The 225681-nt window shown below is 37.5% G+C and overlaps 5 protein-coding genes across 10 annotated transcripts; all 5 read right to left on the bottom strand.

Moving 5' to 3' along the window:
• Positions 1 to 27101: 27101 nt before the first annotated feature.
• On the bottom strand, positions 27102 to 30664 carry LOC106923409 (histamine N-methyltransferase-like). 5 transcript variants are annotated; one of them, XM_014996413.2, is made up of 7 exons: positions 30478 to 30664; positions 30264 to 30403; positions 29753 to 29805; positions 29423 to 29530; positions 29080 to 29201; positions 28358 to 28451; positions 27102 to 28123 (listed from the first exon to the last, which is right to left on the bottom strand). In XM_014996413.2, the coding sequence occupies exons 2-7, from the start codon at positions 30392 to 30394 to the stop codon at positions 27771 to 27773; spliced, it is 861 nt and encodes a 286-aa protein (XP_014851899.2). In that variant the 5' UTR covers positions 30395 to 30403; positions 30478 to 30664; the 3' UTR covers positions 27102 to 27770. The 5 variants fall into 5 exon arrangements, with proteins under 5 accessions (XP_014851899.2, XP_087858233.1, XP_087858210.1 ...); XM_088002107.1 differs by lacking the exon at positions 29753 to 29805 and having other exon boundaries at positions 30478 to 30662; XM_088002084.1 differs by lacking the exon at positions 30478 to 30664 and having other exon boundaries at positions 30264 to 30471.
• Positions 30665 to 35429: 4765 nt separating this feature from the next.
• LOC106923411 (histamine N-methyltransferase) lies at positions 35430 to 44077 on the bottom strand. Of its 2 annotated transcripts, none has more exons than XM_014996418.2 (7): positions 44005 to 44077; positions 43076 to 43217; positions 41463 to 41515; positions 39507 to 39614; positions 37243 to 37373; positions 36974 to 37067; positions 35430 to 35967 (listed from the first exon to the last, which is right to left on the bottom strand). In XM_014996418.2, the coding sequence occupies exons 2-7, from the start codon at positions 43210 to 43212 to the stop codon at positions 35606 to 35608; spliced, it is 885 nt and encodes a 294-aa protein (XP_014851904.2). In that variant the 5' UTR covers positions 43213 to 43217; positions 44005 to 44077; the 3' UTR covers positions 35430 to 35605. The 2 variants fall into 2 exon arrangements, with proteins under 2 accessions (XP_014851904.2, XP_014851906.2); XM_014996420.2 differs by having other exon boundaries at positions 43076 to 43221; positions 44005 to 44073.
• An 8392-nt stretch (positions 44078 to 52469) lies between these two features.
• On the bottom strand, positions 52470 to 172923 carry thsd7ba (thrombospondin, type I, domain containing 7Ba). The gene is made up of 26 exons (XM_088008347.1): positions 172874 to 172923; positions 171743 to 171807; positions 164178 to 165036; positions 159461 to 159709; positions 157898 to 158067; positions 155155 to 155313; positions 148493 to 148693; positions 137192 to 137383; positions 133605 to 133836; positions 127252 to 127367; positions 116041 to 116232; positions 105477 to 105743; positions 105049 to 105227; positions 79500 to 79633; positions 77530 to 77747; positions 72929 to 73177; positions 71437 to 71552; positions 70019 to 70136; positions 67835 to 67980; positions 65421 to 65592; positions 61473 to 61646; positions 57323 to 57418; positions 55153 to 55235; positions 54604 to 54799; positions 53683 to 53770; positions 52470 to 53333 (listed from the first exon to the last, which is right to left on the bottom strand). Exons 1-26 carry the CDS (start codon positions 172921 to 172923, stop codon positions 53252 to 53254), a joined length of 4803 nt encoding a protein of 1600 aa, XP_087864473.1. The 3' UTR covers positions 52470 to 53251.
• On the bottom strand, positions 88431 to 89579 carry LOC148160895 (butyrophilin-like protein 2). Its single transcript, XM_088002061.1, has one exon. It carries the CDS (start codon positions 89313 to 89315, stop codon positions 88431 to 88433), a length of 885 nt encoding a protein of 294 aa, XP_087858187.1. The 5' UTR covers positions 89316 to 89579.
• On the bottom strand, positions 89605 to 90340 carry LOC148160894 (uncharacterized). Its single transcript, XM_088002070.1, has one exon. The coding sequence runs from the start codon at positions 90338 to 90340 to the stop codon at positions 89648 to 89650; it is 693 nt and encodes a 230-aa protein (XP_087858196.1). The 3' UTR covers positions 89605 to 89647.
• Positions 172924 to 225681: the final 52758 nt, after the last annotated feature.

Below are 225681 nucleotides of genomic sequence, written 5' to 3'. Positions count from 1 at the left end.
TCTGACACCTGCAAGTACCAGAAGAAAGACTAATAGTCATGTCAGCTGCTACCTGTAGGAGCTGAGGTATATCTCTCTGAGCTGAAAGAAACTGTCCCCATGATTGTTGGACAAAAGCTACCTGAGGGATATGACTGACTGGCCTATAACAAAACATGTCCAGTGAGAAGAAATGTTGGGTGACTTCTGTGACAAAAAAGTTTATACCCATCTGGAGTTTTGACCTTGTTTTTGCAACACTATTTAAAACATACAGCCAAAATTGTCAGGGGAAGTTAAAATTTGGGAAATTTGTTCCAAAAAAAAAAAAAAAGACTCTAGTTCACTGGGAGAGACAAGCGATAATATCGTCACCTTCCTAAGTCCTGTAGTCATTGTTCCCTTGTCATTGTTTTTCTTTAGAGTCTTAGAGTTGGGTAGATAACTTCACACACTCAATGTGTAGGTATTTCTCTTGCAACTCAAAAAAACATCTGAAGTTCTAAGTTTACACATTCAGACTAAGCTGCTTTTTAAAGTTCTAAAATAGAGACAGGTTGACACCACCAGTCAGCGCCTTCCCTCCCTACATTTTGCTGCTGCGCTATCCTAAAATGTTAACAGGTCTGATTCATCAAAGACCTAAATCAGACTTTCACTTCCCTCTGCTGCTGGCTTGACTGCGCAGCCTGTGCAACATGAATGCCATTATCTGCAGCTGCCCAGTAGTTTGCATTAGGAATCTCTACTGGAGTCCATGTGCAGCGCATGTGACCGTCTGTCCAACAGTTCAACTACGTTTCAGTGGGTGTTGCAAAGTCAACAGCAGAAACAGGGAAAAAGAGGCTAGATTATGAGCACAAAAAAACCCCTAAAAAATTAATAATAAAAAAAAACTGCTGTTTTTGAAAATCATCTTTTTCTCTCTCTCTCGCTCTCTTCCTTTATTTGTGAATAGTTTACAAACCATCATGTTGCTGCTTACTGCGGGGCCACGGCAAAACACTACGCAGATGAATGAGATTGTATTTGAATTAAGTTAAATTGTTTGAATAGAGACGCATGGATTTTCCCATGTTTCAAGTGACTTACATTAATAAATGCTTAGAGAAATGCTTAGGGCCTTATAAATCAGACACCAACTTTAACAAATTCAGCTCCCATGCTGTGCAGCCACACATTCTTACTGGGTTTGTAACACAAGATGAAAGTAAGCAATAAAAACTCAATGGTTTCCTTCTTCTTAAAGCCCAAGACGCTCTGGGCATTGTGTTTTAATGCCCTTATCAAAAACCACTGCTTTGTAATGTAACCAGATTATTATTTGTATTATTATTCCAATATGCGACAATCAGGATCTTACAACTTTAACAAACTTTATTAGCTTTTGAATCAGGCTGCTAAGTCAGTTCAATCTGGAGAGACTCAAACGGAGAAAGAGGGCGATTAAAAGAGTTTAATGACAAAATGAACATGAAAATAAAAAGTCCTTTGGCTTTCAGGCCCCGTCCGGGGACATCGAGCTGGACTTCGATGAGCTCGATGAACATTCCTGATGCAGCATAGGAATGTAGACCCCCCGGGGCCTGTACTGGTGGCGGCGGTCGGAGGAAGATGAGGCCTGAGAGCCGGGAGCAGAAGGTGGAGATAGGGTGGAGGTGGGTTGATCGCAGCTGGTGAGCAGAGGAGGCTATGGGTGAAGGTCCTTTTGAACTGAGGCCCAAACGATGATTGGCTGGAGCGAGGCTCGGTCCGCGCCGATAGGTCCAGGTTGCAGAGAGGCGGGCGCTGATTGACGAGGCAGGTGCGACTAGAGTCTTCCAGACTGAACTTTTGTCAAGACTCCATAATCCAACTCTATCTTTGTAAAGGACAAATAGTGTATATTCCAGACAAAACAAACTCTGCTAGAGGCTTCGCTGTAGCATGGTCTCAGTACCCCAGATCAATCAGACGAGTTTTTCTGGTGCAGTAAAACAATTATCTTAATGAGCAAATGTTACTTTGCTAAAAAAAAATCTAAAATAATAATCCACATAAATTTGGTGCATAATGTTAGTAAATTAAGTCAGAAGTATTATGAAATCACAATACGAGAGTTTTATGTATGTACATAAGAAAACAGGAACAGAGGGACTAGTTACCTTGGACATTTCTTGGTTTTAGCTTTACTTTGTCTGGCTATCTTTGTGATCTGAAAGTCGCCAGCACAACTTTCTCCCCCTTTTATCCCACTACTAATGAGCTGGCATCTGGTGAGGAACTGCTGCCAGGCCATCCTTACACACAAACGTGTTTGTTTTCTTTATCCCCAGCAATCCCTGTAAGTGATTTGTCCTAAAGAAGATTATCTTACAGCTACGATATTTTATGTTCTTTCATTCAAATGGAAACATGAAAAGGTTCAGTCGTGAAAAACAATGTGGGCTGGGCAATACAAACCAACTGGATTGGGTTATAAAAACCTTGTAGCTGTTCTTCTCAAAGCCTGTGTTGCACAGACGGGATGCTTTTCCCCTCGCAAACGGAACAAAACGGAGAGCAGGCAAAAAATATTTCAAATGTGCAAAATAAATATATAGATGAAAATACACGGTTTTCCCTCCAATGATGATTTTAAAAAGAATGAAAACTAGTGTCCTGAGGTTTTATCCCCAAAGACAGTTACTGAGTGTAGACAAAGAATTTAAATGGGAAAATTTAGAAATCTATTATTAGAGTTATCAATTTCCTTCCATTTTTATTTGAACTGTGTAGTTGTTCTGGTTTCAAGTAAAATTTCCAAGAGAAAATGATTTCAAATAGCAGACTCAGACACCTGCACTGACTGCGTCAGCTAGAAAGCATGCGACAGAATATCAAGCCCGCTCGGAAAACCTGCAGTGTTTCCCATCGTCTGCGTGTCATCACAGCTAAAATCAGAGCAGGGTGTTAATGAGAAATTCCTGTGTGTACCATCTTTTAAAAGCGAGCCATTATCAAAAGCAGTAAAACAAATGTGACAGCCAAGAGATCGTCCTTTCTCTCCGGACTGTCGTAAAATCCCCACAGGGATGGTGTGATGAACGATTCAAGGCCAACTCTGGCCCAGGGATGCTCCACTGAACCATGCTCTGATCTATCATCTGGCTTTCCCTTATTAATGATGAGGTCACAGCGTTGAGGGTCACGGCATTGCTGATAAAAGTGCAAAGCCTGCTATTTGTTACGAGCCCAACTTGACTGATCATAACTCTTTTGATGAAAGGGGACAAGATTTTATACCACCAGGCTGTCACTCCTCAGACTGGCCTGTGTTCCTCCTAATATACTGTCATTTCAGGCTCACAGTGAATGAGCCTTATCATAGGCAATGTAGAACTAAATGAAGTGATTGTTATCACTCACAGGAAAATTATTATGGTCTTCTGGGGACAGTTTGTGACTGCAGCTCTGCTGACGAACACATGTACTTATTTCATGCTGTACTAAAAGGACTCAGAGGAAACAGGACTGACAGAGGCAACAAAACATCTTAGGCAAGTTCTGTAAGGGAGATTTGGAACATTTTAAATACATAATATTACACTGAGTTTGTCTAACCAACAGGGCTGGATGAAACTTCTTTCTCTCCAATGTATAAGTGTGTTGTGCTCTTCATAATGTTTCGTATATTTCAGTTTCAATCATTTCAATAATATCCTGTTCCTCCTGCAAACCTGTAGACTTACAGCAGCTGTGGTTTGAGAAAAGACTTTTCTGTCAGTCAATTTTCTTCACGATCGCCTCATTTTGCATCTTATCACACTTTTCTACTCTCTGCATCTTTGAAGAGAGGTCAAAAGATCGGCTGTTTTCCGAAATCAAAGGATTTTTTGATCTGATGGCTCTTGTCAACAGTTTTTCTGGTGCTCATTCACTTCTTTTCTGTCTCCTAAAACATTTCAAGACAACTATAATGATCAATAGTTTACAAAAGCCTCACATTAGCTTTGATTTTTTTTTCTTCTCTTCAAATATTTTTTATGTTAATCTCCGAAATCTGAATCCGCACTTTGCTTTGCACTGTACTGGTTTAACAATCGTCAGAGTGAATAATTTTAAAGAAATCTTATTGGTAGAGCTTTGATTAAACTAATGATGGATATGAATAAATTTGACTCCTTTGATAAAAATGTAAAAAAAAAAAAAGGCTATCTGACAGGTAAATTATGTTGAGAGTTAAAAACCCGCTGTGCTTTTCAGATTCCCTCAATTTTCAAGTGAATGTTAGAATTTGCAAGTGAAAGATGAACCTAGCAGGTTGCCTGAACAGTCATATTTAATCTTTACTGACGCTTATATATTCCAAGGAACAGGCCCATTGCAACGTCTATAAAATAAACACATGACCTATTCAGGTCTCAATCTCACCCCCTTAATGTTATTGAGCTTTTATCAAGTTATATTTTGGAAAGTAAGCGAGTTGCTGAGACTACACGCCATCAATAAAATTATTTGTTAAAATATGATAGTTTTCTGAGATTGAGCAAAAACGTACATAAGAATCAATTTTATTACCCACTAACGCTCCTGGTCTGAATTTAAACCTCTAATGTCGGATAAAAAATGTATTCTCAACACTGCCCGTATGCATTAAAAGACCTTTCTTCACCTGATTCCAGTATTGCCCATCTTCAGTTCAATCAGTTTAATCCTCAAACAAATTAAACGTTCACTTTCGATTTCCCACAGACTTCAGGCTATTCTGTCACCCTCAGGGATCTGCTGAGGTTCAGCTGAATGAATCTCAAACATCAGAGCAATCACTGTCTTGGTTGAGCGGCACTTCTCTCTGCGCTCTCAGTCTAGCAGCCCTGTTCCGCTTCATTTCAGCCCACATCCAGCCAAAGAATGATCAAAGCAGCCAGAGGAGTCTTCACAGACGTTTTGTGGGCGTATGTATGTCCTGGACTCCTTTGTATTCATTAGCAGGCCAGTCACAATGGTGCAATGGAGCGTATCCCCTCGGCGGCCCGCGGGGGAACATCAGTTGAGTGACGGAGACAGATCACAGGTGGACCAGCAAAGAGAGCTGCCATAGATTAACTCGTCTGCCAGCAGGGGGAACCTTTGGTACCATTTGTTTTCAGCGCAGGAGATACAAACAAAGGTTAATTAGAAAAAGTATCACTTGATGCTGTAGTTACTGTGTAAAGAACAGTGAGTACCTGCTGGACTCATATTTCTCTGAGTTAATAAAAAAGAAAAAAACAAACAGAAATGGCTTCCAGAGGATTCGTCAGAGTGTATGTCACAGTCTGCAGGTCAGAGGTTTACATGGATGCTATAAAATATCCAAACTGCAAAATGTCATCTTGGTTTTGCTCCAGAATTAAACAACGTCGTATTGATCCAGCATGTATGGCCCAGTCACAGACCTGGAGATTACAAATCGAGATTATCTTTGATATTTAACTCAAGAATGTCACGCTTACTTTGAACAGTATGATTACCTGTCTGACAAATAAAGCAAACACAGAATGGGCCTTCCTTTGGAAGGTGTACTTTTTCATGTTTTCATGATGTGCAAAATGGATCAATATTGGCCCAAAAGAGTTGTTGTGTTTATATCTTTGCAGCAATTTCATCAGTTAGTTTTCCACGTATTATTTTAGACTTTTATTTTGATCACTGAACAATACTTGGAATATAAAAACATCAGAATAAGAAAAAAGTGCAGAGCAAAGACACATTCAGACAGCATAAATAAAACTCAGGAAGCAAGTGAATGACGTGTGTTGACCCATGTTGTATATTAGAACGGCTGTGCATTTGTTGTGCATTAACAGGATAACATCCTCTTTACTCTAATATAATATAGCTTAGATTAGTTTATTTTACTTACATAGCACCAGCTCACAACAAAACTTAACAAACAGGACTAATGCATATTTATTTACACACAGTCCAATTCCTCTGAATGAAAGTAGAATACAATCGGGAAGTATATCACAAAATAAAATACTAGTAAATGTGTTTCTTTTGTAGCTCTTTTCAAATTTTTATTATAAATCTTGGTTAAAATATGACTATCATTTAAACTGGTAATAAATGTGTAAAACCTACGTTGTCTGTCTATCTGTCTGTGTCTGTCATTATGACCTATGAAGTATATCTTTTGAACAAACCGAATCCTCATCCTCCATTTACAGCGAGCGATGTAAGGTTGACCTGTCTCAGACTCTAACCACAAGGACTCAGGACACTGAGTGTTACACTTCATATTAACTATGTGTCCCCAGGGCAAGACACAGTCTCCTCTGCAAATAAATCCAAAACGGCTTTCCCAAGAAGATTTCCCCAAGCCAAGAGACATTGAAGCTTTAGATTAAAAAATGTGTAATTCCATACCCATCTTGCAAGGGAAAAGGAATTTAAGAGCCGTGTGGATGCCGGCCCAGTGCCGCATCTTAAAATGGGCTATTGCTTTCCAAATTACTCGAGGCTGTGTCCCTCCCCATGTATTTGTGCAGTAGCATTAGCTTGTTTTCTGTCTGCCCTCCCCTCATCACAAAGTTTAAAAAGTAATCTTTTCTCAGAGCATGGCTGTTTTTGATAAGAAATCTAAACTGGGTCAAGGACTCAGAGTGAAGTCATTGAACAGTAATTAAAGCTCCCGCCGATGCTACAGTTCAGAAAGTCTCCACCACGCGCTTTGAGATAGAAATCCATTCAAGGATTTGGCGAGCCTTTGTTTCTCTCTTCTCATGAGTAAAATCATTTTACCCTTTCCTTTTTTCTGCCAAACCGGGTAATTAAGCGAGCCAAGTTAGCATCAAGCCAGAGGAGGGGGAGGAAGCTATGCCTGATCACCTATAATGCAGAATGTCCCTCATTCAAAAAATCTGGCAGCATTCTGGATACACTGGAAATGCAACAATGCTGTGAATGGTGCTAAAATAGTCCTTTAAAAAAATCAGCATTTTGAAACTACCCGAATCATCCTAATGCCTAAGCTTTTTTACCTAATGGCAAAACAGTCATTTAATTAAAGGCAAACACAAAAGGAATCTTTAATTAAAAACTAAGTTTTCTAAGGAAACAACTAGGACACCTTTCGCATAGCTAGTCTTACCCACATTCAGATGTTTCCTAGTTTTTGTGTTCATTCAGTGTAGCAACTTTAATCTCGCCTTTATGTTTGTCTTAGAGAGCAAAAGTTTTATTTCTTGAACAACTTCCATAAAAATAAAACCCGTGCAGTTTTGTTTTGGCTAACTTTCCAGACAAAATCAATTTTAAAGTATTTAACCCTTTCATACATAGCGGTCACTGCAGTGGACAGCTGTCTAAAAGTCATTTTCTTGTGCTTCTTGGGGATTTTAATGTTATAAATGCAGACAGACCACTGAAGTGGACACTAATGAACCATAAAATACGCCATCGACTACTGGCCATCAGCTGCAAATACAAGAAATAATTTTTATTAAATCCAATATGGCCGACAGACAAACAAGCATGCCATGCAGGTAAAAAATAAAATATTGTGACATCAGATAACCCCTAACGGATGTATTTTTCAAATAACAACTTTGTATTTGGAGAAAATTACAATTGATCACCTAAAAAAAAAAAAAAAAATCACAAAATCTTTTTTCCTACCCTTTTTTTAATGGAATCCAAAAGAATTTGGAAAAAAATCCTAACACAAAGGATCACAATTCTTGCATGAAAAGATTAAAATTGGGCAAAGAGTCGCCTGAATCATAACAAAACCACCAGTAAACATCATAAAACATCACTATTAAGCGAAGCTGATTCAAAGCTTAATTCAGAACTTTGAACCATTGTGTGACTTACATATTTATCAGCTCAAGTCATTAAGATACGATGCATGTCAAATTTTCAATCATTTGTTCTACATAGAAATAATCCCACCTACTGCTTAATTTTGTACTAAGCAAAAAGGTACTTAATGCAGAAATTAAAATTCCGATGTACTTCTTCATGTGATCCGTGCCAGAACGTAACCATTCAAAGCAACTTCTGAAAGTAAGCAAAAGAAGAAAATAAACATAATAATCCATTCAGAAGAATAATATGTGAACTTATATTCCCACCAATGGGACCACCATTGCCTTGTGAAATGTATAATCCCTCTCTGAAAGAAGATGATATTTGGCAGCCAATTCCATCTACTGTAACATTGTGCCTGTAGTCTTTTGCTTCTTTAGGAGAGCCATGGGCTGAGTATTTGAAGTTTTTAATCTGGAACTCCAGAGACTAAGGTCACCTTTCACTACCCCTCCTCTCCCTCTTTTATTTGCTCTTGCTTAGTTCTGGCAACCCTGCTATTTCACACACTATTAAAAGAAATCTGCTAATGCAAGGAGCGGGGTCCTTGGCTTGTGGAACGGAAAATGATGGCATTTCTGAATTCTGTGTCTCTTTAAAAGACCCTGGGCGTCTTGTGCAAGGTTTATGACCCAAAGATTAGTCACTTTTTTCGGCGCTGGATGTACTGCCTGGGGCTATTTCTGCCAGAAACTGATTTTCATATTGATGTGCGATGTTGAGCCCTCTCCAGTCCACATATTGGCTCATGCATCACCTGGACTCTGCAGCTGTCAAGCCTCAGTGATAGCAAGTGAAGCACACAATTCCTCTTTTAATAAATACACAAGTGCTGCACTGCAAGTAAATATTATATCAGGAATGCTTGCGGCCTCTTTGCGACAAACTGAACATTTCATTACCATTAACATGGCATGACATTCAATCTCTATTTTCTGGTTTTCTTGTTGCAAAGCATCTCTAGAATATCACTCTTTTCTTTTTTACCATGTAGCGCTTTACAAAATTAACCAAACCCCTGTAATATATATGTACATGATGTGCTCAAAGAAAGGGGAACATGACGGTAAAGTGGAAAGTTTTTACATTTTCTTTATATATATATATATTTTTTTTAATTGCATGCGTTTGTACTTATCCTCGTTTACTTCATATTCTTAAATAAATGCCAGTGCAAATTATGTAATCTATAAACAGAATCCAAATATACTTCAGTATAAACCAAGCTAGTCTGTAAAGGCCTCAAGTTAATTTTACAAAACATTAGCTTGATGGGAAAAAAAAGAACTTCAATCAGAGATGAGGGGACACAGCAAACATGTCAACGTTACTCTGGTCAGCAGATTCTACTGGACTACTGGAAGATAGATTCACCTGCAGCCAGACATAACATTTAATGGCTTAGATCAAAGCTTTCTTGCCAAAAATGGGCAGTTATAAAATGAAAATGTTGTTATTTTTTCATGTAAGCTCAACACTGCTTTATCCTGACATTATTAAGAACCTTAAAGAGGAGTGAAAGATTTCTGTAAGTAGATTTCTTTCCAATAACTCGATTCTTCTCCGTGTCGAAGTAAAACAACAACAACAAACAAACAAACAAAATAAAAAATAAACTATTGTGTGGACAAACTACTGACTCTGCTTAAATTCACAGTAAGTTAGAAAAAACAATCACTACACTTCACACTGCAGGCCTTTTCTACCCTTGTCAAGGAAAAAAGAGCAATTGGGGAATTACATGGAGCACAGCTTTGCATGTATTACAGAGTCAGAGACTGAAGAGAGATTATCCAAGGCCAGATGTGTCTCTGTCCAAGGGGAAAAAAAAAAAAAAAAAAGAGTCCGCTAAGAAGCAGCTCCATCCTCCTGCTGCTGCTGGTAAGCGCCAAGCGGTGGGACGTCAGCAGTCGGCTGTCTGGAGCATCACACCGTCTGTCTCTGAGAGCGCAAGATTTCCGGTTTAGGAAGCGCCTGTCTTTTAATGTCGGCGACACTTCATCCATCATGCTTTAGACAAACACTTTCCAAGTTGACTGACTGACGGTAATGCAGCATTAGCTTCTGTTTGCTCAGAGGCAAACTTCACGCTTGTTTATGCATTTCAGAGCAGAGAAAATATGGTTTTCAAATTTGTCTGTCACACTTTTGAAACTTGTTTTGCTGCAAGAAAAAGTAAGTTTGCACAGTGCACACAGTGGAGAAAACCCACTGTAAAGAAGTTATACATCACTTTGCACTCCAACTATTAAGGCAGCAACGTTTTATCAGCTTAATTGTAAAGAGCATGTTATCTGAGAAGCATTCCAAGGCTGCAGCTCATGAGCTATGACTCCCCGGCAGAGAAACCCACCATGCTTCTCTGGGTACGGAATTGCGTTTTATTGAGCTAGGGCTTGTCAGCATTTTTGGTGAGCTGGTAAAATATAATTGTGTCATCCTTTATAAAGCAGTGTTGGGTTGACAGCACCCAGAGAAGCTTCATTACTCTGCTTTTTATTGGGGTGTGAAGAAGGGGACATTCTGTTGGTGATGAATAACGTCTCTCTCGTATGAAGTCAAGGTAAAACACACTCACGGCGGCGGTGCAGTGCTCTGACGCATGTACATGGATCTTCTGAATGAAATCAATTCAGCTGAAGAATTAGAGCTGGTTAGCCATAATGGTTTTTATCTGATGCCCATCAATACCCATATTGATCTGCAAGTAAAATCAAAATGTGTGAGAACAGAACGGGAAAGGAATGCTCGACATGTCCTGTATTTGGGCACATGCAACAAATGCACCCAGCTGCAATGTAACACATTATTATGTTGCCCATTTTTTTTAATGTTTCATACACCCAAACTTAAACTTTAAGTTCTTAACCTTTTGTTTTTTCATACAATAAACTGTTTAAATTGATTCATATAACAACCTTTTACAGAACTGAACCTGCTTCAGAGGGTCTTAAAGCACACAAAAAGAGTTTCACAGTTTTTAAGTAAAAAAAAACAAAAATGAGTTGCATGATTGGAACATGTAATTTTTGCTGTATGTGATTTGAAGAAGTAGAACTTCTATATTACTCACAATGGCATCATAAAGAAGCCTGTATGGTAGAGCAGAGGGCTGCATGCTTGAACAGTTGGTAGCGCTGTTGCCATGCAGCAAAAGCCTCCTGAGTTCAAACTCCAGCCTGGGATCTTTGAGGAGAAAGGTGCCAACACACCAGTCTGTATTGTGCCGTTTTGGAGACTCACAAGGTGTTGATGTTATAGCTGCAATCAACCCTATTTGGATGAAAAACAAGGCTGCTGTAGCGGTGCTGCATAGTCAGAAATATACCAGATGGGGCAAATATAAACACGAGGACCCGCAGATCCTGATATTGAGTTAGGAAGGTTGGATGGAGTCACTCCAGGGACGAACACTTTAAATAGAGCTCTAAACTTTCCAATTTCATTTCCTATGCACAATCAAGCCAGCGCCCAGGAGAGGGAGGATATTTAAGATCCTCTGAATGGATGTGAAGCAGGCATTTAGCAACAGCAAAAAAAAGGAAGAGCTGGTTGATTAATGGAGTGAAATATAATAAAGCCACAGTAGACCTGCTGGGAAATGTAAGGTCTTATTTTCTTTTACTTGTGACAGGGATTAAGTACAAATATCACTGACTGGTATTAACTTCTGGTGCGATTGCTTTGTTTCCAGAAGCCTCTTTTCTTTTGCACATTCTCAACATCAATAAGAAACAACTGATTTTTATGAGCAAGGCTCAAAGGATAAGAGGCTTTTAAAGGCCTCCCTGAATACATACTTTGCTGACATTTAGCACTGCAGTATTCAGGAGCTTAAATTTTATTCATAATGACTGAGGCAGTGATTGATGCTTCCTCAAAATTCTGTTCCTTAACAGCAATTTTGCTCCTAAAATCTCTAAGTCTGGTTATTTACCATTAAATTCAGGCACAAGAAATGGCTCTTACTTCATAAATGCATACACTGACTGACATGAACCAAGGCATTGCCATCTGCAGCTACAAAGGAAGCTAATCGCGGACCGAAGCAAGATGGTCTGAGAAACAAGTTCAACAAACGACGGGTGCTTGATGCTAAAGCACCCATCGTTAATGTGAAAGGTTTAGCTGAGCAGTTACGTCTCTAAGCTTTGGTAGTGGCCATGGAGATAAATATAAATTACTTTGCAGGCGAACCTTCTTGGTATTACCGCTTCATGCAACGCACCCGTTCTGATCTGTCACTCCGGATTTACACTGCATGAGTTTCCGCTCCGCCAGCGAAGTGCTCGCCGGAGTAGAATCGTTCCTGACCACCTTGATGTAGCACAAGGACACCGGTGCTTCAGAAACTGCCAACAAACTTCCAGGACAAAGTTTACAGTTTCTGTGAGTTTGTTGAAAAGCAGGTAAGTGTCACCGGATCACCTCAACATGAACGAGGCCCCCCTCAAGTTTGACCATTTCTAAACAGATTCCACTTATAATCCAGTGCAACTTGTGTTTTTTCCCCTTTATGATGCATTTTTAGACTGATGCGATTTATAGTCCAGAGCAACTTATAGTTAAAAAAATACAGTAATTGAATTTTTTGCTTAAAGGATCAAAACAACCCATTTTTCACAAGATGAGGACAAAACAGTTCATTTCATGGTGACAACAGACAGATCAGGTGGGAATAACAGTCAAATCAACTCTAAGTGTTGTTTATGGGATTAAAGTTTCTTACATTAGAAAAAGGGTTTGTTTTATCATAAACACATTTTTTCTAAGAGCTTCAGGACAAAATGCCTGCTAATATGTTTGGATCGCAACATCCTGATGAAAGCTGCAGGAATTTTTGGTTTTTGAATGGTCATTTTTGTCACCACTCATCACAATGGATTTGCCAGAGAACGCTCTTAAATCCCTGTGTAGTGTGCTAGTCTGATAAATCTCCAAGCTACTGCTCAGACATTTTTCCTGACTTCCTCCTCCTCTGGATTAACCGAGCCAAATAAATCTTTATCCTACAAAGTCAAATTGTAGAAGGGGACTCAACTTTTACTGCTTTCATCTTTGGTGGCATTTCATTTTTATAATCATGTCTGAGTAATATCATCACTGCTTACCTGCTTTTGGCTTCGTTTAAAGCCGTGTTACACTCAGTTTCTTCTTTCACGTGTTTTCTAATTTTTCTAGACTTTGGATATGGACATGAATTGTGAACAGAAATTAACAGAAAAAATAAAAAAAAAACAATCCCAAAACTGTTGCTTTCTGCCCTTTAAGTCATTTGCAACAAGACATTTATTTGGGCTCATGTTTATTAAGAAAAGTTCTATTTATACGTTGTGACATTCACCTTATCAAAGTAGAACCTCATAAGCAAACGGCTCAAACTGCAGACAGTTTTTTTCCCTCCACATGCCAGAAGCAGAAAATGACAAGCCTGGCCCCAAACTCTAAACCATAAGAGAGGTGTTTGGTGGGGGTAAGCGTCACCGAGTGTAATTATGAGGGATCTTGCCCTCAGAAACTCTCCCGGTTGACTACATGAACAAGTGACAGCGACTTCTTTTTATCTCTCAAGCAAATATTGGCTTAAAAGAGCATGGCTTAGAGTCAATATCAAGTTATTACTCAAAAATGTTATCACAGTTTTTCAGGCACATAAAGAATTCTTCTGAAGTAGTCTATTTTTGCTTGAACACTTTCTCTCAGTGAAAGTTTTACAGTGGTGGTGTTAAAACAAAAAATGTCTAGACTGAAACATGTTGCTTATCAACGGACTAAATGTGCAGCGTGACAGTGCCTTGCAAAAGTATTCACACCTTTTCCACATTTGACACATAACTGGGCTGCATTTACTTGGAAAGTGGGAACTCGGAGCTCTGACAGCGTTCTAATTTAGAAGTCGGGATTTCAACATGGCGATGCCCCATACACGTTGTTTGCAATAGCTCTTGTGAACATAATTTTAGCAAACTCCACTTTTAATTTCTTCAGTTTAGAGTTGCAGGCGCTTTTGCATGTGCCTCTTGTAAAATAAACGTTTCCACCACATCTTACTACTGTTGATGCGAGGAGCGGCCATATTGAAACGCAAAGCCTGCGTTTGGCGATACTTGGAGATGCTCCCAGTTCCACAGTGGGAAATCAGATGTTTGCAGGAGTTCCAGTTGATTTTTCCGATTGGAAAATTTCCCTGAGTACAACTGGAATGCAGCGTTAGTTTCGCTGTGTGAATATCTGACGTAGAAGCTGTCCTTTCTTCCATCCAGTATACCACAAGGGCTAAATTGGTGTGACAAGCGCTAGACTCCTTTCTTTGCTGAGAAGTGAGGAATTGCGCCTTTGAAGTAAAAGTGGATCTAAAATAAATATTCTATGTACAATCTGGGTAATCTGTGACTAAATTCTGTCCAAAGAATAAATCTTTCCCATGGCTTATTTGAAATTCTGCAGAGGGAATCTCCAAAAAGAGACGCTGCCTCTCACCCCGTTGTTGAATCTACGCTGCTGTCATTGTTTCGAGAGAGAAAAGCCGCGGCTCTACACGTGCTCCCTGTGTGTGCAAGTCGAGCCGATGCTACTCCAACCTGGCTGCAGTTGGTTCTCAACCCTGCACTGCAAAAGCCCCTCTGATCGCTCCGGTCTCTCGGCTGCTTAGCCAATTAACACTCTCAATGCACAGCTTGTCAGTTTACATTTGAGGTCACTTCCTGTTAAGGTTGCAGTTGAGCCATGCTTAGTTTGAACAGTGCCTCTGTGATAACCCTGCTTTGAACTTCTCCACAACTTCATCACTGTGTTCCTTGGTCTTTATGATGCTGCGTGTCAATCAATATTCTCTATCCATCCTCTGATGCTCATCACAGATCAGCAATATTTCTAAACTTTACACAGGTAGACTGTATTTACATCTCCATTGCATTGACTTTTGTTTCATGTGTCAGAGTTAAGAAGGCTTTTGATTTTTGTTCATTAAAATTTGACAGTTTCTTTCATCTTACCCTATGCTAATGTTGTTAGCATTGCTGGCAGAGAAGTGAAGAATTGCATCTTCACTTGTTTCAAATTACAATTTTTGTTTGTAATTTGAAAAGAAAAAAAATAACATTTGAAGGACATGGATACTCTTGCAAGCCGGTGCATCTGAAATGGATCAATGTTTAAATAGAGAGGGTCAATTAGTGATACAGATGATATGCAGAATAAATATGGTGAATTTTTTCTTATCTGTAGCAACTCCTCAAATTCACACCCACAGGAAGAATGGAGAGGATCAGATTACGGTGCTTCGAATCCCCTGATTAATGACTGTGACAAAGAAAAACTTAGCAATGTGACTCTCTCAATTACACTTTTTCTGATTTCTGGTTAATTGCAGTAAGATTGATTTAATCCTTTAAATTTGTACATTTTATTATTATGCTGCTGAATTCATCCACTTGAAAATACAAATACTAAATCAAAGAACCTAAATTTGAAGCCTATATTCTGCTTTGTACTCACAGCTCTCTGATGTAACTCACAAGGCAGATTAGGGGGGGAAAAAAATCCTAAAAATCATAATTTAGATTGTCATATTCTGCCTTACTCAGACCTGCTGAGGACAGTGGCTATAAAGCAGCAGCTGCTAAACACGACTAATTCTCGGGAATGAAATATACCGAAGGGGGCAGACCATTTACAAGACGGTTATCAGAGCAATATTTCAAGTAGCGGCCACAGCCTCTGCCCATTAAAGTGTGTCTGATGTATTTTAGGGCCAGTTTATGTGCTGCTCTGGTCTCAGAGAGGGTTATACATTGATAGAGGATGTCTCTAGTCTGACTCTTCATACGAAGACAGTCAGAGGAGAATCCTCCTAACACTTTGTATTCAGCATCTTTGCTTTTCCTCCAAGATGAAGTTGGGTAGGCTGAGTGGGTTAGTTATAGGTCCGATAGACCAATCCAGTTTTGGGTTAATTTAAGGTGATAAGGCAGGGTTATGGTTAGAGATATGTTGGTATAAGAAATAAGACCTCAGGTCTGCGATAGTATGATAGTCTAATAGTTTCTAAGTGCATTTTGAGCTGAATATTCTACTTTTTGCTCTTCTGCTCTGTATATAGTACAACTTAGAATATTACAAATGAAAATGTGTTGGTTAATAGCTTGGCTATCAGTCCAGCCAAATGGCTTTCATTTAGCCATCTTGTGTACGGTAACAAGTGTGGGAGGGGCAGGACGGTGTTACTCTGTGCTTTGGTCAGAGAAACGAGGATCCATCCAGAACTTTGACACAAAAGCATGTTTATGACAACACATTGATCCACAGAAACAATAACTATCACTTATCATCAGTCAATATTATCGGTACAGAAAAACTAACTTTTCATAATCTTGTTATACACTGACACTGCTAACCAAACGATTTTGTTTCAACAAGTTTTTAACAAAAAAATGGCTAAACATGACACATGTCTAATGTTAAGACTAAAAAATAAATAAAATATTCTACAACTCTGGTTAATAAAAAAGTAATATTTCTTTAACAGTATCTCCTCCAACACAAAGAAACAACTTTATGATGTGCAACAAGATGTTATTGTCAATCAACTGAATTAAGATATCATTTCCTTTCAGATTATAACACTGCTTTAAATATTGCCTTTCTATATTAACATTTCTTTTACCAATTATTTGGGCAAAGTGCCAATTTAGAAGATAGCTACCTCTAGTTCAACTTAGCAGGTAAAGGTTTAATGTTATCGGAAATGGACAAATTTGTTTCTTAGTATGAACTACAGTCATAAACAAAACCCTCTGACATGAACTAGCATACAGCAATGATACAGTTTTGCAGTTCATATTTTATTCTGTAGAAGAGATTTAGTGAAATCTGAGCAGGTTCTCTACAAAATTCAATATTCCATCTTTTGAAGAATGATGGAACTCCTACTAGTGTCTCTTCTCTGAATCAACAAACTAGATTACAATTTGCAATCCAAGGTTTGAAACACTGTCCTACCATTATTTCAAAAGTTAGTTTTGATCGATAGTCCCTGTGCCGGGTGAACAGCATCCAACACTGAGCATACAGCAGAAACCCAACAATGGATTTAAAGAAATAAAATAGATTTTTTTTTATTCTGTGCTAAACAAAATAACCTCACTGTTTGGCTTTTACACCTTCATACAATACTTAATAAACAATGGACTAGTTATACCTAAGACTTGTTTTTCTTAGCATTTTCAGGCACTGATGACTCTCAATAAACTCTGATTTATATTTTTAGTAATTTTTTAAAAATCATTTATTTATTTTAGGTAGAAATATTCTAAGACTGCTTGTAGTGAGAATTATTCTATATATTACAACTTTATATTACTTAATATTAATAATACAAGTCAAAATCATCACTACTTTTAATTTCATCTGTAAAGCATTGCAAAGCTAAGTGGCTGTCTTCACAGCAAAGGGTGAACATATGACACACGAGCATATGACGGGCAGCTTATGTGGGAAAACTAACTAAAGCAGATCAATATTGAATGATATTTACTGAAGGCGTCAGACACATTCCCCGCTTCTTCATCCCACCACAGGTAAGTGAGGCAACACTGATGAGCATCTGAGATCCAGAGGTCAGATGTTCAACTCTCATCACCAGCCAGATGCTCAATGGATGTGTTTTCACCCGAACAGCTATGACTAAAAGCTGCTTGTAACAGCTGCAGCACCCAGCCAGCGTGCTGCGCCCTGTGAGTATTGATACATCCCACATTTAAGGCTGCTTGCACCGAACTGCCAGTACTATGTGAAGCCGATGAAGTTCATATGCTGGAAAAGTGTTTTAGATCCTCCTGAGAGGCGCGGCCTGTCGCGTCAGAGGCAGCTAGCAAGCAAGTGACAGAAAGTAAATGAATACAATATCCTGCTAACAAAGCAACAATGTCCAGCTGTTCGGTTCGTTAAAGTGTAATCAATCACCTGGAAAACAAGGTGATCTGCACAAAAAAAAAAACTACACCCATTTATCTAGCCGAGAACTTTAAAGCGATAAGGCACCAATTGGCACGTGAGGTAAATAGTTCTTGAAGAGCATTAGAGAGAAACAGTGTATTGAGGTTGATTATCTCAGTGACTAATGCTCTGTCACTCTGTAGTATGAGAGAGCCCAGCGAGGACCCCCGGTAATGGAGCCTGAGCAGGTGTTGAAAGCGCACTGACATCAAGGGGGAGTGCACTGACAAGAATTTCTGATGAATTTCAATTACTGATCTATTAAAGCTAATGAGCTAAATGGGCAGCCAGAACACATTTGCCAGATAGCCTGAGACGAGACCTGAGGCTTTTTTGTTCTTTTTTTTTTTTTTTCTGCAGTCACAGTGAAGGTGTTAGACATGTTTTTCTGCTAGCTGAAAATCCAGTTGTTTGTACACTAATTATTTGTTACACTTTGGTCATCTTTAATAATGGTGGTTCTCACTGTTGCCTGTTATTTTGAAATATAATGTCAGAATGCCATCTGCTGGAGGTAATGCAGCACCAAGGGTTTCATGAACCTCTGCTGCACACTGACATCTGCTGGCTTTAAAAGAAAAGGCAGTTAGACAAGTTTGGTTCTCAATGTAGCTTCCTCTAGTTGTATTCTTCATATGATAGTATTATGGTGGCCACCGTATAATAATAATATTACTAATAATAATAATAATATTAAATTTGACTATGCAGTTTAAATTAAACAGAGTCTTCTCACTTTTCTTCTAATGTTTGGATTAATTTGTCTGAATACATATTTATGTCCATAAATTTGATGAGTTTGTTGTTCAATTTTGCAACAGATGACCAAGCGACTGCTTTACATAAATAAAAAAAACAACATTTTCTTCAGTATTTGGTAGCAATACTAAAAAAATTGCTACCAAACACTTAAGATCAAATTAATGCAACAAATTAGTTTGATCTGCTGATTGAATTAATTCAAGAAGTTTAGCTTTTTGCTCTTAAAGTCGGCAGTTGACCGTGCAGCCTTAAGCTTATCAACATTTTCGAGGCTGAAATTGTTTGTGCGTCTTGAAAATGTCAATGGGACCCACCTGTTAGAGTGAATATTAAAGACAAAGTCGTAATGTTTTAAAGTTTAAAATTTGTAAAATATAAGTAATGGCAAACAAAAAAAAAAAAAAAAAAAAACTTCTGTCCTTGCAGCTGAAGGAGGAACAGCTTATCCTGCTCTCTCCCGTCCTTACTGATAACTTTGCCTGTGAATTATTTTTACAGTCACAATTTTTACATAATAACTGGATTACTTCAGACTTAAGGACTGGGAAATATTTTTTCACTTTTATTTTTACCTTACTTTTCTTCATCTCCAAGTTGAGCTAGGGCAAAATGCCCCCGTCCGACCCCAAGGACATTAACAGTATTCTACAACGACTTCAGTTTTTAGAAACGAAGATTCAAGGGCTGGAGGTGAACTTTGAGATCAACGCTACCTGTGGAAATGAAACAACTCTTCCTCAAATCAGCGGTGAGGTCGTACACCCTGCACCAACCAGCTCGCCCTGGATCGCTCAGGGTGCCAAACCAAAACAAAAGTCTCACACTGCAGATCCCATGAGACGACTAACAGGGAGAACACCTCACCTGGACGAAACAGCATGGCCGGCTCTGAGCCGAAACCCACCTTCAACTTCAACACCTGCTCCGCCAAAGAACTGCAAACAAGCAGCTGGAACAAAAACGGCCCCACCAACCCCGCTCCCAAGGACAAAGCGACCAGCCCAAGCCTCAAAATATTCCGACTCCGTGGGAATCCCACTGAAAAACAGATTTTCTGCACTCCAGCCTGAGCCTCTGAGTGAAAACCCATCTTCAAACATCAACAATGAGGCGAGACCAGCACATCCACCCTACAAAGCTCCGAAGGACAAAATGAACACCGGGAAAACAAAAGGTATGCAAAGAGTGCTTATTGTTGGAGATGAGACAGTAAATGGAATCAGTCATGTTTGCAATCCCAAGAAAACCAGAGTGGTTTCTTTTCTTGGTGACACTGTATCTGATTTGACTCGCAAAGTGCACTCTCTAACCGCTGATCAGCCAAACATGGAGACTTTAGTTGTGCATGTTGGAGCTAACGATCTGGCAAAGCAAAAATCGGAGATTCTAAAAAAGGACTTTAATATTCTTCTGGACACTATGGGAAAATTAAAAATGAAGTTATTTCTCAGCGGTCCAATTCCATCGCCTCAATGGGGAGACGAAAAACATTCCAGGCTGGGCATGATAAACAAATGGCTGATTAAAACCTGCTCAGCCAGCTCAGTGACCTTCATTGATAACCTCTGGATCTACTGGCAGCGCTTTCACCTCTTTGGAAGAGGAGGACGCAATCTTAACAAACATGGGATAAGGCTGCTCACTGCAAACATTTTTCATTTTATCAACAAGAACAGCAATGTGACCATTGCTTCAGAAGAACTGGCTCAAGGATGTCTGACTAGGATGGAACCCTCCGCTTATCAAGAACAAACTATTCCAATACAAACTGATAAAACATCGACTGGTGACAGATTAACCGGTTCCCCTCCTCCATCCCCCATTCCTCTCTGCTCCTTTACTCACTCACAAGAACAAAGTTTCCCAGGAAGTCAATCACTAAAGAGAGTCGGGCTGCACCTGAGCCGCCTGAAGATGCTGGTGGAGGACACGGGTCAGAAAGGAAGGCGGACGGACTCTTTCTCCTCTCAGCAGGCTGGAATAGATCAACAGGTTCGCCTCGGCACGACTCTCCTTAGCGCTAACATAGCAGACCTCACTTCATCTAAGCCACCTGCCTCTGACCTCCCTGAGGATCCAGCACTCTGCGTTTCTGAGGTCTGAGACCGGGGTCCAGATATTATTTTTACAACAGTCTTCCACCAGAATGTGTCTGGCCCCCCGACATTTCATAGCAGGACATTACCTGTCCGGATCACTAGAAGAAAAGTTAGAAAAAACAGAAATACAAAAAGCAGCGGTCTTAATTCAAACCTCAAACTGATCCCCTGCATACAGGAACCTCAGACTGAAGAACTTTCAGCCTCCAAGTCACTTAAACTGGCTCTTTTAAACACCAGATCTCTTTGTGCTAAAGCTCTATTAATTAATGATTTCATCACTGAGCATAATATTGATGTTTTATTTCTGACAGAAACATGGCTGAATGACAATAATGAAGCAATCATACTAATTGAATCAGCGCCTCCTACATACAATTTTTTAAGTGAGAATAGAAAACATAAAAAAGGAGGAGGCGTGGCTTCAATATTTACAAATACCATGAACTGTGGCAAAATCTCTCTGGGTCATTTTATGTCTTTTGAGTATCTTGGAATTGAGGTAAAAGGCCACAAAAGAACTTTGATACTAACCTTATACAAAACTCCAACATATGTGGAAAATTTCTTTATGGACTTCAATGAACTTCTATCTCTCATATGCATTGACTACGATTGTTTGATAATTGTCGGTGATTTCAACATTCATGTTGACAACCCCCAAGACCGAGGGGCAAAAAAGCTATTTGATATATTAGAGAGTTTTGGTTTAACACAACATGTCAAACAAGCAACACACACTCATGGACACACACTGGACCTGGTTATCAGTAAGGGTGTGAATATTTCCAATGTCTCTGTAACTGATGTCGCCCTGTCGGACCACTTTGCTGTTATCTTTGAATGTTCTTTATCCATTAACCCACTTGGACAAACAGCTACTATCACAAAACGTACTTTCACAGAAAACACAGCAGAAACATTTAATCAAATCTACTCTGCTTCCTCGCCCTTAAACTATAATAACGTAGATAAGTTGGTAGATGATTTTCAGTGCAAACTTTCAGATATCATTGATTACATTGCACCCATTAAAGTGAAGGTTGTGTCTGGTAGGAAGAAATCTCCATGGAGAAATGCACAAACAGTTCTGTCTGCAAGACAACTCTGCCGTAGGGCCGAACGGAAATGGCGTAAAACTCAACTACACGTTTATTATGACATCTACAAGGAAAGACTACGTAACTATCACACAACACTAAAACTTGCAAGAGAGGCTTTCTTTGCAGATGTCATAAACAAAAACACTAACAACGCCCGAGCTTTATTTGCTACTGTTGACAGGCTCACAAATCCTCCTGTGATGTTACCACCTGAACTTCAATCTAATGCCGCCTGCAACAAGTTTTCCAGTTTCTTTTCAGAGAAAATTCAAAAGATCAGAGGATTAATCTGCACATCCACTCCAAAGCCAGTACCAATGCTGTGCCCAAACAAAACAAAGGCAGTAAAAATGACCCAATTTCAACTACTTCATTATAAAACCCTAGAAGAAATTATAAGTCAATTAAGCTCCAGTTCCTGCTGTCTGGATGTCCTACCCACACATTTCTTTAAGAAAGTCCTGCCTGTCGTTGCTAATGATCTGCTCCATATAGTAAACACATCGTTGTCTTCAGGTGTTTTCCCCCAGACTTTGAAAACAGCAGTTATCAAACCACTGATAAAAAAGAACAATCTAGACAAATCACTACTGCAGAATTACAGGCCGATCTCCAACCTCCCATTCATCAGCAAAGTTATTGAAAAAGCAGTTTTTAAACAATTAAATAACTTCTTAACAATAATGAATCGCTTTGACTCCTTCCAGTCTGGTTTTCGTGCTCACCACAGCACGGAGACGGCCCTTGTAAAAGTGTTCAATGACATCCATATAAACACAGACTGTGGGAGAACCACAGTGCTGGTTCTGTTGGACCTCAGTGCAGCTTTCGACACTGTTGACCATGACATTTTTACTGAATCGACTGGAGAGTTGGGTCGGACTCTCTGGTCCAGTGCTCCACTGGTTTGAATCTTACATAAAGAACAGGAATTTCTTTGTTTCAATTGGAAACTTCTCATCAGAGAGGTCAAAGGTCACATGTGGGGTACCCCAAGGCTCAATCCTAGGACCCCTTCTTTTCAATATTTATATGCTCCCGCTGGCTCAGGTTATAGCAGGAAATAGGATTAGCTACCATAACTATGCGGATGATACACAGCTCTACATCACGATGTCACCTGGTGACTCTGAACCCATCCAATCACTGAACAGATGCTTAGATCAGATAAATGTGTGGATGGGCCAAAACTTTCTCCAGCTGAACAGAAACAAAACTGAAGTTATTATCTTTGGGCCTAAAGAGGAACGAACTAGAATCAATGCTCAGCTTCAGTTATTACAACTGAAAACCAGGGATCAGGCCCGAAACCTGGGAGTAGTGATGGACTCTGACTTGAACCTTCAGAGCCACATAAAGACAGTCACAAAGTCGGCCTTCTATCACCTGAAGAACATCTCCAGGATTAGAGGACTAATGTCTCAGCAGGATCTAGAGAAACTCATCCATGCGTTTATCTTTAGCCGTATTGATTACTGCAACAGCATCTTCACAGGTCTGACTAATAAATCAATCAAACAGCTGCAGCTGATCCAGAACGCTGCTGCTCGCGTTCTCACTAGAACCAGGAAGATAGAGCACATAACACCAGTTCTAAAGTCCCTACACTGGCTCCCTGTAGCTCAGAGAATAGACTTTAAAATACTGTTGTTAGTTTATAAATCACTGAACGGTTTAGCACCACAGTACATTAAAGATCTGTTATTGCTGTACCAACCATCTAGACGCCTCAGATCTTCTGGTTCTGGTCTGCTCTGCATCCCCAGAACCAGAACCAAACGAGGAGAAGCAGCATTCAGTTTCTATGCACCACGGATTTGGAACAAACTTCCAGAAAACTGTAAAACAGCTGAAACACTGGGTGCCTTTAAATCTCAACTTAAAACCCACCTGTTTACAGTTGCTTATGGCAATTGATGCCTTCTCTTTTTATTACTTTCTTTTTCTTTCTCACTGTTTAACCCTGTAAATTCTAGACTAACAGGTAACCAATTAATGCACAAAATCCGCGTAGGACAGCGAAAGTCCTAGCGCAAAATTTTCGCGAAACAGGCGGACGGAGCCTGGTGCTGCAAGGCTGGAGGCCTTGTCCTGTTAGGCTGTGATTTTATCTTTTCTTTTTATCTTTTTATTACTTTCTTTTTCTTTCTCACTGTTTAAAATTATGTAAAGCACTTTGAAATGCCTTGCTGCTGAAATGTGCTATACAAATAAAATTTGATTGATTGATTGATCTAGATCCAACAAAAATAAAATACAACTCATACTTCTACCAACTGAATAACATCATATGTTTTATACCATTAAAAATAAGCATCAGATCAAATGTTTAAAAAAATGCAAAATTGTAATAAGATAATGTTCACGAGGTTTGACAATACATTTACAAGACAGTTTTGTAATTTATAACCATTTACTGCAGAAGTAGACAATACCAAATAGTGTGGAAGTATACTACAAATCAATTTTAGTCTTTAGTTAATTTTTTGGCAGCTCATTTTTCAGCAGAACAACGGCCCAAAGCACATGACCAAGAAGTTAAAGGAGTGGCTTGAGAGGCGCTCTGTGAACGACCTGTTCAAGCCTGGCAAAATCTGAAAATGGCTGCACAGACGTCTCCCATTCAACCTGACAGAGCTTCAGAAAAGCTGCAAAGAAGTATGAACTAAACCACCTAAAGATATGTGGACTAAACTTGTGGCTTCATATTAAAAAAAAAAAAAAACTTGAGGTTTTTATTGCTGCCAAAGGTGGATCAACAAATGCTGTGAATTCATTGTTATAATGGGATATTTGTGTGGAGAATTTTAAGGAAGGAGATTATTTTAACACAATTTGAAATAAAGTTGTATCGTAGTAAAACGTGGGAAATGTAAAGCTCTGTGAATACATTACGAATGCACTGCATGGGTGAATCTTTGTACAGAATCTGAACTTTATATATATATAAAAATACAGCTTTGTAGTCCTTTAAGTGGGTTTTGTAATTGTTAATTGTTGATGGGCAAATTTTCAATCAAAATTTCAGGCTCATTTTGCTTTTTAAGAATATCTTAAACAAGAAAATATGCTATGAAGAGCAGCTTTATGAAAGTTTGGTCACACTGAATTACAATAAGTGTGAGCAAAAATAACAGGATATAAATGAATCAATTTAAATAAGCTGGCAAAGGCCATTTGCAACACCTACCCAATGACAGTATCTGGTGCCTCGTAATCTATTACGGATTTTGTTTCAGGAAGAGTTGCTGTGAACTGTGTTCAATATCCTATAAACATATTTATATAACTCATTATATTTAATATGAAAGTAGAGCCAGTTCTTGATGACAATAAACTGGTACAACGCTGGTTGCTTTCCGACAGCTAAAAAAAAAGGCCTTTGCCCCAGGCACATTTTATTAAAGAAAACACATGAAGAAGTATTTTCTACTTAGGGGAATCACAACAATCACACAAGGGGGGAAAAGCTTCTGTAACTGTGTATTTGTGCTTGTTTTCCATTTTACAGCCTGTTTTTAAAAAACCTGAGCTTGACCCTCTCTGTTATTTTAGAGACATTATCCTAAGCTTTGTCTTATCAGTATCCTCATGGGGGGAAAAAAGAAAACCCTTTTATGCATGTGCTGAAGATTGTACTGGAGATGTGTTCCTGCAAATAGAGATACTTTGAAGTGTCAGCTGAGAAAAGCACTCAGGAGAGAGGACATCACTGACAAAGTGGAAACAATGTTTTGTTTACTGCATCAAGGGTAATAGATGAACCCCCCCCCCAGTTCATTTTCAAAGATGATTGTTTTAGCTTTGATATCAGTGATGCATTTCAACGTATCAGCAGGATAAACAAAGAAAGGAAAAAGCAATAGGTATTAAAAAAAAATTCAGTATCCACATACACAATTTTATGCTCGATGCCCCCGTAGGCTCATTCAAATGTTATTTACACTCTGGATTTAGAAGATGGCAGGATAATCTCTGCAGAAGATCAGGATAGAATAATCTTCCCATAGGCATTCCCATATTTAGCATTTCCAGTAAAGTTCCACATCTTAGGGTTATAAAAATACCTATGAATGCAGATCTGTTGCATCTTAAGCTCAGAAAACATGTTTAAACCCCAAACACCTTTTCAGCACTCGCTAAACATTACATAGTGGCATTAACATAGCACCTTTAATATTATAAACATAAACCAATTGTGCAAGTGTAATGTAGTTTTTGTCTTTTGTTTTTATCTCAAGTCTAAATTTCTGTTTCTTTTTTTTTTTTGGCTGTAACTGGTTTTCCTGGTTTTGTAAAGCCCATTGTATAATATTTTGTGCAAACGGTGCTTGACGTATAAACTTGCCCTGGCTTGCCATTCATTCAGGTTGATTTTTCATGCAAAGATTTATACAAATATAACCTTTATAACCGAAGTTTCCAAAAGGCCACTCCCATTTTCCCATAGAGAACATCCAGGACAGAGTATTGGAGCAGCTTGCTCAGATTTCGTTCCTTGTCTTTTCTAAATGCATTGCAAAATCAAAATGTGACCATAAAAAAAAAACATTTTATACCTGGAGTTACATTACTGAAAGTAGTTGTGGGACATAATAAACAGACACAGGTGCTTCAGATAGTTAATGTGTAAGTTACGCTGACAAAAGCCTTTCACGTTGCCCTGAAGTCACCGGTCTGTGGGTGTTAACAGGTTCCTCCAGTTTTTATAAAGAAGGGTCACTGAATGTATGTGCTCACATCATAATCTGGCTTTCAGAGTAAATTCAGAACATCATCTTTTCACGTTCAGAATTCAGTCATTTCTACTGAACAACGTAAAAACCGTGGCGTTTTATCACATTAAAAAGTAAAGAAACTGGGAAGTCAGTAATACAGCTGTAGCAATGTTTTTTCCTCTACACTTGGCTTTCACCTATTAAATGCTAAACGTTTCTAAAGTCATTCATCTTTAGAAACGGGAATCATTTTGTATTATTTGCTTCTTATGGATCTCTGTCAATTACTTTTTTCTTACCAATCTTCCTCAGATTGGCCTGCACAACTGATAGCTGTCTTGTTGGCAGAAATATCATGATCTTATGCGGCTTCTCTGCTTAACGCCTCCCTCGGTTACTTTGCTATGCTTTTTCTGCTTTATGAGGTATTCAAAGCTTGGTATATTGTTTTAGGATTTATAACCCTGCTACTTTCCCTACCTGCTGTGTTCTTTGGTCTTCATGATGCTGATTCATAAAACAGGATGACTTCGGAAGGCACTGATTGTAGTTTTTATTAAAGGTATCCGAGTAACAGAGACTGAAGCAAGACATCGAAAGAGAAAAAAAAGAGGAAAAAAAAATCACAATTTTTTTCTCCACTTCGCTATGACTTTTATTTATAAACATCAAGAGATCAGGAAACAACATACATACCTTTAACGTTAGCAACTTTATTAATCAGTAATGACCTTTACATCCAACACTGTGTGAGGAAAAGTTGCCATGCTTTTGGCAATGAAATCAATGGAATGCAAATTCATTTCCCTCATTTTATTACCAGTTTTAATCATTTACTTCTTAAGGGTACATTTGGCCATTTTGCTACTAAATGCTCCACTTTTTTCACCAGATAATGCGTATTTGGTTGTTTGAGTCTTTTAATCTTCCAGGCTGCAGTGACTGTAGACCCAAGAGAGTTAGGTGATAATTGCCTGTTGGCTCTTTGTAGAAGTTGCCTTTGCTACATTAAGGAGACATCTTATTTTTTATTACTGTGCTGATTACAATTGTTTTATTCAAAAGCTCACATTTAAATACACATCTTCCTCATGACATTAACAGTTCCCTTGCTGATCAGACTATTAAAAAATAAACTAACTTAGGATTTGAGCATAATTGATTCTTAAAAGCAAGCGTTCCTTTTAAAACGAGAACAGAAGCTGAATTTATCCATGTAGTGTTTATTGGTTCTAAAAGGCAAACATGCTGGATAAACAGACATAAAATGCACAGTAAGAGCATATTTGTCAGCAAACTTAAGCATGAACAAAAATGCAGGTTAGATTGCCGTTGAAGAACACCCTGCCGTCCTTTTCAGTGCTGCACTTGTTCCTGAGGACGTCCAGGATGCCTGCTCTGACCTCAGGGCTGAAGGATTCGTAGAAGTGCTCTGTTCCTGTCATGAAGCTCAGCAGACGTTCTCCAGTTACGCTGCTGCTGTCGAAGCATTCTGTGATGTCAAAGCTGTTGGGAACTGGATGTTCCTCGAATTTAAGGCTTTGGTCCTTGAGGCAGGCAGCGATCTCTCCAGATGAACGGTACTCTGTGATGCTGCAGGCGCACAGCTCCTTTTTGTAAGTCTTCCACAGGATGTCCCAACCACTGTTGGCTGTATTGTAGAGAAAACAAAAAAACAAATGTTGAATGATCCAGGCTGATAAAGAAAGGCATGTAATTTTCTTTTAACGTTAAACCGTTAAACTCGGTTTACCGTTTTGCTTTTCAGTCAGAACTTACCTTCATTGTGTAGATTACTGATAAAGAATACTGAATAAGCAGAGTTGTAATAGAAATCATGTATATTTAAATTGTGTGGCAAACCAGTCAGTCCAACTCTGCTTACCTGCTTCAACAATGATCATGAGTCTGCCGTTGTTTTTGAGGAGGCCATGGTGAAACTTGATACTTTCAGCCAGGCTCTTTACATAGTAGATCATCTGTTGAGGAAAAGCATTGGTTCCTATGACTTCACTATTTGAACATGTAAGTGTTTTTTTTTTTTTTTTTGCTTTCATTTATATTCAAACAACAGGAATCACTTCAACTACAAAATGCACACCAAATAAATATCATGTTTTTTTTTTGTTGTTTTTCTTTTATCACAGCCTTAATTTGTTTCACTTGAATTTTAGGAGACAAAAACAAAATCATGCATACTTGTGAAGTACAAGGGAAACGATCCGATTGTCTACATTTCTTATGAATAAAATTCTGAAATTTATATGAATGCATTTATATTTCATCTCGTCTGAAGCAATACTTTCTAGAACTCAGCTGCATCCTTTCATTTCTACTTTTCACTTGTGCAGTAGTTTTTGTTGGTCTATCACATAAAGTCCTGAATTAATAAATTGTCGTCGGTGCTCACAATGTGAAATATTTCTTAATAACTTCTGCAAAACAATGTACATTAGAAAACGTGTAAACCCTTTTTATAAATATATTTTGTAGGAGTTATAGTTTAGCTTAATTCAAATCTGTACTACATTTGATGCATTGACAGTTCAGGAAGTAGAAGGCAAAAGGTAAACCAAACTTTCTTCACCAAACTTTCTTCACCTTTACCTGGATCATGTGTATGAAGTCAAATTTCTTTATGCCTCCCTTTGCTTTCTCATAGTCCTCACTGGACATGGTGTGCCAAGAGAACTGGATCTTCTTAAGGTCAGCAGTCTTGGCTGCCAAAGCTTTCAAGACATGCAAAGAGAGAATGCAGCAATCATATTAAGACATGTCATAATGCATACACACATCTTGATTCTTGGGTTAATAGTCATTCTTAGCATCTCAAAGCTTTTCAAAAACTGGAGACTGGAATCTAGCCACAAAACTCTGATCGGTGCATCTCCTAAATGCTTCCTTTCTTCATATTTACAGAACACAAAATGCTGAACTAAATTATCATTACCTTTGAAGTTGGCTGTGAGCTCAGAGCTGCCCTCCACAATGTCAGCGGTTATGGGAGCAGAAGGGAAGGCCGACTGCAGAAGTGAGAGTATCTGAACATCCATCTCACCTGGAACAGACCATGAAACGCAACAGTTTTTCTTTTACAATTAAATGTTACAGTTCAGCTCAAAGTCGTGAATTTTCTTTTTTTGAACGGCACCACTCTCTTGCTTCAGAAGTTAATCAGTGGTTCGGTTTCTCTTCATTGCCCCTCACAGGTTGTCAATCACTGGGGCCTTTTTGAATAAATAATTAACTTGTAGTTTAAATCTGAAACGTTTTACCATACTTCCCCCACTCCCAACACCTAGAACATCCAGACTGCTTTTACCAGCTCCAATTCTGTAAAACATATTAAAATATATATTTTTTAAAACACAACAAAACCAGCTAAAATAATGAATTTTAAATGAAAGCACTGAACTACGAGTCAATAATTAGGTAAACAAACAATTTACTATTTTTCTTATTCATTCAATGCACAATTTTCTATAAGTAGATAAATCAGAAAACATTATAAAGTTTTTTTTTTTTTTTTTTTTTTTTTTTGGTTCCACTTCTTATAATAAATGACCAAAGCGCTCCAATGCGCATCTGCGACTAACTATTTTTCTTATTCATTCAATGCACAATTTTCTATAAGTAGATAAATCAGAAAACATTATAAAGTTTTTTTTTTTTTTTTTTTTTTTTTTGGTTCCACTTCTTATAATAAAGGACCAAAGCGCTCTAATGCGCATCTGCGACTAACAATGAAGACGACAAAAATGCATGAATGAGTAGATCGCTCCTTGTTGTACCTTTGAAATTCTGCAGGCAGGACGTTTTGCAGACACTTGACGATGGCTGCGTGCTCTCCGGACTTTTCCAGGTAGAACTGGAAGATGTTGACGCTGCAGCCTTCATAACAAGTGTGCGTTTCTGCACTCATGACTTCACCCTGCAGTACACAAACCAAACACTTTCATCCACATTGTAGGCTAATTTAATTTAGATAATGTGAAAAAAAATTACCTTAAATTAGTCTTTTCTTCGGTTTTTTTTTTTTTTTTTTTTTTTTTTTTTTTTGTTGTTTATTTTGGGAGGTAGGAACAGGAACACAATGTGCTGCACCGCTTCCTTATATTCACGCTGCAGGACTGATCCCCCGCCCAGAAGGCTGGTCGTTGCGTTACGTAACTATGGCTCTAAAAAATAAAAAAGAAGTCATCGTATCTGTTCTGCTAACACAGAAATGTGTTCCTGAACTTGTTTGGTCCTTTATGTTTTGGTAATTAAAGGTTCTTGTCAGAAATCGACAATGGAAAACGTGGTTATCTAATGTACTTTTAAAAAAACAAATACTTTAATTGCCATGAAAGTAGTGTTTACTGTCATAAAAGTGTGAATGTCGTATTATGTATCTTCAAAATTAACAGACAAATGTTTCCCACTTCTGTGACTATTATTTTCTATGACTCTAAGAGGCGCTGTTTTCTTTTTCTTTCTGTTTTTCCCCACGCACCAAGGTCTGGTCTCACTTAATGTCTTCTTTTTTCACCACGGAAAGTTTCGCTATCAACCTTGTACAAAATGTGGATCATCTACCAGGAACACTCCAAAGAGCATGAGTTTCTGTAGTGTAGTGGTTTTCACATTGGCTTTACACGCAAAAGGTTTCTGGTTCAAAACCAGACAGAAACAGATTTTGCATGTTCTCTTCATCACAGGTGTTTACTAAAGGTCAACAAGGTTCTGTGGTGTCATGGTCTGCACTCAGAATCCAGGCATCTGAGTGCAAACCTCAGTTGAAATTTTCATGCGTTGCATCTCACATCATCAACTTTGGAACCTCAAACTGAAACAAAGCAGCAAAGTTCAGTTCCTGTAGTGTAGTGGTTATCACGTTTGCTGAACTTCCTGTAGTGTAGTGGTTATCATGTTTGCTTTACATGCAAAAGGTCCCTGGTTCAAAACCAGACAGAAATGGTTTTTGTAGGTTATGCATTTCTTGGGGTGCAGTGAGACAACAAGAGCCTTCCTCTTTCGTGATGGTTCATTTGCCAATCAACTTCAATGTAGGCTTCTTTGAAATCGAAGTTACTTTACTTCAATTACCAATTGGCAGTTCTATGGCGTAATGCACATGTGTCAAACTCAAGGCCCGCGGGCCACATGTGGCCCCCCCAGCATTTTATAGGCCAATGATTGACTTAAAATAGGTTTTGAGCACGAATTGACTACAAACTACATTTCAACCAAAGGTTTGTAATGCGCTTCCTAACCAGACGCTCCAAAGCGTCCGGACCATAACTCTTCAACACGCTGTCAGCTCCCGGTCAGAAAGACGCATTTAGTTCAGAGTCCATGAGATGATATTCAGATATTTTTTAAATTAATTGATTTCAGTTGCCTCTGAGACTAAATCTTTGCGTAAAGTCTATAATGTCTGCCCATGTGACTTGTTTTTATTATTTGTTTTCTTACCTTGAAATACTGATTTAAATATTGTAATTTTTAAACTGAGCAGTAATTTTACATCCATGGAAACTCAAATGTAATATTTAAAACTTCAATACATAAAATCAGTTTAATTTATTTTTAACATTGTATTTTTATACATTTATGCTAGAGGTGCCCAAGTCTAGTTTTCCAGAGCTACCATCTGCAACTTTTTGATGGCTTCCTTCTCTAACACACCTGGACCATAGACTCATTAAGAGCTTCTACAAAACTGAATGAGGGAAGTCAACCTTTTGTCTGGGGTGTGTTTTAGCAGGGATGCACTCCTGATTTGTACCGTCAATGTGGCCCGTTGAGGGGGGCCAATATGCTGCAGTGGCCCTCAGTGAAATTGAGTTTGACACCCCTGTTGTAAATCACTGAGATCTTCTGGTTCTGCTCTGCATCTCCAGAGTCAGAACCAGCATGAGTTTTTAAATTAACTTTCAGAAAACTGAACAAATGCTTCAAGCAAAAGCCAATTTATTTTAATTAGCTTTTAATGATAAATTGAACATTATTGATTTCACTTGTATTTCATTTTTGTAATATAAGTTCCTTTCCTTGATTAAACCATTGCAGTGTAACGTTTGTCTGATGTTTCATGTCGTCATCATACTCAGCTCTTTGACTTGCCTTTGTACAGAAATGTGCAAAAAACTTAGCTTGCCTGTTGGTTGGGACTAATTATTTCTTTAGTTGTTTTTATATAGTTGTAATTCCACTGCCAAAAGTTTATTGATACTCAAACTTACTCAAAATCAGCTGATGGGTTTTTTTTAAACTCTCAGAACATTTTTTTTAAAAAAGGGTCAATTTTGAATTCCTCTTTTCTTGCAATGTAAAAAGAAAATCCAACCAAATTGAAATTCCTTCTCAGTTATTTTAGACTACAAGAAAAATGACCAACCTCAAATTAACATATTAAATATTAAATTAACAATTAACTAAAGCTTGTTTGTCATTTTTGGTTTCTGAAGAGAACTTCAAACTATCCAAAGATGCACAAACTAGAAACTTAAAACACTGTTCATTTTGAATATTTCCAATATGAGATCGTTTGAATTTTAGATCACAAGCAAGTCAGTGACAGGAATCGTTGTATTTGTCCATGACACGCTGATAGTTTTGGAGCATTGGCCTTCATTAGGACAGCTAGAAACAAAGTGGGAGAAAATGGGACACTTTTAGTTTTTTCTTGTATGGGTATTCTCTTTGTATTTAAATAACTAAAGGAAATTTTTCCAAATTAAAATTTCCACTAATTTATCACAGAAAAGGGAGAAACTGCTTGCATTTCAATTTAACATTTTGTATTTCAATAATGAAAATCAAATTCTATAATGATTTATGAAATACACTGCAGCTACCAAAGCACAGATGAAAAAGAGTGTGAGGGGAAAACATACATCTAAATCTGCCTTAGGCTTTTTAAAAATATTCTGCATTGCTCATTGATCTTGCAGAAAACTGACTTATTATATGTGTCAGCATGAGAATCTACAGTGACATAAATTTGAATCCCATGAAATGGATGACAGGGCTACACATTGGTGGCAGTGGGTTCAATAGTGATCCAATATTCTACCAAGTCTGGACTAAAACACATCACAGGGAACGACACGTCATGAAATTTATACATAAATGTAACTGACTAAATTTAAAAAATGCAAAATGGCTGTCTGACAAAATATGTGTTGCTTTATTTGTTGCTCATTTGTAGATTACACAGTCACCAGGCTAAGACAATAAAAGAGCCATTAGTCATGCTGAGGTGATTTCTAGGTGATGGGCTTTCCTGGAAGTGTTGGGTTTCCAAATCAAGTTTTACTTCATGCTTGTCTGGTGAGAACTTAGAACAATTACTGCAGATTAACCTCAGAGAAAACACAAATTAGTGTTGATTATGCAGTTTAGGGTTAAAATTATCGGGATGTCAATTTTAAAGCACAGCACAGTGATCATTTTCCCTCCAGTAACTATTGTTGCCCTCAGGAGGGTGCCAGAGGTTCACACATCTGCCTCAAGGTCTGCATCAGTAGCATTTATTGAGTTCATTGCAACTGTGGAGGGAAAGAAATTCACGGCAATATAAATAATCCATGTTTTATGTGTCTCACATCAAAAACTCATGAACATCTAAACAGATTCCACATTCCAAGAAAGATCATTTTGTGTTAAAACTAAAAAACAGTCGACGGAAGAATAATGTTGCTGCAGTATGAACGGCTGGTGGTGTTGCATCAGTGAGGCTCAGCAGTTTAGATTATAGCACTAAATGTTAAGACATTGTGTTTCACTGTGTGGGATTGCTTCAAATTGCAGAGACATTAAATTGCCGTTATTTATTGGTTCCAAGTAAAATGATAAACTTCTGAGAAAATGAATTTTTTATGTTTTTAACTGTAAGCCATCAACATCAGAACAAGCAGAAATAATTGCTTAAAAATGATCACTCTGGTGGTAATGTCTTTTTATAATGCAAAGACATTACCAGGGCCTCAATAGTGAACTAACATTTCTATGGTACAAGGAGTTCCTAAGATGAGAATCGTAAAACTAGATAATGCAGGTAATTTGAAGGATTCTTCTTTTCTTCGATTTCAAAGAAAACATTAGTGCTGTAAAATACTGAAGTTTTGCCTTTTTCTGAATATTGTGAGTGTGATTTTTACTGATTAATAGAAATAAAGGTGAGAAATTACATTTTTAATACACAAGAACATGGAGTAATATTTCCAGTAGGCAAGTGCAGTTTCTATTAGATTTTGCACAACACTCTTTAGCAGCACAAACTTGTTCTTAGAGGAATTAAAGTAGAGAAAATTTTACAAAATACAAAAGAAAGTTTCTTCAGCATCTTTATATTGTTCCGTACAACATACTTAAATGAATCATTTTGTCTTTTATCCCCTTCCATGTACCAACAAAACCGGTTACTCACCAAAATAATTTATCATTTATGGTGAAGTTGAATCAAAAATTAAATAATAGAGTATTAAAAAAAAACAAACTAAAGTTCTATGTGATTGTTCAGATTCGTCACTGAGAGACTCCTTATCTGAATTCAGAAATACAAAATTAAAGCTGCAACATAATTTTTCTATTAGCAACAAACCCTGATTATTTTTGCAAGTAAATTAACTAACAGCTAAAGAAAAGGCTCCCAGCAGCAACTGTGTTTTCACTTACCCAGGTCAAGTCCTACTGGAAACAATACTTCCAATCATTTTAAAACATAATGCACAATTACTTTAAGCTTATCTGAATTGATTCTCCATGAAAAGCTAATTGTCCAGTTCTATATTTATTTGTACAGTTGGAATAAAACGCTCCCGGAGAAAGCAGCAGTATAATGGGGTCTGGGCAGCAGCCTGCCAACAGCAGCTCATTACAAACTGTAATGACCGGATAAAAAATCTAGTGTCTGTAACGGAGTAAGAATGATCTTTGATGTCATAATAATACAAGTTTAATCATAAAAATTGAAAGCAATATATTCATTTATTTTACGTTAGAGAACTTTAGAAGTCATAAAACATCAACATGTATACAAAACCAAATTCAATACAGGATAAAGCTTGAAGATACTCAATGTGCTTGAAAGTATTTCATCATCATCTAGGACTAATTTGACCTTCACTCTAGCTAAGATCTGCTTTTAATTTGGCTTATCGATGACTATGACACCGAGGTTGTTGTTAAAGATCACTCTGCCCTCAGACTCCATGCTGCAGTCCGGATGCCGGAGCAGCTCCAACACGCCGTCTTTCAGCTCTGGTGACGCCGTTTTATTAAAATCCAGCACTTCGGTGAGAAAGTCAAGCAGCAGCTCCCCCTTTTCATCTCCCTCCGTGAAACACTCGGTGATATCCATTTGAGATGGCAGGTCAAAGCTGTGGTAGCTCACTCCCTTTGAGTCCAGGAGGCTTTTGATGTCTCCCGTGGTCACGCATTGACTTATTTCTGTATTGCAGAGCTCGTGCCTGTATTTCCGCCACAGCTTCCCCCAGCCGCTCTCTCCTTGAACAGGTGGGTCAGAAACAGTGCTAGCGTCAGCATGGTAGCAAATGGTGACAATGTTTACAGGTGTTTTATGTTGTAGACCAACAGAAAACACTGCGTAGTTCAGAAATAATGCACAGTTGTCAAAATTGTTTCACAAGTGAAAAAACCTGATGAGTGTCATGTGGGTTTATATTCAGACGGTTCGCTGCAGCCGGCAGGACTATGTTCCTGCTGGCTTTGCTTTATCTAAACACACAATCTTATTTCTAAAACAGTCCAGGCTCTGTGAAATTCAACGTTAAACCAAATTTGCAATAGATTCTCAATTGGATTGAGGTTTTCGTACCTCCACCTCAGCCTGAAGTCATCTTCTCTGACTAAACTAGACTCACTCAGCTCTGACCATCTCTCCTGCTCCTGCCATGAATGGTAGGTGTGTTAACAGCAATGTGCTGTGTCTGTATACTCCCACGTAGCATTTTGCATGAAGGCACAAAAGTCTGATTTTTGTTCCTTCTGACTATATCAAATTTGTCGTAATGTTTGCTCCGTCATGTGGAAAACTGCAAACGGGGGGTTTTGTCGTGACAGTTTCTTGGTTCTTCTCACTTTATCACCGCCGTAGTTAATAGCTGTTGTCTCCCTCCTGAGCTATGGATCTTTGAAGCTCCCCCAGAGTCATCTTTGCTCATTCTCTGATTAATGCTCTCCTTGCACAGACAGACAGTCTGACAGTGAAACATAATGCAGTTTGTTTGGGGCATCGGAGTGAAAAAATGATGAATGCCATTTCTCATTTTCCTTCCACCTCATATATTTATGCATATTTATTTCACGTTTTGTTCATTTACTCCATGAAACCCTAATAAAATACACTGACATGTCTGGTTCTCACACAACAAAATGTGAAATAGTTTGCAACTGTATTTCCCCTTGAACAAACGAAGCGTAACAGTTTCCTTCACATCAGCGAGGAATAACAAGGACGGTTGTTAATTTAAATTGACGTCAATCAACTCACCAGACACAAGAATAATGAGAAGCTTCCCATTCTTATCGAGGAGACTCTGGAAGAAGCTGATGGTAGCACCGGGATCCTTCACATAGTACAGCATCTGTCGATTTCACCGCACATAATGAGCCTGTAACTGCATTCATGGAGCACCTAATTATATTGCTATGGTAGACAGATGCCCTAATGGGATTAATTGCTGCCGAGTGCCACCTAATGAATATGACCTAGATGTGTCAGAAATACAGCACGAGGGCTGGCAATACTTCAGCACCAACCTGTATCATGTGAATGAAGTCTGCCTTCTTCGTCGTCTCGCTCAGTTTCCAGCGCTCCTCAAACTCCGAGGCCGTCATCTTGTTCCAGGTGAACTTGATGTAGTTTAGCTCAGGTTTCTGCGACACTAAAACTTAAGACAGATATTTAACAAATATAACAGCTGTTTTTTTTATGTAGGGAGGTATAGAAAAGAAATACACTGAGCTAAAAAGTGTACACATTCCAAAATATCAGGTTTTTATGATGTAAAAAAAAGGAGACCATAACAAATAATTTCCAAACTTGTTCCATCTTTAATGTTCCAATTCACCTTGTGTTATCTGAAGAACACACACATTGGTTAGAAAGAGGAAACAATCTGTCCAAGGCAGCGTACAATCTCCTGTTTGCACTCTCCTTTGAGCTGATCCTTTGTGAAAGCAGCTTTTTATTCAGCTTCAGCATCCATCCTTCTTTGACGGGAGTCTGTCAGCATTTCACATCTCGACTTGGAACTTGTCCACTCTTTCATGCAAAAGTTCCCAAACTGTTGTCAGATTTTGTGGACATCTTTTGAGTGCAGCTGTGTTCATGCCTCCACACAGATCTTCTGTCGTTGTCACATGCAGAACATAAAACTAGCAATTGCCAGAAATTCCTGCTGCTCCTTCATTGTTCACGCAGGCCTCCTGGCAGCCTCTCTGACCAGTTTCCATTCTAGCTTTTCATGAATCTTGGAGGACCATCAGGCTCTCTGCAATGCCACTCTGCTTTTTTGATGTCTGTCTTTACTGTGCTTCGTTATATTTTTTATGCTGTAGAACCTTTTTGCACACTTGGCTTGTTTAATATTCTCAGTTGTAACTTCTCAGTAAACTATGACTGTAACTGAAGCATCCAAATGTGCCAAAAAAATTCCTACAAAGCTACATGATTTTATGTTAATTTGATTAAATATAATTGATGGGAGTTGCATAGTTCTGTATAACTAAATGCTGTAATTAAAAGGTGCTACAGCTGTGTATTTGTTTGGGGATGTGCAATTTATGCTCACTATTTATATTTCTTTTTGCATTTTTTGATAACTTGATTTAATTAATTTGCACCAGATGTTTCTAAATAATTTCATTTTAATTTTACAAATGGACTCTTTTTAAATTTGAAATCTAAAAGGAACCATGCCTTCGCTAAATGTTGATGTAAAAGGTTTTTTTTAATAATCCAAAAGGAACTAGGCCAAATGGAACATTTTCTTGTTTTACAAAGTGAAGTGTAAGCTAATTTTGGAAATTTTGTCTTTTCTCAATTAAAAAAAAGACAAAATTTCCAAAAAGGTGGTAAACACAAAAAACATTTAAACTCAGGTCAGAAATTTCTTTCTCTGTTTGGCTGTTTTGTATCTCATAAATGATGATTATTTATTTAATCATCATTTTTTATTTAAACATAAGGCAACAGATCCCTGTATGTGTTTTATTAATGAGCCTTTATGTTGTACAGCAGGAAACATTAAATCTGAGTCATTCAACTGAATCGAGTGACATTCTACTGGCCCCACTGACTTTTTGGGGTAATGTCAAAAAAAAAAATAAAAAAAGAAAGAAATATGCTTTATGTTCCCACAGTGGGAAAATTAAGGAAAATTCAGGAATAGTGAATGCAGCATTTGTATGGATATGGGATGAAAAAGATCAGTCTGTGATTGTCTGGTGGTGTGGCTCCTTTATGTAAACTTTGTCAAGTTGCAAGAGCAGGTACGGAGGTAAACACATGCCAGAACATGAACCAAGTAAGCGCGCGCACGCACGCACGCACGCACACACGCACACCCGATACGCATCGTTCTCTGCTCATTAAAACCCAAGTCTTACTTCAGCCTGGTTTGTTCCTCTGCTTTGTTCCTGGTCTGTCTCCAAAGTTCAGTCCTAACTGACCATTGATTTTAAGAAGCTTATGGATATCTGGAAGTGCAGTAAAGCAAACTAGAAGCCTTAAACTGCAACTGTGTTAAGCATCAGATTGCAGACAACCAGCCACTTGTCATTGGAAGTATGACAAGTGGTCATTGTGGTTCAATGATCAGCTCTTCTCTAATAAGGGAGCAATGGTTTTATTAATTTATTGATAAGAAGGTTAAAGGCAGCTTTAACATAATGCTTCAGCATTAAAAATACAAAGAATATACCCTTTCCAGCCAGAAAATTAAATATTGAAACATCTTTTAGAATGCACGTGAACACAGACACGTTTTGTAAGAAGAGGGTGAACCTTAAGAAGACTGTACCTTTGTAGTTGTGTAGCTGCTGGCTGCTTGGCTCCACCACCTCATTATCTACTGTCACCCCTGGATGCTTCTTATGTAGCTCGTTGAGCATCTCTAGGTCTATCTCACCTAGAAGAAGCAAGGCAGTTAAAAACAAAAAAAAAGAAAAAGTTTGAGGCAAAATGTTAACTTGTTGAAATCCCTTCGTTTTTTATAATGATGTGTTACAAAAAGAAAACCAAAGAAAAATTGTATCATAGGTTAAATTTTAAATATAGCTGACGTTGCCGTTTCGAAAGCTGTTCAGAGTTGCTTTCGACCTGAAATAACTGGAACATTGACCAACATGTACATTTTAGCCACTTTCTGTTTTAGCTGCTCACATGTGACTGTGTTTAGTGTTCAGGTTTCAACTTTTTGAACAGGTTTGTTCTGTTGCACCACTTAGTAGCAAGTCTCACACATCGTTGAGTTTACATGCAGATCTAGCTTTGAAGCCAAAGCTTTCATACAAAAATGAAACAACTTTTGTTAAACAAATGCTGCTACATCTCATATTCACTTGTGTTGACTTTTAAAAACGCCACCACACTTAGAAATGTAAGTTCATCTTTCAAAAGAAGCAGAAATGCACTTCAGTCAGCATAGAATACAAGACAAAAGAAATTTAAAATATCTTTTTTTATATTTAGCTTTGTGCCCATTTGGAGCAAAATATGAAATTGAATGATAAACTTAATTCCATATCCATAGAGTGTATGTGTTTTAAGCCTGTTTGCTCCAACCTCTGTGACCAACTAATTTGAATTTATAAACTTGCATTCTAAGAATGCCATCTACTGAAGGTAAAAAATGTTGTGTTTGGATTTTTGGTTTTATTTCTGAGGTCAAAATTTGAAGCCTATGTATCTACATCAAGGATGACTACTTACATCTGAATGTAGACTGTCTGCTCCACCCAAATTCTTCCTAGTTGTTTAATAGAGCTTCAATTAAAAAAAAAAATAAAATAAAATAATATATATATATATATATATATATCTTTTAGTGCTTGTATAGAAGGAACTGAAAGAAACACTGTTTATCATGTTGTAATGCTAACAGTAGACGGCACCAGAGCATTTAGTGAATCACTCTGGAGTTCTGCCTCGCAGCTACAACTCATTTATGCTGGATGTGACATTACTTTATAATTCCCAACGCTGGGCTCTTAGGCAAGTCAAATACAACATTACGATGTCACCACAAAAAAAGTAGATTAAAAAGTCCCAATTATCCTGTTATGTAAGAAATACTCAAAGTCACAATGGATTTTGATGAAAATTTTGCGTCCAAATGAAGTAACCTCAAAGTCCACATGAATTAAAAACTAGGGCAGGTACTCTAACTATTATTCTTTCAGTATCATTTGACTAAAGGGAGAAAATGTTGTTCTCTTTCCTATTGAAGGTGACAAGTTGCCACGATGAGAGGAGTAAATTTAAGCCATGGAGCCGATGCGAGGATGCAGTGAATTGTTTTACCTTGCAGGGAAGTTTGTAGTCATTCTAATGGATTTTCAAGTCCATTAGAGAATCCATTATGATACAGAAATGACAGCTCGGGTAAAGTAAAAGGATTGGCTTGGACATAAGTAAAGGGTAGCAGTACTCTGAGGGCAAGTGCTCAGTTTGCACAGGAAAAGAAATGACTGTATTGTAATAGAACCTGGTGCTGTAAAGCTACATGGTGTTTAGGTCATTTTGTCAAACTAATAGTAAATAAAATGGTCAGATGGCGACAAAAAGCCTCCACACTGTCTTTTCTTCTTCTCACAGCAGCCATGAATAAACTCTCCAGGCTCAGCAGCAGCCGACTGATTCGCCAACGTTCCCTCACCTTAGCTATCTGCTGCAGAGGTCATTCAGCTATTTACTGTGTCACGCTGCACATAAGCTAAGTTCAGCGGTGTCAGCGTCATATAGTTTGTGCTCTTACCAGCTCCGCTTCCAACTCCAATGACATTTAGATGGGACTTTCCATCTCCAATGCTGCGGGGAGAGCAGAAAAAGCAGAGTGTCTTCAGAGCAGCGACGCCTTGAAATTCACAGCTTCCAACCTGCCAAATGTGGGTCACATCTTTTTGGGCCTGTAACTGACAATTCTGCCCGACACTCGGGAATGTGAGATGTTCTGATCTAGCGACTGAAGCCTCTGCAAGAACTTAGGCTTTGAATGTCGCTGTGGCGCGTTCTGTCAATCAACGTACATTTTTATTAACTCCATTACACCTTTTAATTAACTTGCAAGTCACATCCCACCGGCTTCCTGACGGATCTGCTTGTGAAAACGTCAAAAAAGAGCCGAGTTTGGTTGGGTTCACTGCAGCACGTCAGTCACCTCCCACAGCCTGCGCTGTTGGTTGTGAATTTTTGGGAATTCACAACCATGCACATACTATTTGACTGGTTAAAATATACATTTAGATCGTCAGCCACGCATTGTTAATCTGTGAAACAGACTTTGGACTTAAGTTTAGTTAAAAGTGATAAGCGCCACAGGTGGTGATTATTGATTCTCACAGGTTTTGTATCTTTCCGATTCATGTCTCTCAGAATATCCCTGCACTCCAATTAATTAGATATTTACTTTTTCGTACAGCAAACTGATACGTTCAAATTACATGCATTGCAATGAAATTCACATATTCCGTTTTCCAACAATAAGTACTAACTTGTGTTTCTTTTACCTACCAGTTGCTTAAAGGTCAAAACCATCTCCTGTTTATGGTTCTCCAGTTAATCAAAAACCCTGATGTCACATCACATGTTCTTCACAGTTCACAGCTGCAGGATTTTAAAAGCCAAGATACAGACTTGTCTCAACTTAATCCTGATCTTCAACTGACAACGAATTGCATTTTATTTCCTTCATCAAATGCATTATTGTTTCAAATTATATTTTGGCACCATTAATGAAGGCTTTATGCAACAAGAAAATACATATGTATTTCACAAACTTAAGTGAAAGGTTCATTTGAACTTTTAATCCGAAAAAATATTAATATATTCTATTCCAATTGTAACACAGCTGAAGCAGCAGACAGCATGTTTTTTTTTATGAAAGTCGGTTCCTATTTAAATTTCAAATAATTTATCTGTGAAAATCACCAACCAAAAGCAAGAAAAGATTAGCAAAAATGACTAACCCATTTAATAAAGTTTTGTTTCTTTCATGCAAATTAATATTTTCCTCTTTCAAACAAACTCTACATAATCATAATAATTTTGTCAAGACATGTCAAAATTACAATTATCTTGTCGAGAAATATTCCTCTACGAAATGTTGTGACGGTGCAGGGGAGGATGGTGAAAGTTTGGATGATTAGTATTGCACTTATCTTTGCAGTTTTCACTGTATTCACAATTCAGTTTTTATGAATTTTTATGTGGAATCATTCAAAAATAATTCCCAGGAAATTCACCTATTCACAGATTTTTTATTTTTATTTTTATTGGGCATGTATAAAAAAAATTCTAAAGAAAATGCAACCACAGACCGTAATATTTTCAGTTGTCCATGTGTTAAATCATTGTTAAATGAGCTTTTACCTGGACAGAATGTCAGGTAGTTTACTGTGGATGAAGTCCCGCATGCATTGGTGTTCAGAGGAGCGCTCCAGAAAAAGGTGGAAGGATCTCTGGTACCTTTCATCATCATGAACCAGACTTTTCAGTGGGGATCCCATGATGCCTGTCTGGACAAGAGGCAATTCATTTAGGTTTATACTTTGGCTGGGCCGTACACTTTAATCAAATTCACTTTACGCTATCTCCTGCAGAGAAGTTAGTCCCTTCACCAGGTCTCAAGACTTCTGCAGCCTCTAACAGGTGTTCTTCCTGTATTTAGTTCCATTTATCTTCCACTCTTCAAAAAACCCTGTCCACGCTACAAAAAACATTCCCACAGGATGATGATGCCACTGTGTTTTAATCAAATGTGTCAGACTCAGCTGTACATCACAAAAAAAGCCAAATAAAGTACAGTCAAGCTTATCGGTTGCAAATTATGTAAAGTATATCACATTTCACTTCCAAATAAAACCGGAAACATGCTGTCCATGTTCTGTATGGTGTTTTAATTTGACTTAAACACCCAACAGTACAAACACAAACATAAGATAACATTTGTCCAATGGGATCTACTATTTAAAACAGAGTCATGTATGGTTGAACGTCACCACACCAAAGCGTATTTCTCCATTATTGGAACGCCAAAGCTGGAAATTCATCTGCCTTTTTCCCTTCCCTGTTTTATTACGACAGAGCTGCCCGTTTATTGACAAAAATGACTTCGGCGGCAGCGGAAACACAGAGCGGCACGCAGGCAGACAGACGCTGTCACGTCCCCTCCGACATAATCATGAATACGAACAAAACGCGTCCGTCCTCCGCTCAGTGAGCGTCAAAGAGAGACTTTCATCGTTCGCTAAGATTCCCGTCATGAGCGTGAAAAGCAAATCGTGACGATGATCACTTACTACGGTCTTCCGGCAGAGCAGCGTCCCGGGGGGAAGGTGGAAGGCTGGAGTGACCCCTCCCACATGTGTCACAGCTTCTTCCCTTTAGGGAGGGCGAAAGGTGGCGGAGGAAATCCGCCAAAGAAAATCCGTCTTCCCAAGGCCTGCGCGCTGTCATTTGTACGTTTAGCGTTTATTTCCAGAATATTATCCTATGAAAGACCTGAGCTTCTAATCTGACTTTACTGCCTTAAATTTCATTGTAGTAGTTTTTGTCAAATCTGAGGGAAATTTCATGTTCACAGGCGGTCCAAGGTTCAATGGGGGCTAGAGCAGAACTTCATTTGGAGCCTGATTTGGAGTTACTTTTAAATTGTGGTGGGATTGAATGGTATTAATGTTTTTGTACATACTTAACAAGGTGATCGATAATAACCTGGTTTTGTTCAAATGTTTTCAAAATATACATAAAAGAATAATGTGAATTGTTTACAGTGGAGTCAATAGAATTGCATCTATTAAAATGTCAAGGCTTGAATGCAAAAGATCTATCTATAAAAATACAAGTTACATAATTTCAAAAGCGTCAATTTCTGTCTATGACACTCTATAGTGAAACCTATGGATAAATATCACAAATAATTGCAATATATTTAATTAAAAATATTGGCTTGTTGACATGTTCAAAAACTGAATAACGTAGTGTTTAATCCTATAAGTCTTAATGTAGCAGTTCAGCCAAATTTGCAGTACCGTAATTACGCCACATTTTGCGCTATCTGAAAAATCCCAGCAGTTTCTGAAAGGGGAGACGTTGCGCTTTCCAGCCAAAATCAGGTTATTATGGTAATTTCACTCCCGCTCTAACAGGGAGTGGCACTTTTAATAGACGGTAAGTTGCAAAAATTACTTGCTAGATAGTTATGGACATATGAGCAAATAAATTTACTCACAGGACATTTAAAGAACTACGTACATTTAAAATAAACAAAAAAAACATCCAGGCGGAGATTTTAAATTTACGACATAAAGGGGTAAGTGGTATACATCTGGAGGATGATCTGCTTTTAGAGTTCCTCTGGCACAGATGGTTTCCGTAAGAAGACCAGTTGGAGAGGCAGCAGCTTGACCCACCGTCTCTTGATAAGTCCAGCCTTCATTCATTATTGGACACAGAGTTATGCTAAAGCTGTTATACTGTTAGCTTCACTCATTTTCATTAGTCCTGCAATTAGCTTTTGAAACATTTGAATTGGGAGTGAAACAAACATTATTTGGGTTCTGAGTTTTCCATACGCTTTAAAAAACTGCCAGGTCACTGTTCATGTCAGACTCGACTTCAAAGTCCTTCCATTAATTACACAGGGTTGCACCATCTTATCTCTTTGGTCTCATTGTTTTCCATGTCACCTTTTCTCTGTCAGACACAAAGTTACAGGGTTAAAAAGGAGACAAAAACAATCCAGGGGGTGGAAAAGTTAGCACTTTTCAGCCATGATCCATCTAATTGGAATGAACTCCCTCCTGCAAATGATGAAAGAGATTTTTAGTCTGACTAACTACGTCTAATTCTGTGCCAGATGTTCATTAGAAGCCACTGTTAAAACCTCCCTCTCTCCTTTTATCTCTGCGTACGCACACACTCTCACACCCATCTGCACTCAATAGAAAAATTACACACACAAGTTCAGCTCACAACACTCAGTTTATCATCGTTAATTAGTCCCCAGGCTCACAGATGTTAGGTGCTACAATGACTGTACAGATGAAATGGTGCTTTGAGCTAAAATTAACCAAACTAACCTGCTCAGATTTACAGTAATTGTTTTATCAGATTTATCTCATCTATTTGTTTCAAATCTCTCAGTTTTGAAATATTTTCTCTTTAACCCCCACACAAGACTCTGGACGACTTCCCTCTGCATTTTTATTTTTTGGTTGGTTTATTAGTTATAGGTTGAATTTCTTAAACAACAAACAGAGATATATATATAAATTCAATTCATATCCATGTTCCAGCTTATCAATTTAATTATCTTGTGAATCATTAGATACTTACATTAATTTAAGATTTTATGTGCATTTTTAAAAAAAAAAGTAAATCTGAAAGTATCAAATATTTATGCACATAATCCTATGGGTGAAAAAAAATTGAAGAATAATTCACATTTCTCTTTACAATTCATAAAAAAGTAATTAAAAAAACACACATACCAAAAGCATATCCGTGGTTGCCAAACACTGAGCAAAAGAACCCAAGCAAAAGAAAACAAACAGGTTCTTCTTCTTCTTTCTTAGATTTTAACGGCAGCTTGCATCCATAATTGTTGCTCTACCGCCATCTGTTGGATCCTAATATCTATAAAACAAACAGGTGTCTGGCTGAAACCAAATTAAACCTCCGTAACGTAAGGTGACCACACCTTTCTCTCACTGCACTGCCCTCTTGTGTGCAAATAATATAACTACCAGATAAGGTCAAAAACACAGGAAAGAACACAGCTATTTCATGTGCAACATAATAATGATAATGATGTGCACAATCAGAGAAATTAGAATAACGAAGCAAGTAACTTTTGAGAGCCTCTAAATGGATGAGGAAGCTTCAGACTGTAAGATAAGAGACAAAACGTATTGATATTTCTCTTAGAGGTTTTTAAGAATTGCTTTACTCAGTCTGAAGCACCAGTCCCTCCTTTACCTCTGTGGAGAATGTGGACACTTTTGAGCATGAAGATAAAAATAAGGTAGAACAGTTGATCATTTACTCCTCCACATCAACAATTGTTTTGGAAAGACAGCAAACGCCGATGCAGTTCTAGGCTCAGAGACACCAACATGTCAGTAAAACAGCTTCAGAAAAGAAAGCTTGCAGAGGAGGCCCACATCACTCCTTTTACTGATATGGGAGGGTGCAGAGAGTGCTGAGGTCCTATGAAGGCACTCACAGAGAGGCTACTTAAGGTTTATTGCATGTTGCATGCCTAACTGCTGCAGTTTCAAGATCAGGATTGCATAATGTTAGAAGTGGGAAAGCTGTTAACTGTGAACCTTCAAAATGGGAATAGCATCTGATTTTAGCTCTTGTTCAACATATCCAGCATCTATTTCAGATAATGTAGAATTTATATAAAAAAAATAATTCCTCCTGACCCTTTAAGTTGTAACATGTAAGTGAAACCTATAGTGATAATATCTGTAGAAACTCTGTGTATTTGGAATACGAGAAGGCTTGATGTTCTGACTTAAAGAGGATATGAATTTCATACCTCTGCCCCATGATGCACAGCTCTGTAGGTACGTGGAGGAAGTTGCATGTTTTGTTTCGGACAAACTTCCATGTGTAAAATAAAACCTCAAAGAAAACCGATCACAAAATTCTTTGAACTCTAATCACTTATGTAGGTGCAGAGAGATGTAACAGGCAGGGAGGTTCACTCACTGCTTCTTTATTTATGAGTTTTATGAAAGAAATATGAAATATTTTATAAGTGATATGATGGATGGAATTACATAGTCCTGACTTTGCCTGGAGTTTATTGGTGTTCTGGTTAGATGAGAAACAGAAGGATTGGTAGAAAACGATTAGTGCAGGTTAGCCTGAAAGCAGCACCCTGCTGTGGAGATTCCTTTCCTGTGTGGTCAAAAGATAATACAAGGATAGATGGATCAAAGTTCAAAACGTTAGAGGCTGCAGAAGCACTGAGACTGTGGCGTTGTAGTTACAATGAATGTCCCTAAACAAAAGATATAACGCAAAATATGTCAGTCTAAGATTTTTGGAAAAAAAAAAAAGAAAAAAGTTTCCAATCATGTTCTAATTTGCTTTGGCCAGTAATGTGGAATGCAAATGCAAGTAAAAATTGTGTTTATGAAACCTTTTTAAAGGTGCTGTACAATGTTGGATCATAATTCTCCCTACATGCTCCTTTTCTGGGTTTTGTGCCTCTCATGCAGTCCATAAAAAGTTGACTATAAATACATATGCCAAGGCATTCCACAGCTTATTAAGAAGTAAAATGATCTCAGTTTTAAGTGAGATCATTTTAAAGAGTTCAGTAGTTCATCTGATTAAAAGTGGCTGCAAGAAGTAATCCCAGGCAATCAAAATTTCATATGAATACCCTGAAGGGATGCATAATGATGGTCATCCAAAGGTTGTTTATAAATAAACAAAACTAAACCAGTGATCTGCAGTTGATCACCTCTGATTAAGCCTCTGCCTGTGGTGTTTTTATCTTCTATCATTTTGTGTCAGCAGGCTCTTCACACAATGATTATATATAAATTGAAAAACATCTACTGTTTTAGAAGTTCAAATTATTACATGTAGTGTTTTTTGGGAGACTAGAAGGATAATACTTTCACAGTTTCATTTTCTGGGATGCAGATAAACACCTTTTCCATTTCTAGTTAAAAAAACAAAGCAGTAAACATTCATTGTTTGAAATGGCCCCACAAACGGCTAAGTTTTTTTCTCTCTCTCTCCCAGCTGTGAAGAACTTCACCAAACCATATTTTATTAGAGTGTTCCTGCTTCCTTATAGGAACAAATTTAATACATTAAAACGAGAAGCTCAAACTGTCACGTTGCTCATAAATCCTCACTAAAACCTCCAAATGTGTCTTGAAAGATGCGCAAATGAGATGAATTGGACATGACAAGATTGGGCCCCGTCTTCGCCATGGATCAGATGGCCGTGACACAAGCGTTTTAATTCAGCCTTGTCTTAAGCAAAAGTGACAGGATTAAATAAATGAATTAGATGAGACAAAGATTTAAACTCTGCTTCGCTCGCAGCCCGGGATTATCCTGGGACTATCGGACTGGAAATCTGACTGGAGGGCAAAATGAATCTTATCAACTGCTTATCTGTTCTGGGCTTTGCCTTAGAGTCTGTGGTAATTACAATATATCAGATGTATCAGGACTTGAAAGTCAAGGAGCCATGAAAGATCGTTCCTGGTCTGGAGCTTCTGCCTTGTAAATATCCCTCTCAGAGAGGGGATAGTGAGAGAAACGGAGGCCCTTTTTTTGATTTTCACATGATTTCACAATTTATTTGCATTTTGTCCAGTTCTCCATGTACACACAATAGTAACACAAATAGCTTAGGTACTGTAAACAGTAGGCAAAGATGTTTTTTGATCCGTCGGACACACCCAAAGGAGATCTCATAAGCATCTAAGAACAGAAATGCTTCTAGTTAGCTTATGATATGTTGTCTAGAGCATCGGAATAATTAAAATTTGGGTTTTTCCCGTACCCAACTTTTTACAATGTGTGCTTTTTGTTTCCCAAATTTCAGAAACACTGCCCCAGAAGAGACTATTACTAAAATGTTTGGCAACTTATGAAACAGAGTCTTTTTTGCAAGGCCACTTGGAGCGCTCTCTGCCAAAATAGATCAAGCATGCCTACGTACAGAGACAGCTGCCGAAATACAGTTGTTGTGACATGTAACAACCGTATTTGTACAACCAGAAGGATTACAGAGTGGCTGAATAAATACATTCAAGATGAGGTCACATACAAGAACAGGTGCATCTCATTAAATAAGAATATTAGCGAAAAGTTTGATTATTTCAGTTATTCAGTTACAGGCGATGAAACTGGTGGATTACGTAGATTTGATACACACAGGTGGACAAATGTCAAGGAATAATTTGTTTATTTCGATGACACAACTGCTGGAAAATTAAAATTCAAGTTCTCAGAAAATTGAGAACTTACTGAGAAGTGTGTCCATGTGCTTGTCAGGAAAAGCACTTAATGCTAAGCCTGTCCCAATAAACAATTTATCGCAAAATAAATTGATTCCGATGGTTAATATTTTTTGAAGGGCAATTTTCTTTTACATAATCCATTTTTACAATCTGTTTTGGTTGTGTGTGGTTTTTATTTCCTTTTATTTTATTACTTTTTGTTGTTTTTTTATTTTGGATATTTAAATTGTCTTTCAATTACACTGTTAAGTGTTTTTCCCAGAATTAAAATTTATTAGACTTTGAGAGGGCAAACTTGAGTTATTGTGCTTGAAAATAAACTTTATTGTTTAGATCTATAATTTTAGAGACTATTTGTTGTTAAGTAAAATTTGTTACTGTGACAGGCCTAATATTTGGTCAACGCTGTTTTTGTAACGTGAGTTATTAGATTAATGCAGCGCGGCACGAAGAGAATTTTGAATCTCAAATTTGTGAGCAGGCTTTGGTTCTCTGAAGGCTGTGGTTAAATTCCTGCTGCTTGTGCACTTTTTCTTACACTCAGCTTTCCACTTTGACATGACGCTCTGAATTACCAGCTGCAACCTTGTTGTGGAGAGTTTCAACGAGTTGCCAAGAAGACTGTCAAGTCAGCAGTCTTCACAATGACTGTGTAGGTCGTAACATTGCCATGCCGTTATATTTATGCAATTTGTTTTTTATTATTGATGTTATGTAGTACTCTCTATTTTATGAAGAAAAAAATATTTCATTAGCTGAGAGCCATAATCATTAAAATGAGATTAATATTCATATCACTGTGTCTGATGAATCTATAAAACACGAGTTTACATTTTTTAACTAAATTGCAGAAATAAAGTAACTTTTCAGTTATGTTCAAACTTATTGAGATGCACATGTGAATCTCTCTGATTAGTGGAGGCCGAATGAGAAACAGCTTAATACCTGGTGAGCACCAAAATCACCAAAAGCAGGAAATACGGATCCTCCACTGAGTTGAAAAGGGAAGTGAAGGTGAAAAGGGTTTTAAAATCCACTCAGACTTATTAAAAACCATTGATGCTTGAAGATAGTTAACAGATATTTGGTGTTTGTAATCTTTTCTTCAGGCTGTAAACAAAACATTGACTATTTTTTAGTTAATTGAAACAGTGTATGGAATAATGATTAAAAAATAAGAACTATGAGGAATTTTCTTGGAAACAAATAGACACAGATTAGACATGACATTATGACCATTAAGGTAGTAGATGGTCTCCCTTCTGCTGCCAGAACAGCCTTAACCTGTTGACATAATGAAAACAATGAACTTTTCAACGACTCCACTCGGGCTCTGGATGGATCCTCTGGTATTTGGAGTGAATATGTTAGCAGCAGCTCCTTTCGGTCCTGTAAGATGGAAGGTCAGGCCTCCGTGGATTGGACTTATTTGTCCAGCACATACTGAATTAAACTGAGATCTGGGGATTTGGCTGCCAAGTCAGCACCTCAAACCATTCTTGGTTTGTGGCAGGACGCACTATGCTGCTGAAAGATGTCACAGCCGTAAGGCTGCACCAGTGGTGTCTGCAGCACTGGTGGGACACACATCATACAGCAGTACACACTACCCTGGCCATCCACCTGACACAAAGGCCAGGCCACCTTCTTCTGTTGCTCTGGGATCCAGTTCTCCATTGTTGCCGTTTTGCACATTTTTGAGACTTTGTTTCCACTTTCACGGTTTGACAATAGATGATTTAAAGATAGTTTTTTTGAAAGATATTATTGGTCTCTACTGTAAGAAAATGAGCGTAGGAGCCTGAAATAAACAGAGATGTAGCCAAAAACATATTCATACGGCTAGCCAGGCTCAACAACTGATAGGCACCAGAGTCACTTTAGAGCACAACAACCGTATCCTCAAAATAATTCACTGAACACGAATATTTTCCTGAAGAAGAGTTAAAGGAGGTTTTTATTCTCATTGGGTTTTTATCCTGGTAAAAAAAGGGTAAAAAAAAAAAAAAAAAAAAAAAAAATTATATATATATATATATATAGTCTCATGGGAAAAACCAATCACTTGGCAGGGATCACTGGCCAATAAATAATATCTAAATACCCATTAGGATTTTATTAAGAGTCAGAATCTAAATTTGCTCAGAGTTACAATAAACAGAAACGCAGCAATTGAGCTTTATTGACTACCGTAGCTCATCCGTTGTGTTGGACCACAGTAGCCAGTCTTCTGCCTCGTTGGGCCTCAATCAGCTCACCACTGTCCCCTTTCTGGACCTCTTTTGACAGATACTGACGGCTGCAGACTGGGAAAATCCTACACAAGCTGCAGTTCTGTAGATGCTCTGACCGATCTGAATAGCCATTTCAACTTGGCCCTTGTCAAACTCACTCGCTTACACTTGTTTCTGCTTCTAACTGATGGATTTGGAGGAAAACATTTTCACTTCCCACCTAAACCTCTCATTTAGAGGTGACCTCAAACAGAAAGGGTGTGTGTTATTTATTTTACCTGCCTGTGGTCATAATGTCATGCCTGATACCATGAGTAACCCAGCCAACATCTTTGTGATTCTCCTTTATATTTAAGTGATAAGTGCTGTTTTGCTTTGCATCACATTAAAACTGTGCATGAGGTATGATTTCAATCATGCTGGTTTCCAATCTTTTCATTTGCATGATTTTTTTATTTTTATTTTTATTATTTTTGTTCTAAAATGCATCAAAATGGTATCCTATCGAGTAAAAATGACATGAACTTGTTGCTGAATTTTATTTTCTATGGCTGGGAGTCACGTGAGAACGGAGAAATAGCCAAATTACATTTGCCCTTAAACTCGAGGCAGGCTTTGATTTTGGTTTCCACATATACACAACATATTGCATCATCAACAATACACAATCAGACAGCAAAAATAAATAAATTAAAACTTGCATTACGGATAAAACACTAGAAAAGTCATCCAAAAAAAAAAAAATCAGCACTAACGTAGTGCATACACCGTCTTATTTGTTTGAAAATAAGGAATAAAAGAGTTTATCCAAAGAGCTTTACCTTTCACAAAGTTCAGAAACTATTGAGGAAAATTAAAATACCTTTCAGTAGAATGTGTAACTACAGACTGGAGCATCTCCAAAACAAATTAAAAAAAAATAAAACAAAGAAATGTGGTCCCTCTGATTGTTGACACTTCAAAAACCTCCACAGTGGATTCACTTGTGGATTCATTTTGTCTCTAGTGCCTGAAAGTCTTCTTGCTTCATCATTTGCAAATGGTGCTTGGACCGCGTGTTCATGTTGCAGGCAGTTATAGAAAAAAAGGATCTAGAGGTCCATGTCTCAGTCTCGGCTCAACTGGCTTTGGCTCCGCTTGTTTGATCCGGCCAATACTCGGCGCCGTCAGCGGCAGACCAAATCGCTTTACTATCGCAAACATAACACCGGCTCAAGCAGGTCGGGGTATGTGCTTGGCAACAATGCAAACCAGGCCAGAATCCTGCCCAAGGCCAGTCATGTGACCTTGCTGGTATAGCAGCCAGGTCACATATCCACATCGCCGTCATAGGCAAGAGTCAAGGGCTTCTGCGGTGGAGGAGACGCCTTGGAGGTTTTGGATGGCTTGCTAAAAAAACAGCAAGAGACAAGACACAAAAAACTCAGAAAGCATGTAGCTTGGTGCAGCACAAGGCAGTCCAACTTGATTTCAGTCTTTAAAGAGAATTTCATTAACTGATAACAGGAGCTCACAACAGACAAAGTAGTGTGGAGGAGTATAACTCATACTTGACAAGGTTGTGTTGGAGGAAAGGAATTTCTTTTTGCCTCTCCATGTTTATGCTTTTCTCATACCAAGTATGTGTATGTGAGTGTGAGTGTGTGTGTGTGAGAGAGAGGAAAACCTACAAAGAAGCCCCTCCTTTAACAATCGTATATGGCAAAGAACATTTTGCAGACAGTGGAATTGGACGTACCAGATCAGGAATGACAGCGTGACGATGAAAAGTACGACAATGAATCCAACGATGGCTACGGCATAAACCCACAGCTTCACTCTTCCATCTGTGTGACCAAAAGGGAGATTTTAAATAAAGACATTTAAAGACTGTTTAGGCGGTCATGAAACTCTGTGCCCACATACTGACAAGAAGATATTTAATGTGGTCAAATTATCTTGCTAAAGTGTCCAAACCATTTGCACATACTGACAGATTACAACCCCAGCAGGAGTTTGCGTGACACACCATGTTTGTCAAGTGGAAAGAAAATTATGTCTTTACCAGATTTGCACATAACAGAAAACGTCATCCATTTATCTTTGCAAGAAAAAATAAAGGAAAAGCAAAATAAACCACTGAAAGCCATTTAGAAGTTTTCTTCAACTTCTGAATTAGCTATCAGGATTAAAATCCCAGTAAAATACACATAATCCTGTGATTATGTGAGAAAATGTTGAAAAGTTCTTTACTTTAGAAAATATCTCGTCATTTCTAATTTTAGGGTTTAAGATAAAGATAATTCAAATTCCAAAGTACTTTATTAATCCCAAAGGGAAATTAAATAAACATAATCATAATAATAAACAATAATAAAAATAAATTAAATAATAAACATAAAAGAGGATTTTTATTTAAAATTTCTTTTAAAGTACATAGATTCCAACCTAATAACACACCTAAAAACATATTACTGATACTTTTAGTGTCATTCTGTGTGGAAATTCAGTAAATTAAGTGTTTAATTTGTTATTACAGTATCTGGTCCCTATTCATTTTTATGGAAGGTCCAAAGAGGCTCTTGCTTTTCCTTTTGTCCGTTTATTTTACAGGAAGTAGGGTATTTTTAGAAGCAGGAACAATGTGATTGATTGCTGCAGATCATTTGCATTTCAGTACCTGGGCCAACGGGCCTTAAGGTCCACTCGCTGAAGAGGTCGTTGGACTGAGACGGCCGCGGTTTTAATCTTCCAGAGTTAGTTTTCACATCGGCTTTCTTGCTGTTGTCCACTCCAGGGGTTCTGGTGCAGTAGTCCAAGAAGCCATGCGAGGTCATCACTTCGGTGTAGCCCTTCTCACACCCACACACTCCACTCTGCATGGAAAGTGGATCGTTTACTGCCCAGGGAAGACTGCTGCAATTGTTACCCCACGCTTTACAAGACGTGCCGTGCAGTTGCGTGACGATACTCTTAGGGGCAGTATAACATCGAGCTGTGGCCATTAATTCTCATCCCCCACCCTAAACATCCTCACAGGTGTACATCTTAACTGACACAAACAGTTAAATTAATCTGATTAGCTTCTAGTGGCCTGCTTTAGGAAATTAAAAACGCCATCTATCACGATCCATGCAGCCTCCCACCAAGAGGTATGTGAGCAGAAAACAACACAAAAAACTCCAGAGAGACCGACCACAGCTTCCTGATCGAAACGCAGCAATCTTACCGGCGTGCAATGCGAGAAGGGTTTCGTGCACGCAGGGTGGCAGTGTCGAAGGGTAGTGGGCCTTTTCTGTGGGAAACAGCCCCCTGAGAAGACAACACATTCTTATTTCTGTTCCTTTACCCATTGATCAGTAAATTAATGCTCTGTCACAGCTGATTAATGGGTTCAGGTTCCTATCGGGGTCCCTGATCAAATGGTGAACATTTTAATTCCAACGCAGAAAATTGCATGTCAGAATATCAAAGAGTAATGCCATGGGCTTTTGGGTTCTCTGCCAAGGGAGGATTTCTTTTTTATTTTTTCCTTCTGGTTTCATATTTGCCAGAAATACTTCCTTGGAGTGATAAGATCACATTCGCCTACTATTTACAGCAGATCAAGCCTGCCTAAAGCTTTTTTATTCCCACAACAGTCGTAGTTTTGTTCCGTTTCTCCGAGGCTGGTTTACTTCCTATAAATACAAATGCGTGATTATATTTATATGGATTGAAAGCATCCCAGCTCAGTGCAGTTTATTGATTACTTGCGTTAAAAGGGGAGGAAAAGAAAGAAATCAATTGACCCTGGTGTGGGAAAAGGCAGATCAAATAAAGTGTAAAATGTTCTTGGAGCACTGTACTAAAACTACTCTGTGTGAGTGAATCTTCAAGCACTGGCTGTAGAAGTCAGCTTGGCCAAGTCAAAAGCAAGTCAAGTCTCAGTCATGATCAGTTTTCACAACGCTGAAACAGCAAAGCACGATGCAACTTAAACCATGGCTGATGAGTGGAGATAAGAAAAACTGTAGATATTAGCTTCTGCAGTCGGTTTTCACTGTGATTATTAATGCATATTAACAAATGTTTTTTTTTTTTAACTATTAATATTGGCAAGTATAATCATTTTTCAAGTGGTTGTCAAGTAATTGTGGATTTTAGCTATTTTCGGGCGGCTGTGGACCCTAACGCCTTTGAGCAATGGGGGTCCACTGTAATACATGGAACCAGAACCAAACGAGGAGAAGCAGCATTCAGTTTCTATGCACCACAGATTTGGAACAAACTTCCAGAAAACTGTAAAACAGCTGAAACACTGGGTACCTTTAAATCTCAACTTAAAACCCACCTGTTTAGAGTTGCTTATGGCTAAATTAGGGTTAGAGTGTGGGTTTTGATGTCTTCGATGTTTCTAACTTTACTTTTTATCCATTTATTAATCTCTAATCTCTTTTTTTTTGGTGGTTTAGAGTCCTTGTCAAATGGCGTTTTGACTAAAATCTGGATTTTTTTTCAAATTCCAATCTTTTTTTTTTTTTAAAAATCTCTCTTTCTTACTGTTTATTCAATGTCACATGCTGTAAAGCACTTTGGAATGCCTTGCTGCTGAAATGTGCGATACAAATAAAATTTGATTGATTGATTGATGGCTCAGTTTGAAAGACATCCATCAGGACATTATTATTACTCAATTTAATCATTTACTCAAACGAGCCACGCTTCCGGGTCTATTTTCACTAATGATAACTTGAGACAAGAGATTTTCATGAGACTTTCGTCAGAGTTTGAGCCTGAATTGAATCTGAAGCTACTCGGGTCCTCATCTCCGTCTTCATGCTTGTCTGAATTTGTGACTGACAGAAAGCACAGTCCATCTGCTGGCACGGAAAGTTTCAACCTCCTCTGAGTTTTGTTATATATCTGGAAAAGATCTTATCTGTAGAAGCAAAGCCCACTGACGGCTTAATAGTTTTGGAATCTCTAAAGATTATACTTTTGCAATTCAGCACTGTCAGATCTTTGCAGATGTCACATTTCCTATTATCTCCTGATCCAATAAGGCGCTCTTTTCCTGTAAATGTAATTCAAAACCACCTGCTACAGCCACTTCTGGAACAAATGAAAAATAAAAAGTTTTCAGTTCGACAGTTTTCAGAGATGAATGAAAGGAGATTCACTTCATGTCTGAGCTGCACATTTCATTTTAGAGCTATAGACTTATTCTTTAATGCGCCACACATCCATACGATACAAAATGAAATGGGCTCAACTGTGTCAGCGCAGTGGAACATAAGCAGAAATAGCACACGTTCAGCTGCTGGACTCAGGTAGAAATTAGGCAATATCACCGCTTTCCTAGGAGATATTGTATGTAACCCATTTATGAGCAGTGACTGGAGACTGTAAGGTTTCACCTGTGACATTAACACCATCTGAGCGTTGACACCACACTGGCCTCTCGTTGTTTGTCCATCCCCCTGTTTTCCACTGGTAGCTGTGGCACTTTCCTCCTGCAGCAATGGCAGAGAGATGGACGCAATCCTCATTAGCAGCTTATATTGGGTGTCCACACCTGCTCTCAGGCTCCTGTGGATGTTAACCTCCGTTTCCCTCAGGCCTGCGCCTTTATATTATAAAGCTAAGACATATAATGATTACAAAGACAGAACAAAAAGAAAAAAAAAAAAGAATAGAAACCCCTCAACTGAGGCACCATGCGAGACTGTGGCAACTTTGGACAAAATGAGGTAAAATCGGTTGGAAATATATGAAATGGGCCTCTTTTTGCAATCAAAGCTCTTATTTTCCTGAGGGAGAGTCTATAGAAAGGTTGATTTGAAGAGAAAAGCAAAGACAGAGAGAACTGATTTGCAGGACTGAAGAAAGCGCAGCCACACAAAGCTGCAATTCAGGACAAACTTACAAAAAGAACCAAAGTAACACCACAGAAAGTACAGAACTGAAGTTACTGGGTTACTGCGGTGGGTACAATTTTAAAATAAATATATTTGACTTATGTGTAATTTTAGGCTTTATGTGTTAAGATTAAAAAGAAAAAAGGAATGCTATTATGGTTACTGGGTGTATGAAGGTACTCGGGGCTTTTTCTGAGTACCTGAGCAGCTATTGTGCTGCTGCACATCAGAGAGGCTCCTTCACTACTTTTAAAACTCCTCTTAAAGCCTTTTCTTCTTCTTTGGCCTTCAACAATTAGCTAGACATAATTTGGCCTTGCTTATTTTAATTTGTTGCATTGTATTTAATATTTTACTGTTCCTTTGCCTTATTTATACGTGATTATTTTTTTATTTTTTTAAAGTTTTCTTTGTGAAGCACTTTGTTGCTGCTGCCGCTCTTTTAAGGAGCTATAAATACAATTGCTGTGGTATGAAAGCAGCAAAAACTGACAAAATTGATAATGAAATATAAGAAAAAAATATATATATATATATTTTTTTTTAAAAAGGTAAACATTAAAAACAGTTGTGATTAAAAAAATACATTAAGCACAAAGTCAACAGAAATAAATTTAGAGATGAACTGACAAAATGGGTTTCGAGAACAATAGAATCAAGTTTCCTACAGTAGAATATAACACAAATCATTGTGAAAAAATAAAATGTTCCTCTGGCTCCGCCCAGTGGTCCTGCTGCTGCCATTTGCAGAAACACACGGCTCCCAGTCACAAACAACCAATCAGAATCAGGAAGAAAGTCTTTGCACTGTCAATCACACCCTTCTACGCGATGCACACACCCTTCCCCCGCTCAGTGTGTGCCGTCAAGCTCAAGTTTGCCGGTACGCTGCAGCTGTGATGGTGGAAGAACTTGTTCAGAATTTCAGACCACAGTTTTTCTCAGAACTCCCCACTGCAACTTTAACAAAAAGACAAAGTTGTTTATTTGAGCTTTAACCTCTGTTATTTTCTGCATTTTGAAATGTTGGCAGCCTTTTGGACATTTCCCAGTCAAGGTAGTGACGTACATGCTGCAGGGACCTCTGCATTAGCAATGTAGCTGCCTCAACTAGAGTTCAGTTATGATGTGGTATTATGGACAAATACCCCAAATATGTTGGCAAAATAAAATGCTGCAAATTAGTCGTAAATCATGCAGGAATGGGCTTGAAAAATTGCTTTTATGTACAAAGAGTGTACTCCCTGTAGACTCTTCTTCTGCCAATTTATGTAGCATAGTATGTTCTCTTCAGCAGCAAGTCATGTTTAGTAGTGACTGAGGTAAGTGTCATTGTGTCAGTCTGCTTAAGAAAGTAAAATCCTTGTTTATTTATTCGTATGATGTGACCTTTGACCACAAACCAAACAACAAAAATCTGCTTTCTCAGCAGAAAGGCAAGAAAACACAATTGTTTCTTCTTGTATTAGTCGCTAAAGAGATATCTGTATTGATTAAAATTGGTCTCGGCAGATCAAAGCTTTACGAAAAGAGGAGGCCAGAAATCGGACGTGAAATCCAACGCTTCCCTAAATATATTTTCTCTAATCCTACTGGAACCAGCTTGCTGCCATCGGAGCAGTTTGGCTTCAGGAGCAGCTGAAACTAACCTCGTTATTTCTGTCCAAGTCGGTGCAGACGCTCAGCCATCCTGGGCATTACAAGTGCTTACATATAAAGCGAGCCGGGTTCAGAAGTGAAAAAGCCTCTGGGTTAGAGGTGGGATGTCTTCAAGGAACATGAAAATCCAGCAACTTCTATTTAAGCACTTAGATCTGAAGCTACCTGCGCACTATGCGAATATTAAATATCTGGAGTAAAACTTGATTTAAATAGATTTTTTTGGGTTCAGATAAATGTAAAGCAAACTAAAAAAAGTTTTTTTTTTTTTTTTTTAAATCACAATGATGGCTACATCTAAATCATTTATTGGAGCTTTTTAATATTGCTTGCCAAAGCTTTTTTTTTGCATCCACCCTCTCCCATCACTCTTCCATAAGGTTGCTGATTAAATGACTGGGAGTGAGAATACAAGAAGCATCAGCAGGAGCAAGAAAAAGCCCACGTAACTAACATGAACCGATAATGTCCGATTCAAGCTCGCACACGCAGCCATCAGCTTGACCATGTGTAACTCTGCATGGGCTTTGTGATGAGGAACTTCACTCCGGGGCCGGATACGGCCAAGGATTTTATAACTATCTGAATCTCACGCTCAGCTGGCAGTGAAACACAAACTCAAGTGTTCTGCAATAAAACAGAACAGAAGACATCTACGACCACATGCAAAATAAGAAAAAAGAACAAGGATGCTTATTTTGGAAAAAATAATGAGGAGTGAGATGTAAGTGTAACAACGTCTGGTTAATGAATCACTGAGGGACATTAAAGACATTGGATTCTTGATCAAAAGTCTCTGTTTATCTTTCTAAATTCAACACATGTGGGACATAATACCAACTATTTTCCAGACTCGTAACAATGGCGCTCTTGAGTCTCTCCGAACAATGGCCCTGACTTTTAATTCAGCGTTTTCAGCTCAGGTATTGTCGCGTCTTTTCTCTTCACCTTTTTGAGCGTCCTGGAGTGTTGAAAAAGAGCCCAGTTCCTGCAACTTTAAGATCCAGCTCTCCTTCAAGACATTTGTCTCAACTATTTGCTCTTTACCAGAATTATGTAAAGCTTGACCGCACGCCAAAGAAGCAATTTAGCTATTTGATTCAAGACCAGGGACTCATTTCAAATTGAGACGCCTGCTCTTTTAGCATTAAACGCATCAATCAGATTGATGTCTGATGGGGGATAACACTACAATACAACTCCTAAAATTACATTTTACAATACATCTGACAATCTACAAACATTCTTTATTATATAATATTTTAGTTTATTGTTTTATCAGACAGTTTAGAAAACCCCAGAAGACATCTTCGCTCCATACTGCGTCCTACATGTTCTCTCAAGTAGCAAACACGACTCCATCACTGCAGTCTGAAGGCAGCACTGCCCTGATGCAACCCAATAAACATTTCAGGATAGCTTCAAAGATCAAAGGTTGAAATAGTTTATCTTTATTGCAGCCCTCATGTGTGTAGCTGGAGTTTAATGGACATTTAGTGGACAGCAAAATAAATGCTGTTGTATTCATCTAAATTGTCTGAGCAGCAAGAAAAAATGCAAAAGTTCATTGAAAAATGTAGCAAGTTTTCCAGGAAAGGTATACACACAAAGGGTTTTTTGTTTTAACAATTTTCAAATGTTTAAAGGTGATTAAGGCACTAGTGACCTGTAGTCATTAGTAACTAGAAGGGCAAGTCATGCAGTAAACACCCCAAGAGCCGGTGATCAAACTCCAAACAGCCGTATTTGTTTTAAGCCACTTTTAGCAACAGAAACAAATGTTAAATACAAAATTTGTAAAAACAAAAAAATCAGAACCAATGGATATGTTTGTTTCTATTTTATAAAGTTAAATTAAATATACAATAGCATTTAAAGGCATTCATATATAATAACTTTCAATATGCTTTGGTAAAAAGATTTAATTATATTATGAATACGGTTATCAGTGTTTTGGTGGAAATAAGTGTAAGTCAATCTTCCTTCAAACCTGTACAAGGCTGGGTCTCAAAGACCTGATGGGGGCAGCTGCCTTGGTTCTCCATGGCTTGAATGATCACAGCTCTGGATCGCGCCTGGCGACCGGTGGACTCAAAGCTGCGGCCCTCCAGGCACGTCAGCTGGCAGGAGCTCCAGGTGGACCACTGTGTCAAATGGCAATCACCTGAAGAAAAAAATGATAATAATAAAAAAAAAAAACATCAAGTCACAGACTGATCCACAAATAATCTTCTTCTGTCATATTGTCAACAATATGAAGTACTGTAAGATTTAACAAGAATCAAAAATAACATCTGTGAGAGAGTATGTTCTAAATGCAAAAACAGATTAATGGATATGGCCTTCTCAGTCAGACTTTACAGTGAGACGTAAAACCGACGAAGAAAACTGAAACAGGTCTCCCTGGGGAGGAAATTATTTGTCTGACAAAAGCTGGTTGATGTTGTTTTTGTGTTTGTGAGCCAATAAATGATACAGGAGACTTTCTCTCTTGAATGTCAAACACAAATATCCTTTGTGACGCTTGGCAGGGTTTTCCTGCAGCGATAATATCATCCAAAGCCACCGTCTCCCAGCCTGAGAAAGCCTCTGATTCTCTGCCTTGAACATCCATTAGTGACTATCTGTGGACTGAGGCATCTCATTATCTTTCATCTTCATACGCAGACACTCCATCAGCTCTTGTCTTACACAGCTTCATCTGCGGGAACATGCTGCGGCGGGAGCCGCATTAAACAGCTTTAAGCCGCATTTGCACATGACATCTCGCATGTATGTTCCACTGCACTTCTGCTGGACCTTACATTTCACCTGCTGGCACCTTCACACCAACAAACACAAGCATGCACGATGAAGAGACACACACACACACACACACACACACACACACACACACACACACGTCTGCCCTTGGCATCAAACACTTCTGATCTTCAGCCAAGACTCGCCGGATTGAGTGATGGATCAAGCAGAAGATCACAGAGGAGAGAGATGAGCACAGGCAGCCACTTACTCTTCATAGCAAAGCCTTACAAAGGCTTCACAAGGCAACATGACTGAGATCGCAGGTCTGAGAAGCCTTTTCATCAATGATAATCAGTGTCTTGTAAAGATGACAAGTATTAAAATGAACTAAAATCTTTTGCTACCTGTGCAGCAGCCATGCAAAGATGCACAGTAAAGCTTCATTATAAAGGGATAAACGTTGACAGTAAAGCAGACTAGCTGTCGGCTGGCCAGCTGCTGCCTCTCTGAAAATAATTTAATGCTCATTTTTTGGCTTACAGAATAAATAAAAAAAAAACCCTCCACTGACACTAAATGACATCAGCGAACTGGTGAGATGCTGTCTCCTTGTTTCTATGGTGATTATTCTAATGAAAAGGTGCACAGATTCAATTAGAGAGCATGACATGGATCAGGTGTTTTACGCAACAGAATGATCGAGTTACAGCAAAATGTTTGATTAATTTACAGATCAGTTAAGAAGTTAACATCCAGCTTACCACAGTAAAAGGTCAGAAGTATTCCACCTGGATATTTGACCACTCGTGGTAGAAATCATTGAAAATGGTATTTTCTCTACTTTTTAAACAGTTTACAAAGTTTTAATAAGAATGAGCTCAGACGTAAACTCAATATGTCAGCTTATTTTCTGCTTTACCTCTTTCAGAATTAGCTTTAAGTGCATTTTGGGTCAATTTCCTCCTGGAACACCCAGCTGAAACATCTGAGTTTCAGCTGTGTTGATTTGAGGTCAAGCTGAAGAGTTTGTCCTCTCCTGTCATTGTTCCACAGACTTTGAGCAGAAAATTAGCACAATGTTCTGCTAATGTTCATTGCCAGTTCCTGGCTTTGAAACCGGCCCATAGCATGACGCTACCACCAACTTACTTTTATAAGTCCTTGCTCTTGGAAGCCTGACCTTTTGACTAATTTAAAACATTCTTTTGTCATTGTTGTTTAATGAAGAATTATTTGTTTTAACAATGTTTTTGATCTGTCTAAAACCAGTGATACACCCGATGTTGGAGAAGCAGCTATTCTCTGGTTTATAATCAAAGCCTGGATGTGATATAGCTCCAACACAGGAGCTGATTAGTGGAAGGTGGGCGGAAAAACAAAATAAGTCTGCATACACCATCTTCATGTGAGGAGGTGAAGCTGAAAGATGAACCGCCTTCTCAGATAATTGGACACTGCATGCCAACAGCTATACTGAGCCACACAAAGTAGAGTCATAGATACGGAAGCACAAGTGGGCGGTATGGCAAAAATATCATATGATGGTTGTTTTGTAGTCAGATCACTATTTTATCACTAGTAAAAGAAAAACAAGTTAAAAGAGTACAGAGCCAGAAAAACATGCTGCATCTTAGTATAGAAAAAATAAAAAATGTTTTCATCGTGCTGATTTTGTTCGAAGCTATTCTCCCTTGAAAAAGTTTCTAAAACAGAAATACAGTGAAAATAATCTAACAACAAAATAAGGCCAAATATCCTTTTCTTTTTAATGAAATAATAATACAAAGTGCTATAGAGCTTTAATGATAAAACCATCAAACAATTTAAAAAAACATTCAGAGTGTTTCAATTTGTATTTTACCTTAAAGATTTTTATCTGTAATTACATCAATTTGTTTTACACTGAAAAAAACAGTTTAGACATCAGATACATTTCTTAAACTAAGCATTTAATAGAGTTTCTTAATTTTTTTCTAAATACTCCATATAGTGAGTTTTATCCATTACAGTGTATTTCTGACTTTATCAAGAAACCTGAATGTCTTGTGGCCCAACCAGAGTCCTGACTTGAAACTAATTCAGAATCAGTGAACAAAGCTAAAGATTAGGGTGATGGCAAGTAGCCATTCCAGTCTTATAGATTTGTAGCTCCTCACTGATGAAATAATCACCATAATGGCAGCGAATGCAAACCTTTCCTATTATTACTCAGCAATAATAGGAAAGGTTTGATTGCTGTAATGACAAGAATGATTTTTCCGCTGATGAATGAGGGTTTAAATGGTTTTTGACATGACATTTTTCAATAAAATATATATCATTTTCAAATTTGACAACCCTTTTACACAGTTTTATTAACTTTTGAGAAACGCTGATCTTATTTCCTGTGAGAAATAAAATTGTTGGTTGATTGAATTCAATTTAAAATCAAAATCTGCCAGGGGTACGAACAATTTCAGACGTAACTTCCATAAAGAATAAATTCAATCCAATCTACCCCTGCTCCAGACTAGATTGCTTTTGATGTGGCTTTTATTTTTGCAAATGGAAATGTGTTACGTTCACACACTCTCCCCATGCAGCACTCCCATTGGCATTAATTGTGTGTTTGTGATAAGAGGAATGATTACCAGGGACGAGGTGATTGCTTGAGGCGTGTGATTTGTTAATTATGTCAATTAACACAGAATATTCTTTCATGCTTTATTTGCTTGTGGCTTTTATTACACTAATCACTGAAGAAACAACTAATCTCAAATTATCTGTTTAGTTGTTAAGACTACAGCTAACTTCTAGAGCTCTGTTTTTAAGTCAAAATTCTCCCATTCATTTCTATGAGAGAGAAAAATGGCTTATCATGTTTATCAGGGAGAACAGAGCGGATTATGTTCAGTGAAATGGGCCATTTGTAAAATTATGACTTCTATGAATTTTGCAATTACTTGGAGTCTGAAAATGTCAACTAGTCAAAGGAGAGGGCCATATTTTAGAAAACAGGTACAAATGCTTTAGAAAAAAAATATTGAGTTTCCAGTTATTGGAACAAGTGATGCACTAATAAATAATTTCTCCAGTCATGCAGTTACGTGCCATCTGATTTAACTCCCTAAGCTGTTTGGCTGTTCTTCTAAACAAAATGCCAATACATTAAAAGAGCAAATATGGGAATCCAATAAAAGTAAAGCGGCTTTGCCTGGGCAGGGGACGAAGCACGGCTGCTCCATTTCCTGCTGGAGTTGCTGCCTCAGCACATCTCCACACAGCTCTCTGTCTACAGGCTGAGGGGGAGGAGACTCGTGCCAGTTCCCCCAGTGGACAACACACGACAGGTTTCTTCTCCGGACCCCCTCTCCGCATTTTGCACCCTGCACAGATACAAATACAAATACAAAACATAGATATATATGTATGTATGTATATATATATTTTTTTTTCAAAACTAGTCAGTGTTTCTTCGTCACATTTCATTTTTCTTCTGAGTTTCCACGATGTAAATTAACAGGTGTGCATTCTTGACCACATAATGACTCATGAAGACTCATGAAATATTACAATATTGGGCCATGAAAGTGAGATAAAGTCACATTTTTCCATCCAGGTACATATTTACTGAGTGTTTGCATTATTATCTAAGATCAGGTGATTATTTGTAAGATTACTAGAATGAAGCCTTGAGGAACTCCATGTGAGATCTTTGTATGCTTCTGTTTCTAATTGCTAAAAAACACAAAAGTCCTAAGCTACTAAACAGCAATTAAACATATTATAAGTCAGTTCCACATTTTTCCATTAAATCAGTCAGTGTTTATGATCAACTATTAAACAGTGATATAATCATTAACTATAGTGGGGAAAAAAAACAATGGTATGAAAAGTTAGATTTCTGCCGTTTTTAAAATACATTTCAATGATTTAAAAATTTCTACTAACATATAAAGATTTTTTCTTCATGCACATTACTGACCACACCACTAACTTACTTTTAGCAAACATTGCACTACATTTCTAGCTACATAACACATTTGCCGATCCACGTTTTCCATCTGGCACCAGTCAATTTTTTTCCTCTCTGTTTATTGTTGGTGCATTATTGGCTTGCAGTTTGTTTTTCCCATTTGTAAGTCATTATAATGCGAGAAACCATTAGAACACATGCTCACATATTCAAACTAATTAGGAAAAACCTTTGAAAAATAGTGTTCCACATTATTCTTAATGAGAACAAACAATTCAGTTTAATTACATTCCCTCTTCCACCAAAAAAATAACCAGATTTATTTTTTCTAATTAAAACAGATCTCCAAATGTTTTGTGAATGCGTGCAAAAGTCTAGTAAGAAAAACGTCAGAGCAAAACTGGTGCAATATCCTTAAGATATAAATGTAAAGATCATTTGTGATTTTATTTGCTCACATATTTGTTAAAAAGACTTTCAATCTCTAAAACTATAAAGCAGACTGTAAGCTAATTTACAGCTAGAGCGTATTTATAGTCACCAAATTAGAAAACTTGGTAAAGACATCAATTCTCCAAATATTCGAACTACAATCTCCGGCTTAGACTTCTTGTAAGCAGCTTTGTAGCATTGAACCAAATTAATTTGTGCCCACAAAGCAAGCAAAGCCTCGAAGGAGATAGCCAAGCATTTTCAAGTTGCTGTATCCCCAGTTCAGTTTATAATGTATTCAGGTAACAGCAAGAGCCGCAGAGGTCAAGCTGAGGTCTGCAAGTCCGAGAAAACTTTCAAAGAGAACTACCAAGAGATGGCTGGAAAGAAAATTCAAACCCCCTGCTTGACTGACGATGACTTTGCAGACCATAAAGGGAGGACAGAATGAATCACTGTTCCGGGGCATCGAAATGAGTTATAGAAAAAGTCTGATTTTTAAAAAAATGAGCTTTTAAAAAGTACATTTTACACATGTAGATAAAAGATGGTGGAAAAAGAGATTTAAAAAATTATTTTTTTATTAAACACGTTAACAAAATGGTAAACGTCCTATATAAAAAACTTTATTTTTTACTTGTATGTTTTTCTCATTGGAAATGTAGGCATAATTATTTTCTGTTGATTTCCAAATGGCTGAAAATTATTGTCACATTTTCTGAAAATATGACAATAATTTTTGAATCTAGGATCAACAGGACAACGTACAACTTCTTGTCTTCTTGATATAGTTTTATTAAAAATTATCAGATTGTTTACAAATTTCAATATAAAGGCTAAGTAGATTTTGCAGGCAGTCGAATTGTTTTGCTGTAATTAGTTTTCTTAAGTCCCATCAGACAATCTGTTAAGTCTCCAAACATCAGAACTAAAAGCAAGAAAAGGACGGCTTTGAAGTGCCTTAAGGTTTGTAATTGTTTCCAAGAGTGATAACAAGATGTGACACTTGCAAAGGAGAGAGATACAAAGTCACAGCCTCATTAAGTTCCACGGCTTTAGATTTTAAACTTGTTAAATTTGCTAAACTTAAAGATGGATATTTTTAACCCACTTAGCCATTCAGAGTCACAGCTTTTGATTGCGGGTGGAGAGAACAGTGCGCCACTTTCGTGACTAATTTAAGCGAAATGAACATTTTTTAATATCAAAGTAGGTCATACCTCCACAGCGCACGGAGACCAGTCATTCAGCAGCCACATATAGCACGGCCTTATGGAGCACGGCTTAGTTTGGGAGAGCTGGCTGGGGCAGGGACGACCCTCCTCGTGAGCCTCCTGAAGGATCCTCCGTGTGCGGACAGAGTGACCTACATAACGTCAACACCAACGCCACATTTTGAAGAACAGTTACACGGATCCAGAGAACATCTGCAAGCTGCAGCCTACTTTCAAAATTAAATACTTTCTATGGTTACATCTGTGAGACTCCCACAGCGGTGACATTTTAAAGTACTACTGTATGTTGGCATGAATAAAAGAATCTGCTGGAAATATATAAAGTGTAGTATTTATACTGAACTACATCCAAAAACATATGAAGATTTAAAAACGTGCAAAACCTGAATCTTATAAGTGTGAGTGAATCAAATTGTTCAGAAGTAAAAGCCGGCTCCATCTTCTAGTTTTTACAAGAAATGTTTTTTTTTTTATTACATAGAAGAATTAGCACAACTGTCGAACACATGAGTCATTTTGCCACTTTATCCTCAGAACTAGCTGTTTTCTACCAAAGTGCCTCGTTCAAGAGGACCATTAATAATCTGTGAAGGGAATTGTTGGCAACCAGCCATGGAGTAGTGTGTTGTAGAGAAACACATACAGAAAAAAACTTTCATTTATCAGAGAAGTAACATTTCTTCCAGTAATGATCTTTCAGATACTAAATGTGAGCGTTTGTTTCATTTCAAAGGTAGAAGCCGTCACAGCAGCCGTAAAATGTGGCCCAACTGATAGACAGCTGTGGACTCTAAAGTGGTATATTGAAGTTTTTAGTTGAAAATTCAAATTGTGCACGTGGGTTCACATCTGGACTCAGATAGGACCGTTGCGTTTGTAGCTCAAACTGTGCAAGATCATCCTTCCGCTCCAGCTTCAAACAGGTTTTCTTCTGGGACTGCAGGGTTTTTGTCTCTATCCAGCTTCCCAGCAGCTCTGCATGACGCTGCTATCACTTTGTTTCATCAAAAATGTCGCTACTTTCAAGGTCCATTGTTTCTACTTTACAAGGACAGACGTGACTCTTTATCCGTATAATTTACGTACCTTGATTCCAAAGTCTACAGAATCCTAAGAGGCTGAGAGATAAGCACTGCTTCAGTTGGCAATTCAACAGAAAGTATGTGTGTTTTTAGGGGTTTTGTTGTTCTGTAAGCCCCCAGGCACACACACACAGTAAAGAGCAGTTCAGCTCCACCAAAAAAAGAACAGGGAGAAAAAATAAAAGAATCAAACCAAAAACACTGATGTTTCCCCGGTGTACCCACAAAACAAAACAAAACATGATCTTTGCATCGCCTGACACAGATATGACACAAATCCCTCATCAAGGCTGAAAGACGTATTTGTCTATTTGTAAGAAGGAGCTGGGTGAGCGGCAGAGAGCGTCGCAGCGGCCGTGACAGAGCTTCGGGAGGCACAGCGAGAGAGAAAGCCTCCGGTTTAAATCCCCAGCCGAGAGCAGCTGCAAGTGTGAGCTTTAGGAGCAAGGGGTTAAGTTTGAGCTGACAGACAGCCAGTGACAAATTAAAATTAATGAACTTGAGGAGGCAGCGCTGAGTCCCTCTAATTAGCTGGATAACAAGCTTCCTCTTTGGGAGGCTGACTTTGGGAAGCCAGGGAAACAATATATGGATCCAGGTTAAATCATTACTTTTGTATATTGCATGAGGTCAAGACGCCTCTCTCAAAAGCGATTGCCGACAAGCCAGGCTGGTGATTACGGACTTCATCTTTAAGCATGCTACATAATTTATGGCATCCGAACAGGTGAGCTGCATGGGATTTAGCTGTAATTAACCTCGTTAAATATAAACAGAATTCAGAGGTTCGTATGTTAATAAGGGATTTCTGATTTGTATGCTATAATGACAAACTGAGACCAAATCCTAGAAGAAAATACAGTGGATAGTTTTACTGCGTAATAAGGCTGTGGATTGCATCAGCTTGCAAATATTTCAATGCATTTAAATGTATTCATGCACAATTCAGCATCTTGGTGACTGCCTGAGTAGATGAAGTAATTAAGTGCTAAATATGTGGTTCACCGCAGGTCTGCTCAACAGGTTGCATTTATTGCAGATTTTTTTTCTTTAACTAGGTTGAAGTTTGTTTTCTCATAATGCTTACCTTGGGTACCGCAGGTGTGCGAGCAATCCGCCCACGGCGACCAGTCAGAGAGGATGCAGCTGACAGGACAGTCAACAACGCAGCTCTCCAACAGCTGCAACTTGTTGATCAGACCAAACTGTAGGAAACAGGAGCCGAGCTGAGTGGAGGGCCTGCTAGTTATTTCCAGCAACAACAAGAAAAGTAAAAACAAACAGCCAATTTTCACATTTCAAATGAAGCTCCGGCTTACTGTAGGATGGTGGAGATGCAGCAGTTTAATGAATCCAGCTAATTTTAACTGTGCCTTCTGATAAATGCAACTCAGGCCTTTAATATAAGTATGAATATATTTAACATTGAAAAAAAAAATCTTGCGTTCCTCTGATCTGAACTCTAAGAATAATCTGGCATAGATTTATGAATTAAGACTTTTTTTCTTTCAATGATTACTGAGAAAGATATAAACAACTTTCAACTTGCTAAAAAATGATTTTGGATTTTAATTTTAACTCTTTATTGCTAAAAAATAAAGTTATTAGTTGAATGAAAAACACGTATGAATGATTTTGGGTTTATTGGTCCTTGTCCAAATCATTTACTAAAAAATAAAAATCTGGCCTCTGTTCATTCTGTTTGACAGAAAGTCATAGATTTCTAATGAGGAGATCCCACATTCTTTGACATAAAACTAATAAATATTTAAATTATTTTATTTATTTTTAGTGAAAAAGAAATCAAATAAAATTGGATGGAACAAGAGGTACAAAAGGTAATAAAGTTATTTTCTTCACTGAATAAATGCACTCCAACAAGCCTGAAAATAAACATAAAATTATGCAAAAAAAAAAGCAACTTTTTTTTTTATTTTATACATATTTTTTATTAGAACTCCCAACAAATGTGCTGTGTCTGTTAATAGTTGCAAATCCAGAGTGGGATTCTCTGCTTTTTGCTTCATCGCAGTGAGAAAACCATTTGTCTTTCCACAATTAAGACAACAATACCATTAAGCTCTGTTGACCTACTGGCAAACTGCTTCCTGAAACATTGGTTCCAAGATTAGAAGCAACATTTACACCTGAGCATGAAAGACAAGCCTTTCAATAATGTGTAATCTATGGCAGCGGAGCAGCTGTTATGTATTAGCTGCCATCAGCCATCACACTTATTCTAATGCTAAAATATTCTGTTAAACAATTCAATGTAACAAAGTAAAAGATTGTTGCAATTTGATTTGCTTTGCAGTTGTTTGGCTTTAACTAGATATAAATAATAAATTAGAAAAAAATAAGGATTCAAACAAAACCTTTACCTAAGCCCTTGTGTCTGTATCAAAGAGAATAAGCGAATATTTAACATCCACAAAGTGTGGGCTCAGACAGCTTTTACCTGCAGGCGTGTTATTTAAGGCTCTTTATTCTTTATAGGACCATTACCTGTTGGCACATCTGCAACGCCACGGTTTTCCCATCACTCTGCACACAGTCCAGGAGACGTGACCGTGACCCCTGACCACAGATGGCATTTTCACTCAGCTGGCAGGTACTCCAGTCTACACACAAAGCATCAGTACATCTGCATTAGCACTTTTTCTTGTTTTTTTTGTTTTGTTTTTTTTTTTGGCAATGAAGGCTTACAAAAAAATAAAAACGCACACACACCACACGCACGCACGCACGCACGCACGCACGCACGCACGCACGCACGCACACACACACACACACACACACACACACACACACACACACAAAGATGAGTAACTGAAGCAGGTACAAACTTTTTTTAAAATCTTTTATCAATAGATCAGACAACTTTTTAGAAGGAATTACAGAGACAAGACCCAAACACAGTTATTTAGAAAAATAAATATTAGGAAATGGAGAAGTGGAATGTGTGATAAGAAATACTTAAAAAAATGTTTGTGATAGATATCTACTATCAAGCTATATATTTGTTAGAGAAAGAAAAATCATCTTCAGTTGCTGCTGCTGCTAAGTTTGTGTGCTAGCATACAGTAAAAGAAAAATGAAAGGCTACTCTGAAATACGCAGTTTTATCACACAGCATACTGCCAGAGATGTCACAGGTTTTGAGGGAACATGCAGTTGGCATGCCGAGTGCAGGAATGTCCACCGGAGCTGCTGCACGTCAACCGACTGTCCATTTCTCTACCACAAGTTGTCTTCAAAGGTGAGTTTTGGCAGTAGGAATTTTATTTACATCAGTGTATGTAAACTTTTGGATTTGAATAATTGCTCTCAGTATTGTGGCATTGAAACACTTACGGCAATCTTAACTCACCTCAGACATGAAGTGTTTGGCCTGTGCCACTGCAGACGTCAAGACAAAAAGCTTATCTGTCCTTAGTGTGTAAATATTTAGCTTTAGCTGCATGTGCGGCATACATAGGCATATGAGGTAAGCTGATGCTGGAGCATCATTTATCTAAGGCAAAGGATATTTCTATGCCATCAACATGCAAGAGATGGAATTTTACTTCTAAAAAGTGGAATTCGCAACTAACAAAACCCTATTTGCTCCTGTTTGATGCAATTTATAGTCTTAGTCAGCCACTGTGGCTCAAACGGCCATATAACGAAGATGGACTACAGGGCAGCTGCTCATTTGGAATTTAAGAGAGTATCCACAGACATGGCTGTTGAAGCAGGTAACACTTAACCCTTTTAGGAGCCACCAGGGGCTGCAAACCTGAATATTCATCCAGAGATGCACACTCTGATCTATGGAGAAAATAAAGACACAGGAAGCAAGCGTCTTTCTAATATCATCTCCAGACACATGGGACACAAAATTAGATTTGAGAGCGTAAGTAAATGAATATGAGATGAAAACAGATTGCAAGCAGATGTATATAAAACGTGTTTCATTAGTTTCACAACTTGATCAGGTATGTGTGGCTCACCCTACCTGAGACTCTGTACTGGTATGTGAAACAGGTACTGTTGAGAAGACAAGGTTCTGATTGGAGCAGGTCAGGACAGGCCGCGTTCTCCACGGCGGGGAGGCGGAGGATCTGTCTGCTTCTGTTCCTCGTGCTGCCAGCGTCGCACTGCTGCATAACAACGACGGCACCAAAAAAAAAAAAAAAGTAGCTTAGTTTAAGAGACAACAGTTGAAGGATGAAGCCAGCTGAAATTAAACATGCTCTCCGCCTGCAGATTTATCACAAGCTGGCTCGAATCTTGAAAAAATGCCTTCGAGAATCACTTCAGAAATCTGAGAGAAAGTGCTTTTTAAGTTTCTTAATATTCTCTAACCCTCCATTTTGGGAAATTCACTGCAGTTGCGCTGGGATTAGTAGGTAATTTAGAAAACAGTGTGAAGCAACAAATGATGAATTCATCCTATCAAGATAACTGTACTTTACTGCCATAACTTTAATTTATTTCTATGGTAATTTGTCACAGACCTTAGGAGCAAATCCCCCTGATCCATCATTTCCTTACAGAGTCTGAATACATTTTCCTGCTGCCATTCTTTTTCTGAAGAAGTAATTTTCAAAGGACACAATATAATGAATTGTAATGATTTCACTCTTGCATTTCAGAGAAAATCTATGGGAAGAAACCTGAAAATAAAAACAAACCATGTTGCTATGAAGACAAGTTGAACTGAAAGTTAAGGATCTGAATGACAAAGAGGCACTTGTAAAGATTAACATTCTAGAAAAGTGTAGTCAGTCCAAAGAACAAGCTACTTTCAGATGAAAAAGTAAATCTTTACCACATTAATCAAGTCATCATATTAAAAGTAAACGGTTTTAGTTCTCCCAGCCTAGCTGCGGTTTTTGCAGCTTGCTGAAGATCTGTCAAAGTTTGTAAAGTAAAAACTTATAGCACTATGTGCAAAAGAGTGATTAAAAGGTTTTAAACATTTAATGTCTTTTCTATACTGTAAAGCTCTTTTGCTTGTATTTTATTTAGCATAAATCCTGATTTAGTCCTAAAGCTAAAAGCTTCTTCAAGACAAACAAAGACCAAACCAGACATCTACCATCTAAGACAACTCAAGTCTCAAGTCATTGTGGTTTAAGTGAGGAATATTTTACAAACCTGTAAATTGTCAGTATATAACAGATAAGCTAATATTTTTGCACATGTAAAACTGAGGCTGTGGACAGTGTGCTAACATTAAACAGGTACTCTGAAAGTACGAGGTAACTTTATCCCCACAGTAAGATCACTGGGGCGCACCTCATAAAAAACTCTATTCAAACATTGGTTTCTGTGCAAATTCCAGATCCTCATTTCAAAATCCCTTATGATCCTTTGAAAGAATTATTTGAAAAGTAAACAAATACATCCCCCTAAAATATTTGTGTGTTTTGCATTGTACTCTGCCTCCTCTTTACTTTGCATTTATGAGCAGCACATTCATGTATACAGAGATGTTGATGATGCCTGTGATTAGACCACACCCAGGATATCCTGAGCATCAAGTTTCTGAGCTGCCAGTATAAACTTCAGCAGCAATACAAAAAACAACAAAACTCCTTCTCATACCTAATGGGGGTGTTGCATCATCATTAATAATTAAACTATCAGCTTTCACAATCACATTACCACCAGCATAAAGATGAATAGATGTAAGGTTTTCAGCGCAGAAACTCCTCCATCCTTCTTTCTCCCCGTCATCCAGAAGGCCTGGCCATGACGAGAACAAATGCTCCATTCTTGTGTATAAAAAAAAAAAAAAAAAAGTGAGCGACGGACAAACCCAATTGGTTGTAGTGAGATTGTTGCAGTCACACGGTGTGCAGAGAAGCCACACTTATTCCTAAGAAAGCCGAAATGGGGGCCTGAAGTGCTCACAGCAGACGTTCTGCTGGCGTTTGTAGGCTCCAGGTCATATCAGTGCCTCTACGTTCCTCTGGCTCCACCCAGAGCCCTGATACGGTGGTAGCATAAAAACACACCACCACAACATCATTAACGACGATTAGCGCTTGTTCAAAATCCTCCACAACTCGTCACCCTCCATTAAAAGCAATGGGGAGCCTATTATGACCCTAAAACACCTCAAAAAGACCAGCTGGCTGACTTTCTCCAGCACAGAGTAAATCCGACGTGCAGGGGTCTTAAAGCGGCGAGGGATTAGTTTAACACTGATTCATATTGCAATACGAGTAGGAAGCTCTACAAATAATTATAAGACTCTCAAAATGTATTGGAACAGTGACTTGAAAGTGCAGCTGAATCAGCTTCTTGAGATTAGGAAATTCTATTAGACGACCACACTGTGAACATTTCTTACTGAAGAACTAAATGTGTAATTGTTAATATTTTTAAATCTAATGTACATAATTTGGAAAGTGCAGAGATTTTATTTTTTACTTCTCTTGACTGAATCTAGCTTCTTCGGATTGAGTTGAACCTGCTATTTTTACTGCATCACTTTTGTTGTCAGATACCAAATTAAATACAAAGGGACATTTTTAGTGACGTCTTATATTAGCATAATATATACTCGTACGTATTTAAACAAAAAAATTCTCAAAATTATTACAAGAGTCACTGATACTAATCTGAGGTAAATCTCACCATCTGAGAACTTTGCAGCCAGATGAATGTGAGGGTGATAATTACCTAGGGAACAACTGTCACAGCAGAGCACAGCCCTACCTAGCATGCTAGGATAAATTAAAGTCCCATTAGTAGAACATGGAAGTCGGTTGCCAGAGGAAGAGGCTGTGCGGATCGAACCTGGGCTTCTGATTAAAGAGGAAAAGAGTTCGCAGTATCTGTCCCTCTGCACCTGACTCACGACTAGATGCACCTCAGTCAGTGTCACCGGTTAATGAGAACTCTTCTGTGTGGCTCTCATAAATCAGACAGAGTCATTGTTCTGTTTGTGTTCACACTGTCACAGCCTCCAACTCACGCATTTATTCTCTCTATGCATGGTGTTTCCTGTACAAGGTGCCACAAATCCGTCCTCAGCCATTAAATAAGACCATATAAAGCCAAAATCAATACAGCTACAAATAAAAAAAATATTTTTCCATTATAATTTCTGTACATGTACATATTCCCATTTTAAGCAGAACCTCGATCAAATTTGCTGAAAACCCCCCCAACAGATAAGCAAACACATGTTCTTCCATTTCCACGTTTTGATAACTGTAATTAATCCAACATTATTTTCCATCTGGTGCAAACTGCTTCAGGACAGATTATAGCATAATTTCTCATGTCTTATAGTGCTGCTGAAGGTTGCAGAATGAATGCCTGAATGAGATAACATGTCTGTCAGACCAAAACGTAAAAGAAACCCCTCAGATTAATTAAGTGATCTCTATTGTTCCTTTCTCTTTATTCTGTTCTTTCTCCAACTCCAATGTTCCGGTTCAGTGAACTGCTGTTTCTGACAGAAAACCTATAAAGTTACTGCATGGCCGTGTGACCACTAGCCTGTGGCTACGACACTGGGGAACATGCTGTGTTAAAGCCTGAGGCCTAACTTTCAGAAGAGAATGAAAACATGAATTTACTTGCACCAAAAATTATGGAATCTGTGTTAAAGTGTGATTTCTTGGTTAAATGGATAATAACAGTGACACCATGTTGAAATATAACATCTGTATAAGTTGTACTTTTCAAGTATAAAATTCCATTCTGCAAAAATTTGATTTAAAATCAAAGATGTAGACAGAAAAGTGAGATCAACTGTGTCCTGAAATATAAATAATATAAAGTTTTGCAACAGTTTTGAATGAAAATCTGTTTTGAATTTTTAAACATACAAAACGTTTTAACGATTCAAGGTTTTAAACACACACAACCTCAAAGACATACAGATGATGGTTACTGTTATACACATCTGTAAAAGAACGCTTCGCTTTCAGAGGCTCAATGAAATCCAGCATGGTCCAGTTCTGAAATTTCCTTGCTTTTAAATATTCCACATTCAACTGACTTTTTCTGAAGGACAGGAACTCCAGCACAAAACAGTGGGCTGTGCAAAATCAGAGTTTGCTGACGCTAAGGCACACACTGTTCAGAAGTTGACAAGTTCTGCACAGTGACTGGCTACAGACCTCCAAGCTTCACATGGCCTTCAAATAATGGAACGAGCAATGCCTAAAGAAATGCAATGACTGTGTTTACACAGCCAAGCAGCTGCACCCAAGTCTTAGATCCCCCAAGAACAATCCAAAGGATCAGATGCAATGGTATAAAGAAAGCCACCAATAGATTCTTGGGGATTAAAGACTGATTTATCAGTTGGAAAGAGAACAATTTTTTACTTTGTGGCTTAAGTCAAGTGTAAGGTTTATAGCTCACGTTTGGTGCAGGACTGTTTTTTAAGAGTTGGGCTTAAATCCAGTTCAAGTTCTTGTAAAGGGATGTCATAATTCAGCATATCAAGACATTTTGATATGCTGAATTAATTTTAGATTATATTGATTTATTTAGTTTTATTTATTTTCCTATTTAAGACACATGGTAGTAGCAAAACGTATATATATACAATATATGTGTGTGTATATATATTTATATATATATAACTATGTTTTAACTTTCTACTAAAGCTCAAAATGCACCAGGAAAAACAATTATTGGCTCTTACCAGAGGGCAGTTGCTCCATGCCCCCCAGGCTGACACAACGCAGTCATTAGGACAGGCTAAATAGCAAAGCTGGGCCCTGGGAGGCATTTCCTCTGGATCACACATACTGTCGTCTGGGCTGCCATCCTCCCTGCTTGCTGTTCCCCTCATCACACACCTATAAAAAAAAAATAAAAACATAGCACTAGAAGCAGCTTTATAACAAGTCTCGAGGGGCTGACATCTCAGTCCACATGGACTGAGACTCATCTTAAAGATTTTGACTCAGTGGATTGCTAAACATTTGAAGTAATCTTATTTTAAGTGTTTAGTTTATATCAGGCCTTTTGAGTTTTCTCTGCTTTTTTTTTTTTTAAATATATTTTTTATCAAAACTGAAGCACGAGGTCAAAATGTTTATTTACTTTCCACATGAAGCACTAGAATAATTTATTCACTCATCGATTTATATTCCCGTTATGTAAATAATTCATAGTGTGCTTCTGTTGAGGCCTGGTAGTTTTTGACCCAAGGGGAACAAGTTATAGAAATTTAAAAAAATCACATTGATCATTATTATTTATTATTATTAAGGACTATGCTATTATCCATTTGACATTTGGAGAGTGGCTAATCATAAACAAGTTTGCAAGAAAGTGACTGTTATTACTTTTCATAGATATCACTCAAGGTTTTGTTTTCCATATGATTTCATCTAGAATCTTCCAGTCTCAACAACTTATTATCTCCTACACAGAGTCTTGCCTGGCATTTCTGACTGCTCATTATCTAAAAAGTTAGTTCCCTATTTACTTAGTCATATAGAGCTATTTACGTCTCTCTCGCTCGTCATTGAACTTTTTATATTAAAACTTTTTTCACTTGGAAACCACAAACTTGACTCTGGTCAATGATGATTCCATTACTTATAAACCAACACAAATAGCATAAATAGTTCCAAGTAGATGCAGAGTGATACATGTACTGGAACTTATGATGAATACAAAACTGTGTGTCAAAAATAACACTTTTTTTTTGCAAGATGTGCAGAAGGACTTGTTTGCCGTAAACCACATAGAAGGACGTTCTCTGGTCAGTTGAGACAAATATACATGGCTATGTGCTGAACTCTATTTCCCTGCAGAAAAACTCATCATAAACTCGCCACTGACACCTTGATACCCTAAGCATCCAGCCACAGGCACAGTTCCAACAAATCATATTAACGTGTTAGAATTGTCGAGTCAAATTCCCAACCCTGAAAATTGTTGTTCAGAGATGCTCTTCAGTCAGGCTGAGTGAGCTTAGGGTTTGTTTGTTTTTTTGTTTTGTTGCAAAGAACAGACTAGAGTTTCTAAAAGGTTTCAGCTCACTGAAGTAAATGCAGCTCTGTGCAGTTTTCAGCTTTTTTTTTTTGTTGTGATAAGTATCACTGCACCAGAAGTGGCACATTTGACCTTGTATATAAAGAAGGTTTTGTCATTTTTATTCCACTACGTAATTACACATTTTGTGTTGGTCTATTACAAAAAACAAATCTCATAAAAATACTGTGGTTATAACAGTAATAACAGTGGTCTGTGGTTGTAATATGAAAATATGCAAAACGTTCAAGGGGAATGAATGTTTTTCTTAGATATCGTAGATTTTGTTTCTGCTTCTTTAAGAACAGCCGTAATAACAGTACAGCTTTATTTAGGTTTCTGTTTCCTCTGTTGCTTTCTAAGTGCCAAAGAAATGCAAAGAATGTGAAAATTAACTATCAGCATTCATTGTGAAGCAACAGCTTGTTGTGACCATTTCTCCTTAGTGCTGCGAGTGTGAATGACAAGTGAGTGAGCGTGCTGCACTGCTGTTGCCAATCCAACTTCTCTGGTTGTGTGCTGCCAAAGCAGCCCAACAGACTGCCAGGCCCATCCTGCACACTGACCTGATCTTGCGACTCTGGACTCCCTCTCCGCAAGCTGGCAAGTCGTCCACAGTGTTGATGGTGCAAATGGACCAGGGCTCGATCCGCCACTCGTACTGGCCGCACTCCATGTTGCACGGCACAGCCTCATACACCTAAATGCATGCATGAGCAAACAGACACACACACAAACACAGATGTGAGCAGAATGAAGGAGAAATGCATGAGAAATAAAACCAAAATATGTGAGATTTAAAAAATAAATCATGCATATAAATCAGACAACATAGACATATAAGGTATCCACTTGTGTCACTGTTTTATGTTATGAGCAGAAAATATTCAACAAGACTTTCAAAGATTTTTTTTTATGGAATTGATCAGGAATGAAAGACTCTTGCTCTCAATAGAGGCCGTTTCTTCCAGCCTAACAAGAGAGCTGATGCCTTTAAGAGCCTGTTTTCTGTGGCATGCAAATTCATAAAGCTCAGAGTGTAAAGCTATGTTTCAAAGGCTGCAGTAACTTTTCTTTTCTGTGCCACAATGTGGAATGAAATGTTGCAGACCTGAACAAAACATCTTCACAAAGACATCTCAGTCACACAGTTCTTTGTGCATTTCATTTCGATCAAACCCCTAAATGCAAACCAGTGATTCTTGAGAACAGGGACAAAATGGGTTTTAATTTTCCCCATTTTTTTTATTTTTTATTATTTCTCAACCTCATGTATGCAATTATGACAAATAATGTTTTGGAAATGTAAAGATGCTAAGGTGCAGGCTCCCAGTTGCAACATTTTTTAAAAAATTTAATTTTTAATCGACCTGACCCAGAACTTTGTCATCACCATCTGACAAAAATAAATATTAATGACCCTATTAGTGATGTTTTACTCATTTTTACAGAGAAATGCTTCTCAAGAAATAAAAATTTTTTTTATTTAAAACAAAAAACAACAAAAAGTCCATCTGACGGAGTTGACACAGAACTGAAGGTGGTGACAAACTAGTGAATAAAATAAAAAAACTTGATACATGTGAAGTAATGCAATTTATGTAAAATATATTAAAATGAATTAACTGCACATTTAAGTGAGATTTGTCAACAATTTCACTGAAAGAGTCACAAATACTCTGACGGAGTTGACGAAATGCCAAACTACCTCAATTTATATGATGTTATTCTGAAGGAGGTCGTAGCTTGTCAGGTCCATGAAATCTTTACAGTATACTGAAATTAAGCTTTTATTTCACAAAATTTCATCAAAGTTTTGTAAATTGTCAGTTATGGAGTTGACACATCATGGTTGTGACAAACAACTTAGGAATAAAAAGAAGAAAAAACTAAAGAATAACTTAAGCTAACCGGAGCTAACTAGCCCTCCTAGCAAAGGAAGAGAAAAGACAACGTCATGGGGTCCTCAGAAGTTCTGGTGCCCCCCAATAATGCCTGATTTGTTTTACATTCTTTTAATTTCTGACAGTGTTGACAAAAACTAGGGACAAATTACAATGGAATTGGAAAATATATAAAAAAAATATTTTTAATTCAATGTATTGATACTTTTATAATTATTTGTATTACTACTTATACTTAATTGTCATAATATATGATTTTAGTATTTCTTTAATTGTTTTAAACTCCGGGACAAGGGATTTTACAGGCATCGTCCACCGACTACAATGTTTAAAATAATTTTTTTTTTAAATTCAGCAAACACCAGAAAAATATACATTGTTGCGCTCACATGACCCAGGTTAGTTTAGTCAGATATTTGAAAAGATTATATTTTGTGTATATTTTATTCAAATTTTGTGCTTTATCCATAGGACCTGTTTTGTCCCTATTCTCAAGAATCACTGAAACACATATTGATGCAATTTTGTTTTTTAAATCTTCGCAGGATGTAAATGTCCCAAGTATACATTTTGCTCCTCACACAAATACTCTGGATAGGGATAGAAGTGTATAAGTTAGCCTGCTGCACCCCCTGGAGCCTCCTCATGCTGCTGCCGTCTCCCAAGATGGACGCTCTCTTCTTTTCCTCGTTAAAACTTCATAAAAAAGATGTTGTATTAGTCTTTTTTTTTTTTTTTTTTGGTCAAGAGTCATGGTTTTCAAGGACTGGCAGAGAGAGGTTTGCAAAAAGTGGAGTGGATGCTGAATCATCCAAACTTGTGGGTGTTGTGTCTGGTCCAAAATGTTAGGAAATACCAAAAATATCAGGGTTTATCATAATTAACTTTTTATTACCCATAATTATGTGTTGCTTCATTAATATTTCTGATTGCAAATCTCATTCAAAATGTAATGACATTTTTGTTAAACTATGTGTTTTTAAATGTTTTGCAGGGGGTTTACCTCCTTGATTTTGTATATAAATAAAAATAAACTGAATAGAAAAATTGGTTTTACACATTCAAGTTTCCATGATGTAAAATGTCTGCTTATTCAGGAATCCCAGTAGGATTCCCAGTAGGCATGTTTTGACTTTTGACCAGAATTAGAATCTCAGCCAGAATCCTTTCTGCATGAATTTTAAAAATTTTCTAATGCATGACGCACCGTGAATATTAAGAAGGTACACAAAATGGATGGATAGATAGTTTAAAATGAATATATCAGGGCCTTCAACATTTTTAACTTTGCATTTTCTTCCATTTTTTTTGAGATGCGCAGAATTAACAACAAAAATCCAACAACTCTTCCCAGTTTCAGTTCTTTTTTGTGTTTTGAAGTTGCTTCTGCCATCTGTGTGCCATTCAGTCAGGGGTCTTTTTGCTACTCTGTGAGAGATGTCTGCAGTGACACAACGTGAATCTTCTGATTCCAAATGCACAGTTCCGACTAGTTTAGAGAAAATTTGTATTTTTTGCAAACATGTTTCTTGAGCTTTCACGTCAAATTGTACACATGTGCTAAAAGCTTTCTTTTTTTTATTTTTGCTTTATGGTTTATTAGATAAAAAAGGCAGAATGAGGCCATTTTTATCAAAGTATGCATGACTGTAAGGAAACTCTAAGATATGTTTTGAGATGCCAAAATTAGAAGATGAGAAAAGCCCTGCAGAAAGAAGCTCAACGGTCCCTCTGAGTCTTAACATTCTGCAGCAGCAAGACAGGGATAAAGGCCATTTTGTCCACACCGAAGGAAACCTATGTAAGACATGGCAAGAACAGCATGGGGTGTGTGAAATGGCAATGACCATGGCAACAGCCCCTCCAGCCAACGATGTAATTGGCTGGATTTTGAGCTCATTCACTTCTCTCCTCTCTACCGATGAGTCTGGCGCGTGTGTGTGTGTGTGTGTGTGTGTGTGTGTGTGTGTGTGTGTGTACGCCGGGGAGCAGTCGGCACAATGCTTCCGTAAAACACATGTTTACTCTCAATCTATGTAACTGTCTGCCACGGTAAAAGGTACGCTCTTGAGGACAGTTTGTGGGAAAAGCTATGACAAGCTGTAATGCGTGTCAGCGAATGCGTGTGCATTTTGAGTGTTTGTGTGCTCAGACTAGAGAGTGGGAATGAGAGTCGAGTATTCCCTTCCCTGCGGGCCACACAGATGCCTATTACACACCGTCATCATCTCCCATCTGTCCCTGCAGATGCCCCTGCTGGGAAAACTGGCAACTTCCCTACTCCCACTTTCACCACTACAACTGCATATAGACAGTTTGTAAAAATCTGTAAAAAAAAAAAAAAAAAGAACTTTTAGTCATTTACTATAAACATTGTTTACTGACCACTAAAGTCTGGATTTTGAGAAACACCCGTTATGAAAATGGCAAGATTTGAATCGGATATGAAACGGGAAACATCGTTATACTTTACAGCCACAAAACAGAAACATTTTGAAACCATTTTATTCAAACGGTATAACAAAGCTTAAAAAAAAAATACCCAAGAGTCATGCCCACTCCTCCTTCATATACTGAGAAAGACAAAATCTCTGCTAATCTGTAAACCTACCACAGTGTTATAAACAACAGGAGCATTTTTTTCAGTGGAGAATGTTCAATGAATCTGTGGCAACACAGAAAAGGAATACAGTAAGCACTTTTGCAACAAAGATTATGCAGGAGCTGCGAGTGAGCTCCGCGGTAGTAAACAGCAGGAGGACGGATTTCTCCTCACCTAACAAAAACAGCCTCTGTTGGAAAACACAAGAAAACTTTCATACTAGAGAAGGAACAATCCAAATCTGTTGGATGACAGCAAAACACATTTTATCCTGTGGCTAGGAAAGATAGCTTGAGCAGGAAATCAACAGCCAGACCAATAAGGTAACTGCGGGTGTTCTTTGTGAAAATGAAGCCTATCATGTAGGTGACTATTAACGTATTTTTTTTTTCTTGTGTCTGAGCTTAATGGAGAGAGTACTTAGCTGTCTGGATATTTCAACTACTCGTCTATAAACTACAGATAGCATTGGCATTAAGTAACTTTTAAGGGCCAAATAAAATGTTGATGCAAGAAAACTTAATCTTAAAATCTCAAGTCTGAGAGATATGATAGACATTATAATGGGAATTTGACAGATCCATTACTGGAGTGCAGATAAACCCTCATTAGCAAAACAATGACTGATTACATGAAGAAAAGTGAGATTTACAAAATCACTGCATGTATCCATCATATAAAGATAAGTGAAAAAAAATTACAAGTGCTACAAAAAAAAAAAAAAAGGATTTCTGACACAATGGACATCAATTTTATAATGCTGGTTGGAACAGCAGCAGGAATTACAACTTCTGTCTGAACCCTACAGTTTTTCTGTATTTTGAATCATTTTTATTCACAGGTGGTTATTCCCCACTGTGATGAATCCCAGACTGACTCAGGCTCACAGGATGCTGTTTCCTTAAATCTACAAACTACTGCACACAGGCAACAGTTGTGACATCTTCATCTTAACTGAATAAATCACCATATTAATTTTGACTTTATTAACTCAAGTTCAATCTGGGAGATTTGAAACCACTGCTTCCTTTGAGTGTGAAATGCGTTTATATATATATATATATATATATATATATATATATATATATATATATATATATATATATATATATATATATATAAAATGGTACATATGGTAATTAATATAAATGTTTTATTCTACAATGCTGAACATAACAGAAAAGGGAGATGTTTTAAACAAAATCCTGCACACTGGTGGGTTAAGGTTGGTGAACTACAAAGACTGAGCAAAACCCAGAGAAAAATGTTGGTTTTTCTTCCAAGTACATCAAATGTTACATTTACAGAATAAAGAAGAATGGGCAATCAGTTATATTCATCAGACCCTGAGTGTCTCTATCCTCTGCTCTTTTGTTCTCCTTTAAAATGTTCTGGAATCAATTTTCTTTGATAAGCAATACTGGTCCTCTACCCTGGCTTAGTTTCTTTGAGCTCACTTTCAAAAACCTAACTGGCAATTTAGAATATAATGAAGAACTAATATTCTGAAGGAGATTAAGAAAATGTAAAATGAATACAGAGACTATCGAAGTAGGTTTGGTTCGAACTATTCCTTAAGTTTCTAAGCTTGTAACCAAAGGACCGAGAAGACAGCAGTACGGGTGAATTTGACAGATCTGACATGCATTTTGACCTCATTAGCTGAAGCAGAGAATATGTACACAATGAATGGCACTGACCTGAGCCTGTGTGGATGTCCATATGACAAGCCAGAAGTTGAGGAGGGAGAGAAAACAATATGATCATTAGTTTAGATTTAGCCTGCAGTGACATAAATGTATAGCTTTGCCTTATTTGAACTTTAAAAACTACTGCATTCTGCTCAGTGCTTCGTTAATGAGGGCAAAGGATGATTAGGTGCTTCATCAGCTCTTTTGGTCAAAACAGTGATTCATACTGCTGAGAAATTTCTGAAGAGCCACAGTTAGCTGCAACAGCTGTGCGTTGGCTGTGCCTGCAGTTGAGGGGCAACTCCAAGAAACTAATTTGTCTGGAGATAGTGAGTGTGAATAAACATATGCTTATATAGGCTGTGTGCTCTCTTTAAAAACAAGGTTCCCAGAAGTACATTTGAACTGGGGAATCTCTACTAATTAACTTCACCGCTATTATGGATTGTTTTTAGCGACGTACAGGAGAATTTATGTTTGTAATTATGTTGTTTTCTATTTTATACTTTATACCAACTCCCTGCATGATACAATTCTGTACGGAAGTTGACATTAATAGTCAAGGACACAAACTTTCTTTGCACATTTCTGGAATTATTTGAACTGTTTTGTCGTTGAAAACTGAAGCACATTGAATTTTCAACCGTCTGACCCAAACATTTAGATGACAGAAAATTTGTCAGGATGTTCAGGGACAATCTACCAACCCAAAGGCTCCACAGTCCGCAATGAGCCTGACCTTGTCATCGCTTTCCTCTGCAAGTTTGCTAGATTCTCATCTTCCTTCAGTGCTCCCTCTGGGATTTCTCCCATTGAACTAAATTTTTGTGTTTCAATTTCAACTGGACCAATCAGCAAACAGGAGTAGGACTTATGAACAATGTGATGACAATTTTCTGAGCTGTTTAAAACTTGTAGTCTGCCATGGTTGGCAATGCAAGCAATCATTTCTCAAAGCAGAGGGTCCAGACTGCTTATGTGAAGCAAAGTCCAGAGCAAATGGCTTAAGCTGCCATGAATATTAAATCAGAAAACCCCAAACAAAAAAGAAGCATTTGCTCCGAAAGAAAAACCTTCAAGTATGACTTCAATTTCCAGCTGTAAACACTCAGTCTGGAGACGTTTTATGATGTGATGAGAAAAAATAAAACCATCTGACAAGATGAAACACTGAAGGGGTCAAACTGAGGCAATTAAAACTGACCACACTCTAGCAAGTGTCTTTAAAAAGAAGAGAGGAGCGTTTTGTTGGCCTTATTAAAGTCAACAAAACATGTGAGGTTTCTCTGCATTTAACCGAATGTTACGTCTGTCTGTAATTCAGACTGTTTTAATTGATCCTGTGTGGATCCAAGAAAACCCACAATAAATGTACATTTGTATACATAGTTCTTGGTTTTAAAAGTAATTAAAATTATTGGCTGATTATTTCATCCTGAAAGAAGAATGGTTTAAAGAAAATTTGACAAAACCAAAATAATATGAAATAAGTGGTACTGTCATCCTAGAAGAGAACAGTGAGCAAAGTACCAGCTCAGAACAACATGATCAACAGTGAGACTTCAATGAAAGACCAGCAGCCTAAACCAATCCACAAATCTGCCCCCCTGCAGCACACCAGCACTGTGAGATCCCTTTACTGTGCAGATCAAGGATGCCTGTTTGTTTTGTAGCTTGTCACACTGCTTTGCAATCACACTGTGTGTCTGCACAGATACATGGGTAGTTATGCAAAACAAACCTATACAATACCTACATGAAAAGTGCAAACAGGTTTCACTGCTGGGTTTGTGTTTCAGTGCAAACACAGAAAATGGGACACATGGATTTGAAGTAGAGAACTCCCCTTCAGATCTTTGTCTCTGTGACTTTGTGCTTCTGCTGTAAGCAGGATGATTCAGAGGAGAAAAATACCCCTGGTGGCATCTATTCTCCAGCAATGATGGCTTCTCAACATAATCAGCAAGATAAATCATTTAGATAAAGCTTACAGAAAATATGTACATTTGAGTTCAGAGCAAAAATGTTCCTGTGAAAATAAAACCTTTTTTTTTTTTTTGCATTTTTGTTTGAAAGCTTTTCACAAAGTTTGATAATTGTTTTCATTAAAAAAACATGTCATAAAGGATCACAAAAGTATCATCTAATTGTGAAGTGGTATAAAAATTATGAATGGAATTTAAAACTGTTTTAAATAAAAACAGTTTTAATATAACCCCTTTACTCTGAAGTCCTTAAATGAAATGTAATGAGAAACTAAGCAGATAGGTCTTTTTACTAACTAGTGTTATGTGATCAACTATATTTGGCTGTATGAGTGACAATTAGGATTTGAGAAGGCTGTACGTCACTGGATCTAAATCGGACTATTTGGTATCAAAAAGAAAGACATACATTAATCTATACTGAATTTAGCTTTTTTGGATTTGATATATTTGTTTTAAGTTTTATGTTGTGAAGTTACTTTACAAAACTGAACTCTACTGAAAACTGAATAAAATGAAGACTGAAAGTTATCTCATAGTTTCCCAGTAACATATCAAACACTATCTCAAGTATTTATTTTACAGGTAGTAAGAACCAGCCAGAATGCACAGCGTTCCAACCCTCATGAATTCATAAATAACGTTCTGTTCTCGCCTTTGGCCATCAATTTGCTTTTTGTCGTTGTGTTTTCTATGTGACTGTCTCTGCTTCATTGCTGTCTTCCTGTCAGATTCGTCATCACGCAGGATGTCGAACAAACACGGGCCAAACACCATTTACAGTATGTTCAATATATCCATATCTGCTCTCCAGCGAGGCAACAGCATGACTTTCTGTAATTGCAAAAACTGATTGGCTATCAAGCCTGGAAAATAATTCCCCTTTCTTGTTTGCTTTTGAATTTATTATGGCGAGTCAGTTTAACAAGACCAGAATGCATTAGCAAATATAGTTTACAAGCACTTAACCCTGTAGCACGACGGCGACTGTGGTCAAACATCTTTAACGCATGATGTCAAGCCTCCCCGACGTTTTCAATTCAGCTCAGCAGAAACACCCTGACTGCAGGTTTTCCTTCCTGGAATCTATCAAAATGATATAGAAGTGATATCAATAGTTCTTCTACAACTATTGATATAATTGAACTATTGTCCAGTGAGACAAAAACTTTCAGTTTTTGTCTCATTTCAGAAACAAAAACTGAGTCAGCAGACTGGAACCAGCTCCAGTTCACCTCTGGATCAATAATCAGATCCAGAGATCTGATTATTGATCAGATCTCTGGTTTATTGATCAGTCTGATCAATAAACTGATCAGACTGATTCATCAGCCAGCAGAGGAATCAATTCAGCGGAACTGATTCTGGCTCCAATGTCTTCTGATTGGACCTGGACCGTCCCTGCTTTGACATTCAGATGGAAACATTTTACTCTCACTGGTATTGCCTCTCTCAGAACTATACACCTGTACTCTCCAGTGTCTCCATCAGTGGGCCGTGTCAGAGTCAGACTAAGGTCTCCAGTCTTCAGGGGGTCTTCATCCATCCTGGTTCTGGTCCTGTAGATCTGGTTCTGTTCTCCAGGCTGATCAGAACCGTTCTGATATACATGGACCTTTATCACTGGTTCAGGTTTGAGGCGCCTCCACTCCACTCTATCTCCTCCCAGCAGGTCAGGTGTTGTTGTGAACGGCAGCAGGACAGACTCCGCCCCCTCCTCCACCTCCACCTGTTGATGTCTAAACAAGAGTTTAACTTTCTCCTCCATAAGGATTTCTCCATCTCTGCTGTAGGCTCTACAGGTGTAGGTTCCAGCGAGTGCAGGATCTCTCAGAGTCAGACTGAGATCTCCAGTCTTCAGCAGGTCTTCATCCATCCTGGTTCTGGTCCTGTAGATCTGGTTCTGTTCTCCAGGCTGATCAGAGCCGTTCTCATACACATGGGCCACATCATCATCTCCATCTCTCCACTCCACTCTAGCGTCTGCAGGCAGATGATCTGTGGTTCTGCATGGCAGCAGGACAAATTCCTTCCCTGAATCCACCTCCACCTGCTGGACTTTGACCTTCAGATTGAATGTTTTTGCTCTCAGTAGTTTTCCCTGTCTCAGAATGAAACATCCGTACATTCCACTGTCTCTCTTTGTGGGATGTTTCAGAGTCAGACTGAGGTCTCCAGTCTTCAGGGGGTCTTCATCCATCTTGGTTTTGCTCCTCCATAGCCAGTCCTGTTCTCCAGGCTGATCAGAACCGTTCTGAAATACATGAACCTTTATCACTGGTTCAGGATAGGAGCGCCTCCATTCCACTGTATCTCCTCCCAGCCGATCAGTTGGTACTCTGAATGGCAGCAGGACAGACTCTGCCCCCTCTTCCACCTCCACCTGTTGGACTTTGACCTCCAGCTGAACCTGTTTCGTCCAAAGGATGTTTCTTATCCAGCTGGAGGCCCTGCAGGTGTAGATGTTTCTGTCTCCATCAGTGGGAGATGTCAGGGTCAGACTGAGGTCTCCAGTCTTTCGCAGGTCTTCACCTATGTTGGTTCTGGTCTGTAGCACTGGTTCTGTTTTCTAGGCTGATCAGAACCGTTCTGATACCAATGGACCATCCTGTTACTGCCGTCCCTCCATTTCACCTTAACGTCTTTAGGGAGGCGGTCTGCTATTTTGCAGGGCAGCAGAACAGATTCCTCCCCTGAAATCACCTCCACCTTCTCCTTCTCCAGCTCCATCTTTGTTTCCGAGAATAAACGATGCCGGAAATAATAAAAAAGAGCTGAAGCAACATTTAGAACAGTTAGAATTAGAACCAGGAGAACCGGGAGTTGTTTGGTCCAGGATGAAGATAGCTTTTTAACCAGCAGCTCTTCACTTCTAACTCTCTGTTTTCCTCTGTCGCTCCTGACGCTGCAACTGTAGGTTCCAGTGTCAGACGTCTGCAGGTTGGTCAGATTCAGGCTGAGGTCTCCGGTCTCCAGGGCATCAGTCTTCATGGAGGTTCTGCCTCTGTACAGCTGGTTCTGATCCATCAATTGATCTCCTTCCTGCTGACGTTGATGGACGGTTGAAGGACTGAGGTCAGAGCGGCTCCACTCCACTGTGGGTCGGTCCATGTCATCTGTTGGAAACTCACAGAACAGCAGGACGGATTGTCCCTCAAGCATCTCCACTGCTGAGGCCTGCCGGGACACGTGCAGGATGATCCCAAACACAATCATCATCTTCATCTTTCTCTCCAAAACAACTGTCTTTAATCATCTTCCATCAGCTGATTATCTTCACAGTCTCTTCAGGATCCAGCAGCTCTCACCAAGTTACTGACACAGATCAGTTCTGAGGAAAGACGAGGCTGTTCTGTTTCCTCATTGTTTCACACCTGAATGAAGTCAAAGTCCAGCTGAGGCAACTGTTGCTGAGCAGTGATTGGTTGTTAAGTTGATGAGTCACAGCTGATGAAGTCAAAGTCCTGACTTCAGGACTTTGACTTCATTCAGAAGTCAAAGTCCTGACTGAATGAAGTCAGGACTTCATTCAGATTACCTGGTTAAACCTGTAATGACAATGATAATTTTAATGTATAAAAATAATATCCTGATACATACTGCAGCTTTACACAGTGATGTAAATGTTTGTTCTCAGCTGCACTTTGCAGAGCTCTTTCTCCCTTCATCTTTCTGTCTTTCTGTTGGAGAGCATTTCTCTCAGCTCTGTATAAGAGCGCCTGTTTTGTGCTTGGTTCCCTGAAATGGATCAAGGATAAGAGATCAGCGTTCTGCACCACATGTCAAGCTGCAGGCTGCTTCTCATTTCCAAACCCCCTCCTCTATTTGTACAGGCCTTCATCTCCACCAATGCAAGATTGTGCACTCAGTCGCCAGTTCATTCCATTCCAGCCACTATTTGTTGTTTTGAATCTCCCTGTGCTCTTCCTAATCCCGCTCCTCGTTCTGCGACCACTTTCCACCAGCTTGACTCCACTATCCCCCACTCATCCTCTAAAACCATCCCATTCCTCTTGCTGCTCAACTTGATCATGGCTTCCCCCTGCAATCTGCTCAGCAGTAACATCTCTATTCAGCCGAGCTGTTTTCCTACATCTATTTGTAAAATCAACAAATAAGTGCTTCCCAGTGCCAAAGCATCTCTGAGATTAACTAACCTTAATAAAAAAAACTATTTTTTATATTCACACTAACCATTATCTGAAGTTTTCTGCCTATTTTTCTTTGCATTTGTAAGAGGTGTGTCTGCTATCTCTGGTCATTTTTATCGCCACAGGTGTGAAGTAGCTTAAAGGAGAAGATAAATATGTTTGTCACACCTACTCACAACATAAAGGTTTCTAGGATGTGATAGTCCTACCAAGAAAATATGTCTGTTTGCCTATGTATATATTTGTACACATTTTTTATGTATTTATTTTTTGCTTCTGCGCAATCTCTAAGAAGAGAAATAGGCAACCATTTGCATGCTCTCTCACTTTCTGTTGGATTTAAATACACTCTTTATTTATACTGTACATAAAAATTTAGTATCGACTATTTTTGCTTATTCTTTTATACATTTGGGAGCTTGTAATTTATAAACAATTTCTGACAGAATTGCATACAGAAGGCTCGGATAGGATTTTTTTCAAAGCCATAAATCTAGCTAATTCTCCCATTTGTATGCATCTAAAGGCCACACACGGTAACTGAAATGCACAGAGAGACGAAGCTATTATGGTAATAAAATACAAACACTGAGTGCAACATGATATTAAAGTCAGTGATGTTACTTTCCTATGTTATTTTAATATTCACTCCTACGTGTAATGAAATGTGTTTTCTTATTAGCACATAATAGAAACAACTGATCTTTAAAGCAGAGACCAGAGCATTAGAGAAGCACTAAAGTGTAAATATTCTGAAGAGCAAATGTCAGAATTATTCTAATTTGCATGTCTTATGCCTGTAGAAAAAAAAATATTTTATTAGCTAGCAAACAGAAGGAAAAGGTAACATGCCTTCACTAGTGTCTGTCACTGCTTAATATCACTACACAGCTTAAAATGTACAATCATTTTAGACAATTTAGACATTTTACACAAATAATCTGAACATTTTTGGTCAACCGCATAAAATGAGGTTTTAAATAACAATAAACATCCAATATTGTTGAATATAAGCTTACGCAATTTTCCTGTATAACATATTTGTGTAAATGTAACTTTTTTCGGATGTTTACTACAGCACATTAGCTACATTATCAGTTTACCTGGCCATGTTGAGCTAACTATAAATTAAATGATGAATAAACCGGTGATGCCACCTGAACTTTGGAGCAAATGAAGCTTGGATAATGTTATAATCCTGGAGCTTTGTGTCTATTTCCTTTGTTTTGTTATCATCCCCCGTCATGTCTGCTGTGCTAAGGAAGACGCACAAGAATCCAAACAGAGAAGGTCAAGAGAAAATGTTGGACTGCTAAAACGTACAAATAGGAAAAAGAAATGATGACTGTCATATTTCAAAGCAGCAGGAAAGAGCCGCTTCTTCCTCTGTAGGTGGTGAAATGTGGCATAAGAGCAGCTGTCAAAAGCACTTCTTTCTGCACATAGTAAAAGAAAAGTGGTGCATATGGCTGACATGTTTGTCCTCTCTGTCTCTCACTATGCATTTAGGATAAAAAAAAAGCTGATATATTGGATGTCACAGCTTCCCAAGACATAAGGTTTAGAACAACATTTTAGTTTTTTGTGCTTTTTACCACAGAGTCATATGTTTTATGCAAAGCAGACATAACATAATCCACAAAACAGGGGAAAGAAGTATCAATGTATTAAAAGTGAAGAAAAAAAATAGTCACATGATTCAGTGTTTTGTATGATGAGTCATATTTGCCTGTTGTCATAGTAACATAACAAGACACACTCGATAGCTTAGAGATTAAAAAGTCTAAAATTACTGAATTTGATATTAAAACTTAAGAAGTTTTAGAAATAGACAGTTTGGCTGCAGAATAAAAAAAGACGTTTATTCTTCAAGAATTTCCAGTTTTAGAATCATATAGAAATATGAGGGAAAAAAAGGACAATTCTGCTCTAAATCTGGGTTATCTTTTTCCACTTATGAAATTTCGCATTATTGAGCTTTTTGTAGCTGTTTAAATGCTTGTGGACATTATTTTTCTTTTTTATGTGTTTACATCACACAGTCATGAAAAATTCTATATTTTTATGTTATCTCTAAATCTGTAGAGTTTCCCTTTAATTTGCAGTAAAGCACGTTTATGTCGGTATTATATTAAAGGTTGAATTTTTCAGAGTACCTTTAACAGATTGTTCTGAAGGAGCTCTGCAAAACTTGTGAGAACCAATTTGCACTTGTAATTTTCCATATTTCAGACAGTTTATTGAAAGTGACCACTTCATTCACCCTGTCAGAGCAGGAAAATTGTTTTGTACGATGACTTGGAAATCCTACCACTGAACTCAGAAGAGTCTGTCTCTCTGATTTGAGTCATTTTAAAAGTTCTTGATGTTCTTGACTAGTTAGCATCACAACACCAGAGCTCTCCACTTAGAATTTATACAGTTTATTATAAAATAGCTCTGACAGCAGACAGTCATGACTTCAGGAACATGTTTAAGCCCCCATTACAGTAAAAACAAAAAGACCCGTCTATCGTCACAAAAGGATTTTAAAGAACAATATAATCTTCTTCTAGACTGGATTCCCAACCAGATTGCAGTAAATACACCCATCAAATTCAGCAGCTTTGACCAATTTGCACCTATTTTTTTCTGACAAACTGAAGTTCCTGTCCTAATGAAACTTTACTTGAAACACAAAAAGCAACATCTGTCAAGAGGAATCTTGCCAAAGGACATTTTCATCAATAGGTGATGATGGAGATTTTGAAAGACAGAGAAATGCTACATAACTTCAATAGAACCAGTGAGAAATGAAGTGCATTGACTGTTAAATAGGTATTGAACCAAATGCAGTCTAAACAAATTGCACTCAAAAGGTTTGTCCCGAGTCACAAGTTTATATTCGAAGAAAGTTACAAAAAGATCTTTAAAAGTGATCTCACTAAGTTTCCTGGCATCATTTTGGTGATTCTAACATAAAAGTAGAGAATTATGATCTGATTTAACCTCAAAAAGTGAAGAAAAATGTGTGTGCATCTTTTTATTCGTTGTATGTAAATACCTATAACATAGTGTGGTAAGATATAAACTAAATAGAGGGAAGATTGAAACTGTTAAAACATATGCCTTAGAAATGACAAAAACAAAACAAAGCTGGTAAAATTGGTTAAAGGTATTGATGTAGAAAAAGGATTGTTCCTCTTTGTGGCCTTAAGGCAGAATCATTTCATCTGTGAGCTATGCTGAAAATTATACACCGAGTTTGTCCTTGGCTCAGCACAAAATGATCTCAAAATTATATCTGTGCTAAGGAAATAACACAACAAGGACCAATTCAAAGAGTAAATGAATGGAATACAAAACCAGAAATGCCTGAACTGCAACTATCGACATGGGAGCAGTTGTTTGTTACTGCAGATCTAATATAACGCTTGAAATGATGTGTACTGGTAAATGTTTAGTGAGTGTGTGTTGATGTTTTGTTTGTGAACATACCGATGCTTCCAACATTTTTACCCACTGCTTTGATCGCTGTTTAGCAAAAAAAAAAAAAAAACATCACAAAGGCATAACCATGACATAATCAACTATTACTGCGCTGAAGATGACTTGCATGAAGATGACATGCCAAAGACTTAAATATCAATAAGCTTATCTTTAACAGAGCTTATTACATCAGCCTGCTACACAAGAACTTTCCCCAATAGTAACAGAATAAAGATAAAAATGACAAAGAATCATGTATCAAAGCAGAATATCATCTCGTCACAATTAAACAGCCTCATATTTCTTCAAAAGAAATGTTGGATTACCAAAAATCTATCTATATGACCAAATGCATGACTTTCCAGGCATGTTGTCTTGTAACTGGAAACTCTGCCAACAGCACCAACAGCCTCAATGCTCAATTGCCATGCACACCGACAGCCCAGTGAAGGGAGCCAAGACATCGAATCATGACATGAAAGCACCAAATGCTTAATTTGTTGATGCAGGGAGATTGACAGAGGACTGTTGACAACAGACATACAAACAAGTAGGAAAAATAATAAACCATTCAGGCACATCAGCAAAAACCCAAAGGTATCAACAGAGAAGTTTTAGTTTGTGAACAACCATAATATTAGATCTGTCATTGCTTGGAGTCACAGGATATTGTGGAGGAATATGTTGCTCACACATGATTATTGCCACCATGGATCTGTGCTGAAGTGACATGACAAGACAGGAAGATCTCAGGCTCAGTCAATAAAGATTTCTGAAGAGGAAAAAAAAAACAAACAAGCAGAGCAAAACTACCTTAACACATCAAGAAAAGTTTGTTGCAGCCCAGCATAGAAAGAGACATGCTGCGATTTGTGTTTACAATCTGAGATGTGTAGCAGAGATACTGTGTCAAAATGCAGAATTTACAGTCATGTGAAAACGGTAAGGCACCACATGACAGTTTGGGATCTTTTGTTATTGCAGGATTTATGGAAATTTTATATCATTTTCAACAATATGTAAAATCGTATCAACAAAAACAGCAATATATCACTATGCATTTTGTGAAATGGAATAAAAATATTAATTCTATGAGGAATACATTTGTAAACCTTTTACATTTATTCAAAATTAAAAATGCTAACATTACATGTAAACATACAGCATAAAAACATCATTATTCATCATTGTTCATGCACATTTATGTACCTTTCAACATTTTACATCTGACTGTATGTTGAGATCTCTGTTATGATCTTTAAAACACAATTCTTTTTTGATGAAAAAAAAAAAGTGTGGCACAGCTGTTATTTAAATCCTAAATGTTAATTGTGGATAATTATGATCGTTCTTCCAAAATAGAGGCAGTGACATTTAGATCACTGAAGAAAATGCAACAGAAAGGTTTATATGCAGAAGAGTCTGTTAAATTGCTTCTCTCTTGCAACCAACAGATCATTATATAAAGGATAAAACTTCAGACAAATCAGAGATGTTCTAATGCTTTACAGTAGTAAACCTTCCCAAAACCTCAAAAGTGCTCCTGATAAATTCGGTTAATGTTGTCTAGTTCACATGTGAGTTTCTGGGTGTTTTGAGCGAGAAATGATCAAATGTATTGCAACTACCTCAAACTACACCGTGCTTCCATAAAATGGACCAATTTTGAACATTGGCATCAGTTTTAGTTCACATTGCTACCAATAAGACCTCCCTACTGATGTCAATGGTAAAGTGACGTAATCCAAACTGATCCAAGGTAGCGAGATAAAGAAATACTCTCTCTTAGATATTTCATAAATACATTTCACAAAGAACCTCAGAGTGAATGCTAACCTTTCTAACTTCTGTCTCCAATTACAGTTCATCCAATTGACATTTGCAAGTACGTACTCTAACCTGCACCACACTAAAGTTGGCACACTGCTGCTAGGTAAAGGCCTATTTAAACGTATTCCACTGCTGAGTTGAAAGCATTGAATCAAACACTAATGTGAATATATTTTTAGACAGGTTGAAAAGATTGCCAGGTTGGAGGTTGAATAGCACTTTCCCTATCACAATGGCTCAGGAAAAAAAACATGCTTATCATAATTTCCTGTACGTACTTTGTTGTGATTTATGTTTCAGCTCGAATTCTGCAGAGGATCTACGCTCAAAAGTCTGCAGATTACATGAAGTTTAAACAAACAGGCAACACTGTTTTACAGTAGAACTGCTCTGCTGTACGGTACCACCTTCTTCAATAATATCATTCTTCACTGGGATGTTATGAATTCTACTTTAGCCCCAATTATCCTCCTTAAGACTCTCCCATTCTGGACCTAAAGCTAAGCAGTAGGCGTGCGGTCATGTCGTTGTAGGATATTCATTTTCACTCACCTTTCACACACAGCTCAGACCACCTGACCTGCTTAGATGGGTAACCTAGTGAGTGGTTACAGAGAAAACGCCACACGTTTTTGCAGACAGCCTCCTTTGGGGACAATGACTTTGCATTTCCCATCCATGAGTTTTTTGTTTTTTTTTTTGGTATTTGATCATCTTTGAAGGTATTTTGTGAAGAATCTTACAAATGTGCATAAGATCTCATCGTGTCAGACAAATGCTCCTTTCATGCAGTCTCTGGATCCAAAAACCGTGTAACAGAAGTGAACTAGATGAAGTGAAATATCATTGCCGTTTATGGGCATTACTGCATACAACAAGCCCACAAACTTCCGACCAATCACACAACACATCACACAGTGCTCTGCACAAAATAGTTCAACCAAACTTGGTGCTCAGAAGGGGAAGCAGATCCCTCCTTGCGAACAAGACAATGCAACTTTTGTCACACAACTAGGTCAACGAGAGCCAATTTCTACAGTTCTGGTGAAGTACAGGAGGGCCTTCAGTTTTAACTATCTCAATATAACAACTACTTGTGAAGATACAGAGTTTAGCAATCTAGCTGACAGGGTGGGTTTTTTATATATTTTGATAATAACACCAAGACTACAAACAAAAATAAACATGCAAAAAAAAAATCATTTTTACTAGATTTTTAATACTGCAGGTATATTAATGATAATAATACAATCCATGATACGATAATTGACTGCTGGAGTTGATGGAGAGTCAGTGTAGGTGTTGTAAAATGGAAGAGATGGGATGGAAGGAGGGGATCTGGGTGATGATACGGGTGGCAGACTTCTGAACCGTTTGAAGTTTATGGAGGCATTTCTGTGGGAGACCGTAGAGAAGAGAATTACAAGACTGGAGGTGACCAGGCTACGAACAAGGACAGAGATGAAGTGAAGGTCCAGGGAGGGGCAGAGGTGATTTATGGAACAAAAATGGAAATAAGCACATGGGACAATATTATTAATGTGGGATTGAAAGTAGACGATACCGTCATGGATGATACCCACACCATATACCCGAGGGGGAGATTGAGGACTGTCAATCGGGGAGAAGTTATTGGTTTTAAAGAGGGTGGACTGCTGACAATTAGTAAAATTTCAGTTTTATCTGAATTTATTCCTGCATGGCAGAAAAGTACAGGTGGTAACAATTTCAGCCCATATTGATGATTGCATTGCAATTTTATTAACACCAATATCAGTGAAATCTTGATGTGAACTGAAATGTTGCAAATGTGAAATCATATGAGAAGGGAAGCAACTGACAAAACTCTGTTTTACATATAAAGCATGATAAAACCATAAAAATGAAAACTGCCTTTACAGATTTATCCAACACGTGAATTAAAAATCCAAAATACACAAAGACACAAACTCAGGTAACAAACAATGAATGTTGCTCAGCTGGGCAGTTCCAGGTTGGATGGAGCGCAGGTATTAACAGAATTAAAAAATAACTGTGTGACTGGCACAGAGGCTGCCAGACAGTGCAGACAGTTCCTTTGTATTATGTGGAATGTGCATCCGCCACCGGATAGCTGAGCACTTGACAGGAAACACATGTGGGAGTTATGATGAAATTCAAATGTCTCCTGTAATTATAGTTCCAATTTGTGTGTTTCTCTGGGAGCTCAGCTTTGACATCTGTGAGTCTTCTGTTACAATCTCTCAGGGCATCTCCTGGCTGCTGATGGTGGGATTGTAAAAATAAGCGTGTGTGGCCTAAATTTGTACGCCAAATGTTTTGTGGGTCTAAATTGTAAAAAAAAAAAAAAAAACACATTTAAGAAAATCATTACATTCTGAATAATCTGAATCCGAGTGGTGTTTTTTCTCGGCCATAAGATTCTCTTCGTGGATGATCCTCGACACTCAACATGCGCTCACTTCAAATAAATAGGGGCTTTGCAGGATCATGGACCTTGCTCAGAAAGTTGTGCACAGGATTAACGCACAAAGTAATTGATTTTGTAAAAGTGTGCACGTCCACTTGTCCATGCAAACTTTCCTCAATGCATCATAATCAGTTTAGAAACGAGTGCACTTGCTGGCTGTGTGCTTTATAGTCATTTTTACCAAATGATAAAAACCAGCCGGCATGTTATCACCTGGCAAACAGCCTTGTAACCGGTGCATATGCATTGAAATCATCCATGTAATGTTAAAAAAACATACCAATAATCGTCGTTTATAGTGCAGTGGGAGAAGGCCGTTTCAGCTAATATGCACTCATGAGGTCAAGCAGAACAAGATCAACTACTTTATGTGACATGTCAGATTTAAGCTATTTTAAAACTAGTAAATAATGGTTTGTTGTATGGGTGCGAAATGCAAACACAAATCAGTGAAGGGGCAAATTGAGAATGATAGAGATGGCATTTTGGGGAGAGCTTTAACAAAGCAATGGAAACTAAAAGAGATGAATTACAAATTCTCTGCCTTACATCTTTATAAAAATGATTATATGCTAGAAGATGTGCTTGGCAGAATTACAACAATCCCTAAAGTTTAGATGTTGGCTTGAAATTTGGTAAGGAGTGCAGCTCTCGTTGTGAACAAAATCAGAATCCTAGACAGAATGACACTGCAGAGAAGGATAAAAAAAAGTCCAGGCCTCCAGATGCTGCCCTCTTCCTCATTGACCAGCAGCAGAGCTTTGAAAGGCTTCATGGATACAAGTTTCACCACCTTAAAAGTGTTCAACATAGACATGTTCTAACTCAGAGTAAAATAAGACACCGGTAACATAAATCCTGGACCTGATTTCAGGTGGCATGCAAATTGGGGTTTCCGTGTTCTTAGGCATTCATTTCTCACACGCGTCTAAAATTAACCTGTATGCCGACGTCTTCCTACTGTTGAACGTCGTTGTCAGAGCAGTCTAAATACCACCACCCGGGTGAATTTATCACCTTTGTGAAATATATTATCACTTTTCTGCAGTGTAATTATCATGCTATAATGTGATAGTGTTCAAAAACACACTTATTATCTGTGACAGCAACTCAATGAGGTAAATAAGGTTATTTATTTTTACACTTTATTACATAAAACTATTCAAAATTTATACTTATTTTTTTGTTCAGCCAGGATTACCCAAATTATTTCTCTTTCCTAAATAGTACACAGAATAGCAAAATTAAACAGTAGTAAGCAATGAGAAATGAGATGGAATGAGACGGATTGAGAGGAAATGAGATGGAATGAGACGGATTGAGATGGAATGAGAGGGAATGAGACAGATTGAGAGGAAATGAGAGGGAATGAGAGGGACTGAGACGGACTGAGAGGGAATGAGAGGGACTGAGACAGATTGAGAGGAAATGAGATGGAATGAGACGGATTGAGATGGAATGAGAGGGAATGAGACAGATTGAGAGGAAATGAGAGGGAATGAGAGGGACTGAGACGGACTGAGAGGGACTGAGAGGGAATGAGAGGGATTGAGAGGGAAAGGGAGAGAATGAGAGGGAATGAGATGGATTGAGAGGGAAAGAGACAGATTGAGAGGAAATGAGAGGGAATGAGAGGGACTGAGACGGAATGAGAGGGAATGAGAGGGACTGAGACAGATTGAGAGGAAATGAGAGGGAATGAGAGGGAATGAGAGGGACTGAGACAGATTGAGAGGGAATGAGACGGACTGAGACAGATTGAGAGGGAATGAGACGGACTGAGACAGATTGAGAGGGAATGAGAGGGAATGAGAGGGACTGAGACGGAATGAGAGGGAATGAGAGGGACTGAGACAGATTGAGAGGAAATGAGAGGGAATGAGAGGGACTGAGACGGAATGAGAGGGACTGAGACAGATTGAGAGGGAATGAGAGGGAATGAGAGGGACTGAGACGGAATGAGAGGGACTGAGACAGATTGAGAGGGAATGAGACGGACTGAGACAGATTGAGAGGGAATGAGACGGACTGAGACAGATTGAGAGGGAATGAGAGGGACTGAGATGGAATGAGAGGGACTGAGACAGATTGAGAGGGAATGAGACGGACTGAGATAGATTGAGAGGGAATGAGACGGACTGAGACAGATTGAGAGGGAATGAGAGGGACTGAGATGGAATGAGAGGGACTGAGACAGATTGAGAGGGAATGAGACGGACTGAGATAGATTGAGAGGGAATGAGAGGGACTGAGATGGAATGAGAGGGACTGAGATGGAATGAGAGGGAATGAGAGGGACTGAGACGGAATGAGAGGGATTGAGAGGGAATGAGGGAATGAGAGGGAAAGAGAGGGATTCTGGAGGTGTTTTTGTATTAAATGTGCATTCAAGACTACAACCAAAACACCCAGTGAATGTGATGGTTAAAGCTGGTAAGTAAATCCATGAGTCACATACCGAGTCATGTACTGACATAAGCTAAGGTGACTGAAAAAAGAAAAACACCTCAAACAAAAAATAACATTCAACTGAAATCTTGAAGTGGCATCTAAAGACATCAGATAGGAAGTTAAAGCGTGGGCTCAAATTGGTCTTTTGAATAAATAAGTAACCTATGCATACAGTGAAATCAGTTACAAAGTGGCTTAAGGAAAACAAGGTCAGCGTTTTAGAGAGGCCATCATAAAAACCCTCAGGGCAGAGCTGGAAAGGTGAAACCTGTGAAAGAATATCCAAAAGGTTCGACCAAACTCATCCTGTTTAAAAAGGCAGTTTTAGAAAACAGCAAAGAAACAGCAGGAAACATTCTGAAATTTAAGAAAGTAAAAAAAAAATCTCAATATTTGTAGTCCCATCTAAACTGAAACTGAGAAAAACATGTATGTGATTGTATTTAAAACAGTTAAAAATCTCTTATGAAACTGTATGTAAATATCTCGTTTACACTGTCAATAAACTTTCTTGATTATTATTTTTTTTAACAAAAACCAAATGTAATGTCTTGCCCACAGTAGACAGACAGCTTTGCTCTGCCACAGAAAGTTTTCCTGGTTTCTAAGATAACAGCAATGTTGCCAAAAAATTATGTCTGAACTTCAGAAAGCAAAAACAACTTTAACGGGTGAGTTAGTGAAATTAGGAAAAAATGACATTTCGGTAACCTTCACAAATACAACTAACTAATTTATGCAGAATCCGGGGATACAGGCGGCTTGTGTATTTAGTATTCTTCTACTAAAGTTAGCCCTTCAATTATTTTTCTCTCCATTTGTCAAAGAAAACCTGAGGGGGCGTTTCACATAGATGAATTATTCATGTGGATTAATTGTCTGATTTTTACTCCTGGAAAGAAAGAAAGAAAGAAAACAGACCACTTCATAGAAATCTCATTTTAACTCAATGCCTGTCTTCCACACAACCCTTTTAACACTGTAACCATTTCTGCTTCTTATTTCTATGTGGCCCTTCGTCTCTCCAACTCTTATCTTTCTCCTAATCTTTCTTGCTCACTCAACCATTAGACGAGAGGATGACTTGTGGTGCTCTGTAAATTTCATCTCTGTCAAGCCAATCACTTCTGGCTATGGCTCAAGGAGGAACATCTGCTGGTGGGAGGGACTCTAGTCTTCGTACGATGACTGCTTCTCAGTCAGCAAAAGCAGAGCAACTGTCTGAAAGACGAAGGCAACCGTTTGTGATAGCAATATTAACAATCACTCCAAAACCATAAGAGGGGCCGACTGTAGACACTGAATGTCGGCTTGAAGTCTGAGCAAATTCATTGATATTTCAAGCAAGCTGCTTCCTCTTGCACCCTGTTGGGCCGCCTGAGGGAGGTCCTTGCTTAATGTAACAGAATGGACAAATAACCTTACAGATCTTTGCTTAGTGCATTAGTGTAAAGGTTGCACTGTCTTTCCACCCACGTCTCAGGGAGATGTGCTTAACTCCAAATAGCCAATTTGGTAATGTTAACAACATGCTGCACTCCACCCTCAGGATATCGCTACGAGCTCAAGGGCAGCAAAGAGCTCCTGTTTCAGGAGGAGGGGCTGTTACAGGGCATTAAAACAGGGCCCACACAGACATTGTTAGTGGGCACTTAACCATCTGTACACAACTCTCCACTGGAACGCGTCTGAATATTTCTCACAAAGCCACGCCTCATCTCCATATTGACCTCCACGAACGCTGGCGTCCTTTTCCAGGCCATCCAAGCATACAGGCAGCATTCATAAAACCCTTCCTCGCTTTAAACCATGACCCCCATGAGAGAAGAGCTGTTGCGGAGTATTCTGAAAACCTGACTGTGGAATATCAAAACCTCCCATCTGTCCACTTCTCTCCTCACTCTCTGCGTTTTCCCCGTTCTCATGTCACAGGAAGGGCAAGTCCTGCAAGGCCAATGATTTAGTCTGACTGAAGACTCCAGGAAATGAACAGGTCACCCAGGAGTCGCACTGTCTGACGGGCAATAAAGCTCGTCATTGAAGTGTGAGCAGAATGCAACAAGTTCACTGAGATAGCGTTTGGATTCCAAACAAAGAGGATGAAGAAATATATTCAAAGAACATACTGCAAATATGTCATGAATTTGGATGGAAACTGATGTATATGCCATATTAATGTACTGGTAAGATAAAGTTATGCATGTCTTTGTAAAATATGATGTGCGGACAATTTTAGCATTAAGTAGGCTTACTGTCTGTCCTATCTGGATTCTGTTGCATGGATTTTAGGAAACTATGTTGATAAAGAAGAGAAATAAATAAAAAACAAACTTACTTTACTATTTATAAGCTAAAATCTTTAGTTTTACTTCGCTGTAAGAAAAAGACAGAAACACTTTTGCAAGTGATTTGTAAAAGAACCTTTTCACATTAGGTCTTATTACATCAATAAAAAAGTAACAAAATAATGCATAATTACAAAGTGGAATGAAAAGGTTGCGTATAAATAAAAGTCTAAAACGTGGAGCGTGCATTTCTATTACTCAACAAAATCCTGGGAATCCAACCGTTCTGAAAAAGGCCCAAGAGGCTGGTTAGAATTTATGACATAAAAATGTAACATCCTGAATGCTGAGTAACACACCAGACAGGTCAGGAATAACGTTCTGATGATAGCTAAAGCAGGGTTTGATAAGGTAAAACCATTTCCAAAATTATGAAAACCTCACTGAAATGTTCAAGCAATCATCTAAAAAGGAGTAAGACATAACAGGAAAACCTCGTCCTCCACTCAAACTGACAGACAGCTGACAATAAGCTGTGAACAGCTTGGCCTTAATGGAAGCATGGAAAGAAAAGAAATCATTGTTGAATGAAATCCACAAATAGACCCACTTATTACTTAACAGGAAACATTTTCAAGGAGGTACTCTGAATCGAGGCTTTTATAAAAAGGCCAGGTCTGGCCTAAAACCAACACAGCATCCTGTAGAGATGTTTTTGTTCATCAGGGATGGTTAATGGGAGATGCGGAGCTTATCATAGGCCAACTGAAGAAAAAGATAAAGGGTATAAAAGTCTTGAGAAAGAGGTTTCCTTCCAGCAGCACAATTACTCCATGCACACAACCAGAGCGACACTGGAACTGGTTTAGATCATGGAATGGTCCACTCAAAGCGTAGAACACAAAAGAAAAGAAACATAAAATCTATCTTAGCAGAGAATATTTCAATCTGAAAGCAGACAAGCTATTTTGTAAAGTGAGAGGTGATTTTTCAAAGTATTGTCAATGGCAAGTGAAGATGAAAGCTGAACAAATGAATGGCACACTTTTTAGATTAACATTTACAAAAATGTCTTGGATTCCTTTCACAGCAAAATTATGTGGTGCATAGTTTTAGTCTGTCACATTAATAATCTCTGTGGAATACGCAAAGGTTTTCTGAAGTAATGTTTTAAAACAAAGAAGTTCAAGAACAACTGCAATAATGAATAACTGTTACCATGACTGTTTTATTTCTGTATAAATGACGTGTTTTATAAAAGCTCAAAGCCGTCCTTACCTGGTTCTTCAAATCCAGCTTGGGGCAGGGCTGTCCGCCGTTAAAGGCTTTCTCCCTGAGCCACTTGGACCTGATTTTCAGCCCGCTGCCACAGGAGGAACTGCATGCCGACCAAGAAGACCAATCACTGAGCTTACAGTCCAGGGGGCAAGGGATGTGACAAACCTCCACGATGTAGCCTACAATTGAACAAACAAATTCAGCCTGATTCAGAATAAGAAGGAGCAATCAAATCCCATATTTTTCCAGACTGATGGTTGGAAAGAAAGCTCAAATTCCTTCCACAAGTAACAACTTCAGCCTATTGTTTGCCTAAAAGCTGCACTGGTAGAACTAGCAGATCTTGAAACAGTCATCTGGAAAAGAAGAGAAGTTGGAAACCCTCTATGAAGATCATATAGTAGATAATCTTTGAAATTCAATTATACCTGAGTCTGTGCAGAGCGCGGGGTTAACCAGGCGTCCCCGCTGGTCAATGCAGGCCACGGCTCTGTACCGGAGACCTTGGCCGCACTCTTTTAGCTCTCGGTGCCTCATCCAACCGTGCAGCGACTCGAAAACCGGAGGATTTGGAAGGATGCACGCAGACCAATTCCCAAATGGCTGAGACAAAAACTCATTACAGGGACAAGTCTGGTTCTCTTCCAGCGGGTACATTTCCTGATTCAGGCAACGCTCCTTCTTTTTGCTACGGCCTAAGCAGAAAATGGACAAAACAATGAAAAGTTGTGACAACAGGAGCAAGATTCAAGTTTTAATGAAGTTTGAAGAAAACTCTGCCCCTTGTACAAAAACGGTATAAACTACTGAATACACAAACTGTTTATTTTTAGAGTTTGTATTCACTGGTAGGGAGCTAACAAACACTGATTTTCAATTGGGGAAGACAATTGAGATAAAATATTTATAACGATTTGAACTACACCAACTTGCTGCTAAATTATTCATAGCCATCCATCCTTAATATTGCAATGTGGGCAGGTGGAGAGACTAGAATACACATCAGCAACTTTTTGATGGTGAAATGTTTGTTTAAATTAATGCCACTGTGGGAAATCTCTCTACAATTATATAACTTCTACTTATTTAATATGTCCACTGAAGCCACCTGTATTTAATTCTGACTCGGCTAATATAATCTCCGTGGTGAGAATCACAAGTTCTGCAGCAAACTTTGTAAGAATGTGGAATACTTTGGATACACAGCTACTTCACATTCTCAAACTTCTCGAAAATTTAAACCACATCTGAAACTCGGAAATCCATCAAAAATGTCCCAGGAGGCATAAAATGTGTTTCTTATGTTCATGTCGCTTAGAAATTTGCATGATGCATTTCAAAGAAGCAGTGTTGCATTAGCATCTTAAAATAAACATCCACTAAGATCTGTTTGAGTGAGTTTGTTTGAGTGGATCTGCGTGCTCGCTGTCGAATGACCATCAAGTCATCTGAAAGATTTGAATTTTTCTGCAGCAGATGTTGGAGTGTAAGTGTTGCTAAATGTAAATCAAGTTCTTTCAGTTTCTTGGTGGCATGAAAAAATGTTTGTCAGTTTGTTCAACGATCAACTTTACTGCAGCTCCTATCGCCCGAAATTAAATTTTTTTCAGCAGAAGTAGAATAAATGAATTCCAAATCAGTTTAGTGCATCGTAATTAGGTGAAAGAAAGCATACTTCCTTTCTGTTGGATCCCTAAATAACCTGAGGGAACAACTGGTGTTGTTCGAAAGCATATAAAATTTTAATTTTCAATTTATGCTCAAAGCCCCAAAGGCAAAAGCACATACTTGTTTTCTTTATGTTGCTACACCACAGAGAACTGGAACCACGGGGATCCAGAGAATTACTTGTCTTGTTGCATTTTGTTTGTAGCTGACAATTTTTATTTCTTTGTCATGTAAATATTCTTTACTTTGTCAAAAATTGATATAATCAACAATGGAAATATGAATAAATTCCTTATTTCACAATGATAATAAGTAGAAGACAAGAAATTATTATTTTTTTCTTCTAATTGTTTTCAGCTTTAATTTCTCTCCGTTGTTCCCCTCAAGTTGTAGTTTATCAGTAACGATCAGAGACAGTAAAAAGTTTGACTGTGTAGATTAATAGATTCTTGAAAAAGAGTCAACTGTCAACATTTGTTAAGAATTGGCTCTATATATATTAACTGAATTGAACTGAATATCTTTGGGAAGACTTAAATTCAAAAGACAAATTTAACTTTATTAGTATTTTGCAACCTTCAGATTTTTTGAGAAACATGTTTTCTGTAGATGGAAGTCTTAATCATCAAAATTTATAGAACCAAACACTTAGAATGTATCAGTCTGAGTTATTTATCTGCAAAGCTTTTTTAATATCAATATATATACATATATATATATATATATATATATATATATATATATATATATATATATATATATATATATATATATATATATATATATATACAATAATAATAGATTAATTTCAGAAGGAGTTACCAAAAGGCATTTGTGATAAAACAGAAAATAACTGCATAAATATTTTTTATTCCTTTGCATGTCTCAACTATGAATACTTTGTTTAATTAAAATATAAATAAATAGAAAAAAAAACATTATTCTGGCATTATCATGCATTAATATTTATAAGTGTAATTTGAAAACATGTGTCAACATTTTTAATGCATCTTGGAGAACCTGCAATTTTCTGTAGCCTTTTAATTGACTTAGCCATGAATTTTAAAGGAGATGATTATAGAGCATCCTGAAAATACTTGTCAGCAATGTCAGGGCAAAGTGCTGTTTGGTTAAAGAATTACCAATAGGGTAATTATCTCAATGCCTGCAGGAAGAGGTTCTGGCTTTCTTTCTTTCTCTCTCCAGGTCCTTGGGACTCAATACCCTTTATGCCTTTCATGTTTCCCTGCTTCAACACAAACACATTAATTTGATGGCTCATTATCAGAGGTCTGCTGAACTGAATGACCTACTGAGGGGATATTTCAACCATTTAACTCCTTCAAAATAAAAAATTTTCTGTCTCAGGATTTACAACAAACTGAATGCAGGCATTAAGAAACTTGCAGTCATTCCCAGTCACTACTGAAATTGATTGAAAACACTCGAAGTGTATACTGGCTTCAGTAACATAATTTGATATATTTGACATAATTAAGTTTCTCTTCTCTCATGAAACATACACGTTTAATCAACAACATGAGTCTTTTATAACGGTCTTTGTGATAAATGACTCCAGCCATGTTAAAATGATTACAGAAACACATAGTCGTCCTGCAATTAGAACATGGTGGGTTTGATTTCAGTTTTCTCTCGTCTCTTGTTAATGTGTCCCTGGGCAAGGTGCTTCACCTTAAGTTGTCTGGAGTGCTTTGAGTGGTCAGAATGACTAGGAAAGTGGTGCATTAATTCAGTTCATTTATCATATTAAAGATGAACAAAGTTATGAAATAACATATTGGGATCTCACTTCTTTACATCATTTTTACCAGTGTTGATTACACTTTTAATACTCCCTTAAAAGGCTCTGGCAAAGAAATAAACATAGTGACATTGAAATGTTGCATAAGATGTTCAGAATTTTCTATACAGTTAAATTTTCCTACATGTTCTTCAGCTGCGCGCTCTGGCTTAGTGTTCTACAGAATAAAATACACATCAATGCACACAAATGACAGACATGCTGCATGGTTTTTATTTATGAGTATCCTTCATTCAGTGACACACTAAGCCTGTAAGGCAATGTTTAAAAAACTCTGCTGTCATCTCCTCTTCATGTCCTTGTCAATATTAAGCAAATAATTGATTTGATGAAAGGACAACACTCTCGACAGGGTATCAAGACTCTGCATAGCAACCAGCAAAATCATGCAACTGGCTCAATTTGACATTGAAAAGCAAAATATTTTGCCACAGGCATTTATTCAACATACGGTAATGCTACGTTGTTAAACAGATTTCTCAAAATATCCCCATCAAAAAAATCCCACAGGAGAAAGACATGAATAAAAAGTCATTGGCATTTGTCCTTGAGTAAACTAAAATAAAAAAAGTGTATTTTATTTTTATTTTTAAAATAATGACAATAAAAAGCATCACATATTATTATTTTTTTTGTTTATTTTCAATAAGAATTGAAAATAGACATGATTTTTTGCAGTTGTAGCGTCTCTTGTTTGGACCCCATTAAAATCTAGAATCAAACTTAAAATTCTCTATCTTAGTCATAAAGCACTCAATAATCAAGTGGATTGTTTTATAAACAAACTGATCCAACAAATTTAATGTTTGCAGATGAGATTTGAGACACATCTCATGAATGAATGAATGAATGAATAAACTGAAATGAATTGTTGCCGTCATGGCAGGCAACACCTAACTAACTATAATATTGAATGCATTTTAAGACAAATGTATAATCGTCACCTAAAAACTCAAGAACCCAGCTGTAGAAAAATTTCATTTAGGCCAACACCAACCAAAGTCCTGTTTAGTAAAGGTACTAAATAGCATTTCTAAGTTACTTTTGGAAATGTCAATATGTAATAAAACAACCGTCATTTAGGATCTTTGTGCTCATTTCTTGTGGTCAAAAATTCAACCCATAAACAACAAACACTGAAATAGGCTAATTATAATGCAAAATCATGAATGTTATGTCGATTGGTAGCTCTAACTTGCACTTATGAGTGAGTGTCTGCTTGGTTGTGTGTCCTGTTTCGTCTTTCGATTGGCTGTCAACTTGTTAAGCGTCTACCAACCCTCTAACCAAATGACTCTTGGATATAAGGACCAACCTCTTTGCTCCTCCTCAGAGATAAGCAGGTATTGACTTTGGAAGGATTATTATGCAAATACGGGATTTCTGAAAATATGTTAATACAAAAGCCAATTCGGATGGGTCTTTAAGAGTTTGGTTACAAAAAAATAAAATAGAAAATCTATTCTAATCCTCATGATGAATAGCAGATTCTCACAGACTGACGTGTGGAAAATAAACACTTTGATCTTTGTTTTGACTCTTTAAAAATAAATCAAAGTTTTGCCAGTCAATAAATATATATTTTTTTGTTCTCTGGAGTATATGTTGGGGAAATCTACTCTTCCATTTACAGAAATAAGCTAATAAACGATCTTGTTTTAGCCTGGGGGCTGCACAGTGGCACAGTTTGTAGCACCGTTGCCTTGCAGCAAGAAGGTCGCGTGTTCCCGGCCTCTGGCCTTTCTGAGTGGAGTTTGCATGTCCCTCCATGGGGAATCTCTGCATGGTCTAGTCTACATCACTAATGTGATTTATTTACCGTCTAAATCAACTCATCCATCCATAACATATTCTTATAAATCATCTTTTAGCCATACCAGATGTAGAAGTAGCAGTTTTATTCAGAGCGGGTTTTTAAATCCTGTAAAAAACAATACAACTATCACCAAAAATTTAAATTAAACTAAAGTCCATATTTAATTGGAACAACTTGTATATTACCTCAGCAAAAAAAAAAAAAAAATAAAATAACTAAATTAAAATGTTTGTCAGGATGCTGCAGACTCTCTACATTGTTCTTGTTAGAAGAGACTGTCCTAACTGGAATTTCTTTCACCAATGGGAAGACAATACCCACAAAAAAGTGAACCCTGCATTGTAAATTCGTATTATCAACATTGACGTTTCTTTGAACATTGTGAAGGTCAATGCTGGACATATCTGCTGAGAATATCTGACCGGAGCACGGAGATGGTCACATGACTCACAGAATAGGAACTGCAGGAGCCTGTAGAGTCTTTCAACGTTTAAAAACCCTTAAATACTCAATTTTTTTAAACCTATGCTTATGAACATGGGTCATACAAGGGCTCATATTCCTTATCCTCTCATGCATCATTTAAAAGTGCCTCTCTTGACACTCTGAACCAACACCTGGGATTAGATCAGTACACCCTCCACCTGTCCCACACACACAAACCAAAGCACAATAACGCCACTGTAACTTTACAATAAACAAGGCTATAAAAGCAGCTTCTCTTGACCTCTACACCCTTTACACCCAAACTGTTTTTCCCATTGCCTGAATGGGAAACAGATGAAAAATTAACTGCTTCACAAAGAAACACCAGATGGCATTATATCGTTTGCTTGCTGATACACTGTTGAAATGGAGATAGTTATGGACTGGCTGTGAAGTTAAAAAGAATATCACATACCCATTAAAAACCAAATAATAAGAGCTTTAATGAATTCAAATCCCTTAAGAATATATTAATTACAACATAACAGTCACAATCAAAGTAATTACTTTGTGTACTGTAAAACAAACTTATTTGAACATTTCTAGGCCTGCTCCAGACGGAAAGAGCGGATAGAGAAGTGAAAATGTGAAAGAGTGAAAGAAGTGAACTCTTGCTCCTCTCATGCAGCCGTATTTGTCTCATGGAGCCAGGGTGTTGTCATCCTCTAGAGTTTGCAGCCGCTGAGCTGCCCATCTGTTTCTGAAGCGGTTCTGATTGCAAACATTCCTCCCAGAGCGAGAACACGCTGCTGTCACACCGCAATCCACTAACAATCTGTTCAATCTACACCGCCGCTGGTGGCTGATTGAAAAGTACCAGTGCGACATTACTTCACTTCGACAAGGACATCGACGGCGACCGCGTCACTTCAGGCATCACAAACAGTCAGCGTTAGAAATCAGCAATTTTCAGCTCATTCAGAAACTACGTGCATCATTTCTGACTTAAATTGCTCAGGTGTGTTCGACTAATGCACAACTCACACCTGGAAATCTGCAGACCTAATTATGTTTAGCCTTGGCAGATGAGGGTTTACAAAAAAACAACACATCTGTGAAAGAGGAAAGATTGTGGCCAAGAATAAACTACCTTACAAACAACTTAGACTGGTGTGACAAATATCAAAAGCTAATTTATAAATGTCATCGGTTTTAAAATTTCTGTGCTGTTTAGATAATGAATAAAAATTAAGATATGTGGCTTTTGCTTTATGATAATACGACTTAAATGTTTTGACTACATGCCTAATGATTAATTGACTCATATTATACGGTCACAACATAGTAATAGTTTTAACAAATATGAAAAACATTACCTACAAATGTTTTATGTATTTGGTACCATAAACTTTTACTCTTAAAATGTCAGTCTTCTCTAATCAGTCTCATATAGAGTGATAAAACCGTTCAAGCTCACATTGTGCAAATTATTTTCTCAGAAGAGCATTTCAAAATGAAAGTTTAACATTTCATCAGGTTACCATCAGTGCAGTACATCACAAAGTAGAAAGTGTCAATTTTGTAACTTAATATAAATTTATAACGAACACAAGAATTTCAAAAATATATTTGTACATAAAAATATTTTTGTCACAATGAAAACAATAAGTATAACCATTAGAAAAACAACAAATTAGGACATAAAATTTAGTTAAATGAAGGAAGTTACAAACCTAAATGGGATGGTGTCAGTAGCATCTGCAGTATTTCTAAATGCAACTATTCTAGCATAATTCAGATATTTAAAAGCGAATTCTGACTAAAACGACTAAGAGCAATTGCAAACAGCTCCAATGCTGGATAGATTAGTTAAACCATTTATCTGCAGCTAAGCTCCAACACGCACACATCTAATCTGTGATCAGTGGGAGACATAATTCCTGTTTGAATCATGATGCATCACAACATATTGCAGGGGGATATGGCTGCAGATCAACAAGTGTTTGGAAACAAAATATTCATTTCTGTGTTTGTCTTAAAACATCCTCAGTGTCTGATCAGTTTACCATAAGCATACATCTGAGTATTTAAATATCAAAGATATGCAGTCATATTCAATAAATTAGTAAGAATGGTTAAATAGGTTTTAAACATTTATTTTATTAGTCCCATATTTCTGTATAAAAATTATTTTTATTGATTCTAATTTTTAATGTTTCACTTTCATTGGCTGTAGTTGGAAAAATCATCACTATTGACAGAAATAAAGGCTTGAAAACATCGTTCTGTGTGTAATTTGTATATTTTGTTTCCCTTTATCAATTGAGATACAGAAAAAAAAGTTCAATATTCTAAGCTATTAAATTTGACTGTATAACTTTGTACAGCTTCATTAAGACCTCAATGAATAATACTAAACACAGAGAGTCATATTTTGTTGCTTCTGACTGTTTTGACAAAAATTTTAGGCTGTCAAAGCTTCCAACTGTAGCCAAGCTTCCATCCAATAGTCATGCAAATTTTGAGCGAACATTTCCATTCTCAAAATGAAGAGGCTGCAAAGTAGCATGGCCCACACATTTAAAAAAAAAAAGAAGAGTCCTCCCTTCCCAGCTGGGAGTTAGGGCTTTGACATGAGCTTCCTGCCTCTAAGGTACAGACCCACTCAGGGGCTTTCCACTCAGAGGTTGTGTTAACAACACATTTTCCCTATTTGACTATTAAAAAAAAACAAAAAACAGTGACATAAACATTTTAAAACCATCATGAAAGCCTCTTTGCTTTCTTGAGGCTCCATCATGTCTGAGTTTGTTGCCTCTAAGGCACAAACCCAGCAATAAATTGGAAAGTTCACTAAATCAGAACGTATTCGAAAAAAGCAGTTTCCATCTCTCCTGTACGGCACTAACTCTTTTCAAAAAAGTTAAAAACTTTTAAGCGAGCTTAAAAGCTTTTTTGTGAAATTGGGAGTTATTGAAATTTCTTTTCATCAACCTTTTCTAATGCGAAACTTTAGTGTGAATAAAAAACCATTAACGGAAACATGGCTTATGAGTCACAATGAAAGGGGAACAATGAATACTTTATGCTATTTTTTTTAATTTTAGCCTTTTCTTCTATAACATAAAAGCTTTTTCACCCCTATTATGGCGGAATTTATTCAGTGTAATTACATAACCACATCAATGTCAATTAAAGATTAGATTTAACCTATTTCGTATTTAACAAGCAGTAAAACACTCCCCAGCACTGCTACTAATGAGCATATACACACTACATAACTGCAAATCCATCATACATATATTAATGTATCACCACCTACAGGCAGCCATACATTCATGTAATTTGCATGTCTTTAGGCTTGGAGGAATCGGAGCCCCATAAGGCATCAACATGCAAATTCCACCAAGAAAACCAGCAGGTCAGAAAATGACTGTGCTACTCTACCAGACCCAAACAGAGCTAGTGTCTGACAGAGAAAGGCATATACTTCTATTCATGCCAAATGTAATTTGTGGTTTTTAATTCCCCAATGCCTAAAGGCTGAGGTACGGCTTCAAAAGCGTAAGGTACAAGGTCAGTGATTTATGTGTTGTTTAAGACATGTGGGAGAGCAGGCAGGTGGATGTGTCAGAGGTTGACAAAACACAGAGCAGGGGCGGCTGCTCATTTTGTGTTTTTCCTTCTTCTTTCAGGCCAGGGCAGTCTGTTATACAAACTGTGGTTATAACGAATATGACAGCACACAAAGCAAAACGTCTGTGGTGGATTAGAGATCCACGGATTTAAAACAGTTATATCACAATTAATCTGTAGGTTCTAAACTTTTATAATAAATTGATAATGTTAATAATGCTATAGACATCCATTAACATATTTTGAATTATTTCAAGAGGTACTTACCACAAAACTGCCTAATATCTTTCAGCAGAGCATAACTTCTAATACAGTCAGTGTTCTTATAAGCAGAATGTAACAAAGTGACCTTTTTGTTCATGTTTCTTTCTTTGGTGGCTCAAATATTCCTGATTTTTTTTCCACTGCCAACTCCTTATCAGTGGTAACTTTATTTTAAAATGGCAAATGTCATCTATCAGAACACTAACTGCACTACTTGTTTTTTCTTGACATCCTTCAACAGTTTGAAAAAACACATTGAGTTAACAGGTAAGTCTATTATTTTTAGTTTTGAGTGAACAGGTGCAAAGTCTTTTGTTTGCTTAGTTTGTATGTGGCAAGCACTTCTGTTTCCTTCATATTTATCTGACATGACCACTGGAGGACCGAAGTAAATGGAGAAGCAAATAAATCAAAGAATTTTTTTTTTTTTTTTTTTTTACATTTTTTAACCTTATCCATGTTATTTTTAGATCCTGAATTTTCTGTTTGAATTTTTTTTGGATATCTCTCTCACAGCTTTGATGTCCACTGAAGTACACCGACTTACACTGACATTTATGAAACTGAATAGTCTTTTGTTAAAGAGCTTTTTGGCTCTAAAATAACTTCCACTTCAGATACAGAGAAAGCAGTCAGCATCGAGCTCAAGGAGGCTTTACAAAATAGATGAAGTGTCTAAGCGTAGGCTGCCAGCTTCCTTAACCATAGACTGGAGCTTCACAAAAAAACAGAGCTCATCCGCCACCCATCAATCTCTGTGACAGAGAAATTTAAACAAGCCCTGAAATTTGGCATAATCAGTTTAAATGCTCATAACACCTTTTATAACCAGCACAGGGTAATCAGAAATAGAACAAATTATTCCCAGGGAAACCCATCGGAAAGCAATGTCTGATGTCATGTGTTAGTTTCTCAGAGCGTTATGAGGGGAGAGAGGCTAAGTTTACTACAACCCCTTCAGCATTAGATTAAATATTCATGAGGACAAATAGTGTCCAATCTGGTCTGCAACCATGACATGTAAATCATAATCTGCCATCTGCACAGAAATTGGGGATAACAAGCTATAAAGAGCTAATTTCGACCTGGTGAAATGCTAACAGGGACGGTGTAAAGTTATAGTAAGACGACCTGAATTACAGCCGAGGCGACGCTTACTGAAAATGGTACAGCAAAGTCCACATGCTTTTGAGTATGTGAGGAATATGCAGCAATTAGTGCTGTCCAAGGAGCAACAAATAAATCCCGTCTGCCGCTGCCTTGGTGAGATCGATACGGATCAGGCTGTCCAAAGGCTGCCAGTTGTTTTTGCATGACGTTAATGTTCCCGAAAGATTAAAAGTAAAAGAAAAGTCCGTACCTACAAGTGAACGCCTGCGAGTGCGTGAGCTGCCACATCCGGTGCAGTCAGAAAACCTGGACCAAGCAGTCAGAGTGCAGTCGTCCTTGCACGCCACCCGGCATTCTCTAATCTGAGAGGGAATGGGTCCAGCCCATTGCAGGCACTCTGTCATGTTGGCTGGCTCTCCATCTTCCCCAACACAACTGATTCCTGCAGACACATGGAGAGGAAACTATTCCAATTAAAATGATTAATATTCACACAATAGCTGGTTCAGACTTTAGTAGGGCTGAGAAAGCAGCGTAGGGCACAGAAGTTTTGCGGACCCAAATATATATATATTCAGTTTGAAATATATTAAGTTCTGGAGTTAACCAAGTTCTGGAGAACTTTGAAACTTAAGTTTTGACTGGGAGAAACTTTTTGATCCAATTCGACTTAGGGCTTAGCAGGTGGCTAAATATTAGGGTGATTGAAAAGAGGCCCTCCAATTTCTGACACTTTGAGCTAATATAGCTAAGATATACTAAATGCCAATATACTAGAGGAAACATGCAAAAAGTTGGTCAGCAATTTAAAAAAGTTGGTCAGCAATTTAAAAAGGCTTTGCTTGCTGTAAAGCCAAAAATAACAATTTTAAAAAATTAAAAACAGATTTTGAGAAGGGCAGAAATAACTTTTTGTAATCATTCTGTAAGGCATATAAATAATGTTATGCTTAACTGTAGCAGTGGTAAAGATGTTTTATTTTTCTCTTTATTTCACATATTTGAACATTTAAATATTTTTATAAATATAAAGTACTCAGAATAAAAATTATTCATGGTCATATTTGTATGCAAGACGATTAAAAAAAAAAAATTTCAGAAATTTGAGTTGAATGCAAATGAGAGAGATGCGAGTCGTGCAGCAGAACAAACCTTCTGGAAGAACAGGTTGGATTTAAGTGATTTTCTTTTTAAGTAACTAATTAAAGTCAATATCTTGAGGCAACATGTATATATATATATATATATTTTTTTTTTTCCCTCTAATCCTCTTCTATACATTTGTATTGGAATATAAACATTTCCCTTGATAAAGATGATGTGATGCCACATAACTTTTTTTTATTAAACAGAAACAGGGTATAGATAATACATATTTTATTTTTGCAGGTAGTAAGATCCAGATGTCTTTGTCAGTAAATAAGTTAATTCTGACATTGAGAAATAATGACACCTGCTCCAACCACCGAGTTGAATCAAGTTTCTTCAAATCCAAAACAGAGACAGTACAGGTAAGTAGAGTCCTGCCTCATGGACATTTGATAAAAAAATAAAAACACAGTTGAGGAAAAACTTATCCTAAAACTTTGATGCCTTAGAGAATTCACTGACAGGTACAAGCGCACAACCTACAAACACACAATCTATTGTATTGATTCATATCTGACTTTTAAATTTCACCCTCTGACAAAAGCTGTGTGGTTTGCTGTGGGTGCGTGGGGCGGACATTTACATTGAAAGCCCAGCAAAGGCGATAATGACCGTTATTAATGTCCATTTATGTAACACTAAAAATCACAGCTCTAAAATCAAAAGACATTTGTTAAAAAAAGGGAAAGTGATAGTTGCTGAGGGAGCTTTATTCCTCTTTTTAGTAAAAACTTCATAGGAAGAAAGAAATTCACAAGCTGCAAAGAAGTCGTCCAGCTATTATCACTGTGACTGCTTTGTCTTCAATCACATTTATTTCCATCCTTTCACCTGTTCACTTAGAGAGCCAACTCCACCACAGACAGCCTCATTCTGTCATTCTATGTGACTTTTATTAGCATTTCTGTTCTGACTTTCTGACTTTGAACTGTCGACCAGCCAACTTAAGCATAATTATCTCTGTCTGTTACGTCAGCTCATTTGTGTGGCTTTCAAAGAAAACTCTCAGCAACTGTGATACTCTTGCCATAATGTCTTCACCAGTGGCAGGGATCATCTTTTACTATAGACTGCTAGACAAAGGTAAGCATCTTGAAGGAGGTATGTTACCAAATCCTGCCTATATCTTTGTGGTATGATTGAGGAGTACACATAAAAAGGTATTCTTTAAAGATCAAAGCCAGGTTTCCTTCTGTTATCAACCAAAGATCCATTTCCTAATATTACTTTTAATAGGTTTTTAATATTCACATTTTCGCCATCAAGCGTAATTTCCATTTTAATTCCGTGTGAAATGTTCTTCATAAAGTATTGTGAAGAGTGATGTAGACCGGAATTATCAGAGCCATTAAGCCACATCTTTCCTGCACATCAGCAAAACTCATTTTCCACTGAATAATCTTTTCCAGGAGCTGCAGTTCTACCAGGAGAGGTTCATAGTACATTTTGCCAGAACTGACAGTTTTGGAGTTGGATTGTGACAATATGTTGGAAGTTAACGGAAAACCGAACTCTGCAAAGTTGTCGGTTGTTTAATGAAGATTTTCTTGAATTGTTATCTTCCAGATGATTAAATTTGGCCAGGACCACTGGTGCATCCTATATGTATCTGGCCTTTGGGAAACTTAAAAAAGCAAACGGTGTTATACAGTCTGCAAAACTAAAATATTTATTCAGGGTTTTAATCTGAATATTTTTAAAATGCACCGGTTAATCCATTATGTTTTATCATAAATTTAGCAGTAAAGTTCTCCTTCAGGATTCTGTTTCGTTTACAAGATTTCTTAGAGTTTTCTACATAAAGTTGAACTATGACATATTTTAAATGCCTGATATCATAAAGCAATCATGATGTCAATGTAAATGTGTTAGAGACAACACATTTTATTCACATTTTACAACATTTTCTTTTAAACACAGAAAGTAAAGTAAATGAGCTTTAAAAGGTATTGAATCATGTTTTTTGTTTGTTTTGTTTTGTTTGTCAGGGTGTTCCTCTTTAAAATTACTTCCTATAAAGGTTTATCTAGTTAATGTGAAAACTTGGCGTTTAAGCACCTTTCTAAGAAAACATACAAGCAGCAAGATGGTTCCTCACTGTGGGGTCAATAAAAGCCACTTATATGATTTTACTCTATTAGCCTCCATCTATTCTAACGTAGAAGACATTGGGACCCACATACACTTTCCTATACTTGGTCTTCCAAGCCAAGTTGAGCCATTAGGGCTGGAAGGTTTGACTATCTGGCCTCCAAACCAAACAGCCTGCAAGGGGGAACTGGGCAGTCAGCCTCAGCTCATTAACACTATTTCTGCTCTTACACAGACGGATGGCAGCATCCTTATGTTGGGATTCTTTTCTGCCTCTTGGACAGCGCTGTGAGATGGAATTCAACATATATTTATATATAATGCATTGCAATTCTGAGAGAAAATCATCCCTAAGATTAGGATAGATTTTACATTTTGGCAAGATAATAGCTAAGAATACCAAAACAAAAGAACACACAGCCTAGCCTGAGGAAAACACAAAAAGTATTGCTGTGCCTTCACATGTTTTTGAACATTAAGGAAGTGTGAGGTCTTTTGGGAAGATTTGCACTGAACCAAGTCCCTTTGCTAACTTGTTGAGTTTGATTGATCTGCCTGAAACAAGTAAGAAAAAAAAATGTGCAAAGCTTGTAGACTAACACCTAGAAAGGCTTGAGGCTGACAGTACGGCTGAACATGCTCATTCCAGGCATACAGTACAGAAACCTTAAGGTTAGTCTGCAGCTGATGTTACGCTCTAAAGCTCGAAATGCAAGGCTGACATTGATACTTGACCTTGTTTTGAATGGAGTAAACCTCCTGCAAGACGGAATGGCTGATGCAATTGTTTACTGAAGGAGGAATGCAGGAGAATTACACTACAGTTCATTTTACAGAATAAAATAAGCTTGCATGTCTTTTTATGTAAAAAGTAGCCACTTTAATAGGTACACTGTCACTCCGAATGTCAGCTATAAGTGGAAACTGATGCTATAATTTTTACAGCATCAGTAAAAATCTTTTACTGTGGAAAATCTTTTCCAAATCTTCTTTTCAAGGCCTTTTTTTATTTTATTTTATTTTTTAACACACTATGCGTTGATTTCAAGTCAACATGCACTAAAATCTCTGATAATTTACTGCAATCATGAAGAGTTCAAGACATTGTGAAGACTAAGAGGGGTTAAAACCAGAACTGGTAAGGTGTACCTAATGGCTCATAAGTTTTTATGGCTGCTTTACCAATAATCAATCACTATATCCCTGACATGTAGATTATTTTTTTCTAACATGTTGTTCACAGCCATCTTTGCTACATAAACCATGCATTAGATACTATGTTGTGGGTGAAATATGTGAACACATATTTGCAGGAGATTTTTATGGATGTCAGTAACGGATCGTTTCTTTTCAACATCTCGCAGCGTGGGAATACAGTAGCAGTAACAGAGCTTTCATGAAACAAAGATTTGTGCTCTGAGAGCTTTTGTGGCTTCGTGAAAACAGAGCTGCTACTCAGGCGATTTATCCTCTCAAGTTTTTATTACTACGATCAACTTCAAATTTTAGCTATTTGGAGGAGGAAGTGCTTCACAAAGACGGACATAATATGTTTCCCACCTGATTAAAAAAAAAAAAAAAAAATCTGCAATTTTATATGTCTTAAAACATTGAGTCTGTATAGGGTAGAACTTTTCTGAATTAATTTTATTGTTTTATTTCCCCGTCATTCCTCTCAGAGACTGCTGTATTCATTTATGCAGGGGGGGGGAAAAAGAAGACTGTTAAGAACAAAGTTAGAAACAAATTTATACTGCAAATGAAATCATCTTTTTGTTACTATAATGAGAATACGGAGCATTGTGTTGCTGTGGTTTACCTGTAGCAATGCTATGTTTTAAATATTCTTTCCCACAACTGGGATTTTCTATCCTCAGAAAGTATTGAAGGATAAGAAGTGTTTTTATGGTTGCAATTAGATAAGAACGGGACTTTATCAAGGATGCTAATCTCTCTTCATACAACATCCTGCTGGGTTTCCCCCCCCTGGAGATAACGAGCTAACGCTTGGCTTATTTTGAGAAAATAACCATAAAAGATATTGAACATTGTCATGAAGCTATGTTAGGCATAAATACTTTGTGTTGCAATTTGTCACACAAAAAATATATATTTTTATGCCCTAATCAGAAAGAGAATTAGTGAAAGGAAATTCTGTTTTCTGAGAAAACAGAACAATGTGTGCGTTTGCATTGTGTGCAAATATGCACACACTTTATAGAGACCCAAAGGAATCTGGTCTTTTGTTAACAACTATGCATAATTTTACATTTTTTTCCTCACACCAGAGGTCTGAAATATAACATTTGTTACTTTTCTAGGTTCTCACACACTACAAACATCAATAAATATTCATACAATAAATACAATCGCAGATAAACAAAGTACCGAATACCACCTATATAATGTAACATTTTCAAATATACAGAGGTAAGTGCATAGTCGTTAAAGGTCTGTGGATAAATGAAGAAGTCTGAAGTCTTAAATACGCCCTTGTCAATTGTTTCCTTCCTGTACCATGGTCCTTTTCCCAATTATTATGCCCTAATTATATATCAGTCTGACATTAATGTATCCTTGGCCAGTGAATTGGTTCTGCCACCCATGGAGCAAAAGTAACTCAAAGTTCTTTGCCATTCGTAAGTCTATATTTAAATTCCGTCTTTCTACTAATTACGAATTTTAATCTCATACTTGAGTTTTTTTAAAATGTCACAGGTATTTAACTTAGCCATTTTCTAATCACATTCAAATAGGATGCTCTAAAGGTCGATGAGGCTTGCTCTTAACCTGGGAACGCTACAAACACTTTCCGTCGTGTGCTCGTTAAAAATTCACTTCAGAAATGTCAGTCATAATTACAAAGGGAGACGCTCGCTGAGACCGGAACTGCTCAAGTTCTCAAGGCAACACAGAGCGAGGCTGCACACTTCATTGAGTCGGACACATTTAAACAGAGCCACCTTCTGCAAATGTGTTACTGGACGTTTGCTCACCTGTAAATCCATACAGTGTTGCATAATGGTGTTTTAATTATATAGAAAATGGGAACAACATCCACTGACAAATCTAAAATGCTAATTAAAAACCTCTTTACTCTGGAGCAAATCGGCAGCGCTTTACAATTTTCAAAGCAAGGAATTTTCAGATCAAATGATCTAACAATTTCGACTGGCAAATGCACTTTCCTTCTAGTACACTTTAATGTGGCGTAATCATTTTATGTGTTAGATATAATAAAGACACAGTCTAGCCTTAGACATCTAGTTTTAAAAGTATAGTCTATTCTAACAGTCTTCTTAACAGTATAATAAAGAACACTTATGCAATGAGTTTATTTGGTAACACTTTATTTGAAGGGGGTTGAATAAGACTGTCATGACACTGTCATAAACATGACATAACACCTGCCATGAACATGAATAAGCCTTCATGAATATTTATGACTGTTGCCATAAAGCGTCATTCAGTAAATTATGACAATACAAAGTTGACATTATTGAAAATGTCTTTGTTATGACAACTTGACATTAACCAGGAAATCATTACAGTTCAAACTTTACCTTTAATAACATAAAGTTACCTAATTTTTAAAGTGCAATCAGTAATACTTTTATAACAAATTTATATCAGTAATGATTTCTTGTAATTCAGTGTCATTACAGTCTTATTCACCCCCCTTCAAATAAAGTGTTACTGTTTATTTCTATAAAAGGCATCTATTAAAACACATACAATTTTTCATAAATTAATGTCAGGAAATGTATCACTCACAGGTCTAAAAGCCCAAGTGATGAAATGGGCTATTTTCAGCCAGGGTGTGTTTGTCTATTTGGTCTGGACCAAATGCAAACTTTGCTTTTTTTGTTTTTGTTTGGTGCAGGTTGCATTCACATTGTATTTTTTTGCAAATTAACCAACTTGTAAACAAAGCCATGCAGGTGACGATCATTGCTCTCATGGGGTGGGAACGAGAACAGACAGAGAAAGACAGTAAATGTGGAAGTTCTGTCTAATGCCGTTCTGTTACTCACACTTGTGCCGTTATCACAACTGCAACACAATTTTGAATGTTGAGAGAGCAATGTGATATTTATCATTTTGAAACGCAGTCAGCAAATGCGTGTTGCAAGCTGAAAGAGACAAGGTGCTCTGTGTGTCCTGACCTACAACATGCAACACTGAACGAATAATGTTTACCATGATAATAATAATAATAATACATTTTATTTAGAGGTGCCAGCAACTCAGGTTTTACCATAGAAGAAGCCAAACAAAACAAACATAGTTTGGATGGATTGCATGGAAACACTGATGGTTTGCAGTCATGTTAATATCAGGTAAAAACATGACATCATATAAATCAAATTTAATTACCTAAAACAAGAAAATGCAGCTTGCTTGCCTTTTTTTATTTATTTTTTTTTACTGCACAGTAGTTTTTGAACAGATTTTTGACAGTTGGTATTCCACTTTCTTCCTGAAGTCTGTTTATGCCTGGAAGTTAAATCTCTCCTTACAACATTTTGATGTTGTTTTATATAGCCTGGATATGCAGAATAAAATAACAAAATAAAACAAACATATATCATATATTAAATGTTATTATTTGAAGATGGTCCAATTAACCTGAGTATTTATCCATCCTCCTGCAACATAACAAGAGAGTGCGAACAGTGCTGAAAGTGTAACTTATTAGCAGAATACATTATTGGAAGCCAATTCAAAAAAGTTGTCTACTTCTTTTCCACATCATCTGTTCAAGAAGCGCAACAGGAACAGATATTTGATCTTTTTTAAACAGGCAGTTTAAGGGTGGAACAGTGAAACACGGTGGCAGCAGCTGTGTGAAGAACAGAAAGTGTGGAAAAGACAATAGGTCAGGGTTAATACTTGCCTCTTGTTTCTAAACCATTTCCACAGGCTTCTCCTGATCCCGATAATCCCCGTCTAACAGAATCGGGCACCAGGGTACAACTGTGCCACTTGTGCATCCTCCACCTACATAGGGAGACAAACACAAAGGTTTTATTTGGTAAAGGATGAATGCAGTTTTGTACCATAAATGTCAGAACTTTTTATACTCAATTTGTAGTTTGATGCAACTTTGATGAAGCATTGTTCATCTTGTAGAGATTAAACAGAACATTATTATTGCTTTTAAATTAGTTTGTTTACATATTCTCTGTTTAACAGAAAAAGAATTACGTCATACATATTTTATACATATTCGTGATCAAACATGACATCAAACAAACACAAATGCGTTTTGAATCTCTTAACCAACTAACTAATTTGCATGTATATTATGAAGCATTGTGCAACATTGTAGAATAATTAGTTAGTATTTTAAATAGGCAGATAAACAATGAGAACCAATTGTGAATAACTGTTTTCCTTGATGTTTTATTTCTCATTTCTCATGTTTAGATTAGCAGGTGGTAAATTATAAACGCTCCAAATTAAACAACAATAAATGAGATTCACAGTTTAATGATTGGAGTCATGAAACTCCCTTTAACTACTGTTTTTCCCAACCTCTTTATCTCAAGCCTCATTTTCATGATAAATCTGACTCAGTACGGTGATACTGTCATTAATTCCCAATACTAACAGCAATAAACTTTTTTTAGATCATTTATATATCTTGTTCCAATTGAAACAGCTAAAGAGTTTAAACCAAGAGGTAAGTGTTGTTTAAATATATACACAGATCACTATGACCATCCGTCCAGATTGGGCTTGTTTGAGCAGCGAATCACAGAAATGGTTGATTTCGCAGGAGAGCACAGACCAAAGCGTTACCCTGTCTCTCTTGCCATGCTTTCTTCTTAAATTGTTTTCCACAGGAAGGCGGCACACACATACCTGACCAACCAAGTAAATAAAAACATCATCTGAGCAGAAAAACCTTCTTCCTTTGAGTCAAGGTTGAGTTCTGATGATTACAGGTCGATGAATAGCATAGCGAACCTGATTTGCATAGGTCAAGAACAAGAGCTGCAGTGTTGCAAATATTTAGTGAATACATTGTTTAACCATCACAATTTGGACCAACTATTTTTCCTATTTAACTTGAGGGAAACTGAAGAAATTTTTATTAATTTTAGATAGAGGTGTGTTGAGCAGGGAGGATTTTTAATGAGCCAGTTATGCTAGCTAACAGCTAGCTAGCTAACAGATACTCTCCAGAGTAGCTAACAGATATTCTCCAGAGTATCCAGAGTATCTGTTAGCTAGCTGTTAGCTTCTGCAAAGAGACTTTTCTTCAATTATAAGAAAACTTGAGGTCAAACTTTATGTGTGAACACTAAATGAAAAAAGTTGCAAATTTTGTTAGTTGGTTGTTCTATGACTATTTTTTTTTCACCAAACAATATCAGTAGCTAGCCTAATTATATAACTGCATCAGGATCTTGACATTAATTTGCTAAGACTGGGAGCTGAGCCCGTCTAATCCAAAAACAGTAACAACGTCAGAGTGAAAATGACTAATTGTGAAAGTGAAGCTGAAATGCATTTTTCTGTGGAAACGAGAGGACATCTGTTAGACCCAGATATCCTTGACTAAAGTCCCTGCTTGAAGTAGCTGCTTGCTTGACTCCCCTATGAGTCATGGTACCTGATTCTACAGAGAAGGATTGGTCATAGGCCCCTTTTACTTTTTTTATGATGAATATTTATGTACCCTTACGACAGTGTATAAGCTGTACGTTTAACAGCCAATCATCAGTCTGTCCACCCTAAACTTCAGTTTTACCTGATTATCGACCTGAGAAAGAAAAGTGTAGCCTTTTTAGAATGCACCAATGAGTATATAGTGTAATTTAGAGATTGCTTTCCTGCGTGTTGGATCAAAGTCAGATTCACCCACGTTGCTAGGCCATATCATCAAAGACATTATGGCTTCATCATCTGTGACCTTACAGATAATGTCATCAGTCTGGATAAGATAGCTGAGGCAGCAGGCAGTGGTGCTCACTGAAATAACCTACTATGACATCTATATGGATGAACTGAATCTGAAGTTGTTTTTTAATGCAGCTACATAACATGACAAACTAAAATATGTCTTTATTCAATAGGTTACTTGGATTATCTAACTCACTAACAAAATGTAGCTATTGAATATTTCACATAAACTAACTCTTACAACAAGAGTTTTTTATCAGGTTGTTGCCCTTAACACGTTCCACAATGCATTACAAACACGGTGCATTACTCTAAGTCATGCTGATAAGAAAAGAGAAAATATTTAACTATAAATGTAGTTTTTACCTAAACACCGGACACACACGAACTGAGTCACACTCCCTTCCTTCGTACAGTGTGTCAGGGCACTCTTGACCTCCATTAGCAGGCGTCTGAATGATGATTCTGTACCGAGATTGCATTGCAGCAGTTGAATTATCTGTTCAACATGAAACACAAATTTCACAAAAAGTATCTTCTTACAATGCAGTACACAAAAAGTCTAAACAGGTAAACGAAGGAGACCCTTGTAGAGGACAGATAATTTAAAATGATGAGAGCACAAGTTTCTTATAAATGTCTCCAATGAAGACCAGACATCGTCTGACATCTCAAAGAGACAGCCAAAGAAACAAGTGATCTCGAAATTGATCCGACTCTGATTAGCATGCCCTTGATGCTCGTGATGTCCTCCACTTCACTGCAGTCTGTTTTCGGACACGCCACAATGTAATGGCTTCATTTGGCTCGGGCTCCAAGGCTCATTACACAAAACTAATTACAAAACATTCAAAATGCTGCAATTAAGAAAGTGATTAGATCGTCAGCAGGCCCAGTGGACTACAGCATATTTACAGCAACGCTATGCCTGCTCACTTCTTCAAAAAACAATTACATATTTTTTGATTTACAAGATACTACAGTACACCTGTGGAAAAACCATTAAATATTCATTTTCCTCTTGATGTGTCAGCTTAATGTAATAAACACTTACGGGCATCATCTGCAATTAAATGTAATTATTAAGCACACTGGACCAGTTTGATGTGCCAGTTCATTCTGCTTTGTCTTGATCAATTGTTCCCTCACAACACAACAACAAACTGTTAATGAAGAAACTCTCAAATTGTGCACTGGTAGGTTTAAACTGATATTTATTAATGAATATTTCCACATCATATGAATATTATTTGACAAAGTGTGGTCAGTCTTATAGGTAAATAACATCATCCTTCATGCAAAGACCTACCTGAGAGACAAGACGCTGGACATGCTGTCCATTCGCTGAAGGGGGTCACCACACAGTCCTTCTTGCAGGGAAACAAGCAGGGCCGGGTAGTTTCTGGGCGAGAAGACTCTAAACACCTGCAAATGTGGACAAGAAGTGTCTTTAAATTGACCTTATCCCAATGAACAACGCACAACTTGGTTTTCATTGGCAAGAAAGCAATATGGTGGACCAGCTGTTCTGTGCTTCACAGATTTTCTTAATAAATGAGGCCGTTCATGCGTGCGAATTATAAACACACACACACACACACACACACACACACACACACACCCCCACACACACACACACATATTTATATATGTTGCTTTCCATCCATTGCCAAGCTCCTGCGGTAGAACAATCCCATTAGCAAAATGAAACCTGGAGATGCAGGTATTATTCATTTAGATCGTCTTTATGCAGAGGATTGGAAAAGGCACATGGCAAAGCCAACTGTACCGAGTATAAAGCTTCCAAACCCATTTCAAATTACCTGATGATCAGTGGGGTTGACAGTCCTCAGAATTGGCCGCCAGTTCAGTATGTGGACATTTACAATTATCTCATTAACATAGGAGCCGATTCTTGACCCCGATTCTGCAGCACCCACGTGTACCAGCTAAACCAGTTCCCCTACACAGGGTCAAATAGAGCCATCTATCTCATGCCACACGCAGACCTGTTGCCGTGGTAACCGATTGACAACACCTCCGCTAACCCAGAAAGCTGAGGTTACATTTGAGTGTATCGAGATTCAACACCAAAAAACATGCAACATTTCCCACGCAAAAAACAGAACATTCAGTTCTTTACAGTTGATTTTTATTTTGGATTATTGTTAATAAATAATCAGCAAAGGTTGATTAGCTAAACAATTGTGCTACGATTAATCTGTCAGAAAGTGGGTGTTTATAAAAATTTACATTTTTATGTAAAAATTTTTGGTAACTGTGCAAAAGCCCACTGAACTGCACATCTTAGTTAAGGTTATTAAAGTTAAGCTAGCATAACTAGCCTACTTCCCTTTCTCACGCTATTTCTTATATTAAAATATTTTACTGACCAGTAAAATGTGATACCTTGCTGTCTAGTTGTCATAGTGGTGACAACTAATAATTCATCCATCCATTTATCTTTTATATATCATGCGTAGATTTAAGGTTTAGCACAGTTTGTTGACAGCTAAAAACAATGTCATCAACTTTTCTGCCGCCCAGCACGAAGCTGGATGGGGGGAATCTTGTGTGTGTGATTTCACATTTAGTATTAGATAGCACGTATCATATTTTAAAATTAACACATTTACTCTAAAGTTGGAAAATATTAAGAGCTTTTAATCAGTAATTCTGTTTTCTTGCAGTGTGTGACAGAAGCAACACAACTCGTTACGAATGTCACATTAATCGTTCTGCATCTAGATTACATAAATATAACAGGTTCACCCCTGAGTGCATTCATTCTTTCACATTTGAATCTGTCCTAATGATAGTTTCTTTGTAGAGCTGCAGCAGATTTTCCTTGGAATTAGGCCGATCTGTAATTGTGCCTCAATTTGAAGTATAAAGTCTAACCTTTCAAAAATTTATTTTTCTTCCTCTTCCTGTACTCGGATTCCAACTGTATTCTACAATCTGCTTCTCCTGGTCTCCTTATTTTTCACTTATTCATGCAAATCCTAAAAAATGTCAGAGAGCTCAGTTTTGAAGTAGCAATGAATTTGCTAAAAGAGGTAAAGAGATATTCAGTGAAAGCCCAGTGACATCTCACCTTATGCAAATCTTCACCTACTGGAGCTTTACCCAAAAAAACTAAGCAACTTCACTGAATTATACTCTTAACACAAGACCAGTGAAAATAAAGGAAAGCACATCCACCAGTAATTGCACTCCCTCAACTTTGAACTAATAACATTTGTCACTAATGAATTCTACTGCTAATTAGAGGACCAGGATAGCTATTACACATTTTTATCATGTGAGATTGCCTAATTGTTTTTGAGATCAACAACCACTGCCTCCATAATCCGATGAGGCACAGTATAGAAGGAGTAAGTAGCAGCTCTCAGCGACATTTTTTTCTTCTTCTAAAAATACACTTTGCTCCACCTGTGTCAGAGATAAGAAACAGGATAACGCCCAGCTGCCAGAAGTGTGCAACTCTAATAACAAGAAAAGCAGATTTAGCATTTTGTTGGAGTGTAATCTAGGAAGCAAGGGTTAAAACCAGGGTGCTAATTAAATTAGAGAAAATGTTTCAACATGAAAATTGCATAACAGTACGTCATCTCTGACATGTTAAAGGAACTGTTAAAGTTTTTTCAGTGCCTTCTTTCTCTAAAAAAAAAAAAAAAAAATCTTTTCATGTTTTTTAGGTAAATTAATTTCTTCTGTAACGGATCTTTAACACCCCACAGGCCGTGTTGTATTCTCTGAGTTGTAGAGCTTTAACATGATTGGGATTAAAACACTCTGCAAAATAAAATAATTCATAAGCTTTGATGTTTTGATCAACCAACAGGCAAACCCCTCCTCCTTGGCTGAGTGACTCCTTTCCCCCCCCCCCCCCCAACAACCAGAAATCCAGGATTCACTGGAGCCCCAGCATGGTGCCACATCCCTCCGACTGCACAAGCCAACACAGACAGGAATGAGATCAAAGTATACCAAAGCATGAGAAGGCAGGATATATAAAACCTTTTCCTTCCCTGGCTTTATCCCCTCTCTTCTCTCTGCCTTTTTGCACTGATGCATGCCAGAGGCAATGGCAACGCAACAAAGCAGCTGGGGGAATATTGTGGGATTTGCTTAAAATGAGGATGTCAGACATACAGTTAAGGCAATGAGGTTCAGCTGTGACAACAGTGTGAGGATTGGAGGTCTTTTAGACATTTCTGAAAATGTAGAGAAGTCAAAGACCAAATTAATTGCTGTCATGGTCTAAGATAATCCACACTAAAAAGATAAATACTCTTTATATCACCACAGTTTCCATAATTATTGAATTTATTTAAGTTCTCAGAATGACTGTGGATATTGATTTTCAACAGTAAACAGAAAACTGCACTGAAATCAGCCTTTGTAGGATGGACTCCAAATTAAAGGTGGCGCTTTGAAGCTGGATGACTGAACATTTTTACCTTGTGGAATATCCACATTTGTTTCTGTCTTCTCCTGGTTTGTCCTGCTCTGCAGACCCTTTTGTTGTTTGGTAGCTTTATAAAATTGGAAATTATCTCTGTAAATTTGTTTGAAAACAACATCTAGGCACAGTCACTGAATATCACAGGATTTTACAGAGTTTCTACTTAAACACACTGATCATAAACACCAATCTTAGTGGGATTAGTTAATTAAAGTACACGTCAACGTTTTAGTGTCTCCAAGGATATATGGAGAAAAATGTTTTCATCAAAACATAAAAGATTTTAATTGGTAAAGTTGGAATATTTGTCAATGTTTATGTCCTGAGAAACATGAAAAAGCCATCACAGCTGCCCAGGGTTTTTGATCACTGATTTTCAGTTTGAATGGAGCAGAAACGCTGCTGCTGCCACAGCATGTGCATCGTTACTACTCCCATGACACACATCTTACCAAGATTAAAGATTTTAATTCCGTTTTAGAGCTTAGCTGCTGTTAAATTGTATTAAATTATTACTTTAGTTTACTCTAATCCTGTTCAGAGCTCTTTTTATTTTCCCCCTTTCATTCCAAGAAATGCGATTGGTGCAGCTCATGTAATTCACTCCATCTACACGTTTCCCTCACTGTACAGTTTGGAGAGGCTTTCAAACCATAACGGCTATGAAACAATTTGAGGTTAATACATTATTAGTCTGATTTCACTGTTTAAATTTTGGACTCCACAGCTGCAGTGGATGGGGATCACAGCTGGACTCCAGGAGTAGCAGGAACTGCTCTGTGTCAGGTGATGTAATCCACATAAGCTCTTGTTAAAAATGCATGCAAAAAAGAGTTTAAAAAGATGTTCAGGGATACACTCGTCGTGCCTTATAAAAAGGTCAAAAGTTTAATTTTGACGTGACTAGAGGTCCTTCCTGGTGCCCTACATGGCTTGTGGCAATCTTTAGGAAAGCCTTTGTATTGCTTTCTTTCAGTGGCTTTCTGGTCTTACCTTTTCCATAAAGGCATGCCTTTTGGAGACTGAAAATAATACTTATCCTTTCAACTAAATGTCCACCTGAGTGGTGGATTCTGCGTCTCCACTAGAATTACCATGTACCTCTTGGCTGCTTTTCTGACTAATGCTTGTCTTGCATGGCCTGCACGTTTAGCAGGTTTAGAATCACACCAAAGTCTTTCCAATTGTTGATGACAGATTGAACAGCTCCCTGAGATCTTCAAAGCAAAGGATATTACTTTATAATCCAACCCTGCTTGGAGCCGACTGTAATTTTCCCCTGACTTGTCTGGAGTGTCTCTTGGTCTTCATGGTTTTGTTTTGATGGCAAATTGTGACAGAATTATTTGTTTAAATTATTAATCATGACATGGAGTATGTTTTCTTTTTATTTCTCATACATACTGCCCTTGTCAGGAAATGTCGCCACTGAGCGCTATTTTAAACATACATTTGATCAAAGTGTTGAAATATTGAATAGAGTTCACAGGTGTGTTACTACAGATGCTATTCTCGGGATGTGGAGAAAAAGAACAGAAATAAAACTGAAAATCAATCAAACTTTTTCCTGCAGGCTCTGGGCTGATACCAAGGAAAACCCACTAAGCTTTTGGTTGAGCCACAGATCCCTGCAGAGATTATTGCCCACCATGAAATGCTTAGGTGTTTTGCTGACTGAAGGAACCTGTTTTTCACAAAGAACATTGGTTTTTGTTTTGAAATGTCTGTTCAGAAATATTGAAGACATTTCCAGTTGAACGTTTGATCTCAAGTAGAAAAACAATGTCGTCTGATGACGGCTGTGTATCCCTAAGAGTCTATGTGCCTCATTTAATTAGTAACTGGAAGCACTAACTCACAAGTTACTGACAAGACACAATCATCGAATAGCAACATGCAGGTCTAAGTTTTAGGTGGTGTTCCAATAAATGAACACTTTGCAGGGATATGAGAGAGGCGAAGTGATTAAATTCACGGCACACTGTACGAGCGAGATCTGTTGGAGGAGCAGAAATGACAGCTTTCATTAAAGCTTTTGTGGTGGCAGACAGGACGCGCATGAGAAAAAAGCCTCTCCATAATCCATTTTATGGCCCTGTCAATAATATGTTGAGCTAAAGAAGGGCAAACTTTGTGAATTATTTATAAATCTGTCTTTCTGGTGCAGGCTTTAACATCATTAAAGTGACAGCACAAAAGCCCTTAGCAGTGTTTGATATTGTATTGCTGAAAGAGAAGGATAATGGGGGAGCAGATGCAAGATGAATCTCGGGTTCACATACTCATATATATATATATATATACATATATATATATATATATATATATATATATATATATATATGTATGAAAGAATAGCAAAAACACAGAGTGAAAATATAAAGGAAGAGAGACACTTCACAAAACTCTTGGGATGTGAATCCACAGAGCATCCCGTCCTCTGAGTCATCTTTAAATATCTATACGATACTTAAGTTCAGACATGTGTTTTTTTTTTTTTTTGTTTTGTTTTTTTTGGGGGGGGGATGAACATTGTTTACAAATTAGTCTACAAAGAGTATTCATATATCTGACTATTTGCACATAATTTCCCAAAAATCTTTAAAAGGTACAGATTACTTGTGACTAAAAGCATAGAAAGAAAAGATAAAAAGAAAATATGACTTTCTATTCTAGGCAGAAACACATTTGTTGGTTTGTAAAGATCAAAATGCAGGAATAACCAAAGTATCTATAAAATTCAGAATAAAGTCAAAACATTGAAAAAGCATGAAATCTTAGTCGCTCTCTTGTCTATTGCAAATCTGGTCTAGTTTCTAGTCCAAATATTTTAGTACACTAAAAATAAGACAAAGCTACCTTACAAGTAACTTTTCAGCAAGATATAGAAGCTTGTTTTAACTCCATAATTCCTTAATAATAATCTTAAAAAAGAAATGTTTCTCATGTTATAACTGAAACAATCTACCGGTGGAACTTGTGCTTTTTCATCCAGTAATTATTGACTTAAAACAAGCTCCTACATCTTGCTGAAAAGTGACTTGTAAGTTAGTTTGCTGTATTTCAAGTGTACTGACAGATTCACACTAGAAACTAGACCAAAACACTATGGTAAGATTTAGTGTTTTTGTGGTGAAATGCTTTAAAAATGTCCTGATGACAACAAATTTACCCGGTGGCAGAGAGCATACCTTTTACTTATGACTGGAGCAGCATTCATCCTCATGCAGCTGACGTTACGGCTCTGAACACCAACAGGGCAGGCGGACGTCTCATTGCGGGAGCTAGTTTCATTGGTTTTAGAAGACGCGTCCTCAGTACAGGGCCCCCATTCTGAGGCTTCCCAGTAAAACACAGTGCAAGGATGGTCGTTGCAGACTCGCCATTCCTCTAGGGCCGGGGCTGCTGGGCATGTTTTACCATCTGGAGGTGAAATATAAGACAAGGAAACATAAAACAAAAACATTTCACAATCTAGCATTTCAAAAAGTGCAGATTGAGCCGCCGTCTTCGGACGCAACCCAACAGTTCTTTCTTGATTTGGCTCAAAGCGGTTTAGCTGGCAGTCATACATCTGCTGCATCTGCCTACAACAGTTCTAAAATCTGAAATTTCCACCAACAGCTAATAAATCCTTCAACTAATCACCTAAATTTCAGAGGGTTTTTGAGCAAGGATGAAATAGAGCAGAGTCAATAAAATACCCAGCTGCCTTCGGCCATGACAGATAAATATTCAAGTTTTTAAAACCTGGTGTGTATTTCACAAAAGATGAAGAGTCTTAGCACTTTGAGAAAATATTTTACACTGCAACTGCTTAGTAGCAGCCAGATGCTGCTTATCACTTGGTTAACTTATGCTCAGAGAAGATGAATCACCTTTATGCATCACTGGTTTTGACAGTTTGAGGGTCTGGAGCTTTCAGGTGTGTGTAACACAATGGTAAGCAGGAAACACATTAAGAAATACATTGCTAAAAGAAGCAACGGGCAGCTGTGACAGTTAGTAAACAGTTTTGCAAAATGCCCTACGAAAAATAGCCATAATTCACAGCCTTGTTTCTTTGCTAATGTTTAGCGTAAGCCATTGCTTCATTTCCGCAGCTTGTCTTCCCTTTTTCTAAAATTACCTGCAGCTATTTTCAGTCATTTTCAAGCACAATTTGTTTTACTCAACAGTTTTCATTTTGGAAAAAACATAATGCGTTTTGGCTGTGATCTACATGTACATAAATGTACATACATATGAGTGAGTTTCCCTCTAAATGAACTGTGTGTATGTAATGTGTGTCAGATCAGAGGCAAGGTTGGTTTGTTTGAGCAATTTTTGGAGCAGAAGATTATAATAAAGAAAGATTGGACATATTGCAGTCAGTGAGTTGACACAAACTTCTCTGTAAACCCAATTACTCTGCATTAAAAAACGAGGTTATGTTTTGACATATGACACATGATCAAAGTCAGTCATTTATCATGACAATGATCCCAAACACTTCTGAAAATGTCACTCGGTAATTTTCAGATAGCAGTAAAACAATAGATGTCCACTAACCTCAATAAACTGAAGCAGCTTGGTAAACAATGATGCAAAAGGACTTCAGAAAATTGATCCAATTCAAACTCAAAGGCAACCCTGATGCTAACATGTAGCAAAGATGGCTATAAAAGCAAAATAATCAAAAAGTGATTCTAAATTCTAACTTTCACTTATTTTCTAAGGACATCACTGAGACTACTGTCTCCTGTTGTTGATGTGAGTTTCTCTGTTTCTGACTACAAGGACTCCTCAATCTGAATGGAATAAAATGATAAAAGCCTAACTGATGATGAGCTGAACGTGTTAATTGGAGAGTGTTGAGGACCACAGCAAAACACAAACATGACTTTTTCACCGAACTACAACCAAGGAGATCCTTACGGTTTCTGATCTACTCTGCATTCCACAGCTGTACTGAGGTTTCACACAAACTGCTCTCTTACAGCCTCCTCTGCCAGCCAACAGATATCCAGCAATTGGGTTTAAGCTGCAAGATTCTTTCATCAGCTGTTATTGCTGATATGTGTTTAGTTACAGGGATTAATGGGCAGCAGCCGCCTGCCAAGGCAGCCAAGGCTGTCTGACTTGAAAACATGAAGTACACAGAGAAACACTTGCCAGAGGAACAGCTCCTGATAATGGATGATCTGCTCAAACCTCAAATGTTTTCTGAAATGAAAAATGTCTGTATAACACTCTTAAATCTGGAGAACCAGACGAAAGGACCGCGATGCTGGTGAAACCACGCTGATAAAAGCTTCAGCTCAATCAATCTTTATCTACTATTTGCTGAGCTTAGTTTTCAGTTAATTCTGAAACTCTTCTAAACATTTTTACTTACAAAATAAAGCTTAGACACTGCACTTTTACTTATGGATACATCTTATATGTTTTTCATACATGTTGTTATACGAGTTAATTTTAATATTTAATTGATATTCAGTCTTAGTAAATGTAAATTTGCCTATTTTTAAGGAGGACCTATTACCCAAAATGGTAACACTTTATTTGAAGGGGGTTGAATAAGACTGTCATGACACTGTCATAAACATGACATAACACCTGCCATGAACATGAATAAGCCTTCATGAATATTTATGACTGTTGTCATAAAGCGTCATTCGGTAAATTATGACACTTTTAATACAAAGTTGACATTATTCAAAATGTCTTTGTTATGACAACTTGACATTAACCAAGAAATCATTACTGATATAAATTTGTTATAAAAGTATTACTGATTGCACTGTAAAAATTAGGTAACTTTATGTTATTAAAGGTAAAGTTTAAACAGTAATGATTTCTTGGTCCTTGGTCAAGTTGTCATAACAAAGACATTTTGAATAATGTCAACTTTGTATTAAAAGTGTCATAATTTACCGAATGACGCTTTATGACAACAGTCATAAATATTCATGAAGGCTTATTCATGTTCATGACAGGTGTTATGTCATGTTTATGACAGTGTCATGACAGTCTTATTCACCCCCCTTCAAATAAAGTGTTACCCACAAAATTTAAATTTTGCACATTTTTGTGCTTCCCTTTAGGTCTTAAATGCTTCTAAAAAACAGACCAACTGCTTAATAAGTTAATGTTGGCAATAAGTTCATGTTTTTTGGCGTCTGAAAAATGATCCAATTCAAAAACCACTGAAATTTAACGTCACAAATCAGCAGACACCGCCTCTCACCAAACAACCCAACCTGAGCTTCAGTACATGTGAATGGCTGGTTCTACTACTGTATATGCTTTACAATGGCTGCTGGAAAACACAGGTGTTTTGGTTTTGACTTCCAAGCCAGAAACCAATTGCAGCAGTCTTGTTGGTTGTGCAGGAGGCTCTACTTTTGCTTTTCAAAGATGTACAGTTGTATAACTGCACATCTGTTCGCAGCTGTTTTCATGTCCAAGTGTAAACGTTGAGTTGGGGGGCGTGCCTTATTTGGATTTAAAGTGACAAGAGGCTATAAAACGGCTGAAAGGACTCAAAATAGGTAGAACTAAACAGACTAAAATCTTATCATCTGAGAATGAATTTGTGCATAAAAATTAATGAACATGTTTTGTATTGAACATAGATCTATTGTTAATTGCTGCTTTGTCATTCATTGATAAGCAAAAAAAAAAAAAGAAGCAAACTGGTTGAAAAGTAAAATGTGTGGAAGAAATAGGTATTTCATGATTATTTAAAAGAGGATATGGAAAAGAGTCAAAGTAATCAGAGGGATTTTCAGGTTACCTTTTCCTGGGATGGCTAATACTGTGCGACTGCGGCTCTGCTTGCCCTCTGTGGTCTTTGTGGTGCAGCTGTGTGAGCAGGAAGACCAGGAGGACCAGGAGCCCACCACACAGTCTGCAGAACAGGCAACATCACAGGCCTCCTCAGTGGGTGGAGGCTCTTCTACACAGTGGCTGTCGGGCACATCACCTCCTAAACATGGCATAGTAACAGAGCTGAAATTAAAATGTTGGAATTGTGACTAAATTATGACTTATGTGCAATAACTGGCATTCATTTTATTAAGGCAATAAAGGGAGAGAAAAGGTTGTTTTCGGTTTTTATTTTATTTGAGAGTTGACAAAACAGATATAAGAGCGTCAACCATGTGACACCAAACTCAACGGTAGATTATTTTATACTAAAACGCATAATTCCTTTTTACTAAACGAAATGAAGTGACAATAAATCAGTTTGTGTCCAGGTGTATGTGTGCATATATACATATGGACAACTTAGGAACTATTAGAGTTACACAAACTCAGCTTTTATTTTTCAGTATCAGCAATATGATTGCCTTCACTAACTTAAGAAATGCTCATTCTTATACATTTGATAAAGCAGAGCAGGTAAACTAATCTTTTATTTTTTCTCTTAATTTCTTTTGCAACTTTGAGTTCCAATATATCCAACCAGTAGGCACCATTGATAAGAAATATATAATATATTCTGAAAATACGTTTGTACTGGCTCAATAATAACATTACTTAACCCTAATAATCTGCATAATGTGAAGTGGGTCAAATTTGGCTTATTTTTCTTTAGTATGTATTTATATCCATAAAAACACTGTTATTAGGCTTCATCTTAAGAAAATATCACTTTTTACAGGTTAAATTGTTATTTTCCTATAAATGTATTTTATTTCCCATGAACCAACTTGATTCTTTGCGTGACTGTATGTGTGTGAACTAAAAACTGAACAATGGAAAACAATGGACAGGGTGTGCAGGTGTAGTCCTGGAGAGAAGGGGTCTCTGAGCTGCATCTTCAAGCCATGACCTTTACAGTGCAGTGGAGTGGATCACAGCCAAGTGGAAAAAGGCCAGGATCAGAGTCAGCTCCTCCAGGCCTGAGGCTACGCTTCTCAAACAAAGAGGCTGTCAGTCCCTGACCCAGTTTAAGTGACTTTGTGTCAATAAGTATAATATATCGCTTGATGAACATGATACTGACAGCTAAACACGGTAGTGGTAGCAAAATGCTCGGGGCTGTTTTGCTGATTCAGGACTTGCAAGAGTCCTGATGGCACCAAATGTACAGCCTGCCACTGGTATTAACTCATGTTATTTCTGTCTGATGACAAAATTTGCTTGATGGCCTGAAACATGTCAGCATGGCAAGAAAAGTAAAAAACTGGAGAAATCTGTAAAGGCGCCAATATGTTTTCATAATAATGTACTTAGCATGACGAGAAACAGTGCGACACCAGCTTAACTCAATTCCGAGTTAATACTTCAGCATTAATCTTTTTAGAGTTCATTGTTGGGAGTCAGGTTTGTTAACATGCTTCTTTAAAAAACAACCGTTTCCAAGATCACAAAGAACCAAATGAAATGTAATTCTCTCTGTTACAACAAATATTACATTCAATCCAGCAGTGCATGGCATTCATGATGTAAGTAAACCAAATGATTTAAAATTACATTGCACACAGGTATAATGCTACATTAGTAATAATAGATTTACAGAAACTCTAACAACTTCTTGTAGTTGACAGAGCTCCCTTCAAAGTTCCTGGTAAAACAGAAAGAATGTAGTCAGATCGAAAAAAACAGTCTGTTGTGTTACGTTTCTTTTTTTTTTTTTTTGGTAATATAAGATAGTTTTTTTTAAGTCATCTCTCAGCTTGCAGGCATGTAGTGAAATATGTGAACCTCTCAATTAAAAAAGTCAAGCAAGTAAGTCAGTAGAACTATTGACTCAAAATAAACTAAACATTTAACGTGACTATTCATCAGTATTGCAGTACATAAAACCTTCCTGAAAATAATATCTATTTTTTAAATGTTTGCGATTGTCTCTATAAAATGAGAGAGAAACAGAAAAAAAGTGGGATGTCGTCAACTTGTCCAAACAATGCCAGCAGCAGCCCAGGCATCGTTTTTATAGATATACACTTCCACCGCGTAGTGTCATTAACTTTGCTGAACTACAACAAGATATATAGTTTAACAATAACAACTCTAGGGCATATTTGTTATCAATTTGTTGTTGTTTTTTGTCCCCATGCACTCTTGGAGGATACAGCTAATGCAGAAAAATACGAGCCGTGGTAACGCCTCATGAGATAAATGTAAAATACTCCCTTAGGGAGTTTGAAAACCTTTTGCCCATAGAGTTAAAGCATCTAAAGCTACATCAAAATATCTGACATGTGTGCAGCAGAAGATTGTCTAGAATAATGGAGAAAAGCTAGGGGCCACTGCATCCAGTGATTTAGTTATAGCACACTTTAGGAATGTACTGATACACTTTCCTCCAAACTCAGCACAGCAGGTTCTACAACAATAACAATATGTGATCTTTTTTTTTTTAAGCATAAAATACTTATTTTAGCATGCTAATGGTGCTACAAAATACTAAACTTAGGTGGTAACACAAAGTATTTTAAATAAATGCATTTGCAAAAAAAACACAAAAACTCAACATATGACAACATATTACAAGAACATATCACCGCATTTTTTTGATGAAATAAGAATAGGAAAATAAGTTAAAATTTAAAGCAGACTATATTTACACAACAACAGCAATGTAGAGATGTAATGTGAAAGGTCAGAATTAAGTCTAAAATCAAAGAAAGCTGTGGAAGAAAAAGTTTACACTTCCTCTCATGCATACATTTCCAAAGTGCAGCTAACTAAGCAGTGATCTGGGGGCTGCAGCGCCTGAATCGAAGCTGAGTTTAACATAATTGTTTTGAGCTGACTGAGATTTTACGCTGCGTGGGAATTCATTGTCATGGTTCACCATCGCGCCAACCCAGGTAATTATTTCAGACTGGCTTGCTTTGTACAAAGCGAGCGTGAAATAAAACACTGCATACACACATTTCTATAAGTTAACCTTCACATTTGTAAGATAAAAAAAAACAAAAAAAAACTAGATATAAGAATGAGATGCAGCCAAAAGTTTAAATGGGAAAAACAACACAGAAAGTTTTATTCTCTTAACTTTTATATAGTTCTCAAATGCATATCAGTGCCACTTCATTTTGGGGTTTTTGTTTTTCCTTTTTCAGTTCATGTTTTAGTTTAGTTCCTGCAATGAGTTACTGTACCAGACTTTTTTTTGTGCACTTGGCCCTGTGCACTCTGTTACTTTTGAGCGTGTTTATGTTGATACTTTGTCGTCTAGTCATGTTCGGTCAAGTTGTTATTCATTTGTTCCTTGTGTTCTCCTCGTGATTACATTTGTTTTATTATTTCTCCACTCAGATCCTCCAGTCAGTGCTTAACCCCGGCTTTTCCACATTATGTTAATCACTCTCACCTGATCCAGTAATCACCCCTCGTGTGCACATACAATGATTTACTCTCTCTTTCATTCAGCAATTTCCGTATTCTCCCGTTTCCTGTTGATGCAAGTCCTATTTAAAAATAAAATGTGATTTTGTCTGCCTAGTGCTGACATGATGACCCACGTATAAGAAACTAGTTACCTGCCAGATGCCATCTGCCATCCTGTCGTCACAAATGTCACTAATACCTTGCTAGCTCTACCTGTGAAACAGTTTTACAGAGGTGAGGCAGAATTTGCGTTGCACTCCTTCATGCTCTATCCAGCAGGAACAAATTAAATTCCTTTGTTTCCTAATTAAAATGAGTGAAAACTGAAAGAACATAATCAAAAATGTTTGCCATTTCAAACCAAAACGTTCCAAAACCTTGGCATATCTTGACACCAGGATCTGACCCATGAATACTCTTGCTGATCTCCCAGAACTGAAAGCCTAATTCTATTTCCAGCCACTTTGCTCCAACACAAGATGGGAATTAGATTTCCATGAGTTGGAATTTAATCGACCTGAAGGCCCTCGGCTATCCAGCATGCTGTGTTGTTATCGTGTCTGGAAGGGCACAATAAGCGAGTTTACTCTTAGATAAAAGACATATGCAAGGTTACCTCACATGTTTGCACTCAATATTACACACTAAAAAAATGTTCTGACATATAAAACACTAGAGGCTAAAGTACAATTTTAAGGACTCTGTGGTAACATTTTATGGATGGGATTATTTTTTCTTCTTTAATAAACTGTATAAAAACAATTGATTTATGAATTACTCTGAAAACAAAAGGGCCTAATGAGTATAATAGCAAACAAAAAGCCACAAAACTGTCTGGAACCATCGCCTGAGGACAAATGACATAACAGCACGAAGCTACAACTTGTGTATGCGTGTGTGTGCGTGCTTGTGTGTGTCTGAGGGTGTACTGTTGTGCAGAAAGACGGCTGCCCCTGGGGTCCTCCTGCATTATTAATACAGGGATCTGTAGTTAGGGCTCTTACTCAGAAATAATATCGCTGCCTACTGCATGCAATTTCAACATGATTTCTGCTCTGCACGCCCACCGACCAATTAATCTCTCTCATTGTTATTATTCCGCTCTAAATCCATAGAAAAAAAAAATTGGCATTGACTTTTCTTAAAAGTTAATAATCACATATTGGGGGAGCTTTAAGGTGAACTGGACAAAATCCCAGTGGGTTGTGACAAACTGGGCTGGATGACCAATTAGTGTCTGGGCTACATCAGCTTGCCAAGCATGTTCCTTTACAATTTTACCTCCTCTGACATCCATACGTCCATGTTTCCAGTGGCTTTTCTGGGCTCGTCATTGACTACATACTGTTGACCAGTTAGGCGGAAAGAGGCAGGCAGTTGGAGAGAGACACTGTTGTTGTTATTGTTAGTTTCACAAATGTCAGAGAGTCTGCAGGCTTTGGGTTAGTCACCATCCAGTGCAGTACATGAGGTAGAAAATCAGTCATGTCAGCCATCAGTTACACATATACCGAGTATATTTGAGTCAGCAGCCTCCGTGATCGGTGGCATTGACTCTGCAAGGAGAAGGAGCTGAACGAGGTGTCAAAACAACTTCACTCAGCCTTGGGCAAATACCCGGCGGGTAAGCCATCTCAGCAGTTATTTATGCTGGTTTAGAGCCTCAATAATCAACAACAATATATCATAACAATATGTAAGCAAAAGAAAAAGGGGGGGAGGGTCTGTTAAAATTTGTTGTCCTGCTCTTGCCTAAACAATGTTTTGTTTGGTCAAGTGGTCTGGATCTGTAACTGGAACCCCTAATTTTAAAAATACAATGTAAACCTAAACTTAGTAACTCCATAATTCTATATGAAGTAATGTTTTATGGAAACTGAAAGGGATGTAAAGATTTCTTAAGTAGTTTTTGTAATTTTGAAATTTGGATGATTCAAGTTGTTATAATATGCAGATACTCTTTGCTTGATTTTTAAAAAAATATTCTACACTGTTGTTGTAGTCTGTTTTTTTTTTATTATTATTTAATTTGAATTGATCAATTCCTTGATTTTCGTGCACTAGATTTTAGCTTATGACATCTCTCTGTGTCCCTGATTTACCAGACCAGTACATGTAGACTGAGGATTTCTCCTTGGTTGCTAATAAATCCTTGCCTCTCTTATGTTGTGTGAATGCATTATCAACTCTCACGTTCATTCTTGTCACGCTCAGCAGATTAATTTAGATTCTGTGTTCTCTTGATTTCCTGGAACTGCAATGCCTGTTGTTTTATTAATAAAACCTTATTATTTTCTTTACTTGACAACCTGCAGACTCCCAGTTTGTGTTTATGTCCAATGCGTCTCTGCAGCAGAACACTTTCCCTTCAAAGGTTTAACACAACATTTCATCATTCGACAGTTTCTGCTCCTGACCAGGTATTAACTTTAGTTGGGGACAACAACAGGGGTCAGAAAAACTATGTCCAATAAATAAAAGATGTAAGCCCAACTATGGCAGTAAGTAGAGTTGGACTGAAAAGTAGATTGTATAAATAAGCTTAGCATTTCAACCAGGAGACTGCCAATTGCTGTGGCTGCTGGTTTGGTGGAAATATGTGGGGGAAGAAACATGAACTGGAGACTGAAGCTCCACGGAGAAGCTTTGGGTAAACAGCCAGGGCTTTGTGTGAGCATATATTTCTCAAACATGCATGAAAGAATCAATGTTTTGGTTCATTTTGATGAAGAAATGATATTATAACATGACATAAAGCTAAAAAAAAGTCAATTTTACATCATGCCTCCACTTTACCTCCCATCATCAGTAATCTTTATGACTCCGATTTCCCATTTGGTGAAAATCTTTTGGTTCAAATCAGAGTTTCTGCAAAAAATTCTTAACATTGCTGCTCCAACATCAGGTGAACTTCAGACAGCTAATGAAGAACGCTACTCTCTCATTCTCACACTGTCATGAAGAACAGCTTGTAGAAGTTTAATATCTGTTTTAATGTGACCTGGTGATAATCCAACCAAAACTATATGCAAGTAGGGGAAAAAGCTGGAACAGTTGGCGATTTCTCTTTCACTTTAAACGTTCTTGTAAAGACTGGAAAAGATCTGATCTGACTGAATCAACAAAATAATACGCTCATAAAATTATACAGTTTTAATAGCCACACATGAGAACACAGGCTGGGATTCTGACAGACTGGCAGACAGACAGAGACAGACATCAGCCTTTTAAATCATTAAAATACCGATTAGTGCAGAATGCCTGTCACTGATCCAAAAGGACATCCCACTTTGTTATTACTGTTAATCATCACAGACAGTTTTTAGACATGTTTGAGGTTTTTAAACTTCATTTGTAATATCAACAAACAACAAAACTCTTGAGTAAAGCAAAATCCTTCAGTAAGCATGTTATCTTTTTTTTTTACAGTTATTTCTCTCAAATATAATTTTTTATGTGTACAAATGGAGTTGTAAATGTTGATTGTTTCATACAAATAAGATTTTATTATTACAAATGATATGATTTTTTTATCCAGAGAGCTAGAGTTTGACAAGCTGGTGTTTAGTGTGATGCTTTTTAGTTATGCAAGTTCTTCAGTTAGCATTACGTCTCTCTAGCTGAACTGTAAAATGTCCTTGAACAGCTCATTTTATTCCATCTCAGCCTGAGTATTTCTATGAATTACCATATCTAAGCAAAACAACCCGCCATTTTAGTAATGGGAGATGATTTCTGACCTCCATCAGCTGAAGTTCGTTTGAGAAGTGATGCATCTGTGCTCCTCAAAAGCAGAGACATAGACAAGTTCATACCTTTACAGGTTTGAAAAGCAGTCTAGCTCTCTGGTTCTATCCTAGAGAAACTGCAAACAAAAAGCTTACATTATGTGGGAAGATAAAATAGAGAGAAGCCTGCAGGTCTTCAAATGCTACCCTCTGAGTATGATCTATGTAGAGGATTAATCTTTTACTCGTTTCAAATGGGCTTCACGGCGGAAGCAAATTTATTCTTCACTTGACGCAATACTTCAGGGAAAAACACAACATGGAAACAGGTTTTTAATAGAGACGCATTATGTAAACAAGACTGTCGTGAAGAAACGGTCGCTGCTGCTGACCTTTCCCTCAAACACACACACAGGCAATCAGCAGCAGCTGTACAAACCCTGTGCACAATAATTCAAGCAAAAATCCCAGAAAAGGCGTCATTATAACGCAAGGTAAGAACTATCAACAGGGTTTCCGCCGACAACATTTTGGATGTGATTAAATAGTCGCTGATGCAAAGCTGATGTCATCGAAAGGAAGAAAATAATTCTTCACCTGAAAAATTTCAGAACAACCCACTTTACAGTTTTTTTTTTTTTTAACTTTGTCTGCCCGGGCCACACTGTGCTTTGCAAAACTTTTATTTTGTTCCAACGATACTTTTCAGCCGCCTTTAGTCTCGTACTCGCCGTGAAAAGTGCAACCAGTTGCATGCACGTTTTGTGTCTGTGTGTATTTTAATCTCAGTGAAAACACAGCTGTTCTCCGATGCCTCAGAGATTTTGTGAGTGAAACTGTGAGCAAACGGCATCTTGAACACCGATAAGCATAGCAGACGGGTCAGCTGTAAACTTGTGGAAAGGTTAAAAACGGAATTAGTTTCCAAAACAAGCTAGCCCCAAAGTTTGAGCATCTTCTGGAGAACTTCAAACTGAAAGCAACAAAATGGTCAAACTGCAAACCTACAAAGACACGGTCATCCACCTAAAATGACAGAGCTTTGGCCAGGGAAGCAGCAACAAGGTCAATTGAAAATCTGGAGGAGCTGCAGCCTCAGAATGTATTGAGAGTACAATTATTATCCAGGCAATCCAGAATGGCCTTTACAGAACAGTGAGAATATGAAAGACATTGTTGAAATAAAGCTACAAAAGGTCCCGTTTGCAATTAGAAGAAGAGGGAACATCATGAGCTTGCCATCATTGATCATGCTCCAAAACATACGCAGGTGCATCATAAAGTATCACATTATTTTGTCTTTGCATGGTCTGTTCACGTAACATTTATGTCTTTCTCCTTTTGTAAGAAAAAAGTTAACAGAAGCTAAGAAAGTCGCGGGTATACATGCCACGTATAAACCTTGCAGTCAGTCAAAAATATTTCTGCCTCACAACATTGCTTTCTCGATTAAACTGTGAAATTTCTATGAAGTAAGAATAGAAAGTCATTAACAAACAAAACACATCAAGAATGCAGCAAAAATATGATATTACCGGTAAGCTTTGCATAGTTCAGTGAGAGGGGAATAATTGGTGCTTCCAGTCTCTTTATTTCTTAAATTCTCTGCTCGAATTTAATCAACAACCTATAAATATGTAAATTCTAAAAAAAAGTTTTTTCTGTCACACAATAAGAAACAGAGGAAGAAGAATTCTGAAAGTTATTGTCATATCTAGTTTCACTGTGAAATTGTATATAAAATGTTGTTTCATCTTATGATAGGCTCAATCCCTCAGAGATAAAGCAGCAGCAGGAGCTTTAAACAACCCCTGACCTTAAAAAAATACTTGAAATTATATTATTCCAGAGTCTTTGAAACCTTCAAATTTACTTATTCTTTATATTTTTCCAGGACCATTAATGCCTCGTTGCCTTCCTCTCTACAGACAAAGTGTCCATCATCCTTATTTGTGCAACACTTGGGAAAAGGACCTTCAGTGTGTTGAATCTGAATGTGTAGCCAGAGAGGCAATTAGAAGCTGCTTTCTCCAAGGTCTACAAAATTTATATTTCAAGCACAATAGTAAAAAGTGTCGAAAGAATCATCTCTCTAAGGCGGAAACTTGACCTTGGTCAAAGTGGGTTATGACTGCATCCCTGCAAAACTAATCATCACTGTCCAAGTTAATCTATCTAATTATATTTTTCTTCAATGAGTTTACTGCTATTCATTTTCTTAACAAAGGTAGCAGAGCGTTTGGGTCCTTCTTTCTGGCTGTAGCTGTTATAAAACAGAAACATTGCTAACAGTGCGCAACATAACTAAGACAATAGTTAGTACGCCAATGAATTCAAATGGTCAAAGGACAAAAATCAAAAATAAAAAAACACAGCATAGATCAATCTTTCTTCAGCCACAAACACGAAATCCACTCTAAATAATCTCACGAGACTCTTCCCACCAAATTTCTAAAGCTTCCCTCCTCACTCGGCCCGTCAAAACTCATTAGGCCCTTAGGATGGCTAATGTGTTTGGACTTTCATCTGGATTCATGACAAACATACACCCGATCCATTGTGACAGAGTAATAAAACATGGACAAAAAAGGCTCCAATTAGGCCCATAATCAATGGAGATGAGCAATTAATGCCTGGTAGGAAGCAGGGATTCTGACTTTTAATCAGGCCCGTGTTTTCTGTGCCCATAAAGCTGACAGTGGTCCATAATGAATAATGCATGCGCCGTTAATGGTAATGTTCCCGTCACCCACCTTGATGATGCGCCTGAGCACAACGGATCACATCACACTTGGTGGTTCAGGCGTCACAATAAAATTGATGGTGAGGTCTCTCTACATCACTGCATTGCTGGCACCACTGTAACCTTGATGAATTTTATAGCTCCTTATTCATTTGAATTTTTAGGATTAGCCGTTTCAGGTTCTTAGTAGCTTGGATTCATTTAAATAGAAATGACTAGACTGTATAAAATAAACTCTGTGCACTCAAGAATTATATGGATAAATATGAACATTGTTAAAAGTGTAGTTTGAGATATTAAATGCAAGGTTAATAATCATCTCACCTTCTGTGTAAAAATGGAAATGTACTTTAACTTCAGTGTCACTGAGGTTTATCTGTCTAATTAATAATGGAACAACGCATTTCAGTGATGCTCATATTACCACCTTTATAATGGCGTGAGGATTTCAAAATGGATTTTATTTACATTTTATTTAATGGACCAGCAAAAAGTAGAGCATAACTGAGAAGTGGAAGGACAAGTGATACGGGACATGTTATGAAATCTGTAGCGCGGCATGGCTTTGTGTTCCTCCCGTTTACTCTCAAACACCCAAAATAAAATCTAGTTAATCTACATTCCTTCAGTAGCCACCCAAGCAGTGAATGTAGTCCACCTGCATATATTTTAACTTCAACATAAATTCAGAATTTCAGCAAATATTAATGAACATATTTTATCATGAATTGATGAGGCTGTGTAGAATATTTAAACACGGATAATGTTACAAAATATTCCATGCAGAGCACTGTTCATCGTCACAAATACAACCTACTATACGTCGTGACAATGCTCCTTATCTGACAGGCTGGTAACCATGGTAACACAGAAGGAGCTGTAGTGATCTACGTCCCAGGTAAAATGAAGAGTAGTAGTCATGCACTCCTTAGTTATGGCCTTTATGGAGAAGACTGTTAAAAGAAAACCTGAAGAAGTTCTGGTTGCGGTTTGCTACAAGCAATGCAGAGGACGCAGCAAACATGTAAAGACAGGAACTCTAGTGAGGTAAGACAGGTGGGAAACTTTTTAAACCATATAAAATGTGAAAATCAGTTCAAAGATTCAAATACTTTTGCTAGTTACTGTAGATTGAAGCATTTCGGAGAAATCCCAATTCTATTGTGTTATTTATGCAGTAATCTTTCAAATTTTGCTGAAAGCAGGAAGTTTAATCAAAAAACAGACAGAGCATTTTAAAATGGGCCAAAGCAGGTATGTTCTGGTTCCTGAGCATTACCTTCAGCGTCAACACAGGTCACATTCTGTACTGCGGTTCCAGGACCACAGGAGCTGTTGGTGGGAATGCATTTTCCTTTTTGTTGGGTTTGCCACAGGTAGCAGGCAGGATCCTCACAGGGGATGAACTCCATCAGGTGAGGGCACGTCCCCAGAGTATTACTGGACTCCCACAACACCTCTCTCTTCCTTTGTCTGAAACCTGACGGAGGGCAGACAGCAAAGAAAAGCACAGGAAATGTGAGAGACATGACAGACTTTAGGATTAGGCATGTTGCCTTTCTTATAGATTAAGCATAATCTCCTTCAAACCAACAATGATTCTCTATATTTTCACATTGATACATTTTAACTAGAATAGATAGTTTGTTTTTGTAGAAGCTAAGTGTGAGACAGGGATGATAGCTGCCATGTTTCTCATAAAAATAAAAGTGAATACAAAATATGAGTTCCAAAGAGGGCAGAGATGCAACTTTGTCTGCATCTGTAAACTTTCTCACCGTTCTTCAGAACCAAGTTAGCAGAGCAAAAGAGATTGTGTTGTGGAGGCAAAGTTGTTACATCTATGTATCATGCTGCAAACCCAGGAGCAGGAGCTCTTTCATCAGCAGACTGTGAAATTAAAAGGAGTTTTGAAAAAGAGCCAGAATGATCATCCAAGACAGACAGACAGAAATCGATCTCCTGCAGAGGACGTCACTGGATGTGGGATTTTGTGCCGTTTGCCCTAGGAATACCCTCTGAGCGTCAAGGTAACTGCTCTGACTCGACTGTTTATTTTTACAGAAAACTGTTGAGTCTTTTATTCGCGTACAATGAAAGGTTGATACTTCAGTAAAGAGACTCTGTTCATCGAAAGACAGCAGAAGCAGTATTTCGAAGGTGCGAGGGAGGAAGACGGTGAAAATAATAACATAGCAGAGGCGACAGTGTGACAAAAGCCAGGAAGCAGGGTCAAGTTGCAGTGACTGAATATTTTTAACAATAGCTCCCTGTCTTTCCAATTACAGAGTCACTTTTTTTTATTATTATTATTATTACTTCCAGTATTTTTAAACTAAGTCATGATTGTCACTTTAAGCAGTACAGGTGACATTTTCCTAAAAAATATACAATATCTATAGCATATTCTTGTACATTTTGGTCTAACAGCTAATGGGTTCATGAAATTTACTGAATTAAAACCAAACCTATGAATTAAACCAAAGAATCCTCTAATGAATTGAACTGCATGTTGGAGCAGCATGAGGAGGCCGAACTGCAGCAGTTACAACTAAAACCTTTGCTCTGAAGAAACAAGACAGACTGCAGCTTCCTGAACGTAACCGGTGGTTGAAACAAGTGCTACACAGTCATAATATTGATGCATCTCTCGTCTTATTGATGAAACACATAGTTAGTAAGGGAAGAAACCTCTGCAAACACAGAGTTCCTTCCCCTCAGATCCAACAAGAGCAGATCGTTTAATCACTAATGTAAAATGTTTTAAGTTAAAAATACATTCGTTATGGATATAGATTATTTAAACTACTAGCCATATCATCCACTTATTCCAAGAAATTTGGTGATGGATCCCAATGTGCAGGAAGCTTAACACCAGAGATGGCGTTGAGCCCATGTAAATTAACATCTAATTATATGTCAGAGCCAAATCAGCAATTGAGAAAATTTCTCAATTTGGTCAACCGTCCAATACCAAGAGGTACACAAACGCCTTGAACATTTTCTTTAATGTTTACAAATCACAAATGATCCTTCATCCCTGGCTGCTCCGCGTTTTAGGCTTCATGATGCTGTTTGTTCACAAATGTTCAGTAAAACACGTCTGAGGCATTCAGAGAGCAGTTTAATTCATGTTGATAATAATATACACACAAGGAGCCTATTGGCTAGCAAGGCAACATCTGAAGGGGATAAGTTTTGATGAAATCAATAATGTAATATGAGAGTAAAGGGAACTAAAAAACTGCACACCACACTTTTCAGATTTGCATTTGTGAAAAACTTAAAATGAAAACATTTTATATTTTTCTTCCAACTAGCATTCATGACCTGCTTTTTATTTGTTTTCCATCATAGTAAAATCCCAATAAATATTTTGAAGTGTATGGCAGTAGCACAATCAAATGTGAGGAAAATTCAAAAGGTATGAAAACCTTTGTGATCCACTAATTACATCAATATTAAGTTGCCAGACTTTGACAGTGCCGTTGAGATCCAGATCACGTTTATGTTTTTGTGTGGTTAACACAGCTGTCAGTGACAACTACGCCTGTGACAGGTTGTCACAGGTGTCACAATCTTATCAACAAATTACTTCAGCAATATTTTTTTCCCTGCGATTCTTAGTTCTGCCACCTAACAGCTGTCGTATCACCATAAAACCTCAGAGAGAAAATCTGTTAAATATGAATGAGCAAAAATTTGGCTCGAAGAATGGCAAGCACGTCATAAAGACGGGCCAAACAATAAAACGCCATAAAAATTATTGAACGACACGAACACGTCGAGTCATTATCTTTACGCCACTTACCTAGTCATCCACATCACCTTAGTGTCCCGTGATGCCATTCATATTCCTCACTCTACAACATTGATTTTCCTAAAGATGGATTGTTCATAAAATATTCATTTTTCCATGAAAAGGTCTCTATTGATTGGACATGTTCACATTTATAGTTTGAATTGACTTCTAAGCTTTTCCAATTCCCTGACGACAGTACAATGTTCTTGCTGGCAAAAAGCTGACAGATGAAATAGTTATTTCTAAACCCCAGTCTCTCCCTCAGTGACACTTGAGCAGCAGACATGAGTATGTCTTTTCGAGACGTACTCATTTTATTTCACTCTGACTCCAGCTACCAGTTGAAGGGCCCCAAATTATTTTATTTTGCGGGTTGCACCTTTTTAACCCTTAGAATCCTAGTCTGCAAATTACAGACATCTGTCTACCATCTACTGGAGTGAAGCTTGGGTTTAGCAGCCTGATCTGAGCGCAGCTGCCTCTCCAACACCAAAGACACTCTGGATCGATTGCAGAATAGCCCAGAGCACTTACCGCTACTCGGATCCAAGCCACAAGAAACGATTTGGCTAGGACATTAATAATTAAAAGGTTTCTTGGACATACCAAGTTTATTTCTGGAAAACAAGGGCCGAAAGTGTGATTTCTTTTTTTTTTCCTTAATGCACTCTGTTTAAGAAATATACCTTCCCTCCAGCTGTCCAAGTTCCGGTAGAGACATTGCTGAAAGTTCATCCAGTAGCCTCCCGTGTTCAATTGATTTCCCTGTACAGCTGCAAATACGATAGGCCAAGATAACATGAAAAGACGTGAAGCTACAGCAAGACAATCTAAATTTGCAATTTTCCCATGAGCAAAGCTGCTTGGCTCCCATACCCAGAAACAGGGATATAACGGGACTTTCAGTTAGAGACGGATCAGTTTACTCTAAAGCATAAAGGCAGTCCAGTCAGAGCAGGAAATTCTTAGAAGCTCCGGGGCAACAAGCAAATGGATCACAATACAACTACTCAATATCTGCTCAATGTATCGCGGGCAGCACTGCTCACCGTGAACGACTCTGTTGCTTTGCACGCTGCCTGCCGTGTGCTCTGAGTCTTTATAAACGCCATTTAAAGACGGCTTGCCTCAGGAGAGGCTTTCGTTTTTCGCTTCTCCAAATATATTAATGACGCCGTGTGTGTGAGGACTCGGCTCATCCGGAAAGAGATCCGGTGTTTTGAGAGAACCGACGCTGACCTGAACGATCTGCACTGCCGTCGCTCCCCAGGGGGGCGTTCATGCGCATTTACTCACCGCGGCGACGAGGTCATGATGCCCTTTTAACACAGCCCTAACACAATAACGGCTCAAACGCGCTTCACTCCACACACGCTGCCTCTCAGAGCAATCAGATTCGACATGATTCACCTGTGGTGTGAAAAGACAGGTAGACTGAGTGGTCTCATTGTTTTTCATCGCTTCAGTGGTTGATCTACGAAAACATTCATATCCCTTGGTTTTTCCACAGTTTTTCACATTACATGGGGATTTTATGCATTATAAATATTTTTTTTGTTCCTTTGGAAGAAAGTTTTTTTTTGGTCCCTAAAAACTAAACCACCTTCTTCCACATATTTGCTGCAGCCTCTACAGGTTAGCTTGGGCAGGGCATGTCTCACAGTTTTACAACTAAAACTCGCTCTACATTTCTCCACAATTTCATTCCTGAGTGAGCACCTTTTAGTCTCCCAGGTGTTTCTTGGTCTTCATGCTTCTTTACAAAAACTCATGGACACATCTCTGAGACCTTCACAGGATAGCTGTACTTATACTGGGGGGTAAATTACCCAAAGGTGATGTAGGGGTGATTTAAATGTAACTTCTGTTGCAACCAGTTGCAATTGAATTTAAAGGGTGACAGATTAAAGTGAGCTGAATAAATATCACCATAAACTTTATTCTTATTTATTTACATTGGAACCTGTGGTTATAACCTGGAAAAAATGTGAGAAGATTCAAGTGGTACAACCGTTTGTGTAAGACACTGCATGTTGTGCCACATCCCAACAGACTAATTTTGTCCTCCGGCTGAAATATGTTTATAATTCTGACTCAGAGGTTCCTCTGCACCTTTTTCTGTCCGGTCCATTCGGTTAAAATTCTAACTCGTGACCTATGTCAGACAAAATATTCCCCTATCTGACTAGTGCAGCACTGGCAAACAAATCAGAAAAAGGAAATAAATCACACATGAGTAACAGCTTTCAGGGTTATGCAGTCCCATGTTGATCATACTGGAAGTGCTTAGGCAACAGTTTTTATTGATTTTACATACACTGTCCACAATGCAACACAAAGTTAATTGTTGCTCACTGAGATACTTAGGATTTTCACCTCATGCACATCTGTTCAAATAAAGATTCAGATTTTAGGGGATGTTGTAGCTGTATGTATGTCTTTTGGGTGTTTTGCCAAACTTTCTCTATCTGCTTTTTGTTCAACATGTTTCTAAAAAAAAAAAAAAAAAAAAAAAGGAGACCCAGCGTTTTAAAACAAAGCGCTAAACTTTAATGAAGTAGCATAGTTGTACACTGAAAAATAATAAAAATGTCTATATATGGTTATTGGGTATATTGATGTGGTTGGGAAAAATGGATGTTAAGAAACAAGTTACAAAAAAGACTCACTTGCACAATTAACGATATCCCTAAAAATAGCTTTAAAGTAAATAAAACTGGTACACATACAAAAACATATTGTTTATAAAAGTTACATACTGCAGCTTTTAATTATCAAGGAAATAACACTGACAAGGCATTTGCTTAAAATTACATCTCCCATAGTTAATATATGTTTACTTGCTCTGTGGTTGGATTCATTTTAAGCATTTGCCTCAGAATGATTGTGGTCTTTTATATTGACTCTAACCAGAGTGTGTTACATCACACAGATTAATTAAAACTTTTCTGCCTGTCTTTCTGTTCTTATTTATATTGACAACTCTCTCCATGTGACTTGCTGGCCATTGAGTAAGTGTCATGTTGAGTTACAGGTGTTTGTGTCAGAATGCATCTTCTTGTTCAGTGTTTTTGGATGGGAAGTTTCTAATGAGCAATGTTAAAAACTAAAAAGAAAGAACCAGCTACGTGTGGTGGCTGCAAAGCTAAACACACATATGCAGAATCAGCGTTGGAAACATCTCCGCACCAAGTTAGAAAGCTGGACAGAGGAGACAACTGAATAAAAGATATGTAATAAAACGTGGAACAAATTGGACATTAAATGTTACTGAGGCCGGCAAACAAACAAATTGCAGGTGTACTTTTGGAAACAGGGTAGCAGGTGGTGAAAAGAAAGACAGAAAACAACAAAAGACCTTTGGTGGAAGTAGAAGACTGACGATGAGAAAAACAAAATTCCCGAATAAAATCCCAGAACATGAAGATGTACTGGTGCTGACAGCCAAGGGCATTGAATGGACAATAATCTCTTCTTGAACAGAATAAGATAAAGTAAAACAAATACAGCATACTCAGTAAGTATTTGCCTCTCCACTCCCAATATTTGAATTATTTTAAAACAATTCCATCCTTTACTGCAGTGTCTTTGTCTTACACTGAAAATTTCTGAAAAATCCAACCTTTAATTTCAGCACATTTATTGAGCCCAGAAAAATCATACGTTATATTTTACTTACAGGTACAAAGGAAAGAATGTCTTGAAAAAGTTTAATATTTTTGTTGTTCAATTCATAAAATGTAACAGAATTAGGATATCTTAAAACTTTTCCCGAATTTAGGTAATTTTACCTAACCTAAATCAGAAAATGTTTAGGTTGATTTGTGTCTTTTAAATATCAGATCTGACAATTAGAAAATACTTTTGCAAACTTAAAAACATGCATTGTTCTTTTTTAATGGATTCTGTGTGAAGTGCATGTTTTTTGTCCTCATGGAGTTGAATTTTAACTATTCCTTTGAAAGAAATGCTTGGCAATATTACAGCTGGTAATGCCGACACAAACAACTCCCACATACATCTGATGTAAAAATCATTAAAATGCCATTATCTGTTCAATTTCAATCTTTTTTCCCCAAACTTTTGAAAAGCAAAGGCTTGTCTGTTTCCATGTCATGCTTTGTTATTTTTTAACATACCTTTCTTCCCTTGAGGTTCTTTGCAGTTTTCATGAAGGCAGGCACTCCAGGGCGACCACTGGGACAGCGAGCACTGATGCTGGCAAGGAACTGAGCAGTTCTGAGCAGCCAATGGAGGATCATCTCCATCGCACAGCCAAGCATCCACAGGCCTGGACACTGAACAAACAGACAGAGAAAGAGCACACACAGAAGGATAAACCGTGCTCAAGCAAAACCATACACATTCAGCTGCACAGCGTGTGTGTGTGTGTGTGTAAAACCGCTGCCAGGTAATACGTTTAGGACTGGACTCCTGACAGACATGTGGGCCAGGCGATGCGGAGAGAGGGGAGACGATCAAGAAGCCTCGCTGCTGTCAGATTGAAAAGTATTGATTTAATTCAGTTCCGACTTGGAAGACAGGATAGCATTTATTGTAAAAGGCTACCACTTCAAACTTTGCACACTGCGGCGGGAAGTTTAGCAAAGCTTATTAGAGAGTAACAAGTGAAGAGGCCAGAGGGGATCGCTCATCTGATGTCAGACTCGAGAGAACATAAAATATAGGGCAGCTGGCAACTGATGCGAAAACTAGGAGGTGTTAAATCAAGACGTAGTGAAACCATTTTATGACTAAGCAAGGCTGGCATCATCCAAAGATCACAGACAGCTGAACCACCTGTAATGAGCACTGACACGGGGCTCTGCCTCAGAGTAAAAAGGTACTTTTCTGCCTGTCCACAGCAGAGAGATTTCAATCTAATGTTCCATGTTGATGCAGCTTCGAACATCATTGAGAGGCAAATTTCCATTTAAATGAGAGCCCATAGAAAAATTACTTAATGTTCACAGAGCAGTTTGCCGTTTCACCCACCATAATTTACATGGTGTTTGATCTTCTATGTGAAAACGACATGCTTGTTTAAACACAGAGATAAAGTGCAGTGAAGACCTTTTTACTTTATTCCACAAATTGTTTTTATTTAACCGGAAGAAACTTCACATAACGACACATGAAGTGAAAGGCTTGCTGAACCAAATCATGATAAGGCCTTCTTGTAACAAATCTATCATTTAAGGTGTTCACATTTCTCTCCAACGTTGTTCAAAAGGCTGGCTTCTCTCAAACACCAGGGCAAAATACAGATGTCTAAATTAGCATACTTTTACTGACAAATTGTTGTATTCATTATGAAGGAAAGAGTGTGATTTGCAAAAAGAATAAAGAACATTTCAATTGATAGTCATTAAAAGGGGCCCACTGTGCTTAATTAAAATGATAAATGGTTAATACTTATTATGCCACTGCCTTACTCTCCTTTTTTTAATTTCTTTTTGTGGTGATGCACACTGGAAGTTATGTAGTTCTGTGGAAAAAAATTATTCATTTCTGAACTTTAGAATTAACTACATACTTTGTATATGTATGATGCAAACTAGTAGGTTATTCTGATGATATGATAACCACAGTTTACAATTCCACAATAGTTACACAAAAAATGTTTAAAATGATCTAATTTATCTAAGACAGAACAGAAATACTTATTCCTTCGGCTTTAATATATGTATATTTTATTTTATTTTTTTATTTGGCAGCTTTTTAGCTGATTATTTCACCTTATTGCAATGCTATTCGTTGTAGAGTCATAGCAGGAACAAATAAAGTTGATGTCTTGACAACAGCAGTTTGAAAATACCGTCACATTAATAAGATTGTATGAGGTCACGTTTTAGTTTCAACTGTTTCATTACTTTGTGTTGTTTCAAGACAGTCAGATTCACCTTCATTGTATATTAGGGAAAGTGTACTTACACCTAAAGGCAATTTATTGTGGCCACTTCATTTAACTTGTGTGTTTTTGGACAGTCGGAGGAAGCCGACAAAATCCAGGCATACGAAAAGAGAACACGCAAACAGAAAGGCCATTACCTGGACTACAATGTTCTGTTCTTGCAAGACAAAAGTTGTAGCAATGTGTTTTACCCTGCGGTTAAGGCTTACAATTGATACTCTAATCCAATACAACTATTTGGGTTTTTAAAGCATTTAAGTAAGCAATAATAAAAGCCTCTAATTGTTGCCAGAAATTCTGGGCAACAACTGCATAAAAATTAATGGCTGCTTTTAAATTTAATCGCATAATCATTTTTTAAGATGTTTGCTTCCTTTCAACAGGCTCTGCCGCTGTGCATCCAGTTTATCCGTTTACTGCTGAAAGTCCTAAATATATTAATCAAGTAGTAAAGCACCAAAATTGTTTGGAGTTAAAGGGTTAATGAACTTGCTCTGAAAAATGCCCTGAACAGCGGCAGTGGCTTTTTTTATTACCACATAAACAATGTAATTCAGGTGCAACTTTTCTTCTAGCACGTGGAATTACATTCATTAAATTATTTTTTTCTCTTTCGTTTTATGACTATTACTTGGAAAAATATTTAAATAAGATTGAAGGCCTGGGAATTAAACTGTTGGAGGAAAAAGTAGGTGTTTTATATGCAGAGCAGGGGATCCCCTGTTGTTCAAAGCCTTCACTATGGCACATTACATGTGACAGTAAATCATACAATGAATAAATTGAAGATACTTGCATCAGGACACACTTATTGTTAGAAGGCATGCTTTCATGCACACAGCCAACCATGATGCTCAGATCACAGCTTTAAGTTTGCATAAATTTCTGTTTCATAACAGTGAATATTTGTAGCCAATATGTGCTTCTGGGAAGTATTGGTTCAAACAGGATGAAGCTACTTGTCTCACCTTCCTTCTTGTAATGTGCTGCTGAATCATCAGGGACTTGAACACAGTAGGTCTTCCTGGTCTGGACTCCACCTCCACACAGCAGACTGATGTTAGCCCGCCGTCGATCCTGCTGGCCCAGTAAGTGTCGGATGCGGCATTCACCCCAGTCAGTGGTCCTCCAGGTGTACCTTAGGAAACACAACAAAGTGGAAATACAACGCCATGCGAAAGCATTCATACCCCTTAAACTTATTTTATATATGTTCATTCTACAGTCACAAATATCAATGCAATACTTTGGGATTTTATGTAATATCCAACACAGAGTAATGCCTAATTGTCAAGTGGAAAAACAAGGACGCATTCTTTTAAAAATGTTTTAAGAGATACAGGATTTCACAAGCCAGATTTGTGAAATGCACAACAGTCCAGTCAGCAGTACTTCTTACATAATCTGTAAGTCTCTACAGCTCAGTAACAGTTACCATGGATCTTTAATTAATGTTCCTCTTGCCTGGCCACTCAGGTTAGGTAAATGACTCTGTCTTGGCAATAGAAATTTGTTTTTTTTTTACAGGTATCATCAGAGTCAAGGGGTCTGCCAGACCGCTCTTCCCTTCTTTCTCTCTTTCTTCTGGGAGAAGAAGCTGTGGAACCATATTTTGTTTTCCTTCCACTTCACAACTATAACTGATATCATGCTGATCTTTTACACAAAAAAACCCCAAAATGATGCATTAAAGTTTGTGTTAAGAGAGGGACAAAAAGAAATAGGCTGAAAAGGTCCAAGTGTCACAAACCATTTAGAAAAGCGCTAGATAACCGTTATGAAGTTTACACCAGAGATGTTTTACATTTGGGTCTTTTAAAAGTAAATCTGCCATACAGCCTGTAAACAAAGATGTAAATGAATGTGAATGAGAATAAACCATTAGGGGGGATTAACAACAGTCAGTGTACACACAGGCTTCTTTCAGTTAGTCAGAAGGAGGCTGCGATATTTTTTCTTTTTATTTCAGAACTTCTAAATAAATGTTTGGTTTCAACTAGGAAATATGCAACGATGCAGAAAGCAATAATATTTCAGGAGATTACTGGAACAACAGCCCCTAGTAATCTATCAAATGCTTAATTTCCGTAATGAGTTTTCCCCTAATCATGTAAATCCGCTGCTCTCAGGCACTCCATGTAAATTTAAAGGGGGGGGAAAAACTAACTAGCAGAGAATGTAATTCTCCACTGAGTACTTTGTTCAGTGCTTGTTTTATTAGCAAAACCTTTTCTAACTTCAGTGGAATGAGAACCAGGCATCTTCTTCCTCCAAGTCAAAATAACTCATCAGGTTAGTTCTTATTGTTGCTGGTTAGAGATAAAACTAGTTGAGTGGATAAACCTGCAAAAATTACATACTTGCTTCTTGCGAGCTTTGTGTCATTCAAGTGTTAAAATGAACTCAGGTGTAGTAGATGAAGTAATAGCAGCTATTTGATCTAAATATTGTAGCCAGAAGATCACAGATGAACAGAATCCTGGTTTCTGGGCGCTCTGAGCATAAAAACAAACACATTCATTTATGAATACCTGGGACATTTGGGAAGTAAATCTCCTATGATGTTGCAGGCTTCCTTTTCTTCAAGTGCAGGACATTGTTTTCCTCCTCCATGTGGGATCTGTGTCATGATCCGTGTCCGGACGCGATACCCAGGGGACAGGTCGCTGGATCGGCAGGTCTTTGAGCAGAAACTCCACGATGACCAGTCAGAGGTCTGACAGTCTTTGGGCATCACACATGCCTGGAAGGTCAGTGGGGAGGTGTCCTTGGTACATAAACTGAAGATTGAGAAGACGTCATTACCAAGTCTGCCGCCTTAAACAGGCTTTGTTACATGACATAAAACCGTTTTAGCTTCTGTTAGAGTTTAGGCAGTGATAGACAGTAAAATAAATTGTCTGCAATTTACTTTGTCTTCATTAAAGTGGCAGTATGTAACTTTTATTAAAGAAAAATGCTTTTTTTAATGCTTGTTTAAATGGTCACTATGTCATAGCAGTAATTACAGCATAAAGTATTTCATTCCATTTACCTTGTGCCAATAAAGCATAATAAACGTGGCTTAATAAAGCAAGACAATTTGTGTTTGTTGATTATTTCTTTGTTGTAACGATACTTCTAATGCAAACAATGTAATACTGCTGGAAAGCCTCTTTATTTCCCCCTTGATGGAGCCTCATTGGTAAGGTTAATGTGTGGCTTGTGCAGCAGAGCTGAGTTTGTCCAATGTGTGTATAAATACCTGTCAAATCTTCTGTGCTAACAACCTGTTCATCTTTGGACTTTTGATTGTTATACACACAGTCATGAAATGGCATCACAATCTTTAACCATAACTTTCCATAGCTGAACAGAGACAAAACAAACATAGTTACATCTGGACCTAAAGAATCAGCAACCACAGCTGCTCGTTCAAAAGAACAGAGAAATCTTCATCAACTGAGAAACTGTGATCCAAAGTTGCTCAAAACAGAAATGTATTAAAATATTTGCATACTTCCACTACTCATGTTGGCACAGACTTATTCTTTTCATCTACTAAAGCAATGTTGTAGTTATTTGTATAGCAACTGCCTGAAAAACACGACTAAAATTTGCCTGCTGACACTCATAATGACATGCTATTTAAAGACTAATTTGACTTGTATAATACATAATAGATGTTTGTATTTCTTCCTTAAAGGTTCTAGCACTGAGGACAGCATAAAAAGATTAAGGATCACGAATTCAAATGCACATAGTAGCATTTTGCATTTAGTGTTTGTACAAGGCCATGCAGCCCTTTTGCTATGGGCCTGCTAGTTACACTGAACTTTAATTATAGTGCAGACCCCAGGTGCAGTTGAGCTTTTAATGGATTAGTGGACATATCTCATTAAGTAACATTTAAAATACCACATGCCTAGAGAATCTACTGAATCTGCTAGTAATAATGAGACCCATGAAGAACAAATTAACTTTGAATCATCTACTTCTGTATTTAAAAAAAATAATCTGTTATTTTACTTTCTGTAAAAAGTCCACCTTTTATAAGAGATTCAATGAGCCAATTTGCTCCTTTAAATTAGTGAAACAAGTTCATTTGTCACTAAATTCCTGTTTAACTTCTTTAATTGGGCAATACAAATAATGAGGTTATTAAGATGTGAGCACACAGCATATTTAATTTAATATTTTGTAATTAAACTGAAGCTAAAGTAAAATAAGACAAGTCGTATTTTGGAAAAAGCACAAGTTCAAAAGCTCCAAATGTATCTAATAGCAAAGCAAGTTAGCAGGTACTCCACTGCAAATGGTCCCTTTGTACAAAACCTGTAAATCCACCGAACCATTGAGAAGGATGACCTATGATTTCAATCTGAGTGAAATGTATGCTTCCTTGGTTCCTTGAATTCACAACCTGACCTGGATGACCAAGAATCCACACTTGGGTTTTAAATTCCCCTTCCAAAGCAGGCAGAAAATGAGAACCACTTCTTACTGTGTATAACCGCAACAGTAGAATGATCAGAAACAATAACTAGAATCAATAAGACAAAAACTGAAATACTGCTGCTGATATGCTTGTCTGTATGGATGGTTGTTTAATATTGAGCTTAACAGCCACTCAAATGTGTCATTATACACCAAGAGGATGGTATTTAGTGGCATTTAGACAATACATCATAATATAGATGCAAAGATTTTCCTCCCTCGATGATGGGGGCAAAAAAATCATGACTGCATGTGTGTGTGTGTGTGTGTGTGTGTGCTCCATTTCTGTGTTTAAACGTGTGCAGCAAAATCCATTCTTATCAAATCCAAATACCAGGGTCAGCTCAACAAGCAGCGGCTGAGGGGAGTACCACTTAACATTTAACACAATAATACCTCACCTCCCTGCCAACATGCTGCTGAAACACGAGCTCTCACATAATCTAGTTATAATGGAATAAATAACAGACATCTGTAAAAAGCATTTTGTGTTACTGAATCCACCTTTACATGAACAAAACAGCCAATACAAACCATAGGGGATCACATACATTGCAAAAACAAGGTCTTTAGCAAAGAAGTGGGTCAATAATTATGTACATACAAAAGTGAGTAGGTGAGAAGATAAGTAAACAGGCTAAAAAAAAAAAAAAACACCACCTGAATTTAACTGAGCAAGTAGGTATGAGCTTCCTATTTGATATTTACTGCACATACAATCCACTTCCAGCAAACAAGTTATTTAACCCCAGCTGATGCAATGAGTAGCTTTTCATTTCTTAACCCCGGTCGAGTTGTTTTGTCCGCATCAAGGTTTGCTTGAGTGTATTCACACCTGCACAAAACATCCGGACCAACGGGGGAGAAAGACTCTGGCCTGCTTAAAGCAACCAAATGTGTCCATTTTTTAAGAGGCCAGCCAGTGAATTTACATTAGTGAACAAGACACAGTAAGTAAACAGGTAAGTAAAATAAAATAAAATGAGGGAAATATGAAGTAAATAATTAAGTTCAAAATGGAGTCACGTGTAGCCAATAGATTATTAAGCAGTGAGGGAAGTAGGTACATAAGAAAATCATGAAATAAATGCATAGCGAGCAAAATAAGGGTAAATAACATTGTAAGCAAGTTAAGTGAGAAAGTCGCCAACATTGCAAGCACTGAATAAGTAAATAAGTAAGCAAACAATCTACTTAACAAGTAATTAATCAATAAATAAGCAAGCAACATAGCAACTAAGCAGTGATGTAATTAGATAAGACAGACTATAAGACAGAAAATAAATAAAAAATTAAGCCATTTATTCAGCCAAACAGACGTACACATTAACCCTTTTCCTTAATTCATTTCACTATTTCCTCCACACATAAATAGTCATAAAGAAATGACCAATTTGAATTGAACACAAAGCTTCTAAAATAGGCAACTCAATTGTTTTTAACAGATTCTTCATAGTCAGGTGACAAACATGTTCTTTTTTTTTTTACCAAGGAATGTGTCATCATACGTCACCTCTGCCTAGAATTTAGCACAGTGAGTCATAGATTTGGTTATGATTTGAAATTTGCTGTGTATAGAAGAGGTAATGCTATGCTTTACCTCTTCTATGCATAAAATAATCTCAAAAACACTTTTTGCAAAACCTGTGGTTGCATCATTACAGCACAAAGTATCTAATGAAGTGTCTAATGTTCAGATCTGTTGCATCGTTGCAGTAAAACATGTCAGTGTGTTACTTAAACTATATGTAGTTACGCTCATTCTATGTGGCTGAGTGAGACTGGTCTTTTTAAACTACAGTTTTTCAATAAACGCTATATGAAGGTCAAGATCACATCTTATGGAGCAATATATTCTTGACAAATAAATCAGCGAGAGTGATGCTCGACTCTAGAATAAATGAAAACTAATAGAGAATGACGAAAGCATCACACTGGAGGTGGATCGTGTTGGTAGAACTGCTATTAAATGGGATTTACCGTGTGAAATAGGCAGTTCGCTGTCAATTATTTTGCTTACATTTTTTTTAACTATATACATTTTTTAAGTTCAGAAGAGTAGTGACAGTTGCTCAAACAACTACATAACAACGTATGTGAAACAGCATCTCCTAATGTGCAACATGTTAAACCTTGAAAGAAATGAAATGAAATGAAATGAAATTTTATTCGAACATGATACAAATATAAAAATAAAATAGTGCACAGTAACAAGAAGTGCATAAGAAAGAAGAGAAAAAGAAGATGAACTACAGTACCGAACGACCGCACTGCCAGCTGGGAACAGGAACACATGCCACAATTCACACAGTCTCACCAGAATTAGACAATAACAGATTGGAAAAGCAAATTCAACATGAAAACATAAATAAATCCTGCTGTGTATTAAGAGTACAGGTTGTTGGTGGCTTAGTGGTGTGTAATTTTATTTTTGGCTTTCTTTGTACACTTTACTAAGCACTAAGCACTATTTAAACTCCACAATCTACCAGAGTAATGCTACTAACCATTCAGAGTAATGCTACTAACCATTATCATACAACCAGCGTACCCATCTCCTGATGATGCCTCTCTGAAGGCTAACACCATCTCTACCTAGCTCAAAGAACATGCCAATTAGTTCACTGTACCGCAATGTGAAGGCCAGACTGATGCAACTCAGTACTAGCAAGGTGAAGTGAAATGAAGTAACCAGTGAAAATGATGTTTTCGAATGTGTAAAAAATGCATTTATAACAAAAAAAAACAAACAAAAAAAAACAGTCTTCTTACCTTAGCATAACATTCTTGCCATCACTTCTCGCACAGCGTACATGTCGTGTCTGATATCCCACTTCCAGCTCCGATGACATCGGGTACCTTATGTGAGCTTGACCATGGTGGTTCTGGTGATGACGGAATTGGTGGTGAGAATCCAGTGTTTGTGTCGTGATAGAGTTGTTCTCATTGGAGCTAACACCAAAGTCCACTGTGGTCCTTCCATTTAAGACGGCGTCCTTGTTATGGGGTAGACGGCACTTACTCCAGGCCCCTACTTTAAGGCTGTACTGGTACTCCCCCTCTGCAACAGGGCAGTCAACGGAGTTAGTACAAGTCCTGGTCTCGGTTAGATTAGGGCAGTTAGCCCCTCCATACATTGGCGCGGCCAGGACGTGTCTAGTCCGATGCTGTAGACCAGCACCGCAAGTTTTACTGCAACTCGACCATGAGGTAAAGTCTGAAACCACACAGTCCTGAGGGCAGGGGATGAGGCAGGCCTGCTCCACAGGTGGCTTCTGGGAGAAGAACTCGCATATCCTTATGCTGACAGTGCTTCGATTGGAAGTGCGAACACAGTGGATATTGCGCTTCTGAATGCCATGCTGTGCTGTAATGCACTCAGTAGTCCTCATCTTGAGTTCATTAGAAAAGAAAGGGACAAGAACACAAGCCCCCCAGTCAGAAATCTCCCATTCAAAAAGATCTTGGTGCCAGTCGCAGACCTTAAAGCATTGCCTTTTGCTTTCTGGTTTTTCCACGTGCTGGCAGTGCGAGTTATGGGTCGTCCAGCCCTCCATGTGGACACACCATATCGTCCTTGTCTGAACCCCACCTGAGCCACACACCTCCCCGACACACTGACCCCATGAGCCTACAAAAAAAAAGAAGACAGAGAGTACATTTTCATTAAAAATGAGTGCTTTGGGGAGGTGGAAGAGGAGAGAGCAATGATTTAAATTGCAGCTATCTGGAGGCTTGCAATCAAGCCCAATTCAAGGCCATTCACTTAACCTCTATGATTGCTTTATTCATGAACAGAAGAAGAAAGGAACAAAGGAACACAAAGTAATCAAACCGGTGGCAAACATCAATACAAAAATACAAGGTCAGTTTCTTGATCACAAGGACTTAATTTATTGGATCAATTTTTAGGCTACCACAGGTATCAGGCCTGTTATATTCCTTAAGTGATATTGCCATATCCTTTCCATAAACCTCAATATATTTGCAAACATGGAAACTATGTCTTTCTTTTAAAAACTAAGTCTTTAGCCTGAAACTTTGTGGGTTCTGTGCATGACACACAAGTAATTACAGACTTGGGAGCAATAAGGGGCATTCAATAAAAGTGTGATCATAGCTCAGCATTTCTATCTAATATGGTTTAGAGCACACCATTAGCGACTTTACTATGTTAAAAGCTCTTGCATCTTTTCAATAAAGTGCAAGCTATGCAGCATTGCTGTCTCTTAAGATGAAGTTTTCCTTCAACGTTAAAACATTTTTTCCCATTTCAGTCACAAACCATAATGCAATGTTTTACAGCTTTATGGGGTAGAAAAACACAAATGTGCTAACAATTGTCAAATGACAGAACTATAATGGATTAATCCTGATTATTTATTTTTTAAGTCATATATGAAAAGTGTGGAGTGGGTGTGTAGTCGGTTTCTCTCACACCTTTTTTTCTTAGGTTTTCTTCCAGAGATATTATTTTTCTCTATGTTGCTCAGAGTTGGTTTTGCATATATAACACATGTTCAAATATTTATATCGGCATGTGAATATTGCATTCATACATTCAGTATTATGATCTGTGTGTTTACATATAAACCAGTTAGGAATAATATTGTGACAAAATGTCTAACTGCGTGTTGTTTCACTTTTTTTGTGCTGATCAGTTGAATCATGCAATGACCCTTGATGATATATTGCTGTATCTGACACTAAGATGTTTGCAGCAGATTTCAAATTTTCTCCAAATGCGAGGTGAGCGTTCATCCTCTTTGTGCAACACGTCGCTAAGGTTGGATTGAGATTTGGGGTATTTGGAACATGGCGGAAAGCGTCGCGCTGCCTCAGCTGGCTTACCTCCATCCAGTGGTGCATCCTGGGTCTAAGTGTTCACCAGATAAGCAACATAATTCTTCTGATCAGGCCACTTTCACATGTTCATGTCCCAATTTTTGGCTCTTTTTTTTTTTTTGTTAGAAACACGCCAGATGAACTGCTTGACAGATCTGCACCTAAATGTGTTGCTCTTGGTATTCTGACACCTTTCACTCAGAAACGGCTCAAACTATTTTAAAAAGTTCAAGCTCCAGTAGCTTCTGCTCAGACTACATGCATCAGTAGGCCATGGTTGCCCGTGACCACTGTGCTCTTCTTGGATCACTTTTGATGGACGCTGACCCCTGCAGCCTGGGAAGACCCTGAAAGAACTAGTTTCAGAGATAAATTGGCCCACCACAACGATTCTCTTGTCAGTCCCAAGGAAATACAGAATGTTCACATGACTCATTAATACATGGTACAGATATTATGTGTCCTATTTACTACCCATCAATGACCTTGGTCAGTCTAACTTCAAGCTGAAAACAAATACTTGCCCACACCAGTGGCCAGTAGAGCCTTTCATAAAATTTAGCACAATCATACCAACAGTTAGAATAAAAATCAAAATATCAACAAAAAAAAAGAGATTTTCGCAAAAAGCTACAGAATATCAAAAGTGATGTCCATGGTCAACTGAGCTGAAATAATATTAGTATAGCAGAAAACCAAATGCACCTGCAAGGAAGGGTAAACTTTTGTTTTGGCAAGGCCATGAAATGTGTGATATTGAGCTGGATTGATCCCAAAAAGGATTTTTTTTTTGATGCAATGTAAGCAGACCCCCCCCCCCCACACACACACACACACACACTTCCAGGGTGCTAATTCTAGAGGATTCAACCGTTCCTCACTGTCACAAAGCTGCCAGCCTTCACTTATTCTCTCCTAACTTATTGTCAGTTTAAGCTGCATGTCACACAAATGAAAAACTGCTGTATACTCAGTTTAAAACATACTCACTTATGAAAACACTCATTCAAGTAAAATGCACACACGGTTAATTTACAACTTACTATGGCAACTTTATATTTAGATATTTCCCATCATATGTGGCTGATGATGTGGTTGTGGTGAACCTCTATTGGACTTGGCAGTCGCTGCTTAGTAGCATCAGCTTTTTCGTGACAGGGGTCTGGTTGTTACATTTTTTAAATCTGCAGTATAGAGGAAAGCAGACTGTGGGCAGAGAGGAAACAAAACTGCTGATACCTTTTTCTGGAAAGACTTCTGTCGGCTTTGAACTGGATCTTGGGATGTGCCTCTTGCAGCAGCTGAAGCTGACCACAGACTTTGACAGAATGTGGAAACTGTTGAATATTTTACACAGCTATGCAAGTGAAGTTATGGGAAGAAAATGTGAACAAAAACAGGTGAGAGTAGGTACAAAATTGTACCTTTTCAGCAAAAGCTTGTGGTCCTTAAAGTAAAACTAAAACTTTACAGGAACTGATCATAATTCTGCCACTAAGAGACCTTGTTTCTTAAAATACAATTCTAACAGAGTTCACTATCTGATCGTGTATGCAATAAATATTGAATACTAAGACATTCATGGTTAAACATGTGCCTAATGTACAACTTAAAACAAAGAGGGACAATAATTCCCATCGAATGAAATCTTACATTAAGCTGTTTGACCTTTTGTCCTTGTGCCTAAAAGAAATAGACCAATCAGTGTTTGAAACCAAAGAACTCTGATCAATTTGCTGATGTAATGTAGTTATATATGTCAGTCTTGTTCATTTCTCAACCACTTATTTTGCAGCCCGCCATGAAAAAGATAATTTGATTCATTTCTTCTAATTGGAATCAAATTGGTGTAATAATGAGGTCCTGCTGCTCCGTAAATTGCTTTTGAATGACAACACACTGAAACTGCTCTGTGAGCTTTGTGTGCCAGAGAAATCTGCTGTTAACTCTTTGTTTCCAGGCTGAGAAGCAACAAGACAAAACAGCTTGTTGTTGAGAAATCCAACAGTGCAGAATTATTGCACAAGTTCCTTAAAGCTTACAGCTGAATTTTCTTCCTCCTGGCTTTGCAATATTAATTAGAGTAGCACAACAACATCAATGCACTCTTGGTGTAAAATATACGATGACATTTGGGGGCTGAAAATTGTGAAGATGTAATTTTAAAAAATACATTTGGAAAGATTTTATCACCCCAACAGCTTCAGTTTCAGCAAGTCATTTGTTTAAATAATTAAATAAAACACTATATGGATGTGATGTTTTCCCAAGTTTGAAAGGTTTGGTTTGGTAAAGGTATAAATTATTTACTGTAACTCAAGCTAAACAATTCCCCCGTGGGTATCAATAAAAACTGAACTGAATCTGGACGATGAGCAAAGAAGGGAAACACAATGGTGCTCAGTTTATGTAAACTTTTAAACTTAGGTGGACAAACACTGATAATTACATATATTATTTTTCTTACCCATTTTAAATACATAAACAGATATTCTGTTTATCTTATAGCCTTTTTTGAAAAGTTAGATTTTAGTTAGTACTCCTGCTCAGGCTCCAAAAACATAAGAATTTCTAATAGGACAAAAACTGACATCAGTTTGCTTTTACTTCTCCACAAACTTCTTTCAGGCATAGTCCAAGCAGGGATAGAGGGGGGGGAGAAGCTTTTCATATTCTCCCTTGTAATTTGAAGCATGCTTCCGCTATAAATTGCTTTGAAAGTAGGTAAAATGTATCGTACAGAAATCTCAAACCAATTATTGTCAGGTCTGTAATTTATGGTCCACACCGTAAAGCTGCAATTTTCCTATTATTCGGAAACATAATATTAACCGTTATGTTTTGCAGTTAAGTTGTGCTGTGGATAGTATTTTACAAGGTAGCAGCAGAATTACAACATCCCTCTTCGTAAGACTTGCCTTTGAAAAGAAAGACTGGCTTTGCAAAAATAAAGGGATGCTGTTCATATTCGGCTTCTCTAAAAATAGGAATCAGATTTTACACAAGACAGAACTCCCTTATGATAAACCTCATTAAAGGCCAAAGAAAAATACAAACATAGTTGGCTGGTAAACTAGACCACTAGATCATTGCTTTCCATTCTCACAGTGCTTGTAAGTTCAGGTCAGAACAGTATGTCCAAAAAAACCTTAGTAGTTTACTATTTTGATATCACTTGCTTATCCAACTTGCTTAATAGATAAGCAAGTTGCAGATTATCTACACATTTTATCATTTAAAATTACCTGCCTGGATATTTGACAACTCCCCTCAACAGAAAAGGTAGGACTTATTTAGACTGATGGCTTCCCGGCACTGACATGATGTTTTAGGCACAGTCCATGAATTTTCAGTCGGGTTAGTCAGAGCTTTGGTAAGGTCACTCCAGACACTTCATGCTAATCTGAGTTATTCCACATGAAGCAGCGATGATATATTTGGGATCATTGCTTCAAATTTCTTGATAGTAATTTGACACGAGTTGATCATTTTTAGGGCAGTACTTCATGCTCTTTATTTCTTTTTTTTTTTTTTTGCAATGCAATAGTACATGACATCATAACTTCTTCAAAGCAGCCCTTGACAATGAGTACAGAGTTTTAACGCCTCATTCTGACTCCTCCAAACACACTGTTTTGTCACTGTGGCCAAATATCTCAGTTTCTATCGCCTTTGATAACACTTTTTTTTTTTTTCCCCCATACAGCATTTGGCTTGTCCGTGCATGTGGCAGGAGTTTTCAACTGGCAGGTGTATGTTTTGGATCAGCACCTCTCAATCCTCTCAGTTGCTCCAAGAGGACAATGATCCTAAACGCACATCACGACTGCTTTTGGAACAGATAAGGCAGGCTGACGTTAAGCTTCTTCCCAAAGCTCTGAACTCAGCCTTGTGAGAAATGTCTGGACTCTGCCTAAAAACTGGGTTCATGACAGGAATCCAACCAGCCAAATCAAATAAATTCAATTCTGCCAGAAGGAGTCGTCTAATATTCAGTCACATTTTCAATGGAAGCTTGTTAATGGCTATAAAACTTATGCCACTGAGGTGCAACTTGCTAGATTTTTTTTAAACAAATAACAGCAGAGGTGTATGAATATTTGAGACATACGTGTATTAGAGAAAATGAAAGCTGTATTAATAATCCAGATGCAGCATTGAAATGACACTCAGGCTGATGACAGGTGCTTGCAAACCTCTGAACAGAAGCATAGCTAATTTTGAAAAGGCTGAAACATTTTCAGAAACGACAGAAAACAAAATTCCAGTTTTGCTGTTTGAACTTCAGTTGATTCAATGTGAACAGACACTATTTGTTGACATCGGAAAAAAAAAAGAAAAAAAAAGCTCACCGCTGTTTGAACAAACATCAATGTGTTGTTTCCCCAAAGACAGATTTTCGTCGCCCACTCGCCCAATTTAACTGTTAAGACGGCTTCATTTTTTTTGAATAATAACATGTTTGGACACATTTTACTTGAGATGCTCAAGTTTTTTCAAATTTTACTCAGAAAGTGAGGTGATTGCCACGAAAGAGACACAAAAGGAATCCTTGAATTATAATCTAAACACAGACATGAAAAGCGGTTCTTCAAAATAAGTTGAGTTGTAAATTAAGGCGTAGCTCAAAGCTTTCTTCAGCTCAGTAGCACCACCCTTACGGTCACTGCTTTCTGATAAGCAACCTTTCATCATCAGGAACACCTTTGCTGTTGTTGCTGGTTTCAAACTGTGAGTGTGCGATTTCTGGAGGTGTGATTTGGACTGATTCGACTCCCAGGGGAGCCAACAAACACAAGCAACAGAGAATCTCTTAAGCTCTGAATAATCACGCTCTTGATCTGTCGGCATCAGCATCTGTTGACCCCTCAGGAGGACCCAGTCCCCCACAGCTCCTTCATTTCTGCCTTATACGCCCCCCAGGGGGCTCTCTTGTACCCGGGGGGGAGGCTCTGCTAAATTTACTATTTATTTTATGTTTGCAAAGCAGAATTTAAATGGGAGGGCAACAGGGTGTGCAGACCTTGCCGCAAAACAGGAAAAGACTGAAATTAAACGCGGCTCCCGGAGCGTGACTAAACACGAATTGTCCTTTTCAGTGAGGTTTGGCTGAACACTTAAGCTGGACAGATTGCACCAAAAGGCAACAGCAAGCAGCACAACGAAAGCAATCTCCACTGCACATTAAAACTAGATAGATCACGGCGGAGAAGATGCAAACAAACGAAGAGTAAACTTTTCAGCCAGCGGTGCAGCGCCAAAAGAAAACCCAATCTCTCGCTGTTAAGTCTTATGCCTCTCTGATCCCTTTAATTGCATTTTCTCAAAGCAGCAGTGAGGGAGGTCTGGTGAATGATTGGAGGATTTCAGGGTTTTATATCTTACTGCTTATGCTTCCTGGTGTTTCTGCACTTCCATTCCGTTGTCAGTTGAAATAAAACAACAGAAACTTTGTCAAAACAAACACATTAATACATCAGGTATTAACGTACTGCTATCCTGTCCAGTTATAATCTTCCCTAATGACCACAGGAGACATGCATCAGCTCCCATGCGACTGCAATGATAAGGACAATGAAATATGTTTATGCTTTCACAGACAGCAAGTTAAGATTTTCTACTTATATTTGTAATGTTGTAAAGGAAATGTAGCTATAAGCTAATCCCCTCTCTCTCAACAGACAGACTGGTCTAGGAGTTCGTCTTTCACTCCCCCGAAGCAGGTAAACACACCTAAAATGAAATCGTTCGGCGGTTGACCTCTTGGTTCCAGAATCCACCACAAGAAGAAAACAGGCCGGTGGAGTCAGAGTCATGATTTGGTCAATCTTTAGTCGTTGGTTGGGAAGGTTTGGGCCACAGCATCTATGTGGATGTGACCCACACACTTATACGTTATAATGGATGCTGCTGTCAGTAGATCTATTTTAAAGTTAATCACCAATGTTAGCCGCCTGTGTCGTCACAAGATAATGACAAGATGAAGGAAGCTAAAACCAAAAAAAAAAAAAAAGAAAGCACAAGTAGCGGGGTTGTGATGTGATTCAGTGACACAAACATCTTTCAAAATTTTAGAATGATCATTTTCAGCCATAATTTATATTCAGATTTATCACGTCCTGCTTCTTCTGGTGGAGAATTATGATGCACGTCTCACGTCAACAAAGAAGCCGTTTTGATAACTATCGGATATGTATTCAGTGTCACGCATGGAAATGGCACCATTTTTGGGGGAGGGTAGAAAGATTGCCATGAAAACATCAGAGACTCAGATATGGGTCTGATTTGCCTGCTGTATGTGCATAACCTTAGGCTCCATATTTCTCAGATCAAAATCCAATAGAGCAGCTTTGGGATTTTCTGGCCAAACAAAGTTCAATGCATGAAGGCCCTGCCCTAAAGGACTTGTTGCTGCCATCTTTAGATGAGAAACCACAGACAGCACAGAGAGCAAAAACCTTTACATCAAATCAGAACAGCCTCTCTTTTCTTTCAGCCAGCCGAGTGCAGCGCCTCAAAATAACAACACCATAACACTTTAAATGATTGTGTTTATATTGTTTCTGCTTGTGTTTATATGTCACCATTTCTGTATTTCTCAAACACCCATTTGCTGCGTTTACCGAGCATCCACCCTCACCTTCTCCCCGTGAGCTTGAATGTTTGGATACATGCTTCCTTTGTCACTGCAGCTTTTAATTAAATGATACGTGTGCTGCCGAGGCCTAATTATGAGCAGAGCCCTCCCCCATGGCACACACCCTCAGCTTTAATTTATGAGTGATGAGGTGCATCGTCAATTACAGCATTCATGTCTGTAGAAGTTCATAAGATTATCATCAGGCAGTCGATCCATCTCCAAAAGACCTTTTTCAGCTCATTCAGAACAGCTTTTTACATGAAATGTTAAAAAAAAAGATACAAAATGAAAGAAAAAGTATATAATCAGAGAACAAAAAATACTGAAAAGCTTACAGTAGCCGGTCTCTATTCCCTCTACCTGAAAATTCAAAATGAGATTTACCCCAGACTAATGGAGGTACTCCAAACATACAATCAACAGTCTTTTTGTTATAATTCACTATTAACCTTCATAACATCTCTGTTCAACAAGCCTGAAGGGATAATTAGTGTTTGATAATCTGTTGCCACACGAGATGAAATCCACATTAATTTGTTCTTGAGAGCAAAACTTAGTCAACCAAACAGAAGGATATAGTTTAAAAATGTGCATCAATGATATGTTTTTAGGATTAGTTCAATTACACTTGTCTATGTGTGAAATTTTAAGAATGAGATCTGGAAAGCGCAGCCGTCTCAAAAAAGTTTTGACAAGCTGAGGATTTGCTCCTCATTTACTCATGTTGCAACCTGAGAAAGATAAACGCATTATCATGAAGTGATGACAAAATTACATAAAAAAATGAAAAGTATTGCAGATATTCAGCCTACCTTCCCTGTCTGTGCTGAAAGGAAAGCGCCAAACTCTTTCACAACAGATATGGTGAGTTAATGGTGATATGCAGTCTTGTTTTTTATTTTATTTTTTTGCATGACATATAGAGGGGATCAGATTGGCGTGCATGAAACATAACATATAACAACTTGAGGTAAGCATGTGATATTCTTCAAAAAGAGTCAAAACCGCACGGTAATCGTGTGTTCATCATGCAACCATTTTATTTTTCTCAACATTGTTTTTTAGGTTTGTATGTCATCAGCATCAGAACGCTAAAATCTCAAGCTCTGCCATGTTTGGAAGAGCTTCAGCTTTCTGAGGAAGCAGCTGCTGATGAACCACCTGATGTGAATCAAACTTCACAGAAACATGGCCTGAAGGAGCAGTGTTTCTAAGAATAATCACGCTGGCTGATAAACAACAACATTGTTCTTCCTGCGGCTCGGAACAATGCTGTTTGTTTAGCTCTGGTGGAAGAAGCTCCACTGGGGGCCTTACTTACTTACAATATTTGATTCTTTCTTGTACACTAAGACTCTTAAGAAAGCAACAAATAAACACAATAGTTTCTTGTTTTATTTTACTGATATGCATCTATTTGGATTGTCTTTGGATTCTTAAAATAATCTGTACTGCACAAATTGATCTTTATGTAACATTCATTTATTTATGAATAGAACAGAACCTCGTGGGTCGTGTTTCTGCAGCATCAGAGGGTGTTGATCTCTTTCAAATTATCATTTGCACTGCATTTAAAAGTGTCCCTCCGCCTAAAGATTTTTGCATTTTGTCGCATTACAATCACAAATGTTTGACATCTTGAAAAGTTTTGTTGAACTCATCTTTTGAAAATAGAGAGACCAAGAAAAATACCAGAAAATAGATCAAATTGATGGTTGTAACCCGACACGTAGAACAAATTTAGGTGTATGAATAGTTTAGCAAGAGATCGCAAGTTTCTCAGGATTCAAATTTTCATGTAAATCCATGCAGACGACATTATCATGTGTTGAGCTTTCATCCAAGAAATCATTGACTCCATATTTTTAAATAAAATCTCTTGCTTTGCTGGACATTTTTCAACTTGACTTCGCTTACGTTCTGTTTTTCTTCGGGTGTTTACTCTGTCCGTGTAACTTTTGCCCCAGCAGTGGGCCATCAGAAAGGTTTCAGATGGGGACTGCTGAAAACACAGGTTTATTTTTGTTAAGTCAACAAAGCAAACGAGTGAAGGCAGGTGTAAAAATGTTTCTGCAGCAGGCATGAACATTATTTTCCTGAGTTTCCCAGGGCTCTGTGACGGACATCTTGGAGCGACTGCTTGAATTTTAATGAGTGAGCCAGACTGATCTTCATAAGGGCGATGTTTCAGCGCTCTCAGATGTTTATTGCCAAAGATTTACTTTCAAACTAATTTATTCATAATAATTAGAGAGGACTAGGACTCAAATATAGGCCCAGTTCAAAGTTTACATTCTCTCACCAGGGATATGAATGTCATTCATGTTTAGATGTTTATAATTTATTTAATTTAAAAGGACAATTCAGAAGAGTCATATTAGCCTGCTTTAAAAAAAACAAACAAACATTGATTTTGAGTTATTGGAACTAGTGGAAGCCAGTGAAACACCCAACTGTGTCCAAGTTTCAAACATCCAGTCGACAGTGACTCAGTGTCTAGAGTAGTTGTCTTGCAAATGAACACTTGAGGGTTTTATTCCAGCTTTCTTGTGCCACATGTGTATTTCCTCTCACAAAGCAACTTAACCCCAAGTTGCCTGCAGTTCTGTCTACAGACAAAAATGTGTGTGTGACTGGGTGAAGTTGACTCCAGTGTAAAGCACCTTGCATTGTCAGAATAGCTAGAAAAACCATATATGAATTCAGTCCCTTTGTCTTTTACTCGAACAGACATAAAGGGAAAGCTAAGGATGTTCAAGAACGATCCGGGGACCATCAAGATTAGAACAAGCCGGAACCTTCTGGGACACAAGAGCCAACGAACAGCATTTGGTCCAAAATGGACACCCTGAAGCTCCACTTAAACATGCAGCTCCTCACAAGTTCAAGTACATTTTTAAAAACGTATTTTATGATCGTATTTTATGATCAAACAAGACTGAGCAATTATGCAACCATAATTACCAGGTTTTTTCAAAAGATAAAGTAAGATGACATTAAGCTTCTGAATGGCCCCGACTTCATCCCTATTAAAATGTATGGAAAAGCAGTACCAGGAAACCAGCCAACTTAAATGACCTATTATGACAGAGATATTCAGTCAGATATGTGCAGGACTTGACTGCAAGCCACGTGGTTTCTCTATAATTTACAGAGACATTTGACCAAATATTAGCAGGGGTGGGAATCTAAATATGTTTTGTATATAAATCTGTATGTAAAGACTCGACAAAACATGATCAGAAATAAATTCTTGCTCCACTATAATCCTGTTTTTAGAAAATCTTCTAAAAGTGTATGCTGTTTTTCAGGTCAATATTAAAAAGAAGTGGTCAAATAACTAATTAAAATCCCCAAAATTAAAATGACATTTATGCAAACCTCTAACTGAAACTATGCTGGTTAAAAAATAGCTTCAGTTAAATTTTCCCAATGTGTTTAATTTGATCAAAGCACAAAAACATATTTCTCAAAGCAATGAAAAAAAATGTATCAATAATAATTACATCAGCAAGGAGTTAGTTTCTTTTATACTCGAGCAGTTATTGAACGTTTTTCACACTTTCTTAGCTTGAAATGTTCTCATGGTCAAACTTAGAATAAGCTCAAACAATTGTGAATAAATTGAAGAAAAAAATAAAAATTATATATATACAGGTGCTGGTCATAAAATTAGAATATTGTGATAAAGTTCATTATTTTCCATAATGTCATGATAAAAATTAAATTGTCATATATTTTAGATTCATTGCACACCAACTGAAATATTTCAGGTCTTTTATTGTTTTAATTTTGATGATTTTGGCAAACAGCTCATGAAAACCCAAAATCCCTGTCTCAAAAAATTAGCATATCATGAAAAGGTTCTCTGAACGAGCAATAAAAATAATCATCTGAATCAACAAAGTAACTCTAAACACCTGAAAAAGATTCCTGAGGCCTTTAAAAACTCCCAGCCTGGTTCATTACTCAAAACCGCAATCATGGGTCAGACTGCTGACCTGACTGCTGTCCAGAAGGCCATCACTGACATCCTCAAGCAAGAGGGTGAGAAACAGAAAGAAATTTCTGAACGAATCGGCTGTTTGCAGAGTGTTATATCAAGGCACCTCAGTGGGAAGTCAGTAGGAAGGAAAAAGTGTGGCAGAAAACGCTGCACAACGAGAAGAGGTGACCGGACCCTGAGGAAGATTGTGGAGAAGGGCCGATTCCAGACCAAATTAAATTTTCATCTCCATAAAACTTTTCAGCAGATGGAAGCATGAAGTGCTCCAAAATCTTCTGATAGCTGCTGCATTGATCCTGCCCTTGATAAAACACAGTGGACCAACACCAGCAGCTGACATGGCACCCAGACCATCACTGACTGTGGGTACTTGACACTGGACTTCTGGCATTTTGGCATTTCCTTCTCCCCAGTCTTCCTCCAGAGTATGGCACTTTGATTTCCGAATGACATGCAAAGTTTGCTTTCATCCGAAAAAAGTACTTTGGACCACTGAACAACAGTGGTCCAAAGTGCTGCTTCTCTGTAGCCCAGGTCAGGCGCTTCTGCCGCTGTTTCTGGTTCAAAAGTGGCTTGACCTTTGACCTGGGGAATGCGGCACCTGTAGCCCATTTCCTGCACACGCCTGTGCACAGTGGCTCTGGATGTTTCTACTCCAGACTCAGTCCACTGCTTCCCCCAAGGTCTGGAATCGGCCCTTCTCCACAATCTTCCTCAGGGTCCGGTCACCTCTTCTCGTTGTGTAGCGTTTTCTGCCACACTTTTTCCTTCCTACTGACTTCCCACTGAGGTGCCTTGATATAACACTCTGCAAACAGCCGATTCGTTCAGAAATTTCTTTCTGTTTCTCACCCTCTTGCTTGAGGATGTCAGTGATGGCCTTCTGGACAGCAGTCAGGTCAGCAGTCTGACCCATGATTGCGGTTTTGAGTAATGAACCAGGCTGGGAGTTTTTAAAGGCCTCAGGAATCTTTTTCAGGTGTTTAGAGTTACTTTGTTGATTCAGATGATTATTTTTATTGCTCGTTCAGAGAACCTTTTCATAATATTCTAATTTTTTGAGACAGGGATTTTGGGTTTTCATGAGCTGTTTGCCAAAATCATCAAAATTAAAACAATAAAAGACCTGAAATATTTCAGTTGGTGTGCAATGAATCTAAAATATATGACAATTTAATTTTTATCATGACATTATGGAAAATAATGAACTTTATCACAATATTCTAATTTTATGACCAGCACCTGTATATATATATATATATATATATATATATATATATATATATATATATTTTTTTTTTTTTTTTTTTTTTTTCCCCTTCTATGCCATTGCATTAATACCAAGATACCAAGCATGGATTGGATGGCCTTTTAGGTTCTATTCAGATACATCAGCCCAACTTTGAATATATGTTGGCAAAAATCCTTCAGAAAAAGAGAAAAAAAATAAATCAGTGCACGCTTTGTGTAATTCTAAGACATAAAAAGTTAGCGAGGAGCAGTCAGGTGTGTGATGTGGCTCTGCAGTGATGAGAATCTTTTTTCAGGGTAATGGCGTGTCTCATGTGGTCTCCTCGAGTCCCTACACTGGTATGTGCAGGGGTGACAAGTAATTGGATGGGATGTCATTCACTCCTGTGTTTCACTGCCTTCTGCTGACCTGGGAGTTCACTTCTCTAAGCACAGGAGCTGAACTAATGGCCATACCTGCAGGCAGCAACCTGAGGGGGAAGGCCTGGTGCTATGATTTTGCAGGCGACCGGGCCATTACCGGACAGAGACAAAGTGAAAGTACAACATGAAGAGAGCAATATATTTATTATTCTGAAAATAGTTTTTGAATTGAATGGTGCATCCATGCCAACTGTCTAAATTCATACCCAAAGGGAGGAAGTGTGTAAATCCCTTCTTTGCTTAACATAACAGATTTTTTTTAAATTATATTTTATTGGCTTTTTAAAAGCAGACCCAGATTATCTGTCAAAACCATTAATAATCCTGTATTTAGTTCCTCCATCTTCCTATATGTTCTGACCATCTTTTTAGTACTAATGAAGAAAATGATCCCACAGACTGATGGTGCCACCATCATGTTTACTGTTGGGAGCTGGATGTTACGTTCTTGCGACTACCAAATTATCTACCAAATTTGTAGATTGTAAGACAAATAGTTATTTGAGTTGTGAATCTTGGCTGCTCTCCCAGAGTTGCCACTGTCCTCTTGGCTGCTTCTCTGATCAATGCTCTTCTTTCCCAACAGGTTATGAGTGGTTCACACGGCAAGATTAAAATTCTTGGTTGATTTAAAAAATATATATATATATCATAGATATAAACAGGTCCTACAGTGTGTGGTGTACAGCCACACAACAAATTCAACACACCACACCGACAGATTTCGCTCACAAACATTCAGATGTCAGATGGAGAATCTCGCCAGAGATCAAACATGAGTTCAGAGTAAATAAACATGGCCGACAAAGAAGCAATGGCGATAATTTGTGGTCAGTTTTTAACAAAAAAAAAGTCCATCCAGAAAGTCCAGTGAACATGATGTTCACTGGACTTTGAACACAATTTCACTTTCTGGCAGTTTTGCCGCAGGATTATCTCCTAAACTTAACCTAGGATTAAGTTTTGAGCCACTGTGACAAACCTAGCATCATTAAGATTGTCAGCAAAGGAAAATCAGGTCAAAAATCAGCACATTTATTCTGAACCAGGCATTAGGTGGATGGCTACATTTTGTGCCCTTCTCTTTTCATGTTATGAGAAAATGTTGACCAATTCTTTGGAATATTGTTTTCCAACTTCTCCACAATTTAAGCTGATATTTTCATTAGACAATTCTTTAACAAATCTCTGAAGTCTTTACATAGAAGCTATGATTATGTTGATACTAAATTGCATATTGGTAAATTACTAATCATGTCACTTGTGAGTTCACTTTGTGGCGCCGCATTTCCTTCCATTTCCTACATCCAAGACTGTCATTTTAATGTGACAAAGTTTGCAGAAGTTGATATGGTATGATTTTTTTTTTTTTTTTGCAAGGCACTGTAACTGCACTGTTCTTTGAATATTAAAATATACAATAGCATCCAGTAGCAGGAAACTTTTAGTGGAAAATAAATTTTATTTTGTGAAGAAAAAAAGGTGAAACTTGGGGGGAAATGGATTCCGATGAAGGGCAGCTGATAGATCTAAGATATTTTCACCAGTGAAATTGTGGATAAAGCTATGGTCAGTCTGCAAAACATACACAGGCTCATATTCTCATGGAAACAAAACCACGTGGCAATTGCCTGAATTAAAAAAAACAGACAAGGCAATGCATCCTTGAGGTAGGCAAGTTGTAATGTGAAAAGCAGGAGTAGAAACATAAAATGTCAGTATTCTGTCTTTTAGATAGCTGGGCTACTAATGTCTTTTAGAGCACGATTTAACACACTGAATCTGTTCAGTTTGTCTAAATGTTGTTCAGTGTGTCTAATTGTCACCTTTTCCAGATTATTTAAGAGTTTGTGCAAAGTCTAGATGAAAGCACTTTTCTTTTTGTCATACTCATTGTTACTTAATATTTCTGATTTATTCGCACTAACAAAATAATTGAGAGTCTTGGTACAAAGTTGCTCCAGGAGGCATCTGTGAAGTGATCAAAGGCCAGAAATCCAGCCCTACAAGGACCTGAAGACAGGAGGGCTCCCCGGGCAGAGCGATTACTCCAGCCGGGGAGCCTGCAGAGTCGAACCTAAAGAGGATAAATACTTTACCAGTTCTCCATCTGTCACTGCCATTCCCCTTTGTCTCTCAGTAATTAATCAGTCACTTGCTCTTTTAATGGTGACCTGCAGGAGGTCAAATTTAAAAATGTCTTGAATAGCTGTCATTTTTTACATTTCCATTGCAGGTTGAGTGAACGTTGCCGAGTTATTCAAAGCAGCACATCTAGGTACCATATTCTGCCACACCTCAGAACAAAATAATGACTCCCGATGGGATCCTGAAAGGTTTTGGAAGACTTTTTAAAGCTACTTTTACTGTGGAAGGTACTCAGCCATAAAAGACAGCTAAACAATACTTGATCTGTATTTATGAAGGATGAAACCAAAACTGAGTTTGTGTTGTTGCTATCAAAGAGCATGTTGGAGGAGTGCAGACTCAAACGCTTCCTTTAATGTGAGGTTCATATAGTTTCACTCAAAGCTGTGAGGCAATCTAATCCAGCTTTATATTATACTAATCATTTTTGTAAAGTGCTAAAAAATGAGGCATCACACAGTTTTGTAAAGCATGCTAAGAAATGACACTATAAATCCTTAATAATTTGGTTACATCAATGTAATTAATGTGTGACAATAGGAAATTGGTCATTTCCATTAGACAGGTAAAGTTTTAGGTCTGATATGGTTTTAAAATATGTTCAGAAAAAACATGTTAAGTATTTGCTCATATTTGCATAAAGGTAATTTTTGGTTTGTAAGAATCTGCAAATTAGGAAGGAAAATAAATGATATAAAGTTGGCTAAGCAATAGCCAACTTGCTTAGTTGGATGAGATGGATGGATGGACAGACAGATGAATGGATTATGTTGTAAACATGTAAATAAAATTATCAATCTGCCTCATCACTGAGGTTATTCGCTGCTATATATTTAGGATGAAGTAATGTTCTCAAAATGTAAACTTTAAAAAAAAAACTGCTGTATATTTATACATATCACAGAAAGATTATGTTTTAGTGAAAAGAGCTTTTCAGATTTTACTGCAGAAAAAAAAGTTCTTATTTTTAAATAATCAGAACTCAGAAAAAAGGAATAAACAACAAGGCACAAGGTCAAATGAATACATTGGATCTTCTCGGCAATAAAACCAAGCCAATGTTTTAAATGCATTTTGTAACATTGCAACCACAAATTGTGATGTGCATTTTTATTCCACTTCCTTTATTATCATACCTCTAATAAAGTCTAGCAGCTGCCTTTAGAAATAACTTAATTTGTTGAGGTAGCAGTGGCAGGAGGTGATGATTTGTCATGTAACTGGTGAGTTATGATGAATAGGAAAATGACTGAATGTACTTAAGGTGTTGTGGAGTCCTTAGACTTGATAAAACGCAGTACAAATGCTGGCCATTTAGCATTTGAAGACTCCAACTGTGTGTAATTTAACACAGATGTCCTCTGAGAGCGTTAGAGATTTTTTAAAGAAAGACTCCAAACCTGTCAAGGTGGCAGGATCGCGGTGATTTTATTTTATTTTTCTCTTTGGAACGCGACGTTGGTAAGAGCTGCTGGTCGGTTAGATGGATCTAAATGTAGGACAAACCTGCATTTAGATCTAAAGCCACTCTTTAGAGGCTGCAAAACTGGAAGACTATTCGTAAACATGCCAGTAGGTGGTTATTTCTCATTTTTAAAAGTTAATTTTCCATATCTCTTAACACTAACCTCTAGTAAATCAGCTGTGTAAGACAGTTGCCAACACCAACATCTATGAGGCATATGTACGTTCTTCTCTGCTTCCAATAATGAGCTGAGCTCATTAGAGGGGCGAACAGGTTTAGGCCTTATATCCCTATGCCATATGCATAATAATGATACATATAAGGTATTTTTATATTCTATATATGTGATCAGTTCAGTTCATAGTCACTGGTTTAGACATATATTGTAGGTGCAACCTTCTCATTTAAAGCCCTTAAATTAGTGCTAGAATTTAAAATAAAGGAGCAATTCATTAAAATAAAAACCTGCAAAAACAAAAATGAATATTATTTTGTAGATAGGTTACAACTGTGTTACATTACGCTATCAGAAAGTAAACTTTTGAAATGACTACAGTTTTCCTGATCAACAGTGAGCAAATTATGCACTAGTCAGGATTAGTCTGGCCAGCTTATTTGATCGCAAAGATACATCGTTTAACCCGTCAAACTAACACTAATTTAAAAAAACCTGCTCTTCCTGTTGACATTTTAGGGTAGACTAAACATTAATCAGGAACATTTCCAGGTTAGTAAATTAGCAAAGGATTTTCTAAAATCCTTTGCATTTCAGTGAGCTTTACAGGCTGAAATGAGTGTTTAGAGTCTCTGTCAAAACAAACCTGTTTGAAGAAATTAATGATTAAAAGTCACTGACCTGTTAAAAAAAAACAGAAAAGACTTCAATAATATTTGCTATAATAGTAGGTAATCCACTGGTATTACTTAAAAACAAGAAACATCTTAAAAATATAAGTTATTTATAAGAACAGGTACAAAAACCTTCTTCGGGAAATAAATGAACTAGAAAAGGAGAGTAAATCCTCTCAATGCCTATTTTTCATTGACAGGTGAAGGCATCAGGTTTACCAGGCAAGACCCCTTTCAGCCACACGCACATTCAAAGTCTGACATTCGCAGAAAGTCAGAAGCAATCAAATTACTCTGGGATAATAAAAGATCAAACATCACTCCACAGATCCTAATTAGAAGTTGACCTGGCTTCTATCATGATGATTAAGCGCTGGGCGTTTCAGGCACGGAAATGATGCATGGCATATCCAACTATTTTAATTACTAGCTAGTTCTATCAGAATTTCATCTTTAGCTTTGACCCAACTTTCAAAGTGAAGTACCAACAGAATCTGCGCTAACTAGTTATCCGATTAAGAATATGCATTACATTACAATGTAAATGTGTAAATTCAAAATGCAGATTTCAATTTATGATTTCATTTTTTAGGTGAAAAAAGGCTTTCATTATGTGATTTCATAGTGGTTATTGCTGTGAAAGGGCGGCACAAGTTATGTCGTTCATAGAAGAATCACCTTTTTCCACATACAGCAAGGTTGCTTTGGATCGCTTTATTTCCCCTTGCTAATTGAAATCCTCGTTTAAAAAACAACATTTTATACTTACTCAAGTTATCTTTGAAAACAATAAATAAGAATTTGTCCATGTGAAAATGTAATGTTTAGCAAACAAGCAACAACAGAAGATCTTCCTACTGCCTCACGTATTTCCACAACAACTGTTATCTTATTGGATGCTGAAAAGGAGCGGAGAATTTAACAAGGCCCTTAGTTTTACTTTTATAATGAGCTTAGCTTGTTGCTCTGACACACTGTGTATCTACATGGTCATCTAATTACAAGGACTCGGGGACATGGTGTCAAACTCTGTAAGTATTAGTATTGTCTTTTTCTAAATGCTGTGCTTAATAAGATGATTATCTGGTGCAAACATAATTACAGCTATGACTGTAAGCCATAGCAGAATTTAACTACATGACAAATGTTCTTTTCAGGTCTTTAAATATGATCTCTGTCTTAGATATAAATTAAGGTTTGTATATTTTGAAACCCGTCTCATTAACTTGTGCAAAATCAACCGTGAGTGAAAAACAAAAGCAGCCTTCTCTCCTATCAACTTTGATTACAAAGTGTTCTTATTTGTTGCAGCTTGACATTGCATCTTCAGCGTGTGGAGAGTCAGGTCAGTTTTTAATTGGTCTTGTGAAATGCTGCTCGACTCAAGTTGATTTATTGATGTCAATGAATTCAGATTGGCAGTGTTCAAGGTCAGAAATGACACCATGAGTTGATTTATTGCCTAAAGGCAATTAAAATGGGGCTTCAAGTAAGAATTCAAGTAAAACATTTGCATATTTCTTACTTTGTTTCAATTTTTCTCATCATTTTAGGATTGTTAGGTTGCGCAGTGAGTCAATAAGTGTAGCTTTGATCATCTCAAAGGAAGTTTCAACACTGTTTTGCATTTTCTACATTAGTTTTCCCATATCGTAGGGTCAGTACCGATAGCATTGTACCATTAATAATTGGAATAATCACTTAATAAATGCAGTTTTTACATAATGACTTTTAACTGATGTTAAATTTCCTGGGGGACCTGAAACATGTGTGGTTGGGGATAAAGCAGAAACAAAATACATACAAATAAAAACCTGGAAAAAGTGAACAAGTATATAATAAATAAACAAAAAAAAAAAAATAATTAAACGTCACTGATAAAACTAAACTTACCAAAATCTACCGTCTTGCATTGGACTTTACACAACAACGAATGATCCAGTCCGCTTTGGAAGAACCAAGCTTTGTGCAAATTAGAACAGTCTGCCTATGTAAAGTACTTCCATCAACATAGGTCAGGTTTACTTCTGGGTGAGCACATGATTTCCCTGAAAGAGCCCAAAAGTCACAGTGACTAAACAGACTGAATTATTCAAATGATAAATTTGATAAAAACAGTAAATATGATTCTCATCTGCTACTGATACAGCCACACAAAATTGTGACTGATCACCGCTGAATTTTACATTTACACACATTTGCCGTGCTTCACTTGATGTTAAGCCCGACTTAAATTAGAAAATGAGCATCTAAACGAGTCGAACTGTGTGCTGTAGCATTCAAAGCATGCTGGTCACTCGTATACATCACCTAAAATCACCAGTGACTCGTGTCAAACTTCTCCAGAGCAGGCTAAAAGCAGCTGGTCAGTGTGGAAGCCGACCTCCTTCACAAGTCCCCCTCTGCTCTTTGGATCATCGCTCCCCATCCTAACTCTCTTTTGTTTTGTCTCTTCTTGCCTCACAACATCTAAGCCAGAGGTGAAACGGGGACTGCAGTGAAAAACTATAACGCTTTAAAGTACATTTACTCTGATGGGCCATTTGTTCAAGTTTACATAATGTACAATTACAGAGCAAACATCAAAACATATGTTTTTGGAAAAATTACCATCTCTTTGAACAAAAGAGATGGCAGGGTTAGGGTTAGGGTTAAACTGAAAGCTTGTACTGCCCATACATTACAGCGACAGCCATGTTGAGCTGCAAAACAAAACCACTGAAGTTATTGTCCATCTGGCAAAACATAATCGCAAAAGTTAGAATATGAGCTTATTTTTGCTCATAAGTTTCTATATCAACAGACTATTTGTAAATCACTTCATTTAGAAAAGGGAGTATATTTAAAAATACCTAGTTTGTAATTAGGTTTCTTCTCATGCACAGGTCTCGTAAAGCCAAAAAAAAAAGTCTCTCTGACAGAAAATCCTTCCTGATCAAGGAAACCCCCCAAGCTTCCCTACAGCAAAACCCAACAGCCCCCTTTTCCCATCATTGGCTTTTTCTCACCGCGTGTTTGTTTTCTCCATTAGTTACGTCTTACTGAAACGCCTCTGTGCAGATGCCTCACTTAAATTCCTCTTGAGTGCTTTCTATATTTTTATATGGCTACTATTATCTGTAAATTGATGGCTGAGAGGACGCAGTCCTGGTGTAAGCCACTTATTTTGGTATTTATTATTTGGTACTAAATGTGCACAAAATCCCTTAAGTACCTTTTGGAGATTATTTAATGTAATTTTATTTTGTTCCCCCAATTCCCAGTTCAGAAATACAAATAATTATGTACGCTTGCATAATTTCACTTTCATGTAAGCTTAGTTTGAATTATGTATTGTTACCGTTTTAAATAGACATGATCCAACTGTTTTAGGTCATGAGTGTATAATTTTTGAGTAGAGATGATACTACTACTACTACTACTACTACTACTACTACTGTACTTCGAAGTTTACACACTCACGGTCATGAATGCCTTTTTTCTTTTGAGATATTATTGGTGCATTTATTCTCTTGTTTTCTCAGCTTGGAAATCATTTTAAAAGTTTAAACGGCAATGAATTAAAAAATATTTCCATAAAAGTTCTGCTTAGTGATTATATTTTTTTATCCACGCATTTCAATATGATACATGCCCACAAAATATATACATATACCTTGCTGTCGCTGTAATTTCCTTTACCCAGTTGTTGTATTCATACATGAATAACCTTCTGAGATTTTAAGTGTTTCTGGCTGAACATTGGACAACTCTTAGCCAAAGTGCTTGGCTGGTGTTTCTACATGGACCCATGAATCTTGTATAGCTAATAGCAGAATCTTGATACTTGCTTTTTCTATTCCAAAACTGAAACTATTGCACTAAAATCATAAATAAACTATAGGAAAAGATGGTTTTTGTCTGTTTTTTTCTGTTGACAGCAGCTCCATTACCATTACCATTACCAGATGTGATTAAAATAATTTTTTTTAATCAAAACATACATAGATTTTGGTCAAAGTAAGTGACGAGGGCAAACATATTTTATACTAATCATTAATTTTCATAAAAATGTTTGGTTAAACCTTAATTTTAGAAATATCCTTGTGATTGAGCAGGTACCCGTTATCCTTTCTGAAAAGGGAAAGAAATTAGATCCAATTAAATTGCTTACTTGTCCCCAGCGAATCAATAAGTTGATGCAGCTCTTCCACTGCTTTCAACAACAAATAATTATCTAGCCGCTTGTCCCCAGACAGGAGGAATACAAATGAATGAAAACAAATGACACGTTGCAGAGACAAACAAAAGTTGTTCAAACAGAAGTTTCTTGCTAATTGGACAACGTCTTATAAGTGTCATTACCTCCATTCCAGGTTTTTGTAGTCAGTAGTACTGAGGTTATTTTATAAACTATTAAATGTGAATGCATAATGGAAGTGGAAATGCAATGAAAGCCTTTGTTAAATATTAAACATGCATGGTGAATGTTAGAAAACAAAGTGTAGCGGTCAGTGTAGTGAGAGAAAGAGTGAAAAAACAGCATCTGCCTTGAGTCAAGTTGAGTCTGGAATCAAGCATCAAGTCTTTGAGCAAAGCTAAAGTGAATTTTCAACTCTTCGTCCATCTCCAGATGTGACCTACACAATATTTTTTTAAGACAGTTTGCAACATCAAAAAAATACGTTTTATCTTCTATAACATAAAACTTTCACATTTGACATTGAATATCTAAAGGAGAGAAACATCTAAAGAAATGAATTCATTAACAAGCTGTCGTGTTGGAGACAAAAATATTTAAAGCTCCGCATTAGGTAACCTCAAAGAAGTGCAACTCAGTGATGTATGCCATTATTTTTTTAAGAGTTTATCTTTTCACTAAGCTTATCCAACAACAAATCCTTTCATTTTCTAATTGTAGATCAGTGGCTTTCACCACTGTTTCTGCTTTGCCACTGATTCAAAGAAGGAATAAAACAAGCGTTCTGATAGGTAGCGCTCTGCAATCAAAAAATGACTCATAGTGGAGAATTTTTTAGGGTAGAGTAAAAAAAATCCCTTTGGCTTTCACCTGACAGCCTCTCCAGGTGTTTCCCATTGGGTCGGCTGAGCAGTAAACAGAGTAAGCTATTTTAACCGGTCTCTGAATTGGATTCTTTTAAAATATAAATAAAATAATTAACTTCTTTTTTTCCCTATTACCACTCATACTACATATCTAGAGTTCCTGTCTTCCAAAAGATCTGTTCACGGAAATGACAGGGTCTATTTAAAGGATTATTGGCATTAATTGAAAAAAATAGAAAACATATGAAATTTGTAGAAGTTCCCTTGTATATACCGATGTCTATCCCTGGGTCTAATGCTGCTTCAATCAGGCTCGCATGTTCAGGCATTTTTTTTATTTTTTAACAAAGCTGAGAGGAGTTTGTCTAATAAAAACAATTACAACATGCATGCAGAGTAGGAAAGGGGTGCAAACAGCTTCCTTTTCTTTTATAAAAACCTGAAATACATGAAGCTTTCCTTGATAAAGAGCATTTATAGAGCATAAAAGCGCTGGTAAGAAAAAGGAGTATGATGCAGATGTAATGATGCTGAGGCTTAATTTATTTTTGCATTGTGCAATAGACAATGTCACTGGCTCTGTCCGTTCATTTCTTACAGAGACAATTTGCTTTTATGTTCTTTTTATGTATTTGACCTTTTCAGACTTTCAACACCCAAAGCGCAAGGACAGCTACATTGGTCTGGAAATTCTTTCCAGTTCTCGTAAGGCATCAAAAAAAAAAAAAGGATGTACTCCCATCCTACTGTGGATTTACTGAATACTTTAAGCTTCAGCAAGTTTTCAGCAGTGGAACGGAAAAACCTCTTGTCAGCAGGTTTACTTCATTTGCATTAAAACATCTCGAGATGTCTAACCAAAGTCACTTGTCCAGTCAGATGTTCACAGCCTGTTTGTTTTAGAGCTGGTAGAATAGTAGGGATGCAAGTAATCCATTCATTAGTTGATCTAAAGTTGACTGAACTTACCAGCTAATGATTGACTGATAATTGACCAGTTTCTTAAAAGTCTGGGTTTTGTCTTGTGTCTGTCTGTGACATGAAGGGAATTTTTTTTGTTACATACAAAGTCTTCAAAATGAAAAGCGGTACATCTTAAAGATTTCTTTGGGTGAGCTGTATGAAATACTGACTGAATAATCAAGAAGATAACCGTTTGCTCGCCACTTTTCTGTCATCACATCCTCACACATTAGTACATTTCCACATTAGCAAGTTTACTAATGTGTACATTTCTTAAACTTAAGCATAAGTAAATTTTGAATGAGAAGTCGACGTTGCTCCAGCATACAGCTCAGCTAAATGAGTGATATTAAGGTGAAACTTAGGGAGTTCATCAAATGTTTATACTTAAAAACAGAACCACATAAGGTGCATTTGGCATCCCACACCGAAATCCGTTTGGATCGTTTAACTTTCCTGTTCCGGAATGATTATTTCTCTTACAACTATCAACAGGCTCCGCTTTAGGCTGCCTCTTCTGAATGGCAGCCACACAACAACGTAGAAAGAAGGTTATTAGTCAATTGAATGGAATACAAGTCAATTTAATTAATCATTAGTGGACAATTAATTTGAAGTCAATTACATGTTTGCATGTGTTTTCACAAATTCCACAGAAGGTTGTGTTTCAGTTGTATGCTCAAAATTTACTTTGGCAACTAGTTCTGTGTTTGCCTTCATTTGCTTTTATTTTTTGGTTCTCCTTGAGTTCTCAGAATCTGAGTTGTCTGCCACAATAAAACCTTTTCTCAACATTTCTCTAGGAGCAAGCACTTCCTTCTTCCTTTTTATGCAACTTTTGTGTCATGAAAAACAGCGATTACAGATTTGCTTCAGAGCGTTAGCTTAAAGCAAATACTGTTGAGTTAGCTACAATCTGCTACCATGTGGCTTCAATCAGGCAAAACATCCACAGCTGCCTTTCATGTATTTTAGCCTCAGTATTAATTGGAGCTCTAGGAGCCATTCAGTAACAAAATGACCTTCTACTTTGGACTCCCTTCAGTTACACAGAGGAACTGCTAGCAGAATAATGTCAGTAGTCACAAGAGGTGATTGTAATTAACTCTGTCTCCAATTACAAAGTAGTCCCACTTCATTCCCGATTTCTTCTGCAATCCGCTTATGAAAAAAAAAAAAGTGAGAATTGAAACATTTTGCAAAGTGGTGACGTGAAAGGCCTCTGCTGCTTGAAAGGAACTTCTCATGATAGAGCACTAGCCTTTAAAGTTAACTTTTCAGTTGGATGAAAATTTTAGCATTCCTGTCATGTATCTCTCATAATAGACTGAATCTGTTTTCAGTTTGAAACAAGGATACAGGTTTGAGAGAACAAACCACAAGGCGGTTTGAAGCCAAACATCACAATATGTGCAGGATTCTTTGACTATTAAAAGTGCAATAGGACAGAGGAGAAACTGCTTTTAATTTTCAATATTTATTCAGGGTTTTATTTATTTTTTTATTGATTTAGGTTACTTGTAATATTGGATTTTATGAAACGTGATGTTAATAATGGGGTAGCTTGGCATGTCCAAAAGAGATGCATATAAACATGCCAAAGAATTGACCATTTCTGAAAAAGTGTGTGTGCGCTATGTAACAAGGTGTTAGTGTATTATATTAGTATGTGAAGGTCTGAAAACAGCACCAGATCGCATCAGATTTTTAGTAGAGCAAACACTCCGCGTTTTAGTAAGCACCAATATTATTTAATTCTGCAAGATTTTTTTTTTTGTATTCAAACTGTTGAATAACATTCAACACAATATGGGTTTGTGAGGGAACGTGTGCTTTTTTGGTGTTTTATTCAAGGTAATATGAAAAGATGCTTCTCTGTTATTGAGAGAAGATAGTTTGGTGTGTACAGCCACTTTGTCACTGAAAAATAGAAAAAAAAGTCTAAATGCAGTACAGTAGCTGAAAAAAATCCACTCCTGATTTTTGTGGTTGGCCTCAACTCTTTGAGCGAGGCACACATTTCCTCCATGTTTGGGTTTCCATCTAAAACACAATTATTTATCACCTTATCATACTGTATTGTCTGCTGAAGCTCCCTATCTATTTGTGTCACTCAAGAAGACTGTAAATGTATGTGTGAAGTCACATACAAATGATAAAGCTTTGCACATTAAAGGTGATGACTTGTCAGGACGTTATAGGAGCTCTTTAAAGGCATATTAAAGGTGTCTTACAAAAACGTTAATTAGGACAAAATGCTTCCAATATCAAGAATAATGGATAATACAAAGTCCCGTAAGTCTTTTTTGAGTGAGTATGGCCAATGCAGATGAAATGTGGGGGTACTGAATCAGCTCTGCTAAATTGAAAGCCCTACAAGTAACAAATGAGTTCACATGAAATGGATGAGGATGTTAGGATTACAAGTTTGTTTCATAATTTAAATATTAATTCAAAAGTTGACACCAATTTCAAACTCCCTTTTTCCATTAATTCTGTTTTCCCTCACAGTTAATTCACACATATTTGGTTCAGCTACTTGTCAATACAATTTATTTAAATAATGTAAATTTATGAAAGAGGAGGCTGTGTTTTGGTCTGGTATCTTATTAGTTTATATAACTGCTAAAAGTCTCGCCACCAAACTCACAACCCAGACCCCATCCTTAAGCTGTCAAGGAAAGCTGTCCACTTTCCATCACCCTGACTGCTGGAGCCCTAATTAGGCACCACATTGCTTTTATTAGCATATGACCTTTACATGTGGTTGTCTTTAGCATGTTCAGTAATGCTCTGAATCAAATCGTGTTTTGAGTTTTAAGAAGTCAGGGATACAGCGAAGGATGAAATAATGAGAAAAATGTTAAAATTATGTTTTTGTTATTATTTTAATATTAAATAACATTAAAAAAAAGAGAAAAATGTTACACTTGAGGCAATTCAAATGACATAGCTCATTAAAGGAGTAGTATCAAATGTTCACTTTAGTGTAGAAAGGCAAAAATCTGTATCATAAACTTTCAAATCCAATGTCAAACTGAGACAAAGATTTTTAAATTTGGCTGAATACGCAATTTTTGAAGGTCAAAGATTAGATCCCTTTAATATTTTCTCTGCAAGCATTTTGACACCATGAAGTACTCAGGTCACCCAGGGTCACGTAAGCAGATTTCCTGATTTTTAACAACATGCAATGCTTTTATTTATATCCTTCCTTTGTTATTTATAGTTTATAATTCTTTCCAAAGAAACTATAGACCTACTAAATGCAGCATCCAACATTCACTGGCACACCTGGTAAAAACAAACAAACAAAAAAAAAACCCATTAAAATAAATGTATCTTTTTGTCAGTTGAATAATCTCATGCTGGAAAATTAAGAAAAATCCTACCTTAAATTTGGGTACTTAATTATTTAATTGTGAAAAATATTACTGAAATGTACTAAAAATTATTTACCAAGACATAACATTTAGTTAATTCAGACATAGCAAATGATGAGCAATACTCGTGCCAGACATGATGATGTTATTCTTAGATCTGTGGCCACTGATCCAGAGGCCATGCATGGTCCTATGTTTCTGAGCCTCATACTCTGGACATTATCAGCTGTAAATACAGGTAAACGTTTTCTTTGTGTTAATCTCTCATATATACATGCTGTATAATTCTGTACTCGTGAACAATTGTTGACCATTTTCTGCAAAAAAGCCTAACAAATTAAACTGTCAGTAAGTCGTAGTGCCTCTTGAGATTACAACTTGTTAGATCGTTTTAACATCCATTTACACCAAATAAAGCCAGTTGTTCTGAGGTTCACTGCCCACCTTCTCTAAGCAGTCTGTGATCTTGTACAATTAAAGGAATAGGCATAGATTGGAGCAGCGTATCTGACACTGCATGTGCAGCTTTCTCGTTCTTTAATCCTCACAAGGCAGAAAATGAAAAACTAACATGACAAAACTGAGCATCTCAGAGAAATAACTAAGATGCTTTCAAGAGCTGGAACAGTGGCAATGTTGAACGATATTCATCTGCCGTGGTTGATAAGAGAAATAAAAAATACTTCATAAGCTTGTTGTACCAGAAGTTATATCTCTACCACAAATGGGAAAAAATTGTGAGGTGTGCTGTATATATTTTATTGTAACATGTTATCAGAAATATTTAGCAAATTAATAAATTTCTTGCTCTCAATTCACCTTACAAAACTATAATATTATTAGAAGGTCTTACATTTACAACAGAGTTAATTCAAAGATACATGCAACAGAATAATAACTTCATGAATGTAATTTAATATTTTCTGTCTCCGACAGCTTCTTCTGTGATGCTAACCTCCTCAAAGTAGATTTGATTAATGTGATTTTTTTTTCTTTGTCACCATAAATAAAAAAGATCCCTCTGTAAATTATTCAGTGGTATTTGGTAAAAATTGAATTCCTCCTAGGCTTGAGCCGTGCACACTGCCTTTCGTCAAGCTTATTCAAGGAACAAGAGCAGCTGAAGCAGCACTTGTGTTTGATTTCAGCTTTGATGGCGCAACAGTGAGGCGCTATTTCAAATAAATACACTTTGGCGCTGAAACACAATGTGAATCTTTTTGCCTGACTATCAAAAGATTTAGAGAAAAAGACACCATTACAACATGTTAGAACAGGAACATTTTACTTTAACAAAACAATGAAATTATACAATGTTTTGTTCAATTTGTATATTTTGTTTTTCAAAGAACTGCCCTAATCATTTTCACATCATGACAATGATGTGCTTGAACATGGGAGCAGCCTTGTGTAACAGATGTACTTTAATACCTCCAGGTGTGAGAACGTAAGAGTGAGAACATGCAAACTCCACTCAGAAAGGCCTGTCCATTCAATACCACACTATTAGTTAAAAACAAGAGTAATCTGAACAAATTAGCTAAACTGATACTATTTAGGCCAGTTATTCAAGACAGCAGGGAAGATTTCATTAGTGAATGTATTATAAATTATATACAGTAAGGTGCTGAGTGTGAGTTTCAGAAGATCTCTAAATAATCCACCAGACACCGAGAGGCCCCTAATTAAGAAAAACTTATATTGATTTCTCAATCTTTTGCAAATTATCTTCACTCAGCTAAAGCTTGCAGCTGAATGTTCTCACATACAATAAGTATTTACTTATTCTGCACAGGACTTCTGGCCAGAAGGAATGAAATTTGATGTGCTTTAATAGTCAAGCAAGGCAACCTGTAAAGGAAAACTAAAAGTAAAACTATTTAAATATTTAAAAAGCATGCTTTTAATGATATTGTTTACTTTTCTGCACAACTGTCAGTGAATGTTAAAATCCATGAAGGAAGCTTGCAGCATTTGGATTCCTGTTTTGTAGCAAAAAAAGAAAGAAAAATAACAAATAAAGCTCTTTGAAAAACAAGAACAAGCTTCCATTTATAAAAGCAATTATTTCTTTTCCTGCTCTCTAAACTGAACTTTGGAATACAAATATGACCAAGTTCTGAGAAGTGAAACCCACAAAAGACCATAAACATGGCTCCTGTTGAGAAATCCTATAGTGTCTGCAGTTGTGACTTTTCTGGATTTAGGTGAGGAGAGAAAGCTAAGCAATGTCAATTTGTATTGATATTGTTTGTTATTACCCAACAGCCATCCCCATCTAAACCCCCTCAAATCTCACGGACTGACTATTGACCAGCTCTCCAATTACTGGGTCGGGAAAGTCTCTAGGTCCTAGGGCTTTTACTCCATGGATAGTCTAGAAAACATTCTATTTAAGCTGGTGGCGGGAGGACTCGTCTAGCCTCTGACTGCCTACAGTCCAAAAGTTATCACCCTTTTCAATTATTAAGGCAATTAACCTAGTAAGCTCTCAAGGTCAGCTAGCCCCAATAATCACTTTTGTTAACGGCAGCTCTCCCCCTTATAATAACGAGCACTTGTTGCAGACTAGATAAATTTTAGTCGCTCGGCTTGAACCCCAGGGTGATTATTTACTCATCGCCAAAGAAACCTATGGAGCCACCATTTTCCTAGAACCATGCACATAGACTTTACAATAATCAGTAATTAGTAATTCTGGACTCAGAGTTAATTTCAATGTCCACAATCATCTTATATATATTTTTATTAGTAGCTTTAGGAGGATTAAGTGACAACAACTTATTTCAAAACATTTACCAAATTACAATTAACAGTTTTTAGATATCGGATTACAACCACTATCTATTCCTTCCTTATCCTACCACTAGACTAAGAGGCTTTGGGGAGCAGTCGGACTCATACCCAGTAGATGTAATGTCCCTTGGCAACAGAAATTTTGACGTTCTTGATCAGAATCTTGGCACCAGAATACAATGATGTGATGTCACTGTATCAACCTTTTAGAACACTCAGTATTTTAGGGATACTTTGAATCCCTAAAATCAGACCCAAACATGGAGAAGCAGCATTCAGTTTCTATGCTCCTCTAATCTGGTACAAACAGCCAGAAAACTGCAAAAATGCAGAAACACTGAGTTCCTTTAAATGAAGACTAAAACCCCATTTGCTTAGAGTTGACTTTGTTTAATAAATGAAACATCATAAACCGTTGTCTATTTTTCAATCTCTCCTTGTTTTCCTCTTCATCTCATCTTTTGTGGTTTCAATCATTTAAAGTATTTTGAATTGCCCAGTTGCTGAAAATACGTAGTACAAATAAAATGCCTTGCCTTTATACATGAGGATAGGACAATGCAAGCTAACACAAGCCACTTCTAAAGATGACCTTAACTGCAAACAGGCTGTGGTAAGGCAGTAGGTTTGGGTAGAGACACTCTCAGAAGAACAGAGTCTGCAAGGGTTTCATAATGATAGACAACACTGTCCTGTTCGTGCTTGGTAGGTCACTCCATCATCATGGAATGACACAAGGAAGGAGTATAGATTGTTTTTATCATGTTGTGTGCACTACTAGCCAACACTCCTTTGACAAGATACACCTAAGACAACATGACTGTAACCGCATTAATCACACAACATGCAGGTGAGAATAGATAACCCTGTGCTGGGTAGGTGACACCACTGGTGTGAAGTGTAGCTTTTAAGTTTCCAAGTGACAGCCCTCATAACGTCCTCTCAGCAGTAATGTTAAATCGGAAATCAATAGAAAACTGTTGTCCTTTGTAAAGTAGCACATATTCCCCAACAGGCAACCTTGGTGTTTTTGTTTCCATCTTGTAATACTTTCCATGCTGTCATTTTGTGGTAAATGTGTCAAAAAAGAGGCTAGTGAGGCTGTTTGCAAGAGAACATCTGTGAGCAGTTATCTTAAAGAGATAAATAATAGGTCCATTAGGCACAGTGTTTCAGTGCTCTATTCTGTTCTTAAAGGCACCGATGAAGGTCAAGCATAAATGGCTGCTGCTCCCTGTTTGAGCCGTCGACTCAGAGCTTAGCTACAGCTCTGGGAACTGGCTCACATAAAAGAGTCCGCCAACAATGCTGCTGGCCTAGATAGGCACACCAAACACAATAGTGTGGCTGTGCTAATTTAGAGCAGATCAAACTTTAGGCAATTACATATTAAAAAAAAAAAAGGCTGCTTATGAGCCAAATTTAGAATTCAAATGTGCCGAGTACAATGTAGTTGTCATGGTAATATTGGGTTTCAATGTTGTCTTTGGAATGAAATTAGCTTTTTTGCCTACGTTTTTTTCCTCGTCTTTGTTGCTTTGCTTCTAGGAGTTACATAATTTCATTTATACAAAATATGTCCAGATGGTGTTCTCGTTGTTGCCTGAGCCACAGTGCATTGTTCCTTCTCAACACTACATAATCAACACAGTGCTACCCAAGGGGGATAAGAAAGTGTGCCATTATCACCGGTAAGGTGTCATCTAATGTCGCCGTTATCTGTTTCATTAGAAATATTGTGAGCTGATTGGAAGTCATATGCACTGAGAAGACAATTGAAACTTATGGAGTATTTTAGAAATTACATTATCATGCTGGCTGTCAAACACAGTGGTGCTAATGTGATAATATGGGCTGCTTTGTTTTCTTAGTCCATGGATACCTTCAGTTGATGGAATCAGGTATCTGTTCTCTACCAGAGAGTCCAAGTGGCTTGTATAGCAGTACAATTACCCAGAGCCAGCGCTGCAGAATAGTTAGCATTTAAACTACACAATTGTCCTCACAGTTTGTAGTGTTTACATTCGTCTTAATGCAGCCATTGAATTAGGAATACTTAGTCTTAAATAGGTTGGATCTGTATTCGGGACAAAAATCTTGATAAGAACGTTACTTTGTTTTTTGTTTGTTTTTGTAGCAAAAACATTTTATTATTTCAGAAAATAAAGAAAGTGCATAACTCATTTCAGTTTTTTAATCAAGGTAATTTTGTACTTCGATTAACAATTGCTTGCATCATATAAAATCTATTAGTGGTGCAAAGTCATTTCCTTTTTAAGAAAATCTGAAGCTCAAGTAAAAGTTTTGTTCATTAAAAAAGAAAAACTTGTGAATTTGAGAAAGTTTTGTGGAATTTTATTCAATCCAACATTGCATCCTGTTGCAACACCACACACCAGCTACCCACATTGCACCATATGACTGAAGTTTGTTTTAGAATTTAACTTCCAAGACATTTCAGTACCATTTGTTCTATTCTCACTGCTTCCCTGCAGGCAAACAGGCATAAGTTGGATACTGACTTTCTCTTTCTTGATTCTGAATTGATTTCCTTTTTCCAGTCAAGAAACAACTCATAAGCCATCTTAGCTCTGGAAGGATGTCAAATCCTAGCGCTTGGTGTCCCGGTTACATGCCTTTTGAACATAAGCGCTTTCAAGTGAAATTAATCAATCTCTTTATCACACAGGCAGTGTCATTACCCAACCACAGAGTGAGAAATGAAAGTGCTAATCGCACAGCAAGTGGGGCCTTTGTGTGGAAAGGCCAAGTTGTCCCGCTCTGGCAGCCTTGCAAATGCGCATTCAATTGAGTTTTTGAGGCAAGGAGAGACTAAATTCAGAACTTATTCAAAATTCTTTGTAAAGAAAATTGAAACATGAAAGTGTCTTGGGATATGGTTCTCAGAAAATATATAATTTTTGGGTATAAACAAAAAACTATATGCACATACTGTAGTGTATCCACACTTGTAATAAAACCAGGAAATCTACAATGTAAATGTACTTTTTGTATTGACACATTTCCTAATAAACATTTAAACAGGGTGGAACTTTTTCTCAAACCATTTCAGCAGATGAAATCTGTGCACATAGTTGAGTCTGAAGTTTAACTGCTTCATATACATTGTTATTCCTACTCTGCTTGTCACATGTGGGAGTGTCGGTGCACAGTCACTCAGAAAAAAATATTATGCTAACCATCGAGGCATACAGACCTGCAGGCTTGATGATGTCGAGCAGACTAAGATTTATGCTGAGTGGGTAAGAAAAAAAGTGGTTGCTCTCTCCAAAGAGTGGGTTTCTCTGAAAATAAAAGTACTTTTTCTGATTGCTTAGTGCTTGATATCTTTGTTTTCTAAATATGTTAATGACTCTTACACTTTAGGCAACATACCCAAGAATAGGTGGGTGTGCATGTTCAAATATGCAACTTTTATGAGACATTCTAGACTCAAAGAAAAATGTGTGTTATTGAGTTTTATAAATACTCAGACTACTGGTATTTAAAGTAAATATTTAAGTAAACTGCTTAAATAATTGAATGTATTTTCACACTCTTGGGTGCAGAAGCAGTGGCCCACTGAATGGAGGAATGATGCAAGATCTGTGCCTGGTGCAACCCAGGAACAGTCAGAAATCAGGAAATAGGAACAGGAATAAAGTTCAGGAGGAGTTTAGAGCAGAACTAGGCTATAAAACACAAATAGCAACAACAGAGCAAACATTTGGGAAACAAGTGCTATGGTCAAATGAGGTCAAAACCTTTTTTTTTTTTGCCGACATGATAAACCCTGTGTTGGAGAAAACTGACACTAAAAAACCAAACAAACCCAAGAGAAGCATTATGCTGTTAGGTCACTTTGCTTTTTCAAGGAAAGGGAAGCTGGTTGAAGAAATACATCCCATTCTATGTTTTATTTGAGAAAATAAAATAAAAACACCATTGTGGAATAAATACAACACATTTCACTTTCTAAATGTTAATACCGATTTTCCTTTGCAGAAGAAAGTTATCATAAGTGTTAAAAACAGCAATGGGAATGGGCAACAATAAAATATTTTACCTGCTTTCCATGAAAAATGATGGGCTTTGGAAAGTACAATGTCCGAGTGGGCTGGAATGGGAAAGAGAGACGAGATGAGAAGGAAAAGGCTGAGGAAGTTCCCAGTGTGCCGTGTCCAGGCGCTGACCCCAAAGTCATCTTTCAGAGTCATAGTCCAGCCCATTGCTGCCTCTCTTACTCCTGTGAGGATAAAATGAAATTCATCACTATCTTAATAGGAAATACATCCAGAAACCTGGGCCAGAATAACCAGAGGTGGGAAGGGACTGATCATAAGGGAAAAGATGAGAATGTCACCGAGACTATCTGCTTTAAGGAAATAAAACCAAGAACTTTGAGTTCAGAAACATAATATGGAGTGCCACCATTCAAATGAGGCACATTGTTCCACCCAACGGAAACAGTTTATTTCAGTTTACCACATACATGTAGGGGATTATGCAAGCTTCTCCTGCTAGACCAGTGTTTCTCAACCCTGGTCCTCACCGCCCCCCTGCTCTGCATGTTTTAGATGTGCCTCTATTCCAGAACAGCTGATTCAAATGATTTCATGACCATTAAGTGATGCAGAAGCTTGTTAATCACCCAGAGATACTTTTCAGGTGTGTGGCTGAAGGGAAATGCCTAAAACATGCAGGACAGGGGGGCGGTGAGGACCAGGGTTGAGAAACACTGAGCTAGATGGAAAGACCTACAGAAAAATGTAAGTTTACAAAGTAACAAAACATTTACATGTTTCACTTGTAATTTGTTGTTTCTTCTGCTACTTTTAATTCTCAATTTGTTTGGGATTTTACTGGGAGAGATCCATGCCACTGACTTGCTAAGAACAAAATTTAGTTGCACTGTAGCACATGGTTATTGAGGAATTTGTTATTGCTGATGAGCTTTTCAGCAAAAACTCTCTGAGTGTTTTTTTTTCTTCTCACTTTGCTATTCAGAAATCCAACATAAAAGCACTTTATGTGCCCAACAGAAGAAACTCTTTCCTCATAAACATTGACAAAGACATTAATGTTAGTGTTTACAGAGATTAAAATAATCCTTTCATCTGTAGCTTAATGTTTATCATTTATTGATGGTGACATCTGTGTATATTAGCTCAAAAAATCATTTTATCATACTGAGCATAAAAATAAAACATCTTTACAACATGGACGTCTGCTTGAATGGTATTTGTTTTCAATTTTGCAGATCAAATTAAAATAACGAGTTTACTAAGCTTTTCTTAGTGATTAGAAATCATGAAGAGGATCTAATGGTGGATTAACTACCAAAGAAAAAAAATCTGCATTTGATATTTTAGATTTTTTTTTACATGGTGTTTCTGTGGCAGTCCAAAGCTTTGAATTTCTGTTGCTTGATCTTGTTTGGAGAGATTACATTTTTGGCTTTGGTGATTTTTCTGTGTTTTCATGGTGCTGAATTTTGTTTAATGAAAAAATATGTAGAGAAGAAGATGGCTTGGTGCCTGGACGTGGGGAGCCAGATGCAGTTATTGATGGACGGTCCAATTTTGTTCGAGCTTTGGCGTTTTATTCCAAAGTCATTTTTAAAATAAATTCAATGTGCACACAAATCTCAACATTTGGCAACAAACTTATTAGCAGTAATATGAAGCTGCCAGCCTTTACAGTTCCACCAGCTCTGCAGGTCTGTACTTTAAAGATTTCATCTATTTTACATGTAATTGGAGTCATTTGTATTTCTTCTTACTGCTGCTTTTCTCTCACATTTCTATCACCAGAATGTACAACCCCTGGCAAAAAGTATGGAATCACCAGTGTTGGATGAGCAGTCATTCAGACATTTCATGCTGTAAAACAAACTCGGATCAAAAACATGATACAATATTAAGGTCATTCCAAAGTGCAACTTGTTGGCTTTCAGGAACACTCAAAGAAATGAAGAGAAAACATTGTGGAAGTCAGTGAATGATACGTTTATTGACCAAACACAGGGAAATAAATATGGAATCACTCAATTCTGAGGAAAAAAGTATGGAATCACTCAAATTGGAGGTAGAAAAAAGGACACACCCAGTCTATTTCCTTTCCCTAAATGGACACCTGCCCCAGATTAGATGTGCCCGTTAGTGTGCAGTTCAAAACACCTGCAGTCATGACACCTTGGAGGGCTGCTGGACGAAGTGGAGTGGCGAGAACCATGACTCCAACAAGAGAAATGTCCCTTGAAACAAAAGAGAGGATTGTGAAACTTCTTGAAGAAGGTAACCCTTCACGCATGGTTGCTAAAGATGTGGGCTGTTCACAGTCAGCTGTATCCAAGATATGGTCCAAACACAAACAGCATGGAATGGTTGTTAAAGCCAAGCGTACTGGTAGACCAAGAAAGACATTAAAGCGTCAAGACAAACAACTAAAGGTCATTTGTCTTGAAAACCAAAAAAGTACAACTAAACAGATGAAGCATAAATGGGAGGAAGCTGGAGTCAATGTATGTGACCGAACCGTAAGAAATCGCCTAAAGGAGGTGGGATTTCAATACAGGAAAGCTAAATGAAAACCAGCATTGACACCTAACCATAAAAGAACAAGATTCCGATGGGCTAAGGAGAGGCAATCATGGACTGTGGATGACTGGATGAAAGTTGTCTTCAGTGATGAGTCAAGAATCTGCATTGGACAAGGTGATGATGCTGGAACTTTTGTTTGGTGCCGTTCCAGTGAGATTTATGAAGAGGCCTGCCTGAAGAAAACAACCAAATTTCCACAGTCCTTGATGATATGGGGCTGCATGTCAGGCAAAGGCACTGGGGAGATGACTGTGGTTAATTCTTCTATCAATGCACAAGTTTACATTGACATTTTGGACAGTTTTCTCATCCCTTCAATTGAACAGATGTTTGGAGATGATGAAATAATTTTCCAAGATGACAATGCATCGTGCCATAGGGCAAAAACAGTGAAGGCATTCCTTGAAGAAAGACACATTCAGTCGATGTCATGGCCTGCAAATAGTCCAGATCTCAACCCAATAGAAAACCTGTGGTGGAGATTGAAAAAAATGTTCCACAAGAAGGCTCCAACCTGCAAAGCTGATCTGGCAACTGCTATCAAAGAGAGTAGGCACCAAATACTGTTTGTCCCTCATCAAGTCCATGCCTCAGAGACTAAAAGCTGTTATAAAAGCCAAAGATGGTGCAACTAAATACTAGTGATGTATTTTGAATGGTCTTTTGTTTATGTGTTTTTCATGATTCCATACTTTTTTCCTCAGAATTGAGTGATTCCATATTTATTTCCCTGTGTTTGGTCAATAAAAGTATCATTCACTGACTTCCACAATGTTTTCTCTTCATTTCTTTGAGTGTTCCTGAAAGCCAACAAGTTGCACTTTGGAACGACCTTAATATTGTGTCATGTTTTTGATCCGAGTTTGTTTTACAGCATGAAATGTCTGAATGACTGCTCATCCAACACTGGTGATTCCATACTTTTTGCCAGGGGTTGTACTCTTTGTTCGGTTGACTGAACAACCCACCCTGACTCTTCCACACCCATATGCCAATTAGACACCTCTAGCTGCTGATTACAACCCTCTCTCTCTTGCGGCACCGTTTGGAAAGCATACCTGACTGCTCCTACATTACATCCTCCCTCCAGCCTGTCTAATTTGACTATTCACAGGACAAGCAGTTCTCTCTTTTAGGCTAACGGAGCACATTAGGACTAATTAGGAAACAAGATCTGGAACAGAAACAACCTATAAAACATGCATGTCCTGGAAGAATGCCAGTGTTCATTTTCAGATGGACATTTAATTTAATCCCAGGACCAGATTTATTTTATTTTTTTTGCAAAATGTAGCTGCAAACTTTTTCACATAATCTCAGGCACAGATTCATTCTATTAAATTATCCTACTTACTGCCCCTTGAGCAAATTCCTCAAGCTCAGCCCGACTGTGTCTTAACAGTAGTTTGCAATTAGTTTTAGGCCTGGTCTTTATCAGGCTTTTCTAACTCATAAAGGTGCTTTGATCTATTCTATCCTATCCTGTCATTGCTCTGGTTTATGTTTCGGGTCATTGTCTAGTAGGAATATAATCATTCTCCCCAGTCTCAAATCTTTTCCATTTTCTATTGGGTTTTTTCTCCAGGACAGCCTTTTTCAGCTCCATCCATCTTCCCAACAACTCTAACCAGCATCCCTGTCCCTGCTGAAGAAAAGCATCCCTGCAGAATAATGCTGTTACCATGTTTCACGGCAGAAATGGCATCAATGGGGATGTTCAGTATTGGTTTTCTGCCGCGCATAACATTGTGCATACAGAGTAGAACGCTTCATTTTTCTCTGATTTGGACAGAGAACCTCCTTCCGGATGTTTGCAGTGTCCCTAACTGGCTTTATTGTAAACTGCTTATGGGGCTTATCAGATTATTTTAACAATAGCTTTCTCTTAGCCTCTTTTTGATCAATTTTACATCCTTGTAATGCATGACTAACAGTTCTCGTATCAACAAATTCTTCTGCATGTATTGTGAATCTCCTCAGTTTCTCCAGAGTTGCAACAAATCACTTGGCTGTTCCTCAATTTAATGCTTTCTTGCTTGCTCAGAGTTTTACTTTGGGGGTATTAGATTGAAGGAGGGTGAGTGCAATTACACACTACACTTCATTTGTCAAAGAAACTGAAAGCTTGTTGTTTTTTTGTTGTTTTCTATTTGTAAATTGCAGACCACTTTCTATCTTATTCTATACGAAAATCCCTCCTAAAAGAGTTTTACGCGTCATGTTGTAAGTTGGTTAATGAACAACCCAAATGCAGAAAGGCAGAGGCATAAATAATTATTTAATGAAAAAATGCAGAAAAAAATTTCAGCAGGAAACGCATGAAGCCAGAGACAAAACAAAAGCAGGAATCCAGGGGAAAAAATTACAGTGATTGAGAAAGAGGTGCTTAAGTAGTGGGAGGTTGAATGCTGAAACAATGGACCTGGGCTGACTGGCTAACTGGTTGTAGATGTGAGTGGAAAGAGCAGAAGGCAGACTGAGGAGTGGGAGAGAGAGACACAGTGACACAGGTGGTGAGGAAGAGTACACTGGGGGACAAGCAAATTAATCTTGCAGTAAAGCAAACTAAAAATAATAAACCTGAGTAAGAATAACTAGACACAATAAATTAGCAGGATAAACTAGAATCACTAAGAAAAGACTGAACTAAAAAAACAGCAACAAGACTGATCTAACCAAAATAAAAAAAACTAACAAGTAATAATAAAACTAGAATCAAATCAAGCTACAAAACAACCTAAGATCCTAACATTAACGGTTCCAGGGGTACAGATAATGTCCAAGGCACAATAAAGAGAAACACTTGGATTAAATTTCTTTTTTGGAAAAGACCAGCTCTTAAAGCAGCTAAATATCTAGGTCAAAGGCACCATGCCAGGCTTTCATTGGATGGAAAAAACAGAGATCAGCAGCATGGCTAGGATGATCCTGCGCATCGCGTTGGAAACTACATGATCTGAAGGAATGCAATCTGTCGCCCTGTCTCCTGTGGTCCTCGTTTGGTGCCCACTCACTGGACTCAGTCAGCGAAAATCCTGCAGTTATCATAAGGGAACAGATGCACAGAACTCCACAACCCTCCGTTTCACAGGTGGTCATAACAATTAAGACTTGATGAGATGTTTCCAAATAAAAGAAAGAAGCTAATTTGGTTTGCCAAGGCTCTAAAGAATCAACATGTGATCCTCCAGCCTCTCTTTAAATAAGCCAGACACTCTGCTGAATTCAAGTGGAATCAAACACATTTCACTGCAGCCTGAGATGCAACCTTCATCACTGGATTTCCACAAAATTATTTAGCCAACCACGTCCTTCTGTCTTTACATTCTCTGTTGATATTCACGCTTCTGTTCCTTCAGTACGGTCTGGTTAACAAGGCTGTAAGTATTTTTTCCACATTGTTGTGCATGTAATTGCTTTTGATTGCTAGCAATAAAAACACGGCAACCCATCCTACTTCATCTCTCCTTCACAGATGCATTCACTGAAAGGAATGACCATAAAGCACAGAAACAACTATGATGCAAACTTCAATGTCTCTTTGTCTCGTTTTCTTTTGGTGAGCTTTGGTGAGCTTAAGGTTTTGTTTTGAATTCTATGATTTTGAAGTTTATCGCTTTTGTGTTTTTTTTTCTATGTTGCAATTATATCTCTCTGCTTTTGTTGTTCTGTGCGTCTCAACAGCATGATGTTTGAAACCCAAGATATTCAGGGTTAAAGGAGAATTCAATAAACAATCAAAATACAAATATCATCTACTGTTAAATCAAAGTTTGAACTGATTGCTGGCTCATGTCATTTCTTTTGCAAATCCTGCTATATACAAATATTGTCTATCTCTGCTTTATCCATAAGCTACTATATTTATAATGTAGACTAAGAAAAAGCTAAAAAAAACAATTCAATGGGTTTCTAGATGATTGTGAACTGAAATTTAGTATGAGGATAAAAAAAAAGCTACTGTTTACTTATTAGGGGCTCTTTCTCCCCTCTTGACTTTCATTTCAAAAAAGGATGAGATCAGGATATCGATGAGATCAGAAAAACACAAATGTATTCTAACCTTTTAAAACACTGTCAAAGTCCAAATGAAAATGTTTAATGCATCACATTTTAGATTTGCGCTGTGCATAATGCCTCTTGTCCAGTGCTGGAGATGGGCACCAGCCCTATTTTGGAATAATGCATGATATATGAGACCCACCTGTGCAAGGTGACCTCCAGTCATCCCTTTGGGTGATATTGTTAGTAGAGTTGCGGATGACTCTGGGCAGTCCTTCCCGAGGAGACGTTAGCCGAGCAGAGAGGAGGCGTCTGAAGATGTTAAGTCTGGCAGGGATGGTAAATCGCCTGTGCCAGGCCTTCTGCTTGCAGCATCATGCAATAGCTTAATCTGGTACGAATGAATGCGTGGTAGGCTGGGACTATGTCACACCTCCTGCACCTTCGAGGTGCTAACTCTGTCAAGCGCCCACTCACTCAAGTACCGACTGGGGATGGTCCAACCAGCATGGGCAGCTGTAAAGAGTCTGAGGAGAACAAAAACAGAGAAAAATAAAACAGATATAAACATCTGACCAGAGTCTAGTAAAACTGTTGATATAAACTTGCTTCAGGATAGCTGCAAAGCTACAAACATAGAAAAAAAGAATAAAAAATGGATTGTAGATGATCGTGACCCCTGAGTTCAGTGTTCTTTATTTTGTACACCATCAGCAGAAACTGGATAAAACTATGACTATTTGCAATTCACTCATCCCGTTTTCTCATCCAATATAACGCTTCAGTCTAGTGCAATGCACACACACACAGTTTTGCGCATAAAAAGAAGTATTAATATTACGTTTTCAGGTTTCAGATTTACTGCAGCACTACAGGAGACAAATCATGTCATTTGAGCACCATTTTAATGAAGCTCTGGATGTTGTTTATGAATCTTTTCTGAAGCAGCATAAGGAAGAGTGTCTTATTTATTCCTTAAAACACATTCTGATATCAAAGACAAGAGTTGAAGCTTTGGGGGTTTTGCTCTTTGCTATTCAGTGATTAACTGTCAGCCCTGTAGCCAAGGCTGTTCATCGAGCTCACCCACAAGAAACTGATTCTATTATCACTCTCTGCCTTTAGGTCCCATCCACTTCCTAGTACTGTGAGCAGCTGTGCAGTCTGCTTTCCAACTGACCTGACTGTTCACGGCCCCGAGATCCCCAGATCCCATTGACCCAGAACTTATTACTTAAAGCTTTTAAGGGCATTTTCTTTGCCATTCTATTGTTGTTCAAATTAGTTTGTTCCTGCAGCTGCACTTCTCGGCTTGCAGATGGCTAACAAACAGGATGAATGAAAGCTACTATTGAGGATGGAGCAACAAGGTGAAAACAAACCAATTTCAGCTGTGGACAAGTAGTTAATTTAATGTAAATCTGTGTATTACCATGAAACCTTATCGGTCTCTTACTAATACATTCGTCAAAATTGAAGACAAAACAAAAATCTAGTTTCCCTTTGCTACTTTATACACATGCAAATACTGCATTCATTTTGTTATATTGAAAGAGTGATTATATTTTAAGTCATATAGCACCATTACAGCTTTGCTTCAAAAGTAGTTGTGGGTATTAATGTTATGTTATAAAAAATATGTCCAATCTATCCATATGCTATTAAAATAAATAAAATAAGCCTAAGCTAATATCAATATAAAGCATACCACCATTTATTTGATTACTGATGCTAGATTTAAAGGGCATTTTGTAATGTTTTGTTTTGAATAATGACTGCATCTGACCATGTGTTTTGAGCCTAAAACATTTAGAAATGCATAACTTTACACTTGTTAAATTGCATTCCCATTTGTTCAAGCCTTACCACCCCATCTTAACAGTCTGCATTCAGATTTAGCAGCTCTGCAGAAGAAGAGAAGAATGCAAATAATTACCCAAAGATAATTATGACACTTTGTTTTAATTGTAAATCGTGTAATTATAAATGCAGCGGAAGATGTAAGAATTATAGCAGTATTGCACATTGTGTCACATTGTGTCACATTATGTCGGTTTGGTTTATTTTAGCATACATATTTTAAGCAAAAAGAGACATAAACGTTTAAATAAAAGCATTCTGGGTGGGAACATAAACGCTCCAGCGGACACCAGGCTCAGCCTGGAGCCCAAAAAAAAAAAAAAAAAAAAAAAACAGAACTGCAGCATTTCTACTTTAATTATACAATTTAACTGCTGTGGCTTCACCTTGTAGTCTGAAGTCAGAGAGTTAAAAGCTGGCTTTACTTAATAGCAGAGCGTTTGCTTTGCAGTATCTTTGTTTTCTGTTTCATCACATTGTGTGCATGTTTTCAATGTCGCCCGTCATTTTCTGAAGGTGTCTTTGACTTCACGTGTGATGCTGCTGCAAAACATTAATTCTGTTTTTGTTTCAACTTCCAACTTAGTAACCAAGAAGCTGACAAAATATTCCCACTGCAAAGGTTAGATCTTAGTTTTGAATATGGCAAGCTGTAAAGACAGACAGCAAAGTGAAGCTGATATATTTCTGTAACCTGCACCACGCTGGGAAATGAAGACCTACATTTGCTGCTGAATTAAGAACACAATAGCAACACAGAATTCAAAAAGCATCATTGCAATCTTATGCTCATTTGTTCAATGTATTATAAGCCTGGCGGGCCACCAGGCTTTACTTGTGCCCTCATTAGTATAAGAATTGCATGTTTATTTAAGTCTTTTTAAAATGTTTGCATTTTTTAAAGACCTTCTTGTTCAGGTATTAATCTTCCAGTCTTTTAATAACACATAATTATCTAGTGATATTTTTAAATTTCCTGTCAACTTTAAAAAAATTTAACTCAAAAACATGAAGGGCAGCAGGATTAAAAACTGCCCTAGCACCCAACCACTGGGCTTTGAAAGTTTTCTGGGGGAAACCTTGTCTCAAAACTGTCATATCCCTGAATTTTCAGTTTTGATATTGAAGAAAATACTTTAATGTTTCGGAGTAGCTAAGAAGTATTATTCATATGTAAAAGATGATTTTTGAAATTCTTAAACTTTTCTCTCTTTTTTTTTTTTACAAGACCACACATAAGACTTAGTTGCAATGCTTTATCAAAAAACCACATACAGTTACTGCAGGCCCTTTTTGGAGTTCTTTCAAAGACCAAAAATATTTTTTCCAGCCTGTCGAGATGTTGCACATGGCACTTTCTGAAAAGGGTAGATATCTCCACCCTTCCAGTCTCAAACAGTCCACCTCCCGAAGGCAGCTGCTCCTGGAACTGAGGTTATCAACTCAATCAGCTGCATGTTTATCACTGTTTTTTGAACATACCATGCTTCTTTCACCCTGTCTCCCTGTGCTGCAGGTGCAGGGGTATTGCTAGTTAAGGAAGCAGACAGGAGGAGAATTTTTAAAAAGTTCCACACCTGCAGGCTCACCAACCACAAATATCAATTAAATGAAATGAAACACAAAATCAGGCTGAATAAGGTTAAATGGCTCATACTTTAAAGGTGCCATCTTTTGTTTCCTACATCAATACCCAGCAAAGATACAGCAGAGTGTCATTACAAGCAGGGTGTGCACTCTGGAAGATAGATGCAAATTTATCAAATAAGTTTCTGTTTATTATAAAAAAAAATAAAGATTGATTCCTGGGTTGCAAACTTTACATTACAGGGAAGCTTCTTTTTCTTTTTCTATTTTGAAAATAGAAAATGTTTCTTTTATAGTTTTAAATAAGAGTACCAAACTTGGACATGACGTGTCACATGTAAAGGACTGCCTTCAACATTCAGACACCTCAGACACTGATACAACTAGATAATGCAAAGAAAATGCTATTGCATTTTTAAACTGCTATGTCTCACGAGATGTCCTCTGCTAAGTACTTACGCCTTAGGCAAAGAACAATAACCATGAACAATAGTATGCATATGATGCTATATCTACCATACAATTATGTTTTCCTCTGGGCTGCTTAGTTTAAATGACTCACACTTAAAATAAGTGATTTCAGACTCTAAAGAACCATCCTGCGCTTTACGAGAGGTATGTTGGAATAAGATATTTGTTAGCTTAAAAGCATTAAAGAACCGAGATTCCCATCTTAAAAAAATCTAATGTTACAACTGCCATAATAAAAACATAAAAAGCAGTTTTAAAAATGGCCTATGCTTCTAGGTAATATTTGGAGTGAGTAAGAAATGGATAAATAAAGGGTGCCAGCTTTAGTTCTGCTTCAGAAGAGTAAGAAGTGGAAGCCTGGACTAGAAGTAAGGAGAGGGAAACATCATAATTAAGACAATGTGCAGAAGCACCAGAACGATAGAGACTGATCCCAGCTGAAGCATAAACTCAGGCGTTCCAGGACGGTCAGAAACTCATACGTAAGTGCTTAATTTAAATCAGAATGCCTTACTTTCTGCCTTATTTTTTAAACAAATCACTATTGAAATATTAAAGATAATTTTTGTAGCTCCCTTTGGATTTAGGTACTGTATTTTCTTCATATCATCACCAGATGTTGTCAACATCTGCACTTAGTTTAGGCTTAGATACTTTCCATTGTAAACAAGTGCAGTATACAATACGCTTATGTTATTTTACTTCCCAAACAGTTTGGAGGCAATTGTAGGAAGGTACTGAAATACATTGCTCACTTTCATCGCAAAATACAAGCCCAGTCTGCATCAGAAATGCTTATGTTAGTAGCTATACAAAGGCTCTTGGATGAGCTAAAAAATTAAAGATGTCCTGCATGATAAGATTAATTTAAACTACAGTTTGTAAACTACTATCAGTATGTCTGCTCACCTGCCAACCTCAGACTGGCAACAATCTGATTTACCAGCTAATATCAGGTTGTCAAAAACTGCAATCTTAATCAGCATGTTTACTAAATGTACTCAGAATCCAAATAAAACAATCCATCTAATAATATGTTATACAAGCAGCATCAAGTAATGAATACTTTTCTGTCTTAAATTAAATAAGGAAGCTCTTGAGATGGATTTTGTATAACTTTGTGTCATTTTTTCAATGTTGTGGTATTTTTGCTCACTGTTATATCACATAAGTGTCCTGGGTCCATGTCCTCTGAAGACGAACGGTGAAACTGATCACATTAGTCTCATCAAATATAGGAACACGAAGGAAATATTTACGCCACGATGCCTTAATGCATGTTTTATTAAGTCTTACAAATTCTTGTTCAGTCTTGGCTAGTGTTTCACTTGAGGTAGAGACAAATAAATCAAGCAAAGCTGCATTAAAATTCTATCCCTTCTGCTACACGGCATTCGGATGAGGAAAAGAAGGGAATAACTGCCCAGAGTGACTGATCCCAGCTCAGCCGCACATCTTTAAAAATAATAATAAAAAAAAGACTGAAGAAACCCAGAGAGTCAGAAGCAGCCATGCATTTTAAAGACATGTGGATGTACTTCAACGTTAACAGACATGGGTGTTTAAAAGAGAAAAACACCTTGATGCACCAAGGCTGCTTCAGGCATGTTAAAAGGTGTTAAATTACACAGCTAGATAGTCATGCACCATTTACTCTTGTACACACCTTCCCCACTCAATGTAGGCACATGACTCAATGGCCCTTGGAGAAATCTGACGCTAATTGATGCAATGCCTAAAACAAAGTCAGAGAGCACTGTCTCGTTAGCGGCATAATTCTCGCTGAAAATTTTTTTCCCCACCATAAATTTTTCATCAAAGATATGGGGGGGGGGAAATCTGGGATGTTAAAGCAGTGTGGGACAATGGGAGCACCAAAGCTCCACAAAAAAAAGTATTTATCTGTTTTGTGGAATACACTGCCTCGCAGAAGGATAAATTGCCCTTTTTTTTTGTTTTGTCACATAACAAGCACAAACTTGTATTAATTTGGTGTTTTGTGATTGTATTCAGGACATCTTGAAAGGTTTTCATTTGGTTCATATTTTTCTCTATTTTCTTTGGGATGCTGTTCATTCTAAGATGACTTTAAACTTCTCCGCAGTTTTATCTCTTATATATATCATGTGTGATCTTTGATATTCATGATGCCTTTTGTTCAATAATGTTCTGAAGAAACCCATAGAGTCAGAAGTAAACCTAAAAAATTATTCATAACAGTTGCATCCTATAATGCCAAACATATCACTGTAATACCAGTGCTTTTTTTATTTCTGCCTCCTTAATAAAGATTTTACTTTTCTACAAAAAAATTGCTGTTTTGAGTAAATATTTTATTAAATGTATTTTACCCATTTATTGCAAAAATGCAATATGCTAAGAATAACAATTGTATTTAATAGAGGTGTGCCGATCAATCGGTCACCGATCATAATCGGGCCGATTTTCGTGAAAAAGTGCATGATCGGTGATCGGCGATCATTGGCTCTTGTTGCCAATACCGATCATCTCATTTCGCAGCCTACCTGTGCAGCTGGTCTCCTCTTTCCTTCACTCTGCGCAAACGCGCAGCAACAAATCCTAAGCGATGTGGAACTATAACGCACTGAGTGAATGGGGAAGTTTGCGTGTTGCGGCGGAAAATTAAAGCACGTCAAAATGCATCAACACAATGAAGCTAATACGACATAAAAACAATGCCATACGTGACGGAGGTTGGCTACATCGAGGCTCACTGCAGTAAAAAAGACATACGGAGGATCAGATAGCAGGTAAAGCAGCGCACAGCTACAAACACTCACCCGGATTAGCATGACGGTCAGAAAACTAAACAAATAACCCGCAAAATTATTTAAGTCTTCGAGCTGCGATGTAAGACGCTGGTTCTGCTCTCCTGTTGAACTGCTGCTACAGGTAGTAATATTTCACAGATGGAGCTTCGCTCCTGCTCCACCTGGTAGTGACTCTCACACCGAACCTCTGCTTAAAGCTGCAGCATCTAACCTAAAAAATACATTTTATATACGTATTAAAACTTTCGCTGTCCTAACATGAGACAGATAATCTCTAAAAAAATAATCGATCTCCTCCCTGATCTGCATAATTACTCCGCTCAGTCAGAAACAGCCACTCAGAGCTAGCAGTAATCAGCTAGCCGCCATGCTATCAGGAAGTTTTCATTCAGTAACTCTGGATTGTTTATTGTAATGGATCCTGTTTTTGCCTTTGAATGTTAAGTTTTATACTTGAATTTTTTTGGCAATGTTGAGAGGTTTTATTTTGGCTCTTTGCATTATTTAGCCTCTTCAGAGCCTTCATATGTTATCAGTCTGTTAAAGATAGTATTATCAACAGCAGTACAATTTGCACAATGCCTGTTTGGTTTAGTTTTCTTCTTGAAAAAAGTTATTAAAAACAAGTTTTTGTCTAAATTAAGGTGAATTCATGGTTCCTTTTTCCACATAATGTAACCGGTAGTGTTTATGATAAAAAAAAAAATAATAATAATAATAATAATTATGTGATCGGTATCGGTGATCGGTATTGGTGTATCGGCCCTCATGGGTGATCGGTATCGGTATCGGCAGGAAAAAACCTGATCGGCACATCCCTAATAAGAATATAAATGTAAGCCATGCTACTGAGATATTTAATAGCAAAAATAAAAAAAAACCATTTCCTTCTACTTTACAATTATGCTCTGCTTTATGTTGGTGTACGACAAAAATATATTAAGATATGTTTTTGTAGTATTAAATACATGTGTAAATGTTTTATCATTATATTTTAAATAAGTTGCACTAAGACATTAAACTGAAAATCTATCTAGCTCCCACCTTCATGAGCCCAGACATAATAAGACAGGATATAAGGAATGGCTAAGGTAACAGTGCTACAGAATTAGTGAACAAAGTAGAAGAGAATGTTGGAAAATGACAAATTGAAAGAGAATCAAGACGAGTCCTTTATGTTGTGCAGCTGTTTTACCTGGCTTCACTGCTCCAACCTCCCGTCTCATTAAAAAAAAAAAGCTTATAATTACCACAGAACAAGCTGTAATCCTGGTCACTCTATCTCCATTTTTTTTTTCAACTGATAGTCTCCTCACCTGGGACTAGAGCATTCAGGTAACCGTATCTAAGTCCCAAGTGCCTTAGATCCAGAAGGGATTGTTGCCCAGAAAGGGAGCCATCACTGTGAGCAAAGAGGAGCAGCATGACAGCGTCAGGATTAATTTTTGAGGAGGCCTGCTTGCTGAGGCTGGCAGATAACATGGGTCAGTGGTCTCAGAGACACCTGGACCCTGAAGCAACGGGTGTCCCTCTGGAAAATATCTGTTAATGCACCGTGGGTGGTGGCGGTGATGTGTATTCACGGGTACACGCGTGCGTTTGTGCGTGCAGTCGCATACGTGTGTGGGTGGGCTGGAGGAGGAGCTGATACTTGCTTAGCCCGGAGAGGCTGAAACCTGGAAAAAGTCAATATGCAGAGGGGAAAAAAAACTGTGAGCAAGAAGGGAATCAAGGGTGAAATTAAAACCCTGCTGCAAGTGATGAGTAGTTGTGATGTGAAGTCTCTTTATTTATTCAAAAGCAAGGAACTCTGTGGTTTAAACCCAGGTTCCACCATGTCAGAGCAAGACAGCGTTACATGCACATAGGGGAAATGAATCCCTCACTTCATTGTTTATTTAAAGAGAGTGCTGTAACTTAGTTTTTTTTATGACATTTATACTGTTACGTCAAGCCTCCTATAATTTTACATTTAGAAATGCCTTAGCTAAACTGTACCTGTCAAGGGCTCAATTTGCACTTGTACAGTTTGCACTTGTTGAGTGCAAACTGTACTTATTGCACTTGTTGAGTTGTCCTCAACAAGCACTTTCACATGAACAAATATAGAGGTTTTCTTTTGCAAAAAGACTAGTTGTTTACTTTGGATTATATACAGAAAAAAATATTTGTGGCGTAAAATATATCCTCAGGCTAGAACATGGAAGAGAAGTTGAAAAAAACGTTTACAAGCAAAAAGTCCTTCAATAAGACCATAATAACCTAGGCAATACAACCAAATTTCAATGATCTAATCAAATTTCTATACGCTACTTCTCTACTGTCAGGAAATGTGGCTATGTGACTCCAATCAATTGTATCTACCCACAAAATGTCATTTAAGAGCTCATTTGGTTGGTCGAAGGTCATAAACGCTAATATCTCATAAGAGTTGAGTTATCCTCAACAAGCTCAGAACAATAATCAGGAAAAATCAGGTGAACAGAAGATATGTACTAAAATGAAACTATGTGGGGGATTTAGAAATTTTATTTATCCTAATAACTTATGAATTATATAACTACAAATAAAATGAATAGACAATGGTTTAAGTACATGGGGTTCAATGGCAATTTGTTGAAACTAACTATAAGTACAAAGGGGCAAGTTAACCTGTAGGGTAACTCCAACATGGATGAATCAAACTGTGAGATTGTGGGAAAAAAAATTACAGCTCATTCTCACTTAAACTAAAGTACAAATTATCAGAGGATCTCTAATTTCTCCAGTAAAAAAAAAAAAAAAACTCTTAGCATTATCCAACAGGCGCACTAATCATTGTGACAGAGAAAAGTTAAAGGAAACCATCAAGGAAAAAAACAAAAACATTTGACTGAAGATCAGTTTAATTCGCGCAGACACGCAATGTTTGACATTTCCACCTTAAAAGGTGAGTCTAAAGCTCTGCGGTTCACAATTTGAGGGATTTAGTGGGAGCACAGTGGAGCTGTGTTTTAAGGAGGGCTTGATATATAATTCTACCAAGAGATAAGATCTCTGAGCACTGAAGGAACCGTGCACTGAGAGACTGGATGATAAGTTTGTTGTTTCAAAGATTAAGATAATAGATCCATGAATATGTACAAGAAAGCCTGTTTAGCTCCTTTTACTGGGAACTATGGTTTCGGGCAGAAAGAGCACCAAGATAAACAACTTACTGTATTGACTGATGACTGCCAAAGGGTTCAAACTTTAACCTCATTGAGCCAGCTCACGTTAAGAGAATCAACTCTTCAGAAAGGTTCAATACGCGTCAGGAGGAGAGACTTAACTAAGAGTTACACACTTATATTTCCCACTAAATGCAGATAAAATGAGATGATTTCTTTAAAATAATGACAAATCCTGAAATAGCACAAATGATTTGCCAGGTACCAAAGTGAATTTAAATAGAGATTATTTTAAAAGCAGTGCCTGACCCGGATGTAACACACAGTTGATATGCTCTACAAGAAAAAAAAAAAAAAAAAGGCATCACTGCAAGTTTCTCATCACTCAAGAGTGTCAGTATCATCCAACGCTGATGAGCAGGAAATGGAGAAGATAGAAACCAATTTGCCACTCACTATGGGTGTTTATATACAAGCGTAGCAAGAAAGAGAATAAGTGCTGCGTTTTGGCAAAGACAATTAGGCTCTTTTCTGTGTGATCAAATTCCACCGAGCAGTATTCGTTTCTCAAACATATCACAAGAATACACAATAATTTGAGAAGTTTGTAGTGATTGCATCAAATTCTTCATGTCTCACATGACTTAAAAAACAAAAGCCGGCTACATGCTTTGGTTGAAACACCCACTTAAGCACATTGTGAAGAAAATGAGATTGTGATGCTGATAGAGATTTTTAATATCAGTTCCTCAGGACTAAACCTAGTTTTTACTACACTAATCAACTTTATATATTATAATTAAGAGTTTTCATTTATATTGTCACTAAGGTAATGGTTTGCAATGTGTGTTGGCAATTCTACCATATCAGTTGTGTCTTAAAAATGCATTATAACACAAAATCTAAGATTTTATGGGATAGATTAACAGTTGGTAACTCACAACTGCAAAGTGTGAGAAAATCATACATTTTTAATCAATCAGGCTGAATCAAAACTGTAGAAACACCTTAAATTGCAATGACAGCTGCAAGCCTATTGGGGTTGTTCTCTATTGCATTTGCAGACTGTACATTTTCTCCATTTTTAGAAAAATAGCCCATTTCAGTAAATTTGGATGGAAGGAATTTGAAGACCAGTTTATAACCTTTGCCACAAATTTAGGTTTGGCCATTGGCCAGGCTATTCAACCACAAAATATACTTAGATATGAATTATTTTATCTAATCTTTGCTTGTATGTATCTCAAACTATGAAGAATTTCAACCAGTTGACCATCCAACAGTTGTCAACAAGTTCTCTGGCTAAAGAGATTATGCACTACTTGGTGTGTTTCACGTAAAACCCCATGAAAATACATAGACGTGCATGGTTGAAACATGACAAAATGGGAAAAAGTCCTAGTGGTATTAAAACTTTTCCAAGACATTGTAAGTAACAGTGGAAAAGACTGGTATTAGGTTGATGCTCAAATCTCTTCCTTTTCATTCATCAGCACAGCAGGAGCACTTGTCTGGGATTGCAGATGCATCATGTTAAAGGGAAGCTAGGAAATGTTGCATAAAGTTGCCTCTAAAAAAACGCCGTTCTGAATTTATTCGCTGTGCTTTGTACATTTTGGTCAGGATGTGACGTGTGCAGGAACCCTTCCCCTGCATTTGAGCAAGTCCCAAAAATTGAACAACAAAACTAAGACAAAATCAAAGGAAATGCCAGCAGTTATTGGAGTGAAAGTCAACATATTACATCAAGAAAACAAACTAAGCACATCATTCTCCCATTCAGTCAGATGTAGGAAGGGTATTACACTGATTGAGGTTCACTGTCTTGTTACTCTTTTAGTGTTATTCAGATTTCAAAAGAAGATAGGACTCTAGTGAGAAAAGAAAAAAAAAAAACAATGAGGCCAGTCACATTAAATTACTCTGACACAAGAACAAAATCTCCAACACTGTCTTGAAATGTAATCTATTGATCTGTGGCTTGGGGCGTGCCAGGCCGCTACCAGACATTTCTCATCCTCGCCTTCTTCATTACATCCATATTTTTTTTCTTTCATTCACAGAGTGCCGTGCAAACGTTTTGAGTTCTACGCTATCTCGTTGTCAAAAATGGACACAAAGGGGGTTTAGGTAGAGTTTAAATTCAGAACAACTGTCATAAAGAAGACAACAGGTTTTTCTTCTGTCAGTAAAACAACATTGGTAAACCTTTACATTAGTACAGAAATCTTTTCTCTTTTAGGTGCCCATCCCCTATCTACTAAACGTGCAAACATGGTTTATTTTTGAAAAGAATCTAGGATAGACGCACATAATTACATGGAAGGTGCAATTAGAGTGGCCTACTATCCTAACAAGTGTGTTTTTAGACTGTGCGAACAAAAGAAATCCATATTTCACAACCGTTTTGCAGGATATCACAAATTAAATGCAGATGCAAACATAGCATTAATTCAGCAGATCAGAACAACTGTCACGTACTTTAGGCTCTGCCTTTCTCATGCCTCATTCTAAGGGTTTGGGTTATCCTGAGCCAACTCTGTAGTTATCTATAGGTTTAGGCTGCTGGAGGACAAACATACCACTTTTCCATATGTCCTTCTTATAGAGAGCTATAAAAAATTAACTGAATTGAATTTTGCATCAGGTTGCAATTCTGTACTCAGCCACAAACACACAAGATGCAGTCAAGTTGTCAAAAAGATTATTTTAAGATTACAATAACATTGCCTGATCTGATAAGGCTTTTCTTCTTATTATTATTTTTAAGAATAATATGTCTCAAATTAGTAATGCTGGAAGAAATGCCTTTGTAATAATTAGTGAAAAAAAAATCTTGCCTGGGTTGATGTGCCAATAGTCTAGTTAAAGACTGTGGTTGAAAATTGGATGAAATGAACAGTAGAAAAATGACTACAATTCTAAAACAATTTAACAAACGTCATATAGCAAAATAAAATAAAGGGTTAGAGGAGTTAAAAGTAAAATATACATACTAGCTTGCAAAATATTTTATCAGGTGCAGCCAACACTAAATCAAACTAACAGCACCAAGCAGCAGAGGCCTTCCTACCTAAAATAACTAACACATTGGCATAGGATGAAATAATAACATTTATTGCAGAAATCCAAAAGACTTAATCAAATTCTGCTGGAACCACAACACCAAGTAAAGCCCTGGATTTATCTGACTATTAGAAGCTCAGCAACATCTTACAAATATCACTGTCCATAGATCTGGATCAGAAACAGGACTTCAGGTCCTACAACACCACATCAAATGGCCAGTTGGCCATTTTACCCCGCAAACAAAATGATATCAACCAAACATTAACATTGTAACAGCAGCAGAAACTCAAATTAGGCAACAATAGTGTCATAATTATTAACAATCATACAAAAAAGAAATCTTAGGAACATTTATCCAGAGCAGCATCATGCTAACCAGAGTAATATAAACATCAAATAAACCACAGCAACTGATTGTCAACGAAAAACAAATTACAGCAGTGATGAATAGAAAAACTAAACAACGGAAAACACGAGCAGAGAAATATGGTAGCTAAAACTAAACTTACCGATCGTATGTGAAATCCCTCGACCACCGTCGTCAACTTTATCACTGGCGGTTACTTTTTCTCCCTCTCCACATCAGTGAGGACTGCGCCGCAGCGCCCCCTATGGACGAGCCGCCACTGTGCCTACGAATGTGACTTACCCAACCCACTCTACTGTGCCACCAGGACAATGCACATAATTGACTTAATTTCTAACCATATATTAAACAATCTATATTAAGAAATGGTTTAAAAAATGGTTTTAATTGTACAAACAATAAATGCTTCTCCTCTAATCTTATGATCAGCAGGCACCGCCCATCACCTAGCAATGAAAACCGAACCCAGCTCCTCACCTGGCAACCCAAGCACAGCTCTGTAAGCACGTTTGGTCAGCTGATTTTACAACTGTATGCAATGTACAATTGGTGCTGGAAAAGACAAATGTTTTATTGTTTTCTTACCCCTGCCATCTGGCAAATCACTGTCCTCTTTAGAAGTTTTAACTATAAAACTATAAAACTGGGGCAACTGTAGTTTTAACTTCAGCTTCACATGTCCTGGTCAAGGCACTTAACCCTAAGCTGTGCATATTGGTGTATAAATGTGTGTCCAAATGGCTGAATGTGACTCTAGTGTAAAGTGCTATGAGTGGTCAAAATGAGCAGAAAAGAACTAAATAAGTTCAGTCCATTTACCATGCAGCAGCTGTAAATTCTTTATGCATAAATTTTATCTACTTGTAAACTTGTAAAATATTTTAATGTTTGAGGTCAGTGCAATAGTATCTACTTTTGAGCTGCACATTTTCTGCCAAACTGGCAGATGTAAAACATGTAGCTCAAAAGTTTTCTCAAACTCTGTATCTCACACATGTCAGTGCAGTAAACCTAATACTAAAGTATGTCACACCTGGTCTTTAAGAATGTTTGTGCCATCTGCTGGCAATATATTTCCTTGTGATAAAGAGCCAGGAGGGCATTGGTAGAAGATGTCTTACATATAATTTAATTCTGCTGACATAAATTTTTAAGTTGGGTCATGTTGCTCGTGCTTCTAAAATCATACTAAGTATTCAGGCTGATGGGAAAAGTAGGACTCCCTGCATCAGACTTGGATATGACATCACGGTGATCCAACAGCATGGAATACAGCAAAATATGGAACAAGCACGCATAATCTACATCTCTAATTCAGCACTCATTGGGAGTGATCCGCAACATCATAATTCTTTAACATCGCTTCGCTCTCAGGATAAGCCAGATTTTCGACAGATCTTTTTCACGAAAGCAAGTCTTTGTATAGAGAAATGCTTGTGATGCCGGTTATAGAAGACAGAACAATGCCAGCACTGGGTTTATTGTGTTCAGAAGCAACGCGGTTTTCTGATTCATGAGAATGACGTACTGATCTCCTGCCAGTAAACCAGAAACGCTTGGCTCCCCCAGTTGGAAGTGAAAATTGGAGGATAATTTGTGACTCTTTCAGGTGTGAGCATTAAGATGAAAAATTGTGCTAGTGCAGGTGCTGGAGACATGTGATAATTCTGAATTATTCTACTGCAGAGTTTATAAATACAAATATGTAAAAGTATTTATCGAGTGGAAGAATAAAAATGAACTTCCAAGCACATTTTTGAAAGAAAGAATTGTGTCCAGATCATCAATGCATAAATATCTCATGTGAAGCCACACAACCATATTGCACACACATAAAAAAAAAAGATAGTTAGATAACAGGAACACACAAAATCATAACTTTAAAGACAAATATTCTCCAATATATGGCTTCAATGAAAAGTTAAACTGGTTGAATACTTGGCAAATTGGAAAAATACATTCAAGAATGTTCATTGCAGCCAGTGAAGTGAATATCTGAAGTAATATAAAAGAAGAAGATATAAAAATGAAAATCTAGCATGAAAAACACAAATAAACCTGCATGACTTATTTGTGTTTTGGTAGCTCACTCTTTGGTGGTATACAGCCTGTAGTTCACATTGATCATGATTAAATATACTATGTTACACTTTCCACAAAAATAGCTGTCCTGTCCTCTACCCCATTGAACAACTGTCAGAGTTTATGTTGTTGTGATTGTGACCAACATCATCTCATTAGCTCACAAGTTGAAAATGCTGGTTGAAGAATGGATTTCATCCCATAACAATGTGCTAAGGGGGATTTGACAGGCTTCTGCGGTTGTTTACAATTATCACACACAACATTGAAAACCCTGTTTGTGATGTGGTTAAATTGTTAACTATTTAATTGCAAATATTTAAACAAATGTTTAGAGTGCAGACTGTAAACCTATTATGTGTCTATGTGATGAGATAATTATGTAGTTATCCATATTTAAAGGAAATGTTAACTTCATACCTTTGAGAGTTCAGGGGGAATTAAAAATAAACAGGAACTAATGTCCAATGGCTTCCTTTTATACTCCTTGGACAGGAAAAAGATCAGTCTTATGATTTCTTTTTTTAAATATTATATAATCCCAGTTATAGATCATAACTGATAAACAGCTTCTTTGTCACATTAACATGATGGCTTCACTGTATGGTTGATTTTGTTTGTGTTTATAAGCTTGTATGTTTGAAATAAAACATTGGTTGATTGATTCATGGATTCAATTTGTTCATTTATACATCCACAGACATTCAATTTTGCTGGAACACAAAACAAAGGAGAGGGATAAAGGTGCAGTTCCCTTCATTAACCTCCCATTCCCATGTAGATTCTCCAGAAAAGATTCAGGGGTTAGAACAGTTTTTGCAATATGACTCATTGACTCTGTGTCTGGATGTTGTTTGTGCATGCCATGCCAGAATCTATGGCTTCACACATGGTGCTGAAATATCAGCACCCTAACTGGGTTGTACACTGATAAATCTATAGTGGTGTCCGTTGTGCTGATCTAGCAGTCGTTTCTGTTGCCGTGCCATCTTTTACTGCCAGCCGTCCAACAGCCTCAGCTCTGATCTTGTTTTCTGAACTATCTACTATAAACATACTTTCCAAAAAATGTGAGGCCTGACTTGTTTTACTGGGTATGTTATTGTTGGTGAAGTGTTGAAGAAAAACACAACATTTCTCAATTAGACCAACAGATGCCTTTACTCTGACAGAGCCAATGTTGTTGTTTTAAAAGATCAAATCCCAGGGCTGATGCTGCATAAGGCTTTGTACTTAATGAGAATGTCCTCATCTGGTCCCAAGCATTGGGTCCTGATTAAGTATCAATTAAGTTAGTGGCACCAGCGCTCTTTTTTTACACTCATATTCAATATATGTTCTGGTAAACCATTTTGTCAGATTAAAAGAATGTTTTAAAGATAACAACTTTAAGCAGGTATTAAATCTAGCTTTCAATAGGCCCACATTTCTGTATCAGAAATGTGTATTGTTGGTCTCATGTAATGTTCTAATCTTACATGGCAGAAAATTATCATAATTAATAAAGAAAGGCTTATTAATTGTGTATTTTCTTGGAGCGTAGTCTCATTTTATAGCACAATGAAGTAACAGCGTTACCTTGCAATTCCACTAGGTGTTTGCTAATTGCTGCTGCTGCCGCTAGTCTGGTGGAGTTTAATGGGGAAGGTCTAGGGGAGGGGTGAACTGTGAGACAGAAGGTCAGGTGGGGCTGCAGCCTGTTGTAGAAATAAGTGGTGAGAACAAACATTTAGGCACCCCGAATTGCTGCCAGGGGAGAATCAGGGATTCAGGTACGTTTTAATAAGGGAATAACATGACAACATGGTATAAAGCTCAAAAAAGTTGATTTTAGATAATACGCCCTCTTTAAAATCCACAGTCTGTGTATAATTAATCTATATAAAGTGTTTCACTTAATGAATTGAGTTACTGAATTAAATTAACTTTGTAATAATAGTCTAATTTGTTGAATCTTACTGCAAGCCGAAATCCCAGTGATTGTCATCGTTGTACTGTTTATGATGATCCCCAGCGAGCTGTTTAGCCACTAGTTTATACAAGTCAGTCTGTCTTTAGATGTATTTCGACTGGAATCAGACAATTTTCAGCATCATCAGTTCAAACCTGTCATTTCCGCTTAATGGAGCAATAATCATTATCCATGTGGTTTTGTTTACTAAATATAATCTGCTTGCACAAAAGTACAATGTGAAAGCAAACCACACCAAACAAAAACAAAAAAATAATAATAAAATCAAATAAACTTTTGGTCTGGACCAATCAAGCAGACCAAAGGATTTTTTTCTGGTCTGAATACTCCCTAATGTCACAACACAACCTGATCCCTTTTAACTGCATAACCATCTGTCCAGTTTTGGAAAGGTTTAGGCTACGTTACTATCAACTAACATTTAAACTTGTGACCATTACTGCTAAATTGAAGACTGAAATTATATCATCATATTTTCCTGAATTTTAACCGAAGCAAATGTAGCATAAGCATCGATCACACACATTAAAGGATCACCAGACAGCTAGATGGATGCTTGGAGTGAACAGCTCTCAACATGGCTGTTCTCTAGTCTGTCCCTGCAGTCTGTAATTTATCACAGAAGGTAAAAACACCCTTGCCTCCCTGCAGCAGTCTGCACAGCTGGGCAGATTTACTCTGCCAAACTAGCCAGAGTGGACTGAAACTCGACAGCGAACTTTCACAGAAGGTGAACAAACCATCCTTGTACTGAAAAGGGAGACAAGCACAGAGTTTGCTGAAAGTGGCTAAGATTCAAAAATATAAGTGATTTGTATAGAGTTGCCTCGGGTTAGGAGGTAATTAATGTCTTAAAATTTATCTAAGTAAACATACAGAACAATGTCAACATCAGACTGTATTTCTTATTAATGACATCAACCCAATGTTACAAGTTAAACACTGAATTTTGGTGGCATGATTCATGACATTAGTTCTTTACTCTAAGACAACAAAAAGGCTTTGTTGCAATTATACTAAGACAGGAATAATTAAAAGTATGCACACTTGAGCTCAGCAAGATCAGTTTTTACATCCTGCTTATATAACACGGTCAAAGTATATGTTTCAAAACATCTTATGCAATAAGAGCTGTTGAGTGACAAATAAAACTTGCAATAGTCCAGATGTCTGATAAGAAATTAAAATGCAGATCATTCAATGCATCAGTAAATGTTGTCCAATAAAGTGGAAGTCATCTGCAGAACAGCTGGAGAGAAACTGTGCAGTGGTGTACCTTGGGATGCTTTTGAAGGCATGGAATCCTCCTCATGCCTTTTGAATGTCTAATCCTTTGGGTTTATTGATCTAAATTTCATATTAAGCAAAAAATGATGATGCCCAACTCATGCAGTAATATTCATGTTCTTCAATGAATAAGTTAGATCTCCTGGAAAAAAGAAATTAGGTTCTACTCATTAATCAGGTTGGCACTAATGCAGGTTGAGAGAGAGCATTGCCAAGCTGGTATAGAAAAGGAAACGGTTTATGCAGTCATACAAAGTACTTCAGATTTTGTATTTTTGGGTAAAATCCACATATTTCAAAACATAAAACAATATTTACTTTAAAAGTAACCACACTAAATTAAAAGAAGGAGGGTATTATGTACCTTTGTCGTTTTATAATGGTTTTCCCTAAACAAAAACATACTTGGAGATTTGCTTTAGTTCTTTCATGAATCTTCCATCTATGAACTTTTTGTTCATACAATGTCCCGTCTATTCCCATAATGCTCCTCCTTGGAGCTGAAACAGCCAAGCCGACGCCTTCCCCACTCAAATCCACTAGACTAGCGGCAGCAGCAATTAGCAAACATCTGCTGCTGTGTGCAACGCTCCTAAGAACGGTTGTTAATGCTGTCTTGGAGGACCACTGTTGTAGAGATGTGCTGAAGGTGGAGTATCGGAAAGAGCAGGATCTTCTTAAAGAGACAGAGGCCAACTTCAAGACTTAAAAATGCAAAATCCAAATTCTTTTAAGTTGTTTTTGATATATGCTGCATTTTTATAGCAACTGAAGGTAAAGTAGTTATTATGCTAAAAATGAGACTATGTATCTGGAAAATATACAATACCCTCCACCCTTTTTATATTTTGCTGATTAACTGAACAAAAGCTATTCAAAGCAACCCGAAGTGATGTTAAAATATAAGTTCCTTCCTTATTAAATCATCAACTCTGACTCTCCATGTATGTTTTCGGTAGTGGTCTACTTTGTGTGTCTTATGGACCTAAAGGGCATGCTCCAGACCCATCCATTCTTTGTTCCCACCCATTTATCCCTGCAGGGAGACCAGGGGTTGGTGACTATCTCCAACAGCCATTGGGCGACAGACAGGGTACTTCCCCTAACTGAAACCATGAATTCTGCTCTTTACAGAAAGAAACATGTCAACACTAACCCAGTCATCTTCAAAAGGATTAACCCAACACAAAAGGGATATGTGGATATGTCAGCCATTAATTT

This window comes from Poecilia mexicana, unplaced genomic scaffold, assembly GCF_051168715.1.
Source record: "Poecilia mexicana isolate PSO_F unplaced genomic scaffold, ASM5116871v1 scaffold_2, whole genome shotgun sequence".
NCBI classification, from domain to species: domain Eukaryota; kingdom Metazoa; phylum Chordata; class Actinopteri; order Cyprinodontiformes; family Poeciliidae; genus Poecilia; species Poecilia mexicana.
This window is presented reverse-complemented; position numbering and strand designations above follow the sequence as displayed.

Bases quoted from the DNA above. Each gene is read 5' to 3' on its own strand.
- LOC106923411 (XM_014996418.2), bottom strand. From the start codon at position 43,212: ATGGGATCCCCACTGAAAAGTCTGGTTCATGATGATGAAAGGTACCAG. The intron at 37,374-39,506 runs GTACAGTCTTCT...ATCTGTCTTAAG, and splicing joins GCAGCTACACAACTACAAAG to TTTTAGTGTCGCAGAAACCT. The intron at 37,068-37,242 runs GTTGGTGCTGAA...TGAAATCGACAG, and splicing joins ACTTCATTCACATGATACAG to ATGCTGTACTATGTGAAGGA.
- LOC148160894 (XM_088002070.1), bottom strand. From the start codon at position 90,340: ATGAAGATGATGATTGTGTTTGGGATCATCCTGCACGTGTCCCGGCAG.
- LOC106923409 (XM_014996413.2), bottom strand. From the start codon at position 30,394: ATGAGTGCAGAAACGCACACTTGTTATGAAGGCTGCAGCGTCAACATC. The intron at 29,202-29,422 runs GTAATGATAATT...ATGTCTTGAAAG, and splicing joins GCTCACAGCCAACTTCAAAG to CTTTGGCAGCCAAGACTGCT. The intron at 28,452-29,079 runs GTAAAGGTGAAG...TTTCCTCAACAG, and splicing joins ACTTCATACACATGATCCAG to ATGATCTACTATGTAAAGAG.
- LOC148160895 (XM_088002061.1), bottom strand. From the start codon at position 89,315: ATGGATGAAGACCCCCTGAAGACTGGAGACCTCAGTCTGACTCTGAAA.
- thsd7ba (XM_088008347.1), bottom strand. From the start codon at position 172,923: ATGTATCCAAACATTCAAGCTCACGGGGAGAAGGTGAGGGTGGATGCT. The intron at 171,808-172,873 runs GTAAACGCAGCA...TTATCATTGCAG, and splicing joins AAGGTGAGGGTGGATGCTCG to TCGCATGGGAGCTGATGCAT. The intron at 57,419-61,472 runs GTTTGAAGGAAG...CCATTGCTGCAG, and splicing joins TGAGACCCAGCCTTGTACAG to GAGGAAAGTGCCACAGCTAC.